Here is a 288,358-nt window from a genome sequence, read left to right as displayed (position 1 = left end):
TGTGTGTGTGTGTGTGTGTGTGTGTGTGTGTGTGTGTGTGTGTGTGTGTGTGTGTGTGTGTGTGTGTGTGCGCCCGGGCGGGCGGACGGGCGGGCGTGTGCGGGCGTGCGTGTGTGTGTGTGTGTGTGTGTGTGTGTGTGTGTGTGTGTGTGTGTGTGTGTGTGTGTGTGTGTGTGTGTGTGTGTGTGTGTGTGTGTGTGTGTGTGTGTGTGTGGTGCTGCTGAGGTTCATGCAGTTGTTTTGGTTTGAAGTCGAAAGTTGAATACAAGTGCAGCTAAAACCACTGAGGCCAAGAGAAATTCACTGAGACCTAAGTGCTGTGTGTGTGTGTGTGTGTGTGTGTGTGTGTGTGTGTGTGTGTGTGTGTGTGTGTGTGTGTGTGTGTGTGTGTGTGTGTGTGTGTGTGTGTGTGTGTGTGTGTGTGTGTGACTGAGATAATCACATTTAACAGTTTCTCTGTGAAATGTCTCAAATATCATTTATTATTCCGGATAGTGGTGTGTTGTGGGACCCATTCAGCTGCTTAGCACACAGTTTGGAAGCAGAGCATTATGCTAGCTTAACTTTGTACAAAGGGAATCGATTGACCTGACAATAACTCCTGTCAGTTAACCATGCTTGGAAATAGAAAATGAAACCTGGTTTGAGAGGCAGTTGGTGCTTCAGTTATTTCATGCCAGCTGTTAGTAGTGACAGTGTCTCTAAAGTCAGATTCATTTACAGTAAATGACCTCGACTTAATCACATGTCATTGACAACACCTTTACTGTGTGTTTGGATACAATGATACACCAAAATGTGGGTTCACAAACACAAAATACAAAAATGTACATGAATTGCTTATTTAACCAGTTCCTGTGCTGTTTGAATGTGATCATTGTATGTCCCTTCAAAATGTAACACCTGTGCATAATTACATCTGCCCACAAACCCACAGTTAATTATTACAATATATCACTGAGTCACTTTGCGATCACATAGACATGATCAAACCACATACATCTACTTTTACCTTTATTAGTAAACGCTATCTCAGTTGTTTCACTTTCCCCACCTTTATTTACCAAAGATAGCAAATGCTGAAGTATATCATGGAGTTTGTATCAGACGGGCTCATTTGTTTAGCAAATAGAAGTATACCATGTTTTCTATATTATCTGCTAGTTATCAAAAGTCCACATTTGATATATAGGTATGTAAGTATATGACATTTTCAGTTAATAAAAAAAGTATCTGTGTGGAGAAAGGGAAACACCCCAAAATAATATTCCTTTCTCCTGCATGGTATTTTATAGATGCAGCTTTTACTTCTCTGAGCTTCTTGATGGATGCATAATAAAGAATATTTTGTATTGCAGCTATTCAAACATGGAAGGAATCATCAACAGAAACACTTGCTTCTCTAAGTGTGCTCCCCCTGCAGACTTTGTGTAGGACACCTTGTACTCTTCTATACTGACCGCTGTGTTTTGATGCATATTACATAAAGCCTCTGTTCCTGCACGGATCCATGCTTTGTTTTTGGAGCAGGAACAGGCAAGGGCCCTCAACACTTCCTCACATTTTATATTTAGGAGATACCGTAGGTATCCCATACAACATAAACTAATATAAAACATTGTCTTTTACAATGCATTTTAATATTTGTTCACATCACCTGCTCCATCAATACTTTTATACGTTTCTAAAATACTCATAATTTTTTAGCATGGTGTACTTTTTTGTTTGTATCTGTGTTAACGTGTACTGTATTAAATGTATATTTAAATATATATCGCACCTCTTTTCACCCTCAGTCTGAAACCAGAGCCCAGACTGCTCTGATTGGTTATCAGGCCCGGCCCTGTTGGATTGGTCTATTGCTTAGAGATGTGTTGGAAATGTCCCACCTGTTACTCTATGACATTCAATGTGTTTGAGTGCTAGCCAATAGAAGCACAATTGTTAAATTGTGATGTCATTATGTTACAGAATTAGTGAGAGTGTGTGGGAGAGAAAACTTTGGGATTTTGACCTTTGCAGACCATTTACATGCATAAAAACCCACACTACAGGAAAATGTAAACACTAAAAAGCATATAAGGGCCTCTTTAAAAAATCGTCTTCCTATATAATTTTGTCATATTTGATTTTATAAACATGTGTTTACCTCTAAATGTACTATTCTTATTGTATTTGCCTTTATTATCTGCACTGTCCGCTTTGCTGTAACAATGTAAATGTCCCTGTGGTGACACAAATAAAACATTTTGGATTTTGATCATAACGCAGTCACACAAAGGCTAGTGTCAGGTGGACCTCAGGACAGTGACATGTGCAGCATGTGCCGTACTCCTCATTACTCTGTTTACTTTCAGACCAAAACACTGAGTACACACACACGGAAACACGCACTCCAGTACCAGTCCAGAGTACACAGCCAACACATGTACATACACGCTTCAGGGACATGCACACGCAGCGCCACTCCACTATCAACAGGAAACATCTTTTGCAGAACAGGAAGTGCTACTCTCCAATTGGTTGCATGCAATTCGGTGAGAATATTCACAGCCAATCCCGGAGCTCTTATTTCAGGCGTTGGTATAAAAGGAGAAGAGCTGCTCTGCTGATGGTCACACTGAGGGTGGTGTGTGTGTGTGTGTGTGTGTGTGTGTGTGTGTGTGTGTGTGTGTGTGTGTGTGTGTGTGTGTGTGTGTGTGTGTGTGTGTGTGTGTGTGTGTGTGTGTGTGTGTGTGTGTGTGTGTGTGAGAGAGAAAGATCCTTTTTGGTTTAATTACTCATTATTTCCTTTTCTGTCTTCTTAACGCTGACACTTTCTTGAGATTAAATGTGGCATGTAATCAGAATTATTATTTTTTGTTTTAATTTGAAGGCCTCTAACACAAGATGTCCATGCAGCTGTCTGTCATTTAACTTCATATTGTGATGTAAGATTCTTTGCTCAGTTATATATGAGTCAACAGCCCTGTTCATGCAACACAATTCAAAATCAACCTCTGGACTTACTCATGTTGACTGTTCGTTTACGTCATTAGAGATTGTTGGTTGCAGAATTGGTCTTTCTCCAACTTTGCTTTGACCAATGATGGAATTAGCCTAAGTCTTTACTCATGTACTGTACTGTATAGTTTTGGGGTACCATTTTATCCTATTTTATACTTCTAGTCTATTACATCTCAAAGGGAAATATCGTATGCTTTACTCCACTAGATTTGGCACTTGTAGTTACTAGGTACTTTTTACATCAATAACATGTTGTGTTTATATAATTTATGTACTACTAGTCTACTCAGTAGTACACAATGTATCCAAAATGTGCCCAACAATGACAAATTACAGCAAAAAACTCAAATATGTATTTTCTTATAATATAAACAGAACAACATAATATTCTATAATAATACAATGCTCTTAGATGAGCTATTCTGTAAATGTAATACTTTTACTTTTGGAACTTGAGTACAATTAGCAGATATAACTGATGGACTTTATTTACTGAAGTAACATTTTTTACTCGAGACTTTTACTTGTCATGGAGTATTTTTAGGCTATGGTATTAGTACTTTTACTTAAGTAAAGGATCTGAGAACTTTTTCTACAACTGGCTATGACTTATTTGTATCCAGTATGTCCAGCTCTGTTGCTGAAATAAAAGAGCAGGTGAGACAGCAAGAAAATTAGTATTGAAAACATTTTAAATCATGATCAAACAGCTTTCAGTCTGTAAAAATAAAGATGTACGTTCTACAAGCAGCCACTACCAACTTGAAAATTTGATTCAAAAGCAACATCAAGCTTGAGTTGAGCTGATATCCCCTTTTCTTCTCATGTCTCTTTACTTTTGAATGCGTATGCTCAAGTGAGTTTGTGTGTGTGGTCGGCTATTGATGGCCGGCTTGATGTAATCTAACAAAACAATGAGAGCCGAAGGGATGTGATGGAATCCAGCCATGCTTGGCTCGGTTTCACAAGTGTTAAAACCTGCAGGCGTCACAGTGGAGCGTTGCTCCATGCACGTCTCTCATCAACAAACTCCAACTTTGATTGCTCGTCTACTGCCTGTGGTTGATGTTCAGAAAGCACCGCACGTCCCAGGCAAACAGAATTTTAGAAAGGGGGAAATCCAGAAACTCTGGTGCCAGCTATTGTGTGTGTGTGTGTGTGTGTGTGTGTGTGTGTGTGTGTGTGTGTGTGTGTGTGTGTGTGTGTGTGTGTGTGTGTGTGTGTGTGTGTGTGTGTGTGTGTGTGTGTGTGTGTGTGTGTGTGTGATGTCATTTTATTACACAAGTTGAGTGCCAGCTTGCTCTCTCTATGCCAAGTAAGTACTTCAAGTTGCAGAGAGCTGTGACGCACGTGTGATGAAAGCTTAAAACACACACACACACACACACACACACACACACACACACACACACACACACACACACACACACACACACACACACACACACACACACACACACACACACACACACACACACACACACACACACGTGCCAAGTAGACAACATTCCAACAATTCTATGACAATTACTATCTGTGTTCATGTGTAGTTGTTGTTTGCCAGTCAAGAAAGTATAAGGAGGAGAGGAGTCCCTCCAAGCCAAAACAAAGATAAAACTATCCAATGGGAGTGTGATAAACCCTGTTTATATAAGAAGAGGGGGCTCTGTTGCCTCAGGCCTAATTTGTGTAATTAGACAGTCTTTAATTTATTGAGTGTGTTCAAGCCTAGAGTGTTTTGCTTTGTCGTCTTGCTTTTGTTTTCACAGATGACTGATGGCTTATGGGTGGAGACCTTTTGCAGGAATTTTTCCATGTATGTCACAGCTTTGACCAAGGCTGTTTATCTGTCTAAAAGAGTAAGTTCCCTCTGTTTCACATGCCGTTCTTTGTTTATCTCGAATCCTTGTGTGTTTTTTTTAAGGAAATGCTCTAAAATATGGCCTTAAATATGACCTGTTAGGGGGATTATTTTTTAGATTGCCCATTATTTATATCAGTGACAATGACGCTGTAGTCAGTTAACAGCTGTTTGAAACCCAGTGACATCTCTCAAAAAATTGGACAGGTCTAGAAATAGTCTGGTCAGATAAAGCTGGCACTTCCTCTGGCATTTAATCATCTCCAAGTTAAGTCTTAATGTCTCTACGTTGAAAATAAAACCTTTATAAAATGTTCTTGTAATTTGATGTAGAGACTAGTAGTCATTGTGCTTCACGACAAATGTGTGATGGAGCAGGGTCTTATAATAAGGTAATGTTCATTCATCCTCACTTTAAAGTGATTGTTATAAAAGTTTCCTTGTATTGTCATGTGTGTCTTCTCCACTAATGACTGATATTAGCCTACTGTTTCTCCACCAACTTTAACACAAACTCATCAAAGTTTCTGTCCAATTTACTTTTAAATAGCTTTTCTTTAGCCCAACGAGCATGCATTTAAAATGTTACCTACATCAGTGTAGTTCCCAGTGGGTTATAATTGAAGTTTTTCCATGACCGCTCCACTCAGCTTGGATTTAAGAGGGCGAGTGTTTCGAAATATACACACTTCCCTCCATAGCCTCTAATATTTGTACAAGCCAAATATATAGCAGTGAATTGAGAGAGATAAAAGCATGTGAAATTCAAAAGAGTCTCCATTTTGAGCATGAGGAAAATACTAAAGATAACCTGTGGTTTAGAGGTCCTTATGAACACATAAACGTTGTAGTCAATGCAGAACTCCTAATATGGAACTACTTCCGGGGAATTTCAATCATGTTTCTGGGTTTAATATTGCAAACCTGCTCTGTATAAAGTTACTCAGTTATATGGGAACATGGGGAGATGTTCTTATTGTTTGGCAGGGAACCAACAGTGTGTTGGGAGCTGCAGAAAGTCAGCTGAGTGGAAAACAGCACATATTAACAAGTTACTGTGTGATGCTTTATAGAGCTCCACCTGGCCAGCAGGAATTTTAACTGGTTGACTGACTCATCATTACCAACCTGCTTGTCCTCCTGACACATGTTCAACACTAACTGCAGTCACACAGAGTGTGTATGCCCTCACAATGACTTTGGCTAAGTGAGGTCATAAGCAAATGCTTGAGGTGCAAATTAAGATACAGGAAAAGGATTATGTTTAAGATATACATTTGTAGCAGTGGCATGTGGTTCCAGTTCTGACTGGTTGAAAGATGGGTGAGATTCATATGGGGATACAACTCCTGGACAGAATCAGGTAATCAGGACTCAGGACAATGCTTTTATGTCATTGCAGAAAGACGAACAGTGGATAAGTTACACATTCCCGCTTGAGGGCCATGCTCTCTTGCAGGAGCTGCTTCAGTTCAGACCTCCTCCCAGTCTTTGGATGAAAACCAACATTTTTGACCAGGTGGTGAGTGGCAAGATGGTTGATTTATTTTTGAAGTGTCATTATTGGTGTTATCCAGGCATTAATTAAACAGTCATTGCAAACTTCAAACCAGAGTTCTCTTGACTGGACAATGCTAACCACACTGCTGTTCTAGCTCAGTTAACTTAACTCTTACCGCGGCCTTAAAGGTGGCTGCCCTACTGCGTTTGGTGGCATTGGGTCCAAATCTGCCCCTTATCTTAATCTGATTCAATTTATGCTGCCTTTTCTGATGTGAATGAGTGGATTTCTATCATAAATGTGGTAGCATCTTTTACTGCCGTCGCCTTCTTGATTAGTATCCAACTCATTTTCATGTAGCGCCATTTAGCATATCATTGGTCATAAAACCGTGAATCTGAAGTTAACCATAAATTAGTACTAGGTTTACCCCATGCATCTTCAGTCCAACAACACTCTTGAAACTGTTTTAACATATATCCAACCGATGAAAAAATTCAGTTTTAACACAAAAAAATGACACGTGGAGGCCTGCCAGCTCTTCTACTCTCAACCCTCCCTACCATCATCCGTGACCTCTTCTAAGCTGTATCACAGGCAGGATGCCATGGTGTGTCTGCAGGAGTGTCCAGGGATATTTACACATAAAATAGCTTTTGTGCAAAGCCTGTTGAGTGTAGGACTGTGTGGGGGGATGGGGTTGGTAGGAAGTCAGGAGTCTTTAAATGGCACCTGTTGGAGCAGCAAGACTTGGGAGGTAGGGCTCCATGTGGAACATCTTAAAGAGAGACTGAGCAAGTAAAGTCTTATAAACGAAATACACAAATCACAATCCTGTCTGTATCAATGAGAGTCAGTGCATTTTGTATCTGTATGCTGTTACTGCCTGTAGATTAGAAAGGTATTTTATAATTACTTGCAGGATACATTGTACCCAGTCTCATAAAGAGACATAAAACATATCTCAGGACAAAGTTCATTGAGGACACACATTCCCCTCAGCACCACTGAAATATCTTCTGATCCCTCTCTGAAAATGGCAGCATATGTGTCCATTTTCATGCTTGAGTATTTTTGGGTTACAGTTACATTCCGGCACCTTTGTGTCAGTGGAAATACATGATCAAAATAAAGAGGTCTAAAGAAGTGTCCCATGTGTTGCTGATTACTAATTACAAGTCATCTGCACAACAGTAAACACACTCTATGAGCACATTAGAACCATTTTATGCAACATTTGTTTTAAGCCTGTAATGGGATTAGATGAGTTTTCCATGACTGCTTACACCCACACCCTCACCCCCCACTGCTCTTCTGTTGTCTATTTTTGTGTTTAAGATTGCCTTGTGAAGCACTTAGGGTGCATATTGTACGAAAGACAGATGTGTGTGACTTGTAATTGTCAAAAAAATTGCTCTTCCACACAGTCAACAATATTCGAGGATGGAAGTCAGTCTCAACTTGTGTTACATCAGGTGTGGAATCAAAGATCTTCCCCTTTAATGTACAGCATGTGTACTTACTCTTTGTACACTGTTTTTGAGATTATTGAAGGAATTCCTCTACCAGATTTTCCATAATCTATATGATGTGTTATGATACATATTACTTTACGCTAAATGCTTAAAGGGTACCTTACATGCTTTTGGGGTTTTCCCTTTCCTGTAATGTGTTTTATACTGTAGGTTTTTGTGCATGTACATTTTTTGCAAAAGCTAAAATCCTAAAGTTCCCTCCAGAGGGAGTTTATCTCCCACACACTCGCCCTGTGCCTGAAACGCCAATTAGTCTCCTTTGTTTACTTCCGTAACATAGTGACATCACAATTTAACCAGCGTTACAGTAATGTATTACTTTTTACTATAACGCAGTAATATAACGCATTACTTCTGAAATTTGGGTAATATAATACCCGTTAAAATTCTCAGTAACGCAGTTACAACACATTTTAAGTTTAGTTTCTAAGAATTCACAAACATCGCGAGACATTTTGACACCAGACAAATAATTGTGCGGGTAGAACAGTAACTCAGTAAGCCTGTTTACTATTGTTTAAGAGGGCTGCAGAAACAGATTCGCGATTGAGAGCTGCTTGCTCACAATGCGGAGCTGCAGGCTCGGAGAAAAGACAAGAAAGAGACAGGACTGCGCGCAGGCCAAAGCAACAGAAGGTTACTTTCTCTGGTCTGCTGCTTGAACCCGGAGAAGTTCAGAGACTCGTGGCAGAGTGTTGAAGATATGCAGCCTCTGTCCTCTGTGGAATCGCCAGCTTTTAGAAAGCTTGTCAGCTAAATCCCCATTAACACACCAATGATAATGTGAGCTAACGCGTTCATATACAGCAGGTTACAGGGCGGTGCAGAGGCTCCACTAACATGTTATTAATAACACACAGAGACGTCATGTTACCGGTATCACATATAATTCAGCCCACTGAAACGGAGCATGAGTTTAATTTCTAACTCTTTTCCTAATGTTCAGCATGTACTGCCAGAGAGATGGATAGCTTTAATTAATGAGCTGCAATAAACTACATTGTAGCATTTAAAGCCATACTTTTGCTGTTATTTTGGTGAAAGTAACTCAAAGCTAGGCAAAAGTAGTGTAACGCATTACAGTTCAGAGACAGTAATAATGTAATGTCACTTATTACTTTAAATGAACAGTAATAAGTAATATGTACTGTATTACATTTTGGAAGTAACTTGCCCATCACTGTATTCAACACACTTATATTGGCTATCATTAATCTCTTACTAGTTGACCAATCACAATAGAGCTGGCCAGCTAACCAATCAGAGCAGACTGGGCTCTGGTTTCAGACAGAGGGTGAAAAGAGGTGCTGCAGCACAGACAGTATGAGAGAAATAAAGATCTTTTTGAACTTTAAAGCATGGAGACGTGTCACAGAAGACCAGGGGTGTCCAAACTACGGCCTGGGGGCTAAATGTGGCCCGTGGTCCACTTTTAATTGGCCTTCAGCAGATTCTAATAGTATAATGGAAAATGACCCACAACAGAAACTTGTGCTTTTCTTATATTGTACTATTAAATATATATGTACAAATATATTATACAGTATCCATGTGTTGATAAGCCCATTTTCGGTCAATTAAAGTTCAAAGCATTTTCTAACAAATGTTAGTTTATAAAAAAAGCCCCAAAACTTATTTATATACCAAGCTTGAAATAAACCCTTCATTTCCCCTTATTATCAGCAATCTGAGGCTTCTGTTTTAAGGAATGAGCTGCCAACACAATAAATGAAACCCTACAGAGAGCTGTGATAGTCTCTTTTTTTCTTAATGCATTTTCAAGTATCAAACATAAAGTACCTACATTTGATTGATTTTGCTAACTTATAACTTAACTTATGAGGCTATATACCTCAGCTCTAGTGAGGGGGTTTTTCTGTACATGGAAAATAGTTTGGACACACCCGCAATAGAGGCACGAAATATAAATGTGAAACCTGAAAATGAGCATAATAGGGCCCAGTTTAAGCTTTTCCTCTTTGCTGGATGAGTTGTAGGCAAGTATGAAACCAGCCTCGGGTTTCCTTCTCACTGCTTACAGATCAGGGTGTTCAACAGAAACATGTATAAGATGAATCAGTATTTTCTTTATGAGTGTGAGAGTACATTCTGCATGACTTTAAGACCGTTATATAATATAGAATTTATATAAGAAAGATCAAACCATTACTGATTTGAGAAACAAAAAAATCACACACACTCATATGATAACCAGTTTCTCTAATATGTGGATATGTGCATTCATTTACTGTAATATAAATTCAGTTTTGCTCTCTGAATTCTGCACTGTCCTCCTTCAAGATCTTTAAGATGTCATATGGCATGTTTCAGATCCAAACCAGTTGTGTATTTTTACACAAAAAGAAATACAAACTATCTTTATTCCATAACTAGGCCAAAGCTATTTTAAATAAAGGTTGTGTTTTAATGTACTATATTGTCAGAGAGACTTTTCTTCTAGGAATGAGAGCTGTGACCTTGTAAACAACAGATGTCACATTATCTTGATTTTCAGATTTGTGCTACGGATGTGTGCCCTCTATCTGCCAACTATCACAGCAGTGCACTGGTTCATGTCCCCATTCCTAAACCGCAGTGTGAGTGAGATGCACCGGCAGCAGGTGTGGCCCACCATTGTGGTCAGATGCAGCTGTGGCTGTACACTGACACACATATACAGATGTACAATACACCTAGAATATAGACACACACTGACACCTTTAAGCTCTGCAGTAAGATTGCTATGCAGATTGTCATGTTAAATAACCTGTCACTTGAGCAAGCGCTGTTCCCCTTTTTTTAACTTGGTACCTCAGTTGATGGTTTGCATAATTTTGAATATACATGATTTTAATACTGTCTTAGGCTGCCATTTCAGGCCATCACCTGTCGCAGTCTTCATTCAAACATCTGACTCAGCTGGAAGATGTTTGCTGGATTCTGCTGTTTGGAAAAAAAAAAAACAATGAGGTCACCTGGCAAAAATGTTAATCCCACTGAACTGTAGTTGCAATCGCACATTCTTGCCACATTACTCAGATAGATTGTGCGGGAATAGACTGGAAATGGGAGGGGGGACAACATGCAGCATCTAGATTTGATCGCTCAGCCATATAGCTGCTATCTACAACCATATTCATTTTCCAAAATGATAAAATTCTGCTTCACACTAGTATTATAAACTTTTACGGAGAGTTTTTGTATCTTTCCCTTTCCTGTGTGTTATATACGTTTTTGTGCATGTAAAAGGTCTGCAAAAGCTAAAATCCCAAAGTTACCTCCAGAGGGAGATTCTCTCCCACACCTCTATTGGACTCCTTTGTTTACTTCCGTTACATGATGACATCACTATGTAACATGCCTGCTTCTATTGGCTAGCGCTCATCTTTAAGCGGGAAATCTCTGAGCAGTTAACCAATCGCAACAGAGCTGGCGAGCTAACCAATCAGAACTGACTGGGCTCTGAGGTTGAAAAGAGGTGCTGCAGCACAGGCAGTATAAGTAAAATAAAGAGCTTTTTGAACATTAAAGCATGAAGACATGTCACAGTAAAGGCACTAAATACAAATATGAAACTGAAAATGAGCATTATAGGTCCTCTTTAAGTCTTCAAACTGTCTAACTTTAACATGAACCATTTAAATAATGATAAACCTGATCCTGAATGGCCACTATAATGTCCACCGTGTTTAGCTGCCTTTTAGCTAGTTTCAGCTTTAGTCCCCCATTAACCTGACCAGAAATGCTTTAAAACTCTGGTCTTCTTTTGAATCATTTATGAGTTCCTACCGTCCAATTCCTATTGACTACTGTCAGTTGTTTCTATTTAGCTTCACTGCTCTGGCAGATACAAATATGACTCCATCCAACTCAATGGCCAGTTGCCTAAGTGTAAGCTTCATACCCTGGTATGTTTGCAAGTGTTCATTTCATTAAAAGCACATGGGGCAGAAATACAAATATTAATCGTGTCTTCCACCAGAGACAGTTTCATTATGAGGCCATACGAGTATTAAACAGTGCATCTCAGTGCCTCCATTTATCCATATATCATATTCCACTCTACACTTCTCGCACTATTTTGATTTACTTCCACATCTTGCAACATTCTCTTGCACTATTTTATTTCTCTTCTGTTATTTATTTCTCTATTTTTATTTGTTTTATGTTCTATATATATTCCTGTTGCATTGTTGGAGGAGCCTGGGATTTAAGTTTTTCATGGCCATATCTACACTGTAGCTACTGTGCATATGACAATGAGGCCCTTGAATCTTTTCAAGAAATTCAAGCATTTTTGGTGGGACTGTAGAAAAGCTGTGAATAAATGGACAGCCGGGTTTTGTTTAAGATAAACAGGGTTTGGTCAACTGCTGCCTTTAGCCACATAGGGAGTATAACACACACACACACACACACACACACACACACACACACACACACACACACACACACATATTTTCATGCACACAGACTGGGGGAGTGACCCAATGTCGTCCACCAGAGAGAATGAGCTCAGGCCCAGCTGTGTGTTTGTATATATGTGATGACAAAATTGCGTATGGTCTGACCTAAGTGAGAGCGTCACACTGAATGATGAAATGATGTAACACTGCACACAACGACAGCAAGAGATGGACAGAGCCAGGCTACACCAAAGTGTGGGAAAGAAGGAAAAGGAGAGGAAAAGAGCAATGGAGATAATAAAAGCTTAACTAATGACAGGACTGAGATTCAATGAAACACAATGTCCAACAGCTGCAGTATAAACCTATCACATGTATTTAATATTGCTGCCAAATATATGTTTTGTATTAAGGTTTCACAACATGAATTTGCATTTTATAGCATCCTTTGTATTTAGTTTCTGACAAAAGTGTTCTCCAATGCTGTATCTGTATGAAAATGATGGCTGCATTTATTATTAAAAAAAAAGACATGTCAATGGATGTAAGGAATGCTATGGAAGAAATTAGCATTGAAGCTAACATTATTTATAGTACGATGACAAAGAATTGTACATGTACAAATTGTACAAATGTATATATCTGAAAAGGTATATAGTCATAGGCACACAGTCTAAACAATATAGTTGAGACGAGAAAGACTGCAATAAAACTGAATTGTTTATACAAAATGTTAAATAGACATGAGATGTTTGCGGCAACAGGAACATATGCACTCTAAAAAGCACTCAACCAGACGAAATGTAAGTATTGACACTTTCATCTTACACCAAACTCGTACAAAAGGCAGCTTGGTCAGTGCCACTTCTCTTCAAGCTATTAACCTCTCAATACTTTGCTACTGTAAAATACACTTCTCTCTTCACAGAGAGTAGAAGTTTAGGTCTAGTTATAAACGAAACTCGGTTATGGTTAGGAAAATTTTGCTCAACAGAGGAATTAGTCAACAAAACGAATAAGCTAATTTTGGAAAATATTTTAGTTGACAATTACTTAACTTATGAACAAGAAATGTAAATCAGAAGTGACCAAGGGAGTCAATGACTAATGAGTGACAAAGGACTTGTGTTTTATTGGGGGTTCATGGCAGTTAGCCTCAAAAAAGGCCGTAACGTTTTCTCATTAGGAGCAGGGCCAGCCAGCTGCAGTTCCAGTCAGCAAGTACAAAGCAATAGTGTCAAACGTAATGGATATTTAGTGATTTATAGTGGGTAGTGATCGGCACATCCCTAGTTTAGAGAAAGAAGTCAGGACCAGCACGGAAGCAGACCCAAAGGTATTTGAACTCCCTCTCAAAAAAAACCCAGTTTGGTTAGATTGAGCGATTGTTTGACTTTCGTGAAACCAAACTAACCCATAAAAACCAAGGAAGCTGTAGATCAGCTACTGCGGTGTTCTGTGATGTTTTTGTCAAAGTAGTCTGGTGGCTCTGGCTAGATACATGTATAACGGTTCCGTTCCCTAGTTGCTATGACCAGCAAACACCAAGAACACCATAGAAACCACATTTTAATATCCTACAAACTAACCACAATACCCTGAACCACATATAAAGCCTATAGAAATACTAATAAACCACCAGGCATCACCGCAGAAATCGCCTTATAACTCCTGAGCAACCACACAAATACTCTCAAAGTAAGTTAAGAACGCTGGATTTTACACTTCCCATGACACACAGTATCTCAACTGTTGTGTTGTTTGTTTCTGTGCAGCCTCCCTTCCTGATTAAAGCTCCCCCAGACTTATAGATGTCTTTATACAACTGCTTGAACATGATAAGCATACGTTTTTATGTAGCATATATCAGCCTTTTAATTTTTCCTAGGACATCTATTATAAAGGTCCCCTCCAAAGGTTAACTATTGTTAAAGTTAGTACAGCTTTTTTTAATTATCTTTTACACTATAGAATAGAACTCTGCACATTAAACATGCATTTCTTTGTGTCTCAAACTAAAACTGAGTAGCTCCAAAAGTTGATTTTTCTAGTGACCAATTTGTAGGAAGGTAAAACAGGCAGTCAGTAATAAGAGGATGCAAAGTAGAAGTCCGTTTAACGAGGTTTCTAAAAAATCTGTTCTTATTTCTGAGTTTTTAACTTAATATATAACGCACATCCAATAACTATGCATTGAAATTGAGTAAATGTGAAGCAGGGAAAGTGATTCCAGCCGAGGGAAAACAAGGGAGAAAAAAATTGTTACCCATTGTTATTGTGAGGGATTCTGGTAGTCATGGCAATAGAGGGGGAAACCCGCACAGCTGTTGCCCAGCTCAGGTTGCATTCAAGTCCTATGAGGAAATTGTAGATACTGTTCAAACCTGCTCTCATGCAGTAAACTTTGCTTGCTTGATTTTCTACGACTTTAGGAATTCTTTGTAAAAGCATAAAAACAAGCACAGGTTATCAAATATTTGGACAAATGCTTTTGAAATGGCATGAACAATAACTTCCTGTTGTACAACTATGTATAAATAGTTATGCAAAATATTCTATTTACTACTTCTACTTATTTATGGTCTACTACATCAAGTATGATTACAAATTTAAAAAACACATAAAAGGAACAGTCAAAAGATATGTTATGTTATGCTATGTGTATTAAATGTATATACATTCAGTCATTCCCATATAAGAGTATTCCTGAAGTATGTAGTGTCCAGAGGAAGACGGATTGCGTGGTTGGTGTAACGTCTCCTCAGGGTCCGCTTGTGTCTTATTGGTTAGAGGGGGAGGAGGGGGAAAGACCAATAGCAGTATCTTACTGTGCTGTTGAGCGCCAGGCTGGGTTTCATCATGTGAGAGGCCCAGTTCAATCTTTAATACAAAGCAGATGTCCTCAAACTTACTGGTGCCACTAACAATCCCCAAACAAACCCGTACCCCATCTTTCTCTTCCTGCTCTCTTTTTAACCGCTCTCCATCACTTGCTACCTTCCCTCCCTCCTTCCCTCTCTTACACTTTCCCCCCAAAAAATAAAAACAAGTCCAGAAAACGGTTCTTCCAGTTCACTTTGTACACTCTTTGAAGGACTCTATCTTTTGGTACCATTGTACAGCATTTCCTGGGAACATGGACACACAGGTGATGCAGGGAGTAAAAACCACCCCTGCAAAGAAAGGGTTCAATTCCTGATATTTGTTGGCGGGAATTCAGGGAGGGATATTGTCCTTTACCACTTTACCTTGGACAATTACTGGTTGGTAGGGTGACCAGGTGTTCCGCTTTGTGCGGGACTGCACAGCATGTTTATCATTTGTCCCACACATTTAGCCGATGTCCCGCATTTGATTGACAGTTGTCCATCCAGGTGTTTAGAAAACAAGAGAGGGCTTTCACCATTAGCTGTGTCCCATGTCAATCAATCAACTGAGAAATGTATTTACTTATGGGTGTAGCCATGGAGGGCGACTCCCAGAGAGTTTTTGTGAGCTTTGCCAGATTTTTTTTTCTAATGCACACGTAGGTGAATATATTTTGAAGCAATACTTCCCCGAAAAAGTCTGAATAGATATTATTTTCGATCAAATTTAGCTCTTAGCAACGCAGTCACATGTATTTGTCCTGCACTGTCCCGCACAAACATACTCTTTGTCCCACATCTGGCTTGTTGGCACTTGGTCACCCTACTGGTTGGTCAAGGGAACAATACAAAGACGGTTGGATATGGGTATAGTATGAATTGTGTGAAACATTGGGATAGTTGGCAAAGAAGAAGGACTTGGCTAATGATTCAATTGAAATCAATATGAAGGCATAATGACATATGGCATATGCACGCATTAAGATTATGAAATACAATGAATCGAATTGACAACAAAATTGAAAACAATAGTGACACGGGTCAACGCATCATTGTACACCATTGTACAATTACTTGTTATCTCTACCAAAATGTAGAAACATTATCATATTATCATAGCATTAATAGAATTGGAATGTATGTGTTTTAAGGAATGGGTTGCATTTTCAGGCAGTGGTCTCGTTAAAGGTCCTTTTGACAGTCGAAGCCCGTCGTAAGCCTCACAGTGCTAGCTCATGCAGTGTCCTTAAATAGCATACTTCTATACTTAAACTTGCTTTTATGAGTGCATAAGTGTGTCCTAATGTGAATTTGCCTATGGCAATTGCAGTATACTATGAGCAGTGTTGGGGAGTAATGGAATACATATACCGGCGTTACGTATTTAGAATACAAATTATGAGTAACTGTATTCCGGTACAGTTACAACTTAAATAGATGGTATTCAGAATACAGTTACATTGTTGAAATCAATGGATTACATGATGGTACTTCTCTGTTTCATGAGTTTATTCACTTTCTAAATAAATTGAGGCAACTTGATGCATTTCCCAGAAGCCCCAACATGAAAACAAATTAAAATGAGCTATTTGAATTGCGTGATCAGTTGCCTACAATGGAGTCGGAAGAGGAGCAGCTAGAGGTAGAGCTGGAGCCGGAGTCAGAACAACAGAGCCAGGGCAGGAATACGTTTCTATCTTGGAAATTCAAACAGCATTTCACATTAAAGAAAGAGAAGGGAAATATGAAATATAACTGTGCAGTGCAACCTTTGCTTGCCGGCAACCAACCTCCTTTCCACGTCCAAAGACTCCACCTCCAACCTGAAGAAGCATCTTAAAGTTTTTTTGTTTTTAATTAGCCAGGGGTAGTCATCTGCTGTAGTTTTACTGGTCACCTTGCTTTTTTATAGTTGTATCAGTATCTGTAGCCTATGTGCTGATTTACCAGCCCCGGAGCCATTGAAAGACTCTGACTAGCCCTGTTTGACATACTAGCTAACGTTAGCTAAAATTAGCTCGTGTTAGCTTAGACTGCGGTTAGATTTTTGTATTATGCAGACATGGGCCTAACACATTCAGCCAATTGGAACAGAACAACACACCAGAATAGGCCTGTTTAGTAAGTTGGATTTGAAGGCCGCATTCCTACACTTATAAAATGCAATTCAATGTGGAAGTAATCTAAGTATTCAGAATACGTTACTCAGATTGGGTAATGTAACGGAATACGTTACAGATTACATTTTTGGGCATGTATTCTGTATTCTGTAAAGGAATACATTTTGAAAGTATCCTTCCCAACACTGACTATGAGTGCCCGGATGGTACACTCCTTACAGTCACAAAGTGTGGAACGCTGGACACTTCTTACACTCAATGATTGCCATCTTTGCTTGAAACCGAATCAGCCATGTATTTGGTTGCTCCAGTAAACGCAGTTCTATACAACTAACAGTTATACATTTGGGTTTCTTTCATTTTTAAATAACATTCTATTATACTGGTGCGGAGAATAAGCCTCTGTTAATTTAACAGGGTTAATAGAGCCAGCTGTAATGATTTGGTATGATAGTTGCTAGCTAGTTAGCTAACTGGATAACAGTGGTGACTGTTACTTCCAGTGAAGGCATAGCAGCCGTTTGCGATTTGAGACAACACCACATGGTCCAAATGAATGCATAGTGTTCATAGTGCACAATATGCAGAGTATTGTGAGATGTTTCGACCAAACATAGTCTCCTAATCTGGTGCTCAATTTAAGCTGTTGGATCTGCCTACCTCTGCCTCGCTAATGCTGCTGCTGCTGCTACTACTACTGCTGTTTCCACGCTGCTAATGTGTTCACCTCAATGCTGCTACTGCTGCTGCTGCTGCTGCTGCTGCTGCTGCTGCTGCTGCGTTCACGTTGGCGATGTTCGCCTGCCCCACCATCACCCCAGCTTCCACCTGTAGGCTCGGGGGATAGTTATCTAATCATCACTCAATGTTCTATGTTGATATGTGGAGTGATGAGGCCCGAGCCTAGACGCCAAACTCAAACTATATACTGTTTCTAATAAACATATCAATGAAGCACAGGAGTTGTCTGACTGAACTGGGTGGTTATTGATTCTTACAGCATTACTCTTGCAGTGATGTAAATCTCCTCAAGATTATTGACATGCATTAAATGTTTTACCCAAATCAATGTAATGCATTTTTAACTAAACATCATATGAAAAGTGAATGCAATGGAATCTTTATGCACAACTCATCTTTCTTGTGGCTCCATTCTCATTGAAACTCAAGCATATGCACCCAATCCATTCTCTGTCTCTCTCACACACTCTGTCTCCTCCCATCTCGTCAGTTTGTTCTATTCATTTTGGATCTTTAACTTTGGACAGATGCTTATCCTCTAACATAAATATGTTTCAGGCTTTCATGCGTCCACAAACTTTCAGCATGCTTGTTTATAGTCACAACAGGCTCATTTACAGCAGATGCACACAGGGTTCGTGTGTTTAACGGATGAGAAACACCTGTAGCTATACTGTCAAGTGGTTCTCATGGTATGTTTGAACATGCAGGACACACACACAGATACACTAAGCCTCTAAACAGTCTGGATAGTTTTCCTTAGCAGATGAAAGCATGCTGTGGCCGCACGTAAGAACATACACTGAAACACTGTAGATGGTCCAACAGATTGTCATAATAACAGATTTGTGTCTTTTTGTGTTGTTGTTTTTCTGAAATTCTAAGAGAAACAAACTTGGCCAGCTTTCAATTTCACAAGGAGATTTGTGGATACTATTTAAATTAAAATGACTCATATTATAACAACTTGAAACTGAAGTATCAAACGTCATTATTAAACTAGGAGCTTGTCAACTTGCTAGTTCTTTTCCAAGCATCCATCCTCACCTCACAGTCTATCAGCAGATGGAAATGACTTACTGTAAGTCAGTGTTGTAGTAGGCTCCCGGACTCGAGTGCGACTCATGGCCTTAAATTTAGAGACTCCTGACTTGACTTGGACTTGAGCACTAATGACTTGAACTCGGACTTGGACTCATGCATTTGGACTCGCGATGACTCGAAAGGAGAGACACACACATCTTTCTGAATGATGTGTGTGTCAAGCTCTCTTATTCGCCCTCTAGCTCCGGTGCAAGGGAACGTTTTTCTGCTTCCATGTCATACATCGCACATGACGTCACGTCATGTTCTCATTAAAAAAAGAAACTAGCGTGCACTTAAGTTTAACCGCGAACAACAATGACCCAATGCCCCAAAGAGTGTTCGTTTTGCGTTCAAAGACTTCACGTGCCATGGCAAAAAAATGGAACGCAAAATGTTTCCTCTGTTCGAAGACGATTGAGGAGGCAGCGGGGACTACCTCGAATTTCAACCTGCTGTCTCTCTCTCTTACACTTACTGTCTCTCTCTCTTACACCTGCTGTCTCTCTCTCTCTTACACTTACTGTCTCTTTCTCTTACACTTACTGTCTCACTCTGTCACCTGCTGTCTCTCTCTCTTACACTTACTGTCTCTCTCTCTTACACCTGCTGTCTCTTTCTCTTACACTTACTGTCTCTCTCTCTTACACTAACTGTCTCTCTCTTACACCGTCTCTCTCTTACACTAACTGCCTCTCTCTCTTACACTAACTGTCTCTATCTCTTACACTTACTGTCTCTCTCTCTTACACTTACTGTCTCTCTCTGTCACCTACTGTCTCTCTCTCTTACACTTACTGTCTCTCTGTCACCTGCTGTCTCTCTCTCTTACACTTACTGTCTCTCTCTCTTACACCTGCTGTCTCTTTCTATTACACTAACTGTCTCTCTCTTACACTAACTGCCTCTCTCTCTTACACTAACTGTCTCTCTCTCTTACGCTAACTGTCTCTCTCTCTTACACTTACTGTCTCTCTCTTACACTAACTGCCTCTCTCTCTTACACTAACTGTCTCTCTCCTTAGCTAACTGTCTCTCTCTCTTACACTTACTGTCTCCTCTCTTACACTAATGCTCTCTCTCTTACACTAATTTGTCTCTCTCTCTTACACTTGCGTCTCTATCTCTTACACTTACTGTCTCTCTCTTACAATGTCTCTCCTTACACTAACTGCTCTCTCTCTTACACTACTGTCTCTCTCTTTCGCTAACTGTCTCTCTCACTTACACTAACTGCCTCTCTCTCTTACACTCAAAGCCTCTCTCTCTTAACACTAACTGCCTCTCTCTCTTACGCTAACTGTCTCTTTCTCTTACATAACTGTCTCTCTTCTTCCAACTAACTGTCTCTCTCTTACATTAACTGTCTCTCTCTTACACTAGACTGTCTCTCTCTTACACTAACTGCCTCTCTCCTCTTACGCTAACTGTCTCTTTCTCTTACACTTAACTGTCTCTTCTCTTACACTAACTGCTCTCTCTCTTACACTACTGTCCTCTCTCTCTTACACTAACTGCCTCTCTTCTCTTACGCTAACTGTCTCTTTCTCTTACATTAACTGTCTCTCTCTTACACTTACTGTCTCTCTCTCTTACACTTACTGTCTCTCTCTGTCACCTACTGTCTCTCTCTCTTACACTTACTGTCTCTCTCTTACACTAACTGTCTCTCTCTCTTACACTAACTGTCTCTCTCTCTCTTACACTTACTGTCTCTCTCTGTTACTAACTGTCTCTCTCTTACACTTACTGTCTCTCTCTCTTACACTTACTGTCTCTCTCTGTCACCTACTGTCTCTCTCTCTTACACTTACTGTCTCTCTCTTACACTAACTGTCTCTCTCTCTTACACTAACTGTCTCTCTCTCTTACACTTACTGTCTCTCTCTGTTACTTGCTGTCTCTCTCTTACGCCTGCTGTCTCTCTCTCTTACACTAACTGTCTCTCTCTCTTACACTTGCTGTCTATCACTTACACTAACTGTCTCTCTCTCTCTTACACTTACTGTCTCTCTCTTACACTTACTGTCTCTCTCTTACACTTACTGTCTCTCTCTGTCACCTACTGTCTCTCTCTGTCACTTGCTGTCTCTCTCTTACACCTGCTGTCTCTCTCTCTTACGCTAACTGTCTCTCTCTTACACTTACTGTCTCTCTCTCTTACACTAACTGTCTCTCTCTTACACCTACTGTCTCTCTCTCTCTTACACTTACTGTCTCTTTCTCTTACTGTCTCGCTCTCTTACACTTACTGTCTCTCTCTCTCTCTTACACTAACTGTCTCTCTCTCTTACACTTACTGTCTCTCTCTTACACTAACTGTCTCTCTCTCTTACACTAACTGTCTCTCTCTCTTACACTTACTGTCTCTCTCTGTTACTTGCTGTCTCTCTCTTACGCCTGCTGTCTCTCTCTCTTACACTAACTGTCTCTCTCTCTTACACTTGCTGTCTATCACTTACACTAACTGTCTCTCTCTCTCTTACACTTACTGTCTCTCTCTTACACTTACTGTCTCTCTCTTACACTTACTGTCTCTCTCTGTCACCTACTGTCTCTCTCTGTCACTTGCTGTCTCTCTCTTACACCTGCTGTCTCTCTCTCTTACGCTAACTGTCTCTCTCTTACACTTACTGTCTCTCTCTCTTACACTAACTGTCTCTCTCTTACACCTACTGTCTCTCTCTCTCTTACACTTACTGTCTCTTTCTCTTACTGTCTCGCTCTCTTACACTTACTGTCTCTCTCTCTCTCTTACACTAACTGTCTCTCTCTCTTACACTTACTGTCTCTCTCTCTCTCTTACACTAACTGTCTCTCTCTCTTACACTAACTGTCTCTCTCTTACACTTACTGTCTCTCTCTGTTAATTGCTGTCTCTCTCTCTTACACTAACTGTCTCTCTCTGTTACTTGCTGTCTCTCTCTCTTACACTAACTGTCTCTCTCTTACACCTGCTGCCTCTCTCTCTTACACTAACTGTCTCTCTCTTACACTAACTGTCTCTCTCTTACACTTACTGTCTCTCTCTGTTACTTGCTGTCTCTCTCTCTTACACTAACTGTCTCTCTCTGTTACTTGCTGTCTCTCTCTCTTACACTAACTGTCTCTCTCTTACACCTGCTGTCTCTCTCTCTTACACTAACTGTCTCTCTCTTACACCTGCTGTCTCTCTCTTACACTTACTGTCTCTCTCTCTTACACTAACTGTCTCTCTCTTACACTTACTGTCTCTCTCTCTTACACTTACTCTCTCAATCTGTCACCTGCTGTCTCTCTCTTACACTTACTGTCTCTCTCTCTTACACTAACTGTCTCTCTCTCTTACTCTAACTGTCCCTCTCTCTTACACTTACTGTCTCTCTCTTACACTTACTGTCTCTCTCTGTCACTTACTGTCTCTCTCTTACACTTACTGTCTCTCTGTCTTACACTTACTGTCTCTCTCTCTGTCACTTGCTGTCTCTCTCTTACACTTACTGTCTCTCTGTCCTACACTTACTGTCTCTCTCTCTGTCACTTACTGTCTCTCTCTCTTACACTTACTGTCTCTCTCTCTGTCACTTACTGTCTCTCTCTCTTACACTTACTGTCTCTCTCTGTCACTTACTGTCTCTCTCTCTTACACTTACTGTCTCTCTCTGTCACTTACTGTCTCTCTCTCTTACACTTGCTGTCTCTCTCTTACACTTACTGTCTCTCCCGCTCTTACACTTACTGTCTCTCTCTCTTACACTTACTGTCTCTCTCTGTCACTTACTGTCTCTCTCTCTTACACTAACTGTCTCTCTCTTACACTTACTGTCTCTCTCTCTAACACTAACTGTCTCTCTCTCTTACACTAACTGTCTCTCTCTGTTACTTGCTGTCTCTCTCTGTCACTTGCTGTCTCTCTCTCTTACATGGATAAACTAGTTGCATGTTAAATTGGCGCATTCAATACTTGTTTTCCTGCTGTATTTGTGTTAAAAGCACATTAAATAAAGCACATTAGAGTTTTGCATTTCTGTGAGTGTTATGTTTTTCAAGTTTAACAACATCTATGCTTAACATTGGTGCTGCCAGCCTTTTTGTAAATAAGCTATTCATGATAAAATACATGGTTATGTATGTGCAAATAAAGCACATTAGAGTAGCATTTGTGTGAGTGTTAAGAGGACAGGAGTGGAGTTCTGAGCACTAGAGTGCGTTAAACTGTAAAATGAATATGAACGTTTATAGCGCCCGCCATTAGGACACGCCTATGAGCTGCGGGACCACAGTTGTGTTTTTTTAAGTTTAACAACATGTATGCTTACTTTAGTGCTGGACAATAGGGACTCGACTCGGACTTGACTTGGATGAGTAGCGGACTCGAGTCGGACTCGACTTTGAATTTTTTTTAATGACTTGGACTTGACTCGGACTTGAACACAGGAGACCTGAACCTGGACTTGGACTCGAGGCATAGTGACTTGACTACAACACTGCTGTAAGTACACAATGAAACATTTGTCCTTAGGTAAACCAGGGGTGTATTTGATCCTAGCCTAAACTAGATGTTAAACCAGATTGAACCAACATTGAGTGGGAAATGATTCAAACGCAACTGACCAGGAGATTATGGAGACAGGGGTTACCATCTCTTCCACATACAACTACCTGTTTTGTTTTTTGGGCCGGATAGTGCCTTTATTGACAGATACAGTGTTGAAAGTGGGGGTATAGAGTAAAGGACATTGCCTGGTCGGAGTTGAACCCGCGTACTGGGCAGTGGAAACCGCATGTGGAAAACCCTGTACGGGCCGCCAACCGCTGAGCCATCCAGCAGCCCTAAAACAGTTTCATTTAATAATGGATACCAACACCCATTAAATTACACAATTCTCAATAACAACTCGATACCACGTCAATAAAACGAAACAATAAATCCCATACACTTCAGCATGCTCTTACCATGTGCGTTCCGCTTCATTATAAAGTTGACCAGGGTAATAATTCCCTTCAAACGGCTGTATTCATTTAAGTTCCTCACTGAAAACTTAATTTAACACAATTGTATTTGAACTTCTTTGAATAGACATTGACATCAAATGGAGTTTGAACGGATTGTAACAAAACTCTATGGAACCTCTTTCACAGACTATAAGCAGCTAAAGAAAAGCAAGTGCCTTCAAGTTTTTTGAGGCATCAGTTCTTATGACATCCCTACCTCTGTCACATGACTTAGGTAACTGAGCCAACATAATCATGTAAGGAATATGTTGGTTCAGTACAAGATCCATCAGCTTCACGTCGGCCTCCCTGATCACCCTGTAGGGTGTTCTTTTCCCGTAATGACAGACCTTGTTGTACATTATACCGCTTATTACGGCCAGATACTATCCACTACACAGCCCATACCGTGTTCCTGTTAGTGTTTACTTCCTGTCTGTCTGCTGCTGGTGATTTATCTGACGTCCAGCGCTCCGTCTTTTAACCTCTTTTCCTTTCTCTCTATTGATCGTCCTTAGCAACGGTCATTATAGTCCTTGACAGCGGTCTGTACTACTGTATTAATAACACATGTTCTGAATTGACCAATCAGAATCGAGTATTCAACTAAACCGTGTAATAATTGTCAATAAAGACCATGTCGGGTATAACATTCTGTTTGGACCTGTCAGACTTTTTTTTAGCAATGTCGTTATGTTCCACATTCTAAGAAATGACCTTAGAGAGTACATTGAAAACTAATAGAAATGAAGAGTTATTTTCTTTTGGATAAACTAAAGTTAATATTAAAGGGAATATTATTTAGTTTCTGCTTTTGTTTGCCTCTCCTGTATTACAGTTCCTGCTATTAAACAGTTAAAGCAATCTACAAATAACGCCCTTTGTCTGTCTCTCACTCTTTTTTCCTATTTAATATTTCTCCCTAAGTACCAGTTTGTACCACGACACCAGTTCTTTGGGATTTTGTTATGTAACCCTATTTACTGCAGCTGTTGCTCAGTCCAGCCCAAAAAACTTCACATAGCAGAAGGTGCATTTCAAAACTGTACGGGTGACCTACTTAACCTCCGTTTACATTCACGAAAACATGTGCTTTAATAATATCATTATATTGGAAAAGAGCCAAATGACAAAATTAGATGAGATAGTATATGAGAATCAGTAGGTGAGTATAATACATGAAAGAGCAGTCAAAAGCTTCATTATTTTATAGAAAAATTATAGATGAAAAATCCTGTGCGAAATATACATGAATAAAACATAAGTAGGTGCATTTGGGTAAGAAACAGACAAGAGACACATTTTTCCAAACACCATATTTTTTTTAAGTGATGGAGTCAAGAACACGAAAGATTTAAATACAGTGTCACTTTTTGGAAAAATTATACAATAGATCAGATCCCTATATCACAGAATAATGAAATAACAATTTTGGGGCCTCTATGTGCCTCACACAGCTGCAGTCAGGCGTCACACAGCCATGTCACAGCAGGATTTTGTGATACACCCTGAGGTTTCTCTGGGGTTCGCTGGTGAGAGGTTTGGTCAGCCTGAACATTATGCAAGTAAATTCAAACCCATCTACACACAAGGACGCCGTAGAGCATTCTAGCATCTATGCATGCACGATTGGGTAAAAAGCCTGGAGGATGTGGTTTTACTCACTTTGTGTAGAGGAAAACACCTCTGATGTTTGTTATTCACATCTTAGAGTTTGAACGAAAACAGCAGTTGGTTTCAGTGCTGGCAGCTTCGTTTGCATACGCAATGTAAGTGATGATTCAAGTTTTAAATTAATAGCGGAACTTTTTCTTCTGTATAAGAAATTCAGTTGTCACTCTGTTTTTATACACATATAAATTGCATACACACACATTTTGAAGTACACACACAGTTTGACACACTTTACAGTTTTTACATGTAGGTTGCACACATGCACATGCATCTGGAGAGGTGCCAGAGCGAAGGCTGCCAGTCTCACCGGTGCCAGGGAGCAGTTGGGGGTTTGTTGCCTTGCTCAAGGGCACCTCGGCAGAGCCTAGGAGGTGGACTGGCACCCCTCCAGCTACCAATCCACCACTATTTTTTGGTCCGATCGGGACGTGGCGTGAACCGGCGACCCTTCGGTCCAAAGTCCAAGATCCTACAGACTGAACTACTGCCGCCCCTGTAGTGTGTTATATAGGTTTTTGTGCATCCAAATGGTTTGCAAAGGCTAAAATCCCAAAGTTCCCTCCAGAGGGAGTTTCTTATGTGACATGGAGACATCGCTATGAAACACTTGCACATCTATTGGCTAGCGCTCCAACACATTGTACATGATAGGCTAAGGGGCAGGACATCTCTAAGTGGCTGACAAATCAAAACAGCTGCAGCAAGCTAACCAATCAGAGCAGATTGGGCTCTGGTTTCAGACAGAGGGTGAGAGTGTGCTGCAGCACAATATGAGGAAAATAGACCTTTTTGAACATTAAAGCATGTAAACATGTCACAGTTGAGGCACACAACACACATTTGAACCTGAAAATTAGCATAATAGGACCTCAATAAATAAAAGATTTAATGCATGGTGTACAGACATAAAGCAAGAAGGGGTCCTTATTGTGAGCTCCACTTTCAACCTTTTTATGGTTGAATCAATGCTGTATCAACTCATCTTGAGACAAATCTATGTTTCACTTGCAAATGTGCACTGGTTTGTGCTTTTTAGGGGTAACTGTAGCATTTGGGTGGTGTGTTGCAGTGGAGACTATGTCTAACTCACGTGTCTGCAGAGGAATGCACACTGGTTTACATGGCAGCCTACAGATCACATAAGGATAGGAGTCCAATTAATTATTTTCTTTTCTATTCCCTGTATCAATCTTTTATCTGATTTCCCATCCGTTAAAAATAAATCACTATTTACTCCAGTTCTGGGCAAAAGTGCTCACAGATGATAAAGAAACATGAGCAAGAACAGACGAATGTAATGGATGGATTCTGTTTATATTTAATCACCATCTATTTACAATGTAGAGCTTTACTCATTTCTGCTTTGTCTATCTTTTATATTTTAACAGAATGGCACATAAATATGAATGAGAAGAAGAAAAAAACAATAAAAAAGTTGCTTTACTGAAAAGAATAAAACATTTTTTTTTAAGCAAGACCAGTGCTTCACTTTATCCTATTAAGGGTTTTGACCACAATCAGAAACAGAAACAGTTTTTCTCTATGCTGCGTAGGATAATAATGTTACTTTTTTTTTATCAAGCGATTTTACAGGTGCTCAGAGACACTTTACAAAGTTACAAGTCAAAATAAAATAAAATGACTGTCAACAATAACTCACTGACTGTGTAGAGTTATGCCAAAAAAACCTAAAGCAGTGGTAGAGCTTGGCATGCTGCAATGCAATGTTTAAGGAGAGCATTGGCAGCTCGCAGCCCAGCGATTGTTTCTGGGAAGAAGTTCTGCCAAGTGCTGCAAAAATATGAGCTACTCTAGCTAACTTTTAGAGGCTAATTGTGACCAGAGACTACATGTTGCCAATCAGTGACATTTGTGACATGTTACAAAGATTATTTGCTGCTGCCTATTGTGTTTCTAGCACTAGCCAAAGATCCCAGAACTCACCAAAACCCCAGTTGTTCCTATTATTGTTCATCAGTTCATAGGCGCCGATACCGTGGGTGCTTCGGGGCCCGAGCACCCACGGAGATTGCCGAGCACCCACGGAGATTTAACCGCACACACGGAGATTGTCGAGGGTCGGGCTTTAAACTTTTTAGAGCACCCACCGGCAGAAACATAAATCGGCGCCTATGCATCAGTTCCTTCTATTTGTGTGTACGATTTTCACTCAGAACATTCTCTACTTTCACGAGACATGTCTTTTCAGTTTCTGTACAGGAACATTACGCTTCTGTTCTCGTCCACTGGTACTTTAATCCTTTTCAAATACCTATTCTGTTTCAGTTAATAGTGACATCCTAACATTTCCATCCTTGTATCTAGGCACTGTCAAACACAGACAGCAGACAGAAGAAGGAAGAAACCAATAATAATGATGATGATGGTAATAGCATAGGCAAATAAAAGAGCTCCTGAACATTGTTTGATGTGTGTGTGTAAGCATCAAACAGAGCTGCTGATGAGTGGGTTGATATGAGGCTGAGGCTTTTTCCCTCTGTAGTTCAGAGGCTGCTGCTGTGTGCCACCCCCCCAGTAGAACACCGCCTAATTACAAGCACTATCAAGGCAGACCGTGCGCCGTTGTGTGTACGTACATGTTGGTCTTTAAGTGTCTGTGTATGTGTGTGTGTGTGTGTGTGTGTGTGTGTGTGTGTGTGTGTGTGTGTGTGTGTGTGTGTGTGTGTGTGTGTGTGTGTGTGTGTGTGTGTGTGTGTGTGTGTGTGTCAACAGCAGAGAGTCGGTGTGTGCAAGTAATTACTCCCCACCAATAAAACAGGTCGTCTACAGGCTTCATTAAAGGAGAAGGGTAGACTAATGGGGTGGTGTGAGGAACACCCACCACTTTAAACAGGACTGCAACTGGAGCCTTAGTACTGAACATGTGTGTTTCTCTGCTGTGTATCATGACTAGCTATTTTAGCTAGTTTAGCATTTCATCTTTTGCTTTTGTTTCATTTTCTGATGGGTTCGTTAGCATAGTTTTTACATCCAAATCGAACATAATTTGCTTTACATGTCATTTAGAGCTTTCCACCTTAGCATATTTGTTTAATTTAGTAAAGTTTTTCCCTAATCACCAATAGGCCAACAGGATATTAATTGGTTAGACCTCTTGTCCTTCCCCGTAGTTTGATCTGCAAAGTCGATACTTCATCTGCATGAAAGAGAAATAATAATAATAATAATAATATTAAACTTTATGTAGTTTGTTTGATACAAAGCTGCTAAAAGTGCAACATAAAATTGCATGAACACACATTACAACAAATACATGCAAAATACAATTTAAGCATTGTAATAGTCCAAATTAGAGAACAATCTAAGAAATAATCTATTTCTGCATTAGAAAGTAAAAAAGATGTATTTCAATAACAAACTCAATATGCTTTGTAGACTGCAAGCCATTTGTCCGGGTGAAAGAATTCCTAATTGGTGTGGGCCTAGTTTCGAACCTTGAAGAACACCAAATCATGAAAGCAAAAAAGGACAGTTTAAACAAACGTGACTTGAGTGCTGTTTTTTCCAAGTTGAGTAAAGGCACCAGTATACTGTAACAGAAGTGCTTTTCTATTGGTTGACTCGAACCTGAAACCTGACTCTAGTCTATCTCACTCTACAGTGATTGGCCATGTTGGTGGACGTGTGAAAGTCAGCAGCATTTAATCTTTACCATTAAGCGCTGTGTTTTTATTCTAAACAGAATAATTTGTTTGGAAGTTTGCGTGTACAATCGTGTGCAACAGGATGTATTCCTTTTAGCATAGACTTATTTGGTCTTGTCCGTTTCCATGCAGCTTGGCTAGCAAGCTTTCCCCCCAATCCCCATTGTTGCTCTTTGAAACAGCTATAAACAATGCTAAAGCCCTGTAAAAAGCCATTTTACCATAAACCTCTTCTTTGGAGATCTATACCTCATGAGTTAAAATAAATGGTATAGGCTTTCTGAGGTATCATGAAAAATGTTTACTTATAGGAAACTAAAATATACTAACATAAATATACTGAAATAAAAGTAAAACATTTGATATTATATATTGTATTAAACAGTTCTAGCATTAGATGTCCGTTATGATTTTGGGGGAAAGATGACCAACTGACAGCCATGGTTTTGCTAATTGTGTTTGTTGAAGACAGACAAGGTAGTAAATGCAATATGGATGATCAATATGGAGGGATTATAGCTAAAATTCTAACAGACTCCCTGGGGTCTTTTCACATATTGTGAAACTAAACCATATTTTTGTAAAGACAGTTGACTTCTTTGAAGAGTGATTATGTGTGTTTAAGTTGTCTGAAAGTGTGCAGCAATATTCCTTTACATTTGTTCTATTTTGTAAATTACTTCTTAAATCGGAAAAAAAAAACTCCCAGTCTACATCTAGGTTTGGCAAAAAATGTGTAGTTTTCCACACACATTGAACCCCCAGAATAAAAACTGTTTTAACCACAGGCACACATCTCAGTGTGTATACAGACAGCTCCAAGACACAGAGGCACCATACACCACAACATTCCCTTACCTTCCTTTTCTTATTTCTGTGCAGATTAAACAAACACAGACATACAACCACCTCATGCCACAATGATGTGGTGCCTCCAAGACCCACAAGCATTGCAGCCATGCATGCTTTCCTTTTGGTCTCAACTTAGACAAACAAAGACCGACCCAACTGGTATTTCCAGTGTCTGGTGACTTACCATGCAGCAGTGCCCTGCTACTACCCACCATTATAAAACAAAACCAAAAACATGCAATTACAGTATTGTTTAAGACTATCTGTCATCGAGTATAAGGATTCTATGTTAGTGCACATGTGTCTGTGCTATGTTCAGCAAGTGTGTGTGTGTGTGTGTGTGTGTGCGTGCGTGCGTGCGTGCGTGCGTGTGTGCGTGTGTGTGTGTGTGTGTGTGTGTGTCTATGTGTGTTAGAGCCACCTAGCTGCAATTTTGTCTCATGTGTTTCGACTGAAGGGAAAAGACCACCCTCTCTCTCTTTTCTAACCAATATATTATTGAAGGTTTCCTAACATGTTCCCTTGAGTCGCAGTTCTTTATCCACCAGGCACTTAATTGCACTTTAAATATCTGTTAGGGACGTCTGTGAGCTCTCAGTGCTATATTTCTTGCTGAAACGTTCTGAGAGGAACTCAGCTGCATGTGGCTTTCAGAAGAGCTGCCATTATGCATCTACCACTACTACGACGACCATAATAGAGTGGTGCAGAGATGATGCATTTTTTTCGGAAGTAAGAATTGCATGGGCCCCATTAGATTTTGAAATAATGCAGAAAATGAAGTATGTGGGAAACACACATTTATGGTACTAATACACTTTGTTAGGATAATCCCCACATTTTAACACCACTTTTATGATTTTTAAAGCTTAAATACATTTGCCAGAGGTAATTAGCTAACGTTACGATATATACAAGCATGGCTGAGCATTATCACTGCTAAGCTAAAGGCAGCTAATGTTTGGCTTATTGACGTTTAGTGATCTCATTTCATCACTTGTTAACAACCTCTGTTTTTAGAATATACAGTATAGAAGCTTTTGACATGAGATAATTTACTGACATATTTTATTTTGTAGAATCAAACCTGAACATTTCTTCAGCATGAGTAAGCCACAGACCTTAATTCAGGCCTCCAAACACCAACGCAAAGTTTAAAAAATATATGATTCCGAGACGTTAGAACCGGAAGTGCTAAAAAGTTAAGTCATTTGGAATCATCCCGCCACCACTCTACAGGAAGTGCAACAAACTGACATGCTTGACAACTCAGATGACAATTAGCAACCAAGCTGGGTACTTCACGGTAGTGACAAAATGTTATATAAATGAATACATTTCAAACCTCTGACACCATCCTCAAGAAGACAAGATAGCGAGAAATTATAGGTGCATAAGCTATAGGGCCTATTTGTGTTACTTGTTCACCTACATCTGTGAATCCATCAACATGTGGCTGACGTTGTGAAGGCTAGTAGCTTCCCAATGCTTCTAATCTTTGTGCTAAACTAGGCTAACCACCGGGCATATTTCTTTACAGGGCAGCCATCATCTCATTTAACATTGCAAAACTTGTGTTGTTGTTCATGAACAGTGTTCTCGTCTTCTTTGATGGTGTGTGTTGCAGAGCATTGGTGTCAACCCGAATTAACAAAGAAGAAAAGAGTGAGATTAAACCTGTCCTGTGGTTATAGACCACATATCCTGCTGCAGCAGAGGTAAATAAACCTGCATGTGGTCTCGCACAAAAATTCTCTGAAATGTTTGTAGAAACTTGCAATGTAATACCTAAACACACATGTGCCAAAAGACACACAGGGCCTTTCTCTGTTCCTCCTAACGGAAATCATTCTTGTGAGGTGTGAATAATCACTTTGAAGCCTGAGCCCTGAGTATGATCGGTACCCCGACCACAACCTCACCACCATACAGAGTGAAAAACACAGGTTTTAAACAAGCTCTGGGAAATAACGGCGATCTCCAACAGTAACTGTCACATCACAGCTAGCAAAGAATTACGTTGCATTTTTTACCATGAGCTGCATGCCTTTGAGTACAACTGTAGTAAAAACTGTAATCCAATGCCTCTTCTAAAGCATTCCACTTATACTTAAGACTAAAAATCTAAGAATGTATAAGGTAAAATGGTCAGGTATGATCAGGATGGGTTTTAAAAGGTTTAAGAGTTTGCAGAGAAAACATTTTCAAAAGACAAAGAGGTGGTTGAAACATTCTCTAAATGCTGAATGAATGTGTGAAAGTGAAACGCTACAGATTGGATGCATCAAGAGGAGGTTGTTTTAGAGGGGCCCTCTTGTGCATTTTTTTGCTCTTCCATTTCCTGTTGTTACGTGCGTTTTTTGTAGTAACATAAACAAAGAACACAGTTTCCAAACAATGCTTTTCTAGAGCCTTTCCTATGGCTCTCCTGCTAGGGTGAAACAATCCGACTGTTAAAGAACTATGTGCCTTCTGGTTCTCTGCTACCACCACCACCGCCTGTCTCCAATACACAATTACACCAGAGGCCTGTACCACGAAGCCAGTTCAACATACCCAGGATATGTTTGAGTTTTGTCTGGCTTAACTAAACCTAACAAACAATATCTCGCCATTCGGTCCTACTACGCTGGTTATCAACTCCGTAAATCAACCCAGGGTTTCTCTGTCCGGCTAGGAGCGCGTTCACGTGAAAGGGGCGGGGTTAGCAGCATTTGACCAATCACAAACCCGGAGAAGCGTACTGACAGCGGGGCGTCATACGTCATGAATGCAAAGTAAACTATCATGTTAGACAAATAAGAAGTTCAACTTTAAACATACATTAATTAAACACTTGATCCAGGATCAAACCAACAGCTGGAGGTGCAGGAAGAACAGCTGGTAAAAAAACTACCGACTGTTTGAATGCATACATTGACAGGTTTATATCACAGCGCCCCCATCTAAGACACGAATCTGACACTTTAATTACATTTGAGTGTTTCGTCAACTTAATGTATTGTTACGCATAAAGTATGCAACATTGTAATTGTTGCACGGCCTGATACGGCTCGAGGAGCAGATAAGGAAATATATGATGTGATTGATGACTTGATTTGAATGATAAATGCGACACATCCAGGTCTGTACCGCAGAAGTTACTTTGCTCCGGTTACTACTGTTGTGGCAGATATTCAAGTAAGCTTGGTGGCCGCAAATGTAATAATAGTCTTATTGCTCTGAAGATGGGTATTGATTCTATGTTCACATGAAAACATGAAAAACTGCTCCGGAGCAGGTTAGCTGTTCAGCAACCATGGAGATCTACCCCGGTAAGAAGTAACCGTGTCGTTGGACCGAAAACCCTGAGTTAACCCTGAAGTTACCTCGTAACCCCAAATCCTGCATCGTGATACAGGCCTCCGGTGCCCTAATCACCCAGTGCCCTGACATGCCTTCAAATTAAAAGCATAGAAACAAATTTAACTAACTTAAATAGCAACACTAACTAATAATAAAAGTTAATAATTCAAATGGTCTGCAAAGGCTAAAATCAAAAAGTTTCCTCCAGAGGGATTTTCTCTCCGACACTCAGCACAGTCAGTACGAGACATTTAAAGAGCTTTTTGAAAATTAAAGTATGTAATCATGAAACAGTAGAGGCACATAATACAAATATGAACTTGAAAATGAGCATGATAAGGCCCCTTTAATGTTTGTGGTCCATCTCATTACTCTAACCCAAATCTATAACACTCTAACACCTGAAACGGAAGTGATCAGAACCCTGATAGACATTTGTTTACTTCATTTGGTTTGCATGCGAACCGCTACTTATAAAGACTGTCCAGCAAATACAGACAATGCTGAAATCTGAGACCTTTCCCACTAAATAGATAAAGTACTAAAATAACCAGCATGTTATAAAATCAACATAAGCAAATAAATAAAATAACAGTTGGTTGGTTCTTTTTTCTAACAACCGTCTTTATAAAAGAATCGAATCGATTCATGAGTACTTAGAAGGTTATAATATAGTTTGGATTCAACTCAGTGAACCCAATGAGCATATGTTCAACAGAGGTGTGTGTGCATGCAATCGTGGCTTTTAAAAATGTTTTATATGGGAAAAAGAGCACACCTTATAAGTGCAGAGAGAGAGTATGTGTGTGTGTGTGTGTGTGTGTGTGTGTGTGTGTGTGTGTGTGTGTGTGTGTGTGTGTGTGTGTGTGTGTGTGTGTGTGTGTGGCCTTTAAATATTTTGCGCAGTAAAAAAGAACACATAAACGATCCCATTAAGATAAAGGTTGCTCAACACTCAGTCTACATTTTCCTTTGAGGAAAAGTTTCTCGTGTCCTGCCAGCACACAAACACATTTGATCACTTTCATCTACTATTTAAAAAACAATACAAAAGATATTGTCAATTCAAAAATTACGTTAAAACACATAGAGGCAGCCAATAATTTCCCAATTTCACTTATTTCTAGCTGAAAGCTTCAGAAAAAGCGAGTCAAGAGGTCGTTATCCTCCGTCAGAACTGTTTGATGTATGGTTGAGAAGCTTTGGAGCCTTGCTGACATTGCTGACTGCAGAAAGAGTGACAACAAAGACCACACAGGTAAAGGAATTACAGGCGGCAGCGGGTCAGTCCTTAGGAACTTCGCCTGAGAACCAGTTCAAGTCCCGGTACGACCAGGTACTGCAGAGGTTCTCATGAGCAAGGCACCGACCCATACACTGCCCCCCGGGCACTGAACATAACAGGTGCCTACTGCTCTTAATACTCGAAGGTGTTGAATGCAGAGGATCTCAGATGCCATCAGAATGTGTGACTCATTAACAATAAGAGTCTGAGTACTCAAACTTGCATTTACAGTATCTACTTATTTTTGTTATTTAATTTTTTATTGGATATGTTAACTTTAAATTCTTATGTTTTTTATAATATCTAATTAGATTTTATTTTATCTGTTAATTAATGTGTCTTTTATTTCATTCTTAAATTGAACAACTGTCACAAAACCCAATTTTCCGGGGGATAAATAAGATGTTCTGATTCTGGAGCATCCTTCATTTGGGACTCACTGTGGCTTTCTATTCAGCAATGCTGCCTTGGTTCCAGTGAATCTGCAGAAAGCTCTCTTTTTATAATTGCAAAATGTCACCCTCGTAAATAATGGCATGAATGATTCTTAAAGTACACTCACGGAAGACTCCGGCCCAGGAATGCTTCAGTAATGTGTGGTATAAAATATAAATATTCCAGGTCTTAGAATGCCGGAGAGAAGTAAGGACAATGTTGGTGCAACAGGGATTTCAGAGTGGGAGTACAGTGGCCAACCTGTTCTGCAGCCAGGACAGACTATTTGGACAGCTGGCACAGTTTAAGGAGACATGTTAGAGTGTGACTGAGTTTGTGGTTTAGAGTTGCACATGAAAATCCTGAGCCTAGCAATCTCAGTCTGTGTCTGTCCTGATCTGCATTTGTTCGTAGCTCCTCATTCTGTCTCTTTCCCATTTTCCTTTCTTTTCTATACATTCTGCCCTTATCTTAGCCAAAAGAAACACTACGATGTAAGCATTCACTCTGCAATTCCTGTCCCTCAGTAAAAAGGGAGCCTGGGTTTCTGGCAGGCCATCCCAACAGCAATCCTGTGGCTTTGGCATTTTCAGAAAGAGAGAGGGAACGATGGTGGGAGAGAAGGATGGAGAAGGATGGGGAGAAACAGTCTAGGATGTTAGAGTTTATCCAAATGCTTCCAACTGAGGTTCAGCTCCAGAGCATTTCAACTCAACCTCATAATCACCTCTTTAACAGACTCTGGACAGTCTTCCCCTCTGCTCTCCAACTCCCCTGGTTGGCCTGGTATGATTGAAAGCAGGCTCAGAAACTCTGTGTGTATACTTTGTGTTTACTGCCAGCACCAGGACTCTCAAGAGTTCTGTAGAAGTCTTTCTGTCTGTGTTTTTGTTGATAAAATAAAACAGAGTGATGAACTTATTAACACTGTACCCTCAGGATCACACTACAAGCTTAAAGCACTTGTGCTGATAGAAACCAGAGGTGGAAGAAATACTCTTCATGAACTTAAAGGTCACGTATTATACTGTATTTCACCAATATATTATAGATCACAGATATATACAAGACATGTTTCGCTAGCAAGTGTTTGCTCAAAATACCAAACAGATCATGAATTATAGCATGCTATAAACGCCTCTGTTTCAGCCCTTTTCCTAAAGTGCTGATTCAGTGTCTGTAGCTTTTATTGCAAATGAGCTGCTATTGGCCACGTCCCTTTGTGGACATGTTTCACCTCACATATGACCTGAAACTTACCCATTTTTGAGCAGCTTTCACATCCTTACATATATACTGTATATATACATACATACAGGAGGGAAAGAGAGACAACCTTTTTTGCTGACACTTTCTGAGTCTCTTAACACATAGGGGAGACATATTAAAGACATTAAAAAGTGAATTTTGCATCATAGGGGACCTTTACGTAAACGTAGCAACACTACAGTGTAAATTATACTCTGTTACAAGTAAAAGTCCTGCATTTAATATCTTACTTAATTATTGTATTAGCATTAACATATACATAAAGGAACATAAGTAACCTTACTGGTTTTGGCCCATTTTTAAATCATATATATTAAATTACTGGATTATGATGTTTCATGCACTAATGTAGCACACAATTTAGCTTTGCAGATAGGATACTCTCATCAAATTATGTATGCACATGTTTAGAGGGAATCCAACAGCAAACATAAATGACAACGTTCCTGTTTAAAATCTGGCCTGGCAGTGTGTTGCATCTCTTCTGATTTCCTGTCCTCTTTTCATTATCTCTTTCTAAAAAAGGCATTAAATAACATTTTAAAAAACTGAATCAATATCCATCAGGACATTTGGTAGAAAAGGAGATTGTGCAATATTGATATTTTCTGTTAATTCACTTACCATTGTCATTTCAAGTCTTCTTACTGGAGAAAACAGGTCAGTTTTCTTAAAAAAAACAAAAAAAAACATGAAGCCAACCAAAAAGATTTGATTAAGGTTGGGGTAAGATCTTGTTCAAAAGAAACCAACGTAACGTTTATTTTGTTGTCCACCTGTTTTTCTTTGCTTTTCTTCTCCACTAATGGCAGTTGAACATTTTAACATGACAAAAAACAACAACTTCCAAAGTTCAAAAGTCATTTGGATAGCAACAAATGGACCAAAATGGTTGATTGTTGATTGTGACAGAATAACATGAGAATAAACTCCAGCGCCAAGGGATCAAAGAACTGTAAAAAGAAAACCACTGTCTACTACAACAAACTTCCATATAGAGACTGCCAACCATCACTCGCCCGCACATCGTTGTGAGATTCTTGGACTACAGAACAAAAGGGGAGATTCCAAAAAAAACCCTGTGTAGATCTAAGTTGTTGAATAAACTTTTTCCCATGAAAATCTTATATGATTCAACCTAACACGTAGAAGTGGATTTGCCTGTAGACAAATGTAAGTGAGAGCAGATGTATAAATGTTTTCTCTCTGTTATGTTAGCCTTTTTTGGGGTGATAGTTCTTTCTAACATTTTTTTACTGGTTTTCTTGTGTTTTCATCTATTTGTTTTGTTTTGGTTATCACTGTAGGATGACTAGATCAGAAGGGACAGTTATTTCCTTTTTGGTTTGGATGAATAAATGAAACCTTTAAAAAAAATGTGTACAAATGTGTTTTTTGTAAGATGACTTTACCTCAGCAAACCATCTTCCTTAACACTATAACCCTAAGTCTCTTGGCATTTTGATTAATGGAGCTAGTTGGGAGTGCTTCCCAGCCTGGAAGTAAAATGTTCCAGAAAGTTGCTCTCCTTGGCTTTCTGTCTGGATTGACTTGCAGAACTCACATAAAATTCTCTACCCAAGGAACATTTTCATGAGAACATTACTATAATAGTATTCTTGTTGGCAACTTCCTTAAGTAATGGTTAAAATAGTCATAACTGAACCTGGTGGAAGTGTCAGAGGAGTTTTCAGCAGTCAGTTAAGACGCTATCCAATACGATGCCTCTCTGTTTCTCTATGTTGAACTGTTCTGTGTTTTCCAGATTCCATGTCAGCTCCAGCCTCCACTGTAACAGAGGTGCAGCTCCGGCCAACCAGGCCCACAGCTATGTGTGGAATCCTCCCCCTCTTTCCAACCTCCGATTCCTGTTTTCCCCTCCATTCTCTATTCAGCTCACACTCACACATCACTTGACATTCTGCGCACTTAATGTGTTATAATCCTCCCTAATGACCGGGTTGAATATGTAAAATGTGTCAAACAATCCCGATGACAACGTCACAAACCATCAGTCATGTATTCAGAGGCTACTATAAGCATGTCCTAAGAAATTGTGTTATTTAAACCTTCTGCTAATGTGATTAAAGAAGAATAATGTAATGGGAAGCAAATATACTCTGTATACATGAGATAGCTAAATCTTGCTATCTCATGTAAGTCATTCACACAGAGCAGTGCACCTTGCTCTATAGGAACTAACATTCATACACCTTTGGCCGTGCCATCAGGGGGGAACTCAGGATTAAGTATCTTGCCTGAGGATACATTGACATGTTGACTGCATGGGCTGGGATCGAACCCACAACATTCTAGTTGAAAGACAACCGCACTCCCCTGGCAGCCACAGTCGCCTCTAGTATAGGGTCCAGAGGATGTTGGGCAGGGAGATGTACAGGTATGCAGACAGGAAGGCAACAGGGTTACAGGGTTACAGGCAACAGGTGACTAGGACCAGAGGGCACATGGGGGAAGTGGAAACAGGTGAGTAAGGGGAGATAGTCATAATGTAGCCCGGTGACTGGGGCAGCTGGTCTGAGCACCTGGTGGACACGTACAGAATGGCAGTGAAGGGGTTTGGGGAAGTCTGTCTCTCTCTCGCTCTCTCTCTCTGAGGTATTCCACAGGGAAATTTTAACAAGGGCTGGAAGAGGCCCAGGCATTTACATGTCAGATTCTGAACAAATGTCAGCTTCCCCCTCCCCCCTTTCTCTCTCTCTTTCCCTCTGTTTCTCCGTCTCTCGCCCCTAGAGCCTGAACCTCTCTCACCACTATCACTCCCTCGGCCCGCTCCAAGTCGGCACGGCGTGCCGGCAGGATGCTCAGCCAAGTGGGCTTCCTGAGCGAACGGGAGAGGAAGTACAGTAATAAGAATAAGGAAGGGGGTGTGGGTTTAAAAATAACCCGCCTATATAAGCTGAGGCAGGAGCCCACTCTCTGTCTCAAACTCTCACTCTCTGTTCCAGCACAGATCTGCAGCGGCCAGAGACCGGCCTCCTCTTTCTCTTTCTTTCACACAGAGAACATCACAGCTTTTAATGCCGTGCAGAGGAGAATTGAGAAGTCAAAGAAGGTGTTTCCAAGAACTTTAACAAAGAAATAAACCATGTGAGCTGAGAAGAGACACTTTATCCCAGAACAGGCTGCAATCATTTTGACAGAGGGAGAAAGTCCCGTCTGTTTCCAATAAGTAATCAAGGCTCATAGCAGAAAGGCATTACTCCGAGGAGGCCCGGACAGCTGATACTCTCCCCAGCTCACTGTAAGCCAGGCTAAATTGATTGCACGCTGATATTAGATACAGAGCTGAACAGTGTTCAGTATGAAGTCCTGTGGTTTTGAGGTGTTTCAGCCAGGCTCAAAGACTCAGTGGTGTTGTTACAGAGTCTGATTTTTAGGTTGACATTAAATCGAAAACACAACAGCTTTATACTGAATGTTGGCTCTGGTGATTATCTTATGTGAAACTTCTTAACAAGCCAACTTTTTAAAGAGATTTGTATTTCTAAAAAGTTGTGGACTAATGTTTCCAGAGAACCTGACACACACCATCACACCTAAAGGAGCTGTATCCTACCACCTGCACCTGTTGACATATCAAAGTATTTTAATGCCAAATCATTTAGCATGGGGAGAGACAATACAGTCCAATATGTATATCTGACATTATGATAGGCTAAAATTTTAGAGAAGGAAGGTATGTACTTGTTATAGCTGTAACTTACAGTAACAAAGCTGGACAAGTTTAAAATCGACTTAACATTGGAACTACGAAAAAGATCAGATAAGCAGCTAAGAATCCTTTAATAAACATAAGGTATAGGGCTCGAATAACCCAATACCATATTGTGTTGCCTTGTGAGTGAAATTAGAACAAAAACACTGCTGTAAATCTGGATAATACTAACACTTCAGGATTGGTGATGTTTTGAATGCAAAGACTATATTGCAGTGTTAGGTCACATAAGCATAATATTTGATGCAATCATTTAGCAAGGACTCCCCTTTAAAATGAGAAACCTCAATTTATGGACCTACTTCAGTCTTTCAATAATCTCTATGTCGCCATGTTCATTTTGAAGTGAGTTTTCTACGTTTGGGAGAGAGTTTGTCTCGCATGCTTTGTGCACAGGGAATAATGTTTGGATTCCTCTGAAGGTCACGTGTTTGCAGCCTTGTTGTGCCATGATATGCATCTCAGCCTCTCAGATGACAGAGAGCCAGATGAGCACATGTAGGAAGCTCTGAGGCTCGCCCAGTCAGGACTCACTTCCACATGGAAATGTACAGCATCATAATGTGACAACAGGCCAAAGCACACAGAATCACTCTCTCAAACACAGATGTATGCATGCATTTCCATAATCCTTTCAGCATGTGGAGCACAGCTTTCTTTGCTGGCTTGCAGAGCACAAGACAAAAACAGTGCAGGTCCACTGTCTGTTGTTCACATCTCAATTAAAGGATCAAATTGCCTTAACGTAGTGTGAGAAGTAACTGGGGGTGACGGAGTAAACAGTGCCGTCCAATGTGCATTCAATTAGAGCTGCAGCGCCATCGGCACGAATGCAGGTGACTCCCAGCACACATGGGTGATTACTGAGCCATGAATCAGTGTGTTTGGAGAAGGAGAAGACAAGATGGAGATGAAATGTATGAATCTTTAGAGACGGTGGAGGAAATAGAGGAAGAGGAGAAACATTCAGCAGAGAACAGGGTGCCAGAGCTGGAGATATGGTGCGTTTCATCTGGTGAACAACTGTCGGAGCATGCTGTCATTATCAAAGGGAGAGCGGAGTGCTGGCTGTGGCAGGGAATTCTGGGAACAAGTGGCAGTTTCTGTTAATGAAAACAGTGAAATACACACCAGGAATGTCACTGTGTCCTGCCAAAGCTCTAACAACTGCTGGAAAGTAAAGAAAGACACATTGGGAAATATGATTCTTATTTATCTGAAATGAAGATGTTAACCATGAATATAAGTTTGTTCTCTTTTTTGATTGAAATTGAACATAAAGTCTCATTAAGATCAGGACATGAGACACAACTCTCTGGTGGGTTGGCTGTCAAGGAACAGACGTTTAAACACAAAGGTCTGCATCAAGTAGAGATAAGTCTGGATGAGAATGCAAAATGCACCCTGACCCCTAAAAACATGGCTCCAGTATGTTTTAACCTAAGTCTCATGCTCATTGTGTTCATTTGGCAGTCGCTACTTCTCATGAAGAGATCCTGCATACTTGCTGCTCCATAGCTGTGAAGTTTCTCATCTTCAATAACCCAAAACAATTTGCACAACAGCTTTTTTGCACAATTATAATGTATATTTAATCCAATGACATATGTGTCTATGGTATATTTCTATATATTACTGTAGCCTAGTGAAACTGTATATTTTAGAGAATCAATTTATTCAATATTTGGTTATATTGAGTGTTATTCAAATACTCTGGAGGTAAATGCATTTCCTATTGTGAATTTATATATATTTGCTGCTAATGTCAATTTGAATGAAAACTGTTTCTAATTATTATTGTAGTTTTAAATTGTATATATATATATATATATATATATATTTTAATTGTATTCTCATATACTTGCTGCTAATGTTAATCTGTTTTTTTCATTTGTATTTTTAAAACATTGCTTGACACTGCTGCTGGAACAAAATCATTCCCCAATTTTGGGATGAATAAAGTATCTTTCTATCTACAAAATAAAGCAATATAAAAAACTAAACTCTTATGTAATAGTACATTCTTAAATGTACTTTCTTATCAGCAACGGATATGATTTTTAATCTTGTGGTGTTTGTGTAGTCACTGACCACTGAGTGCTGTTTTTCGGGGTTAAGGGTTTGGCACAGTAATCATGCAGAATTTCACACAGTGGTCCAGGATTTATTATTTCTCTCACAGAGAATAGAAGAATAATAGCTTTTAAAAATTGATGAATTTCATGTAAACGTATATATAAAAATAATGACAGACCTTAGCGTAAATAGCGTTTATAAATAAGACTCCTACTGAAGAGGTAGTTGTGGTTCCTTAGAGACTAAGTTGTGTTTGGGTGACCTGACACTTTAAACAGTCCATTTCTCTAGAAAAAAAGGTGCGTTCACAGACTCAATCTGTGCAAATGGCTGTAACAGAGTGTATTGGTTGATACATGCTGCACATCGTCAAACGCTTCATATTGTTACAAAACTTCATTGGAATGCATCCAAATCCTCTAATAACTGGCTGACAATCAGAAGCCATTCAGCCTTTAATTAGCATTTCAAATCGGTGTTCGCTTGAGGGCAAAACACTGTAAAAGTACAGCATGTTACATGACACAACTTGTCTTTTCTTTATTTCTGCTGGCTGTACATGTTCCATCATTCACCGAGGACAACACAGACGAACTGCCAATGCAGATTTACAACATCTTTCTGTTCTTTTCTTCATGAGTCATTATGGAATTAAGAGCAGTTATTCACACACTGAAGAACAGTTCCATGTCAGCAGGATGGCAAGTGTTTTGTTTTGACGGAACAGACAGATAATGTGCAGACAGTGAGAGATCTGCAAGTCAGATAAGGTCAAGAATAAGAATATATTAAAGGTGTATTTACCATTTTTCATTCAGTTACAACCCCTCTGATCATATACTGTATCTGATTTGCACTCACTGGCAGGTCTTGATCACCAACTGGACAAGATTATGAAATCCTAAGTATTAATGGTCTGACTGGGAGAATGCGCGTTCACACAGGTGACACTGGAACGGCCTTTGTCCGCAGTGGTATGGTTTCTCTCCTTTGTGTTTGAACGAGAGAAACCATTGCGGCTGGAAGTTTGCTCATTCCGATGATCTCACACGTCACTTCCGGAAGCACACCGGACACAGGCCGTTCCATTGTCACCTGTGTGAACGAGCATTCTCCCGGTCAGACCACCTCGTGCTGCACATGATGGTCAATGATGAGAGGTAGGAATCATTTGTGGAAACAAGTTTATTTACTTACCAATCTTATAATCATTTAATAGGGTCCGATGTTATAACAGATCCTTTGAATATTGTAACATAACACATTACAATCCATTCTAAGGATGATGAAGCCAAAGGGAGCACTGTTCCATAATTGAACAATCACATTAATGATAAACAAAAAAACACAAAATGATGATGATCATAAGTAGTGAAAAAGCTCAACAACAGGAGGAAAGTTCATAAAAAGATTCAAGTCTGTGAGAGGAAATACAGGAGTATTTGGTGTATGTATCTGGTAAGATGTGGACTATTTGGAGTATATGTTACATGGTATTCTTTGCACTTCCCACTCAACCAAAGTTATTTGACAGCTGTCCAGTAATAAAGCATTGTTTTCCAAAGCTACACAACTATTTGTTTATCAAATCACAAGAAGGCATAATGCAATATCAGTGTATCCAGTGTGCTGAGAATGTGTTCATGAAACCCTCTGATGTGGTTTGGATGGTTTTGGCCACAGTCCCCTAATTGGTCATGGCACAGTAACAGCAACTAACCCCAGCAACTCTCTGTTCACAGGTTCAACACTGCTGCGAGTACATGACATTAGTGTGTGTGTGGGGGGGACGCCTTATTATCTGGGTGATGCTAAGAAGCGTTGTGAAGTAGATAGAGCAGAGGAAAGCTGGCGCCTAGTGGTTGAAGCATGCTCAGGGCATGACGGGGGGGGGGGGGGGGGGGGGGGGGGGGATGGAGGGGGGGTGCGAGTCATTGATAATCTGAGGCACGCTTATGTTGTCTCATGGCAGAAACAAAACTCCTCTTGTCTTTTGGACAAAGAAAAAAGTCTTTTTACATTCGAAAACATTATGTTTGTTGTCATATGGTGCTTGGTAAATAAAATGATATTGAAGCCAACTGTTTAAGAACAGGCTTCAAGAACATATTATCGTGAAGACTGCGCGTAAAAGTGTCCGTTTGCGTAATACGCATGGCACCTGTAGCATCTCTGTTCCACTTTATGGAAAGCCTGCGCGTCCTTTTAGTATCGGTTTCGTTGCTCTTCTTCAACAACATGTTAATTGTCTTAGACTATTGTCTTTGGGTGCTGGTGCAGGGGCGGAATCTCTCTCTCTGCCCTACCAGTTGTTGGGCAGGTTTGGCGGAGGGGCGGGTTCCCTGAGAAGGTTAAGTAGCTGCCCGCAGCAGAGTAGAGAGAGCATTCCGTATCAGTCCTCCTCTGACTCTCTCACCCCTCTCTGTCTCTGACTCGCAGGGAAACTCGTACTTTTATACCAAGGCTAAATTTAGGGGGCTGTCCGGTGCGCAGCGTCCCCATCCTGGACGCGCTTCCTTCCCCCCGCCTCGCATTGGTCTGATTTGTTCTGCGAACATTATTTATAAAGAAAGCTGCTGCTTCAAGACACACTGCTGCACATGAGTGGAGAGCAGCTCATCGGACCGCAGGAGAAGCAACGAAGAAGCTTTACTGGAGACTCAGCGGACTCTGCTGATTTCTTTTAAAACATAAAAAAGTGTATTTTTTTAATATAAAACGATACTTGATTTTCTATTATTATTATTTTTTCAAACAACGTATGGAAATGGCCTTGCCTGGGACCATTTTACCATCAATCTCTACATTTGCCAACCAAAAAGAGAAATGTTGGGAAGATGTAAGTTGCAATGTTTATGTACTGTTTTCAGAAGAGATGTGAGAGGATTTGAATACCTAACTTGATATCATCGTTTTATCAAATCAGAAATACATTCGCAGTGTTTGCTGGTCCTTAAGTTTTAAGTCACTGCAATGTTATCCTGAAACAAACTAATTCTACTCTCTCATTCTCGCTCCAGAGGTGGAAGAGTGACATGGCCGGAGTTTCGCTCAACATGGACAGCAGCTGCCTCAGCGTAAAAGACGAAGAGGACCTTGATAAATTCTTGGATCTTGAGTTTATTCTGTCTAACACTGCAGAGTCCGGGCTGTCTGTATATCAGCAGCAGCATCAGCACAGTGGGATGCCCCAGCAGCAGAGTAACTACACCTCTGCCCCCGACATGAACAGCCCTCCTCCTCCATACAACAGCCTGATGGCGGAGCTCCTTCGCTCCGACGTAGACACCAGCTTCCTCCCCGGGGACAGCCCAAGCATCCAGGGCAGATTCCTGATCAGCTCTGCGCCTTTTCCCAACACTCAGGACTTATTCCCCGAGCATCTGAACATTAAAGTGGAGCCAGAATCCATGGACACATACGGACCTGTCATGGGTCTGGTCCCGCAGAGCTGCACCAAAGTTAAGCTGGAGGGGAACGTCTCCTGCATGATGTCCTACGAGCAGCAGCCACGGCTGGCCAACTCTCCGCAGGCCACGGTGGGCAGCATGACACCGCCTCTGAGCCCGGTCGATCTGATGAGCTCCGAGAGCCACCAGCCCCACATGTGCAACTCCACCTTCCCGCAGAGCTTCCACCCGCACCACCGCTGCGCGTCAGGGGGATTCCCTCACCCGCACAGGGGGATGCAGCTCCCTTTCCCCGTGGCGCACCACCACCCCCAGTTCCCTGGCATGTTCGGTGAGGACGCAGCTTTGGGCATGCAGCAGCAGCCGGCGACAGGGCAGCGCGTCCTTCTCACTCCCCCGTCCTCCCCGTTGGAAATGATGGACACCAAGCCGAAGAGGGGTCGTCGGTCCTGGCCGAGGAAACGTACCGCGACACACACCTGCACTTTCGCCGGCTGTGGGAAGACCTACACCAAGAGCTCCCACCTGAAGGCGCACCTCAGGACGCACACAGGTAAGAGTGGCATGCCGTATGTGGGGGACCATTTATGTATTCTTTCCCAATGTGACGTCACTCATGTTTTTCTCGCTTTTTGTGTTTAAAGGAGAGAAACCATACCACTGCAGCTGGGAGGGTTGTGGCTGGAAGTTCGCTCGTTCCGATGAGCTCACGCGTCACTTCCGGAAGCACACCGGACACAGGCCGTTCCAGTGTCACCTGTGTGAACGTGCATTCTCCCGGTCAGACCATCTCGCACTGCACATGAAGAGGCATATGTGAGGAAAAAATATCCCAGACAAGGACATCGATGCACCGCCTCGAGACGAACACAATGAACTATGATAATCCTGCAGAAGGATGATGTGCAAATATATCAAGTATAGTGAAACCATGACAGCATTAACTGCCATACAGTACGATGAGGCCACTATTGACTACACTGTAACACCTATATTATAGGACTATTATAGTGATTTTTCATTGGGGCAAAAGGAACAACAACATGCTCTCAAATGATATTTTGTGAAAAGATTTATTTAAATGTTATTTTTAAGAGAAACGACTTACAAACCTCAAACCAAAGAGGAAATACAGCCAGATAAGACAGAAACAGATACATTCTGTTCAGACCAAAAGTTTTTTTAATTTTTTTTTTTTTTTAACCTTGGTAGCTGGTACTACGTTTTTGTATGTTTATACAGACAGCAGATTAAAGGGACATTTCACTCAACATGTCAGGAACATGCCACTGAAGCAACTGGAAGCAGACAATCCTTTAAAGAGCAATAATCTTCTTTAGATTTCTACCTTCAGTGCCTTTATTACACCTTATTACAATTCTCACGAATGCCATATTTTCCACATGCTAAAAGATGATTACAGCTTTTTCATGAAAAATTGTCAAATGAATGAAATGAAATGAAATGTATACTGTAAGTGTAAAAGCACTTGAATAAGCCTTGAGACAATGTTTTTTTCTAAAACTGCCTTTTATGTTGTCCTCTTCCCAAAGGCTTGACATCTTATGTCATGTCTGTGTCTGTTGTCAGATTGCCTTAAGAGTCCTACAGAAGTGCATGACATCTCAACGCCACCTCACTGACAAAGGACAACACAGTCTCTGGCAAAGAGACTATTTGTTTGTGTCTTGAAGAACTGTTCAGAACTGAACTGCTTTGTAAATAGATTTTTTTATATTGTGTAAATAGTTTATTTTAATGTACAAATTAAAGCAAATGAACATGATTTCCGACTCCTGAGTGTGATTTGAAAAAAACAAAACATGATGTGATGTGAATATGCACATAAGTTCACAGTTTGAAGATGGCATATTATGCTCATATTTCAGGTTCATATTTGTATTTTGGGCCTCGACATGTTAACATGATTTAATGTTAAGAAAGTCATTTATTTTTCTAATACTGCCTGTGCTGGGATTTTAGCCTTTGTAAACCATTTACATGCATAAAAACATATATTACACATTACAGGAAAGGGAAAACCCCCCAAAAGTATAATATGGCCTCTTTGTAGACAGAAGAAGAAGAAGACTGAAAATATACATTCCTCAAATATTTTTTCTTTTCATCTGAATAACTGGATACGTTTACTCTGTACCTTCCCATGGAAGAAAAAATATGTAGTAATTCACTCATCAGACCGAAGCTGCCTATATACAAACATCACATTGGAGGGATGACGAGGTGAAAAAAAGAGAAACTTGGTCTCAAATAAACATAAAATACCCATCAGGAATGAAGTGAAAAATCAGCTTGAAGTATTTTCAGACAGCCTGTAGGGATGACAGTGGAAAACAGATATTAGTGTCATTGCATGTGAGAGGAACAGTCACAGATTAAGAGATTTAATTTCATAGTGGCACCCTTTCTGTCAGCTCAGCAATGTATTATTTCCCACGCCATCTTCTATTCAAGAGAGACATAAAACATAGTGATTCATGTGAGCCAGCATTTCTTTACTTACAGAGATAGCATCGGTGATGTGGGTTGAGTTAGTGATAGAGAGCCACAATATGGAAATGATTGATGAAAATTAGAGCATGAACAGGAGCAATGAAGGGGGAAGAGTTTGATCTGGGCAGATTATCACCTCCATTTCAAATGTTGCCGTAGAGGCTTTTGTAAATGACGACAACAGTGACATCAAAAGAAAGTCAGGAAGGGTCAAGGAACATGACTGCCATGTTATTCAGCTTGTAATTCAGATTTTCATCAAATGTATTATCCCACACGGAGAAATTCATCTAGTCCAGTGCTGTGAAGAAACAACGGTTAAAACAGTCGAATAACACACAATAGAACCACGATGTACTCGTGAAAAAAACGTTTAATCTCATTGGGAGTGAGAATAAATTAAATTAAATTACAATCAGTGAGCTAAGCGACTTGTTGATGAAATTATACTGTCTGAGGAATAAAAGAGGTCTTCAATCTTGAATCTTCCAGAAGACCCTGATTATTATAAACTCCAAAGACCCTTTAAGGATTTTTCATTTTCCAGCTACAATCAGCAGTATGTAACTGTTGACTAACAAAATCAAAGCTCAATGTTAGTTTTTGTATTTATGCTGCACACTTAATGGTCAAAGGCAATCGAAAATGCTTTACATATGAATTTGCAATGTCAACATTGTTAAAATGCTAATAAAAAAAGAGTCAAAAGGATTCTTTCCCTCAGTATACTGTTGATGTGGGTTTTGACATTTAAGTCGGAATCCAGAATAATAGCAAGATTTTTGAAATTGTCTTGTGTTTTAAACATTAGTGCTTCAAGTTGAACAACACGGTTACTTTTTGGCACCAAAAATAATAGTTTAGTTTTCTCCTTGATAATTGGAGTAAAATTTGACACATACAATGGCTGAAAGAACATAGTTGCTCATGAACTTCATCACAGCCTCTCTATTTGCACTGGTGCAGCAGCCAGAGGCCACACATCTCTGTCCTCTGCTGACAGGCACTGTACCATCCCTGAGAAAATAGGAACACTCACCTCTAACTTTAGCAAAATTGCTCATGTGAGAAATCAAACATTTTCATTTCACTTTTTCAGCTGGGTACAGGCTGACTGAGGCGGTAGAGCGTGTTAAGGTTCAGATGTTAAGATGTTTCACATGTTCTGTCTTTGAGACGGTTCCTAAACACTCCTGTGCACTCTGCTCTGATGGAATGAACTCCTGTTGTGGGGGTCCAAACGTTTCTGAACATACCAAATGCAAAGATTAGAGGTCAAGTGTATGAACATGGACATGTTAAAGAAGCCCTTTTATGCTTTTAGGGTTCTCCCTTTCCTGTAGTGTGTTATACAGGTTTTTGTGCATGTAAATGGTCTGCAAAGCCTAAATCCCAAAGTTCCTTCGAGAGGAAGTTTCTCGCACACTCACCGCCCCTGCCTGAAATGCCTCCAATAGACTCCTTTGTGTACTTCCTTAACATAGTGACATCACAAAATAATACTCACGCTTCTATTGGCTAGTGCTCCAACAGATTTTACGTGAAGGCCAAGGGGTGGGACATCTCCATTTCGTTTACCAATCACAACAGAGCCGGCCAACTCACCATTCAGAGCAGTCTGGGGTCTGGTTTCAGACAGAGGGTGAAAAGAGGTGCTGCAGCACAGGCAGTATGAGGAAAATAAAGAGCGTTTTGAACATTGAAGCATGGAGACGTATCACAGTAGAGACACAAAATACAAATATGAAACCTGAAAATGTGCAAAATAGGGCCCCTTTAAGTCTGGGAAACTGTGTAATATTGGAACACACTATTATATAAGTGACACTATGATAAAGATTCAGAGTTTTTTGGAGTTGTTTATGATGACCTTTTCTTTTTTTTTTTATTCTGCCCCTAATTGTATCTATGTAGATAGTTCAGTTTTAATTTTAGATATATCACTGACTTTTCCGCCTCTATTCCAATGGAATGTACAGAATTTCTTTGAGATTGAGATACAAAAAAAAAGATGATTATTAAATTATTATATGGCTCACTTATTGCACTTGAACTGTTCCCTTCCCACTTCCAGTGAAATGTCAGCTCAGCAACTCCCCCACCTCATATCTATGTAAAACTCAAACATATGACATTCTTCCCTACATTCTGATGCAAGAACACTTATCCACCCCCTCCATCCTCACCATCCAAAGCTAACATTTTCAGTTAGCGAGAAGCTGTAAACATGCTCAAACTCTCTTGTGCAACAGAATATCTCGGAGGAATTCCGCTCCAGAGTGTTTCAGAGAATATTCCTCTCCAACTCGAATACAACACACTAATAGAGCCCAGTGTGTGGAAAACAGATAACAGAGAGAAGGACACTAATGGTGTACCTGTTAGAGGGGTCATAAGGTCACAGAGGGTTTAGGCATATTGAAACCAACTGACTCAAGCTGATCTTTCATTGGTTGCATAGATGATATCCTATCTTGATTATTTTATGATGATGAGAATAACACAGAGCTGAGTGATACCGTATCATGGCTGCTTATTCTATCACCAAATTGTGCTTGAGGAGACTTGAAGTGGACACAGTGAAAACATTTATATGAGAAATGTAGTGAAGCAGGGTGCTTTTTCAGCTGTAAGCAAACATTAAACATTGAAAAAATCCTATCTGAATTCATTTCCAGAGCCAAGATTGCCCAGCACTGTCTGAAAAGAAGTGGGAATTCTGGGAATTTAAATTCTAGGAAGAGGATGCCCTCTACTGGGAAAGTAGCATCACAGTGAACCAAAGTAAACACCTTCAAACTTACTGTACACGTATACAGCAATTTCTCAGTAAGGTAGTTAGTTTAAAGGAGTTTCTTACAATCATTCAGTTTTCGATTTTATCTAGTTATTTCTCTCTTTACGGGGGATAGGCAGGACGGTTAGGTAGGCTCAGGGATGAAAAGAAGGAGAGTGACCATACGGTCTATGTGACAGAAGACAGAAGAAAAGGGAGAGGATAAAGGAGTTATGACCCAGAGACATACCATCGAAAGAGAGAAAGATATGTTGTATTCTTGCAGTTTCGTGAACAGAGATTATGATAAAAGTTTGAAAGTTAATGTATTTGAACATTTTAACCCCACGTCAATGGAGTCCCAGTCTTATTTTGTTTAATATATCACTATATGCAGTATACTTGTAACACTAGAATTGGAAAAATAATTGTATAATATATATATTTTATACCTCAATCACCTTGATGCTTATTCTAGTTATTATTTTAGAACAGGTGGTTGGTTCGCAGAGTCTTGCAGAAAATCTGATGCACACAGAGGTTAACACCCCTGCCCATAAAACAAACATGTGTAAAAGTGAGACTGACTCTTGAAGGTTGTACCAAATATGTGCATGGAATCTGAATAGATTAAACCAAAGTAGATGGACTATAATAAAATAAGGTCTGTGTTTCTATCCTCTTACATTAAGGGTAAAACATGCTGTGATTTTCTGGGTACTTCGATTGAGGCAGAGATCCTTTGAGGTCACTCCAATCATTGGTTTAAAAGCATTCAATTGGAGTTTCACAAACCTCTGTCAAGAAACATTATATTAAACGCCAGAAATTAATTCATTTGGAGCGAGAGCAGATCAGGACATGTGGAAATAATAATTCAGCTGGGATTTCAGGCCGAACACATATTTTACTTCATTTTTACATCTGCTGACTGTTCGTCAGATAGTCCATGCTCCTCTGATTCTGTCATGCCTCCCTCTAAACTGATCTGATGCACCAGGTTCAGATCACCCTGGGTGTGTGTGTGTGTGTGTGTGTGTGTGTGTGTGTGTGTGTGTGTGTGTGTGTGTGTGTTTAGAACACGTTTTGGGGCCAATTATGTGGATTAAATGAGTTTGCAGCCAAGGTTGAATCCTGCCTAAAGGCTTTTATCTGCACTTTTGGAACAAAAGGTGAGATTGCTGGCCAGCGAGGTGCTGGATGAAACAGATGAAATGTTTAAAGTCAAATTTTCATGTTTCTTGTACCTCAAACAGATCTGTTATTTGGAAAGACGATTTCTGTTTGGACAGCCTTATCAGTTTTTCACAGCCTTTGAAGAGAAATGCAGGACTAAGAGTCACCATAGCCGCTGCGTGAGGCTAAGTGCTAACGTCCAAATGCTAACATGCTCACAATGAATGAAAACAAAAATAGTAGGATATAATTATTGTATTGAAAATGATTATTTATTGTTAATCATATAGAAGGTTGTTTTCTGTATCTACAACTCAGCATGACCTCATTGGCTGGATGTTATAGCTTGTTTGCTTTATGGTGTAGCCTACACCTCCCCCTTGCTCAATTCTCTACAGCTAGCTTGAACAACATTTAGACCTGGGACCCGATGAATTCTAGCAAGCATTTTAGAAATACGATCATGGTCAACAACTCTGGAATTTCAATAATTTTATGCAAGTTTTATTGAAATGGAGTAGTTGTTTCAAAGAACATCCTCTGGAAATTAGCTATGGCTTCTGAATACAAAACCTTATTCACCCTACACAAAGCACGCATGTTGTTAGAAGTTGAAAATGGTTAAGTTAGAAAATGTAGCAGTGCTGATGAAGGTAAAAGTGAAAGAACATTGATTAGAGGAGAAAGAGATAAATAACTATTATGAGGGCAAACCAAGATATATCCTGCAATTCTCTGTGACCCACATTCCTAGTTAAAAGCCAATAGGCTTTTCATTTCCTCCTCTCCATTACCATAGGGTAAACACAAACCTAGCAAGGAATTTCCTGTTATTCCATACGGAGACAGTTAGCATTCGCTAACATAGCAGATTGCTTAGGTTTCAGCTAATATGTCCAGAAATGGCCGCTGTGTTTGCACAGCATTCATTTCACACTGCACAGCTGTATCCTTGAAATGTAGCTGAGTGTAATTCACTGCACATGGAAGGCCTTGTCTGCTTCACAGTGCGTCAGAGAAACAGCTCGTCTAGTCAGAATGTTTGCTCATTTTAAGGTTATTTCTGGTTTATTACAATGTAGTTGTTATACCTGTTGTTTTGTATATAATGTCTAAAGGCTATAAAAAATGATGTACTTAAGCTCAGAAATAGGAACACAGCTCGTGCATGCCTTTGTCTACCATTGGTGGTTTTAATAGTTTACATTCTACTTCTCTAATCGAGGGCAAGTTACACATAGTGGGTTTCTTTGCAGAAAGAAGTCATGAGGGGAACCATTTCTGATGGTCTGGGATTCTAAGAATTGCTTCCTTAGCTTCATGTGCTTTTTCCTATCAGGCAGGAAGTCTGTGATCCACCTGAATGATATTGTTGTTTAGTAATGCAAAAAAAGGTCCATTTAAATAAGCACAAGCTTAGCTTCCGGGTCGCTTGGAACGTTGGGACCTGGTAGTTGCTAGTTTTGCCAGGCCACTTATCCAGCCTTTGTTATTGGTCAAAGCTTCGACGGACAGTCTAGGTCATAGTATGAACATGTCTACACTTTTAAATCATTCTTGGCTAATCTGGAGGTTCGTTTCCAAACATTCTAATCAGCTCATGCTTGTGTCTCTTGAACTGTCAATCATCCTGATATCGATGTCCGTGTATTCCCTCATTTCAGATTTGTTATTACTCAGAGAAATTCTGACCAAAACTGTGAAGAACAAATCCAAGTTGCAATAAACTGGAATAATCCTTTAAATATGCCACTTCACAATCAATTAGCTATAGCTATTATCAGGAATGTGGTCAAGATCAAGTAAGGACCAAGAAAGTGCTGAGCAGGGAGAAGGATGACTGAAGGTAGGACACCTGTTGGAATGCACAGAGCAGAAAGAGCAAAAGCTGTGTTTCTTGGAAAGCAAATACAGGGTGGGGAGTATAGGTTGTGTCTAACATTGCCTTCAACAGATTTGAGGAACACTTTTCCTCTCCTATTCCTTTATCAAAGCATTATCACATAATTCATTTTACCTTGTCATAGGAGAAGGGCACAGGTGTTTCTGATCATATTAAGAATGGCTCTGTTCTTCAGGACAGTGGGGCAGCATGCACCGTGACCGTGAAACCAAAGCAGCTAAAGGTGCGTTTTGTACGGTTGCATCTCAGTACTGTCACAGTTAAGAAGGCCTTTTGATGTGAAAAGGGACACCATTTTTATACACAATTTGTCAAAATTGGTCATTGTTACTACTCACCTTCTGAAATCAGTTATCCGGTTTACCTCAGTTTGGGCTGTGTGTCAGAAAGCCTGTGTTAAAAAAACAAGCGGGTGAAAAGACATATGCAGCATTGGAAAAAACTCAAAACTGTAATCAAATCATTTTTTTGCTGCTTTTTTCAAATTGATATAAATGTAAGTAATTGATCTGAATTGAAATTATGGGGTTGCAGCCGTTGAGATATCCTTAAATATGGTATTGTTGTCAAAACAAAAAAGACATATATTTCATTGCGAAAGTGTAATTTACAGCCCTAAATGGAGCAACACACAGTCGGACTTCCAACTTTTAAACTCAGCAGTTTTCTGACATCACAAAACAAAGCACACATTTTAAAAGGTTAAACATCAACTAGTTTCCGAAGCGAAAGGAGTTCATAGAGAGGTCAAGATAAAATAGTTGCCTCATGGGAAATGTATGATTCAGTCATTCTTTGAGTTTGAAAAGGATAGTCCACCCTTGGCTGATTCAATACTTTTTTCTCTTTTTTTAAACTAGCTTTTTGAGACTTCCGAAATGTATCTCTTTAAAGTTGAGCTCCACAAATCAAGCAGTAGTCCCTTCTCCTTTAACTGAAATGTTTATTCTAGTAAACAGCACAGACCATGTAGAGAGGATCACTGTTCAAAATAAACCAGCATTTGTTCGCTCCTCAAAATGGTTCCTCATCAAGTTTACTTTTTCTTCTTCATCTTCACTTTTTACAGGACAAATATAACATACATGGTACTATACAGACTGTATACACATCGTATGCATCTTAATAAAGACAGCCTTAAAGTATTTTGCCTACATGGGAGGAAGGGCAGTTGAAGGCAAAGACAAAGAAATCCAACAAGCCTCAGAAAGAAGAAGTGAATGGAGAATCAAACATGTTCCCCCAAACGCATCAGTATGTCAGTAAGAGAGTATTGAAATGTTTCATTCCAAAAATTTAAATCCACCATTTTAAAAGAAATAAAGTGAATCTTAAAAATGATTACGACCTTTTGTATTGAACTTCCTCTACAGAGCTGGGAGTGAGTGGTTGCTGGTGCATAAATAATCATATTAAAAACATACGCTACACATCAAAAACATCAGACAGGTTTCACAGGATATACAAAAACAACAATACAAATAAACATTATCTATTGCACAATGGAGGTAACGGATGACAGTAAATGATGGTACCAGTGTGGATTTCAGCTCTCTAAGCAGTACACTGCAGACGAGCTGAGGTCAGGACCCAGGACGGGGCGCGGGATCAGTTACTATAAGTCTTGGTACCGACTATTCTGTCTATAGCAGCAAACGGGGGACCTGTCATACCATTATCTGGCTTCACATTTCTGGTGACATTTGTAAGATTGTAACTTGTATCTAATACTACATTTCCTTTCATTCAATTTGAACACATTGTACATTTATACATACAGGACTTGTTCTGAGCATATTCAAAATCATGTATGCCCTTGGAAACAGTAGTTTGACATTTTTCTTGGAGCTTTCAAATGTCTGGATGGACATAAACAACTTTAAGGGGACATTTGAATAAAGGTCTTCTTCCTTTGCTGCGGAAGGTGCATTCCACATTGTTGTGAACATATTAACTGAAATGGAGAACTGACAATGAGCTAGCTTAGTAGCTAGTTGAATTTTCTCTCAATTCACATTAAAAGCATTTACTCCAGAGAAAGGCAGTTCCACACAAATGGACATTTTCTCAAAAGAGCTAGACAACAAGCTAGATTTGTTAGCTGCCCGCTTAAAGCACCTTAGTTTCAATAAGGAATGAGCAGGTGCAAAGATGTTTGATGTCATCTTCTCCACAGTGTGACAGGAGCAAGCCACAGATGTGAAATGCCAATCTGGAGGTGTACAGCTTAGAGAAGCTCTATGTACCAGGAACACTGCTGTAACAGCTACAGTAAACTAAATCATTATGATATGTAAACAAAACAAAGACATGACATGGGAGAAGCAGTTCACATTTCCATCTGGTACAATCAGTGGCTTCATTTCCTCTTTTCTGTGACTTCACATAAGAAGCATATTGAAGCCCAGAAAGGCAGATCACACATGTAAAATATCTGGGGGACAGCAACAGTTTGATACTTCAGTCATGCTATTGTTCAGTGTGGTGACTGGAGAAATGAAACAGCACACAATGAGGTCATCATGTCAATGCAAAGCCCGACACCAACACAAAGTAAACTTGCATTTGAGTAGATTGAGTAGATTATAATTATTATAAAAACAGCTTGTTAGCATTTTGACCTAGCCCAAGGTAATATCATATTATGTGTCACAGTGCTGGATGGTTATCAGACAGAATCAATCAGAAACATTCAAAGTAAAATAAAATAATTCAGACAGGTATCAAAAAAAAAAAAAAATACTGCACGGGAAAGAAGTTGTCAATAAAAACAGGGTCAAATCAATCTTCATCCTTTGTGAGGAATTCTTAAGGATGAGTGGGGAATTCACTGAGACGCACTCGGGGGATATTTAAAAAAAGAGTTAAAGACTACTGACTTAAATGGTCGTATTTTGCCCTGCAGCACTGAGCAGACGTTTTTTATTTCCACCTTACAAGTTGTTAAGGGGAGTTTCTAAGTTCCTCCATTCCTCGTTACACGTTTATTTGAAATCAGACAGAAATGTTTGAATTCCATCCAAAGACATCCAGCACTGTGTTTATGAAAAGGGCCATAGGTTTAAACTGGGCTCAATAATGAACATTAAGAATGTCCCAGCCTATATAAGCAAAGTTAGTTTTATGACAATAAAAACTCCAAATGTCATCTCTGAAAGTGTTGTTCAGAAGATGTTGGACTGCAGGCGAAACACTGACAGAAGCATATGATTGATAATGGACACACCAATATAGAATTTCCTTTCTAAATATGATATTTGAAACACAGGGGCTTTAAGTGAAACAGAAAATCATTTCTGCTTTTAAGTCCACATGAAATCAAACTATACAAACACAACTCACTATTTCAAGTAAAAGGGACAACTCATATAAAAACAGGGTGAGTGGTTCAGTCCATGACGCTACATCAAACAATGACACATGAGAAATAGCGTTTCTCCAATATTTCAAATTCCCAGCATAACGACCCGATATTCCCTTTCCACACACTCTCCAGCTTTTGCTCACTGTCTGTAGAGCACTACTATACTCATTCAAGATGTTCTTTTAAAACAAAAACATGTCAAATAAAAGCCAACTCTTAAAAACGGTTAAAATCCTTCTCCTATAAAAAGAAAATAAACCTAGAAAAAAGATTTCCCTCATCGTGCCTGTCATGAGTTGAATGTGTGTGACATCACAGCCGTGGAGGAGAGGCAGAGTTAACTCAGTTTGTCTCGACACACAGTACAATCTCACACTCGTGGATAAGGAAATATATCTGTACAATTTCTTGCTGTCACCCAAAGGATGCTAACGTCTGAAGTTGTTCTCGTAAGTCAGGTGTTTTGTCACATTAGAGGGAACCAGTGAAATTGATCTTTATCAGTTGTTTTTCTTTCCTTTCATAATGTGCCAAGAGTGAAATATATTGAACCTGAACTGGACCCGGGACCACATTAACCCGCCCACTTTTTTGTTCTTTATGTATATATTAGTTTATAGGTATTATATTAGGTTGTGGTTATTTGGTTAAGCACAAATATGCTCTTGAATATGCACTATGTTAAATCAATTTGTAATAGTAACACTTAACACTAAGGCTGAGCAATATGAATAAAATCATATATCACAGGATGTTGGGAACAATTATCTCAATATTGATATTGTGAAAATATTTTTCTTTGAGTTGAGCAAAAACATTTACACTATAAGAATCTCAATAAATAATGTGGATTTGAAGCCGAAGAGTCTAATTGCAAACAAAGAGGCGGTACTTAGCCTGTTAAATTCAGAAATTAAATAATTTACTCTACTGCAGCCTTTAAAAAAAGTACAAGAAAAAATGTTAAACATTGACTTGAATTAAATGTATTATGTCAACAGATTACATGTGTTTGTATTAGGTTAGTTAAAAGTAATAATATTAAGTTTAAATTAAAAAAATACTTTCAACTTAATATTATTGCTTTCAACTAACTTAATACATTAACGTGTAATCTGCTGACATAATATGTTTAATTAAAGTCAACGTTTCAAAATATAAGATAATATCTAGTATAGCCCAGCCCTACCTAACTCCACCTTTTTTACACATCATGCCAAGTGTAACTCTTTAGGAAAAAGTTGCAGAATATCTTTTGATATATAATGAACCCTTAAAATATCATAGTGACATCATCGGGTTTGTGGGTCAAAGGGGTTGAAAATAAAGAAGTACCCTATGTTACTTTACAGCACATTACCTCACAATAAGGTCATAATTCAATTAGTGCTGTGAAATCACGTGAGAGTATTTTGTTCCTCAGTGGGTGTGGCATATTCTTTAACATATATGTGATTAAATAAATAAAGCACAAACTAAGTGCCACACAGTGAACTTGGAGTCTTTGGGCCCTGAGGGACCTGCCTGCTTTGCATGATGAACAATCCAACCTTATCTGGAGGTCAAATCTAAGCAAAACGCAGGGGGGGATGGGAGAAGTGAAAAAACTCAACTAGTATCAACTTTTCAATCTCTTCACTGAGTATGGGTTTGTGACAACATTTCCTGAGAAAAAAAAATTGGAGAAAAGAGATTTGAGAATCGCTGAGGAGCGTTAAATCCAGTCTGCCCTATAAACAAATACTTAAGCAACCTGTAGCCTTTTCCTACCAGTGAACACTTACAGACACGGATAATACCATCAGTAGTGTGTGATATATCCATGTCACCCCTTATATATATCAGTAAAAAAAAATCCCTTTGAAGGTTTACCTGGGCGGTTTGAATTCAACTGTTATTTTCCTTACGGCTGCTCGTTGCTAGCAGCGATGTTAGCATGTTTAGCAAGAAGGAGTGGAGCTGGAAAACAACACGGTGGAATTCAAACAGTCGAGGTGCTCTGTCAGCAGCTGTCAGCTCAGCCTGGATCCAGCCACTATAGTGCATATACACAGTGCATCCGTTTGTTTCCTTCAGGCCACACCTGCCTCTTCCTCCTCTTTCTCTCTCTTCTTCCTTTCTCTCTTCACGGCATTACAATATAAAGTTCTCGGCCCTCAGTTTTGCTGCCTTGGTTTTTAAATGTCAGGCCTTTAAGTTCTCTCTGTTTGAATTGTTGAGTCATTGCGCATGGGGGAATGTAACTAGTGGAGACGCAAGACCTGTCTGTGTGTTTGTGGGGACCAGAGTTTGAATGAACTTGAGTTATACCGGTGATGTGCTTTGTGTCTGAATATTTGGATGTCAGTCATGTTTTTCTGCATGTCTTTGTGCTATGTGTGTGTGTGTGTAAGGGGGGGGGGGGGGGGCTTTCCAGGTCATGCGTTGGACATCTCAGCCTTGCTGAGGGCGATGGCCAGCTCCAGGTCTTCCTGCTCCTGCTGCCTGAGCCTCTTCAGCCGCTCACGCTCTGCCCGTTCACTCTCACGCTTCGCCCACTCCAGCTGCTGAGCCTCGTTCCCGAACTACAGACGGAACACAAAATGGTTCAAAACGAGACAAACCTTCAAATAAAAAATATAAACTTGCTAACAAAGTGAACACGGCTAACCAGGCAGGGCGTTGGCTGACAACACCTTAGAGAAAGCTACCCAACATACAACACAATGGTAAAGATAGAAAGACTGTCATATCACATGCTTCAACATACTGCTCTTTAGATTATTTTAATTCATTAACATCACTCAAGTACATTTTATCTTGCGTTTGGTCTCTTACCTTGGCTTTCTCAGGTCCTGTCAGAGAAGTGGATTACAGAACAGAGACATTATTTATCAGAACTCACAGCACAACACACCAACATTGTGAGGGATTCCTGCACACCTTCTCTGTCAAATGTAATTGTTTCTCTTGGGGACAAAGGGTCATGATTTTTTATCTAACATAAATATTGTTTCGTTTAGCTTAGTCATTTTGTAACAGACGGTAAGCGGGTGTCTTCGCTGATATCAGGCTGCACAACAGATATATAGAAGGATGCTTAAGAGCAGATAAAGAGCCACACTTCAGTTACACAATAAGACATGCGATATCAGAGTTCATGCAATAAACATCTAGCAACACGGATGGTGAATTTAGTAACATAAAGCAAGGCAGACAGACTCCAGAGCTGGCAGTTGAGAGGGGATACTGCTCTGTCATGTGACATAGATTCATCTGAGTAGCACCATTCAGCCAGAATGCATTACTACTACCTTTATAGAGCTCTGCTTAATCCATCCGCATGAGTCTTTAGGAGCATGCTAAAGTCACTACAGTGTAAAATCAGGAATAGTGCTTGTGTCTGTGCAGAGCTGTGTGGTCATGTCTACTGAGTGACAGTTAAACAGCATCGACCATTTCAACTTACACAAGTGGAGCCTGCAAAACCTGATGGGGAGTTTTTAAGGACATTACTTGTTGCTGAGGATGGGGCAAAAGGGTCTTTGCCACTGAATGGGTCTCCTACGCCCTTTTTCGTCTGAAACGGGTCGATGGCGTCACTGCCAAATGGCTGGAAGGGGTCACACGGTTTGGAAGGGTCAACTGCTCCAGACGTGCTCACTGGGGTACTCTTACCTGCAGACAAGCAGTACAGAGGCAATCAGCAATACAATCAAACAGAGCAGAGAGATTTCAGATAGGCAAGGTTCTATATGTTTTCATCATCCCCACAAATGCTTTCAGAGCTAAAACAGGACTACAAAACCAAATTGGAAAAAATCTTTAATGCTAAGTCATTCTTTAACTAGAATACCCAGGATTACTTTGCTTCCGCCAACCACTCAAGTTGCAGTTAAACATCGAGGGAGTATGCTGGGGGGTATTCAAGCAAATTTGCATAGTGGCCAAACACTGGTCCTACAACTTCCATGTCAGTCTGTGACGTTTTAAACTAAATCAACTACCCAGTACAAACACTGTTATAGTGCCTATTTGAATGATTAAGTAATAAAATTCACTAAAAGCCAAATTGCAAGTGATTGGAGGCGGGGCTTAAGGAAAACGCAAGTGGGCCCACCTCTATACTCTATGGGCCCAAACACTCCTGTAATCTAGGTGTTTTTTCCTCGAGTCAGGCCATTTTGGGCTCATGCGCCACTGAGCAACTTAATGAACAGGGGCCCCGGCTCCAACGCTGTATCCAGTTCTCTTTACACATCTAAGACATTACTTGAAATTTGTTTTTTGGCTAAAAACATGTTTTGGGAGGTCACAGAGATATTGATCTTTGAAATCCAAATTTTGATATATTCATCCATAGGTCCATCCTAAAAGATGTGTCAAATGTAGACAGATCCTTCAAGGCGACCCTGAAATTTAACAGAAACATAATGCCTTAGTCATTGCAGTCGCCTATGCAGAGGCATACAAAGATCAGTAAAGGGACCAAGTAGAGACAGAGAAGGTGCAAAGAAAAAAACAAGGCATTCAGTTCTCACGCATCTCAGGGGGAAGATGTTCACTGCTGATGGAATGAGAAAGTCTCACCTTAGTGAACTATGTTGATAACACAGGATCTGATTTGGTCACTCTGTATTAAAACTCACAAAACAGAATAATTTAGTTCTCATAGGTCTGCCCACGCCCTGCAATAACTCTGCTGTCACCTCAAAGATAGCTACCAGCTCTGAAAGCCACGCAAGTTTCACCTCCGCACCACAGCAGTTCATATCGAGTGCCACTACAAATCTTTCTGCAACTTACTACATGCAGCACTACATCCTCCGCTGGTATGGGGAAAAAAAACTGAGCAAAAGACAACACCCGAGGACAAAAACAAATTTGATAAACCATAACCCACGTAACCATGCTTAACGGTTTCCTGGTAAAACTCTCGGTTGGGTTTCTGCCCACATAACAAACTGTTGGCTCACCAATGTACCATTTACACACATAGCAAGATAGTGAATCTTTGGATCATTTTGGTGATTAATGAAATGATATGAAATATATATTTTTTATTTAAAAAAATTATATATACAATAGCAGCAATAAAAGACCATCAGAATACCCCAGAGTGGCAACTTGTTTTGTTTGACCAACAGTTAAAACAGAGAATTATACAAAACAAAAAAGTAAATCCTGACAGGGCCAAAAATATTCATATTTTCTATTGATATAAACTAATATTCAAAATAGTTGATGACTAACCACTTCTATGTGTAAAGTTTTGGGGCTTTTCTTCTATGTCAAGGGGTAAAATATTTGTAAAAAAAATAATAACATTTGTATTTCAAAGTCTTTAGAATGCAAGTGTATGTTTGCCTTTGGGATCAGTGACAAATAAATAATTTCATAGAATTTAGCTACTAGCTAAAATCTGGCATATAGCATCTTTTTCTCTTGTTAAGATTAATGTATTTTATTGATGGTCCTTGTTCAATAAAGATATAGAATAAAACAAAAAAGGTCTAATCAGTAGCATTTTTTCTTGACCTGAAATTAATTTGTCATACTTTAAAATCTTATTAATGCCTTAAAAAGGTTCTTATAGAGGCCCTTGAATTACGTTAGTATACTTGAAACACTTTGGAAATAGATATGCTATAAAATGAACTCTTGTTCATCACACTCACTGAAACTGGGAGATCTACAGATAACAAATAATTGAGTAACAATAATGATAATAATAGCAGTTTCTGCTTTAAACAGGGAGCTGCAGTTCTGTCTGGCAGCGGACCGTGGGAACGTAAAAAAGTGCACCATGTTGCTTTTAAAGGTGTTAAACCACAGGAGCAGCCAAAGTGCTCACACACATGTTTGGCTCTATTATCAAGATAACTGGCCTGTTCAGGGTCAGCTGTTAAGTTCACACCACAGTGAGCAAGACTCAATGCCTGCCAATCACTTTTTTCCTCTTTCAGTAAACTGTGCACACACACTTATGAGAAACCACAAGCATGGGCTCCACCCAATTTTAAAATAAGCCAGTACACAGATCAGTGTCATCTCATTTTTTAAGTCTAACACACAATTGTACATGCAGTAGTTAATCTGCTGAAAACACTGAAGAAAGTAAAAAAAGACTGTCATTTCATTATATGAAGAGGAGGACAATTGTTATATTGCCTTGTAAACACAGAGACACACACAAACACAGAGTCACACACTGACACACACACACAAAGTAAAGAGAGGGGAAGTAGGGTAGGGTGTGTCTGCTAACAACAAGCCAAGCTAACCACAGATGATCTCTCTTTTACCTTCATGTGCCTACATAAACATCAGAGCTGTGTCAACAACCCTGATAGAAAATCGTTTTGAAATATTTGAAAGCAATAATGTGAATTTTTGCATGGGTGGTTGCACACGGAACAGTGGAGATGAAGCTGCTTCTTCTTAAAACAAATACAGATGTGTAACACACATATCTCTAGTACCATTCTTCAACCACTGAGTCAGCAAGCATGTAGGGTGGTGTAGTAGCACCAAGGGTGGCCACAGTTGAGGCTGAACACAGAGGGGTACTCTGGGTAATCATGATTCACATTATCATTATCAAGTCCCAAGGTACAGTGTTGTGCCGTCAACAAACAATTTTTATGCCAAATTCTTCCTCATTATTGAAATGATTCAATACCTTTACGAAGCAACATGAACTGAAGCATTTAATCCGACCTATCTTTAATATCTATCATCATTTATTTTCAATATCTGCAACCAGACACCACGCGTCTCATGTGTTATGGGCATGAAGTAGGAAGTGAGAGAATGCTTGTAGAGTTGTGTCAAATTACTACAGCTACTGATATTTTATTTTGAGGATGAGTTTAACGTGTTTACACTTGTATTTTAGTGTTCACTATTGTCCCACAAAATAATGCGCTGAGGAAATGAAGGCGCTGCTCACACTTTACAATGCTTTATAAGTGGAGGGGGTTCATAATGGAATTGGGAGACCATGTTAATGACGAACAGTGTGTAAATCATGATAACCTGACATGTTTGGGTACATCTTCCAGTAATGGATGCATCAATGTTAAGAAGACTTATAATCTCAACTACATCATCCTCCTGTGATTCTAACAACAGTGGAGTATGGACCGATAGACTGACACAAATACAACACACGGTCTGTAAAAGCAATTACCCAGGAGAATATATCCTTTCTGTGTCCTGGAACTGGAACTAAATTGTTTATTTCCTGTACATTCAGGTTAAGTTCACATGGGTCAGGGCAGGAGGTTTTATTTCAATAGCTAATTTAAACTGCTTTACATTAAATTAAATGCAGCAAAAGGTGATGAAAAAGTATGCCTGCACACTAACACATGTTACGTCCTGCATTCAGCCTACAGACCCAAACCACAAAAACACTCAGTAGCTGTCAGCAAGACTAAGCGTTTGGAAATGTCTTGCACCAAGTTCTTCAGGAGACTTCCCTCCATTTGTACCAAACAGCCTAACCCTCTAGGTTTTCTTGTATGTTTCTATTTGAATGTTTCTAACACAGAAGCAATTTCCCCTCCTGCCAGTTCCTGAGAGCTTTGATCTGTGGAGATCTGAACACTGTAAGTTTGGTAGATATATCCACAAAAGCCTCTGTTGCACTAGAGAGACTGTCTTTAACACGTTTGGCTTGTTGGGCAATGTCAGTGTCTTGATCTCGATTGAAAGGACAATAGAATCATCTGGAGAAGCCAAGCTCTCAATCTACCATGGATATAAGACATACCAGGATGGGTATGATGGATGGATATGTGGTTATCACAAGCTTCATCTGTGTCCCACTTCCTTCTTAAGCTGACCTTTGTTGCACTAGCCTGAGTCAGAAAACACAGTCAAAATATCAACGTAGAGTTCTCTGAGAAATGTTCAAAGGTCTCCTATTATACTCTTTTATGGCATATGTTAAAGGGTCTCAAATATGCAGCTCTCGCTCTGAAGAGAGAAGTTTCTAATGGAGATACTCAGCTAAAAGCTGTCGTGATTAATATTACCGTAATTTCCGGACTACAAGGCGCACCTGAATATTAGCCGCACAAGCTAAAATTAGGGGAAAATCCTGTTTTGTTCATACATTAGCCGCACCGGATTAAAAGCCGCAGGTGTTTTAATGTTTAATTACCATATGTAAGAGAATATGCATATATCTTTCTTAGTGTGAATTTGCGGAAGTTTGTTATTTTTTCCGCGTAGTCGGGAGGGAGTTGCTGACACACAGTCGTCCGCGCCCTGATGGACAGTCCTTTTCGTTTCATAAATCTGTGACACCAGGATGGTCCACCTCTGAAATGTTCTATCTTCATTTCGGTGGCGACTGTTTTGGCTTTCAGTCGGATCTGCACAGTTGAAGCACCTCGCCCGTTTGCTCTCTGTGTGTTCACCCAGTCTTCAATAAAGTGTTCAAGTTTGGGCCATCTGCTTTTATTACCTCTGAAAGCTTTTTCCGTCTTTTTGGACTGAGCCAGTTCTTCACGCTGGCGTCTCCAACGTCTCACCATTGATTCGTTTATACCAAGGGTACGTGCAGCAGCTCTATTTCCCTCGTTGAGAGCCAAATCGACTGCCTTTAATTTAAAAGCTGCATCATATGCATTTCTTTGTTTGCCATGATGAGGGTTTGTGGATGAAAGCTTCCTTTGCTCCTGTAATACTCGTCTTGCTCTTGCTAATCTAGTCTCTTTTTCGCGCTAATTCGTACGGCAATACTTTGCCTGGCGGACGGACATGTGACCAACATACCACTCTTTTCCCCCCGTGACTGTGTGTCTGATCACATGCCCTTCCGCCAGGCAAAGTAGTGCCATACAACAGCGGAACAAACCAAAACAAAATCTCTTACGATATCACAAAAATCATGAAAAATCCATAGAAAAGCCGCACCGGACTATAAACCGCAGGGTTCAAAGATTGTGCAAAAAGTAGCAGCTTATAGTCCGGAAACTACGGTAATATATTATCATATATATATATTTTGTTCCAAACCACATCAAGCATTATTTCTGAAACACTTCTCAGTGTTTACCGCTAGAACAGAGACATTATATGTATTATATACAACAACTCTAAGTCCCTCCTGAGCCTGAGGCCATTGTGCAACTGGTTCAAGCGCAGCGTTGACTCCTTTCCCTGCCTGCTCGGCTTCGCTTGGCTCCGCTCAGCTCGCTCGCAAGTTACGTGACCAGATCACGTGACCAGTCAAATCGCAGCCTTTGCGGTTGGAAAATCTCGTTTGGTCATATCGCGATATTATCGCAAATGCAATTAATCGTTCAGCCCTAGCCAGGAGTTCAATATAAAGCCAGCCCACATTTCGGTTATGACGTCATATCGGCAGCAAATCTGGATCAGCTTGTTTGTACCCCCGTTTTTAGAGATGTGGGTAAGGACGAAAAGAGAGAGGGTTGTATTTTCTGACACTTTATGAGTCTCCTTACACACCGGGGACACATTTATGTATAAAAGACAGCAAAAAGTGCATTTTGCATAATAGGGGACTTTTAAGGTAGTGTGTCCCAATAAGTCCAACACCCTATAATAAAAATAAAAGTATCATACTGACCACTGGGGGGTTTGGGCCTTGGGGGGACACTTTTCTTCGGTGGCAGAGCTGGTGTGTCATTCTTCCTGCTGAATGGGTCGTCCACAAACACGGACTGGAAAGAAAGAGTCATAGAGAGAATATGTGGTTCTATTGGAATAGCTGTAATTCATATTTACTAAAGTGTCTTGCTTAGAGTGAAGTGAGGCTGCGCTGAGACAGGGAGTTGAGCCAGGGGGGGTTGAAAGTGCAATAAAACCGTCACCAGTAATACGCCAATACTGTATCAAAACACATGAAAGAAAGGTATAGTATAACCTGCTATCTTTATCTCAGCTAATGCCATGCTGATAGAAAGAGCTACAACACAAGCTGTTAGTAAAAAGAGGAACTGATCATATTGGTTTATTCTTGAAAGTATTGTGATGACTCCATCGAACGCCACCATGATCCACCATGCTGTGTTTTCAGAGATGGAGGAAGACGGGAACATCTGGACTTGAATACAATACTATTAAATAAATACAATAATTCACAATCTCTTGATTACACAAAATACATTAACCAACAATAGACTCTTAGCAGAAACATGAACTGATGAAAAAGCTAATGTTTTGATACATTCAAAACACTTTTCTGATTTGTTTTTCATTCATAATAATAATTAAAAAGCAATTATTAAGTAAGAGCATTGATAAAGAACGCTAAAGAATGAACAAGCATGTCTCTGCTACCTTCTGGTAGTCTGGCAGCCAGCCGGCCCTGCCTTCAAAAGGCTCTCTGGGCTTCGACATGAGGCTGAAGTCTGCAAAGCCAGCCGAGCTGTTGCTGCCGCTGCTGAACGAACTGCTGCCAAACGGGTCCAACGTGCCAAACAGATCTGCAAAAGCAAAATGTAATCAGTGAGCATATTTACAGTTAGTCTATTAAATTGATTAAAGTCAGTCATTCCACTTAGCCGGTCGAGAATGAAACATCTATTAACGGATTAAACATTTCGTACAAACATAGATGATTCCAAGTCTATAAATGTACTAACTTTGACCATCCCTTGACTTTTCTTCCAGGGAGGACATCAGGGGGTTTAGATCTATGGTTATGAAAAAGAACGTCTCAATAAATTAATGGATAGATAATTACCGTCAGGAATTAGCAAAACAATTAGCAATGTTAGCATGGTAGCAGACTTAAACGAGATGGTGAACATAGTGTAACATTGCTATATAAGACTCAATACCAATGTAAAAGGTTTCTTTTCAATGAGGAATAGAGTTAAATTAAAAATAGAGGGAACAGAATTTCATAGCGAGACTAGTTTAAACATTAAACCTGGTAATGCTAAGTTTGCTAGCATTGCCATAGTGAGCATACTTGAATGTGATGTTAGCATTAAGCTATTGCTTCAGGATATACTTTTGTTTCCAATTGTTAGTTGTAAGAAAATGTTACATAGCAGCTTCTACTGTATATATTACACTTAATGATAGATGATACTGAAGAATATTGGTTTCATTCATGTAAAAGGGCCCTTCAGGTAAAGAACATTTGGGTTCTTGGTCATAAATGCCAGACCTAACCTGAGCCAGTGTTGATGTTAAGTAGCTGTTTTGAAATAGGATCATCAATCTGAGTCTGGAAATGAATGAGCTAACGTGACACCTATCCTTCCCTGCCATAGCTTGAATAGGGAAGCCAACGTGGTGACCTCAGCCTGCATCAACAGTGACCCCAGTGTGGTGACAGGCTCGAGTTCCCTTAATCTCCAAGGCATTCAAGCTAATCCACATTGTGTACGTGTTTTTATGGGCTATATTAATATCGGGAAGGAAATGAAAGAGATTTTCTTCTGCTGGAGTGAACTAAAAACTGACTGAAAGCGCTGCAGGGATATACAGTATATACATTCAGGAGTTTTATGCCAGCACAAAAATAACTAAAGCAATGGCAGACGCTAAGAGGACAGTAGAACTGATTGAAACTGTTTATGGCAATATTTGGAACAAAGACTGACTGATATTTTTTATAAAAGAAATACATTATGTTCACAGAAACTGCACATGTTGGAATTAAAATCAACCGTACCTGGTCCTTTGGGTTTTGGGTTGCTTGTAGAGAACGGGTCATTGCTTGTGAAGTGACTTGTTGGCTGCTGGAAGCAAAACAAGAGTGAAAACATTCCTATTTCCACACAAGTATTTATGTCTATGTATCATCTATAAACAACTAAATGTACCCAGATAACATTTTCTTTTCCTCTGCTTTTTTCATACTTTTCCCTTTTCTGTTTGATTGACGTGCAGCATAGGAACTACCATAGCAACCATCCATTCAGAGAAATCCAAACTCAGCAGCTGTATTATTGGGATTTTATTTAATTATGATAAGTAAATTCCATGGTTCTTGCTTTTGGTCTTCAATAAGTACCTTGGATGGTAATGTGGCACTTTTACTGAAGGGGTCTGGTGTGGAGAAAGGATCCATCTTTGTGGTCTTCTTAAAGAAATCTTCAGACGAAGCCTTGAACGGATCAGTCTCTTTGAACGGGTCTCCTCCAAAAGGATCTGCAGTAGAAATGATGGGTTACTTTAACTTTTCAATTGTTCAGCAATTTGAAATACCCAAAACATTAGCTTTTTCACCCTTTTGGTTTGATTATGATACCAGAAAGGCAATAAACCCAGGCCCCACATCAGCATCACATTCCAATGCGGTAAGGCAGAACGGTTCTGCTTGATCAAATGTTTGCAGGCAAAATGTAATGTACGACAGATGTTACACTAAATGATCTACAACAATATATAAATATGTGTGGGAAAAAGGGTGAGATCTATCACTGATCTCCATCTACCTCTCAGGGAAGTGAAACCTCACATTATCGCTGAAGAGGGAAGTGTGACAGAGGTCACAGTTACACATACTGCTGTTTCACATATGAAGGTGCACGTCTACAAACACATGGCTGCCACCAAAAGCACCGGCAGGACCGGTATGAGTGTAATTTGAGAGTCAAGACACCATTTACCAGGCAATCATACTGTTTTTGTATGATATACATATGATATATTATGTGTATGAATGGGTTTTGTTCTATGCACAATTACAATCACGTGAGCTATAAATGAGAGTACTCAAAGGGCATGTGGGATGCTTAAAAGTCATATTTTAGCAACCACATTGATATTTGGATAATAATAATAATTATAATTATAATGACAATAAAAATAAATTGTACAGTTCAACGAGCGAGAGGTGTGTATAATGTCCAACAATTCCATTCAGAGGAACAGATTTTTTGTGAATTCAACTATATTACAATCTGGTGTAATTGCGTCTTAAGACGATACCTGTGACTGTCGATGGCTGCTTTGCAAAAGGGTCATTTTGGAAAGGGTCCCCTACAGGAGAAAGCAAAGAGCAGGAGGAAAACAAAGACACAGGAAACAATCAGAAAGCAACTCAAGGTAAAAAAAACTAAAAAACCTGGAGGAAAGAGAAAATAGAGATAAACGGCAGTAAAAGCATAGTCAGATAAGATAAAGAGGCAGAATGTGTGGAAAAAAGAGGGAAGGAGCAGCAGGGACAATGACTAGAGCACAATAGTGACCGCCCACTTTTTGAAAGGATGTGAATTTTCCATTGATTCACTTCATTGTTGTTCCAGAAAATCCTTTAACCAAGAGATTGAAGCCTGGCGCCAAGCCAAACAACTACAAGATGAATGGTGACAAATAAATTAAATACTGAAAAAAACACATTGGCACAACACTGTGAAGCAACTACCTATCCCATAATTCCTTGTGAATGGCAACGTGTGGCTTCTGAAAACTTCCAAAGTTAAATGAAGACAGAATTAGCAGATTATTTTCTGCCTTTAATGTTTTCAGAAATATGTTCGTATATAAGACTGTTTCTGGTAAGATCCCATGAACATTGGGACGACCCTGTGGATATTTTCTATGTTATTGTGAACAATCAAATAATGAATGAGATCACTGTCGAGCTCTATGATAGAGAGGAGGAAGCGAAGAGGAGGGGAAGTGAAGTAAAGGGCGACGCTAACCTTTGAACGGGTCTGTTTTGAAGGGGTCTTCTGAGTGGAAGGGGTCCGTGTGTAGCTCCTGAGGCTGGCTGTTGAACACAGATGGCTTCACTTTGAATGGATCCTCCTGTGGTGAGGACAGAGACGAGAATAGCACACATACACACCACATGTCAGTAATGATAACCTTGTGTCTTCTATTCAGACAGCTTGCCTTTCCAAACTCGCTCACCAGGAGTCCAGTTTGAACGTCCATACAGTGACTATTTGGTCCTTACTGTATAAGCATGCAAACTGAAAATATACAGTTGATAAACAACTCACTAAAACAATTCAAAAAAACTTTCATGAAGCTTAAAAGGTCTCCTATTGTGCTATATTTGAACAATATATTGTGGGCAGTCTATACAAAACATGTCTCTATTTGAGCCCTGTTCCTGAAGTGCTGATTCTGTGACTGTCGCTTTAAATTTGAGTGGACCTGAAGCTGGCCACGCCCCTTTGGAGCATCATCAGCTCTCTCTCCTATGAAGAGAGTTTTCTACCGGGAGATACTCAGCTAAACGCTGCCGTGATTAAACCCCATATGATGTTCAAACCACATCAAGCATTATTTCTGAAACACTTCTCAGTGTTTAGCACTAGAACAGAGACATTATATGTATTATATACAACAACTCTAAGTCCCTCCTGCAGACATCCTGCTGAATACACAGACACACAGAGCTGCTGCGGAGGGGATTCAGCTTGAGACTGTATATAGTGGACGATAGGTTGGGACGTGTCACGTGGGTGGGACGTTGCCAGGAGTTCAATGTATAGCCAGCCCACATTTCGGTTATGACATCATAATCGAAGCAAATCTGGATCAGCTCGTTTGTACCCCCGTTTTTGGAGATGCGGGTAGGAGGAAAAGAGAGAGGGTTGTATTTTCTGACCCTTTGTGAGTCTCCTTACACACCGGGGACAGCAAAAAGTGCATTTTGCATAACAGGGGACTTTTAAGTAAGACTTATTGTTGTAAAGTATTGCATTAGTTTAAGCAAGGTGTACAAATAATAACCAATAACAATCAAATGGATGAGGATATATAACTCGAAATACATTTTATATAAGAAAGAGAAATTGAATATTAATTATTTTTGATAACAACATAACACAATATAAAATGAACAAGCGTGTTGTGGTTTGTGAACCTGCAGCGTTGAACACCTGGACGGGCAGTGGGTTATATATGTTTTTATGGATTTTGTGCAACTTATTCCATTTCTGTTTAATTTCCTGTAAAGGGCTTCTCCAGTTCTCTTCTCTCATTCTCAAATTGTAATATTGTGATTTTATGAGTAATATTTATTTCTCATTTGTAGTTTAACTTTGGTAACATTTTGGGGTGTGTCATTTGAAATCTGGCCCAGAGCTTTACTGTCCACTGAGGGATTGTTAGCAACATGCTACAAGGTATCATTTTCAGTTGGATAATCCGAACAAATTGTCGAAAATATTTGTAATGTTAATATGAAGATGATTTAGTCACCGTGACTTCACCTATTGGTTTGTTGGAAAAACATTTAAACGTTTTTTTAAAGAAGTAGTGACAGAGAGAAAAAACCCTGTAGGTTTCCAGTTTTAGGACAAACACACAGAAATAACTTTTTCAATTTTATCACAGTTGCATTTTTTCATAGACTTCCATAAAAACAGAGTCTTTGAAACCAATATCTGCTGGATATTTAAAAGATTTGTAAGGGTACTTGTACATTGGCTTTACTTTTTGGAATGGAAGTATGTCGTCGTCTAACCATCTGACTGCTCTTGTTTTCTGCCCATTTGACATTATTGTAGAACCATCCTTCTATTCGCCTCGTCAGCAGATCACTTTGTAAACACAATGTTATCATAAATGGTGGAAAAGATAGACAAAAGCTTACCCTAACATTAAGTTGTAACAAAACATATATTTCCTTGAATCTTTTTCCACTGAGTCAGAAGTGAAGAAATCAACCTCAAAAGTGATTTCATAAGAATGGTAAAGGAGAGCAAGGTCTTTACTAATTAAACCACACAAATAAACACACCAACCATATTCCCCTTTCTCTGTATGCACTCTACTGCACGCTACTAAAGAGGAAGCCCATGCGCTGAATGTAACATTCTTCTAAGTGTGCAAATACTTAGAGAGGTGTCTTAAAATGCCAGTCTGACTCTGAGCTGGGCTCTATCTTGTTATGATTCATTTTAAGATTTCATTGACAACCCTGAGTGTTATCCTGCTGTTGATCCCCAAAGCTGTTGGCCAGGTGTGGAGGGACTGAGCCAAAGTAATTATGGCGTGTAGTGTAAAGTGAATAGAGGCAAAGCTAACGTGAGGAATTAGATGAGTGCCCAGGGGAATACAATGGAGAATCTGGAAGAGAAATAATAACTAGGTTTCAGTAAAAGTTGGTTTAAAAGAGCTAAGAGTGTGTCAGACTGCTGCTTTTCCCTTGTCTAGATAATTAAAGGACTCACGTGAGGATGATATAACCTTCACAAAGCTTATTTTTATCTGTATTCTGTACATTTTCAGCATTATAAAGTAAGTAAAATAATACTTTGGCTCATAAAAAGCTTGACAGACTACGTCTTGTATCTAAAACAATATTTAGCTGCAAGAAAAAATAGCAAAATAAATATTTGTTGCCCTTCTGAAGAAGGTTGGACAAAAACACAATGTCCCATTACTAAACTACTAACTACAACTAACTCTGGTCCACTTTGTATCATTTATGCCTTTTTATAAAGGAAAATCAGGCTGACAGAGAGAGTAGAGAAAGACAAAAGAGCCCATGAGTTAGAAAATAAATATTCTTTCTTAGTTTGTCATAAATATAAGAATTTACAAATATATCGTCTAACTCCTTGCCACTGCAACAGAAAGTATCTCTGTACTACTTCTGAATTGGTGACAAAAAGCACTTTTTATGTGGGTCTTTATCATTTCTAACAAAAAATAGGCCATTTAAATAAACTATTACTTTTTTAGAACAGAATAGGAAGAAAAAAAGAAGGTTTTATCTCTCTGCTAGCCTAAATGCTTGACTTGTAAATCCATGTTTAAAGTATTCCAGCCGATTGAATGTACTTCGAGTACTTCTATCTTAAATTGAAATATGTCAACAGCCACATTGGGAGGTAAGAGTACGGATGGGATCCTGACCTGCGGTGCTCTCACCATGGACGGGAATCCTCCGTTCTCTCTGTCGCTGAAGCCTTCGCTCATATCGGCCAGGTTGGTCATGCTGCCTCCGTGGGTTCCGTTCAAGGTGCTGTTGTACTGCTCGATGCTTTTAGACACTTCCTGTTGGCTGTCCTGAATCTGGGACAACTTGCTGCGAGCCTGCAGCACACACACACACACACACACACACACACACACACACACACACACACACACACACACACACACACACACACACACACACACACACACACACACACACACACACACACACACACACACACACACACACACACACACACACACACACACACACACAGTTCGGTGCTCTTCTTACTTTTCTAAACTCTTTGTTGATGTCTTTGATTTGGGCAACCCCCTGCTGAACACCTGCTGGAGTTCCTCGCAAAAAAAGCACACACACTCACGTGCATAATAGGGCCCCTCAAGTGTTTTCACAGCAGTGTTTACAGCATGAACACAGAGTTGAAGCAACAACACTGTGAACAAACTATTCTAGATCTGAAATAGACGTGTACTTTAAATAGATCATCAGAATCAGGTAATGGTAATTATATGTAACAGTACAATGCAAATTCTTACTTTCCAGAAATGTGCCTAAAAAACAAATGAAGTAATTAAATGATATACCAGATAACATTCTCTATAAAACACTTAAAATCTGACAACCTATCATTTTTGGTTGGTTGTCGTTTGATTTTACAGAAGAAAATGTTCATAGAAAACTGTTGGGTTAAAGGGAAGTTGCTTTCAAGTTTTTTGGTAATAGGGGAAAACCGTTACTTTTAATAAACACAAATATAGTTTCCTGCTTTAGTCAAGTGTTGAAAATAAAAAACGTCAAGCACTTATTTTATACAGAAAATTCAAACATTTACAACTGAACGGAAGTGAACATCAAGTTAAAGAAAGAAAATATTGCCTTTTTACATCCATAAAATGATACTTAGGAGATGGATTTTAGGTATCACTTTGAGGCTCCTTAAACATGCCGGCATTTGAATAGAATATCAGATTTTTATGGTATATGGCATGTTTTTGAGTTTCCTGAGCTGCTGGAAGAATTTATGAATAATCAAAAGGTCTAGGGGCAGTATGTCATTAAAATCAACATGACAGTCCCTGGAAGCAATAAGACTGGATATTATTACAGGTGAGCATGAGGAAATGATTAGCTGCTGAGACCTGAAGCCTCTGTGTGACCTCCTAACTTAAAGGAAGGAGCAAGAGATGACTGCAGTGGTTGTTATGTTCAGGAGAAAATAATCGGGGAAGTTACAAGAATAAAACACACTGAGACAAACACAGAAACACACATTGACAAGCACAGACACAAACAGACAAACACACAGACAGAAAACACACACGCAGTACATAACAAAGTGCAATTGTGCCCCCTGTTGACCATTCTCTGTAACACACACACAAGGGCCTGTTCCTACCTGGTTGATCTCATCCTGTGTTGCCTTCAGGGACTTGATGATGGTCTCCAGTTGGATCTTGCCAGCAGCCAGGCTCTGTTCCAGCTGGTTCTCCTCCTGCTGCAGCCGGCCCAGGTCGGCCTTCGCCCGGATCAGCTCTTCCTCCTGGCTCTGCAGATCGGTCTCCTGGGAGTGGATCTGATTCTGGAGCGTCGAGATCTGGAGTCAGAGAAGAGAAGGAGATGAACAACAGCCCACTTCACATCTGGTGAATAATTCAGATCAAACGCTGCAATCACATGATTAAGACATTACATGAGAGGAATCATACTGTATTTGTCAGTCTCTGCTGAGCGTTATGAGTGCACAGTTACTTCTGTCAAACAAGGAAAGGACAGATAACTAAAGATGGTAAAACTTAAAAACCCAAACTGCCAGCAGACTGACTTCACAAATGAGACCTTGTTTGGATCTCTGAAAACTCATCAAAACTGTAGCAAAGCTTTTGATGTGGAAATGTTTTTAGCCCTCCTCTTTTCCTCACCATGTGGGACTCCTCCTGGCACTTGATCCGGACTTCGTTCAGCATGTCTTCCAACTTGTGTTTTTGCTGGTCCATCTCCTCCAGTCGGTCCTGGGCGTCTTGTTTCTGAGCCTCCAGCTCCTGCAGGCTGGCCGTCTCTCTGTCCAGGTCATTCTGCATCTCCTGAGGGAGCACATACCAAAACGACACATTAGTGCAAGTCAAGGATCATGTGCCAAAGTGAGGTGTTCATACAGGCCTGAGTTTGTATAAGGAAGGTCAGGAGAGCACAACATGTCTCTGTGAACAGGTTCCCTTACCTGCACCTCTGCACTCTTGTGTCTAATGGCCTCCTCCGCCTCTCTGATGTCCTGCTCCAGTGTGTACTTCTCCCTGACACATACACACACAAAGATAAACACACAAGGGCACTCATGAACACAGACAAGCTGAGCTATAACAGGTACAGATACATTCAAAAAAACACCAACCCCCTGCTGTGTGCACAAATCAACATGACAGAGTGACAAGACACTGGACTGGGTTTCTGTAGAATGCACTGACACAGATTTAAATAAGACTGACAGGAAAAGAAGAGCTGTGTGTGTGTGTCTGTGTGTCCTTATGAAGAATGAGTAAGAAATGTGCAGGTTGGTGGGAGAAACAACTTTAATTGTGCATTCAAAGCTGTGAACAGCACAAATGTGTATTTTCTGTATTGTATTACTGTCCACAAAATACTGATTTTTGGGAAGAGATATTATGTTGTGCTAGCACTAGTGTCCTTAGAACACAACATTTGACCCTATCTAAAGCTGCATTAACATGAGAGGCGGTAAAACTGCTTTGCGCTAACGTTGCCGCTGTGTTTCTATGGAGAAAGCTAACTTGACATGGATTGCTCAAAGCTCCATTTATTCCAACTTTGACCTCATAGATGCCAGCAAACTAGCAGGGGACGTAACCATAGAAGGAAAACTTAAGTAGCAGTTTTCCCCATACAGTCCACGGTTTCATTGCGCCCAACGTCGTAGTGAGCAAAGAGCAAATCGTGTATTATGTGAATGTAGCTTGAGTATAAACCTGTGTTATGCTGTACACAAGTAGAGAATTTACAAAAAAAACGTTGGAAGATATCCATTTTATTTGACTGACCCCAAACCTAAAATATCTATATATATTATATATATAATATCCATTTGCAGATTTGACAATAATTGAAAAATGATAAGCCCTATCCTGCATCTTGACATACTGCAGGGCACCAAGAGGATAATAAATAAGCACATTTGAATTGGAAGGCCATTTATAACCAATATGAAAGAACAGCAGATGTGTGTGTCACAGTAGATTAGACAGAATTCCAGTCCATAGATGTACAGTAGCTGGTTTGATTACCTGAGAGTATTCCACTGGGTAAAGGCAAGTGTGCTGACGCAGCATGGAGAATAAGTAGTGAACAAACAAAAATTTGATAAAATACACACATCAAAAGAAGAGTGGACGTTTGGCTGGATGAAGCGATGGAAGGAAGTGATAGGATGAGACAAAGCCAAGATGCCAAGTGAAGCTCGTCCACGTTCGATAGTGCATGTTTCCTTTTCAAGTGTGCATTTTATCAGAGAAACAGGACCAGAGATGAACAGTTTCTATGAGATGAGGGTGATGCAGGGCACTGAGACCACAGAGATGGTTAAAAAATATATATATTAAAAAAGTAAGAATGCAGGCAGCAGACGATTCAGTCAAGCTATACTCCACTATTTCAAAGTGGAGAATCCAAGGACTCCAGATCTCACATATAATTGAATCTCAAATAATCACTTGCATGATTAAATGCAACTTCAAAAAGGAGACAAACTGTCGCTCTCAGCTGATGATGGAAGTTACGTATGCTATGCTTTGCACCAAAGAAAATAAAAAAGGAAACTGGATGGGCATGTCTGATGAGATGGAAAAAGCATGGCGGATACATTTTGCAGTGTGAGCTTTCTGTTCTACACAAGTACGCAGCATCAGGTTGGGGAGGTTACTACAGGAACATGTGGACATAGAACTGGATCAAAGCAGCTTGCTATTAAAAGGGGCCCTAAAATGCATGTGGGGTTTGCCTTTCCTGTAGTGTGTTATATAAGTTTTTGTGCATGTAAATCTCTGGTGGTCTGCAAAGGGTAAAGTTCCCTCCAGAGGAGTTTCTCCCCAACGCACCCAAAATAACTTGTGTGACCTCGTGACATCTCCCGATGCTATCTCTAAGTGGTTGACTAATCACAACCAAGCCGGCCAGCTAACCAATCAGAGCAGACTGGGCTCTGGTTTCAGACAGAGGGTGAAAAGAGGTGCTGCAGCACAGGCAGTATGAGAAAAATAAAGAGCTTTATGAACATTAAAGCATGGAGACATGTCCCAGTAGAGACACTAAATACAAATATGAACCTGTAAATGCGCATAATAGGGCCCCTTTAATAACACCCCTGTTAGAAATGTTAGAATCAAATAAACATACATTTCTCACTTTAAAAAACACAGGCAAAGTACCAGTTCACAATCTGTACTTGCTGTTCTGGGACTTGAACCGGTTCCAAAGCGAAATCCCTACAGACTGAGCTACTGCCGCACCATTGAGTCCATTATCTCGTATGAAAACATTTGTAAATGATTGAACTGTTGCTGTTGTTATAACTGCAGCACATTTTGACTAAACAAATTGTGCTGCAAAATAAAAGCTATACTAACAGATCAATTGTTACCAATGCTGCGATGCTGTTTGGATGAATTCACTTTGGTTGCACCTTTGAAAGTTGTGTCAGTGCTGCCATGTTATAGAGCCGTGCCAGTGATCGAGTTTGTTACCTCTGCAACTGCGCTATTTCCTGGCTGATGTCATCCAGCTCTTGATGCCTGTGAACTCGCCGGAACCCACTGAACTGGAGCTGTCCTGTACAGCACCACAGAGGCAGACAGAGAGAGAAAGAGAAAGAGAGAGAGAGAGAGCGAGAGAGAAAGAGAGAGAGAGAAAGGGAGAGGAAGACAAAAGACCATGTTGGCAAATTAAATCTTATTTGTTGGAGAAGTGGGATTATGAATTGGTACCGACTGAACCATGGCAGACCAGGCCAAAGGAAGGAGAAGGAGGAAAAGAGAGGACAGGAGACAATGCAGTGCTCGATAAGAGGAGCAGCACAGTAGGTGGGGGCTGGGTCAACATGTAGGGAGTGTCAACACCACTGACAAACTGCCAGGGGAGGAAAGATTCAGGAGTTTCAAACTGTATGAATATAACTAAGGCCTCTTTCATTAACAAAATCTCAGGAAGGTTCCAATGTTTGTACACCAGCTTTTCTGGTCGACACTAGTCAAAAGGTTTGGAGACAATTCTTAAGTACACAAACCCCCAAAAAATGCTCGAGCCCCTGCTGGGCATTAGCTGTATGCTTTGTTTATCGAGTTTTGTATGAAACGTAAACCACAGTACATTATCATAGCATTTATAAAATGGAAAAAGTAATATATACTACATTTATTTTGTACAGCTATATTTGGGCAACGCGGCTAGAAACATAGATATATATATAAAGCGAAATCTGTTGGTTGTAGCGTTAACACACTGTAGGATTATTGTTATTTACTAGGCTTTGGCAGTATCTATTTGTTCAAACATTTATAAGACTGTGATGCTGAATAAAAGTCATTGTAGCATATACGACAGTGTGTACTTATTCTATTTATTCATATTCCTGGAAATAGCTCATTTCTTCCATAGACTTATGTTGAGGACCTAATGAACCTTTTTGCCACGGCCTTCAAAATCAGTGGGCTGAACGGAGACAACTTTTACATTTTGTGATTTCTGAAAACTAGCTCATCTACATAATTAGGATTAAACGTAAATAGGGGCAGGGGCTATTTTGATTTTACTAGTCCTGTAGCTTTAACCCGCCCACTCAGTCGCCATGTTTCTCAGCCCAGCACCCTGTTCCAGTAGACAGTTTTGGTGGCACATGCTGTGTGCTACAAAACACTCATACCTAAAAACAGCCAGAACTATTTATTCACATCCCTTCAAAACCACAAGCTAACATCGCCTAGCTAACTTAGCTAGCTAGCCAAACAGTCAGTGGCTGATACTTCCTATGCAATTAGTGTTTAGGTTTATTTTTTCTTTGTCGATTGACTGTTTACATAATAAAGGATTCATACAGGATGCTATTGATTTGATCAATTGAAGTATTTAATACCACTGTTAGAATGATTTTAAAGGATCCAGAATCTTTCCATGATCAGCAGCTGGTGGACAGGGTGAGACGTCACATCGTATGTCATGCTTTCTAGTAATCTGCTTGAAAGGCCAGGCAGTCACTGAAAGCATTTATAGGTTCAAACACTGCAGGTCCATTTTACCTACCCACAACTTCAACATTATAGCCTGAGAGAGGAGGAAGAGGGGGAGTTAGACACTTCAGCAGTGACAGACTTACAGTAGAACAGTGGGGAGTAAATATTTCGATTCACCCCCACTTATGGTTTCCATTTCTGTGGATAACATTTGTAACTTTTGATGTATTTTGCAGATTAGGATATTTGTGCAGTTTAAAAACATAACGTGTACACCTTTATGCCCAAATATGCTAAGAGAAGACAAATATGAGAGAAGAGAGGAGGACTCACCCTTCTCATTTCAGACAGAGCAGCCATCTCCGATCCCACTGGGGTCATGTATCCTGACATACTCTGCAGACATAGAGACAATACTAAGTTAGAGTGATGGTCTTCTTGTATCATCAGCAACAGCTAATTGTAAAATAATCATATTAACAGCATGGAACCAGTGGAAATACACATTACTATAGAGCCCTGGATGGAAAGAGGGTGAATTGAGGAAATTAAGCAACTTGCTGTCTTCATTTTACTTCTTTATATTATAAATCTTGGATTGTCTGAAATAAAGACCTCTAGCTTGCTACAATCCTAAAAATGAATACTGTCTTATAGCTGAGAGCCGGGTACTGCCCCTATACGTCATGGCAGCGCCCCCTTTTTTGGTGAAAACATTTGCGGCCGTTTAACTGGCAGTAAATACACATACTGAAGTTTTAGCCAATCGCATTAAAAAGAATAAGAATAACGTGCATTTTTTGTATCTACAAGGAGACGAATTACGTGGACCCTACAGGTAACAATTACATAATGTCATGGGAGACAGATGATCGTCATTGATTAATGGTTTCATGTAAATCACTAGAGGCTTGATGTTTGGTCAGTCTGCCGGTGGACGGATGTCAGGCAGGAGGCTAACACCTAAACTGGGATTTCATTGGCTTATCAGTGTGTCTAATATTTCAATGCAGTACATATATTCACTACTTTGACTTTTAATATTACAACTGTTGACTTTGAGGATTGACCATACCTCCTGAGCATTACACTTCAGCGGTGATGAAGTGTTTCCCACAGATGTACTGACTGACCATTCGTTTTCTTCTTCTCTGTGGAGGCCTGAAGCCACAGATATTTCCTTTTATAGACATTTTTTCTAATTGAAAGTTAAGAAAACTTAAACGTCGGTTCTTTTTTGTTGTTTGACGTGCAAAACACGACACAGAAAAAAAAAAAAAGCATGAGAAAACTATTTTTTCCACTTGGCGCTGACTTTGTTTTCACCGGGCCATTTCTCCAGGCAGGGACGTAGCGCTGCTCTCGTCTACAGGGCTACACAATAAATGGAATTTTAGGTTTATCATTTTTTTGGCTTCCCACAATTATATGAACCAGTAATCGAACCACCAACCCTAAAATAAGTGGACAACCTGCCTAACCTCCTGAGCCCTATGAAATACATAGATATACTGTGTGTGTGCGTGTGTGTGTGTGTGTGCGTGTGCATGTGTGTGTGTACGTGTGACCTACTGGTACAGGGGTCCCTCTCTCTGAGGGGGGTAACATGTCGGCAGTCAGGGCCTGTGGGGGGTCGATGCCCTTGCTGACTTTCTGCTGGATGAGGTACATGGCGAGGGCAAACTGCTCCCTGGTCAGTTTGCCTAGCTGCCTCGTGTCTGCCAGAGCCCTGCAGGGAGGAGCAGACATTCAACAGAATTACATTTCGGATAATTCCATAACCAGAGCACACGGACCCCACTGTGGAGCCAAAACCAGTCTCTCAGGGTCCCTACCATATGTGGGCCAGGACGTTCTGAGAGAGTCCAGAGTGCATGAAGATGTCCTTTACTTCATGCCCGCTGACAAAACCGTCCAGGTCAGCGTCAGTCTTCAGAAAGATGTCGTCATAGCGACCACGGTCTGACACTGGGACCACCCAGTTCAATGAATGCTGAAACAGAGATACAGGAGATTCTCATGTGGAAATTCTTTATCTTTGATTCAAAACTAGTCTTGAATCATACAAATTGATAGTAGTCTTCTACATATATTTTCAATTAAACATAAATCTATTCAGAACAAGTCGGTATGGCTTTTCTTCAGAGATCATTATCAAGGTGGTTATGGCAAATATGGCAGGGTAGAACTTTATGAAAAGTTCTTCCGAATAAATTATTTCCCAGACATTTTCAATCTCTTTGTTTTTACTGTGATAGTGATAACGTCCTGAAGAGTGCTACATACTGTAGAGCCACAAGTGTCTTTTTCTATAAAAGAAAGCCTGTCATACTGATTATCTATTGGCACAAAGACCAATCTAATACATCTTTATTAATATACCTTTTTGTCAACAGTGTCCCAGTGTGTATTTAGCACAAAGTAAGCAGTGATGTAAAGAATAATGCCATTTAAATATGCTAAGTAGGATCAAACAAAGAACTGTTGCTTAGTTTCCCTTCACTTCTTTTATTGTGTCTGGTTTTCATTTATTTTGTGGCTTTGTAATGAGTGTTTTGATGGAGCACAACAGAGCATTAAGATAGCTCTAACTTAAAACCAAAGCAAACAAATAAAGGATTTAAAATGCATCAGGATTCAAATACAGAGTAACTAAAGGGCTTAACAATAACTACTTGCTGCCATTTGACTCTGTAGCACTTTGAGTTTTGCTTATTCAAATGAAACGTGCGTTATAAATAAAATTGATGATATTATTATTATTATTATTAACTATTCCTCCAGTTTCTATTTAGGGATTACAGTGTCTGTGTGTATTACCTGTCCAGACTTGAGTGTGTGTTTGGGCGACAGGCTGCCGGTGCTGTTGAGTGAGTTCATGCTGCCATGAGAGGGTGTGGAGCGTAACGAGTCTTTTGGTGGGGGGGGGCTTGCAGGTAGTCCAGCGGCAGAGCCAGCCACTGAGCCCAGACTTTTCTTCCTCTTAGACGGCGGGATGAGGGAGGAGGGGAGGATGGAAGGGACAGGCTCTTTCTCCAGGGCCCGGTACACCAGGTGCATGGCCTAGGGAGAGCAGACCCTACTGTTACTGCACTCTGACTGGCATCATGCAAAGCTCTCAGAAAACTCAAAACCAGTCCAGACACAAATTCTAAAACTGAGTAAACAAATCAATATAGTATTTATTAGGGTCAGAGCACCGACAACAGGATGAATTATCATATTGGAATTGTAAGAATTATAAAAACACATTTGTAAAACAATTGTATTCTGTGGGCCTAAACATTTTCAGAAACATGATTTTATTTGGCACAAAACTGGTGCATAGTGTAAACATTGGGGCGGCAAAAGGACTGCACCACCTAGAACGCAACGCCTGTATTTGTGTTTGTCCTACTTGTGTTAAATTTGGTGGGTCGACCAAAAAAGTAGTTTCTTGGTAAACCCTAAAGCCAACAGGAAGTCAGCTTTTCTGAATGTTTTGGCGTGGTTTTTTTTACATTTCTTGGGGGTATAGAGTGCCTTTATTGAAGGGACAGTATTAATTGAGGGAGATAGAGAGGATGAAACACGGGAAAAGGTTTTGGGCCGAAATAAAACCCTGATTCCTAGCATGGGGACGTATTTTAACAAACTCCTCCCACACATTTTATTCGATTGACTCGTCAGGACCATTTTAAGATATTTGTCTCTCAATAATTGAATAATCCTGACAGTGATCTTATTACTGGTCTCAATAATAGTAATTATCCAGAGAGCCGTTTTGGGGGCACGGTTATGTCAGGCTATAGAGAATAATCCTATGACGGTAACAATGCAAAAGATAAAACTCACCACTGCAAACTCGTCTCTGTCCAGGTGGCCATCTTTATCAATGTCACTCAGGTCCCAAACCTGGCAGCAGAAAGTAAACACGGAGAGATCATTTGGCGTGATGAAAGGAGTAACTCATTGCTAACATATTTCATTTAATCAATATGAATCCATGTTGGAGGAAAAGCAAGTTCTTTGACAAAAAATAACAGTTTTTCTCGCCACCATGACATTCATGCTACTTCATATTTGTTGGGAGAACAGATTTAAGATCTGGGTGAGTGTTTTAACCATCGATCATGGAATGGACAAGCTTGAGTCAATACCTTCCCGAGGACGTCCAGAGGTAGTTTAGAGTTGATTAAGACGGGTTTCACCTTGTCTCCTGACAGCAGGCCATTGACTGGAGCCAAACTCTCAAAAATCCCATCAAATGTATTCTTCTCCTCGGGCTACAAAAAAACCCCACACACAGGTTACCTTAAACGCCTCATCTGTAAATGTTGTACTGACTAAGTCTCACTTTGTCTTTTGAATAAAGAGCTCAAGATTATTCTTTAACTCTATGGTTTACTAAACTGAGTGTTAGTGCATGAACAATAAAAGACTTTTGAGCCAAATGTTAGTATCAATCCCTGAGACTTATTTTAGAATAAAAAAAGTGACATTTTACAGTGTGAAAATGCTCTTTGATAAACTAATACCAATATATCGGCAAACTCATTTCTGTTAGATGCCCATGTTTAATTTGTTTTCTTCAGACTTGAAAAGGGGAATCCAATTTGTTCTAATAAATAATGGGTAATAATGTTGATCATCTAATGTCCCTACACTAACCCTAACATAGTTCTAAACTTTAAAAAGCCCTTAGTACAATCAAAAATAAACGCTTGGAAAACAGAATTTTACACATCTTTAAGGACTTCTTTATGCTACCATGTGTGTGTGTGTGTGTGTGTGTGTGTGTGTGTGTGTGTGTGTGTGTGTGTGTGTGTGTGTGTGTGTGTGTGTGTGTGTGTGTGTTTCAACACACCCTGACGGCCCAGTGTAATTCGCTGGAGGCGGGAGCTGTGCTGCTTAGAGACGGACTGCTGGTGTCCTTCTGAAATAAGACAAACAAAGATGGCCATCACATAAATGTCACATGATCACTCGCTGGATGGATTAAACACACATTTTATACAAGCTTTAATACCATGAGACATATAATTAATTTAGAGTATTGTATAAGTGTCCAAAGGTTTGCTATTATTTACAAACCAATGCAAATACACCGGAAAATAACTGTCGTAACGTGTTGTTTGATTGCAAAGAATTAATGGAATTCAGTTAAGTGATGAAGTGATACTCACAAACTTGGGTGGGGGGATTGTGAGGTTGAGGCTGGAGAGACTGACTTCATGACCATTCTGAGCGCAGGCCACCAAACGCAGAGCGACGTAAAACCCCTGAGACAAAAAACCCACACTATTACCAGTGTTATTCTCTCACTCAATAAGAAACACTGATGCAGCATGATGTATCGTAACTGTTACTGAGGAATGAAATAAATAAAGCATAGAAAAATAATTGAACAATATTTACATTTTTAAGTGTAAAATTTGGTGTTTTTTGCAATATATTTAGTTGAACCAGCATTAGAGGATTTGGGGTTGTATCTACAAATGTGGTCCTTCGCAAAGTCCTCAGTTCCCTACCTGTTTGTCAAGATATCCTTTGCCATCGGGATCGGCCAAATCCCAAATCTGAAACACCAGGCACAAACACGCAGCAGTGAAGACAGTGAAATCAAACCTGTTATTATATTTATGGATTATAGATTAAGTAAAACAAAAGCACTTTTGTTGAGTCATCTTGAACTCAGGGGCAGTTTCAATAAAGGTCACCTATTATGCAAGATCCACTTTATCCTGTCTTTGATACATTAATATGTGTACCCTCTGTGTAAAGACATTGAAAAAAGACTCTCTCTTTTTGTCCTGATCCATCTCTATAAAAACCTGCCTGAAAATGAGCTGATCAGATTTTGGCCACTTTGTGATGCCACAATGTTTTTCTGGTTGTGACACCATTAGCCAATAACCAACCAGGGTAACACCCGTCCACATTATCACCTGAATCTCCTCCTAGAGCGCCATAGTGTTTTTTCAAACCAATCATCTTTCAGAGGGGCGTGGCCAGCAGCAGCATTTAAAGCAACAGATAGAGACAGCACTTTTGAAATAGGGCTGAAACAGAGGGGTATATGGCATCCTACAATGCATGATCTGTTTGGTATTCTGAGCCAAACACTTCAGAGACATGTTTTGTATACATCTGAGACTTATAATACAAATAAATAAAATACGAAAAAGAGTATAATAGGGGACCTTTAATGCTCAAACATGGGAGCGATGCCATAAATCTGTGGAAGCCCTCCCAGGTAGTTCAACTTTTTGAAGTGGTAAAATGATTATTAACAAGCAGTTCTGTAAATATGGAGGAGAGGTGATCATATTAGTGCAGGGCTACAGTAACCCAGAGCTTAAGATATGTTCATTGCTTCCTCTATTTTTATAAGCGCTGCTGCTAAAACACACATACACACAGAGCGACTACAGCAGAGACAAAAATAACATGTTTTAGGGAACACACTGTTGTCCCATGGACTCTATTCAAATTAACAATTAAAAAAAAAACATGACTGGAAGAAGACTAGACGCTACAACAAGCTAGTTCTGATGGTTTAGCAATGTCCCGCGCAACCTGCTTTAGTGCCCTTGAAAAGTCAGGACACGAGGAGGCACCAGGCAGCGGGCTGATGCACCTCTTGTGCTTCAGGCGATAAAAGACACTACATGTGCACAGCCCCTAGATTTGGTATTTTGAAGAATTTTTGGACAATATTTGACCAATTCTCGGGGGGTCAAAAATGTTAAAAATCTGTGTAGCAAATGTTATCAAGATAAAAACTGTTGAAACAACTTGAGACTTGAAAAAGGGACAAAAAGAGCATGGGGATGCTTCCAGATGATGTAAATCTCTTTCATTTGGCATGTTCTGTTGATGTGCAATCTTCCTCTAAAGAAAACAATGTTTCTTATGTGGATCTTTAAGGGTTAAAATCCATTAGGGTCCACAAGCAACTTCTAACAGCTGTATATTAGACACACATACCTCTCCGGCTCTATAATAAGTTACATTGAAAGTACCCAGAAACACTTTAATCGACAACCTACCTTTCCCAATGTAATGTCAGGGAGTCCAGACTTCTTTAAGAACAAGGCAGCTTCTGTTGGTCCAACTCTACCCGTATTCCCAGGGTCCACCTAGGAGCAAACGTTAACATTTTGAGTGAATTGAATTTATAAATTGTAATAACAAATGCCATGCTTCCATATCATAATGCACTCTCACTCAAAACATGTGATCTGCCTTTTCATGCCTTTCATACATAAACTACGTATTCCTATGGTGTAAAACATAGTGATACACCTGAGTGTGGCATTATTATGTTTCTGCGATACTGTAGCCCTATCCGTCTTAAAAACGACTATTGATCTGTAAATAATAGTTAAAAATGTTGGTAGACAGTGGCTCAGATTGCACAAAAAGCTGGGCTACAATGCTGAATATCACAAGAACTGTGATAAAGGCAAATACACTATTCTTATTGTTATAAATATATATTTAATTAATATTCTCATCATCTTACCTGTCTGTAAAAGTTCTCATATACAGGGTTCCCACTAGATAACTGTGGCAGAGAGAAAACATGTTAAAGCACTATATACAACCCAATTCCCTTCTCTATCTCTTTATTAGTGAGGTTCCTTCAGCTAGATTTTCTGAGAGCCTGTCAGCACTATATAGTTATATTTACTACAGCCTTAGACTGACCTTGCCACAATAAGCCATGTCAACTTCACCAACTCAAATGCCTAGCTGTGCCTAGAATAGTGCTCATCCAATACCGTGTTTAACGCTAATTTCCTGAGTATGTACTCAGCTGAAATATCATCCAAGCACTGCGGCTCACAATCAATAACCAAACGTAATATTCCAAAAGAACTGTGTTTCCAGTTATGACTGCTGCACAAGCACAGCAGGCTTGAGGAATAACAGAAAACACTTAAGGGGATCAGATAAGCAGGAAACTGTATCATCTTACAGTAACAGAAGAAAGATTAAATCAACTACATTAAAAGAAAAAAATGAATACCACTATAAAGACTACAATGCAACAATAGATTTTAGGAGGCATATGCTTACACCATAGCTTATCTACCAGTTCTAAGCGTTCACAGGGTGGAAATGATCCCATTATTGTGCGTTTAAAGATGAACACGGAAACAACATCACATCAAATCAGTGCAAGCTGTGCCTTTCAGAGGTGGATATACTGTCATTAGCAAGGAATCAACTATCATTTGTAAATGATTAAATTGTGTAGTCCACAACTTAGAATATTTGCCTTCTGAAAAGATTAAAAGTTGGCTACAATAAACAACAGTAAGTTTGCTACAGTAAAAGGCTAATTTACAAGCCAAACTAATTTACAGTTGACAAATACTGTGTTTGCTTGATATGTGAGATGTATTTTCTCTAGTCAATATTTGCCTTGTATTTAATAGTAAGGTCATCCAAAAGTAACAGGTTACATTCCTTTATATGGTGATACTTTGGTTAGGTTACTGATAAGATGATTTACAGGTAAATAGTCATTTTAACGGAATACATTTTTAAAGAAACACTTTTACCCCAGTGAACATGTAGACTAGAGAGCCAACTCACATCAGCATCATTAGCCAAAGCTTAGCCCAGGTTAGCCTAGCCTGCCTCTTGTACACTCTGCCTACTCTTTAGCATTCCTCCTGTTTAACCTGCTTCCTGTAACCCATGTTTAGCCTCTCTTCTGTGCCTCCTGTTTAGCCTGCCTCCTCTTTAGCCTGCCTCCTGTAACCCCTGTTTAGCCTGTCTGCTAGCCTCCCTATCATGTTTATCTCCATCCTCACTTTACTTGCCATCAGCGATAGGCTAGCTAAGGTGTGCTAGCTGAAGGACTGAACGGTATCATAGTTTAAGATGCTATGTTAAGTTAGCGTGCGCATGCCAACATGCATCCAAATGTGTATACAGTGTACGATATGCTTAATGTCTTAAAATATGTAATTAGTCAGTTGTTATTAATTTTCTGTCGTAGGTAAATAGCAGCACGGCTAACAGGCACCAGCTGATGCTAATAAGCCCGCTACATAACGGTACTGAAATAGGCCTGAACCGACCAGCTGACGGGTTTATTTCTAGCCGCATTTCAAAGCTAGTTCATGTTTAGTTCAAGTCAGTTTAAATTACAATGTCATGAACCGAACATACTGTGTCATGCTACGAATTATCTAAGCCTTAAGATGAAGTGTAGAGTCGTAAATTGCAGCATCTTTACCTGGGTGAGAGATGTGAGAGCTGCCATCTTCCCTGTTGCTGCGGGAACGCACCCACCCTCCTCTCCAGGGAAACGCTCCCCTTAGCGGACAAACCCATGCCTGACACCCCGGCAACAGCAAGCTGCCGAACTCCATTCCAGAGTAAACATACTGACTTAAAATTCATTTTAAAAGATATATGATTTCAGTAGCCGGCCTGTTTCCCTGTGCTTGCAAATTTCCTCAGCTGGGAGTAAGACATGTCCTTGTGTGGTTTTGCTTTTGTAGGTTGTGCCTTTAGAGACATAGGCCTACATGCGTGAACATGTTTAAATGCAAAGAAACAACATAGGTGCAGAGACATTAAAGCAAGACGAAAATTGTTATAACATAGAAAAGTTCTTATAACATACAATATATCAACTGTTTGAAACAGGAGGAGTTAGCTGTCAGGTTTTTATGCCAGAAATTGTGTTAGGTTTGTCCAACAAAACTAGCAGGTTTATTTAAGGAAAAAGTAATGGTTTTGGTTAAATCTTTCTGATCGAAAGCCTTAAAGCCACTCCAGTGTGTTTGAAACACAGCTCAGAATAAACCTTATTACCAACATAAATATGTCGTTTTATAAGAAAATATTTAGAGACATTTAACACAGTGTACATTTCCAATTCTAATTATTGGGGGGAAAAAACCTGTTCTTGATTCTGAATCTTTATTATATAGAGGACATGTTAAACACACCCTCTTAAACGTTTGTATTTATCCTTTGGGTAAATGTGTTAATCCGGCACACATATAAAACAAAATTAGAGTTTAAATTATTTTTTTGTAAGTGTTATGCTGGAACCGGTTCATTTCATAGTCCGTAGAATAAACCTAGTCCTGTTTGGTACTGTTATGTTTGACATGCATATAACAAACCCTCCTTGAAAGAGGCATAACACACACACACACACACACACACACACACACACACACACACACACACACACACACACACACACACACACACTGTGGGTGTGAGGCTTACATTCATTCTTGCACATAGAACATTCATAATAAAACAATCAACTTGTCACAGCCGCTTTGTAAAAGCCATTTATTTTACACAAAGCTTTAACAAAAGTTTTCCACAACTATTTAGCAATACCTTAGGTTGTGTCTTTAAAGTTGTATTTTGTAAACCTAAAAGAAAAAACAACTGAGAACTGAGATCAGAGCATCATCACACTGCTGCTTTCCTCGTTCCAACCCACTGCCATGCTATAAATACCTGCAACCATCTCATGCAACAACAGCATATTGTCCAGCATTAATAACAGCATATGTCACAGTAAAGTGCATTTTTTTCAGTTTTATAACCCATTTACCATATAATACAGAACCTCCAGTAATGTCCAGTTTAAACACAATAAGGACAACTAAAAGGAGAGACATCAAAATACATGCTGAAAGATTAAAAATGGTGTTGGCATCCAGCACTTATTTGAATTCCCTTTAGCCCACTTTTGAAACAATTACTTATAAATAATCAAAACTGTTATTATGATCACGGATCCTACAACATTTGTCTATCCAACACATTTTATTGTAAACTATGTAACTCCATTTGAAAAATAAACACGTTGAAGTCTTTAAAAACCAAGGCAAATTTAGCAATGCTAAAAATGGACTATATTTGATCATTCCAACAAATACAATTTTAAGGACACAGCTTTTCTTTTCTTTTTTCAGAATCAAATATGCTAAAAACATGCTATATTGCACATCATGATCAATCTTCAAATTCTTTCATCTTCAAATAAAAAACCAAACTCAAGAAAAACAAACTCTCCACACAAGAAAACCCTAGTGACAATTCAAGCTCAGTGTTTCCTTCTCTGACAAAACATTACAGCACACATAATTTGGACGACAAGCAATCATCATATACTGTGACTTCACTGAACAATTGATTCATTATGTTTTAAATAGAGTGCAAGGAGACAGATTATACCAAGCTTTAAATGTCTTCGTTTTTATAAGCCAAATTTCTTCCACAATAAAAGAAAAAGTAAGGATCAACAACAGATCAAAAAATAAATAAATATAGTCAAACCAATGAAAGTATCTCAAAATCAAGTCTGATATAATAGGTATTTCTTATTAAAGGAGCCCTATTATCAGGTTCATATTTGTATTTTGTGCCTCTACTGTGATATGTTATCATGCTTTAATGTTCAAAAAGCTCTTTATTTTTCTCTTACTGCCCGTGCTGCAGCACCTCTTTTCACCCTCTGTCTGAAACCACAGCCCAGTCCACTCTGATTGGTTAGCTGGGTGGCTCTGTTGGTCAACCACTTAGAGATGTCCCGCCCCTTAGCGTAATACGTACAATGTGGTGGAGTGCTCGCCAATAGAACTGTGAGTGTTACATAGTGATGTCACTATGTAACGAGAGTTAGTCAAAGTGTTTCGGGGGGAGTGTGTGGGAGATAAACTTTGGGATTTTAGCCTTTGCCGACCATTTACATGCACAAAAAATGGGAAAACAAGAAAAAGCATAATAGGGCCCCTTTAAGTAATATGTTAAAATGTGTTAAATACAACATCAGATCTTATTTTGACTTATTAATTGTAAGTCGCAATTTGTAGTTATTGTCTAAACATTTTATTTTATTTTTGGTAGTTAAATACTCTTGCAACCTTTTCAATCCCCTTGCAGTTATCCTTTTCCTTGGATAGAACCACAGAACAACTTCTGACTGGTTATGAAAGATCTACACTACATCAGAATTTGTGCTATTTGGAGTCTGTGATATTTTAACTGCATACGATTTTTAACCAAGTATTAAAGAAGTACAATAAATGATGATAAAACTATCAGACCTGAACTTTAATATAAAGCAATGCTAGCTCTCAAACAGTTAACAGTTTGCATCACATTTCCAGTTAAACCCAACATGGAGGGTTCGCAAATTCCCATTTATGTCATGAATATATTCACAACAGATGCACCCTGTGGAGTGTGCACTGTATATGTACAGCAGAGTAAGTTTAACATGTTCTATAGGCGACTCTTGTGAAGGTGATGCAGACTGTTCTCTCAGTATGATCACTGGGTACAAGCAGCAGCGGTAATGATAGCAGCAGTGAGGCACAGTTTGAGCATGTCGTCACATTCACCCCCCTTCATCATCAGTCCCATGGCGAGAACAGAAATATGCCCTTCCTCTCCTGCTCTTGCTCCTCCCTGATGGACCTTGTGTTTGGCTGTCATGGACTCTGCTGCCCTCTGTTGGTGAAGTGTCAGGTATGTCGGGTTACTCGTCGTCCCATGTCTGCTGTAGCAGGAAGTTAGCTGCTAGATTCTCGTTCTTCTCGCAGGCGAAGTAAGCCTGGATGACTAAGCCTTCAGGGAAGCCCAGCGCTTTTAACTGGAACAGAACACACATTTATGTTACACACAGAGGTCGGCAGGTAAGTACATTTACTCAGGTACAGTACAACTTCTACTTTACTTGAGTATTTCCACGTTATGCTACTTAAAATACTGTACTTCTACTACAAACCGGGGGAAAATCCATGTGCTTTTACTCCACTAAATGTATTTAATATCTTTAGCTTCTTTTCAGATTTGGATTAATGATGTGAACTACACTGCCCGGCCAAAAAAAAGGTCACAAGCCTGTGGGGGGCAGTGCTATGATCTGGGGTTGCTGCAGTTGGTCTGGTCTAGGTTCAGCAACGTTATGTGCCCAAAGAATGAGGTCAGCTGACTCTGAATATACTGAATGACCAGGTTATTCCATCAATGGGTTTTTTCTTCCCTGATGGCACAGGCATGTTCCAAGACGACAATGCCAGGATCCATCGGGCTCTAATTGTGAAAGAGTGGTTCAGGGAGCATGAGACATCATTTTCACACATGGATTGGCCCCCACAGAGTCCAGACCTGAACCCCATTGAGAATCTTTGGGATGTGCAGGAGAAGATTTTGCACAGTGGTCCGAATCTCCCGTCATCAGTACAAGATCTTGGCGAAAAATTAATGCAAGACAGAAATAAATGTTGTGACATTGCAGAAGCTTGTGGAGACGATGCCACAGCGAATGCGTGACGTAATCACAGCTAAAGGGTCCAATGAATATTAGAGTGTGACCTTTTTTTTGGCCAGGCAGTGTATAATCAGTCCTTAAATCCGACTTTAGTTTCACCTGGAGTAAATTCAGCTGCTACCCTGTAGTATACATAGTAATTAAAACTAGCTGCACCTTTACCAGCTCTGAGAACACTTTAATGATCAATAATTATAAAACGTATCAGAGATATTATTCTGATATTACCAATCTGCATAATGACTACTTTTGGTACTTTAATTATATTTTGATGTTACTACTTTTGTACTTTTACTTGAGTAACATTTTGATTGCAGGACTTTTACTATGTAACAGAGTATTCCTACACTGGTACTTCTAATTTAACTCAAGTACAAGATCTGAGTACTTCTCCCACCTATGGTTACACACACACAACAGAAAGGTCGTCTGAAACAGTTACTGGTAAGCAGGCTTGGGTAGTAATGGATTACATGTTACGGGATAATTAGGATATAAAAGTGTAACTGTACTAGCTTACAGTTAAAAATAACAATATATTAAGAAATACTTTACAACACTTCATGAGTGAAGCCATCACCTGATGTGTCTATAACTACTGTGGCTGTGTTTGACCCATATAGTATTGTTTAGTTAGCGTTTTCTTATTCTTGTCAAACAAGCAGATTTCTTTTTTTTTTTTTTACTGTTCTGTACTTTAAGTTGGAATCTGTATGCCTACTGCCTGAATGTGATTTATGATTTTCCCTTTCTTTTCTTAAGGTGAATCCATATGTTCATAAAATAGTGTTTGTTGAAAAACTGTACGTATTAAACTAATATGAAGCATTTTCTGTCAGCTCTGATTTGATTTCTGCTTTTTTAAACTGTAGTATGTGCTCATGTGTTTCATTGTTGGTGTTTAGGCTGCTGCCTGAATATGCTTCATGAAAGACTGTTTTCTTCTTTGAATAAAAATCTCTGAGCAGAAAAGGACACATTTTATATACTCAGTATCTGGTTCTTCTTTTCTAAGGTCACATTCTTCTGTTGTCTTAAAGAATACATTTAAGTATTGATATTTATTTGCTGTTGTATTCATTTGGATTGCATTTGATATTGATGTCTTTCAAAAGTAACGGAAAGTAACAGTTACATTACTTTCAATGATGATAGATTAGGTTACAGATGACTTTGTTTTAAAGATAACTACTTATTGTAACAGAATATATTTCTATAATAATCCTCCCAACCCTGCTGGTAAGGCTGCACTCTAAATACTTTAGCATGGGTTTAATTACTGTAGCAAGAAGCAACCAATGTTGTGCATAGAGCAAGTTGTGGAATTTTACAGAAAAGTCAATTCAGTGGGACTGAACACAGAGTGGTAACTGACCCTCTCGATGGCCTCCTTCTCCTGGGGGGTGACCTGGATGTAGTTGGTTTGTGGCGGCCCCTGGCCCTCGGCTCCCTCCCCTTCCGTGTCTCCAGGTCTTGGCTCGTTCAACATCTGCACAAAACGCTCCTGGTGCTGCGTGATCTGCTGTGTGTGATAAATACAGACAAGATAAATACTGCCATTCATCTAATATACAGTGGGGCAAAAAAGTATTTAGTCAGCCACCAATTGTGCAAGTTCTCCCATTTAAAAAGATGAGAGAGGCCTGTAATTTTTATCATAGGTATACCTCAACTATGAGAGACAGAATGAGAAAAAAAATCCAGGAAATCACATTGTAGGATTTTTAAAGAATTTATTTTCAAATGATTGTGGAAAATAAGTATTTGGTCAATAACAAAAGTTCATCTCAATACTTTGTTATATACCCTTTGTTGGCAATGACAGAGGTCAAACGTTTTCTGTAAGTCTTCACAAGGTTTCCACACACTGTTGCTGGTATTTTGGCCCATTCCTCCATGCAGATCTCCTCTAAAGCAGTGATGTTTTGGGGCTGTCGCTGGGCAACACAGACTTTCAACTCCCTCCGAAGATTTTCTATGGGGTTGAGATCTGGAGACTGGCTAGGCCACTCCAGGACCTTGAAATGCTTCTTACGAAGCCACTCCTTCGTTGCCCTGGCGGTGTGTTTGGGATCATTGTCATGCTGAAAGACCCAGCCACGCTTCATCTTCAGTGCCCTTGCTGATGGAAGGAGGTTTTCACTCAAAATCTCACGATACATGGCCCCATTCATTCTTTCCTTTACACGGATCAGTCGTCCTGGTCCCTTTGCAGAAAAACAGCCCCAAAGCATGATGTTTCCACCCCCATGCTTCACAGTAGGTATGGTGTTCTTTGGATGCAACTCTGCATTCTTTCTCCTCCAAACACGACGAGTTGAGTTTTTACCAAAAAGTCCTATTTTGGTTTCATATGACCATATGACATTCTCCCAATCCTCTTCTGGATCATCCAAATGCCCTCTAGCAAACTTCAGACGGGCCTGGACATGTACTGGCTTAAGCAGGGGGACACGTCTGGAACTGCAGGATTGAAGTCCCTGGCGGCGTAGTGTGTTACTGATGGTAGCCTCTGTTACTTTGGTCCCAGCTCTCTGCAGGTCATTCACTAGGTCCCCCCGTGTGGTTCTGGGATTTTTGCTCACCGTTGATCATTTTGACCCCACGGGGTGAGATCTTGCGTGGAGCCCCAGATCGAGGGGGATTAGCAGTGGTCTTGTATGTCTTCCATTTTCTAATAATTGCTCCCACAGTTGATTTCTTCACACCAAGCTGCTTACCTATTGCAGATTCAGTTTTCCCAGCCTGGTGCAGGTCTACAATGTTGTCTCTGGTCTCCTTTGACAGCTCTTTGGTCTTGGCCATAGTGGAGTTTGGAGTATGACTGTTTGAGGTTGTGGACAGGTGTCTTTTATACTGATAACGAGTTCAAAAAGGTGCCATTAATACAGGTAACGAGTGGAGGACAGAGGAGCCTCTTAAAGAAGAAGTTACAGGTCTGTGAGAGCCAGAAATCTTGCTTGTTTGTAGGTGACCAAATACTTATTTTACAGAGGAATTTACCAATTAATTCATGAAAAATCCTACAATGTGATTTCCTGGATTGTTTTCTCATTCTGTCTCTCATAGTTGAAGTGTACCTATGATAAAAATTACAGGCCTCTCTCATCTTTTTAAATGGGAGAACTTGCACAATTGGTGGCTGACTAAATACTTTTTTGCCCCACTGTACATGTTTCTCCCTAGCAAAAAGGACGGAAATCTGATCATTCCAACAATTTAAATTAGACTTAGTAAAATGATGTTGATGATTTTTTTATTGTATTCTATAAACTACTGACATATTTTCTGTGTTGGAATTAAACAGACACTGGAATGGCTGCCATACATGTAGAGATAGTGTGTCTCTTTATTCTTTCGGGAGCTGTATACTTTGTTTGTATTTGGATTAAAAAGTTGCATCATGCAGGATTTCACTTTCCTATTGCGTGATGATGCTTTCAGAACAGAATTTTGCATTAGATTCAAATGTGTGCTATTTTGTGGTTTTGACTTCAAATAGCTTCTGAAGTAGCAATAAAACAGTTAAAAGAACATTTCTTGTAAAGAATAATGTAGTACAAAATCTAAAAATAGGCAAATGGCTAACATGCCATATTTTTACTTTCAAATGAAGGACATCAGAAGAAAACAATACTCAGAAATGTCCTCTGAATTGTGAATGTCAAGACTAGATTCTGCACATGCTCTTTTTCGATAGTAGAGCGTTGCTAAGGATGCTCTGAATTATGACTACGCAAACATACTATTTTGTTCTAAATCAATAAAATCATCTTTAAATTCATATTTTGAGTCAAGATAATGTGATCAGGATAATGTGTAGTGGGAACCCCTTCGCGCCAGGATCCTGCTCACCCTGTTGGGGTTGTTTTCATTAATGACCTGCTTACTGCACATAATCCCTTACTTGATAGATCGTACTGTAAGAAAATCAGACACACTTGAATCCCCATTATTGGTGTGTGTGTGTGTGTGTGTGTGTGTGTGTGTGTGTGTGTGTGTGTGTGTGTGTGTGTGTGTGTGTGTGTGTGTGTGTGTGTGTGTGTGTGTGTGTGTGCTACCTGCAGCAGCTGCGGGTTGTCTCGGCCCAGCTGCTGCAGAAGGGCTGGGAGCAGGGCCGGGTTCTGCTGGATGATCTGTCTCATCTGCTGGAACTGAGGCTGGTTCCTCAGGAACTCCAGAGGGTTCCCTGTGGGGACAGCACCCCCCCCAGCAGAGGGGGGCTGGCTGCCAGACACTGGCCCTGCTAAGGAGGGGAAGGGCTGTTCAGTGGGTGAGAGTACATTTTCTGGAAGATGTTTTATGGACAAAAACCCAGATATGAAAGTCTGTTTCTGAATAGTTAAGCATAATAAAGACCTCACAGATCGTCATACGTGTTCAAATTGAAGCTGAAATATACACAAAAATGCACTGTTGCCATGGAGCAGTCCAGCTAATGAATTTGCAACAACGTCCATGTCAGGAAATAGTCCAATAGCATTTCTATAAACTAAATAAAAAAGAAATGCATGAAATAAATTAACATTTCTATCATGTTTTTTTGCGTGTGCATTAGCATTGCTGTTTTTCTTGTTATAGCTGTCTTGGAAATATTTTATAAAATCTAAATAAAGACACAAAATGATTCTGCTAAAATAAGAGTGTGTGCTCTCACTGGTTGGGGCTGGTGGCGGCGGTTGTGGTTCTTGTGTAGCCGGGGCGGGGGGATTGGCGGGAGCACTCTGTCTTACTGGCTCTGGAGGTGGCAGCTCAGTGGCTTCTGGGATACCCTGCAGGTTACAGACACTTACTAAACACAGCGGTGCAGACGGTTTAAAGAAATCCACAGTGTCTGGTTGAATCCTCACCATGAGCAGATACTCCACGGCTCGGTCGGGGTTGTTGTAGCTGGCTCGGAGCGCAGCCACGACCTGCTCCCGCTCATAACCCATACACATGATCTCTGACACCAGGTTCTCATAGGCTGGACCTGTCACTGTGGAACCATGAGGAAAGGTACAGCAGAGGGGAAAAGGGTCACAATTGTTCTATGAAACACATTTCCCAACAAGCTTTGCAAACATTGAGTTAACGCTGAGTCACAGCTGAGAGACATCTTTGTGTTTGTGTGTTTTGTCAAAAAAGACTGTGGGAGGAAAAAAGCTTTGCACAGTGTATCTCTGGCGGAATTTCCCAAATAGTCATCATTCAGCTGTGGACCTCTTACGGACACTTTGTATTGGTTTTAATTTGAGTCTGATTTTCAATAGGATTGTATTAAGGAGATTTAAATATTGTAAATGTAAGGACACATACAGCATATTACTGTTTATCCAGCTGCACTACTACTCTAATACTTGTCTGTCAAGCACACGCTCACATGAGTCGTTACCAAAGCGCCATGGGTTTGAATTCGACCCGTAGCCCTTTGCTACTCTCCCTTTTCTTACTATCTTAAAAGCCAAAATGAATCCAGGCACTAAGATAAAAATGTTACTGTTGTATCACAGAAGGAATGGAAATCTCAGATGTATTACCAAGTATTGAAGCTGCTTCTTCAAGGAGATCCAGTTCATCAATGAGGCTTTGAGAGGAATAAACAAAAACATCATTAAGTCGACATTCTAAGGTAAAAACACGAGAAGTCTACATAGCTCTGTGAGGCTGCTGAGTGCTTAGAAGCTCACAGCGACAATGCCTACATGTATGATGTGCACCACCTTCATTTATCATGTGTGCATTACAATTAAACACACAGAACAGCTAGGGCTGAGGGGAAGGTCACTAGTTTTGCAGCTATTTATTAAGTGTTGGAGAAATAAATGTTTGGACATGATGATGGGGCAAGAGGAGACGTTACAGGATCCCCATAGTTACTAAATGTTGTTCTGAGGGGAACAGACGCCTGAAGTAAATGATGAGGTTTCAGTGTGGTTACAATAAATATGATTTTTATGTTAACATTTGTTCTTTCCAACCTGGAGGAGATGGGTGCCGTGGCGGATGATTCCTCCTCAGGGTCTTCTCTTGGCTTTTCTTCTGGCTTGGCAGAAGAGGGGGGTAGATCTGCAGGGGCTGAGGCCTGGGCCGTCTGCACAGCCTCTGAAGCTGGAGTAGAGTCTGGGGTAGGGGCTGGAGCTGAGGCTGTACTTGAGTCTGGAGCTTCAACAGGAGCAAGGGAGGTGTTTTCTGGGACTGGGGGCTGTGATTCAGAGGGAGGCGCGGACTGTGGGGCAGGTGTGGCTGCAGACACTGAATGTGTGGGTGTGGGAGGCACGGATGTTGCGGCGGAGGATGGTGCTGGAGCCGCTGCTGGTTGGGGAGTTGGCTTAGGGGCTGCTTGTGGTGGGGGGGCTGGTTTAGGCTAAAAAAGACATAAGAAGTGATCAAAGGTGTGATGATCAGAGGTAGAAGCACTGCATTCATGTCTCTCTACCAAACCAGGCGGTTCTCTTGGATACAGTTCCCTGTCCGTGGCATCGTAACGCATATCATTCTTTATATCAGAGGAGAACACAGTGCAGACTCACCACAAAAGGCAATGTCAGCCAAGTAAAATCCATGAGGAAAATCAGTTTACGGCTCAAGATGTTCTTACACACTTGTTTTTGTCAATGACCATGCATGCAAACTATTGACTTTGAAACAGGCCGCTGTGTCTGTAAATGCTTCGGCTGATCTTGTTGTGTGACAATATGTTTTAAAATTGTATGTAATTGAGCTGTTACCTATCTTGGGTCAAGACTCTCTTGAAAAAGGGATTTTTACAAATGGAAAATGTTGATGAAATATTATTTGAATATATAAAAAACTATGTCAATAAACAATGAAAACAATTCAACATAATATAGAACCGAAATTAGATGAGCCACAAGAAATCCAAACATATCGGGTAACACTTAAACATCTCAAGCGTGTTTGTCGTGTGAGTGAGTGAGTGAGTGAGTGAGTGAGTGAGTGAGTGAGTGAGTGAGTGAGTGAGTGAGTGAGTGAGTGAGTGAGTGAGTGAGTGAGTGAGTGAGTGAGTGAGTGTGTGTGTGTGAGTGAGTGTGTGTGTGTGTGTGTGTGTGTGTGTGTGTGTGTGTGTGTGTGTGTGTATGTGTGTGTGTGTGTGTGTGTGTGTTTGTGTCAGTTTGTGAAGGAAGGCATTGTTTGTTTTGAAAAGATGAGTGGGGATGAAATATAACTTAAAGAAAACCGTTTCATTTACTCTGTTGTTCTCTTCTATATTAATATTTCTCCCATTAACTGGTAAACTTTTTAAACTTAAATTTAGTTAAATGGTATCTCATTTAGTAATTGTTGGTGCTAATTAATTTCTTGGTGTCATGAAATGTTGAATTACATGTCATTTTACCCCCACTCATCATGTAAAAAAACAATAATAATAATTAGATGTTGTGGCTCAATGAGACCTATCCTTAAAATCAAGGTGAAATAAATATCAGATAAGATGGACATAAATACATGTATGTATATATGATTTTCCACGTCACACATTTAATGCGTGGTTCACATTTTTGTTATTCCTGTTCTGAATAGAGAGTGTTAGTAAAAAGGGAAAACAAGGTGTACTGATTTTGAATTGAAAAAGTTACCATTAGTAAGGAACAGACATAAGCGGTTCAGCTATTCATAGTAAGAAGCCTGATGCTCTTTCACAATAATTCACTACATGTTTACAATTGGGTAGGGAATCTTGGTGTCCTGATGTGGGTTTATGAAAGGAATAATATTACCATTTTAACTATTCTATAATCTGTGGAGCAATTTGAATCAACCCCAAAACTTGTCACACAATATAGAGCATGGGAATGGTCGTCATATATTTGCTTCGCGTCGGGCCCTGTTCTTTTTTCAATAATGACCATCTCACTGCACATTACCCCTTACGTACACTCTAATGTTTGAAATTTCAATAGGGGCCGTACCAAATCACAATGTTTACAACTCATTGATTACTCACCTTCGTTACCATGACTACTACAAAGTTTTTCTCATCGATTTTGTATTCTTCCAGCGGGGTGTCATCATTAAGAATTTTGCCTGTGACGTTCAAGCAGAAATAGCAAGTGAGTAAATATTTCTGACACAGTTGAGAACATGACAGTTTCCCTTTAACGCAACAAACACAGGTGTCACTTTTCAATCATTTTCCTAGATATGTGTTGTCAGGCTCACCTGCATAGATGAGTTTTTGTCCTGCAGCAGGAAATGCATCCTTCCCTCTGTCCTTCTCTATTTTCTCTTTCAGGGCTTTCACCTAAAAAAAGAATGAAAGGATATTAGTGGGAGAGTTACCTCCAAATGTTACACTGTCACTGAGTGTTGGTTGTTGATGCTAATGTCATACGATCACACGGTATGTTGTTAAGTGTGTTACTTTGGATGTTCTCCAGAGAATAAGTGTTCGGACCAAAACCTGGTTCCAATCACGCCTGGTTCTTTGTATAGTGGGGTTTCTGTCTAGACTGTCTAATAAACAAAAATATAAAAGCAACACTTGTTTTTGCTAGAAATGAACAATCAATTCACAGGCAACAGTTCTGATGGACTCTCCCGCAGTCATCATGCCAATTGCACGCTCCTTCGGATCAATAAAGTACATCTTATCCTATCTCTCTTTAATTAGAAGCTGGCTACACTTGTTGTATTCTGCAGATGGAGGGGGAAGACTTCAATTTTGTTTTTTAATCAGTTTATCTGCGTACTGTGTCTTAGTTTTTTTTTTTGTATATCCATATCATTAATTGCCTGACACACAAAAGGAATCGTGTTTACTTGTGTGCGTAAGTAGTACAATTGGAAGAATTACATTTTAAAAAACGAATTGGGAGAATTAAAAACAGGCATTGTTAGTACATCATCTTTCTTTCACTGTCACAAAGGGTAACACAAAAGGGTAAACACATTTTATAAAAAATAGACAATATAGATTTTTGCAACTATATTCTCACTGCACTGCGTATACCAGACTACCATAAGAACAAAACACAGTTTAGCCTCTAACCAACTGCACTATTGTACAAAGGGCAGGAAGAATGGAACTGCACAGATCTCAACTTCATACTTAAGTATTTCACTGTACTTAGTTCTTTATTTATATTTGTGTAAATATTCTCTCTTTTTTATAATAGTCTTTCAAATTGCACTTTTTTTGGTGCTACCTTTTACAACATATTCCTCTTGCTGTGTCTATGTACGGACCATTTAAACCAAATAAAAACATCCTCGTATGTGTAAAAGTAATGGGTCATAAACTTTGATGTTTGTCCAGACATATTTTGGTCATCAAGGATCGGCATCAAAACAATACCTAGTTGTTTTTATGCCAAAAATGACATCCTTATAACTTACAGAAGTGTAATGCAACGTGCATTGTTGTTATTATGATCACGCTTTACAGGAATTCATTTAATACACCCAATATAAAATATTCCAGGTTAATTGCTATATAATTACAACTATTCGAAAATACGTTTTTTTTGTCATGTAAACATTTACAAATCAACCTTTCCTTTACAATGTTAACAGAAAGTAAGTGTGAAATATTGCTTCGTCATTCATGGGGAGCCACTGTAACAAGTCAAACACAGTCAAGCTCCAGAAAGTACAGAGAACATATCCGGTCAGTGTGTGAATAAAACCTCTGTATCGTATCAATAAGAAGAACGACAAGTCATACAAACTATAAGACTATTTTACTGTATTGTGGGGTAAATAATAACAATGGTTTGGTTACGATGTTATTTTTAGAGAGTACATGGTGTGCTTTGATATTCTTGCAAATCATGTTACCCTTTTACTTTGAAGGGACACCTGCTTAATGTCCGCCTTGCCCTCGCACATTCTAGCTACATTACCTTACATGAACTCAGTTAGGTCCTGCATGTTTGCTAACTTGTCTGACTGCATTTTTGTCCCAGTGACGTGACGTTACTTTTCAAAACAAGCAAAATAGCCATATCCTTTAAAGAGTTGAGCAGCCTTTAACGTGGCTAGTGTTATACTACATTAGCTAACATTCCCCTATACTAGTCTTGAGTGCTGGCCTGACCGTGTTTACTTCAGCCCCGTTAACTTCTACCGTTACTCACCGTCAGTTCTGGGTCTATTTCTATTTTGAACGTCTGCTGTTGGAGGGTCTTCAGTGTTATTATCAGCATCTTTCGAAGCGGTGTCAGAGGCAGCTGGTTCAAAGTCAGTGTACACACAACGGCAATTTCTCCAGAGTAGCCCCTCGTTTCGCACAGTATCAATTTATCTGGCTCTGGCTAATGTATGTGACTCAGCGGTCTCAGAGCAGCGTAAGGAGGGGGGCGGGGCAAGGACGCCATCTGCTGCCGAGACAGGGCACGACACGATGCCGCCTTCAAGGGCTATCGGAAATATCGCGAGAGTTGAGATAAATTAGGCAGCAAAATCAGTGGTGGCAAAAGTACTAATACTACAGTCTAAACATACTCCATTACAAGTAAAAGCCCGAGTTGAACATGTTACTTAAATAAAAGTACAGAAGTAGTATCAGCTAAATGTACTAAAGTATAGTAAGAAAAGCTCTCACTGCAAAATCCCTCTTATAAAGATTTTATTATTGTTAAAATAGATAAGAGTTTTTTAATTTTGTAATTCGTCAATAAGGAGCACATTTTGGAAAATAATGTGTAAAATAGTCAATATATATCATATTAACAAAAGTATTTATGGTAAAAGTAACTACAAGTGTCAACTAAATATAGTGAAGTAAAAGTATAAAATGTACATCTTAAATGTTGTGAAGTATTAGTACAAAGGAATGAAATGTGCATCCAAAACGTTGGTAACATGTCTGTACAGATAATGAAAATGTTTTTTAAAAAAGCCCAGTAAAGACAAGGTTGTATACTGTGCGATTTGTTTGCCACAATCTATGAAACACCTCCTGAAATTAGACTGATCCCTACCACTGAAAACAGGCATGAGCTGGTAGAGAGGGCTTTCATTTATTCACTGCAACTGAACAGTGTGCATCCAAAGGACAGTTATTCACAACAATGAGACCATTTGATTGTACACATCACAGCTCATGTTATGCAGTCTCACTCTCAAACACACATAACACACACATGGAGAAAGCAGGTATGTCCCATATCAGAGCTTTGGAGACTTGGGGAAATCAATGTAATGATTAAATAAATAATGAAGGGGGTCATTTCAGAAAAAATGAGGCATCATAAATGAGACATAAAAGTGCATAACGCAAAACATCAGACCCTCAATTTACTGGACAACCCGACAAAGGAAATAAAAAAAGTGAATTTGCTCTGTGAGTGCACACACACACACACACACCATGTAAATCACATTCGATTTCTTAACCAAAGAAGAAACAAACTGGAGGAAAAACAACATGTAAACCCTCACCTCTTCTCTAATTTGAAAGCTAAAAAAAAGCAACAAGGGAATCAATAAAAAAAGAAATCTGACCTGACCCCACCGGCGCCCTCCCCCACCCCTAGACCTGAATAAAAGGCTGCTTGTATGAAAGGCCAGAGTCTGTCGCGTTTCCTCTATAATTCGTCCTTCTCTTTGACGTCGTCTTCTTCCGTCCCAACGTCCTCGTCCCTCTCCTCGTCCTGCTCGCCCTCGTCTTCATCTTCGTCCTCCTCGCCATCTTCCTCATCCTCTGCCTCCTCATCTCCAGTGTCCTTCTTCTTGCTCTTCTCCTCCTCCTCCTTCAGTTGCTTCTCTACGTCCTCCTGCTCCTCCTTCATCTTCTTCTCTGGTCCCTGTTGGGAAAACAAGACAAGTTGTTGCCATAGTTTTAACACAGGTGTGTCATTACCTAGCACATGGACTTCCTTGATTCTATAACAACACCTCCCTGATGTGCTTTGCCGGGCAAGCCCAAACAGCTATTTAAAAGCACCCAAGCAAGGTTGTAGTGCTACTGGAAATCTGACCTGGGTTGCGGTCCAATGGTCATTTTAACTTCCTAATGCAGTGAAATGACTTGTGTTTTAATTTTATAGATAATAATAGAAAAGGACCTTTAACACTTCCCTTGTTGGATACACATTATTTACAAAACAAAAAGGAGATAATACCGTCCCACAATTCCTTGTGGTCTCTACATTTTAAGTGATGCTCCATTCAGTTGTTCATGGAAACAACCAATCGTGACCATCGAACACGGATCATGCAACTTATGGTGGTAAAGTAAGCACTTTGTATCTCATGCCACAACTTGCCAAAGTGCTTGTGAGTTTTGAACGAGGGTGGCATTTCTTAAGCTATTATTTTTTATTCAACATGTTTTGATGTTAAGCACTAGTTAGAGAATCGGAGGATGAAACCCTCTTTATTGTCACATACATGCACACAGCAGAGCACACAGTGAAATTGGTCCTCTGCATTTAACCCATCCTAGTACTAGGAGCAGTGGGCAGCTATTGTGCAGCGCAATGGGGAGGGGGGATTTGAGGTGTCCGGTGCCTTGCTCAAGGGAACCACAGCAGGGCCTAGGAGGTGAACTGGGACCTCTCCTCTTTCAAGTCTGTTCAGGCACTTGAACCGGCGACCCTACGATTCCCAGTACATGCCCCTACTTACTGAGCCACTGCTGGACTACTGAGCCACTGCTGGACTGGAGTTGGAGGCGATGTGGAGTGCATAAAGTATTATTAATTGTTTTATACAATCTTACTACTAAATGGGATTCATGTTAATCAATACGAGTGGACCGACGGCTGAGCTTCAGCAACCGTTTAGTTTTACTTGTTTTTTAAATTTTAATTAAAATGAATGATGGAATATTTGTTTCACTGCCCAAGCAAAGGGCAAATTATCTGGATGCGCTTTTAGTAGTCCAAAATTGTACTTTCTCTGTTGCCGCATAATAAATATGTTGCCTATAGCTAGCGATGCTAGCTTTAATTAGCCGTTAGCCTGCTATTATTTTATATTGTAGCTGGTTAGCTAAACACTGCTGTGATACAATGAGATAATTCCTTTTTATTTGATTTTATTTGTCTAATGCTTCAGAGAAATGTGAGGGTTTAAGTGAATGAAGAGGTAATTAAATATTAATGGAGAGCTATCAGTAACCATCATTCTGTTGAGAAGTCGTGTAGTGTTCTGGTCCAAGCAAGTTACATGTTCAATTAGTTGTATATGCATTTGTCATAATTTTTTTAATAAAAAACAAAAGCTAAGTTTATTGATAAAAGTTAACGCATATATTGTTTTGTTTAGAACACAAAGTAACTACTAGGTTATTCCAAAAGCAGTGAGGTCATCCTACCTTAGTAGCTCCCCAGGTTTCCTTTCCAAACTCCTCTGCTTCTTTGATGTCATCACCAATCAGGAAGTTGTCAAAGATGGTGCCAGATTTTACCTGATCAAACACACAAAACGTCGTTATCTTGGACATTACCACACAGGTTGAAGCAAGTCTTCTTGTATACTTAGGCTCAATCCTTTAATTGACAGTCATTACCTGCCACAGATCCAGACCTAGAACTCCAATCTTATCAAACTTGTACATGTTGGCGTCAGGAGTGTACTCTGGGTTGTCGATCTCAGGGTGGATCCAGGCTCCCTTGTAGTTGGGGTTGTCGATCTGCTTGGGCTTCCACTCGCCCTGTATAGACAAAACCAGATGAATATTACCCCCGTTACTACGCTTACTCTTCTCCCGACACAGGTTGAAGGATTTCCAGTGCTGAACAAATCACTTTGTGTGTATACCTTATACTCTGGGTTACTGATCATGGCGGGCTCCCACTCTCCATCCATGTCCTCGTCCCAGTCGTCAGGCTTCTTGGCATCGGGGTCAGGGATGGTCTCAGGCTTTTCCCAATCCTGAATGACAGCAGAATTAGAGCTTCCACTCATATCTTCTTGTATCAACACAATGTAATAACATTATGCACCGAACTACGATGGATTCTATGGGAACTATTGTCAGCCTTAAAATAATGTGCTTGCTAAATACGGTTTTGACTTTTTTCTCACATTCCCTGTTTCATAAAAGCTCACTGTTATCCAAGACCAGTTCGCCAAAGATGAACAAAAACTGCATTCAAGGAACCAAGTCACAAAACGATCACTTCTGCACCAATTGCTTCCTAAGTGTTATGGGTGCTCTGATCAATAACTTGATAGAAAATAGCCTTTGTTAGCCTGTCATATCAGGGACCACAGCTAGGAATTCAATCTTTTTTTATCGAATCATGACACTTCCCGTTCTGTCAATGGTATGTTTAACGCTTTTTAACCTGTCTGACTTCGCTTTAGATGAGCCGCTCTACTGACCATCCTTTGAAACAAACGGTCCCCATAAATTACTGTTATTCCAGATGCTATGGTCAGATTACCTCTGCAGTATTAAATTACACACAGCAACTCAGTCTATTAGCATCTCCAATATGGCATTTCTGTCACAAAACTGTTTACCCAAGAGTTGTCAGCTCAGTATTGCTCCTAATAAACTGTTACACCTTGCTGTAAATGGTAATTATGCAGACTTTAGCACTATGCTACTTTTTGTCTGTCTTGCATTTGTTTTAATTTTCAATTATCTCTCTCTTTCTGCCCTACAATGTTAGCTGGGTCTGAGAGGAAAAAAGCCAGGAGTCATGAAACAAATTAATCTTGCTCAAATAATACAAAATACTGTTCTCTCTTTGTCTGTATCAATCCATTTAACTTCAGTTTAACTTGAGTCTAAATATTGTGCATGTACTTTGGGTGTGCACAAAAACATGCCCTCAAGCATGACACAGACTGACAATTACATAGATATACACACTATACAACATCCAAATAGCAGTTTTTATAGGTAATTATTTAAAAACTTGGAGGCCCCGGGTTGTGTCCAGTGTGATTTTAGAGGGACCGCATTTAGAATTACAATTTCTTTACTCTTTTCTCTAAAAATGTACACAAATATTAGAAAAAGTGATTTTAATAAGAGAATTCAAAGACTCATTTTATGGGGTGTCTTTTCCCCCCCTGCCCCCCTAAGGACCTCCAGTGATTGAGGGTCCGGTCTGAAATCTTAGTAATTCTATAATAAAACTTGTTATCTGATCAGGTAGTAGTCTCCCCCATAATGTTCAACAGACAGCAGCTTATTCTTTACATAAATCCATCCTTGGTATGATTAGGCTCATTTCAATTTTAAGCTAGTAGCATAGAGGACGAATACAGTTTTTTTCTAGAATTAAGTTAAGCAGCTCAGATAGTCATAGTTGGTGTGGTGTGTGTATTTCCCCCTAACAACCACACTGCCTGTAGTAAAGTCATATCCCTCTCTTGTACCCTTCATTGTTACAACACGCCTGTCATTCATCATGACTTCATTCATGCCTTTCAGCTTGAAGATGTATTCATTGTGAAAATATGGAGATGAGAGTGTCATATTCTGAAAGCAAATACTTAGTTTGAGTTGACAACCAATTCATTTTGATATAATGAATCATATAAATCTGGATTGTTCTGGTTTTTTTTTTAAGTTGGCTTCCGTATATCTAAATTATCTTCAAGCCATCCACACAGGGCCCTGACGTCCTACCTCAGGCATGGTGTCCTCTGGGTCGTCGATCATGGCCCTGTCGTCCCAGTCGCTGGGTTTCTTGGCCTCTGGGTCCTTGATATTCTTGGCGGGCAGCATGTCCCAGTCTTCTTCCATGGAGCCAGACTCCACCTTCTCACCATCGATCTTCACCTCGTACGTCTGGTCTGGGTTGAGGATCAGCGTGTACAGGTGGGTCAGCTCGTCATCCTGGAGATTAAAAAAAATGTTTAGAGTGAGCAAAAATCTTTAAACCCATGTTATAATCGTACAACTTCAACAGGTTTTATGCTGCGTCTACCTTGCATTTGATGTCTTTCTTGATGAGGTGGTTCTGGCCCTTGTAGTTGAAGATCACGTGAACCTTCTTTGTGCTGTATCCACAGATGTCGGGCCCTGGAGACAAAGGTCGAATTTTTTTTTTTTACGAATGTAGCAATACCAAAGCGCTCTCTCTTAAAACAGCCGTGTGCAGGCTTCAGTGCCTCTACAGGTCCAGCATGACTCACCAAACATGATGTAATACTCTGAATCGCCGTGCATGTTGCTCTGGTCGAGGTCAGAGGGGAAGACCTTAACGTAGCCACCTCCGCAGTCAATCTTTTGCTCGTGCTTGATGGTAAACTGGACGACCAGGGGCTTCCCCTCGTTGCTAAAAGGCTCAAAGCGGGCCGACATGGCGTAAAAGCGAGCGTCCTGGCTGGTCTGGAGACCTGGGGTAGGGACAGTGAAGAAAATCAACATCTGTTAGCAACAAATGACTTGTGTTTGTTACTTCGGTTACTCTGGGAGTTGCTGTAGGGTTAAGGGATATAACTCAGCTTTCATGATCTCAGCACACTGGCCCCAGGATGCCAGGAGCCCTAAAGGTTCACCCATATCGGAGTAAAAACTGGCTTGTGCTAATTCCACTGGACATTTATTAAGGAATGCACCTCACTAAAGATAGGCACCACTTTCTACAGAGTAAACATGTCAAGCATGAAAAGTTGATTGCCAAAGGGCCTCCTTGGCAGGTTTTTCCCGGTTGAACACCTGCAATCAAGTGCCTGTGGCTGTACTGGGAGTTTAAATAGACACACCTCTTTCACCTACATTTGCATGATAAAGAGGGCATCGTCTAGGTGACAGGAATTACCTTTATCAGCTTCAGCATCTCCATAGAACTTTCCAGCACTCAGTTTCCACTGGCCGTAGTCTGACTTGTGCTTGGATTCAGCCCAGCGGCTCTGCCATCCATCTGAAACACACAAATGTATACATTTGTTATAATAATGTAACATGAAAAGTTATTACATTGCCTATGGGCATACATATATACAGAAAATTGCTGCACTGAATTTGTAGACAACTTCTTAAAACTGTCTGAGGATTTAAGAATGACAAGGGGGATAGGAGTGAATGAAGGGGCGTCTCATTTGCATAATATTCAGCACTAATACCAATTTAGTCCATAATTTCAATAGTAAATATAACTAAAATCTTATCTGGATAGTTTCCAAAGCTTCTGTCGCCCTTTTTGTTCACCCATTTCATCGAACTTCTGCTTTTATTCGAACAGTGTCTGTACATCGAGCAGTTACGTTACGCCGTTTTAACAGAAAGAAACGTAACAACAGCAGTGTGGAAGCCATCAATATCAAAAGCGAAAGAATATTTGGACTCGTGCACATGGGTGTCACTGTCAACTCGTTCGAAATCGAGTATACCTGTTAGCTTTTAGAAATAATATCAGAACTTTGATTTTAAGGTTACTGTTTTGCAATACTTTAGGCATTCCTGAGTGTCTCTCAGTTGACTTATACACGTTAAGTGGCCTAGCCTATTCTAATGGGTTGAATTAATGCAGCAAGAAAATGTCAAATTAGCATTTTCTTAAAAAGACTCAAGATAAAGTTACCAACTGTTAAAAACCGTCAGTCTCAAAGCACAACCATAGAAACATAGATCAAGAATACATGAATAGGCTCAAAGTTACTGTACCTCCATCCAGAAACTGTTCCTTGAAGTACACGGTGGCGTCAATAGTGACAGCTATCGATGCAAAAACTGTGAGGATGGCAACTGCTAGCTTCATGTTGGCAGCTTCTTCTCACCGGGGCCAGGGAGGGGAAAAGAGCAGATTTGAGGTGAAACGAGCTAATAAAGCCTGGAGGAAACGTAACCTGAGTATTTTTAACAGTGGCAAGCCCTGCACAGATGGCCGCGGCTCATTGGACGAGCGTCCCACCAATCAAATGAGACCACGAGTTACTTTTCGGAAACACTCGGCCTGCTTCGCACGTAGATCGGAGAGGAGGCGAGATAAACAACTGCTGTGTTCAGGGACAGTGGTATTTGAGTGGTTATAAAGGAGAAGTGAGGTTGCTCAAATGTTCCACACAGTGAATAACAATAATTTGAGGCGTTCATTTCATCCTTTTTACGAGTTGCACTAATGCATTAATGATTGGTTGCAGTTGATCAATTGAATTCAAATTGTATTTCATTATCTTACCGGCTGTTTACTTTCATTTACAACAACGGCCAATACGACCACAGTTTTGCAATCCGTTGTAGTTTCCAGTATTTCTTCACTTCTGTGTTCGTGAGCACACCGTTTGACAGCTTGTGTGGCATAAGTAATACTTTTGAAATGGTAGATATTATTTTGAGTTTATAAAGCATACCATATTATTTGACACATGTTTACACATCTAATATTAGCATACAGTAACATGTTTGGGGAGTAACTAATTACATGTAGGCTAACGGCATTGCGCAATCAGGATACAGAAGTTAAATCACAAAAGGTATGCAATGAGATTACTTGCAATATTTCAATGTTACAGAGCATTAAATACATATAATATACATTACGAAGCACATATATATAAACAATATAAATTAGTATAGAGTTTAATTCATATTATTTGAATATTCATATTTAACTTACACAGCATTGTACAAGTCAGTTGCATTGCAATATATATTGAGGTAATAAAAAAACGGAAAATAATAAGTAACGTTACATTACTTTTTATATTCTGATACTTGGATTAGATTACTGATAACATCTTTTTACAGGTAATTATAAATTAGTATTTTTTTCAAATAACCCTCCTAAGTCTGACTGTATAGCCTATGTGTTCGATATATTCAGGAGATAGCTTGCTGTGATCGTATAGTGGTTACTCTGCGTTGTGGCCGCAGCAACCCCGGTACGAATCCGGGTCACGGCAGTTTCCTGCACGTTCGTTATCAAGAGTAAATGGAGAATAGCTATAAAAAATAGTTGGTCAAATACAGGGTGTCTTTAACCATTAGCCAAAAAACTCATCATGACAGTGTCCTACATATAGAATTGCACTTTAGCCTCTCCACTTCCTACTTTCCATGGCCCAGAATAATATTATATGTTTTGAATATAATTATTGATGCGTTAAAGTGTTATCAAAGCTGGTAAAGGCTCAGCTCATTTTAATGACTTTGTAAACTGCACGGTAGCTTATGAATTTACTCCAGATATAACTAAAGTGTTGATTATATTTCACATCATTAATCCAAATCTGTAAAGTAGTTACAGTTAATAATTGTAGTGGAGTAAAAGCATGCCATTTACTTCTAATTTGACTTGGGTAGAAAAGTAGCATACAATGGAAATACAAAAGTAGCAGTACAGTACTCGAGTAAATGTACTTAGTTACCAACCTCATGGTAGATAAATACAATTCGTTATTATGCATAAGGGCGCCACACCAGGGGGGGCGCCAAAGTGATGGTAAAAAATAAATAAATAATAATAAAATAAAAATGGTATTTTCTTTATGTTTCGCCCAGGAACCTGAATATATGAGCATGTCGTCGAAAACAAGAGAAGAAAATATAAGACCGTGAGACCAAGGATGACTGTGCGTAGCCTTATCGAGGATTGTGACTATGTAGCTACACATACAGAGGCAGCAGTGGTGGTGGCCATGATGAACATACACGCGACCACACACGCTGAAGTCCCCAGGGAGCCGCGCGCAAATGCTAAAATGGAGAAACTCAGGCGCCCCTTCATAGCATTGGCCGGAACGGCCGAGACCTGGTCATACTTCCTAACCCGCTGGGGTGAGTACAAGAGGGGCACTAAACTTGTTGGGTCCCACGTTGTCACACAACTGCTAGAGTGCTGTGAGGAGGATCGGAGAAAAGACCTCACCCGCACAGCGGGCAAGAGCCTAGTGGACAATGATGAAAAGGATGTCCTGGTGAGTACAAAGGACCTTATTCCCGTATCCATGATCATGAAGCCCGCGAACAATGAGGGAATACAGATTCTCGGGCCGCAGTCGTCAGGTTCGCAGGTAACAGCAACGACGCCCGAAGGATCGAGACACGTCAGATTGCGTATGAGACGGACACTTCAGAACGTATATTCCTTTCGCGCAAAGCCTGCGTGGACCTGGGCATGATCTCAGAAAAGTTCCCAACACTCGGGGAGGTAAACCTGGCGGCCTCGGACTCATGCGACTGCCCGCGGCGTGCGGAGCCTCCGATCAGGCCAACGACGCTCCCCATGCCGGCCACCGAGGCTAACAGGGAAGCTATACGGAAACACTTGCTTCGGAATATACGCTCAGAGCACATTCAATACATGCCCCCACCAGCCCCTGCCGAGGATGTCCGGTCCACCGCTTTGTCTCATGCTTGATGAGGATGCAACGCCAGTTGCCTGCCACACCCCCATTCCCGTGGCCATACACTGGCAAAGTGAAGTAAAAGCGGGCCTCAACCAGGATGTTCGTCTTGGGGTGTTGGAAGAAGTGCCCATTGGCACGCCGGTGATGTGGTGTCACCGCATGGTGATCTGTGCAAAGAAGAACGGCAAGCCACGACGCACTGTCGACTTCCAAGCCCTGAACAAGCATGTGCTCAGCAAGACCCACCACACGCAATCCCCGTTCCACCAGGCGAGACATGTACCAAGTGGGAAACGCAAGACTGTGTTCGACGCCTGCAACGGCTACCAAGACGACCTTCATCACCCCATGGGGGCGCTACCGGTACCTTTCGGCCCCACAAGGGTACGTGGCGTCGGGGGACGGTTACTCACGACGGTACGACGAGGTGGTCGCGGACATCGGCAACAAGACCAAGTGTGTGGACGACACACTGATGTGGGCTGATACAATTGAAGAGAGCTACTTCCAGGCGATACAATGGCTGGATGTTTGTGGCAGGAATGGCATCATCCTTAACCCGGATAAGTTTGTCTTTGCCGCACCCACGGTGGACTTTGCAGGCTTCACAATCACCATGACTGACGTACGGCCATGCAGCCGTTACCTGGAGGCAATCCGAGACTTTCCACGACCGCGCAACGTCACTGACGTCAGGTCCTGGTTTCGGACTGGTCAACCAGGTGGCCTACGCCTTCAGTATGGCTGAACGTATGCAACCGTTCAGGAAGCTCCTGCAGAGTGGGGTACGCTTTGAGTGGTGTCCAGAGTTGGAGGACGTTTTCCGCGAGTCGAAGGAGGCAATTGTCCAGGAGATCGAGCGCGGTGTCCGCATCTTTGACAAGTCCAAGTCAACGTGACTCGCCACGGACTGGTCGAAGGAAGGCGTCGGTTTCTGGCTGTTCCAGAAGCACTGTCAAGGCACACCGGTCAGGCCCTTCTGCTGCGCTGATGGATGGAAGGTGACCCTGGTTGGCAGCAGATTCACACATGCAGCCGAATCCAGATACGCGCCCGTAGAGGGCGAGGCGCTCGCAGTCGTGGACGCCTTGGACAAAGCACGCTACTTCGTGTTGGGCTGCAGGGACCTCATTGTGGCAGTCAACCACAAGCCGCTGCTGAAACTCCTTGGCGACAGAGCCCTTGACGACATACCCAACCCCCGTCTCAGGAACCTCAAGGAGAAGACCCTGCGCTAACGTTTCCGCATCATACATGTCCCGGGCATGAAGAACAGGGCCGCGGATGCCATGTCGCGCAGGCCGGTCGGCACCCCGTGCCCATCGCCCATGGATCTCCCAGACGACAATGCCGCCGTAGTGACCCACCGCTCACCCAGCACACACGCTGCAATCGGTGACATGGGATTGCGTCAGGGAGGTCACCAGCAGCGACGGCAATATGCTCATATTGGAGGAGATGGCAGTAGACGGCTTCCCCGAGTCGAGGACTGGGATGCCGGTGGCGATTCGTTGCTTCCACCAGTACCGCAAGGACATTTCGTAGGCTGACGGGCTGGTCCTGTACAAGGATAGGGTAGTCATACCGCCCTCACTCCGTGGCGAGGTACTTAGCGCCCTGCACGCTGCCCACCAGGGCGTCTCCATGATGACCGCCCGTGCAGAATCATCTGTGTTCTGGCCAGGCATGTCGGCCGACATCTGCGCCACTCGGAATAACTGCAAACACTGTCACCGGATGGCACCCTCTCAGCCCGAGGCACCACCGACCCCGCCAATCCTGGCCGTTTACTCCTTCCAGGCGGTGTGTTCAGACTTTTTCATGCACAGGGGTGTACACTACCTCGTGACGGTGGACCGCTACCCGAATTGGCCGATCATCTCGAGGTCGACGGGTGGCGCCGCAGACCTCATATGCCAACTACGCCGTGCCTTTGCCACATACGGGATGCCTGAAGAGCTTGCATCGGGCGGGGGGCCAGAGTTCACCTCCGCCGAGACCAGGTCTTTCCTTCGCAGATGGGGCGTGCACCACCGTCTCTCATTGGTGGCCTTCCCCCACAGCAACTGCCGCAGCCTACTTCCGTCGTCCTGGTGGTGCCGGGCCAGGATGTCCTTCGTGCAACACTGCCGGCCTCTGCGACCCCTGTGGCCTCTCCCCCATCAGTGCCTGCCGTGACGCCGTCGCCGGCGACTGACTTACGCGGTCCACCAGGATGGCCTGTGTGCCTGCCTGGCACAAGGACTATGCTGTGGGTTAGTCTTGGATGGGTTCTGCGGGCATTGTGTTGATGTTGTGGAATTTCCCGTTGTGTTTATTATGCGTACAACCATTCGTTCAATTCTGTTTTTCTTTCAGCCTTTTTTTTTAGAGTGTTAAAGGCTCAGGGGGAGATAGGGAATATTGCACTACGGTCATTTATGCTGTTGCACTTAGTGAAACAGGAAGCAGAAGACCTCTGTTTAGATGTAAACATACCAGCACTTTCAGCTGCTCATGACATTTCACTGCAATCGTCCGTTAAAGCAAGTGAAGAAATGGAATGTTGTTCTTATTTAGTGAGCGTTGAGCGAATAGGCACTAGTAGTGAGTTGACGTCCATGGGAAAAGATGGATAAAGCAAAAAAGCTGTCGGGGCTGAAAATAGGAAAAGGAGATGGCATGTCAAGGGATGCGACAACAGTTAAATAAGTGGATGGTGAAAGGCAACAGGTAGGATGATTTAAAGTGTGACGTGACAAAAGCTACATAATTGTTAACAGAGAGGGTTCTAAAGGATCTTTGTTTGTAGGCTTACTTTTGCACTTTGAGGCATTATGTTGCAGGGCCAGTTCTGGAGGGGTAGCAACGGGAGCAATTGCACCCAGGCCGGTTTGGAGGGGGGCCCAACCAAAAAACAATTAAGATTTCTCTTTTACTCAAGTACATGATCTGAGTACTTCTCCCACGTTTGCACAGCATAGAATAAAGATGCTATAGTTAGGGGTCACCAACCTTTTTGAAACTGAGAGCTACTTCATGGTACTGAGTCATACAAAGGGCTACCAGTTTGATACACTTCTGGAATAACAAATTTGCTCAGTTTGCCCATGGTTATATATTATTATCAATGATAAAGGATACTCATCTTTGTGAAGACACTGATCACGTTAAGGATTTCTCACTATAATTATCAACAATGACTGAACAAGGTAGGAAACACATAATATCAATATTCAACACTTTATTTCTATTTATCTCAGCAATTGTTTACATTTTCAGATGATCACTTCTACAACATTTCGTAGGAAACATTTTCACCTGCCACTGACAAACCCTTTTAACAAATCATGAACTATGTTGCACCATGTTTGAAAAGGTTATCAATTATGTAATGTTATATTATCACATTTTGAACTAATGACCAAATCTTTTTAACAAAATTATATCGGTTGCATTTTATGAACACACTTTTGAATTGAAAACAATTTTTAAATATTTTATTCAACTTTGCCATGTTGCCACTGACAACATCTGGTTTCTTTGTTAGTGGGAAGACTGGCATTGCATGCTTTTCACCAGTGTATCGTAATCTGGTGTGTAACTTGACACTGCAACTCTGAGTGAGTCTTGCAAATGTGCATCAGTGAGGCGTGTTCTGTGTTTGTTCTTGATGAAGTTCATGTCCGAAAACGCTGATTCACAGAGATAGGTTGAACCAAACAGGCTGGCAACCTTCATAGCTGCTGTGCTTACCCCACTGTACTTTTCTGGGTCAACAAGGCACCAAAAGTTTGGTGCAGCCGGGTAGGCTTTGAGGTGGAGATCATTTTGCAATGTTACGATTTCAATCTCCACCTGTCCAGCTTCCAAGTTGAACGTTGCACTTAGTTGCTCAGCAATGCATGTTATGTCCACGTTCATGAAAGGATTGGAAATGAATGACACACATGGCTTAAGCTGATCAAGGTCACAAAACCTATTCTCAAACTCTTGCCCAAGTGTGTTTATGACTTGACAGTACTTTTCTGCAACTTTGTCAAATGTCTCAGATGCAGAAGCATTATCTTTTAGCACCGACTGCACAGAGGGAAAGTGCAACACATTTTTTCTCTGTATATGAATAATAATAATAATAATGACTTGGATTTATATAGCGCCTTTCATAATACCCAAGGTCGCTTCAGAAAGTGGGAGGAGGGAGGTAGAGAGAGGGGTGGGGGGTTAGGGAAGATAGGCAAGAGAGAAGAGGTGTGTTTTGAGGTGCTTTTGGAACTGTGTGAGAGACGTGGCAGAACGGATATGAGGGGGCAGAGTGTTCCAGAGGGTAGGGGCAAGTACACAGAAAGCCCTATTGCCAAAGGTTCTGAGTCTGGTGCGAGGAGTGGAGAGTAAGTCCTTGCTGGTGGAGCGCAGGGACCGTGACTGGGAGTACGGCAGGAGGAGGTTGGTGATGTACTGGGGTGCCAATGAGTGAAGTGATTTGTAGGTGAGGAGGAGGATTTTGTAGCAGATCCTTTGTTTGATTGGTAGCCAATGCACAGAGAAAATGTTCATCTTGGCTTTAAATGCATTTAAAGCACTTATCATGTCAACAACAGTCTTACCTTTGCCTTGCAGCTCGCAGTTCAAGTGGTTTAGTTTCCCTGTAATGTCCGTTAAAAATGCAAGGTCAAGTGTCCACTCTGTATCCTCTAGCAGCGAGACGTCTTCGCCTTTGGACTGCATGAACTCTTTGATTTCACCCAAAAGTGACAAAAAACGAAGTAAAACTCGTCCTCTGCTGAGCCATCGGATTTGTGTGTGTAGCAGCAGGTCAGCTGACATCTCCTCCAATAGCACCTTGAATATCCTGTGCTGTTTCGCTTTGGAGCGGATGCTGTTTATGATTTTTACAACGGGAGTCATCACATGCCCAAAGCCGATCACTTTTGCACATAGCGCCTGCTGGTGAATGATGCAGTGGTAATGCAGAAATGTTGGGAAGTCTGGGTCACCTTTACAGTGGGCGATGAAACCTGTAGCCTATGTCGGCCGATCATAGCAGGAGCCCCGTCTGTCGTCACCGATACAAGCTTTTCCAATGCTACCCTTTTCTGCACGAAAAAGTCCTTCACCGCGTTGTAAATGTCAGATCCCCTCGTAGTTGTCTTTAAGGGCAGTAATGTCAGGAGTTCTTTTGTGGAGAAATCATCAAACACCATCCGGATAAAGAGCAACAGCTGCGCTGTACTGCTGCTGTCCACGGGCTCATCGCACTGGATGCTGAACCACCTGCACTTCGCCAGATCCCGGTCCAGATGATCCGCCAGGTTACCGGACATAGCCGACACTCGTCTAGTCATCGTAGATGCTCCCAGTTGGACATCAGAGAGAGTAGAGATTAGATCAGTTCCATTTTTCTCGTCTTTAAATACAGTGTTAGCAATTATCATCATTGCTTCTTTGAAAACTTCTCCGTCTGAGAATGCCTTCTTTTTTTATTAGAAAATGTGTAGCTCTAAACGAGGCTTCAGTTGCTTTTTGGGAGTCTTTCACCGGCCTCGTGAAAAAAGACTGCTGCTTAACCAAAGCTGCCTTTAGCTCGCGGGCTTTTTCTGCCCGTAGAGCGCTTCCCTGTGGGTAGTTAGCATGGTACCTTTTGTGATGCGTAGTAAAGTGTGTCCTATCCTCCTGGGACCCAGCCCATAGACTTGTGTCCTCTATAGTGGACATTTAGTTAATGTGAATAATTCTTTATTTTTTTGAGCTACTCTATGAATACCCGTTGTCTTCTAAAGAGGACATCCTGGGCTTTCCATTGATATACAACATCATTGGTTTGGTGGCAGGGAACCACCGCTTTCTTCCTCTTCAAAATGGCTGCCATAGGCACAGCCACATTTTATGGAAAGAGGAAAGGTAAGTCAAATTTCATCTATTTGTTGTAATTTTTCAAATGACATTGACACATTTTTTTGTTTATGAACATGTCAGGAATCATATTTACAACTTTATTTGTACTTACTTTGTTTTAGATTTTAAATAATAACTATTTTATGAATGTCCATTAAAATGGACACCAGGACTAAATGTATCAAATTTAACGCTACATTGTTGTAGGGACCAGAACTGAAGCAGAGAGAATTTTATTCAAGATAGTTGAGGGAGGCTCTGATTTGGAGCTCTCTGATGATGAGAAGGATGAGGACCAGGACCCTGTGCTGGAAGACGGAGCAAAAGGGGAAGAGGAGGAGGAGGAAGATGATGATGAACAAGATGCAGGGAGATCAGACAGTGAGGGCAAAGAGGCAGAGACAGACAGTGACAGGGAGGAAAGGCGTCCTCTGTGGACCAGGAATACTGTGTATGTTTGTTTCATTTCTTAGTCAGTATGTTATTCCATACTGAGGGTTAAATAAATGTTGTTACTGTAGTACAGCAATTCCTAGCACACAGAAACTAGTTGAGCTCTTCAGAGTCAGAGCGTTTGCGCTTTTGCTTAAATTCGTGTAACAGATTGTTCTTCACTGTTTTTGCTCCAAACATTACCTTAATTTCTATTCCTGTTATTGTAATGTAATTGTACTGTAATGTAATTTCTATTATTTTTATTTTAGATTCACACCTGTGCTACCAGTGCCTCCTGAATATCAAGACGATCCAAGACAGCGTGCTGATTGGAGCCCATTCCAGTACTTTTCTCAGTATATCGATCACAAAACCTTTGTAGATTTGGCACAGTTCACTAACCAAAGAGAGCTACAATCCAGAGGAGTGTCCCTCAATACCACTCCACAAGAAATTAAAACCTTCTTTGGGATGTCAGTTCATATGGCCTGCCTTGGCTATCCCAGAATCAAGATGTTTTGGGCCAAAAAAACGAAAGTGCCCATAATAAGCCAAAAAATTACAAGGGATCGGTTCTTCAAGCTTAGAGGCTCCTTAAAGCTTGTTGATGACCTGGCAGTAAACGAGGAAATGAAAAAGGAAGACATTCTGTGGAAAGTCAGGCCTTTACTTGAACGTGTGAGGCAAGGATGTCTCAGCCTTCCAAGACCGCAGATTGTCTGCATTGATGAACAGATCATCCCGTTCACTGGTCGGTGCCCAGTAAGGCAATTCGTTCCAGGTAAACCTAACCCTACTGGGTTGAAAGTGTTCGTCCTTGCATCTCCGAATGGCCTGATGCTTGACTTCGAAGTGTTTCAGGGCAAGAACACATTCCAAAACCAAGCACAGGGCGTAGGGTCTGCGTCAGTGCTGCGCATGGCTGAGACCGTTCCACCAGGGAGCCACTTGTACTTTGACCGGTACTTTACAACGATCAAGCTCCTTGATACTTTGCTGAAAAAGAGCCTTCCAGCTACAGGGACCATAATGATGAACCGAGTGCCCAAAGAGTGCAAGTTTCCAGGAGACAGTGTGATGAAGAAACAGGGAAGAGGAACAATGGTGTCATTGGTCAGGAAGAATCCTGAGTTGTCTGTCACAAAATGGTTCGACAACAAAGCCGTAACCATGGCGTCCACAATCCACGGAAGAGAGCCTGAGGATATCTGCACCAGATGGTGCAAAAAAGAAAAAAAACATGTTCAGGTGAAAAGACCAGCAGTGATCAAGCAGTACAACGACAACATGGGTGGTGTAGACCTATGTGACCGCATGCTGAGCTTTTACCGCATGTCCAACAGGACCAAGAAGTGGACAACGCGTGTGATCGCTCACTTCTTTGATGTTGCCATCACAAACTCCTGGATCCAGTACAAGTCTGACAGCAATGCACTCAAACGTCCAGTGAAGAACACAGAGCAGTACTTGGATTTTAAATTGCACCTGGCTGAGGAGTTGTTGGATAGTCCAGAACTTGATGGGGACAGTGAAGACAGTGAAGATGGTGAAGACTACGAACCACCAACCAAAGTGAGAATCCAACAACCAGAGCCATCTGTGCGAAAAGTAGGAGCTGTGCATATGCCAGAAATGATGGATATCAAACACGCAGAGAGGTGCAGAAACAAGGGCTGCAAAGGGAAGACGTACATGAGGTGTACAAAATGCAAAATGTTTCTGTGCATCACAAAGAAGAGGAATTGTTTCTTGAAGTATCATCGTTGAAAAGAAAGGAAAATGCAAGAAAACAAAAGGAGTTTCAAATTAGCCTAAACAAACATGTTCAGAAGGAATTTCAAATTACAGTACACTTGTTCTTTGTGTAACAATATTGTTCATTTTCATGTTAAAGCTTATATTATTTTTTCATCATTTTTTACACAAAAATAGTCCTATTGTCCTCCACAGTGGACATACTGTAAAATTTAAATAAAAACAAAATTTGAAAAAAATTTAATTGTAAGTTGTTTCTTTCACCCCCAATAGTTAGAAAATCACAATAAAAAAGAAATTGGAAGACACTTTTTTTCCTCGGTTCCCAGGAGGATTTATATTATATTTTTTATGTCAGTAAAATAAACGGAAAGCTGTGTATTACATAGATTAGTTTTACATTTTTTTGGGGAAAAGCTTACTGTTCATGTTAGCATGGGTGCACTACTGGCTTTAGTAGCAGTGACGCTGGAAGTCATTCAGAGTTGGGGGTGCTGAGTGACGTCTTCCGGTGACGATGACGTCACACCAAACGCAGCACAACGGAGCAAAAAATGAGCTAGATTCAATATTATGCTACAACTTACAATAGGCTACTTAAATAGGCTCTATCTCATAACGACCGTCGTGTCATCATAACATTACAATAGTTTTGTGTACATCAGATGGCCAGTGTGTAGCATAGCCTACTGTATACATTTACTGAGACACACACAGACTTTATTCCTAATAAGTCGTTTATTGAGCGACTTAACTGATTACTGTTTTACCAGCAGGCAAATCCAGGTCTGCCGTTATAAACGACATTCTCTCTCGTCTCTCTCTCACTCACTCACACACACACAACAGCAGCTGCAGCTGCAGCATGAACAGCCATCCTCCTCTTGCGCTCATTCACAGAACTACAAAGTAAAACAAGACATAAGCAATTAGCCAACTATATTTCCTAAAATAGCCTGATAACAAATGAGACGGGAAACTAAAAACACAACGAATCGAGCAGCACAACCACATTACCAGCTAAGCAATTTGTAACCAAGACCAAACCTGGCCTAAGGAAACGTAATAAAAAGCATTGCCTACCTGATGGTAGAACTCCAAAGGTTGTCTTGCGCTCTGGGGTGGTGCTGATGAATTCCGTCATGAGGGCATGGATGTCTAGCGTGTCCAGGATATCCTGGTGCATGTGCAGCAGGGCCAGGTGCGTTAGTCTCCTCTGACTGACTGTGTTACAAAGCCAAGTCTTTAGGCGGCAGAGTGTCGAGAACGACCTCTCTGATGAAGCCACAGTAACGGGCAGAGAAAGACAGAGATGGAGGAGAGCTTCCACATCTTTGAAAAGCATTATTGTTTGGACATGTAGGTTAGACATGTACATCGCAAGGTCGTTAAGACTTGAAAAGTTCTCCTGTTGCATTAGCCCCCCCAGCATCCGTAGTTGCATATGGAGACCAGGCACATCTATATTTTCTGGCAACTTGAGAGAGCAAAGGTCTGCCTCTGTGCCAACTGAGCCTTTTGTGGCAGCAAGCAATGTGGCCTCCCTAAGTGCTGCGGTTGCCATGCCACTCTGATCAAACCGGCGTTCTAGTTCACAGTTCACGAGGTCAAGCGCTTCGAAGAAATCTCTTCTCCAAGACGCCACTCCTTTTGCTGGAACAATATCCTCAGCCTCTGTTGTGCTGTGAAATCTGGACGGTGTCTTGCTTACCCGGCTGTTGGGATCAGGCATCCTGAGGTTGTGTACAGCTGTTGATGCGCTGGTTTTTCTCAGCATTTCCTCCACAGCATTATCGGTGCGTAAGGCCTGTACGCGCTCTCTCAGGGTCCGTATACATTCTAGCACTCCAGCGACGGTTGAGTACTCAGCTTGAAGCACTTTGGCCACAGCTTCGCACGGAGTAAAGTGTGACTCTGAGCAAAGAAGGCCGAACATCATTTTGCCTTTTTGCGCTTGTTTCAGAAGCCCAGAGATCTTTGACCTCGTTTCACCGCGAATGCTGCGGTCTTGATGGGGCGTTTGGAGTGTCTGGAGAACTGCGCTAAAAGAACATATTACCCTGGATATGGCATTGGCTCTGACACACCATCTTGTTGGACACAACCCAAGAAGGTTGCACCTCACTTCGTCGCCGAAAAAAGACTCAAAAATGGTCTTCCGCTTGGTGGATTCTCTGATGACAGTAGATATGCTTTGTAAAAACTGGAGTGTGTCAGCTATGAGCGGCACCTCTCGCGCGACCTCTTGCAGCACCAGGTCAAGGGAGTGATTGCAACAGTGTAGGAACAAGGATCCTGGACATACTCCTCCGAGTCTCGCCTGGACCCCGGAAAATCGCCCAGACATGTGTTGGCCCCATCAAAACAGTATCCCTGCAACTTCTCCAGAGGTATGTTTAAACGCAAAAACACATATTTTCTGCACAGGAATAGAGTTTCCAATGTAGTGTCAGATGCGTTGTAGAATCCCAAAAACTGGCACTTCTGGGCGAAATGTTGGTCTGTGTAGAGCAAATGATTCGAAAATTGTTCACGTGATGTTATATCTGTTCCGTCTGCAATTAAGCCATAGTATGGGGAGCTGTAGGTCTCTGCTACCATCTTGCGCTGAACAGCATGAGCTAATCGTTCCAGAATTTCGTTTTGGATGTTGTCTCCCATCCAGTTGTCCCGTCTGAGTAGCCACTCGCATGCAGCAGGTTGGGAATACGTTCTCTCAAGCATCAGCTGCCAAAACACACCACCACGATGGTTCTGTCCTCTCATAGGTAGCCGCTCGAGTGCTAGGAACCTCAGAGATCTGAAGGCCAGCTCCAAAACGGTCTGCGCTGTCATCTGGTCTTTAGCGATAGCATGTGAAAGCATTACACTGATTGGTGTTCTCTTTAATGCTGCTAGTTTGTGTACGGCTTTGAGATGAAAGTGTGATTTCTCATGTTCGCAAAATTTCTCACTTGCCTTTTGCCAATTGCAAAATCCTCCTCTGACAAAACTCCCAACACTCATCCTGTCCATTGACAAGGCACTTCTTGACGGCAGAGCAGCATAGGAAGCACAGAGCTGTGTCCTTTTCTGTATCGTAGTGGAGCCATGACCACAGTGTAAACCACCCGGACTTGAACGGCCGAGAGAATTTTTCATTGCCAAAGCGTCCGGCTGGGAATGTAAAGTTTGTTGGCTGAAAAGGCTCCTCACCAAAACAATATGCATCAGGTACATACCCACTTGTTCCTAAAGCATCCTCAGAGTCAGGGGAGGTGGTAACGTTAGCATTATCTGCACTATTGCTGGCTACAGTCAGCATTAGCTGTTGTTCATCTTCCCCAGGGCTGCAGCCAGTGCTAGAGTGATAAGACAACGGGCTCTCCTGGACACTTTCCTCATGGTTGCAGGATGACTTTTGTTGTTTGGCTTTATGGCCATTTCTATCTTTAAAACAATCCGAAATTCTTTTCTGACTCATAGTACAGTTCCTGTAGCTACACGATACCACCACTGTTCCCTCGGGACTGGTTGTGGGCGCCTAAAGCTAACCACCTCACAAGCCATATTTGTGAACATAACATAATTTTTGAATGACACAGGAAACAAAAATATCACGATTATGTAAAAGTAGAAAATTAATGTTTTTATTTTGAAAAGTAAAAAGTTGAAAATAAAAATGATTAATTTACTACGTCAGTGCTGCAGTGTTGCAATAGTCCTTCACCAGGGGGTGCTGCAGCACCCTCAGCACCCCTACTTCCAGCGTCCCTGTTTAGTAGCTAGTTCTAACTTAACTTTTCCTTTCCATATCATTCATCTGATGATAGACGTCTCATGATTTTCATTTTAACGTAACTGGGCTGTTTTATTGACTCGTGATTTTGCTTATAAATTCCGATTCAACCATTAGCCTACCATCGTGGTAGCGCTAAGAGGTTTGCCGTGGTCCATTCAGCATTGGCCTAGCTCAGTTCTTGTGATGAAAGTGACCACCCCCAGGACCTCAACACGAACATGATCATGTTAAGACTAAGAGTACCATTTTAACATTAAGCTATACACATATTATCAAAACAATAAAAACAAAATTACGCTTGTATGTTTTGGGTCCATAGGTAAGTGCAGTCATCAAGATTTTTTTTTAGCTGTAACTCAGCCCAAGTAACTTTAGCAATTAACTATTAATATATTAATCACAAACACCACCTTATTTCTACTGGTGCTAGCAGTTAATCTTATATCATACACAAAGCCAACTAACGATGGCTGACACTCCTGCAGCACCTCCCACAGTATCTCCCTGGGAACCCGGTCAAACGACTTCTCCAAATCCACATAGCACATGATGAGCGTTCTCCCAGGCCCCCTCCAGGATCCTTGCGAGAGTAAAAAATAAAGTTATATTTCACATCTTTAATCCATAACTGCAAAGGAGCTAGAGTAAATAATTGTAGTGGAGTAAAAGTATGCCATTTACCTCTAATTTGTAATGGAGTAGAAGCACAAAGTAGCTTGGAAATACTCATGTAAAGTAACAGTATCGTACAGCTCTCGAGTAAAATGTAATTAGTTACTTCCAACCTCATGGTGTAGATAAATAAAATACATTCGCTATGAGCTGTTGACGGTGGAAATGAACACATGCAAATGATAAAACACAAACAAATAAGTATCACAATTGCTAAAACACATGGTAAAATATGGTATACACATTCAAAAATCAGCCGCCTTCAGGCCTTGTAATTAGGGAAAAGTGGATAACAATCTAAGTTTTGCTTACATGAACATTACTGCTCTTTGAGACGGAGTTAATTGTTAGGTAGATTAATCTTTAACAATAACTCAATAGTGTTTTGCATCGATTTTCCTTGATTAAGAACTAACAGCATAACAATTCTTAAGTGTTCTCTTCTCTTATAGATTCTCCAGCCTTTTTTCCCTTTCAATAATCATAACACACCGATTAATTGTTCTCACACTGTCCTTATTGCATTTAAAAGTAATTTAAAAAAACTGCAATTACTCATATACTTAAAGTGTTCTTAGTATTTGCTAGTACACTGAAAAAACTGAAACATTGAGTTTAATTAAATGAATTATGTCAACACATTTCACATAACTGTATAGTTTTAGTTGAAAGCAATAGCAGTAAATTGAACCTAATATTTTTTATTTCAACTTGATACTATTGCTTTCAAATAACCTAAAACAGTTGAAATCTGTTGACAATATACATTTCATTAAAGTCCACTTTTAAGTTTTATCAGTGTAGTAGATGGGTTTATTATAGTGTGCACTTACTTCAATTATGTGTATTTATGCTGTATATTACTAAGAGAGACGCTACATATTTAAATTGTTAACTGTTGACATTTATGTGTTTACGGTTAATGTTCGGTTTTATTTATCATGTATGTGCAATGCCTTGTTTACATGCTGCTGTGACAAACCAATTTACCAAATTGGAATCAATAAAGTACATTTAATCTCAATCTAGATGTATTCTAATCTAATCTAATACCGAAAACTCCTTTAATTTCCCTCAGTTGCAGTTCAAACAGCGGGCACAGAGGGGCTCCAGAGTCTGTGCTACAGCTCACGGTGACTTTATGCTCATGGAATACATACAGTAGGATCTCCTGATGGATAACTAGCAATACACAGTTCCAACACAATATCCTAGCATTGGTGCAAGTAGGTACTATGCACACATCATATATTGTGTTTGTCTATTTTATTATTGAGATATATATATCTCAAATGAAATGTGTGATTTGTTTGGAAGGAGAAAGCTTGATGTTAGACAAGATTTGAAGCTATTATTGTTGTCGTACTTTGTTTAACATTCTGATTTATGCAAAATTGCCACGTCCAAGATCAAACCAGCAGGAATAAAAAGAATACAAATAAACCCTTAGTCCTTAGACCCTTGTGGCACACAAGAAAGAACTCCCCAAAGAAACTCCAGGTTAAGGTTTTGTATGTCACATTTTGGAGCCAAATATCCCAGAAGCCGATCATTCACCAATGTCTTAAAAATGGTCCATAGTAGGAGTGTATGTGCTATTTCTTTTAATGACAGTAAGAACAGATGACCACAGCCCTTTCTTAAGTATAGTCAAGCAGTCATAAAATGTTTTGAAGTGCTATGTGTTGTGGCAGAGTTTCACCCTTTTTTCCAATTGATCCTTGGGCAAAAGAATGCTGTCAGTCCACTATTGATTCCACTATATGTCCATCTAAAAAACAGATTACAGGACTTACTTTAATTGATTTGCCTTTTGTACTTTAAAGATGCAAATACTGTAAACATAAGGAATGTCTATCCAGTAATTTATACTCAGAATTGTGTAACATTTTGTGGTGATGTCTAAGACACTTTTCCACAATCTAGACCATCAGGTGTCCAGCTAACTTCCCAACAAACCAACCAATTATCTAATGAATTGTGAGGGGCTCTTAGGGGCCCCTGTGGGAGTTGCTCTCTCTGCCTGGATGTAATTAAGCCTTAAGTCAAAGTAAAAGAGAGCTCTGGCTGGCGGTACATCTATCTGCATGTAAACTGGCATTTAGAATGCAGGTTTGGACAAAGCTATGATTAATGAATTGAAAATATCTATTGTTTGGAAAAAAATATATACTTTGACTTTTGATTTAAAAATCAAGTAGTTCCTGATTTGGCGAGAGTTGAAAAAAGCTGTGCTCATCTGTACCTCGGATGTTAATCATCTGCATTAATTAACATAAGCAGGACTAGGTTTAAAGGGGAGGTAGTGCAGTCATGTATGTCAATAGTTACGTTTGAGCACTTCAGAGGAGTTTTGATCACACACAAAATCTTTAATAGGCTATCCTTCTTTAATTTTCTACAAAAAGATATCCGAGTTCATAAAGAGGTTGTCAGAGTCCTGTATGGTGAGTTCATATGCTTTCTCTGTGTTCGCCAGAGTTTCATCCCACAGGATGTCTCCAAATAGTTTTCAAGAAGGATATGAAAGGGAGTGTCTGTGTTATGTGGTAGCCCTGTGAGGCTTGAAGACATGTCCAGGATGCCCCGGGGCATCATGGGACTATCTGCCACCCCGTCAACCCTGACAAAGTAATACAAACGCCCCGCGTGAGATCTCTGAAGAGCAATATATTACAACCAGAGTCCCATACATATACCCCGTCCTTCTCATTTAACATGAATGCATCGCCACTTGAAACAAGCAGTGCGCTTTACCCTTCGTACCAAGTTAGCTAAAGTATAATCAGACTAATGCCGGATGTTATTAAATGTTAATTTCAGAATAAAACGCATGATATGAAAATGTGTTATAAATTGATTTTTTCTGTCGTTCTTAACATCATTGTGTCTTTATGTTGAAAGTGAAGAACGTTGTTGATCATCATTACTGCTATCTGACCTTTACCACCTGACATGACAGAATCTGATGAACATTTCCAGATATTATGTAAGTTTTGCAAAAAGTCTTTCATAGGGTCCTCTCGGTCAGTCCTGTAAATACAGACTATGAATACTTGACATTAAAACAGTATATTGTTTTCCAAATTACCGCAACTCATTAACATTTTCTGTGATAGGCTTCTTCTCTGACACAATTGATTAGACGTTTTTATTTCGAAGGTATCAATCGGAAATGCTGCGTCTCACTGCTGCCAGCTTCTCACACTGCTGTGGTGGTAGGAGTGACTCGTTGACTGCGGCGACCGCAATTTCGCCAACATGGGAGCCGCTGTGGGATTTATTCTAAACGGATTTTAAGAACCGTCGTGAAAATGGCAGAAAGGTGAGTCCAACAACACACATGCTGTCATTTTCTCCCGCTGGTTGTTTTATTCGAAGCATTCTCTCAGAGCTCAGGGAGGCGGCGAGGCTAACAGCGGTTCGGGGAGTCGCTCTGCAGAAGCGGCTGTTAGCTAGCTCGCCACTTACTCGCTCACACGATTTAATTTTTTAAAATTTCATAAAACACATCTATGAATTCCGGCTTGTTTTTTTTTGTCCGCTCATTTGTATCGTTGGTTGTTGGTATGGACGTTTTCCATTGGATATGAGTCAAGGGGGGAGGCTGTGTTCGGAGGCTGTGCTCGGCTGGCGGATGATGCTGTTGCACCTGTCGGGCTGAATCCCGTCTCTTTGCTGGAATGCAGCTAACCTGCTCATGTAGCGGGATGCTAGCAGCAGAGCCACCTCACCGTACCATCATGAGTGTGTGCTGAGCCGGGCCAGGTTACCCCCATCCTACCTCGCAGCATCCCTCCTCTGATGGATGCAGGCGCCTCCCATGAGAGGAGAAGTGTGGCTCCATCCATCTAACACCATCTTATTCAGTCTTGAGTTGTAAATATAAAGACATATCCTGGGTTCACAGTCTGCTTGCTATCAAATTCAAGGGTGTCTAAGCTTTACATGCAATTTTGATCAGTACTTCCCAATGTGATATTCGTCCATATAACAAAACAGTAAAATCAATTAATAATGTTCACTGTGGTACATTATTTAAAATTCTTTCTCCTCTAAATGTCCTATTGGTGCTTAACCAAAGTCAAATGAACCTGATTAAGAGTTGCTTGGTTAAATTGCTGCTCTTTGTGTGAATGAATTAATAACTGATTTTCACAGTGGAAATCACTCACAGAACTAACTCTAGCTCCCTAACCCTGTTTTCTGTAGCATTGAAAAGCATCACATTTTCATTTTTACTTACATTTATTGCCTCTAAAGTGAAGGGCGTGGGCTGCATCTTGAATATAGACAATGGCAATTTCCCCCTGGCAGCAAGCAAGCTCGTAATCCTGAGTTAATAATTGATGGCTGTTAAATTTGTGTTGCAAGAGGTCAATGGGCCTAATGTAAATCACTGCAGGTCTGCCCTGTGGGCTTTGGAGCGTAACACGAATCCTGGCACGTTTGTCATCACACAGATCAGAGGATGACTTCATTCAACCTATCCATCTGCTCAAAATGCACCATCGTATTTCACACAACTGCATACAGTAAGCTACCAATTGATGAGGGATTACATTGCATGGTGTTGTTGCCAGAGCTTGTTGAGATAATGGCTCCTGAATGCATCTCAGGACAAGCATTTTAAGGACAAAATGGAAGTACTTATGTGTTTTGCATAATCAAGGAGGAGAGCATAAAACCAGACAGCTCAAATGCTTCTTTCAATGAGGGTATAGATTGGTGTCTGTCAGACTCGAGAGAAAGTGAACTTCACAGGAAGAGCAGCTGCCTTTTTTAGGCCAGTCAGTGTAAGCCCCCCAAAAAGTCCTTCCATGATGGCCTACAGCAGCACTACCAATCACTTTTTCACATTGTCTTTTTTAGGTAAATTGACATCACAGTCCAAACCCCTGAATATCCCCTAATCAAATTAGGTAGAAGTTCTAAAATGGCCTTAAAGCTGAATCCAGAGTTATTTTCCCTCCATTCATTTGACTGAGTTGAAACCGGATGTGCAGATTGGAGGCGGGGCTTAAGACAAATACAACTGGGCCCAAGTTTCGGGATGATCTGGTATGTAAAATGGCCAAAACTGGTACCTACAGTCAGGACATTTTGGCTTCATGTGCCACTGAGCAACTCTGCCTCTAAGGCTGTGTCCAGTTCTCTTTATACTTCCATGGTTCAGGCTGCTCAGTGTAACCAAAGCCCCATAGACATGTGCTGGGCATTGAAGCACATTTTTGTAATAACCAAAAGGTGATACTACATTTCTGTCAGTCAGTGACATCATAGCGACCAAAAATACTTTTTCCGTTTGGCTTACATTGGGAAAGAGACATCTGTAAATCAGTGGATATTAGGGCTGAACGATTAATTGCATTTGGGATAATATCGCGATATGACAAAATGAGATTTTCCAACTGCAAAGGCTGCGATTTGACTGGTCACGTGATCTGGTCACGTGACTTGCGAGCGAGCCGAGCCGAGGGAAGCCGAGCAGGCAGGGAAAGAAGTCAACGCTGCGCTTGAACCTGTTGCACAATGGCCTCAGACTCATCAGAAGAGTGCACGGCTGGAAGTTTGGTACCAAAGAGGGGCGGCACGTCAGTTGTGTGGAATTATTTTGGCTTTAAAAAGGAAGATGCTGCGCAAGGTCAGGTATTGTGCAGAACGTGCCTCGCTACTGTTGCTACCTCACGAGGTTCACGATTGTAATCACGATTGATTTATTGCTTGTGTTTGTTGAAAAATACATGAGAAGAGGACCTTTAAAAAATAATCGTATATTAAATCGCAATTGCAATATTGAGGGAAAAAAAATCGCAATTAGATTATTTTCCAAAATCGTTCAGCCCTAGACTGGATATTTGTTTTTAGGTAAATTGACTTCACAGTCTGCACACATGAACAGCCCTATTCAAATGTGTCCTAAAAGTTGTAAAATTCTCTAATAGTTGAGTCCAGAGTTAGTTCCATGTCCATTTATTTGACTGAACTGAGAATGTACGTGACACTGCCCTGAAGGAACCGAGTGGATGCAGGGCTTAAGGGAAATTATAGTGCGCATGCTCTTTTGGCCCAATGGATGCGGAAAATTGACGGAAATCCAGGTATTTTTGTACTCGAGTCAGGCCATTTTTGCTTCATGAGTCACTAAGCAACTTTTATAGGAACAAACAGGGCCCTGCTTCCAACACTGTATCCAGTTCTCCTAATACATCCATGGTATAACCCTGACCATGATCCTGTCTTGTTTGGGCGATAGTGTTGATATAGATTGTTGTATTGATCGGCAGGGTTACTCAGGATAAAGGTCTTGGTTAAAAAGTGAAAAGATGAATCAGATTTGAAATCATTTATCAATCAACATTCCCTAAGTTGTAGCATCAACAATGTGTGTGTCATTTCTCAGTCATACAGTAAACTCAGTTTATATCTCTTTTCGGTTCTATTTTGTTTGTTTTTTCACGCAATTTGTGCCAGAGCGTCTGTCCGTTTACTCTAGCAGCAATTATGGGATTTGGGCTTTTTTTTGGTTCCTCTCCACAAAAAAACGTGTGGGCACAGCCTACTATAACAACGGCAAGAGGAACTATGAGTGTGTTTAATGTAACTGTATTTGTTTTTCTTTATTTGAAGGGATGCTGGTGACTTTTTGTAGTGGACAGCATAGTTTATCTCCAAAAGTTATTGGTTTTGTGTTAGTATCTCACACATACATTACAACTAAGTGTGACATTTCATAACTTCTGGTGAGGCCGTTTTTATTTTTATGGGTTTTGGTCATTTTCCAGATTGCCTTTTCAACAACCTTTAATGATTTCTTGTTTGTACCCAAGTTGAAAATGTATGCGTTTTTAAATAGATGTAGTATTTTAAGGTTCATATACTAATCGCAGCTGCTGTCTTATCCCATCGTGTGTTGTGGTTGCATTATACTCCACTCTGCTAAGCTTCTGTGAAAGCAGAAATCATGTGCTGTGATTTTGTCAGCATGATTTCCTCAACAAGGTTGCTAATGATTAGTTCCCAAAAGAATGACTTCTCTTTGAAACACGTTGTGATTGCAGTACAAATATTTGGGACATTTATTCACAAGGCTTAAGGTAATACTGAACTCAGTAACGCACTAAATGCGAGGTACATCCACTGCTGATGCTTTTTACATTTTGATGCTTTTCCTAATTCCTTTAATGGTCACTGTTGAAGCACTTGATCCTGAAAATCGTTGTTGACATACAGCAACATCTGTCACACACGGTCACTGCACGTGTGTCCATGTCTGGCAGCCAGCTTGACATTTGATCCAGCACAAGGGTGGGGCACGGAGCGTATGTGTTGGGCCAGCAGCATGTGGTTGAAATATTCATATTGCCGTGCTGAAGCCACTAAGCTGCTGCCATATCTGTCACGTATACTTGTGTTGTCGCTAGCATCTGGGGGTCGCTGAACAAAAATGTAGTCCTCATCGGTACAAAACACTGTTGTTTTACCTCAGCCCTGTGGTTAGTAACAACCTTTTCTTACAGCCTGTCCGTACAAGAACCCCCTAACACTTGGCATTTTTTTTAAGAGCAGATATAATGGGATGGAACATGATGGTGAATGCACCATGGTGAAATAGTTCAAATGTGTTTTACAATACAATGTTTTCCTGAAATATTACATTGTTATTTTTAAAATCAGGGCTGCAACAACCCAATATTCAGAATCAGTAGAGTTACATTAATATTAAAACAAATCTTAATTTAAATGATTGAATTTAACTTTCATTTATGTTTTTACTCTTCATTATTTCTATATTATTATTATTATTATTATTATTATTATTGTGTTCATTCTTTTTTAATTTAAATATTTCATACACTCCCAGTTTAGTCTTTAATTAATTATTTTCTCAATGACTCCATTACATGCACAACTGTTAAAAAGAATGATTTTGTAAGCGAAATACAAACACTCATTAAAAGGATAATTGAGTGAAACCCTCGAGCAAAATGACAATACTTCAGCTCCAAATAAAACCGAATCAGAAAGGCTTTATTTGTCCTGGGGGAAATTGAAAATGGGATATTTGAGTTGTTCCATTTGAGAATAAAATAAAATACAAAAAAGTGAGAGGTAAGAATATGGAAAAAAGTATCAAATATGATAAGATATTATATAAACATAACAATTTGATGTAGAAATGTCCAATAAAAGATCAAATAATAACTTTAAATAAGAAAGTTAAGTGAAATCTCAAACCAATGCTGTCTAAAAGTCAAGCTTCGTTTATGTATTTTAAACTCTTATTCGTCAAATTGTTATATTAAAAAAAAAATGATCCAAAAGATAGTGACATCACTTACAGGACCAAGAAGTAAAGTGAACCATCTGGCTCCAGTCACCTGTTGCGTCATCCAACTGTCACTCAAAGAGGCCATGTCTTAAATTATGCAAAACTTAAGGCCTACACACACGGGGGAATTATATAAATATGGTTTTTCTTGGTTTTCTTTTCTGCATATCTGTTTTATGTGTGTGGGTGTACATGTTTACCGAGGCATTGAACATCCATATGTGTAAATGCTCCTAAGTCAGCACACACGGCTTAGTAAAAGGTCGACATGCACCTCAGGGTTGTTGTGTTTTGCTCCCCTGGGCTCTATCTTCGGCCCACTCCGCCTTCCTTATTACCCCACATGAAAGAAGCAACAGAGTGTTCAGCTCCCATTGATGTTGTGACATGAAAAGACAGCAGTTTGACAAGGCTGCAGTCTGAGCCGTTCATTTTCCATCCTTGTGATGAGTGGGCAGAGGGGTAGGAAGTAGAAGCATCAGGCAGACACGTGTCACTGTATTCCGAAACACTGTGTATGGATCAATAGAGACCTCAGTAGAATGGTGCAGGAGTTAGACCTACAACCTGGAAATGAGATAGCATTTTATTAGCGTTTGTGGTTAGATGCCTGAAACAATGTCCGTGGATAACAAAGGTTATTGGATATAGGTTATAGGATTGTCGGTGTTGCTAACAAGTGACTAAATAAGAAGTTTGAACATCAGATGAACAATTAGCCACCTTTAGCTTAGCGGTGGTGACGCCCAGCCAATGCGACCATGATGTCGTTCGTTCATAGCATTACATTAGCTTTTTACTTCTAGCGACCGCATTAACATTTCAAAAATCATAAAGTACTGTTAGTAGTTGGAGAACCAGCTGAAGAAAATGTGTAAATATCACCAAAGTGTGTCTCCACAAAGCTTCCTGCTTTACTTGAAGTGTAATGGAAACATCCCATTGCTTTCACTGCACTACTCTTTAAATGAACTTCTTTGTGTAACATGTTGTTTGACTTTACCTTAAATGTTTCAACTTGTGTCTACCAGATTTACTAATGGTGATAACCAGGGGTCTTTCTAAAAAAAGGTCACTAACATAACTTCCGGCCCAAATTACGGCCCGCCCACTTTCCGGTGAAAATAATGCATTAGAGCGAAGCAAAAAATAATAGTTTCTTCATGTCTTGAAGCTGCTGAGTCATATATTGCACCTCAAACAACAAATAAATCCGGAGGTACGGTTTCTTTCTTCCGCTACAGAAAAAAGGACAGTAAAAGTAATGAAGTTTCAGTGTAAGCCTGATATTCCTCCACCGGCAGACCGACTGGACTTCCATCCCCTATTTATTCAGAGCTTCGTGAAAACGGAACTGACTTTCCATCTGATGGTCTATTCGACACGATTTTAACTTTTAGAGTAATTATATCCTTTTTTGATGAACAGAAATATGGTTTTCTGGCATCACTTTAACATTTTACGGTGAATATCTTCATTTTTGTGCGAGGGCGCAGCAACCCTGTTACCATGACTTAAATCTTATGAATATAAATAGTTTTTTAAGAGTAAAAATGGGATTTCACTGGTATTACGTTTCTATGCTGCTAAATATCTGGTATCATAACACCCTTACTTAGGACAGAAGGGCCAGAGGTCAGAACTGAAGCGATCCCTGTCAGGGTCATCATTAAGCTCATTACAGAGGACGCTAAAATAATTATAAACGTTCATCTTTAAACTAACTTTAGATCTTTGTAGACGTTTTCCTCTCTCCATGCACTCTCTAGAATTGCCTAATATAATCATATGGGAGATGGATGACCTTCGTCTATTTCTATGAATGTTTATTTCCCGACACAGTGAAACCCTTGCTCCTGCAGAATGCCATTGCAGATTGAATGTGAGTTGCAGGGCATATTTCATCATCGTGTAGAATGATTTGTTGAAGTGGTGCAGTTCTAATCTTTAGCTGTTAGCTTTTCCGTGGGTTGGCAACGGGTCCAGAGGAGGGATGAGGGGGGAGGGGTGGAGGGCGGGAGGGAGGGAAAAAAAGAGACAAAGGTTTAAAAGACTATTGACAGGCTGCACAGTGGAAAAATAGCGGCAGTGAGCAGCATGTTGCCTCCGTCACTTTGTGCCTGAAACATGGATCTGACACAGTGCTGAGCTATCGGGCTCCATGCTGCTGCTGCTGGACGCTGACTGCTCATGGCTGCAGCACACACTGTCGGAGTCAGAAAGGGAGCTGAGATAGCAGCATATTGACTGGCATTGACAGTGGGTTGAGTGGGAGAGGGAGGGGCTTATGATGGAGGAGGTATTGACGGATAAAGACAGCCAGAGATAGAGAGCACTTTCTCCCTCTAATAGGATTATTGTGTAAATGTGGTTGTCTGAAGGACTGCCCCTAGAGGATCCTGTGTGTGTGTGTGTGTGTGTGTGTGTGTGTGTGTGTGTGTGTGTGTGTGTGTGTGTGTGTGTGTGTGTGTGTGTGTGTGTGTGTGTGTGTGTGTGTGTGTGTGTGTGTGTGTGTGTGTGTGTGTGTGTGTGTGTGTGTGTGTGTGTGTGTGTGTGTGTGTGTGTGTGTGTGTGTGTGTGTGTGTGTGTGTGTGTGTGTGTGTGGGTGGATGCGGATGCCGATTTTGGACTCTGTAATGCTACTAGAGATCTTGTCATTTTTTTGGCAACCTTATGGCAGTTGGGATCAAACTGAGGGATGGACCGATGTTTAGAGCCGGTATCAAATTGTCAGTAATCAAGGTGGTTGAAAACAAATAAGTAAAAAAAGTGAAATTGGCAACAAAGATCAACAAGAATACGAGACTTGCTTACGCCACACATACACATTTAATGAAAGAACGCATAATGTTACGATCTATTTCAGTATCGATTATCGTTTTCGCCTTTCTTTATTGGGTCTATAAAATGCCAGGAAATAGTTTATGTGCATCACAGTTCCTCAAACTCTAAGGTGATGTCTTTGTTTGTCAGTTTGTTACATTTTTTAAACATTTAATTCAGACAGTTGAGGCTAAACTCACAGCTAAATCACTGTTTCCAGCCATGCTTGGTCCGCAGTCTAAATACAATGCATGATTTTGCATATCTGAGTCATTGGTTGGGTTGGACTTTTCAGAGCCATTAGCTAAAGATTTGTGCACAGAAACAAGGACACATGCTCGGGCTGAACGGGACACACAAACGAAGCACAGAGAAGGAAAACAGACCTCACTCTCTGCTCAGGTATACTTCACTTTATCATATCGAGGCGGCTATGGCTCAGCAGGGTAAATGTGGTAACCTATCAGCGTTGGATCCCAACCCCTGCAGTCAACATGTTGAAGTGTTCGTGTATTAAAGCGTTTGTAGGTGATTTAGCATCAGCTAAATAACATGTAATTTATCGGAAATCACTGTCTGTAACTATATCAATGCTCTTAATGTAAATTGACAACTTTTATGCATTTGGAGTATTTTCTATATCAAATACACACCTACTAAAACCAAACATGGCACACAAATGGCCTGACACCTCTAAATGACACAAACTACAACTCCTGCATGCTATTGAATAAAAATAGCACATGTTTGGGGCAAAATCCACCTCATCCATGCCTAAAAACAACAGGCTCTAAAGACTTCAAAAGTCATTTTTATTGTCGTTTTTCACTTTTAATTAGACATTTCTATTATTTGATGTCTTTGTCCAGAGGCTGCTAAAAGAAATGTTTGTTTTAAACTGTTGGGAACACCTGGAACATTTTGTAACAGTCTGATCAACATGACACCTAGTGATGTCTAATAGGCCTGTGTAACAGTGGTTTTGGAGGATGGAATGTCTCTGTATCTCTACTTCATTCAAGAAGGTATTTTAACACATATCTAGCCTTGAACATTATTCTACCTGCGATTTGAAAATTGCCAGTCCATATTGTGATTTTGATAACATTTCAACACATTTTGAAGGACATTAAACTTTCCTTTATGAGCCTGTCTTCACTTGAATGTTTTTTCTGAGAAACAAACAGGACCTTTTTGCTTCCCCTAGAATCTAAATCAAGAACCGGCAAGAACCTGAATCTGAAATGTAAAAATCCAAACCATACCAGCCCCTTGCCAGCTGACATGATTTCACACGTACCCCGCCCCCAGCACCTCACTCAGTTACAGTGCTTTCTTCCTTCGATGTATCAAAGTTAGAAGTAAAAATACATCCTCCAAAATATCCTAAAAGGTGAGTCATCTTCTTCTGTATTACAGTGTCCACAATCAATTCCTCCACAGGAGAGCTGAAAGCAGCACCGCTCAAAGCCTTGTCTCATTGCTGTCTTAAAGAGGACATATAATGCTCATTTTCAGTGATGGGCAAGTTACTTCCAAAATGTAATACAGTACATATTACTTATTACTGTCCGTTTAAAGTAATAAGTGACATTACATTATTACTGTCTCTGAACTGTAATGCGTTACACTACTTTTGCCTAGCTTTGAGTTCTTTCACCAAAATAACAGCTTAAGTATGGCTTTAAATGCTACAATGTAGTTTATTGCAGCTCATTAATTAAAGCTATCTATCTCTCTGGCTGTACATGCTGAAATTAAACGCATGCTCCGTTTAAGTGGGCTGAATAATAGTTGATACCGGTAACATTACGTCTCTGTGTGTTATTAATAACATGTTAGTGGAGCCTCTGCACCGCCCTGTAACCTGCTGTATATGGCCGCGTTAGCTCACCTTGTCATTGGTGTGTTAACAGGGATTTAGCTGACAAGCTTTCTAAAAGCTGGCGATTCCACAGAGGACAGAGGCTGCATATCTTCAACACTCTGCCACGAGTCTCTGAACTTCTCGGGGTTCAAGAGGCAGACCAGAGAAAGTAACCTTCTGTTGCTTCTGCCTGCGCGCACTCCTGTGTTTTTCTTTTCTTTTCTCAGAGCAAGCAGCTCTCAATCGCGAATCTGTTTCTGCAACCCTCTGAACCGATAGTAAACAGGCTTACTGAGTTACTATTCTACCCGCACAATTATTCCTCTGCTGTCAGAATGTCTCGCAATGTTTGTGAATTCTTCAAAACAAAACACCACATCACTTCGGGTTAAAATGTGTTGTAACTGCGTTACTGAGAATTGTAACGGGTATTATATTGCCAAAATTTCAGAAATAATGCGTTATATTACTGCGTTATAGTAAAAAGTAATACATTACTGTAGCTCTGTTACACCCAACACTGCTCATTTTCAGGTTCATATTTGTATTATGTGTCTCTACTGGGACATGTCTCCATTCTTTAATGTTCAAAAAGCTCTTTATGTTTCTCATACTGCCTGTGCTGCAGCACCTCTTTTCACCCTCTGTCTGAAACCAGAGCCCAGTCTGCTCTGATTGGTTAGCTGGAAGGCTCTGTTTTGTTTGGAAAACTGCTTAGAGATGTCCTGGCCCTTGGCCTATCACGAAATATGTGTTGGAGTGCTAGGCAATCGAAGCGCAAGTGTTACATAGTGATGTCACTATGTTATGCAAGTAGCCAAAGGAGTCCAATGGAGGCGTTTCAGTTCGGGGGGGGGGGAGAGAACCTTTGGTTTTTAGTATGAACAATGTCATATGGCTCACACCTACCGTGTTATTGTCTATAGATCCAGTGAGGAGGGGGGACTTTTCCGTGAGGCCTTCCTGTTAAACATACACTGATATAAATTACTCATGGAGCTCCACGCTCACGTTTTGAATCTTTGAAATGACTGCATGTGAGTTTTTATTTGTTTTGTGAGCGTGAATAACATGTGCTGTGTAAAATACACATAGGCACATGGTACTGTGGGCTTTCATCAGTTAGAGTATGAGAGGCAGAAATAAAGCATCGATCAGGCTTCATTTATTTTAATTAACACCACAGCGGTCTTGTGTTGTTATTGGATGGATATTGATTAGTTCTGTTGGCAGAGTGATGATGAGATGCAGCTGAATGTGACCTCAGCTGCTGCTAACAACTGGGCTAAGTGTGACATGCCATACACATGTACACACACTTTATTACTATAAATAGAAGTATTTAAACCGCCTTCTTAAAGGTTCACAAAGGGGTTAAAGGTCAGTCAGTGAATGAGTTGTATTTGTATTTGGGCCTTGTTCTAGTAAATCAACACGTTTCTAGTAGATTAAAATGCAGAATAAGTAAAATCCTAGGAATCCATCAATACCCATTCGATACCGTGGGAAAAAAACATGGATGTATAATAAGAACTGGATACCGCGTCGAGGCGGGGCCTCGTTCATTCCTATGAGAGCTGCTCATTGGCATTGGAGAATTGAAATTCTTGAGAGCAAAACGTCACAAATTACCCATCATGCCTGGCTGTCGAGAGCATACGGCATGCGCAGTTGAGTTTCCCCTCAAGCCCCGCCCCCGATCTCCCGCTCTGGGCTCAGTAGAATGAATGGAGAGAGAAAATAAATCTGGATTCAGCTTTTAGCACATTTTACAACTTTAAGGACATACTGTTTTTAATAAGGGCTATAAAAGGGTTCATACTGGGTAGTTTATTGGTTTAAAAAAAAGATCCACTGGTTTACAGACGTCTCTTTCCCAATGTAAGTCAACGGGAAAAAGTCTTTCTGGGCCGGGTGACGTCACAGATTGATACGGAAGTTGTGGTACCCACTGTTTGGCCACTACGAATATTTTCTCAGAGTCCGGAGCACTTCCTGTGTGCTTGGAATATTTTTTTAAATTTTAGCATTATCAGTGAAACAGTAGGGTGGACGTGTTTAAAGTGAGTTAAATGAATAAATAATCACAACAATTCAAAGGTTTGCCTACTGGTAGGACTGGATTTAAATTTCAATCATCAAAATCAAAAGCAGGATATGCTTCCCCTCTGCCAAATCATGCAAGTTTAGTCAGTAACACGAAAAAAAAGATTTGAAATGGATTTTACGTCAACCAGAAATGAATGATAGCCATCCATGGGAGGGTTATGTGTTGCAATTTGTGTGTACGTCTATGTTTTAGACAGGGTTAATTAATCATAATGAAGGAAAACCAATGCCTGTGGTCTGGCAGGAATTCTGGTGAAGCTAGAGCCTCAGATGTTTGGAGCAGAATGGCAGGAGGGAGGGGTTGTTAACAAGCAGAAGGCAATTTTAATTAGTCGCGCTGCTGCTGAAGACCTCATCAGCTTTATATGTGGATATGTCTCTCTCTTTCTCTTTCTCTCTCACTCACAGATGAACACACACACACACACACACACACACACACACACACACACACACACACACACACACACACACACACACACACACACACACACACACACTTACGAAGCCTGTGGAAATTAAACATCCTGTCTCAATAGTGGGGGGTGAAGGCAACAGCGAGACAGAAGCTGCAGTGGGTGATCCTGTTTTTTTTTAATAATCAACACACACAACCAGGTTTTATTAAGCGCTTTCAAAGTGTATTTATATAGCCCAATATCACAAATTGTACATGTGTCTCAGTGGACTTTACAGTTTGACTTTTGTATTGTTGTTCCTCTTGGGAATATGATTTGCCTAAAAAATATGTAACTCCTGATTTACAGACATTTCTTTCCCGAAGTAAATCAATTGGAAATTGTCCTTTTACAAACTTGTGATTTTTTCGAGTAAGTGAACTAATAAGTCTTATTGCTTCTGTACATTTGTATAAAAGATGCTGTCCTTTCTATCCCCCCACTTGGCTGACAGCAATGGAGAGTGTGGGCAGTGTTTGTCAGATGGTTGTTGGACGTGTTTTTAACGTCTTTCACGTGTTTGCCAAAGATTTTCTGAAACTATCCAAAATACAATGGAAAATCCCTTTGTTTTTCGTCGAGGGGCCCTTGTGAAACTAACTTCCTGGTTGTTCTACATCATTACTGTACCAGTATTGCCCTGATGGTAGAGAACAAATGGAAGGATCTGATTGGTTGAATTTAGGCAGGGCTAGACAGTTATTAGTGGATGTTGCCTGGCCCTTTTCCAAACTGTTCCAATGACAGCTCCCCTTATGGTTCTGTGTAGCAAAGCTTCATCTTTTTTCGGGCGGTGGTGGCGTAGTCCATAGGGGCTTGGCCTGGGAACTGGAAGGTCACCAGTTCAAGTCCCCGAAAGACCAAGTGCCACCGTGGTGTCCCTGAGCAAGACACTGGTTACCTACACTGCTCCCCGGGCGCCGTACATAATGGCAGCCCACTGCTCCTAACACTAGGATGGGTCAAATGCAGACCGCATTTCGTTGTCCTAGTACTTGTGCAATGACAATAAAGTTGAATCTCAATCTTCATCTTCATCTTGTCCTTGGTTGAGAAGCATGATGACCCACTGACTCTCAAGTGTCAACATCAATCTCCTTATACCCACAATCCCTTGAGTTTTCCTCTAGTTGCTCTGGATCAACTTGTCCCTCCTTTAGACAGCTGTCCACTTATCTTGAACATAGGAAGAATGAGACTTGTGCTTCCAAGCACCTCTGTGCAGTTCCTCGGTGCAACCAGTCTTAGCTTTGTTAATACCCATGGCAAGGATTCATTTTCCATACTCCCCCCATGTGCAGCACCCAAGAGCAAGGGAGTTGCGATGCCCTGGTTGGGAGGTAGGCACATCACTCACAAGTAAAAACAGATCTATAGCTGTAGCCTACAAAGGATAATGAGTTCTTGTAAGTATTTTCAAGACATTAGGTCCTTGAGGTTGGCAAATAACTTGTATTGTCGCTATTGATTAATCTGCCAATGATTGTTTTCCATAAATCAATTATTATTATAAGTTATTTATAATCGCAGAAAATATGAGAAACCTAATCAAGTCCTCACAATTAACATGCGGGAACAGAAGAATATAAGCAGTGAAACAATCATCCCATCATCAATATAGTCTATTGATTGATTTGCTTTCGACAGACAAATGAATTGATGAGCAAATAGTCTTATCATCATATAGTGTGATTCATTTTATGTCAGATTAGCAATTTCCAACGGCAATCCAATGGTTATCTAAATATTACTTATGATTTGAGCATTTACAGTATGTATTTCAATCCTACATTTATTACAATAGTTGTGACTAAAAATCTCCACAATTATCCACACATTTTGTCATGTTTTTATCATTCAAATAAAACATTGTGTGTGAAGACTAATGTGCTAAATGTTGAATGTTTCCCAAGACTAAAGAGTACCAAGGGACATCAGAAGTCGTATTGAACTACACAAATGGATGTTTTTGCAGTATTTAGATTATGTGATGGAAGACTGTATTTCCTTATGGGCGGAGACACAAATCCCAGCACAAACACCTTCATACTGCTTCACGGTGAAATGTTTTTCCATAAGCTGCTGTTGGGAGGCTGTCTGCCTCCAGCATAGGAACACACTGCTGCTCCTGCTGCGCCTGCTGCTGCTATTTTTAGTGTGTGGGTGTTGAGAGGTCCAGATCAGCCTACCAGATCATGAGAGCTCCGCAGAGACTCCCCCACCACCACTCATGCAGGAACACACACAGAGCACCACATAACAGTATGGATGGGGGCGGTGACGAAGAAGGAGAGCTGATGAAATGAGACAAAATAGTGCCACTGTAAACGCTCAACATACTGAAGCCTGTCCAATCGGATTGATCTAAACTAAAGGTGTGTTCTAAAAAAAATCAAAGGCTTCATTTTTCATATGCAATAAATGCGAGTAACACATGTGTCACTTTCGGGCGAAATAACAGCCCCGGCCACTTTTTGAGGAAAACATTTGCTGTCATTTGAATGTCGGTCAATACAGATTTGGAAGTTTTCGGCGATCACACCAAAAAAATCTGATAACTGCGCTTTTTTTAACTACAACAAGCCCAATGATGATGGCCAGACAGGCAATTTATTAAAAAATGTCAATTGAGATGGACGATCTGTGTCGATTACTAGTTTAATTTAAATCAATAGGGAAATGATGTCCGGTCAGTCTGCTGGAGGATGAGTATCAGGCAACAGGCTTACACTGAAACTGTGATTTCTGAATTACATCCTTTCTTTTACTGTCCTTTTTTCTGTAGAGGAAATAAAGAAACTATGACTCAACAGCCTGGAAGGGCCTCATAGCTCCCTATTGAGTTAAATTAATCTATAAATCGACACAGATCGGTCTCCAATGCCATTTTTTAATAGCTAGCCTGTCTGACCATCATCATTGGGCTTCTTGTAGATTAAAAACGGCGAGGTTTTCTAGATTTTTTGATGTGATTGCCGAAAACTTCAGAATCTGTATTAACAGCCATTCAAATGAAAGCAATTGTTTTCCCCCTAAAGTGGGCAGGGCTATTTCGCCAAGAAGTGACGTAGGTGTTACTCTCATCTACTGCTACAGTGTCGTTTTGGCAATGACAATATTAAGCTCTTCATACACTGCAACATACAATATCCTTAACATAAAAGTAAAACATATACTCGACACAATGGTTCAGCTTTCGATTACAAACCAAATTGTACATAGGAATATTTTGGCTTTAGAAAGTTGGAAGGCACATCTCCATATCATACTTCTACAACTAGGGATGGCCATTTTGATTTTCTCTCTTATTTATATCACTTTTTAGCTGACTTTGTCCTTGAAAGCTTCCCTAACAGGAGGAGATTGGGGCATCAAGTGGGGGACTGAATTATACCGTTAATGTTGGTGAAAGAGGGGAGAACCCGGGGGGACGAGTGGAGGCTCAGGGCTCGCCTCAGGGCAACCCTGTGCATGCAGGATGAGATTCAGTATACAGTATACATATTGCTGGCTGACTGGCTTAAAATAATAATTGACTCATTTGTGCTCTCTACTCCTGTACTGATTGAATAAGGAAAGAACGTACAGTTGTACTCTTTTCCAGATACTGCCATTTGTTAATGTTACTGCTTTTTTAAAAAATACTTGTGTATGTATATGTGGAATGGTAATTACTACCATCATAAGGCTGGCACATTGAGGCAGTTCACAGTCCTTCCTTACCTTCCTTTTTACATATGGCTTACCAAAGGATCATTTGTTGGATCATATGATTATAAATGCTATAGTGCTGTACCTGCAGAATAAACCACTGAATAAAAAAAACTAATGTCAGTATACTTCGTTCCCGGCCCAGGGAACTGTGAAGTCCCCGCCTCCTGACAGGCTGCACAAAAAACCAGTTCTGATAAAGGATGAACTTCTATGTAAATCTACCTAAAAAATACAGATTCACTAAACTATAATCGTTCCAAACCTCTACCACCTACCACTGCATGCTGTAAGTACATGTAGTCGTGGTCTCTTATCTAATATGATGGAGGATGTTTTTAGAAGCATAGCACAAAACTCCTTTTGTCTTTTTTTGCCCTTATGTCTTTTAAATCATGTACAGTTTAGGTTTACTTTCCAAATGATCATTTTCAGGCAAGGAAAAAGGAGACATTGAGTGAAAAGGTGAAACATTATCTATGAAAAGTCGACTACTGCTTACAGTGTAGACAGGTTATGGTGGTCAACTACTTGAGTAGTTAATGAAACATCAAATACTGCATTGTTACCCTATTTAGCACATCATTTGAAGTTGTAGTGAATTAGCGGCCATCTTTGTCTAATTATTTAATCAGCCGTTCATGAACAGCTGAGTCATCATCATGTAACATCCCATCAGTATGTTTAACACACTTGTTATAGAGCCGGTTGTTCCACGCGCTGGCATGTTACGTGACTGTTGGTTATAGTTGTGTGTGTGTGTGTGTGTGTGTGTGTGTGTGTGTGTGTGTGTGTGTGTGTGTGTGTGTGTGTGTGTGTGTGTGTGTGTGTGTGTGTGTGTGTGTGTGTGTGTGTGTGTGTGTGTGTGTGTGTGTGTGTGTGTGTGTGTGTGTGTGTGATGGAGACAAGTGATTTCAATTAGCTTCCTACTGTATCTCTTACACACAATAACGAGGACACCAGTGGCAGGCCACATAATGATTTTGTCAAGTGTGACCTGCAGTAATTACATCCCCACGGTAACAGGAAACCCCAGAGACTTTCACACTCCTCTGGGGACTAAACCCACTGTGTTCACAGCTGTCAGCCAACTGGAATGCTTAGCAGGATGAGGATGAGGATGATGATGATGATGATGATGAAAAGTTCAAATTACTTGTGAAAACATAGACAGACAGGGGAGTAGGTGGTAGCATGCAACACATACAGATACAACATGTCTCCAAGCTGCCAGTTAGGACTGCATGATCAAAAAAAGGATACATTTGTTTGTTTACAACAGGGGTGTCCAAACTCTTTTCAAAGAGGGCCAGATTTGATATTATGAATATGCCCGGGGGCCAATAGTCCCTTCTGACATTTTTTAAACATATTTTTTTGACACTTAGTTTTTGTTTAAGACTTTTTTTCATTACAAAAGATACAAAACAAAGCCAGGCACTTACATCAGTTCCACAAACAAAACCAAAAAAACCTTACAATGTATTCAAGGATATAGATACAATTCTAAAAAAGAGAGAAAATAGGAGTGGGTTCTCGTTTTGCACACACATTTGAATTTATGTCGTCAGAGTAAACAGCTCTTCGTATGGAGCTCAATTTAATGTTAATTGAAAAGTAAACTAGTAACATAAACCCAACAAGTTCCCCTGCAACCGACGCTTAATTGTCAGATTAGCTTGCTCAAAAGAACCAACTCTGCAAATGTTGATAGAACATTGTGTAGTGGCCGATTACACTTATCCAAATGTTCAAAGGCCACTTAGTCTGCGGGGCGCATTCGAGTATTGACTCGCATGAAATGAAAAAACCCAGATACTTTCACCGTTCCATTTAAGTGCTTTATTCCTTGGTTTTCAATTAATCCTTTGTCGGCCACTGCCGATTTGGGACTTCTACACAGCACAAAGAAACTTGATAGAAACAAAAATACAACTGAGGATGCATGCGGTCCGAAATGTATTCGCTTGCCCCTTCCAGACTTCCATTCATACCTTTTTTCCAGACTTTTTGCTTCGTCACGCTGGCAATGCCATTTATAACTGAGACTGCCCACTTGAGCGTGCGCACTACGGTCTGCTATGATTATTTACAATAAATAACAAAAAACATTTCGAAAATTATAAAATTATGATTAGGTTCATTAGAGTTAACTTAAAATAATATGCAATGTGCTCATCGAGTACATTGCATATTTACAATAAATGAAATGCCCAAATGGCTCTTACACATTGGTTACATTAATTAGTAACATTAGCTTTACTCAGCTGAATGTGTGCTTAGTCCTACGACCACATAACTGCAAACCCGCGGGTCGTTGGCGTAAAATCACATGGCCCAAAAGAGATTTTGTGGTTGGGTGGTCTCTGTCACTTTGTATTTGAAAAAATATTGGCGCTAGAACTAAGCGCCAATGCTGTGGTGGGCGGGGCTAAGAGAAGGGTCAGTTTGCTGTAATATCTTTTCTCACTATTCAAAGCCTACAAAGTGGTGCAGTGATGACATAATGCAGAAAATAAGCTCCGTTGCGATCACACATTTAAGATACCTACACATTGTGTTCAGCGGAATAATATCCACATGTTAACACTACATGATATATTGAATCAGAATGCTAATACTATCACCACCTCCTCTAAGCTTAAGGCGCACGGAAAACAAAAGAATATAGTATTTGGAATCGGGTTGAAAAGATCGTTCAATCAAGCTAATAATTCTACCCCCCACCATCATGTAGATCATTTTATATCAGCACTGACTTACACACAACACGGCAGCCATGATTGCTAATATTACGATAAGTGGCTGAGGGTGCGTGAGTGTGTTTGGAGAGTGGAAGAGCGGTCCATGCATTTAACATGAGGCAGCTTTAAACTGGACAGAGCAGCCATGAATGTTTCAATAGATCATCGTTTATTACCTGTGTGTGTGTGTGTGTGTGTGTGTGTGTGTGTGTGTGTGTGTGTGTGTGTGTGTGTGTGTGTGTGTGTGTGTGTGTGTGTGTGTGTGTGTGTGTGTGTGTGTGTGTGTGTGTGTGTGTGTGTGTGTGTGTGTGTGTGTGTGTGTGTGTGTGCGTGTGAGGGATGAGTGGGGTGTGGTAGCTTGTGCAGCCTCATCAATGTGATGATGAGGTAGTGAACAGTGCGTCACACCACTTTTAGGATATTGAAGAGAAGATGCAATCACAAGAAGTAAAAAGCCAGGCTGGTTCATCTTAAAGACACAGACGGTTTAGACATTCACAAGTAAACATGTTGTATTGTAGAGCAACACATTTGAATCTCTTATGCTTGTGTTGCACCCTTGAAAGTGTGTTACACATTGTGACTCATTTTTTGATTCTTAATGGGTTATAATTATGGTTATATTCATGTATGTTGGAAATATATCTAAAAATGTACCAAGTTAAATCCCAAATCTGAAAACTCAATTTCAAAACAAAAGCCTGTACAAATTAAATGTCATAAAATGTTGAATACATTCAGTCAGAAATGATGTGAAACACAATGTCAGTCGTAAAAACCTGTCAACAAAAGAAACATAATTCTGCCACAATTATGAAAAACTGGAAAGGCTATAAACCATTTGTTAACAAAATCTTTGAAATAATTATATTTATTTGTAATAACATAAGATGTACTTTATTAATCCCAAACTGGGAAATGTTTGCGTTGCAGCAGCATAAAACTAAAACAAGGCATTGCACATCATTAGAAATTAAAAATGGAAACAATTCTGAAAATATAAACATCTCAAAATAGAAATAGGAAAAACAGATTTAGAGTAAAAACATTTGAGTGCAAGGAGTGGAATATTGAATTAAATATAAATGTATAATGTGAATGTTAAAAGTCCAGTAAACAAAGAGCAGCTATGGAGCGGAGAGTGATCTGCCAGCCAGAGGTGGTTTGTTGTTCAGTGTTATTGCAGTAGGCAGGAATGTTCTCCTGTAAGGTTTTAAATTGGGACAAACCCTACTTTATCATGAAGGCCCAACTTGAGATAAAAGCATGAGTGTGTTGGGAAGAAAACCCTTCTTACGAACAAGGAATCTGGACATGGTGTAGCTGAGGCCAGCTGCTTGGTGCAGCAGCAGCTGGAGTCAGGATGCAGGTGGTCTTTATTGAAGTGAATCTCACCTTCAGAGCCCCGGGGCGCAGTTGAGGGAGCGCTAACAGGCTGCTCTACTAATTATGGTTTGGTAGGTTCACACTCATTTGCCTGAACTCCTCTTCGTGTGCACTTCAGTTCACATATTTGATTCAGGATTTGAACCAGAGGATGTGGAGACAGGATTTTTCCATGTAACTTTGAAGACATCCCTCTCAAACTGCTAATCATTGCCATGGTAGTGTCGCTGTCAGCGTGGCATTAGTGCTGACTTGCTAGTCTGTTTACACCCTGCGTGTAGCAAGCGCTGTAGTGCTAACAGGCTCCATTAATAGTTGAGTAGCTCTAAAACTCACTGTAGGAAAAACACCCACTTTACTCCTCTGCAGTTCAAGAATATTTGCATTGATCAGTTGAGTTACGTTTTCCTTTATAAAACGTCAGAAAATGTTTTTAAAAAAAATGATGCATCACAATTTCCCAAAAGTTGCCTTTTCAGATATCTTGTTTATTTCTGACTGTCAGAAAAACTTCAGTTATCACTAAAAAAAAAAAAACATTAGGGCAACGGGGGCCAAATAGTTCCATGGCAAGCCAGAGTCAAATGGGAAATTGATCAAAACACCACTAACCAACGCAGATAGAGTGGTGCATTGATAATGAAGTGATCATCTCAAGGGCTCCTTCGACAAACAGCAATGGGATTTTGGAATGGAATTGCAGAATATTGTGGAAGTAAGCTCTGTGGCTGAACAGACATTTGTAGCACTTACATAACTTGTTCAAATGGAAGATCTCCACATATCAACACCACTTAATGCTTTATGAAGCTTAAATGATATTGCCAGAGGTAAAAATCTAACACCAGCAATGAACAGTTGCATAGCTACGCATCAACACTGCTAGGCTAAAGTTGGCTCGTGATTGGCATGATGAAGTTTACAGTTCCAATTTATTTTTCTGTTTTTGTTGCTGTTTTTAGGACACCACAAAGCTTAAGACATTCAAGAGTTGGTATTTACTGACCTTTTTTATGTTGTCCAACAAAACATTAGCATCTTTTCAGTTTGTGTAAACTACAGACCTAACTTCAGGCATCTAACAAAAAAGAAAACATGGAGAGGAGACGAGAAAAGCGTTTGTGCTATAAGCTAACTCATCTCAAGGTTAAAGGACTTATTCCTAAACGTATATTGATGTGAAAATAAGAAACTGATACACATTGTCTACTACCATCGGTGCATTTCACCTTATTTCATGCCGATGCGTCCCTTGTTTTTTTGTTTAATGTCAGAACTGCTGTTATAGTAAACTCCCTCAAAGATACTGAATTGTGTCGCTGGTTGCCTTGGTTCTGCAGAGCTGAAGAGTCGTGTTTTGAGCTGTGCTGACCTTTGTCAGGTAGAGCAAACTGCTAAATGCTGCTGCTGTGTTTTTTGTTGTTAAACTAAAGCCAACAACAATTCAAATGAATAAATCTAAATTACAAAAAGCTAATACATTATCTGAAACCTATTTTGTGAACACCGTTTAACTACTGGATTTCTTCTCTAGCCAAACAACAGAGTTCCTTTTTACCTACAGCTGTCTACGGATGTCTCCTGACATTCAAGGAGGAATTCAAGGAATCCCTTTAACAGATTCTTCTGTTTGTAAAATAAAGAACACAAGGAATGTTCTGATGGACGGGTGGTGGAGCGGGAGGGTTTCTGTTGTGCCATTCAAAACCTGGTAGGTTCTAAGACACATTGTAAATAAATGAATGGCATCCATGTCCGTCTAGAGTGTGGACCATGTTCTTCTCCTCCTTCCTCCTCCTCCTCCTCTGTTCACGCTGTGTGCTAACCCTCCAGCTTCAGGCCTGCTGGCCCTCACTGGGACACCATTAAGCCAACTGAGGGCAGATCAAGTGAAACAAAGAGCCGAGTGAAAGGAGAGGCCCGAGTCCTGCTGGTGTTAAGCCAGGAGGGTATAATAACAACAGACCCTATCCAGACCCCATACTCTGGATGCATGTGGAGTAAAGATCCATCTGCCAAATCCCACCAAAAAAGGCTCTTCTTGTTAATTTGTCCTCTTAACGTATAGCTAGCTACTTTAGGGAATTAAAATGGAGGCGGATGCACATCTGTTATACCATTATTGTGTTTTAGAATCGTTATTTCTATTCCAATTTGATAAAAGTATTAGTTGAAATGGCAAAAAACACAACAGCAGTAGAAGTTTGAGCCTTATGGCTGCCACTATTTGGAAGTTTTAAAGTTCCGATCAATTCTAGCTAATACAAATTGTGTTTCCCGCACACTTTTATTTGTGGTACCTCTAGAGGTAGAAAAAGTTCTCTTTACATTTTCGCCATTTCCTTGCCTTTTGTCATGCAGGCCTGCGTAATACAGTGGGGGAAGGGGGAAGGGGTGAAATGTCTGCTTTGTGAGGGTTCCTTAGCTGCGACAGAAACTAGTTTGGTAACTTTAAACCGAGCAGGCTCACTAATGGTCCACACAGCGCTAACACTCTTATGCAAAACTTATGCAACAACCGGTCTTCAAATTCCTGTTCGGATAAAGGATGTCTTTCAGCAGTAAAAACAAATCACTAACTCAAGCAGCAATATAGCCAGCGTTTACTTAAATAAACACTGATATATTATAGTATTACCCCTTTAAGGCTTGAAGTGGCCGTTGGGATTGAAGTGAGAACAAACTATCCCTATTGTAGTGCCTGGCCCGAAAATATTATTGCAGCAATCCAATACGTTTTGACTTGTGCACAGTAGGCACAAGTCAAAACAAACACAAAGGAGATATGGTATTGAAGTTTTAAATGTTTTTTAGCAAACCATTATTTTTACCTTCACATCCAACTTATTTATTTGACCACACGTATTCTGGATGGCCTTAAAGGGGCCCTATTATTGTCATGTTCAGGTTTAATGTTTTAGTTTTCTGCCTCTACAGGGACATGTCTCCATGCTTTAATGTTCAAAAAGCTTATTTTTTCCCACCATACTGCCTCTCTCTTTTCACCCTCTGTCTGAAACCAGAGCCCAGTCTGCTCTGATTGGTTAACTGGCCAGCTCTGTTGTGAGTGGTCAGCCGCTTAGAGATTTCCCGCCCCTTAGCCTATCTAGTACAATGTGTTGGAGCACTAGCCAATAGAAGAACGAGTTTTGCGTGATGTCATTATGTTAAAGAAGTAAACAAAGGACTAAAATGGAGGCGTTTCAGGGAACTTTGGGATTTTAGCCTTTGCAGACCATTTACATGCACATAAACCTAACCAACACACTACAGGAAATGGGAAACCCCAAAAGCAGAATAGGGCTTCTTTGAACATGTTTGAGAAATTGTGTTTTTCTAAATATTGACCCTAAGTTTTCATTTTTACTTCAGATGTTTATCTGTTCCAAATATTTGTTATCTGTCTCATTAATATTTTACACCCCTGAAAGAGTAAATATAACCAAACAGTCTACAGCTGGCTCAAGATCTCAGCTGAGACTCGAGGAGGAATTCAAGGAATCCACAGTGGAGATTCTTCTGTGAATTTTTCCGTGTTGCAGCTGTTAACCAATCGCCACACTGGGAATTCTTCTCCGCTCGGCCAGTCACAAGTCTGCTCTTTCTTCTTCACAACACAAAAGACAGTCCCAACACCTGCTGCCGATCAGATAGCTACACGCGTCACTGTTGAATATTTCTGTCCAGATTCTCTTTAAGTTTAATGTTTAGGAGGCAGGTAGGCAGCTACCAAAACTACCCCAAATTCCCCAGGAATATATCTGTCTTAAAATAAACACTCATGGGCCAACATAAATGTACATTCTACACATGGCTGCAGATGCCAGTGAATGCCCTTCCTCTATTGTCTTTCCTTTTACTGCTGCCTGGCTTTCTGTCCATTATTCCGCTGGCTGCTGCATTCATCTGCAAATACCAGTTGCCTTCCCACCCCACCCCCTTCATCTTCATCCTTATCCCCTCTCCCCCTGTGTCTCCCCTAACTCCCTCTGCTCAATCATCTTAACTCTAACATGCTCTCCACAGTCCTTCTCCTTATCCCTCAACTTCCATCCCTTCCTCTTTGCCTGTTGCTTCCTTCCCCACTGATTCACTGCAGGCCGTTCTGATAGTGAATATAAAGGTTTGTGTGTGTGTGTCATCTCCATATGCCAGGTTGATGCTAGTTAGATGCTTTAATTGTCTGACTGAGCCCCAGAGGGCAGTTACCCGCGGAGTCTTGATCGCTGAGCAGTACCTAGCATTTACGGTTATCCCTTGAGAGGGCTGCGCATACGAGCTTTACATCTAGAGAAGAAATGCAGAAAAACCAAGGCTGCAGGTCGCATGTAAGGGATAATGTTCAGCGAGGCAGTCATCATGGGGAAAAGAACACCCGACAGGCTGATCAGGGAGCCTGACGCGAAGCTGATCAGCCTTTCATTATTAAATGAAATTATTTTATTGACTCAAAAATGATCGTATTTCTTCCTCTAAAAAAAACTCTGTTCCACGGCGCACCAACGGCTGGAACTGCGACACCATCAACTTTACGGCAGCACTGATCAAGGTTTTCTGTAACTGTTCAAGTCTGTTCACAATTTGTGATCCACTAACAAGTCCTTAAACACTGCAGAGCCCAGACCGTGTTCCTGTTAGTGTTCACTTCCTGTTAGTGTTCACTTCCTGTTAGTGTTTACTTCCTGTCTGTCTTCTTCTGGGGATCTATCTGACCTCCAGCGCTCCGTATTTTAACCTATTATCTTTCTTGATCCTCCTTAACAATGGTCAATATAGTCTTTGACAGTGGTCTGTACTACTGGATTAACAACGTGTCACATGTTCTGAATTGACCAACCAGAATCGAGTATTCAACTAACCCATGTAATAAGCATAGATAACCATACTTTGCTTATTTGTGCTTATTTGTATTTGGAATTTTTAAGACTTAGTCTGTGTTTTACTTAAATCAAATGTGTCTGTGAGTGCTACTCTTATATAGTTAACAAAATATATAGTTTTTGGTCACCTGCATTTTAGTACAACTTAAGCAAAATTGCTCCCAGTTAGTATCCAACTGATTGATTCATGTCTAAAATAACGGCTTACTTACATTTTTTATGTATAACAAACACATTTCTGACCAGGATTGTTCCAGCAAGAACACATTTGAACCCTTTATTTTTTCTCCCATGAGGTCATGTGACCTTTATTTAGAGTTGAATTGGCCACAAAATGACTCCAAACCGAATATTGAAAAGGTTTCCAAGGCAATTCTTCCCCCCCCCCCAAAAAAATAAAAAAATCTCAGTATATAAACAGGAAGATGTTCCTATCCATTGCTTGCTGCTTTTTGGGGTTAGAAACAACATGAGTAATCTTTCATGTGTGGACCCTTTAGAAATAAGTCTGAATACTTTTGAAAACCTCCTAGTTTTTCTCTCTGTGATGATGCAGGCAGAACAGAAGCTAGTGAACACTCTGTTGACAGTGACACTGATGCAGGTCAAAAGTAATAGATGCTCCTGGCTGATATCTCTAGATGGTGCTTCTTAAACTGGAGTTGTGTCGTCCACACAGCCAGGGGATCTGATGTGACAAAAGACCCCGTCAGATGGCTCTGCCCTCAGCCACTGCAAGACTAAAATACCTTAATTGTCCCTGAGAGAGACAAGCGGCAGCTACTGCAGGCATTTGAAGAGATTTATACTTATGTTTCGGGGACCAAGAAATACACATTTTAAGCAGATAAATGCACACTGATAGCAGTTGCAAAAATGTAATTAAATGTAAAGCAACTATCAACCAAAGCTGGTGCTAAAATTGTTCAATTCTACGTGGCATCCTTAATTGTAAAAGTTGACAGTTGTAGCAGGGGTTTTCAAAAAGTAGTTTTAGCACTTATCTTCTCCTTTGTTAGTATCAGAGGTGTTGGCAGCTGTGTAACCTCCTGACTTCAATGCAGACGTGATATTGACATCTTATCATCTCACTTTTAGAAAGAATTGAATATTTCCAAACTAATCCTTTAATTACTTTGGGTATTTTTAAGAGAGTTCAATTGAGAGTAGAGCAGGGTATGATCCTTAATTTTCACAGAGGTCTGTAAGAAGCGCTCTTTATTCACACACATTAAAGTGCGATGGCAAAGGTGGCGAGGGCGGACTCTCCGTGGGTCAGAGGACATGAAGGCCCTCCCTCTCACTCTCAACAGGATGAATGGGACTCTCTGCTACTCCCATCCTCACAAGAGACCAGGGTCAGAGGCCCTCAATATCTGCAGCCGCAGCCACAGTGTGTTTGTGCGCTTGACAGAGAGCTGAGTGAATGGAGAGAGGGTGACAAAACCAGAAGAGATGGAGAAGAACAAAGGGGATTGAGAGGGGACATCTGATAGGGCAGCATATGCTCCATGAGCCATCCACCGTGTGAAGCATTGATTGAGGCTGGTTGCGTAGTGAAGTCAGGCAGTGCGAATGTCAGTGGAGCTCCATGTTCGAGTCTGTCTGCTGTAGCACCTCTCCATCATTGCGGTGTGCCGTTTCAGGAGCCTTGTTGTCTTACTGGCTCAATCAACAGTTAAGTTAAATACTTTAATATTTCCTGTTCTGCTCAGGTACTGTCTTTATGATTTAAGCCACGGTTGATGCCTTTACTCTGAAGCTTCAGACTGTGCCTTCAGTGCTAATGTTACCAAAGATGAATAGCTGAGATGTGTCTCACCTAAAAGCGTTTGTCCATTGTTGCGCTTTCATTGGTTGATAACTTTTCACCAGAATCAGTTTTTTATTCCATCTTAAAGGGGCCATATTGTGCCTTTTGGGTTTCCCATTCCTGTAGTGTGTTATATAGGTTTTTGTGCATGTAAATGGTCTGCAAAGGGTAAAATCCCAAAGTTCCCTCCAGAGGGAGTTTCTCTCCCACACACTCCCCCACTGCCTGAAACATCTTTATTGGACACTTTTGTTTACTTACCTAACACAATGACATCACTATGTAACATCATGCTTCTTTTGGCTAGCGCTCAAACACATTGTATGTGGGCTGGGACATCTCTAAGCATGTAAACCTTCACAAAAGAGCTGACCAGCGAACCAATCAGAGCAGACTCTGGCTCTGGTTTCAGGCAGAGGGTGAAAGGAGGTGCAGCAGCACAGGCAGTATGAGAAAAATAAAGAGCTTTTTGAAGATTAAAGCAGAAAATACAAATATGAACCTGAAAATGAGTAGAATATGTCCTTTTTAAGTGGGGAAAAGGCTATGCAGTTGCAAAATGTGGCTTCTTTCCTATTTAAACCAGGCTAAAATAGCGTTCGAGAGCCTAGACTGCTCTATAGAGGAGTTGCTGTTGGCCTTGACACATCTATCAATACCCTCTAATGCTCACGATTCAGCATATTGTCACGTTGTTAAAACCACACTCGCACTAGCTGTTTACCCTTGCCCCTCCCACCATTCTTTGTGCTAAGCTAGGCTAAGCACACTGTTACTCCAGCTCTGAGATTGATATCCATTATCTCGTCGCAGCCTAAAAAACAAATCAATTCAAGTTTTTTCAGCCTAATATTTACTTTCCTTTTTACTCTGATTTGGCCTCCACCATCCCCTGTTCTAGCTGCTGGTGTGTTGCTGGTTGCGTGATGGACTTTCATACGGACAGCAGGGGCTAGTGGGTCAGGGTAATCTGGTCTTTTTCTGCTTATTTATAAGCTTTTTTCTCCTCACTCTTGTTCACTGTGTGAACGCCACACCCTCTCACAGCACACATGCATGCACTCACACAGATTACACTGTTTAATCTTGATTAGAATCACAGAGCTGACTTCTGAATGTTGCGTAGCAGAGCAGAAAGGACAGATGAAGGGAAGGAGGACAAGGGCAAAAACAGACAAAGCTCTGCGGTACAACAGAAATCTGGCGGAACAAAGAGGATAAAATGAAATAGAAAGAAATTAATAACAGTTTTAAAGTGACTGTACCAAAAGATGTTTTGTTGAAATATTAATAGAGTAATTTAAATTATTCAAATGGGAGAAGTTTTCGTTAGAATAACAAAATAACATTTAATGGTTCTATGTGTAAGGACTTTTCAAACCATACATAATATGATTTAGTTAAGAAATACATGAATAACTATAAGGATTTGGCAAAATTGTATCAGCAGCTCCTTGTATGTTTCCATTGACCTTTGCTGATAAAAATAGGAAGGTATAGAGATGTCAGCTTGCTTTGGATTCTGAGTTAGATAGGTAGTTAACTGTAATGGGAGAAAACACCTTTTGTTTTGTAAACAGCAGAACATTTTAGATACAAAAAAAGTTCTCATTGTCCACATATTTTACATTCCTTTGCAATATATCCTTTTATAATCACCGTAAGCGACTGTTTATGTATGGGATGTATGCAAAGCTCTATGAGCACTCTAAAATGAAATGCTAACAGTATGTTCTAATACAGGGGCGTCAAACTCATATTAGTTCAGGGGCCACATACAGCCCAATTGGATCTCAAGTGGGCTGGACCAGTAAAATTGCAGCAATATAAGCAATAAATAACGAAAAATTGGTCTTTATGAAAATGTTCACATTTAATTAACATTGTTTTACAAAACATAATGAACAACCCTAACATTTTATGCCTCAGTTTATAATTTACACATGTACATTAAACCCTACAGATCACAGTGTGTCTACAAGAACATTTAGTGACTGTTCTCTGGAACTGAACAATATAGTATTTTGTTTTTGATCAGAACAATTTCAGAATCAGAAGTACTTGTCAACATCGGTGTAGTAATTATGACACACCACAGTACAAACTAAATTGAGGCTATTAACAAGGAAGGCCGTGTATAGAAATTACATAAAAGTTGTGGCAGTACAACAATAGTGTTCCACCAAATCAAACTCTTTTGCACTCAAGCTCCGAATGACATTTTATTGCACTATTACATTTTTACACTTTGCAAAGTCATCTTGCGGGCCAGATTGGACCCTCTGGCGGGCCGGTATTGCCCGCCGGGCCGTATGTTTGACATCGCTGTTCTAATAACATTGCCCTATATGCTATATATTTTTTTATCTGATGAATTATAGTTAACTTTGGGGCTTTGTTCAACCATCTCTAGCTTCTTCTACCATCTACAGGATCAGCAGTAAACTAAATATTTCATCCAAAGAAACTACCGAGCTAATAAGCCCATTCCAAGTTCTAGAACACTCTACCAAACCGTTGATATCCCAGCACATGGTCGGAGTGCTGCTGGCTGCTGTCAGTGTGAGAGACTCTCCACAGTCGTAATGAGCTGGGACCGTAGCCAAGAGACAGACAGGAGCCCACACTATACACTGTAATATCCCAGGAGACATGGTAGCACTTTCAATTTCATACTGACCGGACATGTTGGTGGAGCTCATTCCTTTACCGAGTGTACAGATCAATGATAATGTTTTACTATTTAATTGTCTTGCTGTAAAGTCAGATTCTGTAGGCCGACCACTAAATCAACAGTCTAGGATACTTGAACCATTTACTGTGGTTAGCCAGGACTTCCAAACAAATTTGACTGCAAGTATAGGACTGATGTCTTTAGTTTAGCAGCACATTGTTAAATCGTTTAGAATCTGTGAAGCTATACGCCATCTTAGTTAAAATATGTCATGACCAGCCATGCTCAAAGTGGATTGGATGATCATATCCTCCGTCCATCTTGGCTATGTCGCATTCAGTTTTGTAATAAAGGCTGTAACATCCTTGCCATCTTTGTGCGCCTGATGTGTCAGTGTGTGTGACTCCAGTGTTTGATGATGTTATCTCTCATGGCAGTAGATAGGATGCGGAACGCGCCCCCAGCACTTTGACACATCCAGAATCACATAGAGTTAAGGAAATCTGATCTGAAAAACAGATTTGCTTTAAATCTCATTCTGTGTTTGATACTGGCATGGGACTGGGAAAGATTTAGATCTAGTTTAGTGATTGATCTTAGTTGAGTCATTAAACTTTCTTGGAGAACAGTAAAACGATCAGTTTAAACACCCGTAACCGTCTACAGAAATTCTTTACCCTACACATCCAGCCATGTAGCACTGTGGGCTGGTTTGATGCATGTCCCATCTCAGATCAATTGAACATGTGTCTGCCTTGTAAAACCCCTAATCACCATGTGCAGAAATCTGTTAACGGGAGGAGCCGTTTACCTCCACCAGTCTGCTGTAAGAGAATATCTCTAGCTTCGAGTTTTTCACATCAACAGTATTGCTGTTTTTATAATATTTGACAAGATGGTTTGCTTGTTCACAGTCTATACTTTATACCAAGAAATGGTGAAAAAGTGGCCATTCCTCATTGTTGAGTTTCTTAGTCGGTGCCAATCCCCTGAGGATGGACAGCTGAACGTTGGCTACTGTACGTATGCTCAGACCTCGTCTTTTTCTTGTTTGGTTTTTGATGGCAGCTAACTTTAGACTTTTGTCTCTTCATTTATCCATCATAGTGTGAATGGGCATTGGGCAGATACTATACAGTGCCCTCCAGTCCCGATACAGACTGTCGCCCCGGTAATGAAAAACAAATGCCTCCAATTACCTCAGGGGAGTTTCATAAGAACCACATTTTGTTGTAGTGATGTCCCATGTTCCAATGTCTCGTTATTCATGTGTTGAATACATTATTACTTTCATAGTTGATGGACATTTTGCAAAAAAGTACAAAAATATGACCTAAGTTGCAATTAACCATAGTTAGTCTTTGATTTGAATAATCATTATTCACTGAAAGAAATATTTAGACTTATGTTACAGGAAGATAGATGTAGAAGCTTAAAGATTCTTCCTGATCTACAATATATGCAGCTGCGGAAAAAAATGACAACTTCAGCATTTTCATTTTCTCTTGTTCTATTATTTATAGTTATGTCTTTTTTTGTATTCTTTAAACTACTGACACTTTTTCTCAATTCAACAGACACTGGAGTGGTTGCCATACATGTAGAGATAAAGATTTAAGAAACATTTGGATTGGTCTCTTAATTTCTTCCGGAGCTGTAGTTCTACATTTCATGTACTGTGCAATTTCAGAAAAAATCACAAAACAGCAAAAAATCACCAGCAATTTTTATGAATTTACGCCAATGAATCTGGAACTTGACGTATGTTTGTGTTTAGATTTAGTCCAGGTTATCATTTCCTCCCACAGCGGCTTATCCACTGTTGAATCAAAATGTTCCGTAGGTGTGAATGTTAGTGGGAGGGGTGGTCTTTTCTATAAGCCCATTTGCACTTAGCCGCTTTCTACATATTAGGGCTATCCAATAACAAAAAATGCAACCTAGAAGCATTAGAGATCCTCAAACCACCTCAGGGGGGTTCCTTAACTGTTCCCGGAGACATGACTCAGATATGTGATATGTGTGAGGGTGTGCCATGAGGCAGATCCACTCCCATCCATCATATGTAGACCCCACCGTCTGCCAGGGTCATCACTTACCCAATCAGAGAGGGCACAAGCCTTGATATTGAACTCCATAGCTTCCCTCAGATGGAATGAGCTGAATGACTAAATTACAAATGCGTTTTCTGTCTCTGAGGAAAGTGCTTCCCCAAACATCGCCCATCCTTTGTTCTTATCTCTTCCTCCTCACATAATAGCCACAGGAAGGAATTTTAATGTGCTGCGTGTGCATATTTACGGAGGCATGAATGCTAGAAAAGACTTCCTTAGAGGGCGTAGTGTTGCTTATCGTGTTCCCAAGCGGATTATTCCTTTTCATTTGCTTAATAAATGGTTCTTTTTTTTTTGCAGCACTGCAGGTCTTTGCCTGTAATCTTAATGAGAGGTGAGGGTTGTGGAACATGGAGGGTAGCATTGTCAGACAACAGGTGAACACAACAGGTAGCGCACGTTTTTAAAGAGGCTGATGTTTAATCTGTGTTTCAGGAACATACGTGCATTTATCACTGTTAAAAAGGCAGACACATTTAATACTGGCAAGTGTGACTTCCACCAATGCTATATAGCCCAGAATACAATAATTTTCTTTCTTTTTAATATTTGTATATAATATTTTGACCTGAGTCATTTTTTTTAAAGAGGCCCTATTGTGTCTTTTGGGGTTTTCCCTTTTCTTTAGTATGTTTTATAGGTTTTTGTGCAGAAATGGTCGGCAAAGGCTTAAATCCCAAATGTCACCCCCCCCCCCCCCTGTTTGAAACATTGGTTATAGACTCCTTTGTATACGTAACATAATGACATCACTACTGACGCTTTTATTGGCTAGCGCTCAAACACATTGAATGTAATAGGCTCTAGGTTGGGACATCTCTAAGCAGTTGACCAGTCAAAACAGAGCTCACCAATCAGAGCAGACTGGGCTCTGGTTTCAGACAGAGGGTGAAAAGAGGTGCTTGCAGCACAGGCAGTATGAGAAAGATAAAGAGCTTTCTGAACATTAAAGCATGGAGACATGTCAGAGTAGAGACACAAAACACAAATATCAAGCTGAACATGTGCATAATCTATCCTCTTTAAACCCATTTTTAGGGATGCGCCGATCAGGGTTTTTGGGGCCGATCACTGATAGCCGATCCCCGGAATCAGAATCAGCCGATACCGATCGGCGATCATCGATTACCGATCGTAGGGTGGGTGGGGGCTATTGGGATCTTCAATTTAAGGTGTTGTATTGTGAATTGTGTAGCATTATATACAGTGGGGCAAAAAAGTATTTAGTCAGCCACCAATTGTGCAAGTTCTCCCATTTAAAAAGATGAGAGAGGCCTGTAATTTTTATCATAGGTACACCTCAACTATGAGAGACAGAATGAGAAAATAAAATCCAGGAAATCACATTGTAGGATTTTTAATTAATTTATTTTCAAATGATTGTGGAAAATAAGTATTTGGTCAATAACAAAAGTTCATCTCAATACTTTGTTGTATACCCTTTGTTGGCAATGACAGAGGTCAAACGTTTTCTGTAAGTCTTCACAAGGTTTTCACACACTGTTGCTGGTATTTTGGCCCATTCCTCCATGCAGATCTCCTCTAAAGCAGTGATGTTTTGGGGCTGTCGCTGGGCAACACAGACTTTCAACTCCCTCCAAAGATTTTCTATGGGGTTGAGATCTGGAGACTGGCTAGGCCACTCCAGGACCTTGAAATGCTTCTTACGAAGCCACTCCTTCGTTGCCCTGGCGGTGTGTTTGGGATCATGGTCATGCTGAAAGACCCAGCCACGCTTCATCTTCAGTGCCCTTGCTGATGGAAGGAGGTTTTCACTCAAAATCTCACGATACATGACCCCATTCATTCTTTCCTTTACACGGATCAGTCGTCCTGGTCCCTTTGCAGAAAAACAGCCCCAAAGCATGATGTTTCCACCCCCATGCTTCACAGTAGGTATGGTGTTCTTTGGATGCAACTCTGCATTCTTTCTCCTCCAAACACGACGAGTTGAGTTTTTACCAAAAAGTTCTATTTTGGTTTCATCTGACCATATGACATTCTCCCAATCCTCTTCTGGATCATCCAAATGCCCTCTAGCAAACTTCAGACGGGCCTGGACATGTACTGGCTTAAGCAGGGGGACACGTCTGGAACTGCAGGATTTAAGTCCCTGGCGGCGTAGTGTGTTACTGATGGTAGCCTCTGTTACTTTGGTCCCAGCTCTCTGCAGGTCATTCACTAGGTCCCCCCGTGTGGTTCTGGGATTTTTGCTCACCGTTCTTGTGATCATTTTGACCCCACGGGGTGAGATCTTGCGTGGAGCCCCAGATCGAGGGAGATTAGCAGTGGTCTTGTATGTCTTCCATTTTCTAATAATTGCTCCCACAGTTGATTTCTTCACACCAAGCTGCTTACCTATTGCAGATTCAGTTTTCCCAGCCTGGTGCAGGTCTACAATTTTGTCTCTGGTCTCCTTTGACAGCTCTTTGGTCTTGGCCATAGTGGAGTTTGGAGTATGACTGTTTGAGGTTGTGGACAGGTGTCTTTTATACTGATAACGAGTTCAAAAAGGTGCCATTAATACAGGTAACGAGTGGAGGACAGAGGAACCTCTTAAAGAAGAAGTTACAGGTCTGTGAGAGCCAGAAATCTTGCTTGTTTGTAGGTGACCAAATACTTATTTTACCGAGGAATTTATAATTAATTCATTAAAAATCCTACAATGTGATTTCCTGGATTGTTTTTTCTCATTCTGTCTCTCATAGTTGAGGTATACCTATGATAAAAATTACAGGCCTCTCTCATCTTTTTAAATGGGAGAACTTGCACAATTGGTGGCTGACTAAATACTTTTTTGCCCCACTGTATGTATTTCGTATTAAGAGCAATAAAAGTAACTATTCTTAACAGCATTGCAGAAATATAATTAAGACCTGAGAAAGCATCAATTGACAACAGCTTGCTTTACTGACTTGGCGCTGGCTTGCCTTTCATACTCGTCGTATTCTTTGACAAACTCCCAAATGTCGAATGAGGTTTGGGGTATTAAATTGTCGTTGATGCGGACACGTGCTTCACACACGTTGCATATAGCTACGATCATCCCTACTCCTTTTACAACTTCAAGTGGGGCCATTTTGGCTCCATGGTCCACTGAGCTACTCTCATAAAAATGAACGCTGCATCCACTTATTTTTATCAATGGTGTGATCCGAGTGGAACATAACAGAATACCTGTTCAATGATCAAAAACTATGCCTGCTGAAATCAGACAATCTGTTGAAATCAGATGTTGACCACTTTTGCTAAAAATAGACTTCAGTGGCCGCATGCCAAGGAAAGTTGTTGGACTGTGACATTCAGTGCATGTAATGCATGGTAATGATCATGTTGGCATGTTTTTTTTGCAGAATGGTAGACTGCACACTGGTGTGTGTGTCTCTGTGTGTGTACATGCACTGCAGATGCAATCATTCTAACAGCTGGTGTATCATGCTAAATTAATTCATATCCTCAATATCAAAGTCCCTGCTATAAGCTAGTGTGTGTGTGTGTGTGTGTGTGTGTGTGTGTGTGTGTGTGTGTGTGTGTGTGTGTGTGTGTGTGTGTGTGTGTGTGTGTGTGTGTGTGTGTGTGTGTGTGTGTGTGTGTGTGTGTGTGTGTGTGTGTGTGTGTGTGTGTGTGTGTGTGTGGAGCTAACCTATGCCTCTGGCTGTGATGATGGAGGCAGAAGAGATGGTACATATTGCTGTTGTTGGATTAAATACAAATATACATTTTCATAGCACTAATAGACCTTTAATTACAGCAGACATATTGGGATGTCATAGCAAAGAAATGGACATTCAAAGGACGGCGATCCTTTTTGATGAACCAGCTCTACAATCCTGGTAAAAATATCTATTTACCGATCTGAAAAAAAGGGACTGTCTTTTATTCATTTTTTGGGTGGCAAGTTTCCATCAATAATAAAGATACTATATAGATACTACTTCCTGCCCATGTGTCACATTTAACACTTGCCTAGAAGGAGGATATGTCTGCCATAAGGCTTTTAATCTCTGTAGGGAGTGTGTCATTGACAAGGTTTAATATCATACGATATGATATACAATAGAGTGGTGCAGGAACGAGTCCTAAAACCTGGAAGTGAGTTAGCATTTTACCACTTTCGGTTTCCTCATCTCAGAGTCAATGAGATTTCTTTGTAGGATTTTAGAAAATAGCTCCAAATAAGGACCTTTAGTGTGGATAAAAGGGAAAGCTTTGTTGAAATATTCAAGCGCGTGAAAGTCAGTTGAAAGGATCTTAAGTTGGCGTGGCGTTGAAGTCGTGCGACCCTGCTGTACTCGTCTGTAGTTTGTTTATAGCATAACGTTAGCATTTTGGTTCTGGCGATTAGATCTATGCTTCGAAAATTATAGAAGTATGGTAGACATGTACATTATCTGGCTGGACAAAACATGCATTTATCAAACAGGTTTGTTTTCCACAGATCTTATTTTTTACAATATTCCAAAATCCTATGGAGAAATTGCATTGCTTTTTTGTCGAGGGAACCCATGCGCAGCTTACTTCCGGGTCGGCCTACAAAAATACCTCATCCCTGCACCACTCTATACAATACAATAAAACTTTTTTGTCAGATCAAGTCTGAATTTGTTTTTTCAGCTTCATTTGCAACATCATCACGGACACATTTTTAAGACTAAAAGGAAGGAAACTTATTTAACTGACTTTGGACTGACTGCTTCACAGACCAGTGCTTCAGTCTACATTTATTCAATTGTGGGACTCTGTATCTCAATTCGCTCACCAGGAAATGGTTGGGGTTAGAGATAATGGCTTTGGCAATCCTCAGTATATTATTATGCTGAGGCTGATTTTCAATCTTTGAGCTGATTTTCAATTGGGGAGCAGTGTTGACTTTAAAACCGTGGACAAACACTTGTATCTTATAATCACAGATATAAAAAACTAAATGATTACTTGCAGGGAAATAAATAAATAAATTCACATTATACAGGGTAATGATTTTTAATTTGAGTTGTTTGATGCTTCAGACTATGTATTGAATCGGAGGCTCATTAGTCCCACCTTCTCTTGTACCTCCGTACAGAGAGCCTAGGTCCCGCCCTTCTACTTCCGACCCATGGGACCTTATTTCGGAAAAAATATGTATGGTAGGCAATTAATTAATTATCTCGTTAAAGTTATCTTCATATCTCTTGTATTTAGTGGAGGGAATAAATGATGACATCAGTTATGGTATGGTAGTATTTTCTAGTTGCGTATTTTCATTCAGTCTTATGTTTCAACAGTTTTACGACAAACTGTAACTTTCTTGACTTGGAAATGATATCTTAAGATCGACAAACATCATATGTGTAATTTATGGCACAATTCAAATGGGATCAAAAAATAATTTCTCTCTCGCCATTGACTACGATACATATTTTTTCCGAAATGAGGTCCCATGGTGGTCCACCGGAAAGGGAGGGACTCAGGCTCTCTATTCCCACCACCTTTAATCCTCCTCTGACCTTGTCCAAGACCCTTATCCTATTCATACGTTATGAATGTGTTGTCCGACTGCTCAATAGTTTCTCAGCAACACTGTTGTTAACTGACCTTTTTAAGAGGAGGGTAGAGGAGCCATCTGCACTGGGCTTCTATTTCTCGCATTGGATGTTGCTTTAGTGCAGCTTATGTTTAAGTTAAATGTTATTGAATAAATATAACTGCACTTCCTTTTCCTACTTTTTCCCTGGACACAAAACACTTGGGTAAGCTTAATACAATTTACTCTTAATTAACGTGGAGTTCTCTGCATCATTAACCTATAGTGCAGAGTGCCTCCTTCACTGAATTAAGATAGAGTATTCCAGATTCGGTTTGAAGCGTTTCCCTCCAGTGGTTTCCCTGGGAAGCTCTCTATGGATCGTACTGACTCCCTTATAACCGACCTAGACTTTTCAGCTGATTTGATTCAGAAGGGTTAAGCTGTTATTAGCCCTTTCTTTCATAGTGGTAGTGTATTGTTTAATTGACAGTTGATGTGAGCAAAGCAAGCCCCCCAGGAAGTGCGCCAGGCGTTGAAGCTAATTTTCATAGTGGTGAAATGGGGTACTACAACTTGTGTGTCAGTCGTGTGATGCCATAGGGCCCAAAAAGACCTCCATTGACTTCCATTGGGAAAGAGATGTCTGTAAATCAGCGTATACAGCCCCAGAAAAAATTAAGAGACCACTTCAGCATTATTGTTTCTCTTGTTTTATTATTTATAGGTATTTCTTTGAGTTTTATTGTATTGTATAAATTATTGACAACATTTCTTTGTGTTGGAATTCAACAAACACTGGAATGGCTGACATGTAGAGATAAAGATTTAATAAAAATGTGGAATGGTCTCTTAATTTTTTCCGGAGCTGTATACATGTTCTAGCCAGATATCACACACTTAAGTATCAGTTGTTTTAATAATTAGGTTCTTAAAATTGTGAAAGGCACTAAATGCCAAATCGAGAATTAATTTGACTGAGCCAATCAGATTGGAGGCGGAGCTTAAGGAAAACCAAAGTACGCATGCTCTATACCCTATGATAATATCTTCAACAGGCTGTGTGAATATATGTTTTAAAGAGGTTTGATTTAGCTGAAAAACAGATGACCAACGAGACTTAATCAGCAGCATGTTTTTGGTAGAGCTTCCACCAACCCATTTTTCAATGACTGGTTTTTGTCCTGCACAGCGCAAATAAAAAAGGCAGCACGTCGGTTATTAGTTATTGGTTCCTTTTAAGGTGAATTGGTCCTCAAGAGCAAGCTAAATACTTGGGAGTACCCTTCGAACTATGTGCAAAAATTAAAGAAGGATGCATAAAAACCTGGTGTTTGTTGAGCCTTTTGCTTTTTTTTCGGTTTTGTCTCGGTAAATCAAAACCAGACCAGCTGTTATCCAGTCTAGTGCTAGGCTAAGCTAAGCTAAGCTAATCAGCTTCTTGCTGTACATATCTCACTCTACAGATACAAGTGATATCAAACTTATAATTGACTTTTCACAAGCAAATAATTGTATTTCCCTAATGGATAAACTACGACTTTAATCTAATGACTAGTTTTAGTAAGACCTTTTAGGCTTCTTGTTTTAATAGTGGTAAACTTTTGTTTATTAATGTGACTTTGTGAAGGCTGAATAAATGTGACCAAGCAGCATGATCCTAGTTTCTTACAAAAAATATTCATCAACAAACAGTTAACAGCAGGCTAATCGCTCAAAGGTATGGGTTTAAATGCCCTGCTTTGGTGCTCCTTGACATGTAGTGTTTGCAAAGCCCTTTTGTAAAATTTGCAGTCCCCATTAGGAGCCTTCAGAGTGTCTGCTCACAGCGCTGGCTCTGCATGCACAGTGAAGAGGCTCAGCAGCTAAACTGGGTCATTTGGAACACCAACACATCAACCAATTATGACCAATTAATCCTGCTATCTCCGCCCTGGATCTCTCTATTTAACTGGCCTGTTCTGCTCCCTTTGACAAGGATTCACTGTGGCAGCTGATGTAGCATTTCTTTCTCTCGTCTTTCTCTCTCACACACTGGCACACATACACTAGCAATAATTGTGACTGGCCCAGGGCTCCACAAGGCTCTGCAGCTTAAAGAGCAGAGATGATTCACACTGCAGAGAGCTATAGTGATGGAAACGTGTGGAATCACTGGGTAACTGACCAACATAGTGATATCAAGTCCAGGCCCAGGCCTTTAGATGAATTACTAATTGGGATTTACTTTTGTAGTTTTGACCATTAACAGTATACACACCAAGTTAGTGGCTGAGACAGTGTGAAGTTGTTTCTTAACCTCCAGGTTACTCAGACCAGAAAACAAAGAGCTTGTAACAGAGTGGTGAAGAAAACAGTCTCATAATCTGAACCCAGGTTAGCATTTTTCCACTTCTTGTTCCCTCGTCTCTTTTTATGAATTGTTGGATGATGGAAATAAGCTTTGTTGTGGGGGTGTCCCAAAGCTTCTTTGTGTCTGAATAAACATGGTTGCTAACAAGTGACTAAATAAGGGCAGATCTCACTTCTCTTAACTTGCATCCCTGCATCCCTCACTTGCCTCTTTCCTTGCACATTAGTCCCTCCCACCAGGAATGCACGGAGAGATGCAAGGAAACCACGCGAAGAAAGAGGAAGCATGGAAATGAGTTTTTAGAGCAATGGGACGTCCTTTCCTCTGAGCGTCACGTGAAGCGGCGTCTGTTTGTGATGATGCCGGTACAGGGAGTGATTCCCTTAGTTTAATGTGTCTTCACTCCGCGGTTTAAATGCTCTCATGTTAAGAAGCATCAGGTCAGTGCATGCGCCTCAGCGTCCAATCAGTTACGGATAACAGTAAGGGGGCGGGGCGAGTGGCTGAGGATTTCACCGTAGGATGATCTGGTGGTTCCTCGGTTAACGCTCCTCGGTCCTCGATCCTCGATCCTAAGTCCTCCGTCACAAATAAGAGCTATGGAACGCTCCTTAAGATGGCGCACACAAATCAACTTCCAGTGAGACATAGGAGCGAGGTAATGACAAATAAGAGAAGTGAGATCTACCCTAAGACTGATATCATCATCATGGCAAACTCAAGTCCGTCTTTAGCTTAGCAGTGATGACACGTAGCCATGCGGACGTCATGTTTAAAGCCTAAAGTTAGCTTTTTTCTTCTGGACATTGCATTTAACCTTCAAAACTCATATGGGGTTAGTATGTGGAGATTATCTCTGTGGAACAAAACATGCAAGTATCATAATGCCACTGATCTTATTTTCCACAATATTCTGAAATCCAATGGAAAGATCCAACTGATAGCCTATTTGTTGAGGGAGCCCTTGTGATGCTAACTCCCTGGTCAGCGTCCCCAGGATTAAGTGATAAGCATCACTCAATAGACTGCTGTTTGTGTCCAGTTGAAAGCAAATCCACTGTAATGCATAATCAGGTACATGTTGAAGTATTGGAAATGTTTTGTTGGCAGGGGTTGACCTGTAGGCCCTCTGTGGTGTCCCTCAGCTGTCAGCACGGTGCCCTCCCCCTTGTCCAGAGGAAGAGGAGAGGATGTTGAGCTCTGCTGTCAGCACGGCTCAGGTCTGAGTGGCTCATCACATTCAGTAGCCCTTCAGCCACAGCAGCTGTACGCCACTTTGTGGTCGGTGGATCTCGAGGAAGCCGGCTTCGCTCCGGAGCTTCTTAACTTGTGCTAGAATGGGTTAACCTACATGAAACACACAGGTTTATTTAACTTTTACTGGACCCTTTAATGTATTTTTTGAAACCGTAATAACGAAAATAAATCTGTCATGTCAAAGCGAACCAGAAACCTTTGAGAGTTCGCCTATTCTAGGCCTAAATAAATTAAGCAGCAAACATTTTAAAATTGTGGCCTTTATTAGATAGACTGGGAAAGGGAGAGAGGCCTCCAGAATTCGAGGCCGACTGATTGAAATAGATAGATAGATAGATAGATAGATAGATAGATAGATAGGTAGATATTTGGGATTTTTTTTGCGTTGCAGCAGCATAAAGACAAGGCATTGTACATTAGAGAAATTAAAAGACTATAAATAAACAATTCAAAATGTAAACATCTCAATAGAAATAAAATAGCATTAAAAAGTAGAAAATATACATGTCGGAATAAAAATGTACACAAAATATAAATCAAATATAATGCAGGATATTTTATACATTAAGTGTGTAAGGAATGGAATATTAAATATAATGGAAATGTACAGTGTGAAGTTAAAGTGGTTATCTTAGGATAATTTAACTCTGTAGGTCCCACAATCCTTTTTCAGGTCTGTATAAGTATAATTATCTCATACCATACTATGGTATCTAGAATGATTGACATACCCATTGAACACATCAGTATTTTATCTCAGACAACATTGACAAATCTATCACTGAATCCTAACAATTTAAAAAGAGTATTTATTTTAAAAGGTCTGCCAGGAAGTTACACTCATTTCTTGAACATGAAAAAAGCCTCTTCAAGACGTTACCTTTTTCCCATTTTTCTTTCTCATGATATGTGTGTCTGACCTCTTAATGTTTGCATATTTTAAATAAAATAAAAGACCAAAAGCAGCCATGCGTAAGTCCCAGCACCAAGCTCATTGGTTCCTACTCAAGACTTCAAAATTGGCTCATAGATAAACAGTATACAGTTGAAAATACATTTTTCAAAGGCTCAGTCATTATTTGTATCAGCTGGTAACTGTAGTTTATATCAAGCAGACAGGAGTGAACATTAATAAGTGGATTCATTACCTCTGGTAAAGTGATTGCTTGTGGGGGCAGGGCGCTGTGTGTGGCAGTCAAAATAAACTACAGTGTTGGTGTTAAAAAAAGGAACATTTGATAGATTATTGGTTTTATTTCTTTCAACACTGAAGCTGCATGCCAAAAGGAAGTTTACCAAAACAAAATGCAATTTCTTAGTGGGATAGGTTCCTTTAAAGCATAACAAAAAACCTGCTTTGCTGCTTCTTGGACTATTTGCAGTTTCCAGCCAACTGACTGTTCTGAAGTCAGAAACACCTCTTAAGTTGCTTCATCACCCTCCTCTCTCCTGCAAATTCTTATTGATCGACCTCTTATCAAGCTTGAGTGAAAAAGTGTGTGAGTGTGTATATTGGTACATGGATGTGTCCATATTTCGTTGGTTATGTGGGTGTGTGTGACTCATATTAAATCCTCCTCCATACCACGTCCTGGAAAACAAGAAGCTGCACTAAAGACACATGAGAGCATGTTTGTGTGTGTGTGAATGCAGGCATATGGAAGAGCAGACTGCTATGTGCAGGGCTACGTGCTGGGCCTCTTTCTTTCTTTATTCATAGTGCTGTATGTGGTTCCTCTGGGTAATGCAGCCCATTACAGACCTGCTGCACTTGCATTTCAATTCAAGATTTCTAAGGTTTAATGTCATTTACATTAATCTCTTGTTGCTTCTGTTCCTGTTGGTCTGTTGTATACTTTTTGTAATCAAATACTGGGCTGAAACTAGTGAAATTCACAGTAAAACATAACATTTGTTCCTGCCGTGTCTTTCCCGGAAAGAAAAGTATGCGTCGCTAAACAATTGAAATGTTTGCATGCTCAGAACAGTGCATGTTGCCACACGACAGTCAGCATGCAATTCATATTTTATATCATTAGATCGTTATCAGATCCCGTCCAAAGAGAACTGTGGCTTAAAAAACGTTATGGTCATCATGTCTGTTCAGGAAATGTCCTTCTCACTGTTACTATACCCAGCCAGCCCGTTTGTCCTGCCTGTGCACATAGCAAAATGATCCGATTCAGCAGATTTTTTCAAGGTCAGAGGGCCCTTTTAACCCCGACCCCTCTGTCCAGTAAGTGAACCCTCTTATTTCCGTCAGATTACACATAACACAAATTACTGGGCTCATCCACAATCCGAGCATGGTTGAAAGAAAACATGTTTACTGTCGTATCATTAAGTTCCTTCAATTTAAATCATGTGTATACTATGAGCATTTTCTGTGGGATTTCTTTGAGCGCTGGTGCTGATTGGCATGCAATTTGGCTCCAAATAATAAAAAGCACTCTCTGATTGAACTCTATGTGCTGCTGGGTTTTAAATGGAAGTGGCTTACAGCTGCTCGTCTCTGCATACATGGTGAAAGAAGAGCTTATCAGGAGAACATAGTGGAATCAAAGCAAAATCTCATTATGGTACTTACAGAGGCTCTGCCTTAATTGCGTTGTTGCCTAATCTTATTATAGCTTTTTGATCGATGGTAACGTTTGAAAACCCTGCCTGTCGTTCTGTAACTGCCGTCACTAGAGGGTTGTGTAGACATTCTACATCAGCAGTCTCTGAGGGCTTTTTGTCCAATTAGCTGTTCCTGTCCAGCTGTAAATAACGCATGTGGCTCCTGAAGTGTCAATCAAATGTGCTCTTGCTTCTTTTTGATGTATTTACACTTGTATGTAAAATGTTGAATAGTTTTAGAATAAAGTGGTGAGGGATGACATATTTTTGTAGGCCGAACCGAAATTAAGCTGCGCATGGGTTCCCTCGACAAAAAAGCAATGCAATTCCTCCATAGGATTTTGGAATATTGTAAAAAATAAGATCTGTGGGAAATTAACCTGTTTGATTTTGTTCAGCCGGATAATCTCCACGTCTACCCTACTTTTATCATTTTCTAATCATAAATCTAGACGCCAGAAGCAAAATGCTAACGTTATGCTATAAATGAACTACAGACGAGTACAGCAGGGTCGCATGACTTCAAAGCCACACCAACTTAAGATCCTTTCAACTAACTTTCGCACGCTTGCACATTTTAACAAAGACTTTCCTTTTAGCCACACTGAATTTAACTAAAGGTCATGGCTGTTTCAATTACCAGTCTGAAATCGTTTTACAAAGGTGAGCTAAGCGGGAATGTTTACGTGTTCGGCGAAGCAACGTGCTCGACAACTTCTGTAGTCCTATTCAGCCACTTGTTAACAACCCTCATTTTTCAGACACGGGGGGGGGTGTCACTGCTGATGTATTTAATGTAGTGGAACAAAACGTGATCCGTGTTACATTTGTGTCAACTCCAGACCTTATTTTGAGCTATTTTCCAAAATCCTACGGCAAAATCCCATCGACTCTGAGACAAGGGAACGGGAAGTGGTAAAATGCTAACTCACTTCCGGGTTTTAGGAGTCATTCCTGCACCACTCTATGATGTAGACCTCCCCTTGTCAGAGGTCACATATCTTTTTTTTTACAGTCAATTTGCTAAAAATCTCCTTCTAATCTCTCCCCCTGCAGGTTGGAGTGGGTGGAGATCATCGAGCCGCGCACACGGGAGCGCATGTACGCCAACCTACTGACGGGCGAGTGTGTGTGGGACCCTCCGCAGGGTGTGTGCATCAAGCGGACTGGGGACAACCAGTGGTGGGAGCTGTTTGATCCGAACACCTCGCGCTTCTACTACTACAACGCCTCCACCCAGCGCACCGTGTGGCACCGGCCCCAGAGCTGCGATATCATCCCCCTGGCCAAGCTGCAAACTCTGAAGCAGCACACAGATGCCACCAACCCCCGCCCCTCAAGCGGAGGAGGAGGCAGAGCATCAGCGGAAAACAGCCCTGGACGAAACAGCGGGGTCAGCCGAGAGGGAAGCACCTCCTCCTCCCTCGATCAGGAGCTCTCTGACAAGCAGGGCAGCAGGGATGAAGCAGACAGGTAGGACCACAGGTTGGGCACTTGATGAGTCATGTAAGCCGTCCAATAGATTCCTTACAAGCAGAAAACCAATAAATTACTTTGGAAGTCACTGGTTGGAAGTCTAGCCGCATTTTTCCACCCTGATATCCCTGCAGTCATGTCTTCAGTCCGTCATTTTGTGTTATCTTTTTTATTGTGAAACGGTTTCCTCCCCCTGTGTCATGTCTGCTTTCCCACCCGTTGTGATTGTCTGCCCCACCCTGATTTGTTCCACTTGTTTGTTATCACCCTGCTGCCCTTATGTCTTTACCTAGCCTCTTCATCCCTGGCTGATTCCTCTTCTTTTTTTTTTTTACCTATCCTGGTTCCCTTGTGTTTTTTCTTCTTTTCCACTTTTTGTTATCAGCTTTAGTTTGTTAAAGCTTGCTTAGTTTTTTTTATACCTCCTAATCTCTCGTAAATCTGCCCCTCTTGTTCCGTGAGTCTTGGTAATCCTAGATGCCATTTTTTAAAACAACATCTCAGCCTGGATATAGTCGATGAGGGGCTAAACAGGGACTTAGAAAAACAACATTCAGCATCTGAACAATAAGATATGAATAAAACATTTGAAGGGAGAGACATTTTCTCTCAACATTAATGGCAGGTGTAAGGCCGCTTTATACAAACAGCTATAAAGGTAAGGTCAGGGTAAGAGTCTCTCTCTGTCCTTGTGTCCGCTCTTATAACCACTTCCCCTCAATTCTGTTTCTGTCACTGTCTATTAATTTCTATCCTCTCTCACCTTCAAACCCTCTCAAACACAACCCCCCCAGTCTTGGTTTTCTCAGTTTGCTGGTTTGCTGTAATCTACTGCAGTGTGCAGTGATTGGTGGAAATGCCTGGTTGGGGTCACAGTGTCCTGTAAATGTCTTCTTTACTCCAGCAAGGACACACACACACACACACACACACACACACACACTCACACACTCACACACTCTCTCTCTCTCACTCACACTGTTCTAACCAGTTATACACTCAAAGCAGCAGTGAGGCACTGCTCTTAGAGACAATTACAGACTGCTTAGCTCATCCAGGACATGTGTAGTGACCGAGATGTGCAAACAAATCCTGCTATCAACAACCCTAACAAGTGGATGCAGCAGTGCCTGAAACACTGCTGCATCCATAATTGTAAAAACGCTTTAGAGTAGTGCAGGAATGAGTCCTAATAGTGTACATTAATGCACACTATGTAAACAATATCTTGTTTTTATTTATTTATTTGAAGTATTGCCAGTTCTGCACAACCCTCCAAATATTTTGCTGTACACAGATCTCTTAATATCTGCACAGCTTTTCATAACAATACTGCACATATTATATTTATTTGTATTAATTAATGAGTATTTTGTCATATTATACTGTTTGTCATTTTATGGTATATCTATTCAAGTAAATCATTTTCTATGTATTTCTTTGGGAAATATGTTTTTTAATAATAGCTTTTATTTTTGGGCAGTTTTTCTTATAATTTATTTTCTTTAACACTATAATCGGCAACATTCCATTACCCCTCGAACTGCCAAGGGGGGTCATTTTGAACCCCCTATCGCAACAGCGTCAGCACTCGCAGAGATATCATTTTTGAAACATTTAATTTGTTCCTCTTCATAATTTCCTGATATACTAAATCGGACTTAACAGAACAAACAATTTAAAACTCAGTTAATAGGATTAGTTTTTTTTGTATTGCTTCAGTTTATAAACATGACAGATCAAAACGTTCATATTCATTTTTCAATAAATTGTGCGTTTCTACAAACAAAAAAACACTACTGCTATAATTAATACATTTAAACAGACTCCTAACAGTAGATTAACTTCATTATTCATAAGTGTTTATGTATGTTCCAAGGCAAACCCCCCCCTTATTCTGTTGAGTTAGCATTTTAGCACTTCCCTCATCTCAAAGTCAACGTTTTTTTGCACATGTGTTGTTTAGAAGCCTGAAATAAGATGTGTGGTTAATACTAGTGTTTGAGATATCCATGTTGTGTTATACTCACGGCTTTATGTAGAATGGGAGCGGAGTGTCAGGCAGATGGTCTCTGGAGGGATGGATGCTGTTAAGGAGAGCAGGACAGGCAGTTTGTCTGTGACAGAGGGAGCTTCGACCTTACACAGCTCTACCTCCCCGCACACTCAAAGGATCCAAACAAAAGTGGGAGGCAGGGAGGAGAAGGAAGAGCAGGACAGGAATTAGGATAAAGAAAGGAGAGGACAAAGAGGTGCATTTACTTGTAGTCTGTGTTTTGTTCTTTTTGTTGTCTGCAGTGTCAGAATCAATCCGCAGAGACATACTGCACAGTGAATGCATGTTGCCAGAGGACATTTCATACAGTGCAAGGACCTGCTTACACACACAAGTTCCACTCAGATACACACACTGAAGTATTATTAGAAAACTAAGGCAATTATTTTATCCCAACAGACAGTTGGCTTGGTGAGTACAGTCTTCTTTCTCACTCCATGAAACTGCTTCCAATACTTATTGAGTACGCCTTCCAGGACTACTGTCTGGAAGTGTTTGCCAATACCATTAGTTGTACCATTCTTTTTTTCCGAGACCACAAACACACACAACAGAAAGAATTCTTGGAGAGGGATTGAAGTGTCAGTGGGACGCAGTGAGGAGGAGGCCACTTTCATTTTAAAAATAGATCAGGAAAGCACTAACTCCTGCTGATACCTTCATCTCAAACGACTCGTTTCTGGAACGGTGATGGCACGGTGACTAGCAAGATAAGCTTTTTGTGGGGAAGTTTGAAAATACTGGCCTATAAATGCCCCGGGTGGAGGAGAGACAAGACACCAACCCAGAAAATAGCTGATAGCCTGTATTAGATGACAGTTTACACTGACGCCGCTCTACAAACATATTGGAGCTGCACAAAAAAAAGAGCACTGAAAGATGGTGCTGGGTTGTCAGCTTTTCATCAAAGAGGCTAAAATAGACATCTAGTTTTAGGTCCAAATGCTGTGTGTGTGTGTGTGTGTGTGTGTGTGTGTGTGTGTGTGTGTTTGTGTGTGTGTGTGTGTGTGTGTGTGTGTGTGTGTGTGTGTGTGTGTGTGTGTGTGTGTGTGTGTGTGTGTGTGTGTGTGTGTGTGTGTGTGTGTGTGTGTGTGTGTGTGTGTGTGTGTGTGTGTGTGTGACTGTCGGTGCAGATGGCTGGGAGATTTGCATCACACATTATATCTGAATATGTGAAGTGCCTACCAAGTCTCTTCGTGTGAGTCAGAGAGACGTACAGAGGCAAACGTGTGTCATGGTGACTGCATCAGTGACTTACTGAGCGACAGATAGTATTATCTCGTCTTCCCCTCAAACTCAGGCTGCAGTGATAGTACATATGTTATGTAAGTCATAACAAATATCCACAGCTTGAGATTCATTTTTCTCCCTTTGCTGTAGTGTGTTTTTGGTTTTAGTGCATGTAAATGGTCAGCAAAGGCTAAAATCCCAAAGTTTTCTCGAATGGGAGTTTCTCTCTGACACACTCCTACATTGGACTAAGCACACAGGAAGTGCTCCGGACTTTGAGAAAGTATTTGTAGTGGCCAAACAGCAGGTACTACAACTTCTGTATCAGTCCGTGACGTCACCCGGTCCAGAAATAATTTTCCCATTGACTTACATTGGGAAAGAGACGTCTCTAAATCGGTGGCGGTAATTTTTTTAAAAACCAAATAAACTACAAAGTATTAACCCTTTTTATAGCCCTTATTAAAAACATTATGTCCTTAAAGTTTTTTTTCTCTCCATTCATTCTACTGAGCCGAAGTGGGAGATTGGGGGCGGGGCTTAAGGGGAAACTCAACTGCAAATGCTCTATGCTCTCGACAGCCAGGCATGATGGGTAATTTGTGATGTTTTGCTCTTGAGATTCTAAGGCCAATTTGTCTTCATGTGTAATGAGCAGCTCTCATAGGAATGAACGAGGGCCAGCCTCCAACGCTGTATCCAGTTCTTATTATACATCCATGCATTAGACCCACCTGTATCACCCGCGTTTCTATTGGCTAGCGCTCCAACACATTGTATGTCTCGGTTTTTTCTAGAAAAATATAGTATGAGGCCACTGATCTTGTAGTATATAAGATGAATACATTCTGGCGAGATCATGTAGCCCGTATACAAGATGGCCAGCGGACGTAAACAACAACACGATGTAGACAAAGCTGTCTATGCCGTCTGGTCTATTTGACATGATTTTCATATTTTTATAGTGATTTATAATGTTTTTGATGAACAAAAATATTGTTTTCTGGCATCACTTTAATATTTTAAAGGGAAAATCTGGATTTTGGTATGAGGGTGCAAGTTGAAAGTAAGACGGCGCAGTTTAGACAAAAACCTGTACCTGATATGCTAAGAAGCATGTATCTGTGTGGGGTTGACCAATCAGAGCAGTTTATTAAAAAAAAAGATTTTTAAATGTTTCTTCACCTCAGGTGGCTTCCGAAAACTTAAAATGGCTATTCCTAGGCTTGTAAAAACTCAGTTTGAATTTTTTTTTGCTCATTAAATGCAGCAGGAGCACGCTCTGCTGGACTAACCAAATTACAAACCAATGTGTGAAGACTCCTATTGGTCACTCAAATCGGAAATGCTTTAGAATATAGGACATTTGGCAATGACTCCCTAGGGAAACACCCCACTCCCTAACAGCTGACTGAAAAACAGAAAATGAATTTCCAGGCAGATTAATGAAGGATAAGAAGAAAAGAATATAATTTATTGTGTAGTTATGAGGCGGGAAGAGAGATGGTTGCTTGATAGAAAAAAAGGAAACTGGGAGAGGAGGATGGACTGAGAAAGACAGTGGGTTAGCTCAGGGTCTGGAGCATGTTACGATACATGCCAGGCCTATAATCCTGCCCTCTTTTGTTTCTCTCTCTCTCTCTCACACACACACACACACACACACACACACACACACACACACACACACACACACACACACACACACACACACACACACACACACACACTGCCAGTATTGAGCAATGGCCTTGAGGATCAGTGTGTGGAGGTATTTGGACACGGAAGCTGGCCAATGCTGCAATCGATGTCACACTCCCCCCCACCCCCACCATTGCCCAGTTCACCTTTTCTTCCTCATCCCAGTTTACCCCCCTCCCCCTCTCTCTTTCCTGTCCCGACAAATAAGCAGAATGTGTGGAGCCCCCCTCTGAGAGGAGTAACCGAGCGATGAGAACTAATGAAGTAAATGAATATGAATTATGACACAGAATTCCATAGGATAACAGGATGTTGGACAGCAGCGTCTGAAAGAGCAGTCACCAGTGTTTTCTATACACTGGATTTCTATTCAATTACCCTGAATAGGTCAGCATTATGTTCTGGCATGACAAAGTAGATGGCCCTGTAGATGAATATTACACTTGGCTTGTGATAATTAGAACAGAAATGTCAAATTCTTATCCTAGTCTACAAAGCCCAGGCTTTACTGGTGTTTCCTAGAGTCTCCAGAAGTCCTATCGGAGCCAGATTATTCAGCCATCAAGCTCCTCTTCTGTGGCACTGGCTCCTGGTTTGTGTTCGGTAGGCATACATCCTCCACTTTTAAAAGTATGCTTTCCTTTTTGATAAAGCTTATAGTTCAGGCTGGCTCAGGCTTGCCTTGAACCAGGAGCTAGTTACGCTGCGATAGGCTGAGACTGTCTTGGGCTTTCACCTTAATTCTCTCTTATCTTTCTCTCAGTTTGTTGTACTAAATTTCCCCACAATTTCCCCCGAAATGCATGGTACTAAGATAAGATAAGATGTACCTTTATTAATCCCTGTGGGGAAATTCAAGTGTTTTTTTCAACAACATATTGAGAAGAGAAAAACAGTACAGACACAAGGATATGAAATACAAATTAAAAATTATACAGATTATACACAGATAAGTTACGGTTTAAAACAAACTCTTAGAACAGAAAATAATGAGAAATGATGTGGGCATATATACCTGTACATTTCTCAGCTTCCCAATAAATGTGTGTCTCTCTCCTGTATTAAAGGTCATGTCCTGATCATGAATGGTTGCTGCACCTGTTGCTATGGTTCTGCTTGAAGCCAATCTTAATATTTTTGGCTGCACCTTGAAGATTGTTAACATCCACCTTGATCCATCTTTGTTATTCTTTTCTATTATCATTTCTATCATTTTATATGGTCTATGTTGCATGTGTAATAACTTTTTCATCTGTTCACACATCTATTGCACGTCTGTTCATGTTGGGATAGGGATCCTCCTCTGTTGCTTTGCCCTAAGGTCTAAAGACAAGATGGTGTAAAGCCTCCTGTGTCAAATGTGTCATTAGTGTGTAATAAATTAAAGGTCCCCTATTATGCAAAACACACAAAGTGTCAGAAAATACAACCCTCTCTCTGTTCCTACCTACCCCCACATCTCCAAAAACGGGGGTACAAACGAGCTGACCCAGATTTGCTTTGATTATGATGTCATAACTGAAATATGGGCTGGCTTTACATTGAACTCCTAGGAACGTCCCGCCAACGTGACTCTTCCAAACCTATGGTCCCCAATATACAGTCACGAGCTGAATCCTCTCCGCAGCACCTCTGTGTGTCTGTGTATTCTGCAGGATGTCTGCAGGAGGGACTTAGAGTTGTTGTATATAATACATATAATGTCTCTGTTCTAGTGGTAAACACTGAGAAGTGTTTCAGGAATAATGCTTGATGTGGTTTTGAACATAATATGGGGTTTAATCATGGCAGCGTTTAGCTGAGTATCTCCGTTAGAAAGTGTTAGAGAGCTGCATGAAGCTGCAAAGCGGCGTGGCCAGCTTCAGGTCAGCTCAGATTTAAATCGACAGTCACACAATCAGCACTTCAGGAACAGGGCTGAAATAGAGGGGGATGAGGCATGCTACAATGGGTGATCTGTTTGGTATTTTGAGCAAAACACTTCACAGACATGTTTTGTATGATATTCCCTACAATATATTGTTTAAATATAGCATAATAGGAGACCTTTAAAGGCTGAATGTGACGGTCTGTCTCTTCTCCCCTCCCCTCTTCTCTCAGGACTTCCCCTTTCAGGTGGAACACCGGTACGAAGGAGCGAATGCTAATCAAGGTGACAGACAGAGAGCCCAGTTTCTTGGCCCACCAGGGCAATGGTTACTCCCCCTGCGACCCCCCCACCCCCGGTCCTCCTTCTGGAGGGGGCACCGCCTCACGAACTCGCCGTTGCTCTGGAGGAAACCCTCCCACAGATCCCGACGGCTCCCCCATTCTCTACGGCGAGCGTCGCCAGTCTCCCTATCTGAAGCGGGCCGAGCTGGGGGGCACCGGCACCAACCGCCGCTCCTCCGCCGACTCTCAGCCCCCTTCGCCCCGCTACGCCTACGAACCCCCGCTGTACGAGGAGCCGCCGTCAGAGTACCAGCCCCCTCCCATCTACGAGGAGCCTCCGACCGACATGCACCTCGTCGACTCCGCCTTCTACGGCACCGGGAAGTCCCCTGCTCGCAAGACTTCGGGCCCCCTCTACCACTCCCCCAACAAGGGCCAGTCGCCCTATGGCCAGCTGGTGCTGACCCGTCAGAAGTGTCCAGAGAAGACGCAGAGTCTGGAGTACAGCCCCGTGGGGAAGGAGTACGTCAAGCAGCTGGTCTACGTGGAGCAGTCGTCTTCCAGCCCCCGCTTCAAGACAGCCGACCGCCTGATGCGTTACGGCACCACGGGGGGCTTCGGGGGCTCATACGGAGGGTCCTACACCTTGCAGCACAGTCAGTCTCTGATCAGGGACCCCCGCCTTCTGCTGGACTACAGTGGGGAGGGTGGAGAGGGAGGCCAGAGGTTGCTCTATGAGGACTCCATATCCTGGACTTCCAGTCAGACCCACTCCCTTTCCTCTTCCTCCACAGGCGGTCCCGGGGCTTTCTCTCCCGGAGGTAACCGCAAACGCAAGAGCCGCAAGCCGTCCCTCCCCCAGGAGCTGGCCCGCTGCGGGGGCCCAGAAGGGGAGCTGACAGGCACAGCCTCCGAGGCGATGCTGGCCCAGGCCCGGCTGGCGTGGGAGGCCCAGCAGGTGATGAAGCAGAGGAGCAGTTGGGACTCTGGGCAGGGCAGGGGGGAGGCCCAGGGCGGAGGCTCAAAAGACGGGTACGAGAGCGACGGGGCGCTGCCTCTGCCGTTACCGGGGCCCGTGGTGAGGGCCTTCAGCGAGGACGAGGCGCTGGCACAGAGCGACGGCCACCACTGGAGGCGCCACACCTTCGACCGGCTGGGCTTCCCGCAGGCCCTGCTGGAGAAGAGCCTCTCCGTGCAGACCAGCCTAGCCTCGCCTGAGCCTTTCCTCCACCCTTCACAGGTACTGATGCATGCTGGGAGTACAGGATAATTCCACTTACAATTTGGGTTTGGGTAATCTAAAGTACTTATTTTTATTTTAAGAAATGTTAACTTTAATTCATATAATTTGCAATTGAAAATAATTGGAGCTCCAGTTTGTTTACAATAAAAGAAACATGTTTATTATTCTTACTTGAATTATACAACACTTTCAGAAGCAGAAAAATAACTTATTTATACCGAGGGTAAGTAAAATAAATAAATACAATATTTATAATAATATTTGAAAAAGTGCAATGAAAGGATAAAATACAATAAAATGGATTATTATATAAACATAAGAATGTAAAGTGCCAGCATTGCCTCAGATTGCCTGATGCTCTCAGGGAGGAGTGTAATAGTCTGAAGTCCACATACAGGAATAACTTCCTGTGGTGCATCATGGTGGAATAAGTCTGTGATGTTGTTGGACAACATGTTTTGAACGATTTCCCGATGTTTCTGCAGAACTGTTGGGTTTATAGTATCATCTGAATTATAAATGAGAGCAGAGATCAACTGGATAGCTACAGAGCTGCCTTCACATGGTATAAGATTGTTCCTCTCTGCTCTCCGCGGCATAGCGCAAACAGCTTTGCGCCGGCCGTGGAGCAGATCAAAGTGCAACCTCGCACATTACGTAGGCAGCTTTACCTGGAACAGCAGCCATCCTGCACACATACAGACACACTGCGAGTGAACGTCCCAGTCAGCGCTGATCTTCTCCTGGTGGAAAGTCACGGATGTGTCATGTACTATAAGCCTTACATTGGCTTATATCAGTCACACTGCTGCCTGGTCCAGTCACACACACCTACTGAAGCACCATGCTTAGGAAACACACACTTTCTGTAAATACAATCATAAAGAAAAGATGAGGAAATACTAATATAACATATCATTCAGAAAAATGCATTAGCCTTTGTAGTTATTGTATGTAGAACATCCGTTAACAATGTACATCATGACATAATACACCGAGCTTCAGATTCCTGTTATATCACTTTAGCTTCATCAGCTAAGTTGTCTCGGAAAGGTAGATGCTCACACTTAAAAGTGCTCTACATTCCCATGGTAACTGGGCGAACTCCTTTTATACTGTCTTTTTTATCTGTTTTTAATATATTTTAAGTCAAATATATGTTGCATACCCTGTAGAGGCCGCCTTCAGATAAATAGCCCCCGCCTGGTATGAAGATGGAAAGCCTTTAATGTGAAATAAAGACCTTTTTTAAAATCAAAACATGTAAACATTAGAGTAGAGGAGCAAAATACAATCAATAAACCTGAAAAGGAGCATAATATATGTATGATTTGACATGTCTCCATGGAAACATATGCATATACACCTTGCTTTGACACAGTGTCTACCACCACCGGCAGGAGGACACCATAACGTTCACCAGCTCACTTTTTGGTTGCTGTTACTTTAGATTCTTGTTTGAATCAATAATAAATGAACTCTTTCTCTGTGAATATTGACGTATTTACACGTCACTATTAATCCCGGTCTGATCCCTCTGAGCACTAAAGAAAGCTCTCCGGCCTCCAAATGTTCTGCAGCAGCGTTGCTGAGATGAGTAACATGTTCCGTTTCCTATCTTCCTCTCCGTCTCTCCTCCTCTTCCCTTTGTTTCTCCACCTGTCAGTCTGAGGACCTCGGAGCCTGTGCCCAGTTTGAGGCCAGTCGAAATGCCAGGAATATGATGCCGAGCGCCAGCTGTGGCATTTTCCCAGAATTCACCCTGAGAAAGCCTTCCTCGGAGACGGACATCGAGAACTGGGCGTCCAAGCACTTCAACAAACACACACAGGTATAGAATAGGATGTGTGTTTCTGCATTTTATGCTTTTGATGGTATTTTGTCTCCAAAAAGTTGTGAAATATACTAAACACTTTTTTTCTCATGTGTTCTGCCCTTAAAGACATGCTCATGCATTTTTTTTCTCGCACATTTTAGCTTATATTTCACTTACTGTATATCTCTCTTTTTAAAACTGCGCCACAGCTAGTATTACTGTTGATATCACAATGGATTTCACTGTTTGTGGAAAACCCTGGAAATGTTTTTGTTCCAGTCATCAGCTGATCACTAATCAGGTTCAGCTGCTTAGAAGTAATACTGTACATGAGTTGATCTTGAAGACCAGCAAGACAAAAACCTTTCAACACAAGGTTGTGTTGTTTCTGGCCAGTCTTGTAGTGAATTCACAACTTTCAGGAACTAATGATAGAAATAAAGGCTATGTTAGTGCTCCTACTGGGATGTACTTCCTGTGATGGAGACAGACGATGAGCATACAAGGTTTCTTAACTCTAGAGAAAAAATGTTGAATTAACTTTCACGCACTGTAAAAGAGACAAAGTTCGAAGACAAAAACAAAGGCATGACAAGGTCATGGGTATTTAAATGCACACAGCCATAATTACGCATTGCCAAGTCTATTTCCTGATTGATAAGTCGCAGTGATAGCCCCGCCCTAAAGAATACTCTGCTTTTCTTCTTAAAATGTGTTTATTGAAGTTTTTCTCAAGACACAAACAACCCACAATAAAAAACACAACCACTAACTGCAAAATAAAGGAAAGGGAGAAGAGAAAAAACCAAAAAAAACCAAAATGATGGCACACACATTGGTACAGAGGTGGGTAGAACGTGTTGCACACCTATTCATAAGCGTTTTAAGACTGATTTCAATCTGTCCGAGATGCATAAAGACACTGAATGTTAATCGATGCAGTGCTTTGCCTCTCATTGTCTCCCTCAGTGACTTGCCAAAGCAACTCACATATTCCAGCTTCTCCTGTTGGCAGCGGATCAGCATCATCTCATGGTTGAAACTCTAGCTTGAGGGCAGCGTTTGCTTTTGAACGATACACTCAGTGAACTTATTTCTCAGCCAGACAATAGAGTGTTTTAACCCAGAGCAGAGACTCTTATTCCTTGTCATACACCTTGTAGTATTCCAAGAAGAAATGATTTTGTAACCGGAAATTTGTTGATAGAACAACATTCTACACATTAGTATTTCATTAAACATCTTGACTGTAGCTAATCACATAACATGTTTCTGCACTTTCAAAATGCCTTGCTTATTGTTAATAGAAAAAGGGGAAATACATGTTTATTCAAAGCTAGGAATAGACTTTGGGGAGCAGTTAAATGTAGAATAAAACGCTTGAGACTAAAAGATGTTCTCACATCAACGCATTTAAAAAAACTGCCACTCTACTGATACAGGCTTTAGCTTGAATGTTCTGTAAATCTTTCTGTACATCACACTCACACCTTTCATTTATGAGCATGAGATCATCTTTCTATCCCTAATCCTGTCTTTATGTCTCTCCGTCTTGTGTTTTAGGGCCTCTTTAGAAGGAAGGTGTCCATTGCAAACATGCTGGCCTGGAGCAGTGAGCCCATCAAGAAGCCCATGATCGTGACGTCAGACCGCACCGTGAAGAAGGAAGCAGTGGACATCTTCAAGCTCATCCAGAACTTCATGGGGGACCGCCGCTCCAAGGCCGACACCCTCTCTGTGGCTCTGGAGGTCAGTCGACATTAACACTTCATCCATTCCTTATTCTCATGAACTTCATAACCTTCTGTAGTCAGGTCGAGTCAAGAACGCTGACTCTGTGGACATTTTGAAAAGACATCTGTTTGTCAAGGCCTTAAGCCTCAGCTAAATCTCTCTACATTTTTGCGCCAAGCCTTTTGATTATTTATCTTCTTATTTTTCGTCCCTGTTGTGTGATTTTCTTCCCAAGGCCCCTCTTCCTCTTGTAAAGTGTCCTTGGGTTTCATTAAAAGATGTTATATAAATCTAAGTTATTATTATTATTATTATTAGTGAATTTGCTTTCAGTTTCAATGATGTCCTTGTATATATTGTGAACCTTTCACAATATATACAAGAATAGTGATAATAAGGACTTTAAATGCTTAAGAAAATCAAAAGATACACATGAAGGACAGGACAGTTTGATGAAATGATAATTACCAGCTTGCGCACAATTTAAAATAATAATAATAATTTAAAAAGTAAAAAAGGGTATTTAAACATTTAAAACTACTAGGTTGAACTATCTGATACACCCAGGAAAGAAAAAGCTTTGCAATGTATTTTTTTAGAGACATTAAATTCATATAACTCTTTTTATTGAGCTTTAAAAATAAGTATTCAACCCAACAGAATAATCGCATTTCTTATGTACGTAACATTTTCCTCCAGAATCCAAACTAAATGTCCAAAGAGTGAATTTGAAATCGATATAGAGTGGTTTTAGCATGTATAGACGTTAGAGAAACAAGGTTAGCGACACCTACATTTGCCTGGTATGATACCTGTACAGAAGTGTGCAGATAACAAACTGACACAGGATCAGTCTGCTCCCCTCCCTGCAGTGAGTGTGCAGCGAGCCTTCACAAGCTGCGTGTCGTTGTTTACAGTGTGACTTTGAGAGGGAGCTTTCAAAACAACCAAAGGCGTCGTTTATAAAACCGTTCGGAGCGTCTGCACAAAGCGTGTCTTTTTTTTATTGCACTGCAAAGATAAATCTAATTTAGAGAACTGTGGAAGCTTGCAGTACGTCCTTTTAGTAATCACAATCAACCAATGCATGAGCCTCACATTCGCCCCCCCCCCCCCCCCCCCCCCATAATTATTCAATAATGGCCAATGCAAAACCTTTCATGAATATTGATTTACATAATGATCCTGTGGAAAACAGCAGCAGTTGCAGGCTGATGGCACCAGCAGCTGTTGGTGCAGTTATTATAATTGACAGAGCCCCCCCCCCCCCCCCAACCCTCTTCTCTCTAAGGGTTTGGTGGCCCTCATAGACTGTGTAAACAAAAGTGTCCCTCAATAGTTATTGTTCAATAACACCCACAAATTTTAAAATTTGAGATGTTCTCTATCTTTTACAATGGATTAGTTATGATTGAGTGGACCAATAATCAGAATAAACAAATAAAGCAGGTGAATTGAAATGTCAGGTCAGCTTTGTGACTAAAAAAGGATGCGAAAGGAAGTGGGGAAGAACTCCAGACGATACGCTTCTTCTGAATATAGGAGTAGGATGTTTCTAACATGTTAGCCATGGCAAATTGAAACTTGCATTGACTAGGTTAATGTGCACCTTGAGCTATAGAACAAGTTGTAAACACACCATCGTATTATCACCTTATGGGTAGAAGTGAGGCTGTGTGTCGGTTGCCTTTTGACCCGATCAGCCTACGCATAGCCACATTCTCATTCATTGGAAACATGTCCCTTTAGCTAAGTTCAGCTGGTCTCTCTGGGTCTGTTATTTACATCATCCAGCTACTTACTTAATAAATCAACTGGCAACATTGATTTCAAATGAATTTTTGGATTGTATTGCTTTTCCTAACAAAATGGTCCTTTCAGCTGGAACCGCACCGACAGCAAAGTAAGTCAAATGATGGCAGCACTGATCGAGGTTTTCTGCAGCTGTCCAAGTCTGGTCACATTTTTTACTATTAACCAGACTTTAAACTCTCCCAGAGCCCATACTTTGTTCCTGCTAGTGTTTACTTCCTGTCTGTCTTCCAGAACTCTGTCTTTTAACCTCTGCTTTTCTTGTTCTCTTTTTCTTTCTTTACTAGGGACAGTTTAGCCGTCATTCATTTAAAATGTTGTGCTCTCCACAAAATATAAAAATGAGTATTCAAAACCAATTCCGTGTTGATTCCTGATGGAGAAAAACAAATCAATTTCTTTCGGCGGATTGATATGACCACACATAGTCCCTTGATCTGAGCTTCCTTAGCAACGGCCTGCTATCAAAACAGCAGAAAACTGAATGTCCAAATCGACCTATCAGAATCTAGTATTCAGCTAAGCTGTGTAATAAAACTGTATATTTATTGTCATGAATTTACCTTGATAAAGCCCCAGTCATGAACAGAGGCAGTGACTGGCTCTCTGTGTCCGTCAGGTGGTGGTGCGCGGCTGGAGTAACCAGGGTCTGCGTGATGAGCTCTACATTCAGCTGTGCCGCCAGACAACGGAGAACTTCCGCTACGACAGCCTGGAGCGAGGCTGGGAGCTGATGGCCATCAGTCTGGCCTTCTTCCCCCCCACACCCCGCTTCCATGCCTACCTGGAGGGGTACATCTGCAGACACATGGACCCCCAGAACGACACCAAGGGTGGGGAGCATCACACACTCTCACTCGCTGCTAGTTCCCTGTCAAACATCTATTTCAAAGGAACAGCTGGACAGTACTCTGCTCATTTTGTGGCAGTAGAATTGCTGCACCATGAATACATTTACATTTTGAAGATGTGAGAGGAAAAGGATGGTGGAGGCTCTCATGATGGGAGGATATTGATCTACAGGATGGAATATTATCCTGAGGCGGAGTGATACAGTGATACCGTTTTTGTCAGATGAGTTACTACTTGTCTTTTAAACGGGAAATCAATAGCAAACCCTCGTCCCATGTAGGAGATCAGTTTGTTTAACACATTATTTACAGAATAACATCCCACTACCGTTGTTTCTGAGCAGGAGCTGCAGGAACTACACTCCCTCACACTTCACGTTACTGCAGCTGTGCTCTGCTGCCCTCTTCAGGTGGACTCAGGGAAGAACAGAGTACTGCTGCACTAGGTTTTTTTATTTATTTTTATTTTAGTTTTACATTGTTAACATTTTATAAGGAAAACACAACAGACCACATACAGGTCACCAGATGTCCTATGTCCGCAGCAATTAATCCTGTGCCATGAGACACCGTCCCTCAAAACGGGTTCACAATAAATCTGTGTCGGTTCCAGTCCAGTACAAATTCTCAGAAGAGGCTGGTAGATGCACTATAAAGACAAAAGTATTGGGACACCTACACATTACACCCAGATGCCAAATTCTTAGGTATTACTATAAAGTTGGCCCCCCCTTTGCAGCTGTAACAGCTTCCACTCTTCTGGGAAAGCGTTCTACAGCATTTTGTAGTGTATCTGTGGGAATTACTGCCCATTCATCCAGAAGAGCATTTGTGAGGTCAGACAGTGATGATGGACGAGAGGGCCTGGCTCGCAATCTCAGTTCTAGTTCATCCCAAAGGTGTTCAATGGAGTTGAGGTCAGGGCTCTGTGCGGGCCGGTCCAGTTCTTCCACACAAAACTAATCCAGCCATGCCTTTATGGACCTTGCTTTGTGCACTGGGGCACAATCCTGCTGGAACAGGAAAGGGCCTTCCCCAAGCTGTTCCCACAAAGTATAGAATTGTCCAGAATGACTTGGTAAGATGAAGCATCAAGAATCCCCTTCACTGGAGCTAAGGGTCTGAGGCCGACCCCACAAAAACATCCCCCATATACCAGAGTCCCAATATTTTTGCCTATATAGTGTACATGTATAAAAACATATGTAGAGTGGTTAGGCAAGTTAATCCCACATAGGAAATCAGGAAGATGTTATACATTCATTATACCAGAAAATTCTCCCTGGATTATGTACCAACCCTCAAATGTATCAATACAGAGTCTGAAAGAAAAATTCAGTCTCCATAAGAAACAGGTTTATCCATTCTCCCTTTGTTGGAGCTTCTTTCACCAGCCATTTTTTTGTAATTTGCATTAGGCTTTTTCATTTCCCCTTGATGTATACAGAGGGAGCTGACAGTCCACTTTGTTTCAAATATAAAATAAAGGTTATCACATTAAATGACCTTTTGCTAAACTGAGAGCAAAATCATTCATTTATGTTATTTGTATTTATTTATTTTCATTTGTTTTTAAATACAACAATGATAAAATAATTAAAAACATGCAACAAGAATGCTCACAATACAGGCCAATAAAAACAAAAAACTATACAAGCCTGATGTGGGCACAACATAATAATCTCACATTAATATTATAGCAGATATATTGACAATATGTATGTTAAAAAATATTTGGGCCATCATTTTAATTGCTGGATTGATTAAAAAACCTTTACTCATGGCTCATTTGATAGTAGGATTGTTAATTGGTTTAATTATAGGCTTACCAAATCTCATAAAAACACATTTATTTATTTTAACAATGGGGCTAAAGTTATTTGAATAATGAATACATTTAGGTTTATTTAATATACTGATAAGTAATGCAATACAATAATACATTGCTGTAAATAACTCTTATTATTTTCTGTGTTTCTTTAGGGGTGGCCATTAGCAGCTATGCTAAATACTGCTACAGGAAACTGACAAAAGCTGCTCTGACCGGTGCCAAGAAGGTAAGCAGCTGTCCTGCAGTCCTGAGGTTCCAGAATGTGATGGAAAGCCTTTAAACCAGGAGAGTGGAGGCTGTTACAGCACATAAATAAACATATGAGGCTTGGTGTGAGTGTGTGTTGGGCCGGGCAGCAGCTTGGCTCAGAGCCTGTGCAGCACTCAGTGCCAGCATCTCTGCAGGTCACTGACACATATTTGTCACATTTAGTCCTCCACAGTGTCCATGGTGTTAAGCTGCTACCCTCCAACAGCACAGTAAAGACATGTTATCCTGTGGAGGGATTCATGTGTGTCTCACTGACTTATGCAAATAATTCACTGTCCACTCGTCCCACCGCTTTCTGCATCCTTCAAGAGACAGCTGCACTGCCGCATTAAGGGAATACTTCACCAACGATCATTTAGAAATCAATTACTAATAAAACACAGAGAATGTGGGATGCAGGAAAAATTGTTCCTTTAAGTATTTAAGTGGATGAGTGTTAGACAAACACTAACATGCTCTTTTAAAATAAACTCATTTTTGTGTGTGTGTTCTCAGGGCCTGCAGAAACCCTCTCTGGAGGAGATCCTGCACGCCAGGAACGCCATCTTTAGTCCCTCCATGTTTGGCTCCTCCCTGGAGGAGGTGATGGCGCTGCAGAAGGAGCGCTACCCAGACAACCAGCTGCCCTGGGTGCAGACCCGCCTCTCTGAGGAGGTGCTGGGTCTCAACGGAGACCAGACCGAAGGCATCTTCAGGTAAGTGAACTATGAACAGATCAAATGCAAGTAAACAAATTGAAATTCTGCATGGAATACTCGCATGTCAACTGGGACATTAAATTGCGAATGAATATAGCTAGAAGATGAGGTTGCTGTTGCTATTCATGTTGTGTTGCTGATCCTGCACCGTGTGTGCCATAAAAGGTGTCGTTAAATAAAATACAATAACATTAATTATTATTATTTTGATACTTGGTTCTACCTTTAAAACATTTAAAACGTGGTGTGTTCTGTATGATAGAAAGCATTCTTCTCTGCTTCAGCAGTGTAGAGTCAGGGTATAACATGTACAGTGGCTGAGACTAAATGAGGGGCTGAAGTGTAACCACATTATGACCTTTGACCTCCAGGGTACCGGGGGACATTGATGAAGTTAATGCCCTCAAACTGCAAGTGGATCAATGGAAAATCCCCACTGGACTGGAAGACCCGCACATCCCAGGTAAACACACACACACACACACACTGTTACCCCCATTTTCCACCGGGTCCGTCTGCACGTCGTTATACTGCGAGCAATCGGGGCCACTCTAGTCAATGTGTGTGATTCCACCAGACGCGCCGCGTCGCATTTCAGAAGCATCCCAGAAGAGTCCCGGCGCTGGGCTCCGCTAAAAATACGCGGCTGGTCTATTTGTGACGGTTAAGCAAGGCGTTGCAAAGCACCGGGCAGGAAGTGGAACGGCCAGTCTCTGCTTGGGTTCTATGGCAGCTCTGTATTTTGTTGATGTCTGGTCAGTTCAGGACCCAGGAGGGACATAAGTTCATCCATCTGCTCTGCACTCACCTAAAATATTGATGATGCCGTTGGCTATCCAGCCTCAGCTCAGCCACAAGGTGATAAAAATCACCGTGTTGTGTCCTTCGCTGGTTGAGGGGGTGCACCCAAAGCCGGCTCCTACTCCTCCCCCCGCCCCTCTGTAGTCTTTCAAGTAGGAGAAGAAATGCCAGCGTTCTCCTCCTGTTTATAGGCACTGTGTGTAAATAATATAGAATTATTATGATAATGAATGCATTTGACAACTAAAATACAGCAACACATCTTTGATTCATGTCGTTTATAACTGGACTATTACAATTATTATTAACTTTGTCTGTAGGCTACAACACAACAAAATAGGAAGTAACAACAATAAACACAATTTAAACAGACACACAAATAAACCATTTCACTACGTAGCCTTTACTTTCTTGTAGAAGTGCAAATGTCCAGGAAATATGACCAAATCAACAATAACTGCGAGCCGTACACGCAAGACGCTCCGCTTCTGAAACGCTCCCGTTGGGGTATGACGCCATTCGGAGGTCTAAACAAAACCGCGGCGCAGATGGAACACGGCGCAGACGGAACGCGGCGCAGACGCACCCGGTGTTAGATAGTGGAGAGGCAGTGTGTGGAACGGCTTCTAGTTCCACACTGCTGATGAACAAGAAGATTCACTCACACCGATCCCCACCCCCCTGCAACATCAACATGGTGTGTAACAAGAGTGTATCAGAGTAAAAGTTTGTCCCGTGTGTGTGTGCGTTCAGCATCTCTGCTGAAGTTGTGGTACAGGGAGCTGGAGGAGCCTCTCATCCCTCACGAGTTCTACGACGAGTGCATCAGTCACTATGACAACCCAGAGGCCGCTGTCACCGTGGTGCTGGGTCTGCCACACATCAACAAACTGGTGCTGTGCTACCTCATCCGCTTCCTACAGGTAACACACACATTACCTTTGTCTGTTTAATAATCCTAATTTGGTGTTTCTTAATGAGCCAGGCATTTTTTGTGAGTCTCGTTTGTAGATCTGTTTCAATTCGTATTTAGCTCCATGCGTGATAGAAAAATAAACTGGCAAATGTCACAAAAACTATCTGGGATTACCCATCCACCAGCTACACCCTTAAGTAAACACAATTACAGACTTTGTTACTTGATTGACATCCGATACAGCTAATGGTTATAGCCCAATCTGGCTTTCTAAACGGCCATTGGATAAAAGCAACCATTAAAGATTGAAACATTTTCTCAATTAGGGGGAAAATGCTGTGCAGTCCTGCGGGACACCTAGTCATTCTAGCACACACACATACACAGTTGCACACACACAGAGATGCAGACACATACACACACGTACAGCTCTGGAAAAAATGAAGAGACCACTCCAAATCTTTCTTGAATTTGTATCTCTACATGTCAGGCAGCCATTCCAGTGTTTGTTGAATTCCGACAAATGTCAGTAGTTTATAGAATACAATAAGATAAATAAAAATCATTTAACTCAAAAGACATGTCTACACACACACACACACACACACACACACACACACACACACACACACACACACACACACACACACACACTCACTCTAACCCATACTTAATCAAACAAGGCAAATGTAAAGACTTGTTGAAGGCACAAAGACATGTTCGAGTATTCACAGACTGTATGCAAACACCATGTTTCTGTGCCGCCCCCAAAATCCTCATGGGATGGGAAATGTCTACCTTGAACTGGAGTTAAAGCGACCGTCAGACTGCTGTACGTTGTGTGTTCAGATTTTCGCCCAGCCTGCCAACGTGGTCATCACCAAGATGGACGTGAACAACCTGGCCATGGTGATGGCCCCCAACTGCCTGCGCTGCCAGTCCGATGACCCCCGGGTCATCTTTGAAAACACCCGCAAGGAGATGTCCTTCATCCGGGTGCTCATCCAGCGGCTGGACACCAGCTTCATGGATGGAATCCTATAGCCCCCCCACCACACGCAGACACAGAAACACACACACAGTCCATAATTAACCCCTTGCACTCCCTATAACCAACCCCCCGCCAGTCCCTCCCCCAGCACATCGTACACACACATCGTTGCCTCTCCAACAGGTTTACTTTTCTCGGACTTACAAAACTGCCTTGTTTTACCGCTGTACAATTTCAGTTGAGCCAGCTGTTTTTTTTTCTATCTCTATCTGTAGATGTAGTCCTTTAACTGACATTTACTGAAAGAAAAAAACCACTAGTTTTTCAGTTGCAAGGTTTTCATATGCTTACAGCACTGTGTGTGCCTTCACATGCATTATCACACACATAGTCGGAAGAAACAGCAGGGAGCTCATCAGGATCTTTTTTTTCTTCTCTTTGGCTTGACGTCGGTGTCTCCAGCACTTTCTCAAGGGTTCATTTTAAATCTGTGTTTTGTATGAAATTATATCGTTTTCCCACCCATGTCACATTGAAATGAACACACATATAGCCATACATGCACATACCTTAAAATCCTTTCCCCAGGGTTCCATCTTCTGCAGACCCTGCAGTGTACGATAGCATCTAATCAACGATCACTCAGATGAAGGATGCATTAACATGTCGCTCACACACTAAGCAATGCATCTGTATGGTTCAGCACCAGATTTCCACAAGATGTAGCCTGACTGCAACATTCCATCAGTACTGTTATACTGCTGGAGATACGGCTCAGACAGCAGGGTGAAGGTGAGACCCGGTCTGACATTTTTTACACTGCCAGCTGGGACAGGAACCAGAGGACAAAACCTTGGTTACATCGTTACGTTAGTCAGGTGTTGTCCAATGTTAAACAAATGTAGCTGTAGAAGAAGACAGTGATAAGTGGTGGATACTCAAGTAGCTCTTATGGTTGTTCAAGGGTCCATAATGCCCCCCATCTTGGCTTTATACACACATCCGCATAAACTGTTTTCAGGTTGTTAAAAATGTTAAGCATGAAGTGAACATAGCATACAGCATTGATGAACGATTTCCAATCCTTCCATTAATTTTCCAGGCATTTCTGGTTCCAGTTAGTTGATTTAATTCATTATATCATAAGGAAATAATATGATGTATTGCTGGGAAAAAGTGACACAAGTATAATAATTAATAAATCTACACCACATTGTCGCTAGTGGTTTTCCATCATACGTTCATACTGTGTATGACAGTGAGGGAATAATTAAACTGCATTCTATATAGCATTAGAGACCCTGTTTATAGTTCTGTAAATGTTGTATGCATATTAACACATTTACTATGCTACATTTACATACCACTAACACAACACATAATATCAGTACGATAAAATGAAGAGTTTGGACACAGCTCTGAAGTTCCACGCTAACAGTTAGCATACCTTAACATATAGTCAGCTATGTTGAGTCCAGTGCTAAACTATTATCCAATTCTGTTGAGTGTTGGAAAGCACACTTAAAGGTACCATACACCATATTTTCCTCTTGGCGAAAATAGCTTTAGTAGCATAAACGCAAATGTTTCAATTAGATATTAACAAAATAAAGATACAGCTAATTTAACTGTCTTGCTTACTTGTTAACTGAGGCGGCTATGGGGTTAGCTATGTTGCTAAAACCGATTGTCCTCTTTACTTTGGGATTATGCCCATACTTGAAGTGAAATTTTGCCATCCATAAATAAACATGTTGGAGCAATGGTTGATACTAAAACAAAGAGGACAGCTAGAAAATCATTTTAGGGCCATCACACCGACTCAATGTGCAAGAACCTAACTTTGGTTGTATAACTTTAGCCACCACAAACTAATGGTCGCACTACAACAGGGGTGTCCAAACTTTTTTCACCGAGGGCCACATACAGAAAATTATACTGACAGCTTGGGTCACTTATAGAGGTGAATATCGTTTATTATATTTAAACAATAAAACAATACATAATTTAAAACAATATAAGACAAGCAAAAGTTTAATTTGTGGGCCATTTTCCATTATACTTTTAGAACTTGCAGAGGGCCGATTCAAAATGGCATGCAGGCCGCATTTGGCCCCCGGGCCATAGTTTGGACACCCCTGCACTAGAACATTTGAGACTGTAACAGACAAACCCCTGTATGTTTGTCAGGAGAAAACGTTAATATAATCTTTATATGTTTGAATGTGTTCTCTATACTTTTGCTTTATTTATACACTACGTACTGTTTGGTATATGCCGTACAGGACCGTCAGTGCTAGAGCATACAGCGCTGGTATTCATGTTCTGATCACTTGGACTAGTTAGCTGCTAGTAAGTAATGAGACGGGGACTCGTGGCTCTGACAGATGATTGGTTGTTACATGATAACCAAACAGTCTTGTATTCTATATCGTTAGGTCATCTTGGGGAAATCTGGTCATGTCTGTCCTGCAGTCCTTGAACACATTCCTTCAGGAGTAGGGGCGATTGCAGCACTGCCAATCAGGCTCCATCATAATGTTCGACACAGCATGCTCACCCCCCCCCACCCCTCACACACACACACACACACACCTGACCGCCCCCGCACCACTGCGCCCCAACAGGCCTTTCTGCTCACTAATGATTTGTGAATGTGTCCGTCCGTCTGTCATTGTTTACAAAATGTACCCATCTCTTGCGTCCATCTCCGTCTATGAGCGAGTACTGTTGTTTATTGTTATTCAGTTTGCTGTATTTAACAGAATTTCTATGTTTTTTAACCTATTCATTTTATATGATTTAATTTATTTATATTTATTTGAGATTTCCTTCATGCCTTCTCAAGATATTGTAATGTAGGCTCCAAGTGAGTGTTTTTGTTACAGCGCAAGAGTGTGTGTATGTTCAACTGTAGTCTTCAGTATGACTGTGTGAACGTTGCTGTGCTAGTTCCATTCATTTGGGTTTTTTGGGTGAAAACGAACCATCGTGAGAAACACTTCCACCTTAAAGGTCCAGGTGACACTCAGTCTGACGTGGCTAAATATTTTGTGAATATTGATTTATGTCGCTGTGTGTGAAGTGCACCTCACTCACTTAACATACACACTCCACAAAGATGTACATTGACACTTTAAAGTCTGTAAAATAAGTATATAGAGAAAAAAAGAGACCATAGGTTACGGTGGAAGTTCATTTTCTTATTTCCTCCCTTGTTGGTGTAAATTTTCGTCACACTTATGGAGGCAATTCGAACACATGTCCAAACTGATTTCCAACCATTATCCATTCGAGTACCACAAAGTGTTTTTAAGCCCTTTAACTGTGCGTCTGTTTCATATTCTGAAAAGAAGTGATTTGTCTAGAGGATTTAAAAAAAATATGATTTAAGTACAGTTCTGAGAAAGATTGAGATTAAAGGTCTCAGAATATTTTCTGTGAATATTCTGTGCAAAGAGAGACAGACTAGCCACTTAACCTCACAGATAATTGATGCTAACGTCCTGTCCTCATAGTGGGGTTGCCAGGTTTAACCACTGTCCTAACTCCAAACACAGGTAACGAAGAGATGCATTGGTGACTAAGACTAACAAGAAACTACAGTAAAAGTTAGCCGTTGTTAGCTTCCTATCCGCTAACAGAGCCCTTTGAGCATACCAGATTGCTACGGCAGTTTTTTTAGGATCTGTTCTTTTTTTTTAAGGTAAACTCATTTGTCCTGCCAACTGTTTCTTAGAGAAAATTCACAAATTGCACAAAAGAATAAAATATGAACAAACTTAATCCCTCATTTGACAACTGACTTCTTTATGATGTTTGAAACAGCCATGTTTCTCCCCCTGTAAATTCACAGTGAACGCCAGGTTGAAATATTGCGGCAGTGTGTATGAGTGTGTAAGTGGTGTGTGTTTATGCGAGTGTCTTTGTTTTATGTAAGCGATGGTTGTAGATAGACCCAGCAAATCAACTGATTAGCATGCAGACATAGGGTCTTCACTCTCGACTTGAATTTACTAAAAAATATGAGAATATACAAGGAAAAACAAATTTACAGAAAATAAGTGTTACAGTATTTAGCTTTAAAAAATACACTAAGAAAAAGATTAAACTCTTTTAATCCGTTTTTTCTGATTGTTTTTTCTACTTGGTTCCTACTAATGATGATTTGGTAGTCAATGTCGATGCTGTTCGTCTAATTTAAAGAAAATGACCGCGAGGAGGAGGTGTGAGATAGCTGCTGTGAAACTTCTCTTCACCTCGACGTCAATCCTCCAGGTTTTTTTCAGTTGTATCTTAATGTCCACTGTCACTCACACTCTGTCCGAGGGAAGACTCTGGAAGTGTAACGGACGTTGGTTTAATAAAAGATTCAAATGTCAAACTGTGTCAATCTTTCCTGCTTTTTTCATGCTAAAGCTCATTCTATTTGTCTCACACTGCCTGTGCTGCAGCACCTTTTTTCACCCTCTGTCTGAAACCAGAGCCCACTTAGAGATGTCCCACCCCTTAGCAAATCATGTCCAAGGTGTTGGAGCGCTAGCCAATAGAAGTGCAAGTGTTACATAGTGATGTCACTATGTTCATAAGTAAGCAAAGGAGTCCAATGGAGGTGTTTCAGTTAGGGGGGATTGTGTGGGAGAGAAGCTGCCTCTGGAGAGAACTTTGCAGACCTTTTACATACACAAAAACCTATATAACACACTACAGGAAAGGGAAAACCTAAAAAAGCATAATAGGGCCCCAATAATGAAGAAATAAATGATATATATCCTGCCCCCCACCCCCCAGAGCTTTTAAACATGGTGAAAGTATTCATTTTATTTGTATCAAATGGACAGTGGTGAAGTGGTCCAAGCTGCAGATGTGGTTTGATAAATTAGACTGTAAAAAATCTCCTAAGTTTCTCCACTGAACTCAAACTGCTGAGTCATTGTTCTGTAGAACTGTTCAGCCCCCCCCCCCCCCCATCTCCAACAGGGTGCTAGTTCACATGTTGCTGATGTAGTCAGCCATGGTGTTGGAGGAACTCCATTCTTCCACCAGTGAAACACAGAAGGGCTGCAGCTTCTGCAGAGCAGAGCTCCATGTGTCGGGGTCTCTGTCCCCTGGGTTCTTCCTGAGGTCGAGTGTCAGTCTCTGGGGTGGGGGGTGTCTCCTCAGCCTCTTAGAGAACTCCAGCAGCTCGGCAGGCAGGATGAAGTTGGAGCTGTTAAGGACATGAGGCAGCACATTAGGATGTAGTCACTGATACCAGCAGAGGATGTTACAAGTGAAGGGCCTGCACTCAAAATGTCACTCAGGTGGAGAACAGAAGAATTATCTACCAAATACAACTTCAGTAAATACAATTAAACTACTTATGGATCTTAAAAGTGTTACACTATCTGTAGTAATAAGGTACAAATATAATAGATGTAACGTGCATTTCAATCTTGAACATGACCTTGGATGTAGCTAAGCTTCTTTAATGTTTGGAAGCTAAATCTTTAAGCAGATATGTCAAATCTTGAATCAGCAGCGAGGTGGAGAGGAGGAAGCCTACTGCTATCCCTCACCTGATGTTGAGTCTCTTCAGTGGGCTCGGGGAGGGTCCTGAGAACAGATCTGCCAGCACACACACGTGCTTAGCTGTGGACACAGACAGTCACGTTACGAACACAGCAGATTTGGATGGAAATGTTTCAATAAATCAAAGCAGCAATAATTCTAACGCATGCTGGATAAATGTGCAGAGATCATTAGCATATCATTACCTTACATGAAGAACATTTGAGTAAGTCCAACACTGAACAACATTAGGGTTTAAATAAATAAATGGAAGTCCAATATTCTCTCTCTATCTAGCTCTGATTAGCTCTCAACCAACAATATTTTCTTCCTGGGTCATTTTTAAAGCCACCTTCTACTATATGCATAAACCTGTGATAGAAGAAATCGTGAGAGAAGTGCTTACCAATCCGGTTCTGCGCCAGGCTGAGTGTGTGTAGAGAGGGCAGCATCTTCAGAGCAGTCACCAGCTGATGCAGACTCTCCTGCTTGTCGCTCCACCTCTCAAGAAGGCGGCAGTCATTCAGGCGCAGCTCTGAGGAAGAGAGACAAATGAAACAGTTCCACCGTGCACGGAGCTCTGGACGAAGCAACATGCTGATCGAGATGAATACATTTAAAAAGAGCCAAGTTTAGCTTGTTGTTTAACCTGTAATGTAACCTGTGTCCTTACTCAAGGCTAAAAATAATTTAGCTACCTCTCATCAGCGTCCATAACAATACCGCACATATTTGATTTAATTGTATTATTCCAAACACTTTGCAATAGTATAATGCACAATCCAGATTTCATATAAATAATGTTCTTATCTTAACGTACAATAGTTTTAATATTTGTTGTTTTTTCTTACTTTTTAATGTTCTTTTACTGTGTTTATGTACGCACCAAGGAAAATTCATCGTACTGTATGTGTTAACCTATGCAATAAACCTGTTTCTGATTTGTATTTTTGCCCTAAAAAGTAAGCGATAATTTTATAAAGCAGCTTTAAAAATCATGAGGAAACTTTTTAACCACTTTTTCTTTTATTATCCTGGGCTCCAAATCATGTTATGAACACAAACAGTGAAGGAAACAGTATTTGATTTGTTTGTTTAGTTGGATTTTTAAAAATATATTCTGTCTCATAATGTTCAGTAGAATAAAAACTTGAATGCAATATAAATATGTTGATATTTGGAATAAACAGATGAGAAGTGTAAATGTGAGTGTATAGCTCAGGAGTTCAAATGTCAACACGTCAATGTCAACGGCCCTTCTGGAGGATTATAGAAATGTTGGACCCTTTCAGAATATAGGGTCTCTCAAAAGAGACATCAGTGTGTGAGTGCAGGACATACCATTAGTATTAGTATTTCAGTACTTTTCTAAAAGGTCTGTACAATTGGAAGGGTGTTGAGTGTTGAAGATGTGTGCATTTGGTTTCATTTCAGTCATGTTGTTTAATCTTGAGGGAAAACAGATCTCCTTTCTTTTTGTGTTCCACAGGGTCCCATTCACACTTTGGAAAAGCCTGCTGTGATTCAGTATCGTATTCTTACCTTCCAATTTGCAGTCTCTCAGTAGATTCAGGATTTCAGGGAGACAATCGGACAGCTTCACGTCCTCCAGGTGGAGACTCGTCAAGAGGCGATTGGATCCTAAGAGTGGAGAACAAGTCATTACTGACAGCACTTCAGATAATACTGTTAGTCAGATACATTTATCAGGCAGGTAAATAACGGCTTTGAAGCCAATGCAGCAGCACAATGGTTTGGCTTACTGAAAGCTACCTGCAGAAGTTGGCTGTTCTGAGATTGTATGTTCATGGTTGTTTTATTGTAAATCACCTAGGACAAAATGTAGCGCAATAAAATGCAATGTAATCTGAAAGGCTTATTTTTCCATAGTAAAATGTCCCCTCAGAACATAATGTTTGTCCTTAAAAAACAATATCCGCATCAAGACTGCTTTTGGTCATGTGTCTATATTTAACAAATGGAATATTTTTAGCTAAAATAATATTTGAAAGGTTTTGAAACCAACTATATATCAGTATAAAACCCAGAATCAGTTGTGCTTTCATTTGGTTCACGTTTCAGAATGTCAAAAGTAGTTAATATAACATTTAAGCAGATCTTTAAAGATAAGGCTGGTGTTATTCTATACCTAATTTACAATCAATAAACGCAAAAAGAAGACGAAAAAACAAAACAAGACATAAATCTTTGTAATACTCACAAATATTATGATTTTTAGGGCACAGATATTACCTAAACAGCTGCTACAACACTCAGAGGAGCCTTTGTTTGGGCCTTTTTTATCTACATATCAGCAGACTCATGAGTCAGGATGTCAATTTGTTTGAGTTGTTTTGACTTAGACCTCTATCAGCCCTCCGTACCCTGGTGCTCTGTGCCTTTCAGTAGCCTACAGGGACATTACCTGAGAGAGTGCTAAGCAGGAGGTTCTGAGAGGAGCCGGTTGGTAATCTCATCCCAGCGACGTGGAGTGAGGTGAGATGAGGACAGTGTCTCAGCACAGTCCTGATGAAGTGCAGGTCTGTTTGCTGCAGCTCCGCCACTTTGACTGACAGCTTCTCCAGGGGCAGCTCTGTGGGGGATAGGGAAGTGTCACCTTAGAGAGTACAATTCAACTGTTTGCCTTTTTTCTTTTAGTTTTATCTCCTAAATAAGTTTGTCTTAACTTTTTAAACTTCTGACTGCTCTTGTTTCATGACCCATCTGAAGTACAAAGTGATATTCAAATAGCAGGAAGCAACTATTTGTTAAATGTTTCAAGGGTGAGAATAATGATGTAAAAACAATCACTTCTTCCTCTATCGTGATGGCAATATCACACAAAATAATCCCAATCGGGCAGCCGTTCTTAGCACATTGCTGGTTCAACAGGCCGGATACACTTCCTGCTCAGGTATTACTTCATTTTGGTAGCTTCAAAGCACCTGGCATGTCTGGATCCTCGGCTCCGGGGTGATGCAGTAAGAGGCGTGACCCCACCATCGCAGTTTGGATCTCCACATGCAGGGAGGTCAGGTTGGGGTTTGCATCCAGCAGGAACTCCACCAGGCCGGTGTAGGGCAGGATGCTGATGCTGAGCTCCGTGAGGGAGCAGCGCGAGCTCTCTGTCAGCTGCTTCAGGGCTTTGGCCAGGCCCAACACATCTGTGTCCCTGAATGTGGCTGCATACAGACAGAAACAGAAATAAGTCAGGTTTAACTATTCTGATAGTAAAGTTAGCCTCAACTTTGTTCAATAGATTCACTACAGCAACATTCTCTACACGAGTTCAATGACAACATTTAGAATACATTTTTGAGGCTCCTTTAATGTGCATTCATCTGCATTTTCAGAATTTCTTAAAGTTCAAAAAGCTCTTTATTGTTCTCATACTGCCTGTGCTGCAGCACCTCTTTTCACCCTCTGTCTGAAACCAGAGCCCAGTCTGCTCTGATTGGTAAGCTGGGCTGCTCTGTTGTGAGTGGTCAACCTGTTCGAAATGTCCCGCCCCTTAGCATATCATGTACAATGTGCTGGAGTACTAGCCAATAGAAATGCAAGTGTTGCATAGTGATGTCACTATGCTGAAGATGTAAACAAAGGTGTCCAATGGAGGTATTTCAGGCAGAGGGTGGGGAGTTTGGGATTTTAACCTTTGCAGACCATTGACATACACTAAAACCTATCCAACACACTACAGGAAAGGGAAAACCCCAAACAGCACAATAGAGCCTCTTTCAGTAAAAGCCTTCTGTATGAGATTATTTGATTTGATTATTGATTTGATTTATTTGATTTGATTTATTTGGGTTGCATTTGAATTTATTTGAAGTAACACAGAGGTTATATTACTTTTATATTATGATACTGAGTTTAGGATACTGATATTATATATTTGTTAAAGGTAATTAGTAATTGTAACAGAATAAATGTTTTAACTAATCCACCCAACCCGGCATACTGTACCATCCACCTGAGCGACACACAGCTGAACATTTGGAGATTTTAGGGGAACCTCTTGAAGGCAAGTTTGGGACATTTAAGTTTCATGCTACTGATAATAATTCCATAACTTGCAAGATTATAGAATGGAGTTCAAGGTAATGTCAGGGATAAATAAAAATGATCCACTGCTACCAATGTTGGAGGTTTGTTCATAAACAGTTATAAATGAGACCCTTACCAATGCTATGAAGAGTTAGAGAGCGCAGGTAGAAACATGTGGGCAGGGCGTTGTTCAGCACTGCGAAGGAGTCGGACCGACACTTCCTGATCTCCAGAGATTCGATCCGTCCCAATGGACAGGCCCCTGCTGAGGGCCCCTCAGACGGAGCGAAGCTTTGACAGAGAACCTGCAGGTCCACACTACGGTTGGCTTTTCCAGATTCTTTCTCCTCGACACAATCCAACTTCAAACGTTTGCAGGGAATGTGATCATCTTGATCCTCTGACGCCGCAGTCCTGATGCATAAGCTGCAGCTGGCCCTGTCTGCACTGGCGGAATATGCTTGTAAGTTACAGGTTGCCATTTTTTTTTGCATGAGGCACCTCAGCTCAGGGCTTACAAACTGAGATCCCCTGTGGAGTAGAATCCAGGACAGCATCAGGGAACATTGCACATCCATAACAACTTTTCTAGCAACCCCGTGGTCTAGCAGGCGATGGAGGACAAACAAATCCGTCGTCCTGTCTGATAGGTCCATGCACTTCGAGACACAAACCGTCCTGATACCCTTCTCTAAGAGCTTCAGAAGATGCCGCCGATCAGCAGTTAAACTCTCAACTGTAGTATCAAGTAAAAAATATTTGATACATTTAGCTGCAGTCAACAGGAATGACGGGGTGTTCAGGTTTGTGATGTTTTTCTGGACAAATTGGCTGGAGTAGCCGTAGAATATTAGAGTGAAAAGAATTCTCATAACTTCCTGTTTGGCCTCTTCTTCTGTGTGGAAGTTTATTGCCTGAAATGAAAGATAGGATACATATTACATCCAGGTTCTGGTTGTTACTGATGATTCAAAATCAAAGAAGCCATTGTGCTTACATGGTTTAGTCCACGCATTTCCTGTAGGATTCCAATCCATCCGGCATGAGTTGATATACCTGAAAGAAGGCAAATAGAAAGTCAAAGCTTAATCATGAATTCTGATCAAAACAAAAGTCTGGTTTCTCTCAACAAAAGAAATATACACTTCCACAGTTCGTACCTCTCTTGTTCAGGGCAGGCTGGAGCTCATCCAGCTGACATACAGTCAGATGGAGAAGAAGATCCTTAATGAGAGGCGTTGGTAGATCTACATTAGGATTAATGATTGGCATTAGTTTATTCCAACAGTATACACCGACTCTCTCCCCCGTAGTTGAGTAGCAATAACAAAACAGAATCTCACTTTAGTATAGATTTATCTTTCAAAGTGAATTGGAATCATCAATGAGAGACCAGGAAGTTAGTAAAGACAGTAACGTTACAAGTTTAGAAAAACGCTTATCTACCAAAGTTGGTAACGTTTATTTTAAAGTACTCCAAGTAACGTTAGATTAAGGGCAGTGTAAACAGTCAAATTAACTTTAACGTCAACCTATCTGTTACACAAAGCCAAGTCTGACAATTATGAGGGGATTTTTTTTGTGGGGGAAGTTTGTTTGGGAAATCCTTCAGTAGTGGTAGAAGTATTCAGATATCATACTTCAGTGAAAGTAGCAATACTAAGTAAATACTCTGTTACAAGTCCTGCCTTCCAAATGGCAATTACTAAAAGTAAAAGTACTTGTTAAGCGTAACAGGCAGCTTAAGAAGCATATATATGAAATTAGTGGATCACACTTATTGGTGCATTAATGTGTTTATCACATGTGCATGTAGAGATATTTTTTAACTATTTGTTATATTAAAATGATGTCTAACATTGAGTTTTAAGTACATGTTTTGATTTATTAGTTAATTTATATTTTGTATAAGCTAATATTTAGAATGTGTAAAGTAACTAAAGCTGTAAGAGAAATGTAATGGAGTAAAAAGTACAATACTGGCTTCTAAAATGAAGTAGAAGTATGTATAGCATAAAATGAAAATACTCAGGTAAAGTACAAGTACCTAAAAAAATGTCCTTAAGTACGATATGCTTGAGTACATTTACTTTCCTGCATTCAACAACTGCCATCCTAAAATAAATAATACAACTAATAACAATATTGCTTTTTGCAAGTTTTAAAAATGGAGTTAAATTTGACATAAAGTTAGCTGCTTGGCTCTACTTATGGGGATATTTAAACTTAGCTAAGGTAAATGGCATGCTAGCTTTATGGGGTATGTGACATTAGCGAAGGTAAATGACATGCTAGCTTTTAACAGCTTAAGGCTAGCTTACTCCCTGTGTAGTTATTGAACACGACTTACCAATAACAGCCTGAATGCCCAGAGCTGCATAATGTTCCCGGACAGCTTGGAAACATATCTCCCTTAAAGTCAGACATGTTTCCTTCTGATTTATTTGGTCTGCACTTTCGCCCATTGCTAACCTTTATGTGTGTTTTATTTACAAAGTCGTTAATTACGATGCTGATAGAAACGTTAACCAACTGACAGCAAACAGCACCGGTTCCGTATGCTTTAGGTCCCTTGCGTCACGTTGTGGTTGGCAAATAATGAGTTAAAGCTACTTCGTTAACCCTGGATGTAATAAAACAATAACAAGTCGCCGGCTCTTCTAGTTCTCTGGTTTTAATGGCAGGCTACAAACCAAGATGAAAGCTATATGCCGCCACCTACTGCAACGGAGCGATGCAGCATCACCATTCCTTTCGTACATCCCATCCAAGGTATATATTTTTCAACTTCCCATTAAAGAGAAATACTTTGGAAATAAATTGATTTATTTTTTGTTTATTTTGGTAACATTGAATATATCATGCAAAAAAGACACTGGAAGTATTTAAAATTGATATCGTATATTATTGTTCTTTCTTTGAATAATAGAAAGAAAGTATACATTTGCCATTTTTTCTATTCGTTCTGCTCTACAATAATTGTACCCATTTCAAAAGTTATTAGATAAAGATATTTGTATTTTTTTCATACAGTTTATTTTATTTATGGAAACATTTCACATTGATAACAGATGAACTGAATCCAAACCAAATGTCTGACACTATTTCCAAGGAATACAGCAATATGTTTACAATTATTAAAAAACAGTAGGAATAAGAAGGCAACAAAAACTGTTGCCTGAGAAGGCAACTGTGTATTTGACAAATATTTTATTATATTCTTTATAACCTTCCGTTTTATCTTTTTTACTTTGTATGTGTACCCATGTACCCATGATACAAATTTGCTAATGAAACACACAGGGAGAAGTGGCTTCACGTTGAACGTTTTTATTAATACACTGATGATGGTAAATGAAGCAGCACTTGTATGGAGAGACACAAGCACACACAATCACGCACCCACTTACATCGGCACTATTTGCCTGTATGAAGTACTAAAACGTACTGGTATTTGTGTGCATTCTGCTATTAAAATGTACATGATGGCTGGACGGAAACTATAGCCTTTAGCGTCTCACAAAGAGCTGTGAGTTACATACAGGTGAGAACCAGCACTCAGGGTAGGACAGGAAACCTTTCTCTTTAAGTCCAAACACAGTGATACAGCCTCATATGCAATGGCCCAAATCCAGTAAGTGTAGTTATTTATGTGCTGAAGCAACTGGATTACCGACGGAAGATAACCATGCATTCTCATTTTCTTTCATTTAAAAAAAACTGAATAACAAATAAATATCAGGGCAAACAGTACATGTAATCTTGTGATAAAGTCTGTTTAGTTCCCACTGCTATACTACACCCTTCTGGTCCTCATGAGAGCGCTGGTGGAAGACAAAGGAAACGGCAGCGTCCCAGGAGGCTTTCAACACCTGGTCCCTAAGGCCCTTCTTGTCAGAGCAGTGGTTCCACTGAGAAAGGTCACTGGTGCAGTCGGAGTTCTCTGCAGGAGGCCGGACCTCCCTGTCATTCACACAGCGGCGACAGCGAAACCTGACAGAACCACAAGAGGGAGAAAGAGAGGCTGACTCAGCACATCACATACATTATGGCAATGTTCAGGCTGCAGGCTCAAATCAGATCTTCGAGGAAGTCATATGCAAATGATCAGATGGAGACATGGTAAACCTAACATCTATAACCAGAAAAATAAACGATGGTCACGCACAACAATCATGTAAGGAAACGTAACATTATGTTTGATGCCTCTAATTTTGATTTGTGTGCACTGTGTTTAGTGTTGACAAAAAAAAAGGAAAGAGGCAGTACTGGGTCTGATTTTCTTGATGTCTGTTCCTAAGTATATACAAAATCATCCACTGTGTGTTTCTGTATGACAGTTTGCTCTCCTCTCTGTCAGTTGGACTTAGTTTACTTACAATGAATACAATAATTACTTACTAAATACTAAATGAGATTGTAGCTGATTTAACTAAATAAAATGTAATGTAATAGACTAAACCATATAAATCACATAAGCTACAATAGAATAAAAACCATAATGATTAAAAAAATAGAAAGATAGCTATAACGTTTTTATTTTGTTTAAATAATTCAAACAATTGAACACTTAAAAGTCATATTATTTGTTTAACATTAGAATTACATAAACAGATGTTTATATAAATTGCACTATACTGCATTTATTTTTTTACTTATCTTTTATTTTATTATAAAATGGAACAACTGTCACCAAACAAAATTTCCCTCGGGGACTAATAAAGTAATTCTAATTCTGATGAGTGTGCACGGTTAAAACATACATCACACCAGAGTGCACAATTTAAGTCTTGAATTTACACTGTGTTAAGCCCCTGAAATGTGACTTATAAATTTGAATATTTACATACGTATGTCAAATTAGCAAGAAGATAGAAGAGTCATCCTTAACTTATATAGACCAGTATATTACTTGACACATTTAGTATGATGATTTTATGTATCCTAAATAGGTAGTTTCACATTTTTTCACAAGGCTGAGCATGACAAAAAAAAAGTCTAAAAAGAGTCTGCACTGTTTCTTTTCCATACCTCTCATGTGTGTCGCTGATGGTCTCCTCGTTCAGATTGAAGAGTTCTCTGAGTTCGCCCAGAGAGAAGTGCCGCTCCACGTCCTGCTCCTCGTCTACCACACAGCTGCTCAGGGCTTTCTTATGGGCCTGCCGCTGCAGGATCTTCTCCTCAATCGTCCCCGTCTGCCAGCACACAAACACACACGTCAGATATGGATACTACGTCTGCAGCTTTCAAAAGCTCCCTGCTGCTCGGACACAAATATTAGGAGGTCCTTCAATTTTTTGAATGATTAAATAGGTAGAAAAGTCATTTATCCATGAGAAAATATGTCTGAGTTTAAACCTGAAAGAGACAGTGGCAGTGATCTTTTTATGGTGAATTTTGTGAACTGTGTTGAACTGACCGAGAGCAGTCTGTAGATGTAGCAGGTCTTCTTCTGGCCGTCTCTCCAGACCCGCGCCATCGCCTGCTCATCATTGGCTGGATTCCAGTCAGGATCAAACATAACCAAGCGATTAGCACCAATCAGATTCAGGCCACATCCTCCAGCCTTGCTGCTCAGCATGAAGATGAACTCAGGATTCTGAGAAAGAAAACATTCAGAAGTTTTTTTAACTGCCTTACAAAGCTTATTCCTTCTTTTTATTTGTTTACCACAGGTGCAACTCACAGATGGACTGTTGAATTTTTCCACAATTTTCGCCCTTTTCTTGATGGACATGGTTCCATCCAGTCGCACATAGAGGTATCTGTAAAAAAACAAGAAGAGGAGGGTTGTTGCTCACTGAAAAATCATACAAAACAGACAGAAATAAATAGTTATATCCCAGAAAAAGTACCTTCTAGATCTGCAGAGCTTCTCAAAGAGGTCCAGTGTTTGAGTGTAGTTGGAGACCAGCACCACCTTGTCACTAGTTGTAGACCTCGTCATTGCCAGAATGTAGTCAAGAACCAGCATTTTCCCTGGAAGAAAGAAAACCAGTTTCTTGTACCTTTGAATCTTCGGAATATTTGTTTATTTAAACATTTGACAGGTGGCTGATAAGTCATGCAGACCTGTCCCACCCAATGATAGAACCATCCATCGTTTAGCTAAAGGTTTCCTACGCTAACTGCCAACATGATAAATGATGTCAGCAGGAGTCATTGTGCTGAGTATCTGTTTGTGTTTTTTACATGTTCTTACCAGAGAGCTGAGGTTCCACAGATTTAGTGCTGTAGCCAGAGGGAAACAGTTCCAGCGCCCCTTCAAAGCCCTCCTCCCTCTGCACACACTTCTCATAGATAAGAGCTGGGTCTGCAGAACAGAAGAGAGGTGAGTATTTATACAAAATTAGTCCTGTACTTGAGTAAACCATGCACAGTGTTTCTGCATGATAACTACATTTTTCACAAACGCATCAGTGTGATATATTTGGAGTAAGCACTTACGATTGCACAGTTTCTTAAGGGATGTGATGGAAGACAGGGAGGAGACACTTATTTTGCCCTGCTGTAACGTCTCAATGGGCTTTGCCTGTTTCAGGAAACGCTTATAGAGCTCTGACTGCAGAGGGGTCAGCCTGCAGGGAAACAGACATCGAGTTAATAGAATTATTCAAATGTACATTAAAATATTCCAATACACACAAGGACATTGAGAGTAGAGTTGTGTGGATGATCAATACTTTTGAGAACCGTTTGAAATGTGTCTGGAATCATATTTCCATTAGCTTCATTTAAAAAATTGTTTGCAAGTTTTTCTTAAGACAGCCGTGTCTTTAAAAAAGATGGCTTTGATTTGGCAAATAAACATAGCATTTTGGTAGAAGCAGGGTATTTACAGATTGAAAAAAAATGTATACATTTAGTATTGGTACGTAAACTTTTGAAAACATTTTGTGCTTCCCAACATGAAATCAGTATTCGTGTCCACAAAACATTTCGTTTACAATAAAAAAAATGTCTTTGCTACAACCTGTACTCAACTTTCCATCACAAGAAACCAAATGAAGGGACATACCTGCAACACACAACCTGCTCAATTTTCACAGGAAGATATTTAGACAAGATGTCAGATGTTCTCCTTATCAAGCATCTGTAGAGGCAGAATATTAAAAACAGGTTCAGCAGATAAAGTATTTTCTATAAATGTTACAAATGCTTTACCACATCAGGTGATTGAAATAAGCTAATAAGTGCAATGTGACACACACTTCTGTAACATGATATCATTACTATGCAATACTCGTGCTTTTATGGGCTAGTACTGAAACACATTATACGTGATAGGCAGGATATCTCCAAATTGTAACTGAGCCAGCCATTTAACCAATCATAGCAGACTGGGCTCTGGTTTCAGAGGTGCTGCAGCACAGGGAATATGAGACAAATAAAGACTTTTTTGAACCTTAAAGCATGGAAACATGTCATAGTAGAGGCAGAAAATACAAATATGAACCTGAAAATGATCATAATAGGGACTCTTCAAATATAAATGACATTGCATGCCCATTGAGCTCACCTGTTGACAATGCTGATCAGCTCCTTGAGCTTTTCCTCTCCAATCTGTCTGTCTTTATCACTGGCTTCTGCATCTCGACCCCTGAGGATGGGAAGCTCAAATCGCTTTTTAAACTCCTGGGCTGTACCTGCCAGGTAAGAGGTCAGAGAAAAAAGGGGATCAGAACAAAAAGCAGATTTAACAAAAATGTGTAATAGCTGTTTTGAAGCTACTAACCCAGGATCCCAGCATTTACAAAGTGGACCAAGCTGAAATACTCCAGTAGGTCGTTCTGGATTGGGGTCCCTGATATCAGAACCCTCCTCTGGGCACTCATGGCATTCAGCGCCTGGTATGTCTGGTTGTCAGAGTTCTTCAGCCGATGACCCTACAGCACACACAACATTAAATAAATGTTAAATCATTGTTTTATCATTCTGCCACAACTCTGAAGAATAATGAAATACCTCGTCACAGATGACAAGTCCAACTTTGCCCTTGTGCAGAACCGCAGCGTGCAGTCGGAATGTTTCGTATGAAATAATCAGGATCGGGGTTGGTACTCTCAAACCATGTTGAGAGACAAATTGCACTAGAAATCACAGAAAACAAATAAATGAATATGCAGACAAACAATATCCCAAAAAGTATGTGAAGGATATAATGTATACTGATCCAGACTTCACATCCAAAAGGCCAAAACACTTTTTATTTTTTACATAAATGTTGGATATTTTCTTTATTTTCTTGTGAAGCATCTTTGAGCACTATAAAAGTGATATATACATATCCAGTTTAGTGGAATACTTTAAAATTATCGTGGATAAGTGGCCACATATGACTGCAATACTACCATCAGAGTTACTATGACTTTAAATCAAAATCATCAAAATTGGTAATCAAAACGTCAGTCTGTGACTCTGAAAATAATCTATCCATCTTAAAAGCGGCATTTAATAGATTCTTTTAGCCACTTGGTGCAGCAGAAAAAGCTGAAACACAACATCTGATATAAAAGAAGAAGACTACGATGTCCTTCTCCTTCAAGCTGACCCAGATGTTGATTCTAGAACATGAATAGTCATCAGATAACCAGCTATTCAATAAAGAGGACATATTGTATATATTATATCTTTTAAGAACTTTTAATTCTGCGAGAGAAAGACTTTGGGATTATAGCCTTTGCAGACCATTTACATGCATTAAAACCTGAATAACACACTGCACGAAAGGGGATACAAAGCATTATAGGGCCTCTTTAACTTTGCTGTGCATTTTCATGATGAGACAGAGGGCAGAGGTACCTAGTTTTTTATCGATCTCATCCTTTGAACCTCCGTCGATGGCTACTGGTGAAAGGCGTCCTCCCAGCCACTTTGCTATTTCATTGTACCAGTTGCGTACGAGACTGGACGGTGAAACCACAATGACCTTGTCTATCTCGGGCTTAACGTCAGGGCTTTGGCGCAGCAGGGTCCACATGAGACTGATACACTGCAAAGTCTTCCCCAGGCCCATTTCATCCGCCATGATGCAGCCGTACGATCCGGGGATACGCCTTCCTGTCACACACTCCCACAGGAACTTCACCCCCTACAGAAATGGAAGACAGAATGTTTTATTAGATACAAAAACATCATGGTTAGGGAAGATAAGAACAAATACATCTTGTGTTTACCTCTCTTTGATGGGGTCTGAGTACTTTTCCTAAAACTGGATCCACAACAACATGGATTGGTAGTTTATCTCTGAAAAGGACAGAGGAAACAAGATTAAAACTAAACATTCCCACCAATGGCACAGCTATAGCAATGGCAGAACAATATGAGGTATTTTCTAAAAGCGGTACAAAGCCCATTTTAGGTTATCTAACTGAGGAAGAGTCCCATGTGTTTTGAACCTACTTGTCAGCTTTGATCAGGTCATGAGTGCTCAGAGTTGGGGGTTCATAAAGAACCAAAGCGTCCTCTGCGAAGGGATCGTGAAGTGATTTCCTTACTCCTGCGCGCTTTAGACCAAGTGCCCTGATTCCCAGCAAGCCTGTGTGTAATTCATCAGGAGAGCAGAGCAAATACTTGTTTACCTATTGATCTATACATGAATCCATGGTGGCAAGAAAAAGTGTTACCTGTATAATTCTGAATAGGAATTTTAAATGGCTTTGCGAGGATACTTCGAATAAATGCCTCCTGTAAAAATAATTTTGAACGAGTGAGCATAGACATTGAATATTGGAGTATTCACACAGAAACAATTTATAGATTTCAAAAACGCTTACATGCTTGTCACCATCCAAACATTCAGGCTGTCTGTTCAGCTGTGTCAGAGGCTTTCTGAAAGGAGAAATGTGGCTTTCTCTCTCCTCATTATCACTTTTTCTTCTTTTGTCCTGAGAAAAAGCAAAACACACCTTTCAATGCAGCATGCTCCTTTGTTATTAAAGTTACCATACCAAGAAATACACCCTGACAATAGACCCAGATGAACAGCAGACTTAAAGAGTGATTGGTTATGGTTCAGAAGATTTCCATACACATGTTATGGGAAGTCTTTGCATAAGTAAACTAACAAGAAAACATCTAATTGCCAAATTCAGCCAGAGTTTGGCGTACAGGTCTCCTTAATATGCATTCTACGGTCTCTCTCGTATCTATACAGACCATGCAACAATAGGGTTGTTTTTGCAGGTAACTCTGAATAAAGCAGCTTTGATTAAGGCTTTAAAATGTGTAATAAACAAGTGTGTTTACTTACAGTGTTACATGTCCATTCCTCATCGTCACAAGAATCTCCTTGCTTGCGTTTAGCAACCTGACTGGGAGCCAGACTCCTTCTCTGGATTTAGGATTTTTACGAAAAGGATTAGCTTTTAAAGAGGTTAAGGTAGTTGGCAAAACCCAAATGTGGTCTGAAGCTAAATGGGAATACATACGAATATTTCGGCTTGCTTACCATTGTTGTTTCCTCTGCCTGGCTGTTGATAAACCTGTTCGTGTTGCTATCATGTACCGCTAACAAGCCTTAGTTACCCAGAAACAGCCGGGAGCTCTGTCTGCTTCACTTACAGCAAAGGAGAACATTGCTAAATCACACTCTGTGTCACTGGTTAGTGCATGGAGACCAATAATAGTTATATTATAAATATTAGGTTATTCCTTAGATGTCAAGCTTTGGATTCGCACTCTAGCTGGATTCCGGTTGGTGTTAAACTGCGCGCTAAATGGATCACAACACTACGGCAAGCCTGAAAAGCCAAATATACCGCTGCGATTCTTCTTTAGGAGGCCGCCCCTTGGACATGATGAGATAACTACTAATGTAAGAGGTTACGAAGAAAACAGAAATAAAGGCTAAAGGTGTTTTTTATAGGATTTCAGTTTGGGCTATATGCTCATATATATCTTGATTCTTTATGTTGGATTTTATGAGTTTTAGTAGATGTACTCAAGTACTATACTGGATTTGTGCTTTGCTTGTATTTTAATGCTTTGCTACTTTGTAGGCTACTTCTATTCCACTACAATTCAGAGGTATATTGTGAACTTTTACACCAATTTACTTATTTAATACCTTTAGTTACGTTGGATTAATGATGTGAACTATAAAACAACCCTTAAATCAGACTTCAGTGACACCTGGAGTTAATTCAGCAGCTACCCTGCAGTATACAAAGTCATTACAACTATCTGCACCTTTACCAGCTGTGAGAACACTTTAATGATCAATAATTATAAAACATACCATATATATTATTCTGAAATAGGCCAATCTGCATACAAATAACTTTTACTTTTGGTACTTCAAGTATATTTTGATGCAAATACTTTTTTACTTTCACTTGTACCTTGTTTCTACTTGTACTTAAGTAGAAGATCTTAGTACTTCTTCCACCTCTGGTTTTATGTTGTTCAAATAACCCTTACATTTCTTAGTTGTTATTTATTGTTGCAGGACATCTTTCAGAATATTTTAGCTTGTCAACACATCATTATATCAACTTCATTGAAGACAGCTTTTGCAATGTTTCAGTATTTACTTTACAAATGAACGCGGTTCCTCTATTGCAAATCTACATCACCAGTGCACAACACCATCAGGTTCGTCCCTTTATGCTAGATGAGAGAGGTAAAAAGCTGCTCTGTAAAGAAGATGCTTGATTTAATACAGTGTAGGATTGGAAATGATACATGAGGAAGGATATGCATTCATCTGTTTGTTACAACTCAAAGGTGAGTAACACTGAATGTAAACTTTAGAGATTATTACAGATTATTTTAACTACAGAAGTTCACAATATAAAAGAGCTCTCTCAAATGTTCTCATTGTCAGGTTCAGGATACTAACTTTATTTATCTTAACAGACACATCATAGTCAGTACCAAAAGCCAGACAAAATAGTTTTACAATAATGTTTTATTATTTATAATGTACAAAAATAGTGTTCAGAAGGCTATATACAATACATTTTCAAACATTCTGAATATATTCAAGATAATACATGACCACGACATATATAAAGACTATTCCCATTTGTTATATTTCTCACATTTCTTTTGAACTGCAATCTGTTGGGTGAGGACCTAACATGCCCCCGAAAAATAACTGTTGCTCAGTGTGTCAGGACATACTGCAAGTTAGAGTGGTAGTGTCAAATAAGTGTAGCCCTAGTTAACAGAAACAAGTCCACACATAAAGTTATTCCATGCTGGTGAAGCCTTCCTCATCAGGGATTATAAGGCATCATTAGCATGTTTGAGGCCTACATTTCTGTTATGGATTTAGTGTAGGGTAATTTTATGATATTTTAATGTAGGAAAATCAATTACTTCAGTAAACTGGATAGAACTCTTTATATTACAGGCTTTCATTTTTGTATTTGCATTTTTGAGTATTGAGTGTGCCAACAAAATAATTTGAGACAGTAATTTATTTAATTCAATTGATATTAATGCTCTATTATGTATCTTTTATTCAGTGTGTTCAGTTAATTTGGTCACTGTCCAGTGATATGCATCTACAAATGTAGTCATTTTTAATATTCCAAACAAACTGAAGTCTAACTCCTAAGATAAATCAACAGTTTAGAAATTATTTATTAAATGCTTTGTCAAAAAACAGGGTTGCTTTTCTTAGCTCCTGAAACGTTGCCTCAATTAAAAATTGAGAAATTAGTAATTTATTTTCCTTATTTTCTATTTAATAATTATAATATCTAATAGAATAGAAACAAGGATTGATGTTTTGGTTTAGTCATTCTATTATCTCATGCATATTATACTTTGTCTAACAGTTCCTATTTTACCTGCTTAACATTTACATTTTTACTTTCGGATTAGCCAGTTGAGTGCTGGAGAGTAAACTCTTTACATTTATTAAATTATTGTAATTTCACATGGTATAAGTCAAATATTATACTAATGGCACTATCCTGTCTTCTTACGTTTTTGATGGACCTTGGGACTCGGAGTGCTATCCCTTCCTGACTTTATATGCAATTGTTTGAAAAAATGCTAAATTGAAAACACAAATACGCATGGCTACTTCATGAATAATAATAACATCTTCAGAACAGCTTTAATGCAAGTAAAGAATAAATAAAATAATTTAAACAATAAATACTCTTATGTACATCAAGGCAACATGATGCATAGCATCTAACAGACATTTAGTTACAGAGCATTTTGACATGTTTTGAATGAAGGCCTCAGAAATGATGTTGCTCCTGATATTCTGAATCAGACAATCAGATACTGTATGCAAAGCACAGTCAATATAAACTGTTTTATTTCCAGGGTTCATTGAGTATAATCCATGAGTATACATAATTAGAGAATCTCTTTTAAACACCTCCTTTGTCTTGGTCAGGGACACTTTAGCTCTTCAAGGGACAGTCCGTCATTGTCAGAAATATGGTCATTGTCTAATCTCTTTAGAGTGTTTCTCTTTTGCCTTATTTCATGTCTCCTCACTCCTCTGTCCACGGTTGAGCTAAAATGGATCCTTTTCTGTTTTGAAAAGCAAGGATGCTGCCCCTTACTGTAGATCACTGGGGCAAATAACAGATTCAACTCAGGTGTTATCTCACTTCTGATCTCAGTATATCAGATTTGCCATTAAATGTTTTGATCGGTAATACCACTGAATAAAAATGCTTTTAAAAGCCTGTAACAAGTCATGAAGAGGAGGAGTCTTATGTATCTCACCCAAAAACGATTTGATTAAATATGGTTTTCTATGAGGCTGAAAATCCCTGCGTCAGGTATTACATGTATTTGTTCATGAGCTATGAAATCAGAATTGTTTACAACATCAATGCAGAATACGTGTTTTTAGTTAATGTGCATATGCTTGTTCAATAACTTTTTATTTAAGGAGAACCACACAGAGACATTAGTATCTGTGAGACATTATAATTTGGATATTATGAAGGGGTAGAAAAAATACTAAAATATTTTACCGTCAAGCACTGCCCTCACATCTTTACCTGCATCCCTTTCTCATACATGGAATAAACTAAGCTATGAGAATACAATGTGAGTGAAAAAATGTGTAGACATTTGAGATAAATGAGAAGCACCCATTGTTCGTGTACATCTAATCTTAGCACAAAGCAGAGAGAAAAACATTTGTCTAGCTCTGTAAAAAGTGTAACCTTTGACCCTTTAGTAGGTAGAAGCTTTTTTTTATATCTTCCTAGCTACACAGTTTGTTTAAAGTTTAAGAATTTAACTGTAGGCTGATACAGTAAGCTGGTCCATGTTTGGATATGTGTCTGTTTTGCTTCCAAACTGTACAACCTTTATTTGCTGTCATAAAAAAACATAGGTTGGTGTAATTGAAAGCAAATGTGAGATTGCGTGCAAGCTTGGCTGTAAGCATTCTGCGGATTATCACCAATAACAAAACACAGCAAAATTGGAAGGATGTCAGTGAGCTGAGTGGTGTGGGGCAAAAGCAACCATAGTAATAAAAACATGCAGAGGGTTTCAAGGTTTCAAGGGTGCTTTGTTATTCCAATGTTATCTGTGGAAACACACTGCAGAGATACATACTGCCTATAATTAAATTTTTCACTTGGATATTTTTAAACTATTTTCAATATAGGTGAACAAAAAACAATGTGTATGAATACTGTTTTTCAGCACCTGCATGTCAGATATTACAACATGTGATTTGTGATGCTACAAAGTAAACATCCCAATATTTAGTGTTCAAAAGACTAGAAAATGCTTATAACGCTGAGCTTTGTGTGAAATAATGTTAGTGGTGATTAATATCATTGTGTCATTGGCTTCTCTGGACACCACTTTCTGAAATTAATTGGTAGAAACTGAATTAGATGTGACCATGTTGCATATAACTTGTGATCATTCATCATGTTGCACCTGATCTGAAAATAGACCGCGTGGTGAAAAGCTGTCAATGCGATTGATGGCCGCCTCATGACTATATTTGTGTTGGCATCCTACAATAGACTGTTGACAGAGATGTAAACAAGCTGTGCTTTTAACAGGTCCTCCCGAGCTGCTGTGGCATTTACAATTAGCATATGTTGGCTAGAGGACAGCATGTTATGATCTGATCTGCTGAATTTAGAAAGCCGTTGGGGTCATGTAATGTTTTATGAATGTCATGCACTAAAATAAACCAAGCTAAACTGTTTTGTATTTCAAAACTTGAATTGTGTGCGAGGGTAAGAGATATTTTTAGGAACATTTGAAGATTGACTACAGTTGCTAATAACGACTTCTAATGAATGATAATGCCTTCTCCTTGACCAGATGGTGTTAGCTGCCCTGGAAGGTATCACATGGTGAAAGGAAATGTTGGTCTTATGAAGACCATTGTATTTACAAATAAAACAGACCTACTTATAAAAGGTTCTTATTTCTTATAAGCATGTCTTCACATCATAGTTTTTGGTCTTTAAACTGGTTAAACTGTTTTTGGTAGATTTTAGGCTGTTTATGGAATTGAGGCTTCGCAGTTGATTTACACATGTCCAGAAATCACATTCCTCTCCATCTTGGAGGTTCAGTAGATAACTGGTTTTGGCAAATGAATGATGAATACCCTTGTCTATAAAACAACCATAAGAAAAAAATAAATATTTCAACAATGCTGTAGAGTCGATTGATAGAGTAGAGCCAATGGAAAGGCAAACATGTCTTTTAGATACATTGATTACTTTGACCTGAACAAATGAAAGGTTTTGGTTTGGTTATCTTGCACAATAACATGTCAGTATTAAAAAGTCTCACCATGCAGACCTTTGAAGCTGATGAATAAAACCATATGTAAATCTAAAACACATATTCATCTTAAAATGTATTTTAATATTAATTTAGTTCAATTCACTATAAAGGAAACTTGTTCCAATTATATTTCAGGTTGGGCAGCCATTGGATTGTTTTATTGCAGCAGCTTATGGAGAACTCGTTTTTTTTCAAGCCCTAGCAGCAGGGGAAATGAAGGGGATGTAGTTTTATCATATTCAACATAAATTAAATAATAAAGTTTGAAATGTGTTATTTAATTTGCTGAAATGAATCTTGTGAACACTTTAAGAAAAATGTTGCCCTTCATAACTGCTGGAATATGTATCAGCCACAAATGCCTGTATGCAGTTAGCGTCAACTAACACTAGCGGCTACATGAGGACCAGCTAATGTGTTAGCTTCCTAGCCGGTGAGCTTTTTTTTTTAGATTTGGTTAGCTTCTAAGAGCTAAAGACCTCAGACATGGCTGCAATAAGCCTTCAATAGCCTAGGTAAAGGAAACAACATATAGTCCATTATGGACCGGAACAGTACTGATAGTTTCCTCCTCTGCTTCTTGCTAGTGGCATTAAAACAAACCCTGCTAAGCCCCAGGCTTGTGGCAAACATCCAGTTAGCCTGCTGGTGCTATTCATGGAGCGAAGACCATGGCCGCTGCCTTGAGGATCCAATCGCATGCCCAAACTGAATCAGGGTTCGGTCACCCACTTCACACACCAGTCCTTACAGCATGCTGCCCTTTAGCTTAACAAAGCTTTTCTGTGCTTGTGATATACAGTATCTTCCTTACTATCAGCTAAAACAGCTGCAGTTGGCCGCGGAGAGCCACCTGATGGTCTGCCAGGTAGTCTGTTCATCCATAAAGGACACGGTCTCATACCGGGTCGGCCGACAGCAAGGGTGACTGCTAACCTTCTTCCCGGAGATGCTCCCATTTTCCATCAAAGCCTTTAGGGCCAGATCATAGTTCTTGCGAGAGCTGTGGCATGTCCCAACACAGTACTTAAAGAGGATTATTTCGTCCGAGTCGTAGCCAAGACCCAGGTCTCGCACCCGCATCTCCTTCCTCTCCAGATGGCAGTCATGACTGCTCTTGGTCTTTTTGCGGTTTCTCCTCGATGTTCTGGGCAAATCTGGGTCACGGTAGGCTCGCCGCCATCTGCTTTGATGGATTTCCCCATCTTGCATTAGTGACCACTCATCTACAATAAAAGGAGACAGATAGGACATATAGATATTTAATTATTTGATTCCCAACATACACATTTTCTGAGTTAGCATTTCACAACTTCCAGTTCCCTCTTCTCATAGTCAAACACTTTTTTTGTTTTTGGTTGGAAACCTGTTAGTAAATATCCCCCTTTGGAAGTCCAAAGCTTCTATGAGTCATAAAAAAAACAGTTGTTTCAACGAAAAACTAGATGCAACTGCTAAAAGTCATTAAGCCGAACATTAGCACCTTTAGCATAGCGGTTGTGATAGGATTTCATGCAACCATGATGTAGTGTGTTTGTAACCTAACATAGGCTGTTTACTTTTGGCTGCATTCATGCTTCAACAATTATAAAGTTGTGTTAATTTGTGGATATTATCCTGCTGACCACAATGTGAAGTATCATAAAAGTGTGTTGGTCAAAGATCTTATTTTCTGCAATATTCCAAAATCCAATAGAAAAATCCCATTGCTCCTTTTCAAGAGAGCCCTTCCGATGCTACCTTCCACGTCAGCGTACAAACAAACGTCATCACTGCACCAACTAACCTATAATTGCCCAGCAATAATATGCTTCCTCGTTTATGGCAATGGTTTAATGCAATTGTTTTCTGTTTTATGGGCTACTCCAACACAAGGTATCAAAAGTTCACACCGACATCTTGTATCACTTTAATTCACTTCAACCATCTGTTAAAGAGTTATGATTGGATCTCTACTCAGCTCACAAATTCCTGGTGTATGTAAACATATTTGGCATGTCAACTGTACTCTGATTGGTGAATCTCCCTTACCTGATTGTTTACTGATATAACTCCATGATGGGAAGCTGATTTTTTATTTCTGTATGAGAGCAACAATCAGGAATCACAGACACTGAGTGAGCTTTTGGACTCAGGGCTTGTTTTAAAGTTTGTAAAAAAAGTTGGGCTGAGTAAGTAAAAATGAAGGATGTAACTTTGGGACAAGGTTTTGGTGTAAGAGTCATTATAGAAGCATTTTAAAGCTTAAGTGCGAGATAGGTTAGAGTCCTGCTCCTAGTTGGTATAATGTTGCACCGAATGAGCATCATCACTCAGGAATCAGAAAGAGATGACAGCTTGCACTCTGCACCATTGTGGGCCGGTTTAATTTATATTCATCATGTATTATATATTTGTATCAAAATATTTCATTTTTTGGTTACAAATACATTTAATTTGCTATGAAAATGCAATGAACATATTATCGTTTGATTAAAATATATACAAAATTAAATGAAGTTTATTTTAACGCAAGGTTCAAATTAATCTAAAGTCAAATTTAAACTAATGACATTATATAATTGATTTAATATAATTTAACTTCCCTTTTTTATACACCACTACGTAATGATAAATATTGTATTTCACATTCACTTGTCCCTAAATTAATCATTGTAGACAGGGTGAGAAAACAAGTTCAGAAACAAGATGTCAGCTAACTGGGTAAATCTTTCTCTTGGCTCAAGAGTTTTCAAAGCTCTGTAAACGCAGCTTCATGCAGCTTTGTGATTATTTCTTGGAAATGTTTGGAAGGAAAGTAAGGCACCATTCCTCTCAAAGTCTCCAGATGTCTGCTCTGGCCCTTACAGACTGAAAGGTGAAAAACTTCTCACACTTAAGTTTATGTTTTGGATTAGTTTTATGAGCTAGCCGAGGCGAGCATGTGTGAGTAAATTAAAAGCAGACATGGCTGCTGCAAAATGTACTACTGTCACTATGCGGGGTCATAACTAGTATGGGAGGGGAGTTGGCTGAACTCCAACAAGAGCTTTCTCAGTTTGCAGGAACTTTTCAAACAACTTCATCCAACTTCCTTAGTCCACTTGGCAGACAGGCCCGCATGTTTGACGTATTTACTCCCAGGCTCCACTTTCCCTGAATGTCTCTGTGCAGTAGTCCTTAGGGAAAGGTTATTACCACTATTGAATGCTCATTCACAGCAGCATTGGTGCTTGTCAGTTCATGCCTTGATGTTTACAAAAAACTTGTAATCACGAGAAAAAAAAAAGACAGAAAAATGCATAGAAATATTCCCCCGGCGAAGAGCAGAGGTACATATTCAGCCATGTTTAAACATGCCACACGGTTGCACTATTTCATGCAATTACAAAACTATTCAATTTTACAACTGAATTGGGCAATGTTCAGGCAATCAAGTCTCACTTTCCTCAATATACTTTTAGAAGGAAAAACGAAACATGAGTTTCCCGAAATCATCACAAAAATGAAGTCACCGTCAGTGATTGAGATGTGCAGTTACAAGTGCACGGATGCCCTTTGTGCTTCTTCATCATTCTTTAACTTGGGGGGCTTGGGGGAGAATTCCTCTTCAGATACTGGATTAAAAAATGTTATCCTCATCAGTGAAGTAAGCAAAGAACCCTGGAGTGAGATTCCTTTCACATAATTATAGAAACACTTTGTCAGGCTATTAATGGACTATTATTGTTTTTTCAAACTAATGAAAAAGATTCTGAATGCATAGCTCGATAAAAGTGAAATCGAAGTTACCACCTTCAACCTGATTCAATAATAATACAGTCGAAAGAATAGAGTCTCATACAGTAGGGGCTTACTTTTGGGGTTTTTCCATTCCTGTAGTGTGTTATATAGGTTTTTGTGCATGTAAATGGTCTGCAAAGGCTAAAATCCCAAACTTCCCCCCAGAGGGTGTTTCTCTCCCACACACTCCTCCCCCCTGCCTGAAAATCCTTGATTCACTCCTTTGTTTACTTCCGTAAGATAGTGACATCACTATGTAACAATCACACGTTTATTGGCTAGTGTTTCTTCACATGTACGTGATAGGTTAAAGGGTGGGACATCGCTAAGAGGTTGACCAATCACAACACAGCCAGCTAGCTAACCAATCAGAGCAGACTCGTGGTTTCAGATGAAGACTGATCAGAGGTGCAGCAGCACCTGAGCACAGGCAGGATGAGAACAATAAAGAGCTTTTTGGACATTAAAGCATGGAGACATGTCACAGTTGAGGCACAAATATGAACCTGACAATCAGCATAGAAGGGCTCCTTTAAAACGTTTATCTCCCCCAAGTCAGATCATGTGTAAGGTCAACTGTCTGTCTGTCTTTTTGTTTTTCTGCAGTGTACTACCATTTCAAACCCTGTTTTAATACAGATTGTTTAAAATGTGTCATGTGTAGACAGGAGGTCATCAACTGAGGTTTGAATTTATTCTATCAAAGAATTCAGAAGTGGTCATTGCAAACACACCTGGCGTACTCTTTTGAGTGAACTTTTCTAGCTCTAGTTTTTTTTATGTATTACATGTATTAATCCATAGGTATTATTTAATAATGAAAGAGTTCTTATTTAGCTACTTAACTAACTGATTGGCACAATAAACAGAACTTCACTCCACATTCAGATACTCAGGAAAAACAGGACCATGATGCAGGACAGAAACCTGCACATTGCACTGATTATTTTTACCCTGTTGGGGCCCTTGCTCAGTTGACCAGGGCCATACTCAGTGCTGAAAACTACCAGGGAAATTTCCAGAGGCTACATTAGTCATCTAGGAGTGACACGCTGCTACTTTATGGCCGCCACATTAGATTTATGAAGCTTTGTTTTCAGCGGTTTTAGGAGCACAAAAAAAAAAGAGTGCCTTTCCAGAGGTTGAAAGCGATGCAGTGTATACCTGCAGGCAGCCAGTGTGACGTACTGTATGTAAAAGCATAAGAAGAAGTATTTTATGTTACCAATAGGCGTGTCTTAAAATGATTTCAACATACAAAAAGTGCCAAATATTTGTAACGATTTGTAAATAGGGTAGCTGATATATCTAAAATATTTACAGTATTCACAAAATATATGACCAAGAAGTCTTAGCTCTACTAATTTATGGTTTACCTTGTGCAGAACGGCTTTTTGTTTATACATAAGTAATAACAGGGTTATCTATGAAAAAAGGAATTGAAATACTTGCCAAGGGCCCCTGGCCAGGATATGTGGCCCCTGCTGCCCCGGTCCTGATCCCCAGCAGGAGACAAAGAGGGGATTCTGAGGACACGCTGGAGGTCTGATGGAGCCTCTTTATTGTCCTCCTCAGAAAACACATCTTCCACCAGAGTGAGCAATGATGCCAGCACCCACAGCATCATCTGAGAACATCAGGGAACACTCAGTTACTGCTCAGTACGATTTCTGTTCATACTCACTGTTTTTCTCCGCGGTCACAGATCATCATGTTTTATTTTACACATAATGAGGATGAACAAGATGCCAAGATTATAACATGGGAGTTTAGCAGTGATTTTACTGGAGACTGTTTTCACTTTGTGTTTTGAGACTCGAGAAGTGTTGTAATATGTGCTCATGAGCTTCATGATATATTGTCTTAATTGTATGTTTTGTAACATTGTAATCCTGCAAGAACACTGATTATTTTTAAGTAATTGAAAGGGAATACAGGTTGCTTTTTTTTGTCAGACTGGGCTTTGGTTTCAGAAAGAGGGTGAAAAGAGCTAGGTGCTGCAGCACAGGCAGGATGAGAGAAATAAAGAGCTTTTTGAACATTAAAGCATGGAGATGTGTCACAGTAGAGACAGAAAATACAAATATGAACCTGTAAATGAGCAGAATATGTCTTCTTTAACTGGGGAAAAGGCTATGCAGTTGCAAAATGTGGCTTCTTTCATATTTAAACCAGGCTAAAATAGGGTTTGAGAGCCTAGTCTGCTCTATAGAGTAGTTGCCGTTTGCCATACACATTTATCAATACCTCTAACGCTCACGATTCAGCATATTATCAAGTTGTTAAAACAACAAAAAATAAGGAGCTTTTTGAGCATTAAATCACGGAGACATGTCCCAGAATAGACACAAAATACAAATATGAATAGGGCCATTTTTATATAGATGATGAGATATCTTAGTGTGGTGACTGACTAATGACCTAACTGACAGTCATGCAATTTTTCTGGTGTTTGCATTTGATTTAGTGATGTACAGCGTAATGACTATTGTGGAAACCGAAAGCTGATCCTGATACATCACCTTCAACATGGAAATGCGTCTGGGTTCCCTGTCTGGCTTGTGGGATACCTGCTGCCAACACCTGCACCTCTTTAATTACTTAATTGACACATGACACCCTCCCTTTGTGCAGGTGAGGTTAATATTTAACATCACTTATGAAATGAGTTTCTCTGCAGTGTCTGGCAGGAACTGAAGGCCCAGATCAAATGGTCAGTGTAGTGGAAACTTTCAGTTAGTGAAACACATATCCCAGCAAATGCTATTGGTTGCTCTCTCTCTGATTCTCATACATTCTTTCAAGTCAAAGTGTGTAGCCTATTTATTATGCTTATAGCTAATACACATCTATTATTAAGTGGTAAACATACATTGTAGAAAATAATTTAATTGTTTATTGAACAGATTTATTGAACCCCAAACTGGTATTTGTTGTCATTTTTCTTTTCACTGTCCAGCTGACTGTAGACAGATGGGAACATGCTCACCTTCCAGTTCTTTAGGTGATGCTGGGGAGACGATACGTCCTGCCTCCACCAGGTTTTTCCATCTGAAAAAAGAGAAGATATTTTTTACATTGATAAAAAAAACCCTGTTCTCTTCACTCAGTATTTTGATTAATGTTTCTTTTTAATGCTATGCGGAATTTCGTCTTTCCTTCACGGTGATAATACACTTCAGCAGCATTTCAGTGTCTCGTATATTTCTCGTATATTATAGTTTCAAAATTGAGTTAGTATAAAGAATGAAAAGTAAATGCATAAACACTTAATAACAACACACACTCCCCCTGCCTGAAACCGCCTCCATTGGACTCCTTTGTTTTCTTCCTTAACATAGTTACATCACTATTTATCACTTAAGCTGCTATTGGCTAGCGCTCCAACACATTTTACATTATAGACTAAGAAAAATTCCAGACACATCTCTGGTTTCAGACAGAGGGTGAAAAGAGGTGCAGCAGCAGAAAAATAAAGACCGTTTTGAACATTCAAGCATTACGTGTAAAGGCACACACTAGAAAATATGAACGTAAAATTAAACAATATATCTCTTATTCAATCATTAAATACAAATATTATGTACATTTTTATGAGATCATAACATAAGGACTTTTTTTATTCACAGAATTATCACTTGGCTATTTGGATTATACTAAAAGGTGGAAACTACAGTATATACAGTATGTGTAAGAATCACTAAAAATAGATATACTTGTAGCACTAATAGCCAAGTCTAACACAAAAGTGACTGCACATTATGTAACATATTGGATAGACTAAACAACCAAAGAATTCCTTGGGCTTTTTCAACGCCACACAAACCATCCATTATGCGTTTGGTCAATTTTAGAAGCTGGGAAATATCATTGTAAAATTAGCAACGTAAGATAGCAAAACTAGTACTAAGTTGTACTAGTGGTTCTTTTTTTGTTTCTAAAAATAGCTTAGCCTCTCTACATTTCTGTCAATGAATCAGACATGGATGGAGAGTAGGATACAGTTGGAGATCTGGATCAGATTACACAACACTGACTGTTGTGTGATGTCAATGTGTGCAATGACACACAAATGTCAAGCCTTCATGCAGCTACTGCAGTCTATTATGAACCAACTGCACATCCAGCTATACAACAAGGAATCCTAATCTGCTTCATCTACTTCTCACTATGAAGGCTTAGTCCTTGGCATCAATGAGATGTGTTTTGAAAGTGGAGGTAAATACTTTCCATTCCAGCAGGCAATGTTCAAACCCTGAACGACACAAAACAAAATTAAACATTCAGTTTGTTTTTCCCCACAAATCTATCCATATAAGCAAAGCACACTTTGAATTAGGTCTGGATCTATTTTCAATCAATTTTTGCAAGTCTTCCTACACAGAACACCTCTTTTGGATGTGTTATGTTCCTTACAGTTGTGCTATCGCAGACCCCCAACATTTGCTCAAATGCTAATGGTACAGTAATTCTTAAATTAGAAAAAATATCAATGTCAATCTCCCGAACACATTGTGGTTGACGTTTATAAGTATGATACAGCATCTTTCTATAAAAGAACGGTTCTTGGTCTGATTGTCTCTCTTGAAATCCCTGTTTAATTGACAGTTGAGATGTATCCTGCATGGAGTCGGAGCAGCTGCATAGATTCACATCTGTTTCGAGAGACATGCAAGAAAAAAACCTGTCTGATAAACTTGTGATCTGGACTGGAGGTCACCAACTATGGTATTCATTGATTTGAAGATGCATCAGTCCTTCCAAAATCTGAAAAACTGGTCATCACGCTAGGCACAGGTAAAGCTGAGGAGTACAGTGTTGAATGGGAATTCAATCAGAATAGCGGTTTGCAAAACAATGCATTTTGTTTTGCAAATAGAAAAGGCAAAAACGTGTTTGTAAAGGCTGTTTTGTATTTGCAAACCACACTGTGTTTGTTCCAGGCATCTGTAAAACAGGTTTAGTTTGTTTGTGGAGTTATGGCAGGAAATTAGCTCTGTACAAAAGGCTACTCAATGACGTCATATCATCACTCCCAGATATTTAGCAATAATTGATCAGGTTTTTAGAAAAAGCTTCAAACATGTATAACTGTAAAACAGTGAGATCACATCTCTTACAGCAACCACACACACTGACATAAACACACGCAGATTAGCGCTAAGAGTCAGACATATTACAGTGAAATGATTAGCTTCCTCACCGGGTGGTAACTAAATCACTTTTATAGGGGTTAGTCCCAGATTATCCACTGAGAATTGCATATTAAATCTGAAATTTGGCTTCACTGCCATAGTTCGGCTTACTGTGTTCTTGGGTTTGGTGTATAATTTACCCTTTGGATGATTGCAAGAAGACATAAAGAGAAACACTTAGCTGCAAAAGTTATGGATGTGTTTGCTATGTGATAATGCAATGTCTTTTGTGAAATCAGACATGAGAAAATGGTTGCAAGCAGTACATAACTCATGGAGCTTTTAGCGGCTGCAATGAATTCTTTGTGAATTCTCCTGTTTGTGCGTTTCATGAAAAAGCATTGTTGGATCATCTAAAGTAGTGCGTTTGCGAAGCTACACATGAAAGGAATATCTTAAGGGGTTTATTCAAAGAAGGATGGTATGTGTAATTGAAGGGTGCAGAAGGTCGCATAGAAGCCAACAGACACACCTCTTTATTCTTAACTAATGTTGTGAAAACCTGCATGCAGGCAGTCCAATTCCTGTAGAAGATGAACACATCAACATAACACTTAAAATCCATCTAAGATCGCCCAGGGAGCGAGCTACAGTGAAGCCAGGGGATGTTGGCTATTATAAAAATAATAATGATAATTATTACGCATGATTCCTTCATGGCGATGATTTATCATAAGTTCTTTTGAAAAGAATATACTGTAGCATAGATTCATCCAAGCGTAGCAATTGCAAAAACTTCTCACTCAAACTCAAAAATCAGGAAAAAAAACATTGTCAGTCCCTCAAAAAAAGCTATTTGCCAATGCCTTAATTATAGAGACAGATATGAAAGGGGGAGACAAGGTGAATCATGCCCCGATACATCGGCCGCTCTACCAGGTGAGCTATTCAAAGCTCCGACTAAAACAGTTTACCTTTGGAACACAGTACTGCATTGTTTACTGATGTATCCAAGTGTAAGAATGGAGGATGTGGAAGATGAAACTACCATCTCTTATCAGTCTTGCGAGCCCACAGGGAAACCAAATAGAAAGATGAATGGAAGTCAGAAGGTCCACTGTAAACAAAGCCTAATTGCTCAAACACTGGCAGCCTATCACACAAAACTCTCCATGTTCACTTTAATCTCCATTCGACAAAACGGCGCGCTACTCCCTCACTGTGACTTAGGAGAACCCTTCAAAACAAACACACTTCGCTATGCTGCAAAACGGTGGATCGAGCTCCCCTTTGATATCAAGACAGCAGAAAGTCTGCATATCTGAAATCCTACCTGTTTCCACTGCAACTTGGCCATTAAACCTAACACAAAGAATGCAAATGAGAATGAGTCTCATTGAGACCTATCCTGTTAAATAAAGGTTGAATAAAAAAAAGAGAAATTGGGGCCAGCACACCATGTCAGAACCACTTGAAAAATCTACGAAAAACTGTTTTTATTCAATTGAGCTTCAATTAGAGGCTGTTGGGTTTTCTCAGTGTTGTCACCCTCAGAGAGACTTTATTACTGGCATTTTTCTGCCAAACGAGAGGCATTTTATTACACTAATTTATAGCACCACTGAGCTGTCTTTCCACTTCTGACAGTTAACAACATTTTAGTTGCTCTAAAATCACCAGAACATAAAAGTAAATAGTAAAAGCAGCCAACACTTGGCTCCATTTCTGTCCAATTTGTTGGGCAGAATGCGGTTTATCACCTGAGTCAGAAGGTGCTTACGTCTGAGGCACATACTAAAAAGATTTGCATACATTATTCAGAAGTCAACATATTGCAAATGCCTGTATGAACGACATTTGCAGCAGATTAATAATGCCTCCATGAAAACAGATCGAACAAAGACATTAAGTGAAATAAAATACACATTGAAACACGAGTTTTCTTTTCATGTATGCATTAACTGTACTATGTCATAATTATATGATAAACATACAGTATGTTAAAAACTATGTAGATCTTTCTAAGTGAATGAATTGTTTTTCATTTTGACATAATTTCCCCTCCACAATTAAAATCAAAGCCTGATTTTTACACCGGAGAACATCAGGACAAAATATTGTTCCCTCAAGATGTTTGTAACAATGCAATTTCATTGTACCGGAACATCTGATAAATATGGACAACTAGTTACTAATTTCATAAGGTATCTTAGCAAAGACTCAAGCTTACCTGCCACAACAAATCTCAATAAAACTAAGATATTCTGGACAGACTGGTAAACCACCACAAAGATAAATTGAGATTGTTTTACCAGGAAAAAAACCCTTCCTGGTATTTTACTTTTAGTGTCTCCTTTAATTATAATTTGAAGTCTGACTCTAAAAGCAGCCAGATGCTTACAAGCACAAAGTGTTGAGCCTGATCTTTAGCACATTTTGTAATAAAACAGTCTAACTCTGCTGGTAGCTGCTAACAGCCCATTACTCTAGTAAACATTTTCATTCCAAACTTTAGCTGCCTTTAGCTAAGCCGGGGTGACACGCAGCCATTTGACCGTGATGTTTCGCTAATGCCATCTTACACCTGGTGGTTTCAGAAACCAACAGATCTTCTTCTATATTTGCCCCATAGAGCTGCTAAGAAGTGAAAAATTATTTTATTGCTACAAAAATACACATACAGTTCATGTTGATAGCGTTAACTTCCTGTATTGGTCTTCCTGTTACAAACTTCACCAAAAGGAAATTAGTACTGGGATTTTCCTGACCCAAAAAAAGGCTGTATTGTCTCTTTAAACTAAAATATGGAATCATCTCTAAATTATAACTTGACTAATTGCCAGAATGTAAATATCGAAGTCTACTTTCAGAAACACAATTAAATGATTTGAAGATTAATATGATAAACAATTCAGAACATGGTAAAGAGGAGCGGACTCAGTAGTTGTTCATGTTAGTGTTTTTCCAAATGAAGACCACATTTCCTATAAATGCTTTAGAACTGACTCCTCAACCCCACATCTCGAAAGTGATCTCCCCATCTGCCTTCGACTCTGTAAAGCGTCTGCCACATGTTTCAGCTCTGCCTGCTCTGCTCTCGACTTACAGCGTCTTTTCTGCTTGCAATCTAAAGCAATGTATGGGTGTTCCATTCAAATCTGCCTTGATGGTTGGAAACCAGTAAGCATATAATTTGGAACATTAGCTTTGGAAGACAACGAAGGCTCACTGTAGCTAACAGCTGGCCAATTTAGCAGAGCAACCTATTGGCCCTATTATGTGTTAGCGCTATGTTAGTTTGGTATTTTCCTGCCCTTGAAATTCTCTTTGCCTCTCTGTGGGGTATTTTAATGTTGAGCAGAGTGCACAGTACACAGGTGGAAGGAGTAACTGGACGCAGGTTCTTTGAAAAGAGGCAGTGCAAAAAGAGTTCAAGCTTTTTTAACAGGTGAAATGTGTAATGGACGTTGAGCTGAGATAATAGATAGTTTGTCCACCGGCCAATTGTAACTGCAACATTCTCCAGATCCTAGACAGTCTCTAAACTGTTGTTTGGTGTTGTCAGAGCAGGTGAATATTCCAGACAAGCTTTTCAACATTACACAAAGACTTTAGAATCAATGCTAAATCATATTAGGTGATCTTATCAAGTGAAAGCATCTGAAGTCAAATTCCTACAGCATCTTAAATTCTTAAATACAGAATTTAAAATCAAATTGGTTCTGATCTGCGAAAAAAAAAAGCTACAGAGAGCTGTTAAATATTGCCTCAACACATTACAGCGATGTTCCTAAAATAGCCACTTGGACCGGGAAGCAAGTCATTGCTGTGCTGAACACAGTCCAACAATTCTTAGTGTGTAATGCTGTCCACTTCCATCTCGTAACACATCTCTCTTAACATGAGGCAGAGTTGTTATCTACATTCTCTCACAAAATTAAGAATGTTAAAATGAGAAACAGTTAAAGCTACCTTTTTAGAAATTACTGGGTAAACCCACAGTGTTATAGGGAAAGGGAGAAAATGCAGGGAAAAGGAAATTAAACAGGCTAGGCAGGATTATGTGATTGTAGTTTTTTTAAGCTTAATTTCTAAACACAATATCCTTCCACAATTACTTATTCAGTGAAAAACTAAAAGCTGTTTGTTATAATAGGGCCTTTTACATATTAACATATTTATAATATATGAAATGAAAGTGCAGGACACTGAGGCTGCCACAGATGATGACCTTCCAAAATAAAACTCGATCTAAAAAAAATAAAAACATTTGACTGATAAGAATGGTTACTTGTTTATAAAAAGATTTGAAAAAGGTCATAAACTCAATAATTTACTATTTTCTTTCTTTCAATAAAGATGAAGAGTTGTAGATAACGCGACGAGTGAGGAGATTTTTAAGAGTTTATAAGAGTTATGAATATTGAAGCTGCATCAAAACAATGACTCAATTTCTCACCATTCACTGTATGGATTCTTTATTTTTTAATCATATTTAATCCTATCCCTAAGCTTTTTTAAATGAGGCTTTAAGTTTAAAATCTAAAAAGATAAATATTGTATCACAATTAAATACATGTTAAGTCAGGTGGAGTTAAAAGTGTCCTTGCATACACTCCATTGTCATTTATGTTTTAATTTGTGCATATAGAATACAATCCAAAATGTGCCTTGCATTGGAGTTGATGCGCTTCGGAGCCTGAGCTCAAGTCAGCCTGTGACTGTTCCACAGTGTGATCCTCTTTAATCTTACCTTTGCCGAGTTTGCTCGCCCTCCCGATCATGGAGGAGAGTGTGTAGAGCTCCTGCTGGCGTCCCGCTGCTGGAATAATATTTACAACAATAATCCACACACAGCGGCTGTTCTCTGCGGACCTCTGTGCTGCCTCCTTGGCTAGATCCCGGGCCATAGTGGCGCAGTCCTGACTCCGGGGCTCCTCATGGCTGGAGACATGTCAGTCACAGTGACGGAGCAGCGCGCACCGCGGGTCCTGCGGGACGGACTCACTGCTGTCAGCATGAGGAGCCGTGCGGAGCCGAGCTGTGCTGCAGGACAGGTGTGGGTCGACTGAAGCTCCAGATGTGTGTGTGTGTGTGTGTGTGTGTGTGTGTGTGTGTGTGTGTGTGTGTGTGTGTGTGTGTGTGTGTGTGTGTGTGTGTGTGTGTGTGTGTGTGTGTGTGTGTGTGTGTGTGTGAGGCCTGCAGTGTCATATTCCCTCCTCCTCCATCACACGATTGCTTTCATTGAAAGAAAACTCAACACAAACCAGTGGACCTGAAGAAACACATAACAAAACAATAACAATAAAAATCAGCTACTTCCTGAACTTTCACGGACCAGCGTGGTTTTGTAGCAGTGTATCCATAAAGCAATGGGATCTTTTTTTTCATAATGCTATGTTTACGTTCTGATTGATATTTGGGGGAATGGCTTTGGAGGATGGGCTGGGGGAAAACAAATTGGCAACATTGGGCAGGGTTTATTACCAACTCAGGGCCTTTCCAACGTTAACTAAAACAGTTTAAACTGGTAGTAATTTCATCATGCAACATTTATGAAAGAGTTTGTCTAACGTGATTACAAAATCAAATACATCGCTTTCTGATCAAGTTTTAAGATTACTAGTGCTAATGCTAGTGTGTGTGTGTGTGTGTGTGTGTGTGTGTGTGTGTGTGTGTGTGTGTGTGTGTGTGTGTGTGTGTGTGTGTGTGTGTGTGTGTGTGTGTGTGTGTCGCCATGGCAAAATGTCAAGACACCTACTGTAGCAGGAAGTACCGAAGAGGAGGTTATGAATAATTCGCCAGGTGTCCGTTCTTGTCTGGCTGTCCATGGACACATTTTGTCACCACTATAGCGTCACAGCCATGAAAGATGCAATCACGAAACAAGTGTGTAGTTCAGTTGCAAAAAGGGCGTGGTCGAACAGCCAGTGGAAAAGGGGCTCCCCATTGGCTCCCACCTTGCCTGAACTGGTCTAGCTGCTGGTGTAATACTTTTTGGCCTTTTACCATTGCTTTGTGTGTTTGTATATACCATCCTTTTAAACTTTTAAACATTTATTTTGCTGACAAATATTACAAAATACATAATTTCTGATAAATATGCAGACTTTTTAAACATGGTATTTGCAGAGGTGGAAGACATATTTAGATCTTGCACTGAAGTAAAAGTACCAGAGTGCAGTAAAAGCATGAAGGTATTAGTGTCGAAAGATACTTAAATTATCAAAACTAAAAGTACTCATTATGCAGATTGGTCCATTTCAGAATATTATATATTATATGTTTTGATTATAATTATTGACGCATTAAAGTGTTATCAAAGCTTGCATGTCATTTTAATTACTTTACAAATCTGCAAAGTAACTAAATAAATTAAATACATGTAGTGGAGTAAAAGTACACACTTAACAACTTAATTGTAGTACACAAAGTAGCAACAACTTGAAATACTCAAGTTAAGTAAAGCTATCTCAAAGTTCTACTCAAGTAAACTACTTGAGTATATGTACTTAGTTACTTTACACCACTGGGTAGTCAAGGTTTTAGGATAATTCCTTTACCTGTTGCATGGTCAGGCATGTGTCATAGTCATTACAATGTTTGAAAAGTGGTAGAATTTATGAATTAAGGCCACAATTGTTTGGGATATTGTAAGGGCTGTGTACAGTAAGATAATATCTGACCTCAATACCCTTCCCTCAGAAGTCACTGTTCCTTTAAGTGATAGACTATCTGTGACACAGCGAGCTGTTGGCCCAGAGAGCACAGTAAGACCTCACAGGATTCACAACACATTTCCTGCAAGCAAGCACTGATGGTGTGCAACCCTCAATCCTGTGTGACTTATCAAGATTGGCTGGGACTCAAGTTAAACTCCACTGCAGCCTTTTAAACCCCTCTCCTGATTGTGTCTCTGCAGTCATGAACACCCCCCCCTCCTGTACACAGCATCTCCAGCAAGCCAAAAACACAAGATTAAAACCCCTGTGAAGGCGTAGCTCCTTCTATGGACTGTGGCGGCTGGTTGATCGCTGCTGGAGCCTGAACCCCGCCACCCTCCGCCAACCAGGGTCTTCTCTTAGCTTGAAAGGCTGTCTAATGGTTGGGTGTGATGGGATGTTGGTGGAGACCTGGCAGGGCAGCGGGGCAGGAGACAGCAGCTCAAAGGGGCACTGAGGAATGACCTGGAACGCACCTCTCCAAAAACACATTTATTCATGACTAACCTGCTCAGTGAACTGCGTCTGCTCCACAGGAAGGACCACCTGCCACCGCTAAGGAGCCAAAGACACTTGTAAAAACTTGTGAACAAAGGAGACAAAACTTACCCAAAACAAACTGGAGACCTCTTAACTTTTGAACTTCCGCCATGGTGGAGGCCAACTCAAACCTCTGTCTTATCAACAAGGTATTTTCCCTCAATTCCTCAAAACTTTTTTCACCCTAATTAATTTGTTTTACTCAAGCACTTCACTTTTTTTATGATTTTCCAAAAATAAATAAAACAATTAATCATATTCTGTGTGCAGTATGGTATCAGAAACTATATTAAATTCAGAACCAGAATGAGAGTAAAGAACTTTTGCTATGCTTTTAATCACAACAGAATTCAGTTTGCCCTATGGTGCATCAAATTAACAACTTCACATCAGAGATTTATAAGGGTGATAAGACAAAATAAAGTACAGAACATGAGCATGCATCCTGTATAATACATTACAGTTGGCAATAACATTGGAAGCAACTGCAAAAATCACCCAGTCAAAGTTCATAGAAGTGACATGGCGGTAAATGCATCACACGCTACAGTGATGGCAGTCCATCAGTAAAAATAATTCCATTTGATGTGGTCTTTTTGCATAGGCTGTAACAAAAGAAATGTCATGGTCTTTATTTTCTAACAAGGACACAAGATGAATGTAAACTGTCATAATCATAAGCATAATCAGAGTCAAAGTCAGAAACCCAATAAGAGTTACCTTATTTCAACAAGGTGTTTGCAGAAATACGTGTAAGTAATGCAATACAACATACCCATGTCTTTTACAAAACAAAGTTAATGTAGACCACAAAAATAAAGTTGATTTCGTTCCTTAATTTTTACTCGATTTCCTAGATTACCAATGGATAAGATAGAATCTGAGGATGAAACCCTCTTTATTAGTCACATACATGCACACAGCAGAGCACACAGTGAAATTGGTCCTCTGCATTTAACCCATCCTAGTACTAGGAGCAGTGGGCAGCTATTGTGCAGCGCCCGGGGAGCAATGGGGAGGGGGGATTGGAGGTGTCCAGTGCCTTGCTCAAGGGCACCACAGCAGGGCCTAGGAGGTGAACTGGGACCTCTCCAAGTAGCAGTCCACTTTCCTTATTTCAAGTCTGTGTCGGGGACTTGAACCGGTGACCCTACGATTCCCAGTCCAAGCCCCTACTGACTGAGCCACTGCTGGACCAGCACATTTATCAACATTTCTTTTGCTGCTGTAATTTACATTTTGGATGTTGTCCCAGTCCAGGAAGCCAATGGTTTCTATTAATTTCCCAACAGTAAGATATTAACTTGCTGAGACTTGAAACCAACTTGAAATATCATCATTGAAATCTTTGTGTCCAACTGATAATGGCCTTAAAAAAAACATTATTTTAACAACAAATCACCTACAGTATTATTTTTCTTATCCATACCAAAAGTGTAGCCATTAGCTTCCTTTCATGCAACCATGGCAAGATGTAAAACATAACTTTGGTGAATGACATTACATATAATTTCCCCCGCCAGCAGACAGAGGCCACCATCATTAGTTAGGCCTGCTGACGGTCGGCACACGGCGCTGCAATCTCTCCTCGACCTCTGCTCTTCAAGAAAGCATGTCTGCAGGAACTGAGGCTGTGGCCCCCAGCAGGGAGTCTCATTCTCAGCCTGCCCAACGCACACACACAGTCTGTAATGGCCAGCCACAAAGAAAACATGAGCCACCTGTTCAGAAATCCACCTCTAACAGCACTTTGAAGCTGCTGCTGCTGAATGACTTCTAATTATGTTAGATTCTACACAAAAAGGTTGATTCATTAAAAGAGTTAAAAGTCTACCAGCTAGCCTCAAATGGATGCAGACAAAATGTAATATTTTAGTCTTTTCAAGCCCCAAATCCCTCTAAGGGGATGTCAGAAAATTGCATTTGAACCTACTTTTGATTGTTACAGTTTGTTTTAGTTTGATTAGGAAATTGGCAAACAAATAAGGGCCAATAATGAACAAAAGTCAGTAAAAGCACAGGTCATTTATCAGTTACAGCCCACAATATTTAGCTATTCAAAGGGATTAAAATGTTAATACTACTCCTATCTTTTTCAACTTTCATTGATTTTTATCGTAGAAAAAAACATTGAGGATTTTCACGGAGACAAAAGTCGTATTTTCTTGCTGTAAAAACCCACTCACAGAGAAAAACTAAGGGAGGAAGTTCACACTTTGGTACCAAAGTAGATAAAAAAACAAACAAGCCTCATGTCCTTAGAATGTACAGTATGCTCTGAAATGATAGATGTGTAAACAGATAATTATTTTCTTTTTCAATCTTCAAATAAGTTTGATTAACTTGTAGGTTCTGTTTTCTACCTCCTCTTACTTTCATGTAACATGCTACACACACCCAACATTTGCAAAATGATGAACAATGAAGTGCTCTGAATATGAAAAGCTTATGCATCTAATTTGACACAATGGAAAAAGATCTTGATCTGCTTTAAAAGATAGTGGGATATGCTAGTAAGCTCTGGAAAAACAATATGAAGAACTGGATTTGAGATTGAGTTTTTGTGAGAATTTTACAATTCAATCTTCAGTTTTGATTGATTTTGTTCAAGTGCACATTGATTTGTCGGGGGAAGTCTTCCTTACTGTGACTGAACTAACAGTAGAATTTATACTGTAACTGAGCAAACAGCATCTCAAAACGGGGATGGGCTGCTTTTCATCATCCAAGCTGACATAATGAGAAGATAATTACATTAAAACATTGCCCCAGGCAGCTTTACATTTTTGAGAACACAGTTATTTCCAAGCAACAGTTTTTCTTTTTTCCTAAATCGACTCTTAAAGACTTATACTGCTATTCCTCTTTCCTCGAGATCCTGCTATATGCGTCTGGCCGGCTGCACCTGATTATTTTCCCATAAATTTCTACCTTACACAGAGCACTCCATCATCAATCCTCCACTCTTCCCAAAGGATATAATTAACTTTTCCATGCATGCAGTTAACCCTTCAGAAAGGAATTGATGGCTGAAATAATTTTTATTTCAAAACTCATTTAAACTCAGTTTAGCCCCAGCCAGTACGATGGTCATCAGCTGCACAAACAGTGTGTTAGTGCAGGATGAAAAATGTGGAGGAAATGGGATCTTGGAAAAGGTTACACAAACTAAGGTAACCTGACCTACGGAAGTCGGGGTTATTCCTTGTAGTGTTGCTTGTAAGGTGCTACTTACATTCATAAACAAGAGCAACATATGCATGTGTTTTATAGAGAGAATGGATGAGTGGCTGCCAAACAAGACATGCTTCTTCAGTCATGGCCAATTACAACTGGCAGCTGATGTTCGAGAGTGGGCAGGCACAGACAGAAGCTTCCTGACAAGATAACCCTGATCATGAGCGTGTGCACTGAAAGCTGAACATTACTCTGCAATCAGCACACACCCTGAGGTCAGGGCCCGCCGCTGCTCATGCCGTGCCTCCGAGGATCTCAATGGGACTCTCACAGAGCACACTCCTATCAAGGAGGCTTACAATAGCTCTGAAGGACCTGATACCTTAATGTTGCTTTGTTCAAGCCAACCTTTTGTCACTGATTCCATTGGCCTCCTGGGGTTCAGCCACAGTCTAGGAGTGACACAGGGTCACAGTTACCTTGGGTGGTCAGTCACGCATGGCCCTAACAGAGTCCTGGTGGGGGCAGCATGAAGGATTTGGTGAAGACGTCTGCTCAGGCTCCTGTGCTCAGTGTTGATGTTGGACTCAACTACAGAAAACTGAGCGGTAAATAACTGCTTTGTTGCTTCTTTTGTATATATGGCTCTTTAGATGAGTTCCTCTTGAACTGTGTTCTTTAATATCTACAGGCCACCCATAGTGCACTGTGTGTTTATTGTTGGTGGGTTTTAATGTCCATGTGGACGACTCCAAGGACAGGACAGTTTTTTGTTCTAGATTACTATGGACTGACTCAGCATTTGATGGAGCCTAAAATAAATGGCACAATCTGGACAGAGTGCCCTTTGTGAAATATTTATACAGACCTGCCCTCTCGAGTGTCTCAGTATATGTGCTTGTAGATCATTTGAGTTCAAAAATTGCAAAAGTGAGATGCACCCAGTGAGATGAAGAACGCCTCTGGTAAGCAAAGATCTCCATGCAGAAATGCCATGCATAAACATTAAAACATAAATAGAGACACAAAGAGAGACTTTTACTTTTATAATGTTCAACTGAGATATTCAAGGCCTTCCTTCTTCTCTTACACCAAAAACAATAATAATGCACATGCTACTGTTAACAGACTTACAAATCCTCCTTAAGTCCTCCAGTAATAACACATTTGAGAGGGCAAACATGAGATGTGGTGTTCCCCAAAGCTCCAACCTGGGGCCTGTTTTGTTTAACATTTACATGTTTCCAGTGGTTCAGATTAAAAAGAAACAACATAATTGGTATACCACAACTATGCAGACGAGACAAAAATGGTATTGTGAGTGAAAGTAAAAAATCAAGACTGATGGTCACTTATCAGTAAATCTCCTCTTGGTGCGGTTCTTGTCAATCAAAGTTATAGAAATATAAAAAAGAGAAACTGTGCTAGAGGCTGTTTTTAAAACTTCCTTGGAATCGTTGCCAAGACCGCAGAGGAGCAAAGCTTTGAGCAGGAATGGATCGGATGATATGACAGCTTATCAAAATGACTATAGTGTAAAGACTTTGATGGCATAACAGACATTTTCTACCAATTTATAGCCATTAATGTTCCCCCAATTGATGATAGGTACTTTCAACAAGCCAATCCTCTCTGTTATATGTTCAAGAATAGCGTACATATCACTTCCAATGAACACCTTTACGAAGTAGCATGAAGCATTACTGATACTCTGTGTATCATTTACACATCGGGCTGCATGCAAAATCATTTTTCAGATTCTTCTTGCTTAATTATTTTCTTTTTTATGCTGCTTTCAAATCAGAAATCATCCAAAAACGGATGAGTGACTATGGTAAACACCACAACACCAACTTCCCTAAAGCAGTGTATTACTCAATAACATTCCAGTAGTAAGTTGTTCATCTCAGTTTGACATTTAGGGGAAAAAAAACATCTACGTTGATTTTTATGACAGGTAAAGACAGATGTATGGATTCCATCTATAGTGATGCTGCATGTAGCGCCATTCTTACAGTGGAGACTGCTGTGGCCTTACCCAGTGCAGACGCACTGTCAGGGGGAATAAAGATGAATGAAACCTGAGCCTGTGCAGCCACACTCTGCTGCAGAATGCAACTTAGAGTGCGTCCAGCTCCAGGATTAATTGAAACAAAATGATGGTCTGGGACGACTGGCCTGGGTCAGGTTCCACAGATGAAAAGGGAGTGAGAGAGATGAACACTTTGTCTGAAACTGGAGCCAGGCTGCATGCATTGTAGCTGCTATGTGTCCCCGCCATTCCCATGTTGTCATACCCAGGCCACCTACATAGTAGTAAGGAGCTTCTGTTTGTGTGTACTCACCCAGTGAACCCCCCACCCCCCCCGCCCACCCTCCAAGCACACAGCCTGAGAATATGTCCAGGTCAAGGATGCTCTTTATATAGTGTCCACCTGCTCATTCTGTCCATAGCGAAGCTGTTTGTGATCTCACACTTTCCAAATGTGTTTTTATTCACTGCAGTGCTACAGTATGACGGCTGTAATAACACAGTTGTTTTCAGGAAAAAACTTCCTGCATACTCTCTTTATGCCACAAAAATGAATCGACCACATTTTGAGCTTACTTGGATTTTATTTAGGTATTAGTGTATTGTGTAAAGACTTCATTCACCTCAGGAATGCCAGTAAAAGTCTGAGCACTACCTGAACAGCAGCAAACAGCATGCAAACACAAAACACGCCTGTCTGCTGTCCTATCATTTTTGTGCACTTAAAAAGGTTTGGTTTATTGAAAGTAATGTACTTGCAAGATTCTTGCTATTTTGAATTTGAATCCTCATGGTTGATGCCACTTATTGTAAATCACTTTGGATTAGAGAGCCAGCTAAATCAAATGATTGTGATCATCAGTGGTCTGAATCTACTGCCGGTGGATGTTGGGATGGTGTATTTACTGGTGTTTTATTACATATTTGTAATCATCTCTATCTTTTTAAAATTCCCTAATTATTATTTTTATAAATCTATTCCATAATTGGTTACATTTTCTTGTTTCAGTGTTGTCTCAGTGTCACAACAGAGGGATACCTTAAAGAAACAAGTGCCACTCAGGTGGGACCCTGGTCTTTGGCAAGAATTAAGCTGACCCCTTTCTTTAGTAAAAAATGCTGTATCCTTCCTGTCATTGTACATTCATTTACCTTTTTGCACTGCAGCCAGAGAAATGCTGCAGAGCTACTGTTTGGAAGCTCATATTGCCTGTAGGAAGAGCAGCTCAATCATTTAAGCTGCATGTTGGATCAAGTTTATATGCTTGTTATGCCAGGGTTCCCGAAATTACCATGCAAAACACATACATGTGGTTTCAAGTGCAAGTACATTTTTCTCCAATATCTAAATTATGAAAAACCTACCCTGTGTTCCCATGTTCCCCCTCTGCTAACATTCTTCTGCTATTAGTCACTGATTACTGTTATGTATGGAAATCACTGTACTCTATTTATACAATTATCTTAATAACTAAACTCCAGCAAGACAGAGTTAGTTTAAGGTCATGCTGGCTTATATTGTGCATGTGGGGAGAAAACAAAACGTTAATCTCGATACTAGGTATTTTATGTTTCACACAGTTTACAGGTTTTCCCCAAATGTTCAGATGCTGCTCAACCCAAATTGCCACCATAGGCTTGTCAACAGTTTTATGTGTATGTATGTTACTTTGGATAAAAGAGTTAGCTAAACAACATTTAATGTAATGTATAGTAATGGTGGACCTTGATTTCGTAATACTCAGACATCTTCCTCCTTTTCTCTATTCCTTTACGACTTTGCTGCAACTGTAAGCGTTGTTAGCACAGCTTGGCGTTTCCCTTGAATGCTAACCCAAGCCTCATTCTTAAGCTGGTTACATCAACATATGCTAATTAGTGATAAAATACAAAATTGCTAAGATTCAACTTAGCGAAAATCGCACCCAACACAGGCGCCTTTTGTCTTCTTCATGTCTATTCCTTTTTGACTTTGCTGCTATCGTTAGTGTTGTGAGCACAGCTTAGTGTCTCGCCTGAATGCTTACCCAAGGCTTTTTAATTAGTTTTTTAATTACATTGACAAATGCTAATTAATGAAGATCGCAGCTTAAAAAAAATACTAGAATTTTACTCATTGAAATAATTGGAGCAGAGTTCTTGAACGTTTTTTTGTTAACCGTACAGCAAACCATATCATTAGAACAGTAGTTTTGTAAAAATGAAAGTAAACTAGTATCTGAAACTGGCCTCATGTATTGTTCCACATTGAAGAGCCTACAGCCATGCTCTTTGAGGCTGTACTGCCTAGCGATGCTTTAAACTAAATGCTAATATCAGCATGCTCACAATGACAATGCCAACATGCTGCGCTATGCTAATGGTGATTTAATGCCAAAACAACATAAGTAGCAATTCATCTTTTCATGAATCATTCATGGGGTATGCAAGATAATCCACTCCTTGTTGGGAAACGCTTGGTGGAAACTTTCTACCTAACACTACCAATTAATGGGCACAAGCATCTTGTCCATGATTTTATGGGCTTTAAGGGCCAAAGGCAGAGTGCCATCTAGATCCGTTATACTGGAGAGCAAGCAGACATCTCTACAGGTGATAATGTTTCTTCATCCCTCTACAACTCATACCAAAACTATCTTGAATCATGAAAAGCACTTTGTCCTGTAAACTGAGGTTTCAGAAATATACAAATGTTGACGTTATGTTGATGAAAGAGGAAAAATGAAACAGCTTTTCTGGTCTCACTCACCCAATGTTGTTTTGTTTGTCAAATTTCATGCTGTTCGACCCTCAGGTCATACTTAAGGGACTTTGTTTTGAAAGTAAGAAATACCTTTATTAAAGACTACATGTAGTTGGACATCTACAAATAGGACTCTTTAAATCATGTCTGGTTCTTTTTTCCCCATACTTTGTATGACAACTAAGAATATTAGATGTTTAATGGATAAAATGCTTTTGCAGGAGTATTGCTCTCACTTCAACCAGGCCCTGCGGTAAGTAAGACTAGCATGACAACAAGTGGTTCAACTTAGCTTGTTTGTCTTGGCTTAGCAGTAATAAAGTGTAACACAGATTTCAACAGCAATGCCTTTCCTTGAATGAGTAACAATGAGTCACTCAGGCCTCATGTTTATCTCCATTCACTCATAAACATGTGACTACTGCTTATAAAACAGCAGCTGCATACTGAGAGGAGCTAAGATGGGCAGGGAGTGTCATTGTGGAGAACATCATCACTGAAAAAAAATAATACAAATCATCTGTTTGTATATTAAATAGAATAAAATGTCTTTACCTATTCAGGGATCCCAGGGTGCAGTTCTGTAGGACTGTTCTCTGACGTTCACCTGTTGACAATTCAAGACGGCAGCACAATCAGAACTGGATGTCAGAATAATTTCATAGCCCATTGTATAATTATGGCACAAAATAATTTTGATCTGACTTCACTCTGGGGATTTTATCTGCTGTAAAGTTATCACTCATAAGGGAAATTACTTGAAAGTACTGAATAATACATGTATAGGTTTAGTACTAAAATATTGCTACAGGGAATTTTATTCAAGTTTAAGTTTAAAGTGACTTTTATTCCCAAAATAAAAAATGTTTCCTATGTTGTATAGATTGATATCGATCGATCAATTTCCTTTTTTTTGATAATGCTTTGGTAATGTAAATGTTTTTAGTGAGGGAAGAAACCAATTCCTTCATATTGGTAAAAGTAGCTCCATTATTGCAAAAATGACTCCATTAGTGGTAAGCTACCACAAAGGCATCCAAATTAATGTATGCAAGGGTCATAAGAAATCAGATTAATTCCCTCTGGATGTTCCTGAGATATCACGTTACCAAGGATTGTACACGTCAAGTCACAGTGACCTTTAACCCCAGAAATCTTATCAATTCAATCTAAAGTTCGGGGGGGGGAAATGTAGGACTAATTTGGAGTGATTTCCTTCAGGTGTCCTGAGATTTTGAGTTCATGAGCATAGTAAGAACTTACAAACGAAAACAGAAGGTTGGAAAGAAAATACATTCGAACAACCGTTAACCATAATGTCACAGCACGGATAAATAAAAACAACAGACATGGCGAGGTACAGCATACTTATATCTTTATTATTTTACATGATTTTGTGATTTTTCTGCACAGCTTTCAATAAATATATGAATACTTTGGCTTGAGCCTCTGACCAGCATGAAGTCCATATAACAACCTTAGGTGAGTACGCAGGCCAGAGTGAATAAAGCAACAGACAGCACAATACAGTAATCTCAGTGAATACACGAGAGAGATTGATCATTAATATCATTGATGATAGTGACACTGATGGCGACTGATGCTGGGGCCTGAGACAGCAGCCCAGGGCAGGGCTCAGTGAAGTGAGTGAGGGCTATAAACAACATCTTAGAAGAAGGAGAAGGGGTCATTTGATTTCACAGCCAGCATCACCATAACCCCTCCTGTCTATCAACTATAATCAGTGTTTAAAAATCAACATTTTTTCACATAACAGCAGCAAATGATTACACTCAAAGTTGGACACTGTTCTGTGAATGTCAACAATTAAAGGATAAGCATTTGTATTTTTTAATAACAAACAAAATATCAGTTTAAATGTGTTTTTACTCAAACTCAATGTTTACCCTTGAGTACTAACACGCATTAAAACATTTCCTTCCCCATTAAACATTTGCTTTTGGTCATAACCTGTTTTGTCATGTCAATTGTAAAAAATATGTAGGAAAGAAAACCCAGAGCCTGTACTGTTTCATTTAAAGTTATAGCCTGGAATATTTCTATTCAAACCGACGTGTATAAAATCACTTTCTTTAGTCAAATGATTGAAACACTGGTGGGGCCTATAGCTCACTAAAGAATGCCCTTTCATTTCAAATACTAAGCACTGGGTGTCTATGAAGACATTCATATGGAAAATCAGTAGTCATACAGTTTGGATCAAACCTCTGCAATTATGGCTTATCACCCAAAAACACACATTGGAGATCTTCGAGATTATAACTTTTTGTACTAAATTGTCTGGCCTTCATGACGGCCGCATTTCACTCGTCATCATCCTCTTCCAAAAAGCAGTCAACTAGTCGATAAAAAAAAGAAACATCACATTTTGTTCACTCAATAACAATAACCAATTCTTATCAAAAAGGTCTAAAATGGAACAAGTAAAGGGCTGCAGTATTGTAGGCTCTTGTTCTCCTGCTGACATTCTATAGTGTTTCACCAACTTATTTATGGTTTAAGTAAGATTAAAAGGTTGATTCATGAATGTTAGAGAACATTTTTTCAGTGGTGCAAAGCACAATAAGAAATTAAAAATACATTTGGTTTTCAGTTTGCTTTTGGTTGACCAATGCAGGAAAACCTGTTTAAATGAGAGGAACATAAAAAAAACACAGGAGATGTCATATAATAGTATGGAGATCAAAATTGTTATTATATTGACGATCAAGAAATGTTTGGTGCATCTGATGTTGTCCTAATTTCTTAAATATAGTATTGAAGTGAATGTTACTGCACGAGGCACTATTTGGATAACTGACAGAAGGAACAAAAAGTTAAACATTTTGAATGTCCTTCTCCGCTGGATAGGATACAGTTTGAAGGCCGAGAGGACTGCAGAGAGCCCGAAGATAAACGGGTTCCCAAAACGTTTGGAGCCAATTTGCTATGATCTGCTTCAACAGTGATCTAGGGACACTTTTCTGGAATGGAACAACTCATTCTAACACTGTAGGAGTGAATCATGGAGGAGTAAATCATGGAGGAGTAAATCATGGAGGAGTGAATCATGAATCTCTAAAATTTTTTCAAAACAGCTTCAATATGTTTGGTGCCTGATTGATTGTGTTTATATCTCTGTTACAGTAGCCATTATTGATATAAAAAGGAAAACAACCCAACAGCTGATTGCACACTTTAGAACGATAGTGTTTAAAAGGATGAATCAGTAACACATGATATGCATTATATTATAAATATTAGTTTAGGTCGATTGCCATTTGTTTACATTCACAAGTGAATTTCCCTCTTCAGAAATGGTAGCTTAATGTCAGGGTCAGTCTGAAGGGAGTGTAGTATGTTGCTAAATAACAAACATCACGTGACTCATCAGCGTCTGTGGAGGGAATGTGTGTGATGTTCGTGCCAAGGCAGCTCATTAGCCTCATGCTAAATCTGAGCGACTCAATGAAATGATCGCCGCGTCGCCCTGACACATGGTCCAGGACGGTTGAATCGACGGAAACCGAAAGATAAATATGCGACTATATGTTTAATGCAAATTACATTCAGATCTGTGAGCAGAAGGACACTTGTAGTGTTATTCTTGGCACATGCTCAATGGTTTGAACCCAACATCTGTTCATCCTATCGTGCTCTCCTCAGCCTGCAGCATATGTAGGTGCTGATCCCCAAAACTGAAGATATACCTGAGCCAGGGCACCACATTCCAGTAAATATGCACTAACCTGCGGCTAAGAGGAGCTTGAAACAGAGGCATATTGCTTGAAATATTTAAATACAGCACCAGGACAGTGTGTTCTGGTCTCTCTGCACTGACCACAGTGTGACAGCTGCCACTCTCTGCTGAGAATATGGCCTACGCAGCCTTCGCCTTTCCTCTTCGGGTTACAGAGCAGGTAGAGGAAAGCTGCATCCTGCATCAGCATCCTGCTCCGCAGATCCCGTTGGTCCTGTCCTGGATGACTCCAGCCTTCACCAGCTTCAGCAGGAACTCCTTCTCTTTCGATATGTTGTGAGTCCAGGACTACAGAGAAGACAGAGAGACAGGACAGGAGCTAGTTTGTGCAAAATCAACAGATCGACTGCTACATTTCTCGTGCTTTAAACCAACATTTTATTTAAAAAATACAATTTCCACTTTCAATAAACCTAGCACAAAAGTGTTGTGAATCAATTACCATAATTCACATATTATTTCCATTATCTTTTACGCTAACTTACTCAGTTTGTCTCTCTGATAACTTCCATGATTCAAACCCTTTATCCATTTTTAATATAGAGTTTAAAAATCTAGAAGTGTATGGTTAAAATACTGTAGGGCATGTGTCGTCATAACCCTGGATTGAAATCACAGACTTTTCTGGGTTTGAAACAATTTTGATAATGTAAAAACCCATTTAGGATATTTAGGATCATCCTATACACCTGCAGCGTGGAGCACTGTCATGGGATCACAAAAAGCCCAACTCAACCAGCTAACACTCGATCTTTGTGGATACGTTATCTGGATAATGACATCTGATCACAGGTCTGAAGCTATACACCGGGTCCCATTACTATAAGAGAACACTTACAGTCTCCTTTCTCCTCGCATTGTGATCACATCTCGGTATGGTGAGGGTCTTGTGACAGCCAGAGACAGCCGAAGGCATCTTCTTTAAGTAACCTTACTAACTAAGCTAATATTTCTTATACTGCAAGAAGTAACAAGAGCCAGTATAGAAGCCTGCTACTTTGACCAATACCTGAGAGATTAAAATTCAGCCTTTATGCCAAGTCATTTTCTGACATGCTGCTCTATGTAGTGCATATTAGAGGATGATCCCAGCAGCTCTCTGTGGCAGCGGGTTTGTTGACGCTTTGGCTTTGTGTCGGAAAATGTTGGTACTTCATGCCAATAATTCAGAAATCAATCATCATCGGATTGCTTGCCAGTTTACGTATTTCTTTATGACACCACACGGGTATTTGTTTTATCCCCCGCCAGAAACAGCTTTTAAACTTGTGATTACTCAAACATTATCATTGTGATTAATGCAATTACATTTTTATTATTGATTGACACAATTTATTACAACATCAAAACAATCAATCATTGGAACGATGTTATCCAGTTTAAAGAGATAATGAAGATCACTATTGAGATGCTTGGATTTTGTTACTTGCCAAGAAAATAAAACAGTCGATGTTGGCTAATGAAGGACTGTAGGAATGAGTTCCTGTCTCAATTGTACATGGCAGCGGCCCAGCAGCTCTGCGCCTCTTCGGACTGAAACACAAGTCTTGTCAGGCGGTGAAAATAGGATGAAGGGGATTGCATGTCTGTCTCAGTAACCTGTGCTGAGAGTGATTTATGAGCAGGCTGGAGACTGTGAAGTGGACTGAATGGCAGTTTAGTCCCTGTATGTATGTAGTGCGCCGAGACTACACCCAGCAACGTTCCTATACTTGAGATTTCGTACACATCCCAGGCCACTAAACAGCATGCTGGGTAAATCCCTCCTGAGAGGCATATAAATGAGAGAAAGGTCACAGTAAACTGTTCCAGTGCAGCGGAAATGTGGAAGACTAACAAATACGATGTTGTTCGATCGGTTGCTAACAAATTTGAGCTTTGTGAGTAATGTGTGGGAGTACGGTGCATTAGGAGTAAAATGAGCAGGAAATAAGGAACCTAACCTCTAAACTAATTTAGGTTACTAATGTGTCAAAAATGTAACAAAAAAGAGAGAAAGGTTTCTCTTTCCTAACTTCAGTTAACCAGACATTTCTATTATTCTCACTTCTCCCAAATTCAAAAACATATACATTAGTTATTACAAGAGAGAAAAATAAAATAATTTCAGACTTTTCTACGACGGCATCTTAGCCTGTGATCGGGTGTTAGAGCAAGAGCATCATCTTTAGGGCACTAATGACTGAAGGATATCAAACTGTATTCTCCCTTTTTTTTAAATGCACATGGTGTTAGCTACACTGAAAAACTGAAACGTTGACTTTAATTAAATGTATTATGTCAACAAATAGGTTAGTTGAAAGCAATAATATAAAGTTGAACCTAATATTTGTTTTATTTAAACTTGATATTATTGCTTTCAACTAACCTAATTCATTCAGTTATGTGAAATCTGTTGACATAATACATCTAATTTTTTCAGTTTAGCAACTATATGATATTTTGCTCTTTCTGTACTACATCAGAAGAACGAGAGGCCCTATTATGCTTATTTTCAGGATCATATATTTATATTTTGTGTGCCCTGTGGATTTAAAGTTAGATAAACTATTTGAGTACCCATCCTCACAGATGCATCAATCAAATAACAGTGATAACAGTAAATAATAATGATATCTAAGAAATACAACCCCGTGGTGCATTTAACATGAAGAATGGATTCAAAATGAACTGTAGAAAAAGCCCGGCCCTGTCTAGCATCAGTTTTAGAACAAGTTTACTTGTAATATCATACCACATCAGTTCTGTAGTTACCTCTTTGATAGCTGACATCCTGATCTTCTCATAGTAATGCAGAGGGGCATGGGGGGTGCTCATGTTGTAGCCAAATCCAGCCACGGCTACCTCATCACAGTTGTGAAGGGCCATCGTTATGGCAACTGTCCCCAGGGTTGGTATATTCTGAAACAGACATAAATCAAGAGTGTGTACGAGAGCCAGAATATGTTCAGCATGAACATGTGAATGTACAGAAAGTAGGCCTTATTTAAACTGTATGGTTGTTGTGCTGATATCTTACAGATGTGAATTCTGAAGAATGGGTCTATTTATAAACAGCCTAATGGTAACACTTTGTTTTCAGGCTCTGTGTAGGTGCTCGGCTCCCTGCAGCATCTGCTGTGTGTTCACGGAGGCTTTCATAATGCAAACAGACAGTGGAGCTCCAGTGCTGACCATTAACAGCCCACTGTTGCCTCTCTACTGACTTCAACGGACAACAACAGGTCTCTCACCCCTCTACCCATCTGTCCGTTGTTGTGAGGTAAGCCAATCAGCTTGAAGGAGGCCTCCTGGATGAAGTAGGGGTTCAGGATGCGCATGTCGCTGGGCTCCCTTGGAACGCTCTTGGCCACCGACTTCCAGAACCCATCAGTGCTGAGCTGAGAGACAAAGTAAACAGCTATGTTGTTCGATGTTTGTGACCCTCATAGTGACTAAAATGTGAAACAAAGTCTGGTAGGCTGGTAGAAACAGAAGTATTTTGTTGTTTGTGAACGCACCTTTCCTTTCTCAGCGCTGTCCACCAAGGACATGTACGATCTTAACGATTTTATTTAATATTGTCAGTTAGCAGCTGAGAAAGCAGGAGTGTTATATTAATGTTTATACTCTCCTCAAACGCAAGGTGGATTTGCATAACATTTTTTGTCAAAGTTCCTCAGCCCATGATAAATACAACCCAGCCTCTCGTATCTCAGCGGCTATGGATTACTGTTTTACAAATTGCTGTTATGGACATAGTAGCATTGTAGCATGTGGTCCTTAAAATATTATGATAATCAACACTGAAAACTGGCTTCCTTTCTTCATAATCTTACTTCACATCCTTTAAAGTTTAGTGATGCCAAATCAGACCAGAGGCAATGGCCCATTTGCTGTTACTCGCTTGCTTACTACCTCCAGCCACGGCCATTTTTTAACGCCAGCTTCATTTTGATCTCAACTAGACACCTGTTAGGTTGCATGACTGTACCTTTCATGTTTGTGACGCTATTGTGGTGACAAAATCTATCCTTAGAAAGACAGAAATATAAACACTTGACAAATATGCAGAACCTGCTCTGTGGTACTTCCATTCTAGTTGATGCCAGGAGCACTTTTAGCCATGACGACACACAGACTCACAAGGTGAAAACAACAACAGCGTCACTGTTGCGGCAAGTCATTAAAGACAACTTCGAATCCTTTTTTAGCTCGTTGTTTTGGTTTTATGGCAACATTTGGTATAGTGTTAAGGCTCTTACCAATCTGGTTTCCAGCAGCAGAAGGCAGCTGTGTAAAAACGTTCAGGAACTCACCGTGTACTTCTGGCCAAGCACACACAGCAGCACAGAAGACAGACACTGTATGAGACTAGGTGGTGAAAGTGTTGATAGCATTTAGCAGCGAATACAAAGATTTTTCTCAAGGGTTGGTGGAAATAAAAAACATTTTTTCTAGGTTTTGAAACATTTTCCCAGCTAAGCTATCCTTTCCATAGCTCAGCTACAGTGCACTGGAGGAAAAACAGGAGGATCAAGGACACCAGGACCACAATGTCGAGTTGGACAAATGAAAGTTGATTGGAGGCGGACCAAGTGCACAAACCATCGCAGAAATACAGCAAGGACGAGTGTTTTATAAAGAAGTCAATTAGCAATTTTGTGTAAAAAGATGCTAGCTGTGTTACAAATATTCATTCAAGGGTCTCATTTATTGCTAGAGCTCATGTAAATTTTAAGGATTTATAAATATATTACCACAACTTTGTTTTATAAATGTTTTCTTTACCGCGGTCACAATTTACAAAATGTTATTATCTTAAACACACATTTATTTCAAATTCCCAATCATTAACAGATGTCATCTGTCAAGGTAATGTTATAACAGAATATTTACGATAAATATTCCCAAAGTCAGTATCAAATCAACATTCACTTAGTAGTGGACAGGGGTGGAAAAAAGGATGGGGCTTAAGCAGCCAAGTGAAAGCAATCTCCTGAGCTGAGACATAGGGAGAGAGGTCAACACATTTAAACACTGATGAAAAACAAGAGGAGCAAACAAAGCCAGGCAGAGAGGAAGGAAGCCCCTGTATCAATATACCTGGGGCCATTACGCTAATGACCATTAGCCTTATGTGTCTTTATGGACAGTTACTGGGAAACCTGCTTCTGAGTTAGCTCAGGTATGCAGGAGTGAGATGTAGGGAGAAAACCAAACAGCATTGACCTGAGCTGTTTGTTTACTAGCATAGCAATGTTACCCTCGTAGACTATAAACTCCTACCGACAGATCAGGTGGTAATCCTGTCCTATCCGAGAGGGAAACCTAACACCTCTGCTCTGTTGGAAGCACTAACATGATGAAGTCTGTGGAAAACCCATCTGCACACAGCCTACAGGATCGAATGACAAGCCACTCCGACAGTATCAGTGAATATGTTTGTATACATTTACTCCAGATGACTCAACTAGCTGGTATGTATAGGTATACAGTACCGTATGTCACAAAGTATAGCTACAACAGCACCCAACTCTATTCCTTGACAGCCCTTTTCCACCGCAGGGAGTTTAACAAAGTGTAACCTGGGGCTTCACATAATTGTATAACCATTCTCATAATCCTAGCAAATGTGCATTCCATAAATAAAAAGATGGTTAAACTCAGGAGCAGAGTGTCATTTAAACGGGACATTAAAAGGCTTTGCCGTTTTCTGTAACAGTTTTCACAAGACTTGGTATGACTATCAAATCCCAATTGGGCCCTCGGAGCCCTCATGTACCTGTAGCTCAGCAGCACCCTCTGTGACTAGATCCTAAACTTCCTGTCAGGCAGCGCAGGTGGGTCAGCTCACATCCTCCACCCTGACCCTCAGTACTGGAGCTCTTCAGGGCTACGTACTCAGCCTTCTCCTCTTTTCTCTGTTCAGGCATGCAAATGAAATACAAAGCCTTTAAGTATATGTCTTGTAAGGGTTGAGTACAAAGTTCTTCACTGCATATATACTTTATTTTCCAAACTGGGAAATGTCTGATATATGTAATGCACACAAATCTACAGCACTAGTTCTATCCCCAACGGACTGGGTACAGCCCTGTAGATCTTGCGACAGTAAAGTATTTCCACCATGATCATAGTCATTGTGAACATGCTAGCATTCTCATGTTAGTGTTGGAGCTACTGTATATATTGATCTATATTATTTAACATGTATTTGTTTGCTGTTTTAGTCTGTTGTAAATATACCTTTTTAATTTAGTGTTATTATTTAAGTTAATTGAGTAGTTTTTTTATGCTTTTATTTTGATGTTACGTATATATGGTTTTAACCAGGGTGAAAGAAGGAAAGTCACAGGAACGGCTTCTGGAAAGAATGTGGAACCTTTGTTTTCTTTTGGAATTGCAATAAAAACCACCAAAAGGATATTCTTGCCTGGATTTCGGATTTTTCCCTGCATAAGACTTGCTAACTGGTGCCTCAGTGGCAGTTTTATTTAGAATTTTCAGTTTTTATTTCTTCAAGTTTTCGGCGCTACATTTAGTATTTAGTTCAAAGCTCTGCTGTACCTCGGTACAGCATCACAGAGCTGCAGAAGCTTGTTTTAGCATTCAAAAGTCAAAGTTATACAAGAGCACCTTCACAATCGAGTGATTACAGCGCTTGACATTAATGCAACATGCCCGGTTGAATTTAATTTTCGCAGGCCAAATAATGTTTCTATACAATTAAATAAAGGAAAAAAAAGCCACAAAAATAAAAACCTGACAAAGACTACTTGTCAACAAAGACTTGTGTTTGAGGTAATAAGCAGTGTTGTAGTACTCGAGTCCGGTCTTGGTCTCGAGACCACTTTTTCACTTACTCGGTCTCGTCTCGGAATTTAAAGCAATTTTACTCCGTCGTTAATCGGTCTCGGACTAGAGCTGCATGGGTTGGACTCGTACTTTCGAGGGAGACCTTGAGAAAGTTTTTTTTTTTCACCACATAACATGATACACCGTTTCATTTTTCATACTTTAATGAATTATACATATTGATTATACATATTAATAAAACATACATTAAAATGAATCCATTGATTCACATTGTATTGGGTGATCCCAGAGTGCCACGCTCCTGTGAAGTCGTTTGATCAACCAGAGATATTTTTCAATAGTCTGATGCTCAGCGCCAAGAAGAGTGAGCAATCAGCGGTCATCAAATTTGCTTTGTTATACCACAACATTTATATTTGCAGCAAAAGTTCAAGGAAGAAACACAGCGCAGAATGCAAATTCTGTAATATAATAATTACTGAGATGTCTGGCACCACATTAAATTCCCACCGGCAAGTCCAAAGGAAACACCCTGAGAGGTAAGTGAAGCTAGACTTGTAACGTCACGTTAATGTTAACTGTTAACTGTTAGCTAGCTGACGTTAATGCTGATGGCTGTTTCCAAGTAGTTGGCTTTGTGACATTTGATTCAGCATTAGCTTGTCTTGTCCCTCAATGTCATGATAAACTAGATGACCGTTGGCTGGCTATCGTTAACAGTAAGCAATGGTTGGCCAGGAGGAGTGCAACGGGAGAGAGATTAACGTTAGAGGGCGAGGCGACAGACAAATGAATCCTGGATTGAATAACATTAGAAGTAAAGGGCTAAAATACGTGATTACTTGTGTTCTACTGAGCAAAGTCCTCGCAGCCCTCTCTTAAATTTAAAGTACAACCTGCATTTACTGGTGGTTTAAGTTATATCTATCTCAGGAAATGTGTTTCTTTTGTAAATTATGTAGCTAAGCTATGCAACGGATGCCATTGATGAAGCTGACGAGCTAGCTAACGTTAATGTAATGTTAGCTGAGCAAGGCACAACACAGCTTAGCAACACAGAAAACTTTTCAATTGGGAACAAAGATCAAACGTTTTCAATGTGCACAACCACAACGCATCTTTACAAACTTGCAGTAAGGACAGAGTGTAGTGGGGTCCTTTGCTAGTTATTATTTGCATTGAAGCTATTACTTTACAGTTACTAGGTCATGGTACGAGTTATATATTTCCTCACATAACTCAGCAACTAGGCCTACATGCCTCATGATAATTATTCTCAAATTTGTGTTATTAAAAAACCTACCTTGTACATTCATGTAGGCCACAACAGTATTTTTGCGTGTGAGTGAAAGCGTTTTTCTTGCCAATTTCTGATTTAGACCCATGGTCTTGAAAATTGACTTGTTTTTGTAGGTCTCGGTCTCGACTCGGTCTCGACCTCCAAAAAGACTCGGTCTTGACTTGGTCTCGACCACCCCAAAATCCAAAAGTCTTGGTCTTGACTCAGACTCGACACTTTAAGGTCTTGGTCTTCACTCGGACTCGATATAGGTGGTCTCGTCCCCATCACTGGTAATAAGACTGTATAAGTTACATTGATTTGTTGATGCTTCCTTTGGATAAAACCCTGCCTAAGGAACCAAGTCAGTCAAGATAGATGTCACTTGTGTCACACAATGCCAGCTCTCAGTGTCTACTTTGCCACTTTCTTATCCTAGTGCAATCCATCTTCCTCCAACAACACTTGCATAGTGAGCATGTGTGTGTGTGTGTGTGTGTGTGTGTGCATGTGACCACTAACTGGTGTGTTTACTGCACTCCCGCATTCGCGAGCAGGGAACTTGATCTGCCACCCTGAAGTGTTGTAAATGAAGCCGGTCTCACTAGTGTCAAAGTCCTTTAACACCATTACTGTTAATTCAACAAATGTGTGAGGCAGTGTCAAAAGGTACATGGGCCAACAAACACAAATCCTACCAATGCTTCTAACTACTTACTGAATAAGTGTGCATGGGCGATTAGAGAGCAGCGGTGATCCATGTGTCTTGAATGTCCACACTGGTAGTGATGGTGAATGCCTGCTGTGTCACAGCCTCCTCCTGGCAGCATCCCATTTACTCTGAACTCTCGCCAACTATTCTGTTTCTATGCAGTTTTGTGGAGGAAGCAGTCCACATTTTATTACAAAAATCGATATCTCTTAAAGCATTTATAGTGTTGCACTCAATTGTTTACAAAACAATTGAGCACTCAATTGTTTACAAAACAATTGAGTGCAACACTATAAATGCTTTAAGAGATATCCTCAATTGTTTACAAAACAATTGAGGAAGTAGGTGGGTAAACTTTGCACTGCCATTGCAAACCTGGCCAATCACTGTGTAAATTGGGTGTGATTGTTAGATTTCCTGTTTAGGGAATCCTCTACTGTGACATGTTTACAGTTTTATAGTTAAAAAAGGCCTTTTGATGCAGCACCTCTTTTCCCCCTCTGTGAAACCAGAGCCCAGTCGACATCTTTCAGGCAGGAGGGCAGAGTGTGGGAAAGAAACGTTGGGCTTTTAGCCTTCGCAGACCATTTACATGCATAAAAACACACTACAGGAAAGGGGAAACCCCAAAAAGCACAATAGGGCCTCGCTTAGCACTGCATTGAAAGCATATTGGGGTCCTTTATGGATACACTGAAAAGTAAGTCTACTGTACAAAATTGAAAAATTATCCCGGTGTCACAGTGATACAGTGTGATAAAGAGTGTCGAGAGCTGATGAGGACGGCAGAAAATAACGCTCAGTCACTTCCACTCTAGATATGAGCCAGTTGACAACAAAGGTAGGGAGCAATACGGCTGGAAAAGCGCACAGAGTCTCTGTGCTTCCACCTGTCAGTGGAGGTGCAATGTGATCCAGGACAAAGACCACCCTGGTGATAGCCACATGAAGCCCTGTCTTCCTTCTCTTCCTCCACTGCTGCAGTAGAATGACAGCTGCTTTCTGATGTGCATCAGAGCTGAAGTCTCAGACGCCGACTCGCCGCCCCTCTGGCTGCCAGTTGGACATGCACACTAGATCAGTAGGGAGTCTAAAAAACGGAAACAGTTCTTCGATGGTGCATCATTTAAAACTAAGAAATGGAATAAGATATCCAAGGGGAACTGTTGCTATTATTTCAGATTTAAATGGTGCTATTGCTTACAGTGCCACATCTGTTTGTCTATGAAAAGACAAAGAGTTATAGAACCACTGCTCTTAAGAGTGTAAGTAGTCTGTGTGAATGTGTAGTTCAATATAACAAAAAGAGAACTGGGACATTATTGCTTGTATATATTGATATTTTGATCTATTAAGGGGTTTACAGGCATTTGACCCCATTTGCTTTCCTGCCAGGGAGGAATGCAGAGGGAGTACAAAGCAGGTATGCTGTGACCCGGGGGCCAGGAATGTGCAACATTCACAGTCAAGCATGTACAACCATAAAGCCAATACCTACAGGAAGTGTTTGGAACAGACACAGGCCAGTGGGATGGTAGAGCAGCAGGTTGTGTTTGTTTGGTTTATGTTGAGGATTAAAATAACTACTAGAGGTCTTAACAGAGGGAAATATTAAGTATACTTTCCTAGACACAGATCCCTCTCAAATATTAATCCAGGATATTGAGTGTGTGCTTTGTTTACTGTCTGAGTTGGGATGAACCCTAAATATCAAGGGTTCTAATCATAGTAGAGGAGAACAGTTTTAAAACATCAGTCTTGACTGAAAGAAATGTGTATAGGCATACTTCCATTACTCATCCCATATAATATCAACCACCACTGGATTTGTAATAAAGTACAATACACTTGTGTGTGTGTGTGTACACAGCCCCTTCCTGAGTTCCTTTTGTTTGGTGCTTTAGCTCGGACCACACCTATCTTCAAGCTCAGCCTTCCTTTTGATCTCAACTTCTCACCTGTTGACTTTCCGACTCCAAGTCAGGCCCAATGACCCATACACCCCCTAGTTTCAAACTACATTTTTATTTTCATACCTGTAGGTTTTGTGACTCTGGCTTCCACACTGCATGTGTTCTAAATCAGGCTTAAGCACACAGTTTGTGTGGCGTTTACTTTATTTAGAACAACTGTATTTTTCCATCCAATTAAAGAGACAACAATGGCTCCAGTAAAATGAGCTGTGGAAGGATTGCAAACCAAACTGACATAAAATGGAAGGGAAAAGGAGCAACTATGCAGAATCACGACCTTTCCACCTTCACCTAAAGAAAATACTTCAAAGACAACTCTGAAGTATAATAACTAACAAAATTGATGGCAACCGGCAAGTGATGACTCATCATTGCCATCAATAGAGCCATGTTGCTAGGGTGGCTTTTACTTCCATATTTGACCGTTTCACATTAGAATTTGGTGGTATATCTCCGCCAACGAGTCAAGTTGACATCAATGTTTGTCAGAAATGTCATCACATTATCTCTGAAGGCATGGAAAGCTTTGGGATTTGTGAATAAATGGAGTGACTGTTCACTGCTATCACAAGCTGCCTACAGCTGCTGCACACACTACGAATCATTTTTTAGATGTCTTACCAGCTTCAGGTTGAAGATCATGTGTCGCAGCCACTTGAAGTCCAGAGCTTTAAAGGCAGAGAGGACAAACAGGGACTGAGGCTCGTAGCGCTCTGTCTTCTGGATGGCCCCCTCTGGGTAGGTGATCCTCATGGTGGTCTTGGAGCCCACATCTTTCTCAAAGCCTTTCACTGGAGCCTCGTTCAACCTGCAACACACAGCTGCAAAATCAATCATAAAAAGTCCTGTCCAAAATAATCAAAGCTGGTTCACATTTCCACTTTAAAATCTACAATTGGACGACATTTGATTAAACGATGAATACTTGATTACAGGGACAGTAATCGAGTTGCAGCGAGTGTATTACCTCCTTCTGTGTCACAACGTACCTGACCACCACATCGAACTCATCGATCCTTTGGCCCAGAGACTTGTTGGCGAGGATTCCTCCGTTCCCTACGATGATACATGTCTTACAGTCCAAACTGTAACACAGGAAATATCCACCATTATGGCTACTTCATCCTAACCATTGGCATATTCATTTTTGGTTGAATGTGTCACATTTACTTTTGCTTATAAAGTTGTTTAAAAATGTTCTTGTAAAATGCTATGTTTTCTCTCCCTGACTTGAAGGAAGTGAGGTTACAACTTAAATGAAATAGTTATTCCCTCCGTAGCGCCCTAAACACATACAGCTATATATATATATATATATATATATATATATATATATATATTCACTCAGCTCTTAGGATTGTTATGTTCTTTGTGATTAGCTTCCTTCCACAAGAAAAAAAACCAAATTAACATTGTGTCAGTGTCACAATGTGGTTAAAATAATGATGATAGCATTGTGTTGTAGACTCGGTACAAAATGTGTCCAGTGTTTAGTCTGCGCCGCCTGAATCTGAGTGGAATAATAAACTAATTCCTAAATGTGTTAGCTGGCTGATGGAACAGGGTCAGTGCACAGTGTCTGTGAAACTGATGAGTTCCATATGAAGACAAAGTGAGGTCAAACACACTGTTGTAGCTGATGTGTGATCCAGTCATTACTGTTGGAGCTTCAGGGTACACTGACAGACTAATTATAAAGCACTTGACTTGTTTACAATTTAAAACACATGGCGTTGTCTTTCTTTAAGCTAATCTTTGAGGCATTTTGATATCCAAATAAGGCTCTTTAGTTCCAGGATCCCATGAAGAACTACATTTGAAACTTTACTACACAATGGATTACATTTTTTACCTAAATAGGCAAACTTCTTAATAACAATATGGGCTTAAGCAACAGTAAAAGGTTTTTTTTTGTAAACAGATTAACATAGTTTGGTATAAAAGTTTGTTCTGTTTACTCATAAGTATAGGACATAAGACATTTAAATTGTTTTTGAAAAAATAGGTTAGAAACGTTTTTTTTATTTGACCAAAAGTGTTTTTTTGTTTGAGATTATTCTCATCTTCCTCACAAATAAAATACGATATTTGAAAGTATTTTTATAAAGATCTATATTTTTCTGCTATATATGTTTTGCATTTTTTGCATACATCTTAAAGATACTAACAGTTCGGTTTTCTTTACCTAAGATGTATAGTGACCTTAAGGTCAGGTGATCAATTGATGGATTAACAGTATGTAAAAGGAACTGGAAATTCAATTGTGCACTTTCCAAATCAAAACAAGATGCCCTCTGTAAATAACCTTAGTGAACTGCAGAATAGTATTTCAACAGACGGCAGAGTGGCAGGTTGATGTGTGTGTGCATTCTCCAATGTGGAAAAACTGTTAACAGTTTACAAATTATGATGATGGGAGCTTCAAATACAGAGTTGTAAAAAACTGAAAGGGTATATTGTGATGACTGCAGTGTTTTGATCGGCAAATAACTGAACAACTGGAACGCAGTTACCTGTCAAGTTCCTCCCCAAGGCCGTAGTTCTGAGTGGCTGACAGAAGAATATCTATGATATTTTCTGCAGGTATAAGAGACATGAAGGCAGAAAGATAAAAAAAAGTGAGATGAAGATGAAAGTGAAATGATTCTTCCCCCGAGCTATGATGCCCCCATCTCGAAGGGGCTGCCGGTGATAGCTGGGATACAGCTGGCAGCCACTTCTTCATGTTTCAATGTTATACAACCATTAAAAGATAGGAGGGCCAAGTAAAGTAGGATTACATAGACTGTCCACCAACTCTGTTGAGGGACTTATTATTGTAAAACAGTGGACAGATTTTTTTAACTACCGTAATTTCCGGACTATTAAGCGCACCTGAATATAAGCCGCACCCACTGAATTAAAAAAAAAATATGTATTTTGTACATAAATAAGCCGCACATGTCTATAAGCCGCAGGTGCCTACCGGTACATTGAAACAAATGAACTTTACACAGGCTTTAACGAAACACGGCTTGGAACAAAAATAAAAGAAATTGCAGTAAACAGTAGCCTACCAAGAAAGTCATTGGTCACTATCTTCCTCCTCCTGTGCACTGAAACCACTGAAGTCATCTCCTTCGGTGTCGGAGTTGAATAGCCTCAGAATTGCTTCATCCGATGTTGGATCGTCTTCATTGTCGCTCTCGTCACTTTCATCCGGAGGCAAATTCCCCGCTGAGCTCATGCTGCCCTCTTCAACACGCAGCAGACCAGCCTTTCGAAACCCGTTGATGATAGTGGATTTTTTGATAATGCTCCACGCTGTCAGGACCCACTGGCAGACTTGACCATAAGTTGCTGTTCGCATGCGGCCCGTTTTAGTGAAGGATTTCTCCCCACTTGTCATCCAAGCCTCCCACTGAACACGGAGCGCCACCTTAAATGCACGATTTATACTGATGTCGAGTGGCTGCAAATACTTTGTTGTGCCCCCAGGAATCACAGCTGGAATTGAGTTTGTCCTCTTGATGGCTTCTTTCACAGAATCTGTTATGTGGGCCCTCATGCTGTCCAACACGAGCAAAGCCTTGTTCTTGTGAAAGAATCCTCCCGGTCGCTTGCCGTAACACTCCGTATGCCATTCATGCATTAGGCCTTCCGTCATCCATCCTTTCACAACAATTCCTCTCGAGAATTTCTCTTTTGGCATCGTCATTCGTTTAAAAATCAACATCGGTGGAAGCTTTTCTCCCGATGCCGTGCAGCTCAGAACACAGGTGAAGTGCGTTTTTTCATGCCCAGTTGTTTTCAGCGTTACTGATGATTCGCCTTTCCTGTTGACAGTCCGAGTGAGAGGCAGGTCAAACGTCAGAGGAACCTCATCCATATTTATGATGTCGTGCGGGCCGATGGAATGCTCCGCTATCTTTGCATCAGTGAATTTGCGGAAGTTTGAAACTTTTTCCTCCTAGTCGGGAGGGAGCTGCTGACACAGACTCGTTTGTACCCTGATGGACAGGCCTTAACGTCTCATAAATCTTAGACACCACGATGGTCCACCTCTAAAATCCTCAAACTTCATTGCGGTGGCAATTGTTTTGGCTTTCAGTCGGATCTGCACAGTTGAAACACCTCGGCCGTCTGCTCTCTGTGTGTTGATCCAGTCTTCGAGCTCATTTTCTAGTTCGGGCCATCTGCTTTTCTTCCCTCTGAAAGCTTTTGTTGTCTTTTTGCACTGAGTTAGTTCCTCACGCTGCTGTTTCCAACGTCTATTTCATCGACTCATTAAGGCCAAGCTCCCGTGCAGCAGCTCTATTTCCTTTTCCAACTGCCAGATCGATCGCCTTCAACTTGAAAGCTGCATCATATGCATTTCTCCGTGTCTTTGCCATGATGAGGGTGACAAAATGACTACCGTAATAAGAATGATGGGAAGTTTGAGCGCGCTCGATTTACGTCACATTATGTGACGGAGCTCAGTTTTTTGTCTATTTTTTTCAAAATCCCATTTCGGCGGCATGAAGTTTGTGAAAGCGGGAAAAATCCATAAATTAGCCGCGTCATTGTATAAGCCGCGAGGTTCAAAGCGTGGGAAAAAAGTAGCGGCTTATAGTCCGGAAATTACGGTACACATTCTCTGTTTTCCCCCCCATCCGGTTCTACTAATCTCATTAAAAACCTGGCTGTTAATCCAATATATAGGGAGGAAGTGTGGGTGTTAATGAAATTCTGTTAAGGCCACATACTCATTTTAAACGCGAGCCAGCTTATTCCAACACCGTATCATGTTTTTGCTGGGGTTCAAGAGGTTTAGGTAAAGAAACATTGTCACTTTTCTGAAAATGCGCTTATTGCGCTCATGTCTTTGAGGTAAGTTTGGATCTAGCTGTGCCTAATTTAGCATAAAGTCTGGAAACAGTAGAAAACATAAAGCCTGGCCCTGTACAAAGTTCAACAAGACAAGGTTGAAACCTGGTACATGGTTGGGCCTTTATGGTTTGCGATCCATTTGGAAAAAGATGAGATCAGATGAACCTTGATTAACTCTGAGTAGTCGTATCAAATGGGGTCCACATTTAACAGAATTACTGGGTTATTCATTCTTTATACAACTCCTTCTGTCACTTCCTAAATGCTTTGAAAAGTTCCAAAGATTTATCTCCATTTGTATGATCTACTGTGTGAATACTGCAATGACACACAAAAACAGGATTGTTGAAGACAGGTCAGAGAATTGGCAGGATGCAGCCATAAGGTAACCATGAAAGGAGGGTTTTAACCCATTGTAAAACAATTAAGGCATGGTCGGACCACACGATGTACAAACTAGCTTGTTTGAATCGTTCACAGTGCTAGTGTTCTTTCCCAGTTAGTGGTCAGAACAATCTAGTCTTGTGAGAAATTCAGTACAACTTTAATTGTATAACCTTCAAAAACAAAGACAAAAATGTGTAATCATACCTTGTGACTTTACACCGAATGGAGGCGGATAATCACCAATCTTCGAGAATCGTTTGTAATTTGGATCAATGAACATGGGCGCCAGTTTGTTGAACCTGTTGATTCAAAAGAAACGGGTTACAGCAAGTAAGAATGAAGAACTGGTGTTCTTTAGTGCAGTATCTGTGGTTCACCCGTATGGATGTAGATGTACTGATTAATCGAAGAATGCTTAAGAGGATTTACAGCATCGTGTTACCAGCTAATCCACAGTCTGTCTGATTTCACATTCAACCAAAACAAACTTTAAGACGTGTGAAGGAAAGGACAGAGCTGCACATTTCGCACAGTGAGGCTGGGAGTGGATATCCAGTCTGACCTTTTGGCCACGGAAGAGCCACACGTTTCCTTGATAAAGGGTGGTAAATGGAAGGTAGGAAAGCATGAATCATCTTCTTCCCTTAAGACGTAGACTTGTGGGTCAGAGACTAAACTGGCAGCCTTTCATTGTTGCATGAGCTAGCTAACCGATGTAGAGATATCATTGTTTTACACCAAAACATAAATAAACATGATTGATTTAGGTGTTACATGAGACTGCACTGGACGGGGCTTTATGGCACCTGCTCAACAGTGTACTAAATCCTGGATGAAAGACAAACATAATTGTTCCTTTGTTTCTCACACATAGGACCCCTGTAAAAACACAATTGTATTTTGCCAGATTAATACAGGCAATTGCCGATATCTTTGTGTGTCGGTGAGTCAATCACCCTGCGGCGGAGCGTCTGAAAACGCACTTCATTCAAACTCGTCAGAAAACCATCCATGGTTAGATCTTTCCACAGTTCCAGCAATCAGCAATTCTGGCTTGATCGCAATAAGCCCTACATTCAGCAAGTTCTATGTGAAATGATTTAGTTTCTAACTGCTGTTTGTCCCTAATGTTCCTCTCCCTGCCCGCAGAGCAAAAGTGGCTCTGATTTATTCTTTGGAAGCTCACCAATAAAAATCCGCAAGAAAAATTAAAACATTGCCACAATAAATAAAACAAAATGGATATTTCTCTTCTTCGTTTCAAAACTTTTTTAGGACAGGTGTTGTAAGTTAGCATTTGGATACAAACTGTGCTATTGTTGTAACGGCATCCCAGGGATAATAGAAAACTACTGTATGGCAAGAAGGGTAGGTCCCATTTAACTAGAAAGCCTGTCAGCGTGCTGCGTGGATGTTTACAACATGCAGCCTGTTTTTTGTTTTTTAGGTTAATTTACGACCAGTGTAATCATCTGACTGTGCGTGTGTCTTGCCACATCGGATCTGCTTTTCAACATTTTTGCCACATTCCCAGATTTAGGAACTTTGATACAGTAGCACACAAAGTTTACAGGTATATGTGAACAGATTGTGCATGTTTGTGACTAATGTTTGATAATTGTCAACAACAGTTTTGGATTATGGACGGAACACAGCAGTATGGTGTTCTACTGGTGTGTGTTTGAGAGAGTGAATTCGTGGCCGTGTGTCAATGATAGCGTACAGTAGTGCTTTATCCCGTTGTTCCCCGATACATTGCTACATTCTGAACAACATATTTATCTTGAAATCTGCAGGAAGAGAGCAATTAATGTTGTTAGTAGCCAGGACCGGACAGTCTTCTAGACTTAATAGCAAAGGCTTCATTGAGTTACGTTCTGAAGTGTTTCAGCTCTATACCGTAAACAGTATTGTTGGGCAGGGGCGAACTACAAAAATTATAATAAAAAAACGTTTAGGTCATTTTCCTTGTCTGTTAAAATAGTTGAAGTATACAAGGTGTTGCATAATGGCTGTGTTTTTGAGGCGTATAGGCACCTATATGAAAGATGAAAGATGAAAGATTCAACTTCATTGTCATTGCACAGAGTACAAGTACTAGGACAACGAAATGCGGTCTCTGCATTTGACCCATCCTAGTGTTAGGAGCAGTGGGCTGCCATTATGTACGGCGCCCGGGGAGCAGTGTAGGTAACCAGTGTCTTGCTCAGGGACACAACGGTGGCACTAGGTCTTTCGGGGACTTGAACTGGTGACCTTCCAGTTCCCAGGCCAACCCCCTATGGACTTCGCCACCACCGCCCATATCCATACTTAATTTAATCAGGGTGATTTGGTCTCTGCATTTTTTGCTAAATGACACTATTAGCTGTGATTACCATCAGAATTGTGTCCATGAGAAAATGATTTATACTTTTTCATTAAATTAAGATTGTTTAAAGTATTAAGAATCACTGATAATCGTTTTGGTAGTTTGTTAGAAAAAAAAAAATCATAGGAAAATAAAAACGATTTACTCTACATAGTCCAACTGTCCGGTTACCACCTACAGTTTCATTTATAATGATGTTGTGCTTTACATTGCATGTAAACAAAAATAATACAGTAAACTGTATTTTTTTATTGCCTCCCAGCATGTTATGCTTCATTTCATCTCCACATCTGTCTCCACTCTGAGGGATTAGGCCTTTCGGAGAGCCAACGTATTTTAACAGTTAAAAAACTAAGAAAGTCATTTGGATCTTTTTTTATAAGTTAATCAGAAAATAAATAATCAGAAGAAAAAAGAAATCATTATCAAAACAAATTCTAGTTTTTTGCCTTGAAATATGTTAACTGAGTCCATATTTGAAAAGCCAGATTTACAAAAAACTAAGAGTACATGAAGAGCACAAACATTAGCTGTGAAAGAGGTAAAACAGAAGACATGTTTCTTTAACCGAGTCAACCCCTCCAGGTTTTGGCAGCTTGTTTCTTTATGTGCAGTATCACATAAGGAACTGCAAATGAGCTCTGATTTGGTAACACAAAACAGCTGCTAATCAGTCACTGTTGGAAAGTCTTCGAAATAATTGATAGACACCTGAAAACACTTCAACATAGTTAAGAAATCAGCTCCTAATGATGCATTTTACCCTTCTGTCTGCAAAACTAACTCCACATTTCTACTGAATGGTACTGCTGTGCTTGCCTTGTGTGACAGAACTCAGTACGACCTCAGTGTAGGCCAGGTGATAAGACTTTCTGCTGTAGCAATGGCACTTGAATCTTCTACGTAAATGGAAATATCTTTTCACTGAAGGATTTGAACGTCAGAACTTTATTGCAAGAGGTTTGCTGGCTGCCAGTTGTTTTAAATCTGGGTTTAAAGATCTGGGTCCAAGAGATGAAGTGGATATTATGAATGCTTGCATCTATGTTTCAATGTATGTTCAAGTGTTAATTTGTCTGGTTCCTCTGGTTATTAAAATGCTATGAAGGGGGTGAGGTGTCATCATTGAACAGTGTGATTGACGGCTGGCAGTGAAGGATTTGTAGACTCTTTAACTCTGCATAACAGTCTAATACTTTTTTTTTAAACATTTGATAATGTAGGTATTTATAGAGACCATTTGTTAGATATTGTGTTTGGCAGCAGTGGCTCGTCCGTGGAGACTTGACTAGGAAACCAAAGGGCGTGGGCACCAGGAGAGGTTCCTGTTTGCCTCCTGGGCCCTTAAACAAGGCATGAACCCTCACACTGCTCTACACATGCTTATTTTTATGTGGATCTCACTAATTATAACTTCAGAAAACTTTAGGATTTCTGCTTCTGATTCTGATACACAAACAAACTGACGAACATATCCTCTCTGGAGTCTCTCAATCTGGACTTTATGAACCCAGTTGACTGCGCATATGAGAGGGCCAAAGACTGGTGCACTCTCATTTATGACTTATTGTGCAGAACCTTCAGTCTCCTAGATCTGGTGTTCAACATTGAGCTTATTAATGGTGACTTCACAGGCCTTGTTGAATACCACAGACAAAAGTGTTTGAACTTTAATAGGTGTTTGGGGACATATTTTGTTTCCGTAATGAATGTGAAACCGCAACTATGCAAGATGAATTCAAGACACCTAACAGGGTAATACTGAGGAAGAAGCTAAGCTATTTTTAGCAGCAGCTGACGAACTCAATGGGTCAAGGATGCCCTGGGCCTTTTACCATTCCTTCATCCCGATCAAAATCCTCCTGTGTTATTTTAACATGGCAAAGCTCGGACTGTGTGAAGACACTCCATCAATGCTGCTGTCTGAAGGCCCTGGTGGGTTCCAGGGTTGCGTGTCTCTGGTGCTCTGACGGTAAGTGGATAAGTGAACCGGCCAGAGGTTTTCTCACGCACTGGGACACCAGGAGAGCAGAAGAGGACAAAAATAGATCTGCACCACACATGGGCCCATTTAGACCAATGAATCTTCTGACTTTTTTTATACATAGTGCAGAAAACATAAGCAGATGAAGGGCTTTCATGGTGTGGAGACTCCTTGGTTTTTAATAATGCAGAGGCAGAAATGGGATCTTTCCTCTATCATACCACTCTGAGCTGAGAGAGCTTACCATTAGGCAAGGTGAGGACGTCCAATGAAAAGAGACCCATAAAACCTATTGATTTACGAGTAGAAAACATACAATATTATCTTAATATTTAACAACAAAGCGTAAAACGTAGTTATAGCTGTTGGCATCCTACAGAAAAAAAAACCAAGAGGAAGAGTAAGAGATTAACTGTAAAACCCCTTCAGGTTATCAGTTTTGTTATTGGACCTCCTGAAAGAAGCCAGCGTTACTTACAGTTTCCTGTGGCATCGAGTCAATGTGCAGATGATAAGAGCCCTTTCCCAAATATCAGAGCAAAACATCGTATTTGTAATTCTACTTCCTGTAGCCAGCCTATATTTGAAGAATCATTACTCTATTGGATGTTACTTAACATTTAGTTTTTTGCTGTGGAAGCACGAGGCCATGGTGTGGTTGGACCCTGGACTTTCTTCATATGTGGTTACAGTGGTTTCTTCTGAGCTTCACAAATCGCTTGTGACACAAGTGATCAGAGCACTATGACTGTCATCGAACAAGCAAATTGCTTGCTCAGAGTCTCTTGGCCACCCTTCTGAGAATTGTTCAGGTCTTCTGTGACTTCTAAACTGCCACTTGCTGCTGCAGTCGATATTCTACACCAAAGGAAATTACTTTGTGTAGGTTTTTTTTTTTTCTGGTATGAATCACCAGAGTAAGGGTCTTAAGTAGGACTCTGGAACAACTGAAAAACTGCTGTGTCACTGTTGATGAGCAGGAAATAAAGGCAAGCACAGACTGACCGGGTCTGACACTACACCTGAATGCTGAATTGTAATGGATAACGGCAGTCGTATATTGATATTAAAATTGGCCTTGGTGTTGTTATTATTTGCTAAACAACCTCCTGTAGCTATATTCATTTTTTAACTCAGAAATGTGCATTTATTGAAACATAAATTGTAACTTAGAACATCATCGCAGTAATAACCCCAACCCAGTGTCGAATCGTATCCTTGTCTTACACAGCTTATAACATGCATTTGCAGAGATATTTATAGACTTTTAGACCTTTTTAAGATAAGGAACGCCCAAACTTTTTTCCCTTTAAGGGCCAAAGCTTAAATTTAATGGTGGGCCACATTCAAGGCAAACACTGTATATTATTGAAAGGACCGTACTTTTGGCAGCCTTGCTCTAGAAGAACCCAACATGGAACAGGGATGGCATGAGTTTATAATGCTAACACCAGGGGGACAACGTATCCAACAATTCTGTTTGATGTGTCACTTTCAAACATTGTTAGTGTTCCTACCTTGGATAGATGGCTCTCATCTTAGCAGCTGCATAGCCAGGCCTGCAGGCTCCCTCACTGAGATTTCCGTACTTGTATATCAGATCCAACGGCCTAGAGACATAGAGTAATAAAGTAAGGCAATAAATAAAACTCACACACAAATTGAACACACAGTACAAGTTCCATGAGTTGGGAAGTGAAGTGAGAATTAATAGTAGAATAAATACTCACAGACTGCCATCCAGCTTCAGCAGGAACCCTTGTTTGTCATACACTAGACAAAGAGAAATGAGGTTAATAGGATGGAATTAAATAAAACGAACAACATGTAGAATATCATAGTTATTTGTATGACATTGACATCATTTGTTAAGAGGTTTCTGTTCTGGCACATCTGTTGACTCCACCTCATTTCTTAAAGTAATTATGTTCTTTAAGATGGATTCTAGATGACAATGTGTAGTGGCAATGCAGGCAGGTAGTTAGCCTAATGAAAAGGGAAACAATTTATACACACATGCAGAGGAGACCCTAACAAAATGTAACACTGACAACATACAGCATTGTTATTCGATTTGATACCATATTTACAGCTCCTAGCATGACTAACTGAAACAGGGAAAGTTAATAGATTTTATTTTGCCTGTTTTTAGAAGCTCTATTTGTCCAAATCATCAAATGTCTCCCACTTTAGCTTTGTGGTATCTAGCGACAAAGATTAACTGGTAAATTTCCCAGGCCTGCCAACAAACTATTTTAACAGTGCTGTGAAAATGTGACCATACCAATCCTTTAAAAATCAGCTGTTCCACATCCTGTGATAAAGATATTCAAACCAGCTCTTAAGAGATAGTAGATAGATATCCAGATGACACAGTATCGCCCTCTACTGTTCTTTGATTTACTTTAGATATTTGCAAGGTGTTGTCATCATTGGTGGCTGAAAATCGGTCCCATCCAATTCCGATGCCTACCATTGAGACACCATGAACTCCGATTGATGCTTTGCTCTTTTTCAGCCGTTTAAACTTGGTATTTTGAAACTCTTCTACAACCATTTATCATGGAGACTCTTTTTTAAGGTTTCAGTTGTACACTCAGAAATGCATTGTGACAGAAATTGATCATTGGCCCTATGTAATGCATAGAAAACTAGTTAATATGAATTAATACGAGGAATAACATACACAAATCTATTAGCATAACTTTGCTTAGGCTGTCTTTAATTGTGGGTGTAAAATCCAGTTTACTAATGAAAACATCATACAATTCATTCCTTTTCTGCTAACATATGCTACAGAATGGTCCTTTAAGTAAAATTATCCAATCCTTGTCAGGGCCAGAGATGGATCTCTAGTGTCTTGCTTTTGATTGTTTTTGTTTCCCCCCCATTTTCTCTGGGGGTGCATCCTAAACTTCTTAGATTCCCTCACTTGCATCTTTTCTTAAGTCTTAGTCGCTCCCAGCAAGATGCATGGAAATAAACAGGGAAATAACGCAAGTAGAGCGGAAACAAGTAAATGTAGCGTTCGTTTGTTGGGCATTTAGCGACTGCTCGAGTGCTCCTGTTGCAGATTCCTAACATCAGCTATAGCTTGAAATAGTCATTCACTGCCTGTCACAACAGTAATGTCATTTGATGCAGATTTCACCATGAATGCATTTTTTTTTTTCCAATCATAGCTTAACCATGTCACATGATATATATGTTTATTTGATAGGCGTGTGAATCTCACACATGGCTTCTTCTTAAAAATGAACATTTATACAACATTATTTAATTTAAAAGTTGAGTTTAGTGTTTGGTAGGGCTGCCCCCGATTAGTCAACTAATCGTTAGTCGGCATAAGAAATATTTGTCGACTAAGTTTTCATTAGTCCAAAAAAAAGGTCCATCTACACGCTGCATGTGCTATGACGCGTCAGCTGGAAACCTCCTTAGACTTCATACAGAGCTGTGCCTAGTCCTGAAGTTAATTTTGTCGGGCAGGATATCCAAAGTGTGCGATCCTTCTGAGCGAGTAAAGGACGAGCCTCAAAAGGTGACATGCAAACTTCGCTGTAAAAAAAGGTGCCTCCGTATCCTCGCCATCATATCAAAACACGGAGCTTTAATATCCCCAACGTGTGTTCCTTCCTCAGACTCAGAGGAAAACAGCAGCAGTGAGTCAGGCAGTAGCCTAACTTTGTATCAACATGTATAAACCTATAATATATAATCTTTCTGAGCTCACAAAACGATAAATTCAAGCTTTCATTTCATGATGAGGGTGTAATGTGGGAGGGATTTTTGCCGCTGAGCATATGAACACACACACACACACACACACACACACACACACACACACACACACACACACACACACACACACACACACACACACACACACACACACACACACACACACACACACACACACACACACACACACACACACACACACACACACACACACACACACACACACGCACACACACACACACGCACGCATTTCGATGGTTAATTATTACAGTTGTATTTTATATTTCATGTGAAGCACAATGTTCCATGCTGTTATAATGAGGTTGTTTATCAGCCTTTGAAACTGAAACCGTTTTGGGAGAAGACAAAACAATTCTTAGGATTCATTTATTTTTATAAATCTAAATATATCATATACGTCAGACGATTAATCGCCTGAATTGACGACTATTAGTCGACTACAAAAATCTTGAGTCATGGGCAGCCCTAGTGTTTGGTCATTCAGCGTTAAAATAAAGCGATATCAATTCCAAGGAAGACTCACATGAATTGTGGCCCCAGCCTTTCATACTTATCCTCCCAGATGAGTAGTAGAGGAATCCCAGGGCCAGCATGGAGCACAGGCCCAGGAAGAGGTTGCGGGTGGGTTTCATTCTCATCTCCAGCTATCATACATGGTACATCCCACACTGGTGGCTGTATGAAGAGGAAATAAAACTGGTTAGTTCAGTACTCACACACTGACCATTATTTGAAACAGTTGACCACAGACACTGATAGCCCAGTGGTGCAGTGCTGACATGTTTTTCAAGGCACACCCGAAAGTTAACATAGGTTCCCTTTGCAAACCCAACTCTGAGTTTTGTATTACATTTTGAATATTGCAGAAATTAAACTCTGTGGCAAACACACATTTTCTGATGTTCGAAGCGTCAGTGCACCAGAAGTTAAAAGCTAACGTCAGGTTTTAAACAATAAAACCCAGTTGTTTTTTGTTTACAAGCTAATAACCAAATTACTTTTTATAATATTGCACTCCTGTCTTCAAATGCTATAGGTCCATACATAACTCTGGAAAATGTAAGAGACCAGTGGTAAAATGTCAGTTAATTTAAAAAAAAGGTATGTAGTTGAGTAAAGTGGATATATTTTAACGAGATATAAAGATTATATTTACAGAAAATAGCCGGTGGTCAAATAACAAATAAGCAGTTGTTTCAGACTTTAAATAATTCAAAGAAAACGAGTTCATATTCATTTTTGAACACCACAATACTAATGTGTTAACTTTGGAATAGTTTAAAAGTAACCTTTGATGGATTTCAACACAATGATCATTTTGTAGTGGTCTTATATTTCCAGAGCTGTATGCTTTCCCTTTGTTTACCATTGAGATAAAGAGTACTGAAACGACATTTACATATATTTATTTTTAATTTAATGAAACAGCATTTCAAAGATTTGGGTAAAATGTTACCTTTATTCAATCTATTTGAGACATGAACACTGTGGGCCTCAATATTTGACCCCTAAACCTAACCAAGATAATTTCATATTATACACTACTTTAAGGACAGTTTTTTGGACGTGACCATTTTCATGGAAGGGCAGAGTGCATCTGCTGTTGTATAAAAAATATACACTGACACGTCTAAAGGGGAATGATATTAACCACTAACGTGAGGCTAGTTTATTAATTTTACACCAAACTTTAAAATGACAGTTGTGTTAGTCTTACTTTCTACATTGGAAAACAATTAACAATATAGAAACTGTGAAAAATAATGACGGGGACTACAGAATGATGGATGTTTTTGCAGCTAACATAGCTCATCAATTATGCTGTACAATAAAGATAGCATATTAGCTTCAGTAAAGACCAGCTCTACTCCTCAGGCTGGCAGATGGTAACAGATGTAAAACGCGATGCCATTCAAGCAAAGACATGAAGATGACGAGAGGAATATCTTTAAGATTGAATGAATGTAACAGAAATATAACAGGACCAAAAAGGCATGATTGACGTTAGCTGGCTACGCTAGCAGGCAAGCCATTCACTGACTCCAGCCATGTAGATAACGTTACCGTTATGTTTTCAAGTTGACCTCAAATCCGTCGGTGCTTCCTGCCGCCGTCTGTGGCACCAAGCTGCCCATATGCATAGGTCAGCATTCACTGTATGGGAAAACATTCCAATGCTCATTACACGTCTTGCATTTTACCAACACACTTGGAGGGGCAGAATCTGTGTTCCAGTCCCCTCAGTGGAGGCTCCAGCCACACTGCTCAGTGGGGCTACCCGATAGGTCCAGCCTCTGTACGGAGACAACCGCACGCCAAACTTCAATCAGAAATCTGCTTTTTAATGACGCATGGTCCATCGGGAAATTAACCCCTTTGGTTAATGTAGTGATCTATGACATACCCTAGTATGCCGAAAATATATTTTAAAAAACGACATAGTATAGTATATTAAATAACCGAAAAAACCATATAAAAAAGAACGTCGAAAATATGCAAACAAAACTGCATGGTATATATTATTTCGAACATGTTTTTTTTAAACGACCTACGCTGTGTGCATAATCATTAGTGAGCATTTTGACCATATTCAAATTTGTATGCATATTTTCCAACTCCAAGCATACAAACTTGAATGCATATTGGATTTAAGCATATCAGGTGATATGTATTTGTGTAATGAGGGAGGGTGTGGCCTAAAGAGATCAACACCTTAATTATTAGGCAGCTCCTTTCTCTCATGCAAAATGGACCAACATATGCATAAAAAGAACATATTATGGTTGGTCGAAAACATACTAAAAACGACATACTCTGAAGGGAACTTTTGGATTTTAGTCTTTGTAGACCATTTACAAACACAAAAACCTACATAATGCATTACAGGAAATGGACAATCCTCAAAAGCATTATAGGCCCTCTTTTTAATATAGCTTTTGGAATGAAGACAAGACAAATAGTGCTGAAGCAAATTTCTTTACTTAAACAAACAGATGAGTTTTAGAAATTGCTTGAATAATAATCTGTAAATTCAGTTATACAGCAAGAACAGAATGCTCCTTTCCTGCATAAACGGGTAACATCTTAAAAATAAAATACATGACATTTACAATTCACAGCATTCTGTGAAAACACACATAGAACATGTTTTACAAAACAACTCAATAAAATAGTTAGGAAAATCCCCTCTGAACTCTGATACTTTATGAATACAAAAATCCATTCTTCACTGGACTGATGAAAGCGGGGTCTTAGCAGTGGCTAACAGCTAACTATAAAACTAGCATTCCTCTGTCTGTACGGCAGCCTGACAACCACAAGAACCAGACTCACAGACATGAGCTTGGCCAAGAGGGAGGGGCGAACAATCAATAAGAATTTTTAGAAATGTACAATTAACATTCTATAACAGGAACGCATTGGCAGCAAACAACTATTTATATGTCCTCGCAAACTGGACTTAAATAAAAGTGCAATGCACAACTTTGAGTAGAAGAGTGAGGAAACAAATGTATAGACAAAGCGCGTTATAAATCTGAATAAATTCATCTATATACTGTAGAAAAAATACATCATTGAACTCAACCTCGGCAGCATTAATGCTACTCCTGTGTGTAATGCAAAACTTTCTCAGAGCACCTTAATAAATAGGCAGGTAAAAACAAGCTTTATTCACTTCTAATAAAGGAATGCAGTTCAATCAGCAGAATGCAATCAGTGGATTAAATGGGATTGCTACCACTTAAAGAAATACTTCATCCATATATTATTATATTTGTTTCTATTTGTTCATCTGAAATGCGTGGGGGAAAGTTTATACCTGCATCTGGGAGCAGTTTCTTAACATACTAAAGTTGCAGGGACATTTTTTTATATACTCATTTGTATATGTAATTCATATTGTGGTCATGCCTTTAAAAAAAAAACAGAAGTATGAATTACTAAACTAGAGGGCAACTTGAAGTTTATTATAGATTCAATTGCAGTTGAAAGGCCTGAAAAGGAATGAATGAATGTAATCTTTTTTAAACTTCTCCTTAACTTGTTGAAATCTTTTGATATCTAATTTTAAGTACCAAAAAGCTGTCAGTAAACATATCTTGTCAGATATCTTGATCACTTCATATATATATTTTTTTAGAACATTTAAAAACATATTTGGTTTCCAGTCATGAAACTTCAAAATGTAAAAATTCTCTAAAATGGTAACAAAAAGGTATTTAATTGTTAGAACAGAAACTCAAGCGTTGTACTGCACTAATATAAAAACAACTTTTTTAGTAGTTTATTACTTTTGTGTGCGGATAAAAGTTATGTAAATGTAACTTCATTGTTTCAAGAAAACTTGTGAGTAAAAGAAAGAGAATAATTCTCATCATTAAAAAGATAATATCAGTGCAATTAAGTTTATTAGATTGACACCTGTAAAGAGTTTAGCCATGGTGAAGGATTCCAAAGACAGTGGCGATATGAACTCATGTTTAATGATGTGCGTTGTCAGATTGAGAGGTGGGTAAAACCACTCCCTGACACATGCAGTACCTTCTGGGTTAGAGTCAGGGCTTTTTTCATTCTGCTAAGGAAGGGCTTGTGTTAGTTTGGTTTGATCCAATGTCATGTATTAAGAAATGTCTTGCACATAATCCATTGGGAGCAGACAGACCAACAGAGAGGGTGGAGTTTTAAGGACTTAATAATTTGGAACTGCTTTAATGTAAACATGGTGCATAGTCCTTAAAAAGTGTAGTTTAATGAAATTAGCACGGCAGAATATGGAGCCTGGCACGTATCAGGGGAAGATCTTTAGAGATAAATGTCTAATCAACAGACTTATGAATCAAAATCATTAATTTATAATTCTTTAAACAAAAAAAGCCAGATTTGTACAGGTTCCAGCTTTTCTCAGATGTAAAGCTTGGTTCTGTTCTGTTTTAAATGATTTTAAATTGAATAATGAAGATTTAATTTCGGCTCAGGACAATTGTGATGAGCATTTTTCACTAACTTCTTCTGGGAATTATAGTATTATAGATTTTTAAAAAATGAATTGTTAATTGCAGACAGAAACAATTAAAAATAAATTGCACACAAAATAAGATTAAATTATATGAATAATTTGAATTGGTTTTTTTATACATTTAAGGGCAACGTTAAAATAAAAAAGCTTTAACTCTGATACTTGTCAGGCTCTTTTTATTAGCCACTAATGGCTTATCAAACTTGATTACCCTTAAACTTTTCCAATGTAATGTTTTACAGAGAGAAATTAACGTAATATTACTGTATATCAACTTCAGTTCTGTCTTTTTTAAAGTTGCAGTACTGTCAAAATGCTACTTTATTGAACAAATGCCATTTTTGTATTGCTTCCTTCTTCTACGTACTGCCGGTTACAGGAAAAACTACAATAAATAAATACTGCAATGTCTTTAATCGCAGTCAAACAAAGTCAATATAATTCTGATGGAAAGAACAAAGATGGAAGTAAAAAAAAAGGAGAACAGTCCAAAGCGAGTCCTGAAGGAAATGCTGTGGAGCTACAGTCTGTCAGTGGCTAGCTGCTAAGCTAATGTTTGGGTACAGTTCAGAGTGTCAGGCTGCTGGTGTGTGTGTGAGCGGACAGGAAGTGCGCGTTACTCCATGATGGTTCTGTAAATCACAGGCTCGATGTAGTCCCCTCTGTAACGGGAGTTGATCACTCTCTGTCTCTTTGATTTCTTGATGATCTCTTTCTCCTCGAAGATGCCATCAAATCTCATGTCGGACGCTTTAGACTGCAGACACAAACACAGTCGTTGCTTTAACACACTTTCTTTTTTGGGTAATTTTTTCTCTGTTAAATGAACACACTAGATTAGACAGACATGTTAGCTGGATTTACGAGTGTGTGTTCTTTGAGTCGCACTCACCAGTCTTGACTTGACTCTCTTTGGGAGTTCCTCATCCAGAGCATAGACATCATCTCTCTTTGCTGTTAGCTGAGACCCATCCTCAAATTCCACCTACAGCCCAGAAATGAAGCACACAACGCAGTCAGAGAAATGTCATATTCATGCACCGTTTATATTAAATATCTCCTTCCAACCACAAAGAATGAAACAAAGATAATAACTATCGATGAGGAGAGAACACAAAATACCTTTTTGTATAAATAATAAATAAGTTCTGTGGTTAACACAGTGGGAGATATTTTCATGTTTTGTTCCACAACAATAAAATCAGCAGGAAAAACCCCAATTGTTAAAGCTTCCACACACCGTACAAACAGTGATTCCTGACAAAGAATTAGCCCCCTTTAGCTTAGCGGTGGTAAGGTGCAGCCATGCGATTGCGATGAAATTTGTTTACAGCCTAAAGTTAGTTTCTTCTAGTGATAGCATTCACACTTCAAAAAGTGGTGTTAATATGTTGATGTTATCCTCCTTAACAAAACATTTAAATGTCATAAATGTGTGTTTGGCTCAGATCTAATTTTCTGCAATATTCCGAAATACAATATAAAATGGCCTACAAAAAGATCCCTCCTCTATTGTGGACGGTAACACATTAGGTGTGAAGTGTGAGCAGCCTCGTGTCCCGTTAAAGACTGCAGTGATTCTGCTTGGACAGGGCATTCCAAAGATAGGAGGTACAGGGGCAGCTTCAGGAGACATTCGTGGGGCTAAAAATAGATCTTGTCTGGGTTGGGCGCACTCGATAAAAGTAAGAGGCAGGCCAGTCTTAGTCATTCACAAAGCATTCAGCACTGTAAGCAGCTCAAAAGTGTGAGAACTTGAGTTATCACAAACACTGCTCACAGTCCAATGCTGCAGATCATGCACCTGGTCAACATCTTAGAAAGAAACGATCCAGTCAATTCACCAAGCGATGGAAACAGATTACATGACAGTAAGTGAAAGGTAGTAAAACCAGCTGTGGAAAAATACATGCGTGACTAATTACACCAATCATCTCTTCTGTCCTTGATTTGTTAGACCTTTGTACAGTAAATGATCACAAACTGCAATAAACGAGTACAATAATAAAGATGATTTATTGGCTAAATTGAAATCACCCAGGTGTACTTCAAGTTGAATCTAACCAACAAGTCCGTCTTCCTGTCTGTGTGTGTTCCTCTGTTGGATTAATATTTTACTTCACATTCAAGGACATGAACTGCTCACCTATCAACCAAACCACTGCCAAAAAAAAAAGGGAAGTTCATTATGACACATGATGTCACCTGTCCTCTGTTCTTTTCTTAGCTCGGTATGTCTCTCAGTCCCTGTTTTTCGTTACTATTCACAGACACTACATGCTTATTAGGCTTTGTCCTCTGTTGGGTCCAGATATTTTATTGATTGTTATAGTACATTAGGTCATGTTCACATGGATAGCAGCACTTAAATACAACAAATATATGCACCTCTATGGTGGAATTGTTTGTAAAATGAGTAAACTTTTTTCTATGGTTCAACTCTCGCTCTATTTTCTGCTGTTGCAATAAAAGACCTTGTCCTTTATATTATAAATTGCTGTGCAGTGTATTTTTTAAGTTCATAATATATTCCATGATCAAAATGCAGGGAGAAATTACCTTTTGATAGAAACAAAATCTTCTGTGAGTCTATGAAGCTTTGTTATGTGACAAAAAACAAAGAAACATGCAAACAATCTTACCAGGTACATGTGGATGGCACGCGATGCCACAAATTTGGCCCCATACACCAGGCCGTCTGTCCATCTCACCTGAACCTCCTCACCCTGAGGTGGGGGCCCAAGCTGAGCACAGTCTCGGTTCTGGAAAACACAACACCGAGTTCTGAGCAAACTGAACTGCTGAACATCTGCCGTCTTACGTTGTAAACACAGATCTTTATGATATTATCTAGACAATGCTACACGTTAAATCCAGTGCAGTACAGCAAATAATGTCCTTGATGTCCGGAAGAAAACCTCACAGTTTAACAAGCATTTCCAAAAGGGCAACAATCTGCGCTCATAGGTAAAAACATACCAAAGTACATAAAAGAGATTGGATGTACTTTAAAAAAAGAATGTCCAGATTTTGACTCCCTGTAAGTCCTTTTTAGAGTTTAAAAGTTGTATTTTCATTGACAAGATAAAGATGAGTTAGTGAAACTTACCACGATGTCTTCGGGGAACAGATTGTCGCTGAAGGAACCGTCGTCAAAGTTGACTTCGTAGAAGGTCTCTTTAGTCAGCTGCACCACGTCACACTGGTAGTAGCGGCCGTTCTTGTGCTTGCATATCACCTTCTGTCCCACCGTCAGCTCATGCATGGCTGCTTTATTGCGCTGTGAGAGAAGATTTAAGAAAACACATCTTAATGAATAACCTATTTACGCTGCTTTAGTAATACCTGACATTTGGCCGCACTGCACTGTACAAAAAGAGAAACAAGGAGTAAAGGGTTATCTCCATCAAAACAGAAACAAACATGTTATTGGGTAGCATTGTGAAGCAGCTTGGGATCATGGGAGTGCATCATTGTGGTCATCTCAAACCCCCAGCAAGTGGGCTGAAGCCAAACGGTGGTACTACCATGTCCATCTGTGATGTCATTGCCCCAATATAACTTTTTTTTCTTACTGTACATTGGGACAGAAACATTTGTTTATCAGCACTTCTTTATTTTGTAGCTAAATCAACTTCCCTGTTCGACACTTGATTAGTCTTTTTTTTAAAATCATTACTTTCCTAAAAGTTGACGCTGACACATGATCAAAGGGGATATGACATACAGTGGGGCAAAAAAGTATTTAGTCAGCCACCAATTGTGCAAGTTCTCCCATTTAAAAAGATGAGAGAGGCCTGTAATTTTTATCATTGGTATACCTCAACTATGAGAGACAAAATGAGAAAAAAGAATCCAGGAAATCACATTGTAGGATTTTTAATGAATTTATTTTCAAATGATTGTGGAAAATAAGTATTTGGTCAATAACAAAAGTTCATCTCAATACTTTGTTATATACCCTTTGTTGGCAATGACAGAGGTCAAACGTTTTCTGTAAGTCTTCACAAGGTTTCCACACACTGTTGCTGGTATTTTGGCCCATTCCTCCATGCAGATCTCCTCTAAAGCAGTGATGTTTTGGGGCTGTCGCTGGGCAACACGGACTTTCAACTCCCTCCAAAGATTTTCTATGGGGTTGAGATCTGGAGACTGGCTAGGCCACTCCAGGACCTTGAAATGCTTCTTACGAAGCCACTTCTTCTTTGCCCTGGCGGTGTGTTTGGGATCATTGTCATGCTGAAAGACCCAGCCACGCTTCATCTTCAGTGCCCTTGCTGATGGAAGGAGGTTTTCACTCAAAATCTCACGATACATGGCCCCATTCATTCTTTCCTTTACACGGATCAGTCGTCCTGGTCCCTTTGCAGAAACACAGCCCCAAAGCATGATGTTTCCACCCCCATGCTTCACAGTAGGTATGGTGTTCTTTGGATGCAACTCTGCATTCTTTCTCCTCCAAACACGACGAGTTGAGTTTTTACCAAAAAGTTCTATTTTGGTTTCATCTGACCATATGACATTCTCCCAATCCTCTTCTGGATCATCCAAATGCCCTCTAGCAAACTTCAGACGGGCCTGGACATGTACTGGCTTAAGCAGGGGGACATGTCTGGAACTGCAGGATTTAAGTCCCTGGCGGCGTAGTGTGTTACTGATGGTAGCCTCTGTTACTTTGGTCCCAGCTCTCTGCAGGTCATTCACTAGGTCCCCCCGTGTGGTTCTGGGATTTTTGCTCACCGTTCTTGTGATCATTTTGACCCCACGGGGTGAGATCTTGCGTGGAGCCCCAGATGGAGGGAGATTAGCAGTGGTCTTGTATGTCTTCCATTTTCTAATAATTGCTCCCACAGTTGATTTCTTCACACCAAGCTGCTTACCTATTGCAGATTCAGTTTTCCCAGCCTGGTGCAGGTCTACCATTTTGTCTCTGGTCTCCTTTGACAGCTCTTTGGTCTTGGCCATAGTGGAGTTTGGAGTATGACTGTTTGAGGTTGTGGACAGGTGTCTTTTATACTGATAACGAGTTCAAAAAGGTGCCATTAATACAGGTAACGAGTGGAGGACAGAGGAGCCTCTTAAAGAAGAAGTTACAGGTCTGTGAGAGCCAGAAATCTTGCTTGTTTGTAGGTGACCAAATACTTATTTTACAGAGGAATTTACCAATTAATTCATTAAAAATCCTACAATGTGATTTCCTGGATTGTTTTCTCATTCTGTCTCTCATAGTTGAAGTGTACCTATGATGAAAATTACAGGCCTCTCTCATCTTTTTAAATGGGAGAACTTGCACAATTGGTGGCTGACTAAATACTTTTTTGCCCCACTGTAATTCAAGGAGATATAACTCACCGTTACATGACAAAATTACAGATTTCTCCGAAACATTTGGGATAATGTACACAACTCAACTAAATATACAACATTGGTCTAAGACATTTTAATGCAATTATTTTTATTTATTCCTCCTTTAAAGAAAAAGAGACACTCCTTACTTCAATCTGAGTGGGCCCTTTGTGTCGACAGCAGGTAACGTGGACTACAAAAGGCCATTCATCGGGCTGCATGAGCACTCCTGCAGCCTGGGCACAGGTGGGGTGGTAGGCAGTGGGACAGCGGCCATGAGAGCACTGCACACAGCAGCCTGATGCCTTCTTCATCCGCTTCTTACAGTAGTAACATTTCTGTCAGAGATTAAAACACACGAGCCAAGGCTGAGGAAACTACTATGGATTTGAAACAGCTGAAGGCAAATGGGTGCTGGTGAAATGTAAATATCTTCAATGTACTCTGTAAACTAGTAGAGAACAGGTCATTACTCCTCCACGCCTTGTTTAGCAATTAGCCTTCAATTATCTGTAGACCAGCTTTCAATGTACTTTTGCATTACAATGACACTTATTTCAACTCACCAGTTTAAATCTCTGCAAAGGGATCCCACTTAAATCCACAGGACTTCTTTCAGTGATGTTGACAAAGCGAGCCTCCAGCACAGCCACTGCACATAGCACATGTACCCACCTGCAACAAACCAAAACACACACACATTTTGTTAACAGTTCTTACATTGTGGCATTGTTGGAAAACTGTATGCATTTTCACCAAAACCTTATTCATCTTAGAACATGCATCCCTACAATGATTCATATTTCTGAATTCCTATGTTGTTTGCTGTTAAGTGGTTTAAATATGTTAAATGTTATCCTGCCTGAGAAAAACAGGATCAAAGTGCAGATGTTTATAGCTAGCTAGATGTACTTTACCCTTCCTGATAACTTACTTGTTGTTGTTGGCTTTCTGCAAGGCTCCACCTCTCAGCGAACACAAACAGCAATTCTGGAAACAGACCATGTCATCAATCAGTTATTAATAAAGTTGTTGTTGCTTCAATCCCAAACTCAAGAGAGTAGTAAACAATTATTCTACATGTTATGTTTAACATGAGGTTTCTGTTGCCAGCAGCAACATGAGCAGCAGCTTATTTACTGTAGACCTTGAAGATGCAATACAGGGGTGTCCAAACTACGGCCCGGGGGACTGTTGTCCATTTTGAATTGGCCATCAGCAAATTCAAAATGAAACCTGAAACTTGTGCTTTTCTTATATCGTATTTCTTAAATAAACTGTAAGTAAACATATGTATTGCACAGTAGTTTTCATGTGTTAATAAACATACTCTTTAAATAAATTCAGTCAATTAAATTTAAAAAACCTTTTTTTGACCAATCTTATTTCCCTGATGCATCAAATAATCCTGTAACCATGGAAGCCTCTGTCCCTAAACTGAACCTGAAGGATTGCATTTTAAATAAATAATACTTTGTAAACTTATATCTATACAGTATATTATCCTATATTTATAGGTTTCTATTCGTCCAGTATATTTTCATATTGTGTATTATCAGATACTCTAAAGATTTAAATGGTTCTACTGTTTCTATGTATAGATTTACATTTTGTACTGTATTTGTAATTGCGTGTACTGCCTCTTAAAGGACTTATGAAACAAATTTTAATTGTTGGAATTTCACAGTTTTGGGTGCTGATTCTAAAGGTTCTAAGCCTTGCGATTAAAATGAGATATTGTCTGGATAATAATTTATCCGGGAAGTCATGTTAAAACGGGCTCAAAAGGAGCCACATTTTGTCTTTTTGTGCGAATTCATTTTTTTATGCGTGACGTCATAGGGTTGACACAGAAGTTCTAGTAGTCTAACTGTAATGGCGGCGTCTATGGCTAAGACATCAAAGCACGGTGGAAAATATTGTGTTGCTGGAGGGCCAAATGGTGTTAGTTGCAAAATAGCAGCTTCACTGAAGGCATCTCTCTGCACATGTTTCCGAAACAAAAAAATACTGGAACTGAGGCTGACAAGGAGAAGGCAAAGACAAGAGCACGACTCCACAGACTCACCATCTGTATCTGTAGGCCTACTAGAACTATCTGTCTCGCTCCTTTCACTTATTTCGGAAATTTCCAGATCTGACATTACTGGACTTGTTTTTTTAATATACATATAATAGTGTTCGCTTACTGTTCGCTTCTGAGAAAATACTCTTGAGCCTGCGTCAAAGCAAAGCATCTTCCTTGTCAACCGTTGCCATAAACAAAATGAACTAAGGTAGATGTAGCTGGTTGATCGATACATTTCGGCATAATAATGGGGATAACGCCATTGTTTATTAAGCTTACATTAAAACCATGTTATTATCACACAAGTTTTTTTTAAGTGGCTGGATTTCAAAGTGCCACTTCGTTAGGTTTCAACGTGTCAAAGACAGCGCAGCAGAATGCCATACCTGCGAAACCGGCATGTTCAAATCTTTTCCAGTTTACCACAGCAAACATACACTATTGTGTCATTTGATTGATAACATCTTAATAATAATAAGCGTGTAGTAGAAGCGATGGCTGTTTTGTGCCCGCCGATCCTGTGCCGAAAATGGTAACTTTCTTTCATTTCCATTAGCCTACCCATAGCCTACGGGAGGTGCAGAGAGCCTCTACAATATAGATATTAAATCGATTTGTGTGGCTTAAATTCAACGAAAGTTTTTCCACATAATGTTAGAGGTGTGTTCTTTCGACCTGCTGATGTTTGTATCAGAATTTTGGTTCCTTGATGAGATATAGGTCCATCAAATGTATGTTGTTTTCGCAGCCAGCCATACCAGCAAATAAGGGAGTCAACCCTATGACGTCACGGTCACATGGCCAATTTCGCACCCAAGGCCACATAATTCACACTTTTAAATGGCCGTTTTAAGTTATGCCCGGAAAATTTAGTTCAAGTTGGATTGATGGTTTAAGAAAAAGTCAAAATTTCATTTGAATGATAGATGAAAATTCATTTCAGTTGCACTTTAACATGCTGAATGAAAAGAAAAAAATCCCAATTTGGGATCAAAGTAGTTTATCTAACATTATTTAATTTATCTAATCGAAGACAGAAAACATCTGTCTTGAGCTTATTTCCAATTGAAGATGAGCTACGGGATCCTCCAGTTTCTACTCAGAATGAGGTTGCATCAGAGCAGTTTAGTGACTGTTTGACACTGACTGTACAGGTGCGCCTCAGTTCCTAAATGTACCCATGTGCTCAGTGCAGCATCACTCACGTGTTTGATATCATTAGACATCCCAAGTCATGTCATCATTGGTAAGGGGTTAAGGTTTGGGTTAAGCATATTAGCACCTTTAGACAAGGAAACTGAGATGTAATAATGTAAGCCCTGTTGATAAAAGGGCAGTTCACATCAGAATTGTGAATAATAATTTGGGATGCTTGATTTGTGAAGAGCCACCAGAGCAACATGTTTTGGTTCACTGACCTCATTCATGGCGTTGGCCTTGCAGCGCGCACATTTCCACTCCTTGCTCACACTGGCTGGATCCACACCGTAACAGCCTAAAACATGCAGGCACAAAGACACAAAGACACACCAGTGCAATAGCTGAGACCTTGTGAAGTTTTGTTAGCATGTGCTGCCATCCACAGACAGCATCTGGTCATGCACCAAAACTGAGGAAATTAGACACGTGTAAGGTTGGCAGGGTTTGATCACAGGCCATGTTGTATGATATTATCCAGGGAGATGCGTGTACTCACTGGTGTGAACCCGGATGCTGCACTGGGAGCAGCTGATGAGGAGGCTGGTTCCGTCTGCCTCTAGATGGGGCGTGACGGGCTGCTCCTCGCACTCAGAGTCCTCCTCTGTGGTGGTGGTGAAACACATCTCTGGGATCAGTGGTTTGGTCCGCATGCCCCCCCCAGGAACCATGACGGGACTGTCCACAATGCTGGCACACTCAGTCTGCCAGCAATCACAGAAACATAGAGCTTACAACCCGGTAGGTAATATAAATATGGACGAATAAACAAAGTTGGTGCTGTCAATTATGTAAAAAAAAAAGCTCAATAACACGGAATGTAAGGCTGTATGGAAGTGCAGGGCTTGAATACACTAATAAATTATAGTCTGTGTGTGAATGACTTTTCCCCTCCACAGGATGTGCTCTAAATGTTGCTGGTGAGTGGATCGTACCTGCTGGTATGTGTAGAACAGCATGCAGATGGAGCAGTATGGAGGTTTGGATTCCATGCGCTGGTTGTACTCCCTCTCTTTCTTCAGGTTGGGGGGTCTGTTCTGCCACAGGTGAGCCAGAGGTTTAGCCCAGCTCTCCCCTTCCAGACCACCTTCCTCTACTCGGGGGGCCTCCTCTGGAACCTCTGAGGGACAATCAAGCACAACAGCAATGTTTGACGACACAGATTTTTTGAGGATATTCCATTTCTACAAATAAAATGTTCAACCAATATGAAGTGAAGATGAGGCATTGCCACTCACCTTCATCACTCATGCCATCCTTAATGAGTGGATGATGGCCTGGAAGCTGTCCCAGGTCATTCTCTTCCTCTTCATCTCCAGCTGCATCTCTGGCCCCCTGCTGAGAGACACAGCACTGTTAGCATCAGCATCTAAGCAGGCTTTACACCAGACCACCATGGTATGTTTTTATTATTTGCCCTGCAGTGGGGTGGACCTTCATGGCTCTGGACTCTGGAGTAGAGCATGTCTTACACAACAAGCCTTTACCACAGGGGTGTCCAAGCATTTTTCACTGAGGGCCACAAACAGAAAAATATATACAAAGGACCAGAGGTGAGGTATATAGCCTCATGGGTTAAGTCATAAATAATAACTTGAAAATGCTTTAACAAAAAAACAGCCTACATCACAGCTCTCTGTAGGGTTTCCTTTATTTTGTTGGCAGCTCATTCCTTAAAACAGAAGCCTCAGATTGCTCATAATAAGGGGGAATTAAGGGTTTATTTCAAGCGTGTTACGTAAATAGGTTAAACAGATTTGTTAGAAAATGTTTTCAACTTTAATTGACTGAATGTATTTGAAAATAGGGCTTATGAATACTACTGTGTAATATACTTTTACAAATATATTTAAGAAGTAAAATATAAGACAGGCACATTTCATGTGAGGGCTGTAGTTTGGACACCCCTGCTTTACAGGCTGATGCTTATTGGCTGGACTTTTGCTGTTGAATGCGGGACATAACAACCTAACAACTAAGTATTTTTTACTTCCCTGGAATCAATGACCAATTTCAACGAGCACTTCAAGCTATTGGACTGTTCCGAACAGGCAATGCAGCAGAACCTACCACACCCTTAATATTTAATGCCTTTTTTTTGTCTTGATTCTGTCTCAATACATGAAGGACTCTTTCTGATTCGACCTGAGCTTAGCCGTCTCCTTCTTTGTGATGGCTCTATACTTTTAACTGGCATCTCACTTATCTGTGCATCCTTGAACCAATTGTTTAAAATAATATTAACAATAAAGTGAACAAAACATGGCTAATGTCAACTTACTGATTTGCAAACATTTCTGTAGTCTTTCTCCATCTCATTGTCACTGTCCTCACTCGTCCTCTCATCCCTAGGGGGGGCCTCTTCCTCTGCGTAGTCTCCTTTGGCGTAGCTGTGTACATGTAGGACGTCCGCGGGGCTCAGCGTCCTCTGGAACGCTTTGTG

General features: G+C 40.2%; 11 protein-coding genes across 12 annotated transcripts in view; 3 read left to right on the top strand and 8 right to left on the bottom strand.

The window, feature by feature from the left end:
• The first annotated feature begins 44,802 nt into the window (after positions 1-44,802).
• On the top strand, positions 44,803-47,627 carry LOC134870028 (Krueppel-like factor 2). Its single transcript, XM_063892026.1, has 3 exons — positions 44,803-45,270; positions 45,452-46,394; positions 46,486-47,627. Exons 1-3 carry the CDS (start codon positions 45,193-45,195, stop codon positions 46,659-46,661), a joined length of 1,197 nt encoding a protein of 398 aa, XP_063748096.1. The 5' UTR covers positions 44,803-45,192; the 3' UTR covers positions 46,662-47,627.
• Positions 47,628-55,133: 7,506 nt separating this feature from the next.
• Positions 55,134-89,969, bottom strand: LOC134869859 (epidermal growth factor receptor substrate 15-like 1). Its single transcript, XM_063891793.1, is given in 27 exon segments — positions 55,134-60,138; positions 60,392-60,408; positions 61,070-61,231; positions 67,161-67,254; positions 67,874-68,019; positions 68,179-68,229; positions 69,222-69,288; positions 69,564-69,700; positions 70,484-70,534; positions 71,200-71,305; positions 74,390-74,554; positions 75,859-76,056; positions 76,382-76,543; positions 76,681-76,753; positions 79,214-79,259; positions 79,262-79,298; positions 81,029-81,091; positions 82,268-82,424; positions 82,531-82,688; positions 83,516-83,758; positions 84,530-84,589; positions 84,835-84,960; positions 85,542-85,610; positions 85,861-85,956; positions 86,206-86,253; positions 87,727-87,816; positions 89,931-89,969. Coding segments are annotated over 27 exon segments (2,796 nt in total). The 5' UTR covers positions 89,958-89,969; the 3' UTR covers positions 55,134-59,991.
• Positions 89,970-90,992: 1,023 nt separating this feature from the next.
• rad23ab (RAD23 homolog A, nucleotide excision repair protein b) lies at positions 90,993-104,701 on the bottom strand. 2 transcript variants are annotated; one of them, XM_063890797.1, is made up of 10 exons: positions 104,087-104,701; positions 102,171-102,252; positions 101,956-102,035; positions 99,968-100,353; positions 99,527-99,573; positions 98,858-98,985; positions 98,665-98,779; positions 98,069-98,253; positions 95,383-95,529; positions 90,993-93,326 (listed from the first exon to the last, which is right to left on the bottom strand). In XM_063890797.1, exons 1-10 carry the CDS (start codon positions 104,153-104,155, stop codon positions 93,213-93,215), a joined length of 1,353 nt encoding a protein of 450 aa, XP_063746867.1. In that variant the 5' UTR covers positions 104,156-104,701; the 3' UTR covers positions 90,993-93,212. The 2 variants fall into 2 exon arrangements, with proteins under 2 accessions (XP_063746867.1, XP_063746868.1); XM_063890798.1 differs by having other exon boundaries at positions 98,069-98,250.
• A 251-nt stretch (positions 104,702-104,952) lies between these two features.
• On the bottom strand, positions 104,953-111,785 carry LOC134869287 (calreticulin-like). Its single transcript, XM_063890800.1, has 9 exons — positions 111,529-111,785; positions 110,684-110,785; positions 110,055-110,258; positions 109,847-109,941; positions 109,546-109,755; positions 107,718-107,831; positions 107,467-107,610; positions 107,272-107,364; positions 104,953-105,757 (listed from the first exon to the last, which is right to left on the bottom strand). Exons 1-9 carry the CDS (start codon positions 111,620-111,622, stop codon positions 105,539-105,541), a joined length of 1,275 nt encoding a protein of 424 aa, XP_063746870.1. The 5' UTR covers positions 111,623-111,785; the 3' UTR covers positions 104,953-105,538.
• Positions 111,786-119,868: 8,083 nt separating this feature from the next.
• On the top strand, positions 119,869-122,558 carry LOC134869892 (piggyBac transposable element-derived protein 3-like). The gene is made up of 2 exons (XM_063891843.1): positions 119,869-120,092; positions 120,791-122,558. The coding sequence occupies exon 2, from the start codon at positions 120,993-120,995 to the stop codon at positions 122,286-122,288; it is 1,296 nt and encodes a 431-aa protein (XP_063747913.1). The 5' UTR covers positions 119,869-120,092; positions 120,791-120,992; the 3' UTR covers positions 122,289-122,558.
• Positions 122,559-129,950: 7,392 nt separating this feature from the next.
• On the top strand, positions 129,951-199,333 carry arhgap39 (Rho GTPase activating protein 39). The gene is made up of 11 exons (XM_063892237.1): positions 129,951-130,054; positions 174,429-174,845; positions 181,936-183,226; positions 184,896-185,060; positions 186,609-186,794; positions 189,211-189,424; positions 191,426-191,499; positions 192,039-192,238; positions 192,613-192,704; positions 193,796-193,965; positions 194,808-199,333. The coding sequence occupies exons 1-11, from the start codon at positions 130,044-130,046 to the stop codon at positions 195,000-195,002; spliced, it is 3,015 nt and encodes a 1,004-aa protein (XP_063748307.1). The 5' UTR covers positions 129,951-130,043; the 3' UTR covers positions 195,003-199,333.
• Positions 197,544-207,195, bottom strand: lrrc41 (leucine rich repeat containing 41). The gene is made up of 10 exons (XM_063892238.1): positions 206,897-207,195; positions 205,707-205,793; positions 205,544-205,602; positions 204,683-205,460; positions 203,445-203,681; positions 202,925-203,092; positions 202,042-202,140; positions 200,906-201,034; positions 200,508-200,580; positions 197,544-200,158 (listed from the first exon to the last, which is right to left on the bottom strand). The coding sequence occupies exons 1-10, from the start codon at positions 207,009-207,011 to the stop codon at positions 199,939-199,941; spliced, it is 1,965 nt and encodes a 654-aa protein (XP_063748308.1). The 5' UTR covers positions 207,012-207,195; the 3' UTR covers positions 197,544-199,938.
• Positions 207,196-207,739: 544 nt separating this feature from the next.
• On the bottom strand, positions 207,740-215,242 carry rad54l (RAD54 like). Its single transcript, XM_063891648.1, has 18 exons — positions 214,997-215,242; positions 214,799-214,879; positions 214,323-214,433; positions 214,173-214,233; positions 213,949-214,084; positions 213,723-213,792; positions 213,349-213,637; positions 212,512-212,636; positions 212,282-212,432; positions 212,066-212,192; positions 211,565-211,639; positions 210,994-211,124; positions 210,749-210,859; positions 210,402-210,525; positions 210,233-210,311; positions 209,966-210,145; positions 209,578-209,741; positions 207,740-208,539 (listed from the first exon to the last, which is right to left on the bottom strand). Exons 1-18 carry the CDS (start codon positions 214,997-214,999, stop codon positions 208,338-208,340), a joined length of 2,220 nt encoding a protein of 739 aa, XP_063747718.1. The 5' UTR covers positions 215,000-215,242; the 3' UTR covers positions 207,740-208,337.
• A 1,220-nt stretch (positions 215,243-216,462) lies between these two features.
• Positions 216,463-234,106, bottom strand: LOC134869731 (artemin). Its single transcript, XM_063891611.1, has 4 exons — positions 233,950-234,106; positions 227,051-227,112; positions 225,514-225,688; positions 216,463-221,525 (listed from the first exon to the last, which is right to left on the bottom strand). The coding sequence occupies exons 1-4, from the start codon at positions 234,104-234,106 to the stop codon at positions 221,116-221,118; spliced, it is 804 nt and encodes a 267-aa protein (XP_063747681.1). The 3' UTR covers positions 216,463-221,115.
• Positions 234,107-245,768: 11,662 nt separating this feature from the next.
• st3gal3a (ST3 beta-galactoside alpha-2,3-sialyltransferase 3a) lies at positions 245,769-274,903 on the bottom strand. Its single transcript, XM_063891682.1, has 11 exons — positions 274,352-274,903; positions 272,811-272,962; positions 270,256-270,298; positions 270,043-270,135; positions 264,375-264,469; positions 261,446-261,509; positions 259,922-260,017; positions 259,554-259,740; positions 251,404-251,550; positions 250,925-251,071; positions 245,769-248,458 (listed from the first exon to the last, which is right to left on the bottom strand). Exons 2-11 carry the CDS (start codon positions 272,923-272,925, stop codon positions 248,354-248,356), a joined length of 1,092 nt encoding a protein of 363 aa, XP_063747752.1. The 5' UTR covers positions 272,926-272,962; positions 274,352-274,903; the 3' UTR covers positions 245,769-248,353.
• Positions 274,904-275,247: 344 nt separating this feature from the next.
• kdm4aa (lysine (K)-specific demethylase 4A, genome duplicate a) overlaps positions 275,248-288,358 on the bottom strand; it is a 21,593-nt gene continuing 8,482 nt past the window's right edge. The window contains 12 exon segments of the mRNA XM_063891001.1: positions 275,248-278,061; positions 278,197-278,289; positions 279,947-280,066; positions 280,414-280,584; positions 282,800-282,988; positions 283,217-283,325; positions 283,585-283,640; positions 286,137-286,213; positions 286,415-286,619; positions 286,851-287,035; positions 287,154-287,253; positions 288,197-288,358. The exon segment at positions 288,197-288,358 is cut by the window's right edge and continues 128 nt beyond it. Coding sequence (XP_063747071.1) covers positions 277,921-278,061; positions 278,197-278,289; positions 279,947-280,066; positions 280,414-280,584; positions 282,800-282,988; positions 283,217-283,325; positions 283,585-283,640; positions 286,137-286,213; positions 286,415-286,619; positions 286,851-287,035; positions 287,154-287,253; positions 288,197-288,358 — 1,608 coding nt within the window. The 3' untranslated portion in view covers positions 275,248-277,920.

The sequence above is a fragment of the Eleginops maclovinus genome, chromosome 9 (genome assembly GCF_036324505.1).
Source record: "Eleginops maclovinus isolate JMC-PN-2008 ecotype Puerto Natales chromosome 9, JC_Emac_rtc_rv5, whole genome shotgun sequence".
NCBI classification, from domain to species: Eukaryota; Metazoa; Chordata; class Actinopteri; order Perciformes; family Eleginopidae; genus Eleginops; species Eleginops maclovinus.
This window is presented reverse-complemented; position numbering and strand designations above follow the sequence as displayed.

Bases quoted from the DNA above. Each gene is read 5' to 3' on its own strand.
- arhgap39 (XM_063892237.1), top strand. The intron at 183,227-184,895 runs GTACTGATGCAT...TCCACCTGTCAG, and splicing joins CTTTCCTCCACCCTTCACAG to TCTGAGGACCTCGGAGCCTG. The intron at 189,425-191,425 runs GTGGGGAGCATC...GTGTTTCTTTAG, and splicing joins CCCCCAGAACGACACCAAGG to GGGTGGCCATTAGCAGCTAT.
- rad23ab (XM_063890797.1), bottom strand. From the start codon at position 104,155: ATGCTGATAATAACACTGAAGACCCTCCAACAGCAGACGTTCAAAATA. The intron at 98,986-99,526 runs GTAATACATCTG...ATGGTTCCACAG, and splicing joins AGAAGCAGCTTCAATACTTG to TGACAGGTCCAGCCTATGAG. The intron at 95,530-98,068 runs GTAGCACACACA...TATCACACACAG, and splicing joins ACAACCCGCAGCTGCTGCAG to CAGATCACGCAGCACCAGGA.
- LOC134870028 (XM_063892026.1), top strand. From the start codon at position 45,193: ATGGAAATGGCCTTGCCTGGGACCATTTTACCATCAATCTCTACATTT. The intron at 45,271-45,451 runs GTAAGTTGCAAT...TTCTCGCTCCAG, and splicing joins AAGAGAAATGTTGGGAAGAT to AGGTGGAAGAGTGACATGGC. The intron at 46,395-46,485 runs GTAAGAGTGGCA...TTGTGTTTAAAG, and splicing joins GCACCTCAGGACGCACACAG to GAGAGAAACCATACCACTGC.
- rad54l (XM_063891648.1), bottom strand. The intron at 211,125-211,564 runs GTATGTCCCTTC...GTTTCCCTGCAG, and splicing joins GAGCAGGTTGTGTGTTGCAG to GCTGACCCCTCTGCAGTCAG. The intron at 208,540-209,577 runs GTATGGAAAAGA...TGGTTCTGTCAG, and splicing joins ATCAGCGACACACATGAGAG to GTTTCGCTGTCGCCGCTGTG.
- lrrc41 (XM_063892238.1), bottom strand. From the start codon at position 207,011: ATGGGCGAAAGTGCAGACCAAATAAATCAGAAGGAAACATGTCTGACT. The intron at 205,461-205,543 runs GTAAGCACAATG...CTTTCATTTCAG, and splicing joins AAATGCGTGGACTAAACCAT to GCAATAAACTTCCACACAGA. The intron at 203,093-203,444 runs GTGCTTTGAAGC...TATCCCCCACAG, and splicing joins CGAGGATCCAGACATGCCAG to AGCTGCCCCTGGAGAAGCTG.
- LOC134869892 (XM_063891843.1), top strand. From the start codon at position 120,993: ATGTCAGTTCATATGGCCTGCCTTGGCTATCCCAGAATCAAGATGTTT.
- st3gal3a (XM_063891682.1), bottom strand. From the start codon at position 272,925: ATGAGAATGAAACCCACCCGCAACCTCTTCCTGGGCCTGTGCTCCATG. The intron at 270,299-272,810 runs GTGAGTCTTCCT...CTCTTTGTCTAG, and splicing joins AGGCTGGGGCCACAATTCAT to TGTATGACAAACAAGGGTTC. The intron at 251,551-259,553 runs GTAAGACATCTA...TTTGTCTCTCAG, and splicing joins TGATCTTCAACCTGAAGCTG to CTCAGCACTGATGGGTTCTG.
- LOC134869731 (XM_063891611.1), bottom strand. From the start codon at position 234,106: ATGGCCCGGGATCTAGCCAAGGAGGCAGCACAGAGGTCCGCAGAGAAC. The intron at 227,113-233,949 runs GTAAGATTAAAG...CTCTTTTTTCAG, and splicing joins GGCGAGCAAACTCGGCAAAG to ATGGAAAAACCTGGTGGAGG. The intron at 225,689-227,050 runs GTGAGCATGTTC...TGATGTTCTCAG, and splicing joins ATCACCTAAAGAACTGGAAG to ATGATGCTGTGGGTGCTGGC.
- LOC134869287 (XM_063890800.1), bottom strand. From the start codon at position 111,622: ATGAAGCTAGCAGTTGCCATCCTCACAGTTTTTGCATCGATAGCTGTC. The intron at 110,786-111,528 runs GTACAGTAACTT...TGTGTGTTTCAG, and splicing joins GGAACAGTTTCTGGATGGAG to ATGGATGGCAGAGCCGCTGG. The intron at 107,365-107,466 runs GTAATGACTGTC...GTGTTTGATCAG, and splicing joins TAGGTCTGGATCTGTGGCAG to GTAAAATCTGGCACCATCTT.